The 254,665-nt window shown below is 36.1% G+C and overlaps 3 protein-coding genes and 1 pseudogene across 4 annotated transcripts; 2 read left to right on the forward strand and 2 right to left on the reverse strand.

Annotated features, from left to right (window-relative positions):
- Positions 1–38,005: 38,005 nt before the first annotated feature.
- LOC118613993 lies at positions 38,006–38,124 on the reverse strand (annotated as a pseudogene).
- Positions 38,125–49,132: 11,008 nt separating this feature from the next.
- NEUROD1 (neuronal differentiation 1) lies at positions 49,133–52,486 on the forward strand. Its single transcript, XM_016164607.2, has 2 exons — positions 49,133–49,369; positions 50,930–52,486. The coding sequence occupies exon 2, from the start codon at positions 50,941–50,943 to the stop codon at positions 52,006–52,008; it is 1,068 nt and encodes a 355-aa protein (XP_016020093.1). The 5' UTR covers positions 49,133–49,369; positions 50,930–50,940; the 3' UTR covers positions 52,009–52,486.
- A 15,597-nt stretch (positions 52,487–68,083) lies between these two features.
- Positions 68,084–164,187, forward strand: CERKL (ceramide kinase like). The gene is made up of 13 exons (XM_016164611.2): positions 68,084–68,431; positions 107,334–107,576; positions 132,227–132,358; positions 139,797–139,860; positions 144,849–144,991; positions 149,993–150,067; positions 150,857–151,034; positions 151,122–151,181; positions 151,733–151,758; positions 151,858–151,966; positions 153,901–153,997; positions 159,144–159,316; positions 160,186–164,187. Exons 1-13 carry the CDS (start codon positions 68,200–68,202, stop codon positions 160,265–160,267), a joined length of 1,614 nt encoding a protein of 537 aa, XP_016020097.1. The 5' UTR covers positions 68,084–68,199; the 3' UTR covers positions 160,268–164,187.
- On the reverse strand, positions 159,453–234,432 carry ITGA4 (integrin subunit alpha 4). 2 transcript variants are annotated; one of them, XM_016164610.2, is made up of 28 exons: positions 233,976–234,432; positions 233,493–233,614; positions 217,615–217,721; positions 217,389–217,518; positions 215,391–215,458; positions 213,932–214,061; positions 212,603–212,688; positions 211,870–211,932; positions 211,642–211,779; positions 208,593–208,704; positions 199,099–199,193; positions 197,542–197,632; positions 196,907–196,952; positions 196,384–196,538; positions 193,707–193,861; positions 184,538–184,687; positions 182,558–182,634; positions 172,767–172,917; positions 171,628–171,723; positions 170,924–171,003; positions 170,446–170,535; positions 168,571–168,661; positions 166,386–166,493; positions 165,539–165,664; positions 164,798–164,917; positions 163,571–163,669; positions 163,080–163,199; positions 159,453–162,538 (listed from the first exon to the last, which is right to left on the reverse strand). In XM_016164610.2, exons 1-28 carry the CDS (start codon positions 234,170–234,172, stop codon positions 162,434–162,436), a joined length of 3,108 nt encoding a protein of 1,035 aa, XP_016020096.2. In that variant the 5' UTR covers positions 234,173–234,432; the 3' UTR covers positions 159,453–162,433. The 2 variants fall into 2 exon arrangements, 1 of the variants encoding a protein (XP_016020096.2); XR_001599371.2 differs by lacking the exons at positions 159,453–162,538; positions 163,080–163,199; positions 163,571–163,669; ... (15 more) ...; positions 208,593–208,704; positions 213,932–214,061 and having other exon boundaries at positions 211,729–211,779; positions 233,976–234,401.
- Between the last annotated feature and the right edge of the window lie 20,233 nt (positions 234,433–254,665).

A 254,665-nucleotide genomic window follows, 5' to 3' on the forward strand; every position in this document is an offset into this window, starting at 1 on the left:
TTTGGGGGGGTTGGGGAGAAGGACAGGGATTAAATTTTTTTTTTTTAATTTTCTTTCCTTGGCAAAATTTCTCTCTATAAAATACCAAAACAAAATAAAAAACATGGTTTAATTTCTGAGATTTCTGAGGTTTTTCATGAGGTACCTTCCACAGTGTTGCATGCCTTCATAAATAAACTTTCCAAACAAGTCTTCACAATTAAACTTTCCAAATATGATAGGCATTTTTTCTTCCCCTTAGAGGGTCTCAATTAACTCACGGCCCTGGTGTATTCAGAGTCTAAAATGACTTTGCTCCCCTTGCGAATTCAATTGTGTAATAGTTGCTTGTAAAGGAAATTGATGTGATCATGTCTGGCTAGCAGGAAATTAAGCAGATAAGTGGTCAGACCATTGCACGCAAGCTTTAATGGTCCAGTAGCTGGATACCTTTCTCTATGTATCATGATCCTCCATTTTGCTCCACAGGCTTTGGATCTTGTCTTAGCCCCATTTTCATATCATCCTCATATATTATTTTAATTATTTTTAAATATCTAAATTACTTTAAAATACTAAAATAATTATTAAACACAAGGAAAGAAAAGTGTTATAAAAGTTCAAATGTGGAGCTTTGACTTTTAATGGCCAAAGGTAAGAAATAACTAGAGCAAGGTATTTCCAAACAATAGCAGCAACAACCAAAGCACTTAAAATGTTTTTATCATGAATAATCAATCTGTAAATATGGGACAAATTTATAGCCATTAATTTTTGTAGAAAAAAGTGTTATGTCCCCTTCGTATATTTGAAAAAGAAAATTTTTCAGTGCATAAAAGCATTGAGTCATCAGTGAAGCTTCCTAAAACCCTGGAAGCACAATTTTCACATCTTTAAATCATACAAAACTTGACTGGATGATTTGTATTGAGAAGAACATTAATACAAAATAAATCACTATTGCATTCTATTATGTTGTCCCTCAGACCCCCCCAAAAAAATCTATCTCGACATATATTAATTATTCCTAGCTTTGGGGAATTAAAATTCTCATTTTGGATGTACAAATATGTTTAAAAGAGGTGTTATATAAAGGGATGAACTCCAAAAAAAACTCATATGCAACATCTCTTTGCCACTGTCTAACTGTGAGACCTTGAATGAATAATTTTACTTTTCTGGCACGCAGTTTTCTTATCAAGCATGTAACCCAAGTAGTTGGTGGAGGGAGGGTTGCAGTGCTATGAATCATTAGGAATTCACCTTGGCAATACTTAGGCCCAGCAGCATCTTATATAGAGTACATTCTCCACAACTATTTTAAATAAATAAGTGAATTAATGAGTGAATGACTAGCTTAAGTTCAGTGAAGCTAACCAAGGCTTGTAATTTGACTAAAAATTTGTGATTTTTTTTACTTCATTACAATATTATAGCAAATTCTGTGTGTGAGTTTTAAATTATCTGATTTTCTGAGGGGAATTTTTTTTAACTACTTACCTATTCAAACTTGGCACACTCACGGACTAGCATTCTAAAAAATTGAAGTTTTGAAACAACTAAAAGAAACTGAGTAGAGAGCAAGTATTTACTTTTCACATTAGCATTTTACTGGCCAATTGACATGCCTTCTACCCACTCACTAAACAATCTTGAGCATGTTAAGTTTCCATTTTGGGTCTCTGGCTCTTTGAAAAAATGAGAATAACACTGTTGACCTGTTTTGAGGAAGAAACAAATAATATAGCCATAAAGATAAAAATTCCTCAGTAAGTCTGTGGAAGGTTAATCATTTCTAATATCAATCAGTGAGAGATATTTACTTGGTTGGTTCCTTTGGGGAAAATTTCTGGAAACAAAACAGTATCCATTAATAAATGGGAGTTTTTTCCTTCCATGGTTGTCAAAGTTTGTTTTGGGGCTGTTGTTTTTTGTGGGGTTGTTTTTCCCCTTCTAACTTCCCTAAGGAGTTTTGGAAGTAAGACCATGATCTTTGTGGGCTATCTGCTGGGTATCATACTCTTCAAGGTCGAGGGTTTTTTTTTTTTTTCATGATTCATCAAGGGAAGTAATAAAGAGATGAACAAATTTAAATTCCAGAGGCAGGTTCTTCATGGAAAAAAAAAAAAATTAGCGTTGGATCTTTTTTCTAGTCAATTGAGACAATATTTCTGGACATTATTGCTAAATTTCAGACTAGACAATTTTTAAAGGCATTTTTGCAAAGTTATGAAAATATATCAAAAATATCTGATCATCATAAATATCATATCTAGTTCTAATAAACATGAGTCATAAAACAAGAACGTACTCCTTTCCTTATAGGTTTTACTGACCATGATAATTAATCTTAACATCTGTTAAGTCACTTGCCTTATGAAATAATAAATTATCAAATAGCAGGGCCATAAAACAGTGACGACTGCCTGTACGTGGTTCACCATATGGCCCAATTCAGTACTAACATACTGAAAGCCACGTGTTTAATAAACAATAAGCATAATAATAGCTCGTGTTATCAAGAGTGGGTTTCTATGAAGCAGCGGAAGTACAAAGGCACATAATGATAAATTTTGGCCTCACAAAGATGAAACTAATATCAGTTATTTATTGCAGTGGAACTTAAATCTTCTCAAATTAAACTCATGATGGATTTTAATCACTCCATTAATGTTGGTAAATGATTATGCCTCAAGCCATTATGATAATGATCATTATTAGCAAGAGTCTGTTTTTACAATGTTTTTAATGTTTAAAATTAATCTAGAAGTCAAAAGCCATTAAATCATTTCTCCTGCAGCAGAATTTAAAAGATGCTCATCTTTCACTTAACTTCATTTTTAAAACAAAAGCTAAATAGGCAATAGAAAAAAATACACGAGAAAATTAAGCTATTAACTACAGCGCCACCCAGTGACCAACCTCAAAATTCCATATAGAACCAAAGGGCAAAATATACCAAGGAAAATGCCTGTATTCAGAAAAGAGACCACAGTGTGCATGCTGTTTATTGACCTACAATGGGTCTCAAAACTCTAAGAAGTCACTTTCTAACTCAGAATTACAAGGTTTAGCTGGAAAGTCTCAGAAATCTGTAGTGAGTTGCCAAAGAACCTGCAATTTGCAGAATTTGAATCACAGATGAGATTAGCCCTTTAAACAGCAGCTATACTTTCAAATGTAAGAAAAAACCGTATGCTTGAGTAATGTGAAAGAGTTAATCGTTAAACACGACATGGTATCATCTTTCAGCACAAATAATAAAATGTGAATAAAAGAGAAAAATATGCTACAAAACTTTTATATTGTATCTTCTATAATCTGAGAACTCTGTTATCTTCTTTGTCAGGTTTCACATCTCTAAAATATTAAAATCGGATTAGATGATTTCTAAGTTACTATTTAGGCCAAAAATCTTATGGCAAGAATCACGTTAAGGCATTTGGTTCAACAAATTTTATGCAAAAAACATACATGTAAATCCTTGTATGGGATGAGATTAATAGTCAGAATGATAACACATCTAAATCAAAGTGAACACTAGGAGGTATTAAAGAAAAAATAGGAGAAAAAGAGAAACGTAAGTCTAGAAAAAATAATTCAGAGATAATTCTTACTGGCAATGTTTAAAACATTTACTTATTCATTCATTTATCAAGAGTATCTTGATTTCCAACCCTATGTTAGGCATTTTTTAAGGAAAATAACATATCATAGAAACTATTCTTCAAGACAGGAAGATATCATTGCTAGAAGGAACTGAAAACTAATTACAGGAGGCTAAAGAAGATATAGATTTAAAAAGAATGAACATTAGATCAGTACCAAGAAATATGAAAAACCAGTCTATAGATGAAAGTATCTGGCCCCGCCCTATGAGCTGTTCCTGGAACTGCTGTTTTTATTCTGAAGCCAAGTATCATAAACTGAAAACCAACCAACCAACTAACCAACAAACAAAGTGACTAAGGGAATGACGGTTTTGAATGACTAATGGGAGAAACTTAAGAGGAGTTAAATATAAACCATCTGACTCTATAGACTGACAAAACCAGGTCTAAAATAGAAAACTGATGAGGGTGTTGTTATTGTTTTCCAGTGCACAAAGAGATATCCATGGGAGTGAGCAGTTAGAAGCAATTAGGAAAAGGAAAATTTAGACAGTATCAGAAAAAAAGCTTCCTGTAAGAGAAAATCATTGGCTTAATACTGTCACTTAGGGGAAATGTTAGACTTGCTGATCTGTTGGGAGCCCACAACTGTGCTCTGGGGCATGTACTGTTAGTGTCCCAGGAGGACAAGGGCTGGTGATACCGCCTCTTGGTCTCTCATTTACACTCCACAAATGCTGAGAGTAGGAATGGAAAATCACGAAGTGGGACGACCCAAGGAAAAGCAAGTGCTTTCTCAGTGTAATATGGAAATGACCTATGGAGTTTTCAAAATTACAAACTACCCAGTTAAATCACTTTTTCTCTTTACTTGTTTCTCTCCCATTGGTTTGAATCGAAGGGATAAAAAGGCCCAATACTCTCTTTCCCTGAGGAGACAAACTGGATTCAATCCTTAATGCCACTAACTAGACTTAGTATAGGAAATGTTACTTAAAGGAACAGTAAGTCAACACTTGCCATAACATAACAGTTCAAATTTCTGGTTCTCTTTCTCCTGCCCTGAAATAAGGAAATCATTCAGAAAAGTTACCTGGCCAAAGTAAATTAGTTCAAGAGTGTTCAGTCTGTCTGATTCTCTGACTTTTCCATATTCTTACGTTCCATTACAACAACCTCTAGGGAATCAGAATGTCTTCTGACCATATTGGACAGGTGCAAAACTCTCAATCAGCGCATCCTTGCCTCTAATCTGACCATGCCAGAGAGGCACAGATATTTTCTTCTGTTGCCTTCCTAAAAGGGCTGGAAACAAAAAAGCTCTGTTGTTTTAGCAATTTCCCTTTGGGCTCTGCGACTAGACACCTCTGCTTGGCTTCCATTCTCAGCTTGGGTGTTAGAGCCCATTTGTGTTATTCTCATAGATTCTTCCTTGCAGTCTGGACTTTGGCTTTTTTTAGTTATTTATGTGACTTTTGACTTTAACCATTTGCCATGTTTGTAGAATGACAACTGGCTGCACTATTTTTGGTTTCCTGGTATATTTTTCTCCCTGTCCTGGACCTATGCTATGCCCCTGATGTTTATTCATGAAACTTTGTCCTATTCTTTGCTTTGATCTATAGGTAAATTCTAAAAAAAATTGCTTTAGACCTAACCTGCTTGACTCTCCTGGGAAGAAACTCCTTTGTTTTCAGAACTGTGCCTAAGTATTTGTCATGTAAAAACAAACCATTTTTCTTTTGTCAAAAAAAGTATAAAGGAATCAACAGTGTTATCTCTGTGAAATAATAAGTTATAATTCAAATTATAATTTAAGCCATAAACTATTAGTTATTATTAGTCACTTTTACAGGAAAGGGGATTTTTTTTTTTTTGCAAAGGTTGAGGTAGTGAGATTTTTTTGGTTTGTATATTTAAATATAAGTGGTTAGAAATGTAGGTTCTAGAATAATCATATAACTGATATATCCCATTGGTTTCCTAGAGCATTATCCACCATAGCTTATTACGAGTACACTATAATTTTCTTGCATAAGTAAATTATTGTTATTTCTTCTAAGTACAGATGGCATTCACATTTTTCCTCCCTCCGTAATTTAGAAATTTTGATCAACAGACAGGTAAATAGATGGTCTTTCTTGATGAGTTATAATTAAAGTACCAAACATTTACTTATGTCAGGAAATAGATTGCCTTAAAATACACCTATGCATATGCCTCAAGTGGATTCATGTGATTTCAGTAGCAGAAAGTACTTACAATAGAAAATTGCAGTTCGAAACTCTGGTGGAGTAAAATACTAAAGCTCCGACACCTGCTAAAACTATGCCACAATTTACAGAGCTCTGATTTACAGAAATATCAATTCATACCCCCCTTACTCTCAGCTACTTCCAAAGAGCAAGTTGACAAGGAGAGTGTCCGTTAACGTAATTGTCTAATTTCTCCTTGATAATCTGCTTTAATGGTCAGAGCATATGACTGGGGTACAGAAGACATAATGACTTTTCTACTCATATATGCTCCCTCTTCTTAAATTTGTGATGTGGGCTTTCAGGCCACGTGAGTTTTAGAATTCTATCTAATCCAGAAATTTTGTACTTCTGTAGTATAGCATGAGCAGTATGATTTTGAAAAGGCTTTTCGAGATCAGAGATCAACCTAATTATTTGGAGCCGCATAAAACCAAAAAGAAAATTTCTTATCTCTAAATCATTATGCTATGATTCTTTTTGATATAGCAATCAAAGAATTTATAAATATCAGATCCTAAATCTGAATATTAGAATCTTAAATATTTTAGGAATTGGGATTTAATTATGTCTAGTTTTGTTAATAATATCAGATTAAAACACATGTAATTTCCATTTTTATAGATTAAAAAGGTCACAGCTACAGAAGGTTTAACTACATAAAATCAGAGCATAATAAGAAATTTCATTGAACCATGTACTAGATAGTCTATTAGACACAATTTTCATTATATTAGAGCTTCACAAATACCCGCAAGGTAGCTAGTATTGTTTTTCCCATTTAAAGAGGAGAAAATAATGTAATTTGACAAAGTTGGTGTTGCTATTAAGTTTTGGCTTAAACCTGTTCTTTTCATTGTGCTGTGCTGCTTTCTTAGATTTTTTCACAAGTGTTCTGTCCACTTCTTTCTATATAGTCCATGAACTCTCTCTAAAACATCCCTAAGATCTAGTCAAGTAGCCTCTAGACACACCAATGTTTAACCCTCCATTGAACACTTATGTCCTTTAGCTACAACCTGTTTCAATTTTGTGTAGCTTTGTCATAGAAATTTTATTTCTATTGTCTCAAAATCCACCTTTGCATAGTTTCTATTTCTTCCTGTTCCTGCACTCTGGGACAGTGCATAACAAGTCTAATTGCTCGTGTAAAAAGCAGTCTTTGGAATATACAAAAGTAGCTGTGTATTGCCCAACTTCGACATCTCTAATTCTTAAAAGCGTTCCCATATTACAAAAATTGTTGATTGTCCAATTATGGTTTATTGTATAATTAAAAACATGACAACAATGTCCCTTTATTAACTTGAGAATGTGACTTCAGTTACCTGCTTTTCTGGATGAAAGTAGTTTATAGAAAACTACTATGAATACAAATATGAGAAGGATATTCATGTAAGCAAGGACTGGGTTTGTATTTTTTACGTTTTTAAAAATCTAGAATAAATGCAAATGTGCATGTAAATAAGATATTTCTGAATGGTACTAAGTTTGGCACCTTGGAATAAGATATGTATTAGTCCTGTTTATTGATTAAAACATATAATGTTAGTAGTTAAGACATCAAATAAATGTAAAAGATGAGGATATGAACAGAAAATGCATAACTTCTATGGTATAGCATAAGCAATATTATTCTGAAAATTCTTTTCAAGACTTGTTTAAAAATTGGGACATATATGTAGATAGGCCTGGGACTGAGGAAACCATATAACTTGGGGCCAAAGTATGGCGTAGTTCGACATGGGGGATAAGCTGAAAAGGGACAATGACAGGAGTGGTCTTAAAAGACAATGGAGAATAAAAATATTCCCTGTGGGCAGATGTGAGAGCAGTACACCTGACCATCCTTTTAGTGTGTAAGAGGAAGTGGCCCAACATGAGAATAGATACAGATTCCTGGGCAGTGGCCAATTGTCGGGCTCTTGGAAGGAAAAGTACTAGAAAATTAGAGGCAAGGTGTGAGGAGGAACATGTGAAAGGACATAGTAGAGTGAGCAAAAGTGTGAATTTTTGTATTACATCTTAATGGTCACCAGAAAACATCCACCCCTGAAGAGTCATTTAACAACCAAGTCAATAAAATGACTTGTCTGACTGATGTTAACCATTATTTGTCCCTGGCCACCCCAGAACCAGCATCTGGGTACATGAATGGAGTGGCCACAGTGGTAGTGACAGAGGCTGTATATGAGCCCACCAGCATGGACTCCCTTTTAAAAGCCAATGTAACTACTGTTGCCTCTGAATTTCAACACCGAGCCCCTGAAATAATGCTATTCTTCAATGAATCCAACTGGTCGCTTCATGGCAAGTAGGCTACATTTCTATCCTAGAAAGGCCAGTGGTTCATCACCACAGGGAAAGATACCTATTCCAAGTATATGTTTGCTATTTCTTCCTACAGAGTCTCAGCCAGCACTGCTATTTGAGAATTTATAAAATGCCTTGATTCACAGGCATAGATCCTAGACAATATAGCATCCAACCAGGGAAACAACTTCAAAGCAAAAGAGATATGGGAGGTGACCATGGGATCCCCTGATATTGACATATATCACACCATACAGAAGCAGCTAGGCTCAGAGAGTGCTGGAACAACCTTCTTGAGACAGAGTTGGAGCTTCAGCTCAGAGGCAGTACTCTGTAAAGATTGTGTTCCATCTTTCAGGTTGTGGTGTGTGCATTAGATCAGAAACTCTACACGATGCTATTTTCCCCATAGGAAGTGAATGGGAACCAAGGACCGGAAGCAGGATTGGTTTAACATCCCTCCTAATGACATGCTAGGAGATTTTGTGCTTCTCACAACTATAAACTCTAGAGTTACTGGTCCTCAAAGAGAGAACACTCTTTTCAGGGGACAAACAAAGGGTTCCATTGAACCATAGCTATGGCTGCTACCAGGACAAATATAGCAACAGACCAGAAGAAGAGTAATCATGGCAGGTCACTGGCATAGTAATTTACCTTGACCAACAGGAAGAGGTAAGGACTGCTTTTACACAACAGGGTCAGAGAGGAATACATGTGGAATCCAGGTGATCCATTTGGGCACCAACTGATTGATACCTACTTCTCCACTGTTAATAGATATGTACAGCAATCTAGTTTGAAATACATATGGTTGCCAAAGGCTGAAACATTAAGGATAAAGATTCAGGTAACACCACTAGGTCAGACACATAGATAGTCCAAGGTGGTAGCTAAGAGTGAGGGGAATTCAAAATGCATAATGGAGTGGCAGGAGGCTGAGTACCAGTTATAGTCCCGAGAACTCTCATTCATCCTATCGACTTCCCTATAAATTTCCCTTCGTGAAGAGAGGCCCAGGGGAACCGTGGAAGAACTTTCCCCTAAACCTAAATGGAGAAGTAGAACTGTGTGTGTGGTACAAGGGGATGGCTGTGGTTTCTCAGATCTGCTGTGGGGAGGATGGTTGACTGCAGGCCTTGGTTCCTGCTTCTCTGGATCCATTACCATGTTCACACTGGGGCCACACCTCCACGGAGTGCTCTCAGCCACTGGCTGAGGAGAATGAGGGCACTACTTCCAACCCACTCTTGCTAGACACAGAATTCCTGTGACTGTCCATTTTGGTCTGAACATTCCCCAAGCATGGCTAAAATTTTCCTGGAACTACATTGCAATCTGAGAATGTTTCTACTCAACCCTCTTTCCTTCCTCTTCTCCTTCTCAGGTGTAATATCTACATCATAGTCTGATGTTCTCCCCACCTTCTCCTGCTTCCTCCACTTTAACTTTCATAGGTTTTTCACTGAATAAATCTTTTCCATATCTAGTCTCATACTGGTGACTGCTTCTCTGAAGACCTGAAAGAACAGAAACCAAATCCATTGCAGCATCCCTCACTGTAATCTCTGACCAGAAGTGGGCAGCATCACACTGTTTTTCAACAATTCCAGTACTCTGCATCTTTTCCAGTGATAGGAGCCATAAGGTCCTTTGAAGAGAGCCAAAAACCCACTTTGCACTTAATATCCTCCTAGCCTCAGGGAATTGAATGTGGGAATTGGAAATAAGACTCAAGAGTTAAGATGGTTTTACATCTAATTTTTAGGCCCAAGTAAGTTTTCATATCCACCATCTGTATCACCAATGTCTCTCCTGTCATCTAGCTTTCAGGTCACCAAACAAATATTTCTTTTTCCTATGTCACTGGGTCAGGATTTCAAAATACTAGAGGCAGTATACGGCAAATGATTTTACTTCCTTCATTTTCTCTCATAGGAGATCCCTGCCCACCCCCACAAGTGGACTTCTATATCGTGCTCAGGCTACTTGCTTCCAGTCTATTCCCTCATTTTGGAGCCTCTTCAGTGGTCCTTTTTAGTATGTAAAGCAGACAATGAATAGAATTGCTTAAATCCTGATTCTGACACTTATTCTAAAAACATAGGCCAACCATTTAACCTGAGCCTCAGTGTCTTCATTGCTAAATGGAAGTGATGATATCTTCCTTTGAATGCTAAAAGTATAAAATAAAATAACAGTTACAAATTATTAAAGGACACATAAATATTAGTTATCATTATTTATTACCCCCTGCCCCATTCAAATAGATCCTAAACCACAAACTTTTCCTTCACACACTTTTCCCAGTTTGACTAAATGGAGATCAATTTTCTCAATTATTTGTTCTCTTCTCTGAGCATGAATTTATTTTCATTCTCTATATGACTTATAAACACAATTTTGCATACCAATCTGGAAACATGCAAAACTACTTCACTATTCTCATTCTGTCTGCTGTCTGATTAGTGTTTCCACTCATATTTTATAATCTCCCAAAGGAAAAATACCCAAAACAAATAACTATTTTGACAATCTAACTCAGTAATCTGCACCATTAAGCACATATGCATCCTTAAAATGACAATCGTGGTTAAATTGTACTGAGGTAAAAATATTCGCACCCCTCCCTGCTGGGTCTCTCTCTCTCTGGAGCCAGTCTTGGTTACAGGATTACGTTTCTTACCCCCAGATATCAGGCTTGACCATATGAATCGTTTTGTCCAACAATATATTAGAAGAAGTGACATAGGCCACTTTCAAACAGAAGCTTTAGGAGCCATCGTGTGGCCCACCATTACCCTTTTCTCCTTGGCCATAGAAAGCCAGCATTCCAGATAAGGGCTTCTCTTCAGCTTGGATATCCAGTAAAGAGGACCCATGGCAGATGTGTAACATAACAGAGAAAGAGCCCTTTGTTGTTGCAAGGAGATTTTGCACTTGATTGTTCCTAAAGAATACCTAAACCCACCTGAGCTGGCTGATACAATCACGATAGCATGATCTCTAAGTGCACTGTTCAATTTCAGTGTGTGTATCAGACCACAAACTTGGCTGTGCAAGAAAGAGCACATGTCTTTATTTTCTGTATATTAACTGGACTCCTTTCTTTGAAGCTTAAGCTTTTGGAAACCAAATCTAGGATGCCTAACGCTATTAGTGCTTTTCACTCTGATATGCACACCCTGTCTGCTAACTCCCCACAGGGCCTGCTGTAGGAGTGAAAGTCAGTGGAGTAAGACTGGAAAATGTAAGGGAAAAACAAACAAATTTCAAATTACTATTTATACATACTGTTAAAATATAGAGTAATATAAAGTGAAAATGAATTCAGAAGGTACTAAAATGAGATCAGTGTGATATTTTATTAGGAAAAATTCTCTTTCAAATAACTTCCTAGGAATTTTCAGTTTATTCTTGCAGGTATACAGAAAAGAAATATAAAAACAATATTCTTACATTTTGTTTTAACTTTATTTTTAAAAACTAAAATATACCTATAATTTCCACTATTCTACAATTTTATGCAAAATGAAACTAGAATGAACCATATGGATGAAAAAAGAAAATTTTATTTGTTGCCAAATATCTTCATCTGGGTATTTGCAACATCTGTATCACTGACAATCTTTCAACTTTTCACTTGCGTGTTTGGCAAATACTGAGAAAATATTTCCTTTCAAAATCTAATTCTTATTTTTATGCAGTGCTTTCTAATAGTATATTTGTTAATATTCCTATCATTCTACCATTTATCAAATAAAATGTGGGTACAATATTGGAGTAAAACAATAAATTGTTTAATATTGTGGTGCATGCCCACATACAAGCTATGACAATTAAAAAGGAAAATTTTTAGTGAATTCTTTCTCCATAGCAATCAATCTATTTCAAGAGAGTAACAATAAAATATATCAAAACACTCAGTCCACATTCAATGGCCTCTATTGTGTATGCCCTTTATGTGAGATGAGAGAATTCTATTCTTTGGCCAGATGCTGATATAGTCCTATAACATCTGCATGGATGTCTGCTTGGCACTTAGGGTAAGGGGGGAAATTTGATTATACTCTTGAGGTTATGGAACATGGAGACAAGAATCATAATCATCCTTTGCAAAAACTCTGAGGGACTTAGTTACATGTTTTTCCCTTGTCAACATCTGTCAAGAACCACATGTCAATTACTTTTCTCAGGTAATAAAGGAACTGAGAACAGAGGACTCCCAAGTGAACAGTCTTTATCTTTCTAACAATATGGCCGGGGCCTTTGCTTTTGGATGTAACCCTCATAAATTTTTGTCATTTTCTACTTAAAGGATCTTGGCAAAGAAAGAGACCTTAATGGAAGAAAAAGCTATTCCTTTTAGTACAGCAAACCTTACGACTCTGTTTCAGGATATCCAATGCAAAGGAAGGCAGAGTAAATTTAACTGAGCTATTTTACTTTCCCTAGAGCCAAGCCTGTGTTTTACTGGTAAGGTTAACCTAACAGCTGATTTCTGTTCAGTCTCATTCTGTTATACTTATACAATTTTACCTTCTTTTATTTTTCATCTTCTTTGTTGGCCTTTACAGGTGTGTGTGGTGTGTGTCTGTGTGTATGTGTGTGTGTGTGTGTGTGTGCATGCACACACAGTGCTTTACCTAGCAAATATCTCTTATAGTGAACAAATACATACACTGTATGCCTAAGGTGAGACCTATAGCCACCTATGCTTCAAAATAGGTACAGTAAGAACCAAGATACTTTTTACGTATGCCTTAGGCAATTTTATTTTTTCTAAGAGACAGCCAACAAAAATAGGCAGATATCTTATTTTAGCAGAATCTTTTCATATGATTGTTGATTTGTTGGATGTTTGTTAAATCATCATTTTCCCTGAATTCCAAATGTATCATTCGTCATGACTTTCAGAATTGAATCGGCAGAAAGGCTCTATATTTAGCTCAGACAGGTGGGTAAGCATTTAAAATTGGGTGGGTACAGAAGCAGAGACCTTGTAAAGAGAGATTAGTGCATTGCCATGGTTTCTCTGGTAAGAAAATAGTTTCAAAGAGTTACTCATCAAATTTCACAGGCGAGGAGCCTAAGATGCCCTGAAGGTCTGTGCTTTGTTGTGAGCATTCCAGGTTGCTTTTTCTCCCATCTAAATAGTATAGGTTATGGTTTTTCTGTGGTCACTCAATTGACTTTTTTGAAACCCATTGCATGCAGAGTATCGTTCTAAGACCTAAAAATCAATTCTAAAACCAAGAAGATTTAGACCTTGTCTTCAGGAGTTTAGTTGGGATGACAGTGCCAGATACTCGCACAAAGAATGCTATGTGGTTGATTAAAGATGGCCACAAATTCTTTGTTGCTCCTCCCACCAAGGGGTTAGATCTTTTTCCTTACTCCTTTGTTGTGGGCTGGCTTCATGGCTACTTGGACCAATAGAATGTGGCAGAAGTGATGCTGAGCTGGGTCCAAGCTAGCCTTTAAAAGGACTAGGAGCCTCTGCTTCCTTCCTTTTTGAAGACATCTCCCGTGCTGTTAAGGAGGTTCAGGCTCTCCCTCTAGAAAGAGTCCATGTGGACAGGTCCTGGAGGAGGAAAGACTGTGGAGAGTGAGGCCATATGAAGGACGATTGAAGTACCACAGGTGACAGCAGTAGGGGCCCAGGCATGTGAGGGAGGCTTTCTTGGACCTTCTGGCTAGCTCAGTCAACAGTTGAGTACATCTTCATGAGTGATTCCATCTAATGCCCCGTAAAACAGAAGAGCCATGGGAGTGGAGGGGGATGTAGATAGAGGTTAAGGAGGTTGAACATACGATGATGGAAGGAGTTTAACTTTGGGTGGAGAACACACAATGCAATACGCATATGACGTATTATTGAATCGTACACTTGAAACCTATATGATTTTATTAACCAATGTCACCCCAATAATTTTAATTAAAAAAATAAAATAAAACAGAAGAGCCATCCAGTCAACCAACAGAATAGTGAAGAATAACAAGTTATCCTAGTGTTCTTGTTATAAGCCCTTGTGTTGGGGGATTGTTAGTTTCCCAGCAATGGCTAACTGAGAGAGCTTATAAACAACATACACACCAAAATTTGCAGAGAGCCATATTGGAGTACCAAATGAGTTTATGCAGGACTTCTGAACTGAGAAGTGATCAGAAGTCATAGGAGGCAGTAGAGTCTGACAGCTTTGGTAATAACACCTATGTTTGAATCTGAAACCTACCACTTGCCATCTTTACAATCTTTGGCAAGTCAGGACCTTCCTTGGGATTCAGTTTCTTAATCTATAAAATAGAAATAATAATTTCTACTTCACGGCACTATAGTAAAGGTAAATAAATTGGATAATATGTATAAAGCTCTTAGCACAGTGCCTCAAACAATTAAGAACTCGGCACTAGCTATTGTTTTTTCTAAAGTTATCATGGAAAAGCTGTTTGGAGATGATTTTGATTTGCATAAAAATTAACACATAGATTATTATTTTGTAGTAATTTGATGGATTCAGTTCATTTGTCCCTGAATATTCAAGTACAGTTCAGTTTTCTCTTATTCCCAGTTAGATCACAAATTTGTATTGGTTTGTATTAAGAAGGGTGACATAGTCATTCTGCATAAAAGTACCTGAGGCAGAGGCTCTGATGAGTTTCCAAACTTGTGTTCTTTCTCTTGAGCATATAGTTAAATGTAGGCATGGCATGAGACTGAATTCTGGCTAGTGGAATGTGAGCCAAAATAAGCACCACTTCAAGGCTTGGCCCATAAAACCCTTCTACCTCTAATATTCCACAAGATTTCCTCTTCTAGCTGTTTAGAACAGAAGTCCTCACAAGATGACCCATGAGATCTATGTGTTAAAAATAGCAGATCACAAATATGAGGGGCTTGGATCCCAAAACATCATTAGAAGAGAGCTACCCAACCAGGAACCGCTTCACTGGACTGTGACATGAGCAGGAAATATTTCTTTTGTGTTAAGACACTGATAGTTCAGCATTTTTGTACTATAGTAGCTAGTATTACCATAATCAATAGTTTTAATGGTATTTTTCTGATAGTCCACAATCATCTATCTTATTGTTTTTCTTCCCCCATTACCCATTCTTCTTTTCCACAAAAGTAAACCTATTCATCTCTTATTTTATTCATTAGTCCTCCTCATCTGTTCATACTTCTCTCTCTTTCTCTCTTTTTCTCTCTACTTTGTCTCCACCAGAGCCACCAAGTTATACACATTCTGTCCTTAAGAAGTACAGAGATTCTTCCCTAATGAGCTTCCTCCAGCTAAGTGAAAGTAGTTGTTTTTCTTCTTCTTTATTACCATTTCCATTCATTTTCACATACTTGTAGCAAGGTCTGTAGATATAGGTAATTTTACTTCCTTGTAAAGTGATGGATTATTTTTAAATGATTAAAAATAAATGAAAATTTAAAATAATTAATATCTATCATTTGCTGAATACTTATTACATGCAAGATATCATGTATTTTATATTTACTAGATTCTATAGTCCTCATAACAAACCTATGCAGTAAGTATCATGTTATCTCCATTGTACAGATGGGAAAACCGAGGTCCAGAGTGTTAGGGAACCTGCCAGAGTGTCACCACTGGGTCATGGAAGAGCCAGACATTCTAAAGCCAGAGCCTGCATTTTTGGCTATACCTGCCATGGCTTCTCAACACATGGTCATAGACATCTTATTCTTTGATGGTATACTGCATGAATGAGTACAGAAGACAGATTAGGGGGGAAAAAATAAAAATGATTGTTTATGAGAAAGATCCAAAAGTCACTGGCAATCTTCAGTTGAATATTAGACATTAGCCAACAGCCATTTATTGCATCATTTCCCATTTTCTCTTTGACAGGAATTCTCATTCAGTATAATACCCTCTTGTCCATAGGATCAGACACTGTATAAGAGAAGGAGAAGCCACCAACTGATTCCGGTGATCAATATGACTGATTAACTCAATTCTGATTCCAGTCATCATGACAGCATACTATGTATGCTTTTTCACATGAGGGCCTCCTTATAATGTTAACTTTTTTATAGTCATGATTTTACTTATAATTTGGAAAAAGACTCACAAGCATCATTAGAAGGCTAACAGGCATCAAGCACTTATTATGTGCCAGGCAATATGCTGATTGCTTTATATATGTTACACTTAAACCTCCCAGGAACCCCATGTAAATGGAATTATTTTATCCCTAGTTTTAAAAATGATAAAATTGAGACAAAGATACTAAGTAATTTACCAAGGTCACACAGCAGGGAAGTAACATAACCTAGCTTTGCACCCTGATATTGTAGCATCAGACCCTACCTTCCCAACAATACAGTGACAAAGAGCACTGTCTCCAAACACCTGATCGGCAGGAGGCACCTCGGGCAATAGGTGCCAACCTGGAAAACATTTTGCATCAATCAATCCGTGAATGTCTCGGCCTCTCTTGTTTGTCATTGGACAGTGCTGAGTTATACTGATATTAAGAAACTCCAAATTTGATGGCAGGCAGTTAAAAGTGTATAACTCAAACTAATGCACATATATTTTAAGAGCTATTATTTATTATAGCTTTCCTTAAGAAACAGATACTTTAAGGGCACTAAATTGAGGTCAGTATATATAAATTGATTTCATATGCCCTTCCTACAAACACACACAAAAAGAACAACTTCTCCATAAGTACCACTTGGTAGCAGATTTCTTTTACCTGGGAGAGAAGAACTCTAACTCTAGAATATGGGCATGCCATTCATGAAGCCCTTTCCTAAGGGACATTTATATTGGGTCATATATCCTCTGAAGGGGCATTACAGTGGGTCAAAAAAAGAGGCTAGGAAAAAGTGTACCATATTCTTCAGGCTTTTAGGACCTAAAGAACATACATACCAAAATCTCAGACATTACATAGATGATTTTCATAGGTCAATGTACTTTTCTTCTTTCTAATAGAGACATGGAACTTCATCTTGGTCTCAGTGTTCAGCCAAAATCTACATTCTCCTTTGGTTTTGATCTAGATCTTTGTAAGATAAAATAACCACTTTTGGTGTCTGCTTCTGGAATCCCAGGACTTGTGAGTGAGCACTGATTATCAGGAAGTTATCACCACATATAATTGGTTTAGTGCAACTGGTGATACAAACAAAGCAACAAAGCACGTTGCTTGGAATATCGTTCATATGTAAATACCCACTCTCGGACATAGGTAAACATTTCAGATGCGGTTTGGAATCCAGATCTCCTTGTGGGTTTTTGCTATTCTTGCTGCTGTTCTCTCAATTGAAGAACGATGTACAGATGTTTTTGCCTTAATGCAACATGTGTATTCCTGGAAAAAAGAAAAAACTCAAATATAGAAAATCATCCACTAGAAAGAATAGTTTCGGGGTTAAGCTGCTCAAAACTTATGCTATTTTCATTCAAAACATACAAAACTTTATAATGCTGTGCTAAACAAAAACAATAATGTTCCTAATAAAAATACAGCACTGTTTTAAAAACTATTACATGACTAATAAAGAAATACTATTATATAAATAGGACCTTGCATTAAAAAAAAAAAACAAAAAAAAAACTAAAGCTAGTTTGTGGAAGGGCCGGGCTGCCGGGTTGTGGAGACAAGGGCAACATGCCCAAAGACCAGACAGTGCCCGTCATAAGCTCCTACTGGAGAGCCCAGTGGAGCCAGGAGGGGGGCTGTGAATGATATGGCACAGTGCAGCCCAGCCCAAGACTTTGCAGTCAGCTGCTGTTACACAGTGATACAAAACATTAACATGCTGGGAAAAATCACATGTGAACCAATGCAACCACCAAGATAACATCATCTTCTGATTCCAGTTACCCATGAGCTGATTCACATTGCAAAAACACATATTAAAGCAGAACAAACTGTCAGAGTAAAATACACCAACAAAAATGATAATTCCGGAAGCTATTAATTATGTACGGAAATCATCTTTTAATAATTATTAAAACTTCCTAATAGTTAAGTAAACAGGAAAATTGATTATAATTAATCTGACTTTTAAGAGAGAATACGCTAGCTAGTTAACTTGAAAAGTATGCTATATTGAGATTGAGTGCATAAATGTTTATAGAAAATTTAAATAATAACATGAGACATGGAGAAAAATTATAAAGAAAAATCATGTATTCTAAAATATCTTGCTTCTCCACCAACTTCGTTCAGTCATCATTCATTTAGAATTATCAATATGCATTAGAGCTACTGAGATATTGTTTCTGTACTATTCTATTAAACTTTAGAAATTTGATCACTAAATTTTTTATAATACATTTTCATAACAAATGTTGATGAGACTTCACATTTATTCCCATGTCTCGAAAGCTTCTATTAGGATGCTGATGTTTACTTGTGACTCAGCTCCAACTTAATATTAATTTTAACATTTAGCCATATAACATATTTGATTTACCACTATTCCTGATGAAGAAAGTTATTAAGATGATTTCTGAACAATTTCTTTGAACAATAAAACCATAATTTAACTACCTTAAAGCTATGTTGTCTAATATAGTAGCTACTGGATACATGTGATTATTTAAATTAATTAAAACTAAATAAAAATAAAAATGCCGTTTTTCAGTCATACCCGCCACACTTCAGGCACTCAACAGCCACATATGACTAGTGGCTACTGTATTGGATGGTGTAAATATGGAATATTTCCATCATCACAGAAAGTTCAAGTGAAGCAATGGTTCTATTGACCTACACAGCTCGGGCAATTTTCTTAAAAAGCACAATAGTTCATGGGTCAATGATGCCATTAGATGATGTTAGCATACCTTTAGCCACCTCATCCCTTTCCCCTACAGTGGTGGGTGTTATAAGATCCTTCTCCCTTGGTTTTGCCTTGGGTGGCAGGGAGAGAGTGAGCCCACCCTGGTACCTTCGGAGACAATGGACCAACTTTTGCAGATGATGTTAGGGCCCCACCCATATCTTTGGCTCCTATGGCTTCATTGTGCTTCAGCCATCTTCGTATTGCCAGTATCTCCATTTCTTTGCCCATCGTCTTCTTCTGAAGTTGCTGCAAGACACTCTGCCTGTACCCCTGGCAGGCCAGAAGTGCCAAGAAATTAACACCCAGTAAAGGAAATCTTCAACTATAACAGGCTAAAGTAGGCATAAAAATACTTAAGCTTCCCCATTCCTTAGGTGGGAAACCTCTGAGCCCTGTGTTTTGCAGCATTTTCCAGAGTGGCCTGAGGTAGTATGTGGCCCAATAGCGCACCCTACATTAGCAATCTGTCTTCTCCTATATCACTTTCCACACCTTCCCTGTGTTTCCTTGCACCTCCAAAAAAATCCCTTTTCACTCAAATTGTTGTCTCAAGGTCTGCTTTCAAGGAAACACAAACTAAGACAATATCCAAATGGAGGAGCGAGGGGGATAATTAGAAAGAAGGAGGCACTCACGATACTGAAGACAATCAGCATTTATATATCATGAAATTGTGAACTCCTTGAGAGCAAGGACTGTATCTTAATTTTCTATTCCCAATGTCTAGCACATGCAAGGTGCTCATTAATATTATAGCTTACAATGTTTTTTATGCTGTTTTTTTGCTATCCCAACAATCCTATTCTATAGCTATTACTGCCATTTTTTAGTAGAATATATTAAAGATCAAATAATTTAAATGAATTGCCCAAAGTCACACAGTGATAGTGCTCAGCTTGGAACCGAGGCTTCAGATTCCAAGTCTTGTGTTTATCCTTGTTGCTAGTGCTGCTCATGAACTGGTCATCGCATTGACTTGCCTGCTGGCCTCTTAGTGGGCTTTAGCAATGCCCACGCCATGCTCTGTTCACCAACCTCTGCCTGACTGAATAGGGTGAAGTATGTTAATTATTTCAGCTCCTGTTCAGTGTGGTGTGTGCTGTTAACCTCATACAGTGGTTTCTGTTTTCAGGGACTGCGGCTCTTTATCTCTCGATTTAACTCTAGAACATAAAGACAACAGTGAGTTCCTTAGTTTCCCACCTTCTTGTCTCTGCAAGTCACAATCTTTCCCAGACTCACCCTTGGAAATGTCAAGGACATACATTATTGTATCCTGCCCAGGAATTTCCCACCCAGGCAATGCCAAGGCTCTGGAACTATTGCGAGTTGAGACAAAGCGCTGTACCTCAGGGACCCGCTCCAGGTTCTTCCCCTGCCATCATTTCTGAACTGTTTTCTGTATCTTTTGCTCAGACTATTAGCTTGGTTCTTGATTAGGGTTATTTTTCCTTTAGGGAAATGTTTTCCTTTTAACGGGTAGGATGAGGTTTTTGCCAAACTGATTGTCTCTAGAGAGAGAATGCCTGGATTCGAATTGATTTCAATAGCTTTACTAGACAGTGAGTAGGAGTCTTAAGGAAATTATTTGAAATTTTCGAAGCTTTAGTTTTCTGATCAGTAGAACACAGATAATGATGAAAGTACACACCCATTTCAAAAAGTACCCATAGGTTATGGGAATTAAATGAGATAATCCTTATGAAGCAATTGACATATTGTGAACAAGTTATTACTATTAGATACTATTATTGGCCACTGGTCTGCATGTCCAGCTCTTCCCCTCATCCCTCATGAGACCAAGAAACCCAAACCCATCACCAAGCGGGTGGTTTGAGCCCTCACTTATTTAGAATGAAATTTAGATCAATGTGTTACCTCTTTCGGGATTAACAGGAACTCTGCCACAAGATGGTAGAAACTATTTGCCTCCACATTTAAGCTAAGCAGTTTATCTCCAAGTTATTCATGAGCCCATGCTAAATGATCAGTGTAGGTTAAACACTACAACCTGTACAGGAAGGTGGCAGATACATTCTGATAAACATATATGTTCATGTTTTTATATCTAAACCCTACAAAAAGAAAGGATGCATCTTCTTCAAACAGAATAATTTAATGTCTGAGAGGATTTTTAAAATACAAGTCCTCTTGTGAGCGATATTGTTCCTCTTTATGTGCTTAGCTATGTGTATAAGACTGATTTCTTATTTACAACCTTTTATTTTTAAAGTGGAGATCATATAAATCTATATTATTTCCTGAGCCAAAAATTTGGGTACAAGGTCTGACAAATGTTGTTGGGTTTTTTTTCTAATTTTTTAATTCATGTAAACTATAATAGTTGCGAATGCATAAGAATTAAATTCCACTTGGCTATACATTTAATGAAGCACCTAGAGAAAATTAATAAATATATGAAATTGAAAAAGGCCTAGAGAATCTGGGCACCATGGTAGAAAACCACAAGTAATGCCGCCTTCATTTCATTTTCCAGGCTTTTCCACAGCAAAGCTCATGGTCCAGCTCACACACACTTTCAAACAGAAATGATTTCAAAGGAAAATGGCCCACCATCTTTCCTATATCCTGTGATAAACTATAGTTCTAGAGAAAGCAGGATTTGCTCACACAATTGGAGTTGTCAGAAACATTTTCTTCAGCTTTTTATTACCAAACAAGATGGAGTCACACTCAGAAATGTGTTCTGCCGGCGGAAGCTAGTTTTTCCTTCTGGTTGGTTTATAAGCTGTCCTGAAGATGGCGCCACATACTTAGCTATCTTAAGACCCGTATCATTTTGTGATTCCTTCTGAAACTACTAAAATCCTAAACAGCTACACAGATTTACAGAAAGATCTGTAGGATATGCTACATTGAAATGCTATTCCCATATTAAAGTGTAAAGATTAATCTAAGTCACTCAAGAAGTAATCTGATTATATCATACTTAATTTTTCAGTTAGAAAAAGGAATTACAGAAAAAAATACAGCAAATACAATTTGAGTCACATCAGTGGTATGTTCTGAAAGCCAAAGTCCATCCCTGACCTTGTTCTTTCTCCTTTGTCCCTATTCGCAGTGCATGGAACCACCATCCATCAAGTTACCAGAGCCAGAAACCTGAAGGCACCTTTGATCCTTCTCTCTACTTTAAACTTCCCCAGCAGCATCCCTACATCCAATCAATCACCCAGTCCTAGCTATTCTAGTCCATAAATGTCTCTCGAAAGTGCACATGTCCCTCCATTTTCTCTGCTACCAGTGACATTCAAAAGCACTGTCACCTCGTCACCGCACCATCGCAGCAGTGTTACCCATTTCCCCTTTATCACAGCTTCCTCCTCCCAGTCTGCTCCTCACTCGGCGTCATCTAGTGTGATCTCTCAGAAGACAGACCTAATCATGAAACCTCCTGTCTACAGTCTTCCATGGCTCCCTAATGCTCTCAGGTAAAGTCTGAACTCTTACATAGCCTACGATGTTTTTATAATCCAGCCGCTCCCCTCTCATTTTTCCAGCTTCATCTTGCAATAATGTCCCACTTGTTCTTTTGCCTTAATCATAATCAAGTCCTTTTCAATTCCAGTGTGCTCACCTCAGAGCTGTTTATTCTTACTGCTTTTGCTTGTGCCCCTAACCAACAGCTGCAACTCACCCCTCCCCACAAACCGAGCCATCTACACCTCTATCTATATAACTTGTACTCATCCTACAAGTCTCAGCATAAATATCACCTCTTCATGGAATGGACTTCTGGAGTACATTATGACCCAGCATACTATAATTCCATAACATCCTGTACTTTCCTAGTCATCTCATTTTCCTAGTTTTATCATAATTATTCATGTATTTTTATCTCTGCTGGATTATAAACTCTGTGAAAACAGGGACAGTGTCTGTGCTTACATAACATTCTTGCAATGACCTTATAGGGTCTTCCATCATCTGCCTCCCACACCTTTGGTGAGAGGCCAGAGTTACCAGTCTTGTTAAAAATGACTCCACCTGGGCAGATCCTGGGGTAATGGTTCCTTAATGTTCTATTAATTGACAAGACACTCAGAGAAAAACTTATTCCTGCAAGTCACTAGGGCACTTTTTATGTTGATTTATGGATTTGCCTGGCTGTATAGCCAGCTTGATCATCTGGGTAGAAATGTGAGGTTTCTAAAGCCAAACCAGCTGTTCAGTTAGATGGAGCCCAATTTCCTAAGCAGGAAATGGCAAAGAAGAATCAGGTTAAATGACTGAAATATGGGTATACAGTCATTCTGTAAAATTCCAACACCTTGCAATGATCAGCAACTCCAGGGAAAAACAACATTCAGTCTCACAATATGTGAGGCTGATTCATGGCTAATGATTTATCATGGATGTTTGATTCAACTTCCATCTTCAGTTATGAGATGAGCAAACAGATGCTCACTACCCTCGAATTTCAAGGGAATATCATATTGCAACTGCAATTGAGCATGGTTTCCATATGAACACATGAAATATTGTTATAGAGAAACTGAAAATGATCATTTATAATACAAAATAGAACTAAAAGTAAATATCTTATACCAAAATTTGAATTTTTGACAGAAGATAAATATCCTGGTTAATGAAAGCAAAAGAAAAGGAGAAACTCCAATGCTACATTTGATTGGGAGTGTAAGTATAAGATTTGAAAAAGCAGCTTGTGCCATTTCATCATTACAAAATAACACAAGACTTGTCAACAAAAAGGGAATTGTGTGTGCAACCATGAGAAAAGGAGGCTGAAGAGGCTATTACTTAGTTATGCATTCTAACGATGGTGAGGATTTGGGTTACAATTAGGCTATAAATGGACTAGTCAAGAAAGGAACAGTAGCAGTCATAAATTACGTATTCCTGGAATGAAGTTCAACAGAAAAGATAAAGAAAGTCTACATGGTAATGTAATTAAAATAGGCATCTAGATCATCAGAAACAAAAGGAAAAGAGAAGAGATGTAGAACTAGAAAAGATGACTTCCAGAAGAACTTCCCATAATTAGAAAAGTTCAGGGTGAAAAAGTAGATTATGGTCAGGATTCAAAAGAAAGAGTGAAAAAGTGGCCAAGGAATGGATGAAATTATATAAACTCAGCTCTGTAATTATTATCTTCATTGAACAAGGCTGATCTTTGGAATTTGTTAAAGAGATTATATTTTCAAAGTTTCTTCAAATTAACAGAAATATGAAGACCCCACAGAATGAATAGACCTTCTGGAAAAGCAGTGTTCCTTAAAAATCCCAGAGGAAATTCCACTTAACAGAAGTTTAAATGATAAAAGTAGGACCAAAATTAATGACAGGGAAATTTACAGTTATTCCTATTTGGTCTTGGAAGTGATTTGCCTATACCTCGATCAGAATAAAATAGCATATATAAGTCCCAAGCTTTGTTCAAAGACAAACTGATTGGAAAGAAGTAGTAAATCTAGGAAAAAATTGCCTACCTGGTCCTGTGTCGAAAAAACTTACCCTTATATTGATCCAATTTTCCAAAAAAAAAAATCTACAGAGGATTTTGAACTGGAATGTAAATTTGTCAATTTTACCAAATGAATAGGCAACAATTGAACATTAGGTTTTTGAAAGGAAGCTTGAGTCAGCATCATTTGGGGAAGCTAGGGAAGAATTGATAGGTTATCTGGCAAATATTTTCAAAACAAACTTCATTCCCTTGAGGACATTTTTGAAGGGGTCCAAACAGGACAAGCAGGGGCCTGGGCTTCGTAATTTCAGCCTTACACTTCCTTGCTCTGCTGAATGCCAGCCTTGCTGGTCTGGTGTTTTTATTTATGTTTTTGTTTGGGTTGGCTGGCTTTTCCTAAACAGGAAACTGGGAAGTAGGCTCAATAAGTCTTTCAATTGTGACATTATTTTTTTGAAAACAATGCATATTCTAATGCTTTTACTTGAGTCACAACTTTTTAGAAGCTGTTTATTACAGCTACTTAACTTATGCATGACTTTGCTATGTTTTCATCACCATTTGGGGAAAGTTATTCAGAGAGAATGAACTAAGAGTTTTCGTACTTGCACTCTTAAAAAGAAAAGTTGTGTGTAGTTGGCACTTATGGCATTGTGCTGCAAAGAACTGAGATTTTTTCATGAAAAAGAAATCTCTTCCTGCAGTGTTTATGATGTGTTCCATGTGCATGAGATTTTATGCCAGAGCAAAGACCAGCTCCATGCTATCCTACAACAGCATTTCATGCATCACCACGCCAGATGAGCTATTACAAGAAATACATAAAATGTTCCAGAACAGCAAATTAAATTTCTTTGTGTTTCATAATCGGATCTAGCACACTATATTCTTTCTGGAAGAAAATGTTTCTCGGTCAATCAACTCTCAATTCTTGTGTCATATTTGGGGTCATTTTCATCCATAGAAAGCCCCTGAAAAGTCAGCAGGAAGGCCTGACCCTGGTGATAAACATTGTATAAAGTGCTGTGCTATTTGGGCCTGATGAGTTCTAAATCACCCTTTAACATGAGCCACTCTTTAACATAATCTTCTTCTGGAATCCTGCAAGGTGAAAAGTTCAAACACAACAAGAAATAAATATGACTGCATATAGACTCTCTGGTTCTCAAAAACAAAATTCACAAGCAAACTGTAAAAATAAGACTACCTGCAAGAAATTTTTATTTCTAATTACAGATGTGCTACTCCTTTAGCTCCTTATAATTTACATCGCAAAATTTATTAGTCCTTCCAGGAATTTAACGGCATTTTCTGGCATAGAGGAAGGCTGTTTAAACTTTCAAGAACACTAGTGTAGTAACATTGAACCTAAGATAAGTCAAGTTACCCACTGACAAATCATCACCAAAAAATATGAATATTTTCATTTTACTTTCCAAAGTCTCATGAGAATTTTTGTTGAAAATCTTCTTTTTACTGAAACAGATGGAGCTAAATATTTTAGCAATGAACAATTTTGTGTTTCTTTGTTTCTTTTTCTCTCAAGGATTTTTTCTTTAAGAAGGAAAATACATTTTTAGTCTACTCAGAATTAAGAGTTAGTAGAAAAAGCAGAGGATGCTCTTCAAATGTCACTGAAGTTGCACTTCTATAGCATAGTGTTCCTTATGTTTAGGGCAGGTAAACCGTTTTAGTCATTCCTTCTTGCTGGTACCCAAGAGTGCTAAAATGTTCAAAGTCACTGAAGTCACCTTGCTTAGCTCAAAAAATTCTCTTAGGTTCTATATCTTCTCCTGTTTCAACTTTTCCTGGTCCTTCCTGGCTGCCCCCATGCGTATCTCATGGCCGCCCTGGCATTGTTACACTCCATCTGAGATGCTGTCGATGGCCTGGCCATCACCTCCAGGACCTTGCCACTCACTGTAGGATGTGCTGGCCAGATTTGAGCTGCCAGCATCTGTATCTCATTGCAAAGCTTACTCTGCCTATGTGCGTGGGAGTAGCCCTCACTAATGACTGACAGAAAATTGTTGTATAAAATTTAAAATATCTTACACTTTTATTTGTCAGTTACAACTCAGTAAAACTGGAAGAGAAAAACGAAATTGGTATATACATATTCCAACTCCTCACACCTGACACTCAGGCATGAGGCATGTCTTCTACAATTGTTCCATCAATTCTCCATCGATATTAAGCTCCAGTTACCCACAGTAGTAATTACCTGACAACACATCCTTTATTAACTTCCTTTATTTTCCTGTATCACTTCTCTGCTCCCCGACCTATGTTTCCTGGATAATCTCCCAAATAACCACCTTGTCTTTTTTCAGAGCCTGCTTTTAGGAAAACTTAATCAAGATATTATCACTGGATCTCTTTCTTTCTTACTTGCTTTCAGCCTATATTCAAGTGATATCATACACCATGTCCAAACCAGGCAGCTGGATAACATCCCAGCTCCAGCACCCTGAGTCCCTGCATATCTTGAGGCAAGGTTGAGAATGAGGTGTTATGTTTGTGCTTGGAAGCTATGGTTTGCATGCAATATACTTCTATTACATCTTTATTTCCCTAGATGAATTGATCTGCTATACTTATATGCCGATGATTTATAAATCTGTGTCTGCAGGCCAGAGCTCTTTCTCTTAATTTTGAACATGTATATTGAATGGCTTACTTGTCACTTGGATATACCCACACCCATCACACTTAGCATAAACAATCTTTAGCCCAACAAACTTCTTTTTAACCCTGCTCCATCTCCAAGCTTTCCTGTACCATTTATCCAATTGCTTAACTCAGAAACCAGAGAAAAGCCTTGACAACTCTAATTTAATCCAATATCAAAAAAGCTCACATTCAGCTACAAGTACAGTAAGTCCTCACTTATGTCATCCATAGGTTCTGTGACATTAAGCAAAAAAGAAACAATTTTACTATAGGCTAATTGATAGAAGCAAGAGTTAAGTTTCTACAACATCTCATTAACGTTACAATAAAACAACATTGAATGAAACAGCATTATTCAAGGACCTGCTATAGTAGAAAACTCAATTGACGCATCCTTTATTAACAGCAGCTTAATGATGTTGCTTTATTTTTCTCACAAAACAAGTAGGTTCAAGATAGGGGGTTATGGTGTTGATTCAGTAACTTAAAAATGTCCAGCAACATTCTTGCTATTCAGTTGGTGTTTCCTAATGAGCTGCATCATTTTCTCTTACAAGGAAAACAGAAGTAGATAGCAATAGCAGTAGCCTTGAGTCCCTTCCACTAGGAAACAAAGCTTTCCCCAAAGAACCTTCCAGCAGACTTCTCTTTATGGCTCATTTGTCAAAACAGACCAGATGACTGACTGCCCCCAGCTACAAGGGAGAATTGAAAAAGCAGAGAAAAGAATTGCTATGATTGGATTCCCCCAGTCAAGATCCATTGACTCGAGATGGGCAACATTGGCACTTCAAAAAAACAAAACAAAACAAAACAAAACAAAAACAAGGAATAAAATGAAAATAATTATTGAGTAATCTGCAACATCTGCAACAAATTCCATCCTCTTTCCAATCAAATATCAAGTTGGGTCTACAGGCATATCTTATTTTATGTCTTATTTTATTGCATTTCATTTTATTGTGCTTCACAGATGTTGCAATTTTTTACAAATTGAAGGCAAGACCCTCTGCCAGCAAAAAGATTACAACCTGCCTTATTTTGATGCTAACTTCATTGCAGTGGTCTGGAACCAAGCCTACAATATCTCCAAGGTATGCCTATACTCTACCCTTTAAATATCTCTAAAAATGAGTCTACTTTACTGCTGACCCCACATTAGTGTAAACTGCTATTATCTATGCTAAGGACAACAGCAAGACTCCTGCTAATCGTTTCTCTGCTTTAAGTCATAGTTACTTCTTTCCAATCTCTTCTCCAATTTTATCCAGAGTAATCTTTCATAAAGGTAAGTCTGAACTTGTTAATCATTTGTCTTGAAACACTTTAGTGGCAAATACCAGGCTATTTCTTTCCTCTGGCTCATCTTTATCCCTTCTGCTTAGTACTTGCTTCACCAGCCACTCCACCGTACTCATATTTATCTAATTCCTAATCATTTTCTAAGATTTTCTCTCATTCTTCTCATCATGTCCCTTATCTCCTGGCTAAATAGGTATACTTTTTCTGTGTTCTCAAATTATATATTTGTATCATATAATTATTCTGTATAATAAAATATAGTGTTATCATTGTCTCATATCATTGTCATCACCATTAAACAATTCCTTTAAAAGTAAAATGTTCATTTCATTCACTTCCAGATCTGCATCACCCAGCACAATATCTGGCACATAAGAGTTCAAATAATGCTTGTTGATAAACAGATGAATATTTGTATATTGTTGTTAATTGGAAAAGTTATGTAGTAATTATTTCTGTAGACACTAGTAATAAAAGAACAAATAAGAAAGAGATAGCATAACAAAATTATCAAGAGTATGGATTCTGGATCTCTACAGACTAGCTCCATAAGGTGAGTTCTGTGAAGTCAATCCTTCTGTGCAAATTTCCTAATATGTAAAATGTGAATAATGGTAAAACTTAACTTGAAAGCTTGTTTTAAATTTCTTAAGTTAATGTTTGCAATTATATGTAATGTATAGACTAATACCTGACACATGGTGAATGTTACAAAAGTTTTTAAAATAAGTGAATAAGACAGTCACAATTTCCTGTCCCCACAGAACTTATAGTATAGGTCAGCACTGTCCAGTAGAAATATAAGATGAGCCACATAGCATATAATTTGAATTTTTTTTGTAGCCACATTAAAAGTAATTGGATTACAAGTAAAATTAATGTGAAGAATCTATTTAAACCAATATACCAGAATATTGTCATTTTAATATGTAATCAATATAAAAAGTTAATGAGATATTTTGCATTCTTTATTTTGTACTAAGTCTTTGAAATCAGAGAATATTTTGTACTTATACCACATCTCAACTCAGATGCTTAATTTTCATATGTATTGAACCTGTATTTAGATCTATATTTAGATTTCATAAAATTATAGTTGAAAAAGTAAGCTTACATATCCATATTTGTTGCAAATATACTTAATAATTTTAAAAATGATTTAAATATCATTTTAAATTTAAATTTATTTTAAAATGTGTAAGTAGTTATAATTATATATTATTTATTTATTTAAATATATTTAAATATTTATTATTTATAATTATTAAAATATAAATTAGGAGCTTATTTTCTCATACTAGTTGCATTTTAGTGTTCAAGAGCCACATACTAGACAACGCAGAACTAAAGAAAAATACGGCATGTTACAGACTGTGATTAAGTGCTACGCTAAAGCAAGAATATAGTGCTCTGGGAGCACATGTTAAGGGTGCCGACATAGCTTGGGCAGACAGTATTTATCAATGAAATTTTCCTGGAGAAAATGCTATCTATCCTGAGACCTCAAGGATGAGCAGAAGTTAGCTAGGCGATGAGAAAGAGCATCTGACAAAAGGATTGGTGTTGGGAATGAAGGAAAATGTAGCATTTTCACAAACCTGAACATATTTCAGAGTGACAAATACAGAGTGTGTATGTATGTGTATGTATGTGTAAGTGAGGAATGGGTTAGAAGGGAAGAGATGGAAAAGGAAGCAGTTGAGAGGGAATGCCAGAAAAGTACACAAGGGAGGAAATCATGACAGATTTCTTGAGATATATGAAGGAGGCCAGATTATCCTGGAGGATTTAAACAGGATAGTGGCATGATTATCATATATTTATTAAAGATCATTCTGACTACAATATGAAAAAAGTTTAGAAGACAAAAAGTGATGACTTGCATATTATGTCCATTAGGATGGCTACGATCTAAAAAACAAGCAAACAAACAGAAAATAACAAATATTGGTGAGGATGTGCAAAATTAAAACCCATGGACTCTGTTGGCTAGAATGTAAAATAATCCAACCACTATTTAAAAAAAAACAGTATGAATGTTCCTCAAAAAATTAAATTAGAAGTATCATATGATCCAGCAATTCCACTACTGGGTATATACCCAAAAGAATTGAAAGCAAGGTCCCAAAGAGATATTTGTATGGTCATGTTCATAGCTGCATTATTCACAAGAGTTAAAACAGGGAAGAAACCCAAATGTCCATTGATGGATATATGGATATATATATCTATATATATATAGATATATAGATATATAGATATAGATATAGATATAGATAATATTATTTAGACTTAAAAAGGGAGGAAATTCAGACACATGTTGCAACATAGATGAGGACATAATGCAGAATGAAATAAGCCAGTCACAAAAAGACGAATACTTAGTGATTCCACTCATATGCGATATCTAGATTAGTCACAATAATAAAGACCGAAAGTAGAATGGTAGCTGCAAGGAGATGGAAAAAGAGAAAATGGAGAGTTATTGTTTAATGGGTAAGGAATTTCAGTTTTGAAAGATAAAAAGAGTTCTAAAAATAAATTGTAGTGATGGTTGCAAAACAATTTGAATGTACTTAATGTTACTTAAAAATGGTTAAGATGGACTGTACACTTAAAAATGGTTAAGATGGTAAATTTTATGTTATAGGTTACCACAATAAAAAAAAAAATGATCGAGCATCAAGTTAAAAGAGGTTATCCCTGTGATGCAGTCAAGAAATAAAGATGGGAGCTGAAATGGGGTAAGAGAAATATGGACCTAAAGAAGTGGGTTGATTTCAATGATATCCGGAGTATGATTAACAATTCATTGGTGATTGATTTTAGTCAAATTGTAAGGAAGAGTCAGGAGTCAAGCCATGTCCTAAGTTTCTAGCGTGAAAAACTGGGGTAGACAGTGATGATGTTCACTGAGACAGGGAAAAAGAGGAGGCATAGATTTGCCTGGGACTGGGGGTGAAGGGAAGTAAGGGATTCTCCTTCACACACTGATTTTCTGGTGCTTGCAGCGATCCAAGGGATATTGTCCACCAAAGAGTTGGGACATCGGGTCATAATTTCTGGAGATGGATCTCGAAGCCATTCTCATCTGGAGATAATTAAAATTACAGGAGTGGGGCATTACCAAGAGTTCGTACCATAGACTTTCACAGTTTGTCTGCCAGCACATTTCCCTTGGTTTTGAGTATGTTGCACTTCCTCACCAACAGTCCATATGATTTTAAATGGGGGGTGTCCCTCTCTGACCCCAAGGATAGAACATGAAACCCAGGGAGAAGACCTGGCCACAGTGACCTGGGATGTAGGAGTGGCAGCCCAAGCTAGTAAAACAAGTGGGCATCTAAGGACTTGAACAGGGGCTACTGAAAATAAAAAGGCCTCCTCCTCTTGATTCTGTTGAACTAGAACCTGGAAAAATATGATATCAAAGCTATTGCAGCCATCTTGCTACCACCAGAGTGACGGTCACTGGAGGCCATCACACAGAGTGTGAGAAGGTAACCATCACATAGAATTGAGATTTAAAATAATAAAAAACAACTGGGGTTTTTTTTATGTCACTTTAGCCCTGAACCCAGGAAAGCCTGAAGCAAGACCTAACCATTACATGAGCTTGAAAAATGCTTTTGTTTTTCTTAAGCCTGTTTGAGTTGCATTTTCTGTATCTGCATCATAATGTGTAAAGATAGTCCTCACTTTGCATGTTAGTGCAGGATGGTAAAAATGGCCTGCAAGCTGAAAAGTGCGGTGATCTTAATCAATAGGAAGAATTGCAAGTGGGTGGGACCTTTAGGGCTTCCAGCATTTTGTCTTTTGTTCTTTCAGTGTTGTGAAGTATCTCTGTGATTTACAACCGCTTTCCTTCTTTATGTTGTTGCATTGCCCTTCATGAAGATCCTGTGCCTGCATGTCTGGAGTCTCTTGAACAACGACTCTATCAGCATCCCCACAGTCAGCTATTTCTTCTTAACTCTATTTATATTCTATTGGAATTCTGCAAAATCTTGCCAATTTCTGAAGCAACGAAATCAACATTTACTGTCAGTAAAGGTTCTTCCACAGTCTTCTTGTAATTACTGTTTTCTTTCAACACAGCACCTAATTTAAATGTTTAGTCTAAATGCTCTTTAAACTGATTGGATTGTTTTTTTTATTGTAGTCTTCACTTCAAAGTAGAAGTAAACGCTCCATTTTTACCATTAGCAGCTTTCTGTTCTGAGTGCAATTCAAACTAAATAATGTTAAAGCCACTTTATCTTGTTTTTAATTCATTGGACTTTTTCAGTATCGTTCGTTCAGTGGTCTCAGCTTTGTTCTGCTCTATCATTTTAAAATCTCCAGATCACATCCAATTTCACTTCCAGCATTGCCACTTTTTTTTTTTTGCTGTAGTTTCATTTATTCCTATTATTAATTTTTATAAAATATCACATGGGTTTATCACTGAGAAGCAAGGAGGCATCACATATACACATTTGTGGTCTGCGAATGAACTGAGTGATGTACAATGGCCAATAACACAAACTTTGAAAGAAATGATCTGTTATTTATGTAGGAATTTGTGGAGCTAGCTATAAACTTTATACTTTATGCAATTACTCAGTTATTATAATGTGTGACTGAACTAGGATTATGTTTTGGGGGGACTGGTATTAATTAACTAAACCGTAGTAAGTTGAATTTGTATATTTTAGAACTATTCAAAGCAATGACTGCCTTACTCCCTCAGGTAGAAATTATGTAAGGAGAAAATGGAAGAAAGCTTGGGGATAACCCTGAGGAAAATCAAGATTTAAGGATGGCCAAAGAAAAGAAATCAGCACAATAACTCATCAAGAGTGGCCAGAGAGGGAGGAGGAAAACCAGAAGCATGTGGTATCACACAAGCCAAGAAAGGAGATATTATAATTGTATCTTCCATTTCTTTAAATCGTGATATAATTCTCATCCCATAAAATTCACCAGTTTAAGGTATACAATCCAGTGGGTTTTAGTATATTCACAAGGTTGTACAACCATTACCGTTATCTAATTTCAGAATAGTTTCACCACTACCCCAAAAAAACCCTGTGCCCATTAGCAGCCACTTCCCATTCTCCCCTCTTGCCAACTTCTGAAAACTACTAATCTGCATTCTGTTTCTATGGATATAAAATAATCTGGACATTTCATATAAATGGAAATATACAACATATCCCTTCTGCATCTGACTCTTTTCATTTAGTATAGGTTTTCAAGGTTTATTCATGTTGTAACATTTATTAGTACTTATTACTTTTTATGGCGGAATAATATTTTGTGTGTGGATACACCACACTTATTTATCTATTCATTAAATGATGGACACTTGAGCTGTTTCTACTTTTTGGCTATTATGAATAATGTTGCTATAATCATTTGTGTAAAATGATCATTTATGTGTGAACACATATTTTCAGTTTTCTTGGGGATATACCTAGGAGTAGAATTACTGGGCCATATGGTAACTCTTTTTGAGAAACTGCCAGATTGTTTCTATAGTGGTTATACCACTTTATAGTCACAAGCAAAGCAGTAGGGTTCTTTCATTTCTTTTTAAAAAATCTTACTTACGAAAATTTCGTCTCATTTTATTCTTCTTGTCTAGTTTCTCATTTTATTTCACCAAGCACATTTCCTTTTTGCATCTTTGACTTCTGTATCCCACATTTGTTAAAGTTGCCTTTTAAATATGCAAATAACAAATTTTCTTACTACTACAAATCATCCATAGCTTCTTTATCCCATACTGCATAGGATTGATTTAAACTATGCAGAGCATAAGGTCTGTCACGTATCTCAAATCATTTGCCCAAGCTATTTGTAACCACCAAAAGCATTTCCAAAGTCTGTTAAATATGGACAAGAACCCTGACTTTATTTACCTTCCTGTCCTTTTCAATTGATTTAATCCAATTTAATAATTTTTGGATGAAAAATTTGCATAATCATCTTAGTGGTAAGTGATACAAAATGAAACAAAGTGCCTTTTACTTTGAAAGAAATATCTCGATGTACCCCCCACTCCAGTGGACCTTCAGACTTTTCACTGTGTCAGGATCCTAAATTTTCCTCACATTTATTTCCCATCTTCTGGCATGCATGAATCTCTTTAATGCATGTAGGGTGTCTGTCCCTTCCCACATTCTGCATCTATCAACATAGTGCTATTGATGTAGTGGACCAGCATGATGTTCTGCAGAATGGTGCAATGATCAAAGTCCTCAAAGTCTAAATTATCACATATACCTGAAATGGAATGCGTTAAAGCAAGCTGCTTCTGGTGCTCTCTGCTTATTGGAATAAAGAAAAGAACATTGTCAGAACAACAACAGAATATCAGGTATCAGCACTGTGTTAAATTACTCAACTGAAGAGAACATGTGTAATAGCACCTGCGTTCAAAACCATCACTTGTTTAAATTTACAGTAATTCACAGAGATTCTCCAAGACCCATCTGTCCATCTGCACAAACCAAAGGAAAAAAAAATTTTTTTAATGGGGATATGACAGAAATCACTACATGTATTTGTTAGCATATGGGTTCATTTACTGGAAGAGATCTAGAATAATACCGACATAAACAAGACAAATATTTATTTCTCACTAAATTAAGGTTCTTGTATAAGCAGACGAGAGCTGGTATGTGGTTCTATCAGTGACCCATTTCTTTCTATCTTGTTCTCACGTTGTTGCTGAGGTGGTGTATTCCAGCTGGCACAGAGGAGACAAAGAGAGGAGTAGGCATATCACTTCATTATAATGGCAAGGTTTAGAAATTGCTCTCATCGCTCTCACTCACATCCCTTTGGCCAAAATTCAGTCACATTGCCATACATAAATAGCTACAATATGGTAGGAAAATACAGACCTTTTCCGAGTGGCTATTTTCCTAGATAAAATTTGGAGATATTTCTTCTATGATAGAAAAGAGGAACACAGCTAGTAGCTGCTGCCATATTACTTTACACTTTTCAAACCTCTGATGCTGGACTAATCTCTGCAATTCCCGCGGTATACAGCTTTACTTTGGGTAAGGACAGGAAGCTCAAGGTGTTTTATTTGGTCCTTTGTGGCACAAAAAAAATCCTCATTTTGGGTGTCAGGAAGCCAGACTATATATTTAGTCATTTGTATATGCAGGAAATGTGGTAACAACTGCAGTATGGGTTTGTAGACCTACAGGTACCACTATAGCAGAATTAGGCCCAGAAATCCAATTGTCATCTCACCTTCATATGCCCCCATTTTGTCAGGTAGATCATAGTAACCTCCTGGACTGCGTTACTTCAGAGACAGGGTACAATAATTCCCCAAAGATCCAGCTATTTCTTTTTCCAATTACGCAGTAACTTTTAGAGAAGACTGAGAAAAAGATTTATGGGATGTGCTTGTGATGGTAACACAAGGACTTTCTTCAAGGTTGGCTGGCTTCCTGTATATTCAAAGAGCTGTGAGTTTGAAGATGGATTCAATTTTTGCAATTGGGTGAGCAGCCATTATAATATTATGAAGACTTGTGACAGACCTCTATTGGGTTTTATTGTTTAATTATTATTGTTGTTGTTGTTGTTATTGTTAATTTTATTATTATTACCTAATTCATTGCTAGGGATTCCATGAAAGGTTAAGATACTACCACAAATTTCTCTTTTTAATCACCCCAATCACCACCTCAGCTCTGCTGCACATTATGATAAAAATCCCACTTGATCTCTGATTCTTATATGATGCTCCCTGGCCTGTCACCCTAGAAACCCATTATCACAATTGCCATCAGGGATCCAAGTTCAATAATAGCATCACTCTCCTTCCTTCCCAGCCTGGAAAGGAAATTTTTTTTAAAGATGCCGTTGGTCCCAAAGCAATGCACACATGTTAGTCATAGCTAGGCTCTGTCAGGAGGTGAGAAAGAAAGTGGTACTAATTCACTCTAACCTTCTCTGTTTAAAGCTTTAGGTTGCTTTTTCTCTATCATATCAGGAAATCTTTTGTATTTCAGCTTTATGCCACAGAGATCATTTCCGAATGTACATTTCAGTCAGTCCCTGAGCAAACAATGAGAATTATTTCCAGGGGCTTCGGCAGCACATTGAACCCAGAATTACTAATAATTTCAACAGTATCCATAAATTCAGCCTGAACTAAAGTAATGTTTTATCCTGCCTAGACTAATATGTACAGAATCTATCCCCACTTCTTTCCCCCTCGTTTAGGGACATAATGAACAAAATTTTGCCATTATTTACTAGCCTTCTCCCAAATGTGTCATTGCTCTTGTATCATCTGAGCCCTACTGGGGTCTCACACCAGACATAGGCTGGTGGCAGTGAGGAGTGTGAGAAGTGTGGCATGAAGAGAAATTCCATTCTTTTGCAAGTTGAAGTAAGACTTCAACTTGGTCAGCTTCACTGGATACAGCAGGAAGAGGAGCCATACATTGGACATATGTTGGACAAGGAAGCTCTCAGTGTAATTTGAGTGTTCAGAGTAGCTGGAATCATCTAAATGTCCCAGATGTTGCCATTACGATTCTCAGTCTTTGCTCTTTTACAAGAGATCTGAGGATAGTCGTGGTGGAGTACTGGGGATATTTAGTGGTTCTCAAATGTGAGCATGTATCAGTATCATGTGGAGAGCTTCTGAGATCATAATTTCTGGGTACCCGGCCCCAGAGTTTCTGTTTTAGTAGTTCTAGAATGAGGCCCAACATTTTTCTTTTCAACAAGTGCCCACTTGTTGCTCATGCAGCTGATCCATGGACCACATTTTGAGCACTACTGCATTACCTCGTAATTCGGCAACCTGCATTTGGTATCTGGCTATTTCATTTCTGTAGTTATAAGTGATTGGAGTTTCTTTTAGAGAAATCAGAAATTTCTTAGCTTTTTGACTGTGTCTTGAGGAAGTTATGTTCTGTTTTTAAAGTTAGTCACTGTACTTAATGGCAGACAGCCCACCTCTAAACACCTTATATACCTGTGCTCCTATAACGGTCCACTGCAGCAGTGACTCAATCCAGCACTTTATGCCAGGTGACCACAGGTGATAAGTTAACCAAGTAATCTATTGCTGAGTGCCATGGATTGCTGTCATCTTCTCTTTTAATAGCTTTAACCCAATTATATATTTTTTAAATCAACTGATCACATATTCCCCACCTTCTTGATGTTCTGTTGCCCATAAACCATTCTGCTACCAAATGCTAAACAGAAAAGAGTTCTTAATTATAGACAGTGTAATCAACTCTCTCTAGAATCTGTACAAATGGATTTCTTGATAGGTATAAATAATTCATGGAAATGTTTGGAGGCCTGAAATAACAGAATCTAGCCTGACATTCCGGGTGTGATATCCAAAATTATATCACATTAGTAGGCTATCAAGAAAACTACTGCTGGTCTAGAGTCAGGAAGCTGACTAATTAAAAAGCCACCACTGCATCTGCTGGCTTCCAGACCTTGCACCAGAATTTGTGCCAGCCAAATAAATCCCCTGTCCTCTTAATCCTCTATGTCACTTGGTTTTATTTCATTATTATCATTATTATTATTTTAACATCTATAGCATCCGGTCTTTCTAGGTGGTTTCCTACCCAAGTACTAACCAGGCCCAACCCTGCTTAGCTTCCCAGATCAGATGAGATTGGGCACATTCAGGGTGGCATGGCTGTAGTCTATAACTTAGTTTTATTTATTTATTTTCCCCTCTTTAATTCCTACCCCCCTCCCCCACCACCACCTACGTTCACCCCTGACCTATGGATGTTGCCACTTCCCCTTAAGAACTGGATCTCCGAAGGTGGGGAGTCTCCTCCCACACACTTGAGGTATGTACCTGGGGCCTGTGCACACATGGGGTATGGTCTGTGGCTCCACCTGGGCCATGAACCCCAGGACCTTCTGCGTGTAAAGCAGACATGAAAACCACTACACTATGGAGCCACCCCCATAACTTGGTTTTAAAGCAAAGTCTAATACATTTGATTAGCAAAACATATACCACATCTAGGGAATACAAGAAATATTTTAAATTTATTAATTTGTGATAGCTTTCCAGCCTTTCTAGAAAAGCATGCACAAAAGAAATTAGATTGGGTACTAAGAGAACCAATGCACAGTATCTGCTCCCGTTAGAAAGCACAGTATGTATTTCGTATGATTGTGCATGGGGGGCCAAAATGATATAGAAATGGAGAGGATCATAATGCTGAAAGGGAAGTGAACCCAGAAGATCATAAGCCACAAAGTTTCCCAAGATACTTGCTATTTTTCATTCTTAATAAATCAGTTAATCTGAATAAAAAGCAAAAGAGTTCCATCCCTTTTTAGATATATAACTTTGAACAAGTTATTTAACTTTTGTTTCCTCATCTATACAATATCAGTCATAATGAAAGTAATAATACTTATTCATGGCCCCCTTTTGAGGATTAAATGGCATAACTCTTCTAAAGCAATTTAGTACAATCCCGTAATACATAAATACTGTTTTCCTATTTACTATGAGGTGTAGTTATAGTTTTTAAATTCTTTAAACACTTATAATTATAGAATATTGATGGAAAGTTTCACTCGAACAGATATTTTTGATTAATGAGAACATCCAAAATCCCTAAGCAATCTGGAGAAAAATGAATTTTTTCATAATAGTATACCATTTAGCTATTGCTGCATGGCAAAATACCCCAAAACACAGTGGATTAAAGCAACAAATGTTTATTATTATTGTATCCATGGGCCAGCTGAACGTTCCCTCTGATCTAGGCTGAGTCTGTCAGGGTTCCCATGTAGCCCTCCTCTCTGTTTTCATGGTCCCTGGTACAGCAAGACCACATTGCTCCAAAATTAATAGTTTATAAGACTCTCTTCCCTGTGTACTAATATTGATGCTTGATTATACGCAGTGATTTGTAGATACTTATAATAAAAAAATAAGAAAGTAAAGCTGCCATATTGTTAATCCTATTGTTAAAACTCATTTAAAATATTTATAAATGTAGGTTTATAATCTTCAAATAGAAAAATGTTTATGTAACATATCTAGTTATTACCAGTGAAAGGATTCTATTTCACTGAAAACAGAAATAAGATAATTTGTCAGTTCAATTATAAATGTTAAAAAAAAACATTAAGTTCTCATAAGCTATGTACTGTAATTAGGCAAAACTTTCCCTAAACTAACAGTTTATTCAAACAGTCAAAAATAACTAAAGAAGTTATATATGAATTGAGGGAAGGCAAGGCCTTACTGACCAGATCAGGGACTACATAGGGAAAATATTCCAAGATGACACGCACACATATATGTGTGTAGAAAGGGGAGTGGATGGAGAATATTAGTGGGTATATATGTATGTGTAGAACTAAGAGATAGGAGCAGTTAATGAACAATATAAATGAGGACTACATCCAGTGTGCTTTCTGAAATAGACAACTTTTACAATATGGTTTCACAAAACTGACAATGTCTTTCCCCAGAGAAGGAAAAATGAACTTTATTTTTCTGCTTTTAAATTATGCATTTGATACATCTGTTTGTTAACTACCCAAATTGAAACCCATGTATATTATCTTTTGGAATCCTCCCATGTTTAGAAGCTAAAGAGATCGGCAATAAATTATGTATATTATTAAAAGATGTCAGTTACAGCTTTTTCCTTTGCCCTCTTCCCACCTCCATGTGAAATCTACTCCTTTATAAGTGTTTAGGCAATGACTATACCAATGAACAAGGGCTGAGTTGTAATTAAATAAAACAACTTTTCCAAATAAAAACAAAAAACTTCAATTCTTTGTTAAAGGCTAAAGTAGGGGCATGCTAAATAAGGATTACTTATTTTGAACTAGATATTGTCCAGAGCCCTTCACAAAGGACAAATTTTGGTGTAATTCTTGAATAATGAGCTTTTTATGAGAAAGGTTATATTATGATGTAGAATAATTTATCTGCATAATTTTCTCCAACCTGATTGATTCTCATCAATTAGTTTACTACAGAATTTGGATGGATGTAACTGACTTAATTATTGACTACCCATTTTTATTTCCAGAAAGACTCAGCAATTTATATTATATTTGTATTTATTGTTAAGGGTTTTTTTTTTTTTGTATCAGTTGAACCACTAAATATTAAGCTTAAAACTATTTTATTGAAACATAATTAGACCATGTTTTCACAAAACATAATTTATAAATATCCTTTGATATCCTTTCTCTGGTATGACATAGGAGCTAAAAGGTACAAACTTGGAAGTCTGGTAGATCTGAGCTAAAGTCCCAGTTCTGCCACTAGCTAGTGACATTGGACGTATTACCTGACCTGCATAAGCCTAATTCTCCTGAACTGTCAAATGAGAACTATCATAGTTGTTAATTCAGTGCACCTTTAATGTCTTAAGTGCTCAATAAATGTGTTCAGTTGTTCTATTTGCTTCGTAAAGTAGGCGATATTTTCAGACGGTAGTTATGGGTTAAAAAGTCCTTGTTGATTTAAATTAAATTCAGCATGCCATTTCTGAGAAGACCAATGGCATACACCCAAGGTTGTAAAGAATCATGATTTTTGATGGCCATTGAGTAATTTTTGTGAAACTAGGCTGTGTTTTCAGGGAAATCTGTCTAAATACCATGAAATATATTCTCTAACTTTGTTCATCTCCACAACTAGCATAGGCCAAGTACCATCATTTCTTGCTAGGTAAACTGCAAGAGACTCCCTTTACCTGGCACACCCATTCTGCAACTGGATTTCTATACAGTGGTTAAAACAATCTTCTCAAAAAATAAATCTCAACTTCAGTCTCATTCACACTCCTCCCAACAGCTCAAAGCTCTTCCATAGGAAGCAGGCTCTGGATCCTGTCTTTCTTTTTGCTACCTCACCCCTTACCATTAGTGCTACACTGAATGTTTTTCAGGTTCTTAAACTTCCTATGCACCTCTTGCCTCAGGGCCTTTATGTATATTCTTCCCACTGCCTGAAGGACTCTCCCCTAGATCAGTAATACCCTTCTCATTACCTTAGAGCTCTACTTACTTTGGGAAACAGCCCAGATCTGTCTCTTCCAGGTACCTTTGTCCTCAACTTTTATGGACTGGTGGGTTTTGTTTTTCTTTCCTGAAATTATCTCCAGTCAGATGGGTGCACATTCACTTGCAAGTGAATCTTATTAAAGTTTATCGCTTTCACCAGATAGGAAGCTTTGAGAAGGCAGAGACTAAAGTCTATTTCTACTTATTTCTGTATGCCTAGAATCTAGCAGCAGCACAATGCCTGGCACATAGTGGCACTCAATATAGATTCGCTGAATACATTTATTATTCAGTGAAGCAAGCAGTTTCTGAAAGGAGGGGAATGAAGAGACAAGCTCTACAAAAATCAACTAAAGCAAATTTAGAGCCTTTGCTTTTGCCTGGTCCAGACCCTACATAGCGTCCATATCCCAGTATTGTGAATAAACGTGAAAATTGAAGATTTTTTTCCCCAACAGAGATGATCCATTCTGTCCCCTAAAAGAGATGATCAATTCTGTCCATGGCAAGCCATATGAAGTAGAATCTAGGAGTGAATTCAAAGAGAAAAAAAACATACATATTTGACTTAATAGAGGGCTGCTTTTACAGTATATCTCCTCTTCTGAGTTAGTTGTTGTTCCTTGAAAAAAGTTCTCCACATCTAAGATTTAATAGATAAAAGAGCCAAAATATGCATGACCTTTTCCTTTCACCAAGCATCTGAAAAGCTTAGTAAATGATGACTAGAAAGAGCCTTCCTAGAGACTGTACCCTCTTTACCCTCTAGCCACATATACTGCCACCTTAGTACCAGTCTTGAAAGGAGGCAGAAAGACTGCATAGTATGCCTGCAGCAGAGCATGATGCCTTAGCATCCAAAATATACTTCCATTAGCCTTTATTCATCTTTGAATGTCAATATTAACTATTCATTTCTCTTTCTTTGTGTTCTGTGACTCTGCAAACACTCTAGGTATGAGCATCAGATAAAACATCTCTCTCTCTCTCTCTCTCTCTCTCTCTCTCTCTCAAAATGCATGAACGTATTTCTTTTAATGGTAGGCATAGACAAGAGAGAGTATAAAGATGCTAAGACCACCTGAGGAAACTTGAAAATATGTTACCAAGGGCAAGAAAATAAGGGCATATAAGGGTTTGGTAGGGGGCACAGAAGACACCTAGGTCTAATTTATAATCTTGGCAATATTGGTTATAATCTGCCTCATCAAATTAAACAGTTTTCAAAGAAAAGGAAAAGAGTTATGTAGAAGCTCTTATAGTTACCAATAGGGAGGGGAGAATTCACCTCACAGCTTCTTACCATATGCTAGGATGGATCGGGTGGTCAATTCCCTTGGAGATGGCTCTTAGCATTTAAACTTCTCCCCTTGATGTTTTTCTGGTCCCTTTTTTCCTTCCAGATCTAGCTTGCTTACCTAGAGAAAAGATAAGTCAATGAGTAGATGGGGTGACAGAATCTCCAGCTCACAAAGGAGGAAAGATTTTATAACCTAGGAAGTTGTTTTTAAACATCTAGTCCCTTTACAAGTAGATCCTTTGTTATAACATCATCATGTGCAAAATACCTAGAGCTTAGCATGTTTGTGTCATGTAGCTATGTGTGTATGGGCTTATTTATTTGTTTGTTTATTATTAAAGTCTAACCTAATCAGATTGTCTTAGTTGGGCCCCAAAAGTGGCTTGTCACTGAGTGAGAGTAATTCCCCATGGCAGGTGCTCTCAGCAGGTGGCTGCTCATGGTACCTACATTGGAAAGGTAGATTTAGTCAGAGATTTTATTTTAATATGAAATTTGTATTGCAGCCTGAGCCACTACTGGGTGATGTGCCAAAATTCATGTCTGCAGCATGATTTATTATGTGAAAATACCACAGAACTAATCAGTGGAGTTACTAATTAATACAAATCTGCATTTTTTGCATAAGCAATTAGTACAAGGAGAAAGCAGTGAAAGAGGAAGTTTGACTCCTTTAATCTCAGTGCCTATTCAAGTGGAAAGACCCATCAGGGCCAAACTCCAAGATCTATATTTGAAATTTCCCCCTTTGATTAGTTAAAGACATAAAAGGTCAAATTATCAATATTTAATTCATGTGAAAATGTATTTGTTAAAGAGGAAAGAAAACATTTTATTTAAAGAAGGTGAGACTGTAGGGGTGAATGCTTGAATAAAAATTATTACAGCAAAGTCTGAATAAAATTAGTAGGGATTCTAATTGCTTATAATAACAATGTTTGAAAATTAGATCAATAAATGGGGGAGGGGGGGTTCTAAGATGTTTAAATTACCAAAGGTTCTAGTTCTTCTCAGAGTCGCATCTCAAGTGAACTTTTTTCAATATATTTTAGATGTCATGTGTATTAAGATGTAATATTTTAAATCCAGTATGATTTAGAAAATTGTGTGGCTCCCTGTATTTGAGCAAATATTCCATTTAACTTTAGTTGGTTTGTTCCCCAATTAATTTAATAGAAATTATTTGTAATATGAAATAATTAGAGAGTTGATAAAATGATGATGATAGAAAAATATTTATATTATCAATAAAATGTACACTCCATGAAACAAAAACAAAATAAAAAAACATGTCTGAATATTTTATTCTTTTTGTGCACTGCAGTTCATTTTTGTCTTGAAGCTGTGTGGCAAATAAGTGCAAATATTAAAAGAATGACTATTTTTCTGAAAGTTATTCAATATATCACTTTGTTTCAAATTTACTAGCTCAAATTATCGTTTAAGCCCTTCTCCCACCCCTAAACCTGGATATCTAGGTTTCCAGGAAACTTATTCTGAAAAGAAGCTGGCTAACCAAATACAGATTTACAGGGCTGTCTGATTAAAAGTTCACATGTGGTGGTCAGTCATTTTGCGAAAGAAGGCCAACAGGAAAAATTGAAAGCTACTGGAAAGGGGGTGGTGTTGCTGAATCTTAATACTTAGAATTCCAAGGCCAGGGAATTGTCCAAGGTGCTGATACCTTGAAGAAGCCATTTCTCCTACAAACTATCTGGGGCTCTAAACCTGGCTTTCAGGGCTTCTCGCCTTCAGGAACTTGCCAGATCTTCTCCTCCAACTCCTACAGCCCCCGTTGTTCAGGAGATGTCCTGGTGCTGTCGGCGTGCCTCTTCTCTCCACACCCGCAGCTACACCTAGCTACAGAGGACTTTTGTTTGTTGCCTTCTAAGGCAAAGGTCGGCAAACACTGGGGCCCTGCGGTCCCCTTTAGACTGCAAACTGTTCCTCATTCCCAGAGAGATAGGTGTGCGTCCTCCGTTTAGGCTCCTCACTTGAGAGCAGGAGCTCCTAGAAACACACTCACACCTACACACACTTGCACTCACATAACTCACACTAACCCACACTCGCTGTCACAAATTTTTATACACATTAACAAACACGCTCAAATATTCATATACACACACCTGTTCACACAAAATCTCGCATATACTTACACACACACACTCAGATTCACACACATTTGTACACTTATGCACACAGTCACACACAGCCCATCTGACGCACGAAGCTTTGGGCAATCATATAAGTGACCTGCACCTGCCAATGCTCTGAACTGATTGATTTTACATTGCTAATATGCGTGTTGAATGGTTTAAGGAAAGCTCCCCCACTCCTGACCCGGATCAGAGACGAAGTCCCTTCCCAGTCCTGTAGGCGCCAGGAGGGGCGCCACCCAGGTCCCAGCGGGACCAAGGGACATAAATAATAAATAAAAGAGCCCAGGCAGGCGGAGCTGGGGAAGCCCGGTACTAAATCACTCCCCAAATCACAGCCGCTTCGTGCTCCATCCAATAGCTCTGAGCGATTTGTGGGGTTGGGGGTTGGAATCAATTTTTTTTCTGTTCTCGCAGGTGCAATATGAATCAATTATCTTAATTAAGATTATGCCTCAAGCCCAGGAGATTTGGAGAGGACGGATTTTTCGCTCGGGGCGACGGCAAAGCATTTTAATAGCTTCTCTCTTGCTCTCGGCTCTCCTCCTGCCGCCTGCCTGTCGAGGACCGGCAGCTCCAGCCTTTGGCTAGGACGCGGGCTCCCAGTGACCTGGCTGTAGGCGGAGGCTCAAACCCCGCGAGGCACCCCATCTGGGAGGAACCAGCAACATTCCCCCTACCCCCACCCCTCAGGCCTCCCAGGGGCCTCTGAGCTGCAGGGCCTATGAGGGACCTATAGCTCTCGGTCCTTGGCTCTTGTGGCCCCGACTCCCTACATTTTATCCTGCTCTAAAGCCCACCCCCCAACCACCACCTCCCACCACTGAAATAAACCCAATCCAGGGCCCCTCCCCCCTCCTGGTAGAGGAGGAGAGAAGACCCGCGAGCCGCTCGAGGCCTGTGGGGCAGCCCTGGCTACATTTGATTCTTTCATTAAACGCAAACCTCCCTTTGCAAGAGTGAGCATCTGTTTCTCCGAGAAACAGGTCACTGCCGGGGACGCAGGCCCGGCCCCCGCTCTTTATCTTGGCCCTGTGAATGCGTCGCACCCCCGCTCCCCCGCCAGCTACACGCTTCCCACCTCATACGTCTTGGCCACACGCCTCCATCCCCCCTTCACTACCTCCCTCCACACACACACACACACTGCTACACACCTCTTTACCCCCATTTTCCCTGTCCAGACCACACTCCCCACTCCTCACCCCCGGCCACACGCTTCCTGCCGCCCCCCTTCCCGCCCGCACTCCGGCTGCCGCTCTAACCGCCGCGACCGCCCAGCCCGCGCCGCGTGCTAGGAGCGGGGACCCGGGGGGCGACAGATTTGGGGCATTGCTCGAGGGCAGTGAGTCATGAAAGCGGCTTTTGTTGCCCGCGCGTGCGGTTCGCGTGCCGCTCAGCAGCCTGCAGCGCCCAGTGGGGACCCGAGCTGAAGAACTGGGACCAATAACGGGCAGCGGGGGCAGAGGAAGAGGGAGAGAATTTAGGGGATCGGGAGGGGGGAGAGTGTGCAACCGTCGAAACAAAGTTCAAAAAATGGAGAAGAATATAAGGAGGCGGGGCGAGGCCGCGCGACCCGCCTGGATACCGAGACCCGCCGCTCGGGAGCCGTCCTCTCCCAGCATTCCGGCCGCCGCTGTCCACTAGCCCCATTGTTTCGCCCTCTCGCCTCCCAACAAAAGGCACCTCAATTTAAATCTTATCTGGCCTCCTCCCTTTCGGGCCTGACTACCTGGCTGCAGCCTCCCACAGGTCCGGCGGGTCTCGAGGCCAGTGTTGGGTGGTAGACGTTCCCCACATGGAGGCGGGTTGGCACCTGAGTGCCGCGGGTTGGGAGACCGAACCTCGCCAGGTCTCTGGAACATCCGGGAGTTGCCTTTTCTCTGCACAATCCCGCAGGCCTTGGTGAACAGCGGAAAGTGGAATTAGGGTAAAGTTATCAGGAGAGGAAAGGAACGGCGTAATTTCCGCACTTTCCACATTCAGAGTCTCGGCTGGTGAAACAACAGGTTTCCTTCCCAGCCTGGGAACATCTGGCTCCACCAAGACTTTCCTGTATTTCAGGATATTGCAAACGGGAAGTTTCCTCTGGTAGCGGAGTGTGTCCACTAGGCCACCCTTGGGCCTCGGAGGCAGGTGGAGCCCGCTTCCACTCCACTCCCAATATCCCCTAAAATTGAGAAATGAGAGCCAGGGCACGAGTTCCACATCTCCCCCTCCGCCCCCCTACCTTGGGGCAGCTGCTGGGAGAGCGGCTGCACTTTGTCCTACCCTGACGCAAATGTCCTAGGACACTCGAGTTGTGGACCTGCCTCTGCAGGCTGTTACCCCAATGCCCCTCGAGTTTTTAACCCATCACTAAAGATACAGACGGTACAGGGGTAAATACGGGACTAGGCTCTTGTGTGACTTCTTTTATCTTCGTGTGCTCTTTATATACCCACGAACAAATGAACAAACGCAGAAAGGCAAACTCCATACAGTTTGCTCTGGCAACTCAGCACAATTCAGCCCACGCTTTGGGCAACCTCTCAAGTCGAATACCCCTTTATTCCCCTTTCAGTTTTGCTCTGGATGGGGGAGGCTCCATCAACCACCTTCCAGACACCAGCGATCTCGTTAGTACTCTCTCCTTCTCTCTTCTGCATCCTGCCTCGGGTTCCCAGATGCACCCAGCTCCAGCCGCTGAACCCTGACACTGTTTGCAGACTAAAGGGGCTTTTAGAGCAATTGCCTTTAAAATAAGCATCCAAGTTCGATGCATTCATTGCAAGGGGTTACAGGTCTGGGAGGGGATAAAGGGTTAGTTAACGAAGGATTAGATGTGAAGCTGGAGAAGTGGACAGGGAAGGGATCAGGCCAACTTCTTTTATTAATGCATCATTCTGTAACATGCCTTGGTGGGAATGAGTGAGTAAAGAATCACCATTTAAACACAAATATGGCTCCTTTCAAATTAGTCGGGAAGTTCTGTGGTCATTGCCTGACCGCAAGGTGGAGGTCGTGTCAATTCAGTCCTTGAGATCTGGAGGGTCATAGCCATCAGCCCTCCCCAGAGTTGTAGTAATGGTCTTTCTGTAGAGAGCAATGAAACAGACCCATTTAGCTCAGGCCCTTTACATCCTTGTTTTGAGAAGTCTTGTCTGAACCAAGTACTTGTTTACAGGATCGAGAATGAGGACTAAGGGGGTAAGGAAGTCTGTGGCAGGGAACCTGGAAGTCTAGGTGAGAGCACCCTTTGCAACAGTACAATGAATGGCCTTAGTTAATCGTCAGAATCCAAGCGACAGAGAAATCCCCCAGCTCTCACGCAAGAGGGCTCAGAGGCCAACTGAACGAAAGCCTGAGCAAAAGGACTAGCTCTCTCTGAGGACAAGGACCTCTGGGAGGTGGGTGACCCGGCATAGTAAGGGGTCTCCGTGGACAGAGGTAGCTGAGGGTCAGGGCACACCCACTGGCTGGGGTAAAATGACAGGTACAAATTTCTATACCAGAGGGGCTGGGAGTTAAGTGGGTTAGAGGACTAGTCTCGAACCTGCGTTTACCGATAAAAACCGTTTTATATGTCGCGTACGTTTGCTTAAGGGGCTGATGGAGATTAGGCGAACCACCCTTTGGCACCAATAAGCCAAGCGTCTGCCAAGGGGTGGAAACCAAGAAATGGGCACCTCAGAGAGGGCAGGGAGTCTTGGCGCCCAAAAGGGCAGTGCCTGGGCGAGGAATCGAAAGGAGTCAGTACGCTTCACTGTTCGCCCCAGACTCCACATTTCTGCTTCTTTCACCTCTGCCCTACTTACCGCGCCGACGCTGGCTTCTCGCTCTGATCTAAACCCAATCAATGTTAGCTTTCCCGCTTCTTTTCCTCAAATCCCTTTCCTCTACTCACTTCCCCCAACGCCCCCTTTCCATTCTGCTGCCTGAAAGGGTTAATCTCTCCTGCGGGTAAAAACAGGTCCGCGGAGTCTCTAACTGGCGACAGATGGGCCACTTTCTTCTGGCCACAAAGGGGCCGGAATGGAGCGCTCCGCAGCATACAAATGGGCAGGTCACGTGGTACCCGGCTCTTGGCCGGACTGGGAGGACCATATGGCGCATGCCGGGGAGGATGGAGAAGGGGTGGGGGGTTGGGGTGGGGGAGAGGGTAGCTTGAGTTGGAAGAGGGTGGGAGAGGAGCAAGGCTGTAGGGCAGAAAAGAGGGGGGAGGCGGAAGGGAGCGCACAGCCTAGACGCGTGCGCAGGCGCCGGGTGCAGGGACCTGCTAGTCGCTCCGCTCTCGGCCCCGCCCGCGCTCAGCATCACCAACTCGGCTATATAACCTGAGCGCCCGCGCTGCGGGTACACGAGGAATTCGTCTCACTCAGAAGGCAAGGCGTCTGGAGGCCCCAGGGTTATGAGACTATCACTGCTCAGGACCTACTAACAACTACAGGTAATTACAATCTTTTCATTTTTCCTCGGGAATAAAAGCAGTAATCGAAGACCCGATGTCCCTACATATTCTGTAGGTGTGCGTTTGTGAGTGAGTGTGTGTGTGTGTGTGTGTGTGTGTGTGTGTGTGTGTGTGTGTGTTGAGTCGGGCATTCCCTATAATTGCAGGCAAGAATGCACATATTTTGACTCGCATCACTCAAATACCTACTATAGGCTTTCTAAGCTTTTAAATTGTTTTAATTTTTTGTGTGTTTGTTTTGGAGGAGTATAGAAGCATCTTTGGATTTTTAAATAAGGCACAATAACCCTGTGATATTTGTTAGTGGTGATCTCAAAGGCTTGAAAACAACTACTTCACTTTCTCGATTTTTCCAGAAAATAAAAAATAAAGCCCTTGTTACCATGATTTATTTTGTGTGCATGCATGTTATGCACATTGGAAGTGCCAAGTTAATTTTTTAGTGAATTAAAGGGACATTGATACCTTGAGTATAAACACACTGTAAAATAAATCGGATTGAGAGATAGTTTAGTAGGGGTGGGGGTGGAGAAAGGGAAGAAAGGGAGAGGGACCCACTCCTGCTACCTGTTACAGCTCCAGAGAAGCCAAGTCCCCAGCAACCACCTCAGGAGCCAGAAATCCAGTTGTCTCACTAAAGGTTTTTTATTTCCCTTATTAGAAGCGTCAACTTCGCCGTTGCCAGTTGCTGACCATTATAATTAGTCTTTTAAAGGGAGGTTTGAGGCGAACTTTGAAAAGCCCCAATAAAGAGCGGGTGGCCTTTTCAATGGGCTGTTTATTAGAGAGGAGCCTTCCGCACCTGATCCCCGGCGCGTGGAAGAGCGCGCTGCGCAGTGCCCCCAGTCCTGGCCAGCGCTTTTATACAAGGTGGAGATTCAGCAAAGGGCCAGGGGTGGAAGGCGATAAAAGGAAGGCGAGGGTGGGATTGAAGACCCCTGCACATTTTTGTTGTCAAACGTTTCGTTGATGATGAAATAATTTGGTGGAAAGTACTTTTCTTCCATCATGCATTTGCTCTTCAATCTCCAGTTAGTATAATCTTCTTAAAAATCACCGCCAGCGTTGGTAAATTACGTAATGGCTCTTCAACTTTAATCGCTAAGCACTGAGAAGCCAGGACAGAGATGGGAACAGGATTGCAATTTTGAAACTCATTATTTTTGTGGAGTTGTGAGTGACTTTGAACTCATGCAGATAAGCATGAAGTCAGAAAAATATACACTCATTTTCATATATATTATCCTACCGGGTGGCCACCATACACACACTTAAGTTAGTCACTGGGAAGTATACTGTAGGTAGACACACAGTTACTCCCAGCTCAGTTCTGTTTCCTACGTACCAGCGGGGCACACACACGTCATCATAAAACACTGCATTTAACTTTTCTTTAGAGGCATCCATTTTGTAATGAGCTGGTACTTCTCTTCAGGTACACGTTTACAGGGTTAGGAAGTGGGAACTGAGGGCACGTGCAGTCTTTGAATGCAGCGTTTTTTCTCCTGTCTGTTTCCCCCTCTCCCCCGATGCTTGTAGGAAACTGAAACATGACCAAATCATACAGCGAGAGCGGGCTGATGGGCGAGCCTCAACCCCAGGGGCCTCCAAGCTGGACAGACGAGTGTCTCAGTTCTCAGGATGAGGAACACGAGGCAGAAAAGAAGGAAGACGACCTGGAAACTATGAACGCTGAAGAAGACTCACTGAGGAACGGAGAAGAGGGGGACGAAGACGAGGATCTGGAGGAGGAAGAAGAGGAGGAAGAGGAGGACGATGATCAGAAGCCCAAGAGACGCGGCCCCAAAAAGAAGAAGATGACCAAGGCGCGCCTGGAGCGTTTTAAGCTGAGGCGCATGAAGGCCAACGCCCGGGAGCGGAACCGCATGCACGGGCTGAACGCGGCGCTAGACAACCTGCGCAAGGTGGTGCCCTGCTACTCCAAGACTCAGAAGCTGTCCAAAATTGAGACGCTGCGTTTGGCCAAGAACTATATCTGGGCTCTGTCGGAGATCCTGCGTTCGGGCAAAAGCCCTGATCTGGTTTCCTTCGTACAGACGCTCTGCAAGGGCTTATCCCAGCCCACCACCAACTTGGTTGCGGGCTGTCTGCAGCTCAATCCTCGAACTTTCCTGCCGGAGCAGAACCAGGACATGCCCCCTCACCTGCCGGCGGCCAGCGCTTCCTTCCCTGTGCACTCCTACTCCTACCAGTCGCCGGGTTTGCCCAGCCCGCCGTACGGTACCATGGACAGCTCTCACGTCTTCCACGTAAAGCCACCGCCTCACGCCTACAGCGCGGCGCTAGAGCCCTTCTTTGAAAGCCCCCTGACCGATTGCACCAGCCCTTCCTTTGACGGACCCCTCAGCCCGCCGCTCAGCATCAACGGCAACTTCTCTTTCAAACACGAACCATCCACCGAGTTTGAGAAAAATTATGCCTTTACCATGCACTATCCCGCAGCGACTCTGGCTGGGGCCCAAAGCCACGGATCAATCTTCTCGGGAGCCGCTGCCCCTCGCTGCGAGATCCCTATAGACAATATTATGTCCTTCGATAGCCATTCACACCATGAGCGAGTCATGAGTGCCCAACTCAATGCCATCTTTCACGATTAGAGGCCCGTCAGTTTCACCATCCCCGGGAAACAAACCCACTGTGCTTACAGTGACTGTCGTGTTTACAAAAGGCAGCCCTTTGAGTACTACTGCTGCAAAGTGCAAATACTCCAAGCTTCGAGTGATATATGTATTTATTGTCGTTACTGCCTTTGGAAGAAACAGGGGATCAAAGTTCCTGTTCACCTTATGTATTATTTTCTATAGCTCTTCTATTTTAAGAAAAAGAAGTAATACAATAAAGTTAAAAAAAATGCACCACAAATTTGGTGTAGCTGTATTCAGATCATATTAATTATCTGATGGGGATAACAAAATTACAAGCAATAATTAGGATCTATGCAATTTTTAAACTAGTAATGGGCCAATTGAAATATATATAAATATATATTTTTCAACCAGCATTTTACTACTTGTTACCTTTCCCATGCTGAATTATTTTGTTGTGATTTTGTACAGAATTTTTAATGACTTTTTATAATGTGGATTTCCTATTTTAAAACCATGCAGCTTCATCAATTTTTATACATATCAGAAAAGTAGAATTATATCTAATTTATACAAAATAATTTAACTAATTTAAACCAGCAGAAAAGTGCTTAGAAAGTTATTGTGTTGCCTTAGCACTTCTTTCCTCTCTAATTATTAAAAAAAATTGCACAATTTGAGCAATTCATTTCACTTTAAAGTCTTTCTCTTTCCTTAAAATGAAAACTAGTTCCGTAACTCTCAAGAGGATGAAAGAAAAAAAAAAAAAACAAGAGATGTATTCCCTATCAAAACATATCAATCCATTACTTGCACAAGCTTGTATATACATATTATAAACAAATGCCAACATACCCTTCTTTAAATCAAAAGCTGCTTGACTATCACATACAATTTGCACTGTTTCTTTTTATTCTTTTACTCCTTTGCATTCCATGATTTTACAGAGAATTTGAAGATATTGATGTTTCCAGAAAATGTAAACGCATGATTTTATACATAGTCACACAAATGGTGGTTTGTCATATATTCATGTAATGAATCTGAGCCTAAATCTAATCAGGTTGTTAATGTTGGGATTTATACCTATTGTAGTCAATTAGTACAGTAGCTTAAATAAATTCAAACCATTTAATTCATAATTAGAACAATAGCTATTGCATGTAAAATGCAGTTCAGAATAAGTGCTGTTTGAGATGTGATACTGGTACCACTGGAATCGATCTGTACTGTAATTTTGTTTGTAATCCTGTATATTATGGTGTAATGCACAATTTAGAAAACACTCATTCAGTTGCAATAAAATAGTATTAAAAATCTTAAGCAATTTTGCATTTCTTCTTAAAGAGATTTTTTTTTTTAGTATAAATAATTCCTAAGTGTAATAGTTGTTTTATTAGCTGAGTTAAAAAAAATACTAAACACTATTTGTAGAAGAAAATTAAAGAGAAAAGTTTACTTTAACATACTCTTTAATCTGTTTAGATAATGAATGGACTTAACTGATATTTCATTACTTGGAATATGAATGAGGCTGTGTGTGTGTGTGTGTGTGTGTGTGTGTGTGTGTGTGTGTGTGTGTGTTGGGGTTAAGGACTATGGAGAGACAGTTGTGTTTTTGTTTTTCTTTGCTTTAAATATCTTCACCTTTAGCTTTTTAATAATTCTAAATTATTATATTATTTGTTTTCCTCTACTTTTTTAAAAAAGGATGATTTAGTTAATTAACAACCAAGACACAAACAAGTACCCTAGTTTAGTTTGCCTACATGTTCAAATATATGTATCAAAAATTTATTGTTTTCTTGGTGCTTTGTTATCTGTACATTTTCCTGAGCTCAGTGTTCTCTACTACAAACCAATATTATCTTCAAAAGAAACATACCTCTAGAAAATGCCAGGAGAAAATGATTTAATTATTTAAAGAATCCGAGGCATGGCATTTTATAATTGTTCTATAAACATCTTGTGATGATTTCAATAACTTTTTCAAGAAAAAAAAAGGAGTAAATTGCCTGTGCTCAAGAACATACTATTTGTACTACAATATATTTGGGGAAGGTGTAATTATTTTCCTCCTCCCCTTTGGAGCACTATTGTGTTGTTTCATAAAAAAAGTTACTGGAAAAACTTACAGATGATTCTGTCTATTGTTAAGTCCACTAAAAAAAAGTTTGGCATTTCTCTTCCTCTGGATGTGTTTGTTGACTGACAGAAAAGATTCCTAGGGAATAACATTTTGGCACTTGTGCCCTGGCTCTACTGTGAAGCTCTGATTATTGTCATTAGTAACTCCATTGTTCTTCTTCTGATTTGGATGCCACATTGGATGACTACCTCTCTCCCCAAGCTTGTTCCTTTAATCTCCTTCTCATTGGTGATTTAAGGGTTCCAGAAAGCTGACCTCATTTAGCAATCTGCTCCAAAAAAATGTGAGTAATATAATGGATGGGAACAATTAGCCATACTAATAACATTGCCAATGGGGCTATGTCAAGCTGTGACAGTAGCAGTAAGGAATATTTCAACATTAAGAAAATGTTTGAATGCAATTTAAAATATATTATTTTAGCATGTTTTCCATCAGCCTTCATCACATGACAGAAATGCTTTTAAGTTAGTTCCAATTTTATCCAAAATGTAATAATCTCATTCCAAGTGAATCAAAGTTGTTTTGGAATCAAGCTGTTGCTTCCTACATCCAAGATTGCTCTCGCTGTTCTTACTTTAAGAGATATATATTGATATGGTATCAGAACACTGCCATCTTCCCAGCCTAGCAGACCACGAAGTGAACATTCAGATCTGATATGATCTGTTCAGCAGCTCAATTTCACCAGTAGTTAAAATTAGGCATCTTCATGTAAACTAAACGCTGTTGCTGTAGTGAACAGAAGAAATAATAAGAGAATGACATTTTAAGAATTAGAAGAATACAGCTTTTAAGACATCAAGCAACCAAATCTATACTGTGGGGCTTATTTTGTTTTGTTTTTTTTTGTTTTTTTTTTTTTTTGTTTTTTGTTTTTTGTAAGGTAGAAATGAAGACTGCTAGTTTTTTTTCCCATTTGCCTGTATAACTTCATTCTAAATCATAAAGATTCTTTCAGTGAGTTAAGGAGTAACTCACATGCCACCATCTTTTATTCAAAGGGAAGCACAGATGTTCCTTCTGCAGGGGAGGTTTTAATTTATGAAAATGATATTGTTTATGCATGAATGAACTGAATGCACTCTGCATAACACACAGCACTTCCATCTGATCAGAGAAATACCACAGAACCAGTGCCAATGTCAGAAACATATTCTACAAATTTACTCACTTAAATGTTTAATGAATATTTGGAAGGAATTTTTAAACCACAAGAAACCTTTTCAGTTGTCTTTTTTGGTGGGGGGGGGGATTTGCTGGCCATATTTGAAACAACAATTTTTATAAGAGGCTAATACTTATATCTAGCTAATAAGAAAAGAAAATGTTTTACTAAGTGAAATACAACCAAAAAGAAGAAATACTGGCAACTTAGCTTCATTGGGAAAAATATTTCCTTTAATGTTTTTACATATTGCTTGTTATGAGTAATATTTAGGGTACTGTGTGTTCCTTCTGCTTGAACAATTACTATTTCTATCAAAAAAGATGCTTAGATCTACTTGTTTAATGTGAAAATTCTCTGAAGAGTTATTTCCAGAAAAAGCTGGAATTTAAAATTAGCAGACAGTTGCAAAGTTAGAGATGCAATTTGGCTAAATATTTTAACTGGTGCGTATTTCCTTTTGAATAAAACACTGCATAACTTAGATTTCATTTACATCACCAATTGCGTTTATACAGTATGATCTATTTACTTTTAACCCTAAATAAAATTAAAGGCAAATTAAAATGAAAGTTTATAATATCTTAATAATGTTCTACTGTTTTAAGTTTTAAATATGTTACAGTAAAATAACATTTGAAAAAATGTGTGTTCTAATTTATTAATCTTAAAAAACTTCCTGTTTTCACACTTGAAAGTCTATAATTCTTACAAAACAAATGCATTTCCGAAAGAAGCCAGCAATTACTAAAATGATATATGGATCATTAGCTAACAGTTTGAACCAAGCTGTTTTAGTTCTATAATTAAACAGGAGATTTAAAGTGAAAATATCTATTAAACAATTAATAAAAATGAGTTTCAAAACATAGGCTGATTTTGTCCTGATGGGAATCGTAAAATAGTGAAGTTATTTCTTAAACTACACTAAAAATCTCCTCTCTTCTCTTTTCCTCTCCCTCCACCAACATTTATTTCCTGACAATGATCTAAATAAAATCTTGAATTTCAGGGTCTGATAAAGAATAAAAGAGCCAATGCAACATCTTGTGGAACACCAGGACTGAAAAGTCTTGTTATTACCATTGCACAGAGGCGTTCTGGCGTCAGATGCACAGTGATTTGTATGGTGGCATAATCACTGGCTCCTGGCCAGGCATTATGTTTCAGAGGACACTACTGTCAGGAACCATTCAACTAGAAATTTGCACTGTTTGCACTCAAAAGTTGAGATCATCTGCCTTGCTATGTCAGGAAGAATTCTGTGCTGGCAATTGACTCATAGACTCTTTTCTCACACACTAACACTTGGTTCAGTGGCTCTGATGGAATTAGCTGTGTAACTTAACTAGTGGCACCAACAAGACGAGGCCACAGCCTTTGAGGACTCTGTTTAAATTACTAATTTTAAAATATGTTAAAATACAGAGTATTATGTTAATGATGGACTAAATGTCAGACGCATTAAATGTGGATTTGACCATCTAAACATTATCATGTTATTTTCCCAGCTAACCCAGAGGTAGATGGATAGAGGGACAAGAACCATCTTTACAGATCATTAGGTAGAGGGTCGGATCCATTTGTGAAATGACATCTAGAAATTAGAGAACAAGTATATATATTTTTATTTTTTTAGGTTTATTTTTTAAATTAATTTATTTTTTACGGTGACATCAGTTAACAAAATCCAGTAAGTTTCAGTTGCATAGAGAATAAGTTTAATCTCAAATATATGAGGTAATTTGATAACTTAATTTGCTGTTCACATGATTAAAATCTAACTCCGCTTTAGGTTTTGGTATCTTAAGGATAGCCAGCCAGAAAGATGACTTCACATGCTTAACATGTCAGTGTTAAGTGCTTTCGATTCATTCACACATTTCAACATCAAAGCAGCCCTGTGCCTTATTTTACAGATGCAGAAACTGAAGGAATCTGGGATATCTAGATACTTGCATTACTGGTTTTCTTTCTTCATTCGGGTTTAGTTCAAATGCCACTTCCTCAAATAAACTTTTCCTGATCCCCATCTGAAATGGCAACCACCTTCAACCCCACCAAATTTGTTATTATATTGCCCCTCCCCCATTTCAGAGCATCTATCTGATGTTATCTTGCTTATTTATTTGTCTAATATATTTTTAAATTACCTATCTCTCCAGTAGAATGTGAGCTTCACAAGAACAAGAATCTTGTCTCTTGTTTGTCGCTACTTAGCTATTAACATTCTAGGGGAGTCAGACCACACTAATCAATGCCAAAACCTCCTGTTGCCTTAACCACTATGCTGCAAATCAAGTCAGTTGAGAATGGAGAGGGCCATAAATGATTCTCAACCCAGTGAAAATTTCAAGATTAATTCTATAAAAAGAGAACAACTGAGAGTGGCACCAAACTCTTCTCCCCCTAACTCCTTTTAAGCATTAGTAATCATGAGTTATCAGTCATCTTTTCTGTATATTGATATCAATTGGTTAAATATAATTTTCAACTGGAATAAAAGAAGAACTGAAATATTATTGGCTCTTTCCAGACCATGCCATTTTTGGTCACATTTATTAAAAACTCGAATATGCGTTACTTTTTTCCTTTCTGTTCATCATTCTTCTAGCAATTGTGTTTGTTCTATCGTAATGTTATGTAAAACGGTCCCAAACTTCCTTCTCATCATTGAAGATTTTAGATTATAGCAGATCAGAACCAAACCCATAAGGACTATGTACTCCAGCAATGAGTTTGAAAAAAAGTAGCATTCAACAAATCAATAAGTAAAAATATGCTACCTATACACAGATGATAGCACAGAAATAGAAATCCACAATGTAAAAGAGAGTACTTTATAGTCACAATAATTAGTTAAATCCGTTTTCCTTCGAAGTATCAATTAGACCAGAAGAGTGGTAAGTTTATGGGGAATAATCTTCTTTGTTAATACTACATAATTAAAGAACATAGAGTTATTATTTTTAGTAACATCAGGTATTCACTTTAGTATTACACATGAATTAGTTTGAGAGCTGCTTAGGGAACAGAACATAGAAGGATCAGTATTCTTGAAAGACGATTTAGCATAAAATCACTAAAAACTTAAGGGCAACTAATGTTGTTAATAATAGTCGTATTTACATACAGTATGTATTATTGGCTGAGATAAACATAATTGATTTACTTAACCTATAATTTTTATTTAAAAATGTTCACTGTATAAATTTAACACGTCAATAATATATCTTTAGTGTTCTCTCTCAGTGATGTCAGTAAGGAAATTATCTCCACTTTCAGTGACATCAATGCAGGGGCATTACAGTGCATAAGAGAACTGTTAATTCCCACTGATGTTACCAGCGATAGTAGTGCTTGTCTCTTCGTAGCAAGAAATTATAAATTTATAATCTGTGGTTAGTTGCAGGTACATGACCAAGTAATGTTCACAGCCAAGAATAGAGAGGATAATATAGTATTCTAAAAAGGAGGTGGGATAGTATCACTTGTCATTGTTTATAAATAACTGAATAATCTTTATTTCAGTCAATCATTAAATTTACAACAAACAATAAATAGCAACAAATGCATACAGATTATAACTAGAATCTAAATAGTGATATTTACTCAAATATTTCTTTACTAAAAGAATTTCTTATTTAATAGAGGCAAGGCTACTGATTTAGATAATTTTTAATCCCAACTTGAGACTTTTGGATACAGACACTCTATTTTAATGTTTCCTCAACTCTGACTAGCAAATTAAAATGTTAAGTGAAGAGATATTTTGCTTGCCAAAGTTTCATTTTGCCTAATTAAGTGATAATGCATTTATTTCACTTTAAATATCAAGGAAAAAAATATGCCATATTGGGTTGGATAGTGCCTTCCCTCTGCTCCTGAAAATTCATGTCCAGCCAGAACCTCAAAATGAGATCTTATTTGGAAATAGTGTCCAAATAATATATCTTAAGATGTAAGATATAAATTAAGATAAGGTCATACTGGATTAAAGCGGTCTTTAGGAGAGGACAGGACATATACACAGACACACAGTACACAGGGAGAATGAAGATGTAGGAGAGATTGGAGAGATATGTATATATGCCAAGAGACTGCAAGGATTGCCAGCAACTGCCAGAAACTAGGAAACAGACATGGAACAGATTTCTCCTCCGAGTGCCTAGGAAGGAACTAACCCTATGGACACCGTAATTTCAGACTTCTGGTCTCCAGGACTGTGAAAATATATTGCTGTTATTTTAAGCCATTCAGTTTGTGGTAATTTTTTATGGTGGTCCTAGGTCACAAATGCATATGCTAAAGTCTATTATTAATTGATATATTAAATGTAAATAAACATAAATAAGTTCATTTAAATTCTTCTGAAAATATTACCATAAAGTTTTAGGGACATAATATGTAACTACCAGCATATTTTAATTAGTACTGAGTTTGATATTTGAACAAGCTTATAAATAATAACTATTTAATAATCATCTGAATTATGTAAAAGTTTTATTGGTTTTTATTAATATAAACTAACCTATATTGACATCTAGATTTAGTGGTGTGTGAATAAGTTCATCCAATAAACTAAGGGTGATTTTGTTTAAAAGTATTACCCTAAAATTTATAAATAATATACTATATAAACTATTATTTATTTTTATGTGAAAAATAACATTTATTCTATTTGTGGGACAACATATGTACTAATAAATAGAACTCTGAAAAAACAAGTTTAGCATTTTCCCTGGTTTCATAAACACTAATTTAACATACACTTTTATAATGTGTTTTTACACATTATACATAATTTTTAAAAATGATTGTGGTCCAAATGAATTTAAGCTCTGTGAGTTCTAAAAGCTCTATCTATTTTAGGTTATGTAGCACCTCGAGCCAGTACTCTCCTTTGTGAACTTAAAACAAGGGGCTAAGATTCCAACCTTAGTTAAATAGGGCTGTACACTTGATTATTTGACTGATTTAGTGACTCATAATAACAGTTAGCAATTATTTCTTTTGAAGATATTCAGTTAATCAGAAGTTGTAGTCTATGTAGTTCTAGGCGCTATCTTATTTTTAATCGTTTTCATTTTATCTTGTTTTTAGACAGTAGGTACATTTGTTTCTTATGACTGCTCTCTTTTTTCATTTCATTACTCATGTGAATATGAGTAAGAATAAACCTTTATTGTTTTAAGTCACTGAGATTTTTTTAAACCATTTTTTTAAATCATAACTCTGCCTCTGTTGATTGATAAGATGTTAACTCATTGAGATGAAATGGTATGCAAGAGAATTTACTGTGACTTCTGGAAAAGATAAACTTCCCTTGCTTATGTCAAAAATATGAATAGAAACATGCACTCCTTGTCTAAAAATGTATGTGAGTTAGAGGTCTAAGTTGTGGCAGCCATTTGGTGACTTAGAACAGAGCAGAAGGACATACATGGAGCTGCGGATGATGCTATAGAAGGAAGAGTGAAGAAAGAAGAAGAACTGGTTCTTACATTATATTATTTGAGCTGCTGGATCAATTTTCTCCCTAAGCTAGCCTTACTTCTCCAATTGGGTATTACTATTTTTAAGCCCAGTTTCAGATGAGTTTCCTGCCACACAAGGTGAATTGCCTAATACAAACAAGAAAAGCTGTGATTTTGTTGTTGCTTCGTCATTTTTATACATTAAGATGGAGAAAACCCAGAATACACTGAAGATGAACTTGAGTAAGATATTTGACAGAGGAAAGTGTTGGGCAGAGTAGGGGCTAGAAGATCTAGAGCCTAGGAAAAGAATTCCTTTGGACAGGAAGAATACTTCTTCTGAGATAAGAGTCAGGCTAGAAAAGGAAAATTTTAGGAGTAAGGGTAAGGGAATAGTGGGGGTTTACTCTTATCAAGTTCTTTTATATGAAGATCGAGGCATGATGACCCTCTAAGTGAAAGAAAACTGAAGGTTTAGGATAGTTCTGAGGATAAGGAAAGAGGTAGCTCCATCACTAAAAGCAGAGCTTAGGGACAAAGTTTGGAGACCATGATATTGGAGTAGTTTGTAGTACCCTTAACTCATATGCTTCAGCAGAAATCTCTCACACTTTAGTTTGGGAACAGAAGATAATTGCGTGTTTTCATAACATTTAGATAAAAGAAGTAAAGATGCTGATAAAAGAGAAGTTGAATTGATGTACCATGGACCCAGGTAAACAGAGAATGATTTCATTTGGTAGATGGACAAAGATGGCCTTTGACAACTCTGTAGTAACTTGGAGGATAGAGAAAGTACCTAATGAACTTGTAGATCTAGATATGGAGATTTTGGCAGAATATTGTAAGTGTTGATTGGCTTCTTTTAGCCACACAAGATAGGATTTTACAAGAGAGAGATGAGCAAGCATAATTTAGAGGAACTATCAAAGGATTAAAGGTCAAGGACGGATACTCTGGCTAAAAAAAAAAAAAAAAAAAAAAAAAATTGAAAGCAAAAATGGCTTCAAAGCAGTGAAGAAATGGAGGCTGCTTCTAGTTAAACATGCTCACAGGTCAAGCCCCAATCAAGGGTGTGGCTGGAAGACACAGTTCACCCACATAAAGTATTTCTAAGAACATTAGGATCATTATATCCCCCAAATCTGACTTGGAGTTCAAAGCAGAGAGGGGCCAATTTTGAAGAGATTGGTGGGAATTTTTTTGTATAATATGATATAATATGATTATATGTATGTACATATATTTGGCATATGCATATATGGCATATACCATATATAGTTTATATAATATATATATAAGTGAACTACATAAAGAAAGCTTACAAAGTTTCCAAAGGAGTCGTATCCATTTGGACTGAAAGAGACAGAAACAATTTGAAATTTAAAAAAAACCCAAAACCCAAAACCTCTGCACACCCAACTTTTATGGATAGAAAAAGGCTGAAAAGGCTACTCGGCTGCCATCTTAGGCCATTTCTTATTGAAAAGAAGAAAGGTATGGAGGGCAAAACCAGAAGCCCAGAGGCTGGAGCTAAGAGCTTTGGAGAACAATAAATTAGGGATCCATTTCCAGGGAGCAAAACTGGATGTGAGATAAGGAACATTCTCTTTCTTGGTATCTGGAGAACTAGCAACACATGCCTATCTGAATATCAGAATTCTTATGGACGAGTGACTGTAATGTACTTTTTGCATTTTTCCCTGTCTATCTCATCATTGCATGTTGATGTGTGTGGACATTTTTGGGAGAGGATATGATGCTTAGAGCCCTTGAAACTGCCTGGAAGCCACCAGTGGTACACTTGATGATATCTGAGGATAGTAAAGTAGAAAGCTGGAAAGTCTCTGATTTCTTAATGACCAACCCAGAAACAGCTGGACTCTGGACCACTATTTATGTAAGAAGAAAATCTTATATTAAAACTACTTTGAGCTGAGTGTTCTGTTATTTACAAATGATAGACAAACAAGCTTTGTGGTAAACGCCTGGGGCAGGGGGTGGGGTGGCGTTAAAGGGCAGGATGAAGAGGAAAGAACTAGTCACTGATTTCAAGTGTTGTCTTTGTTTAAAATACGTGGAATCACTTGATGTACTTGTTTAAAACACATATTTCTAGGAATAGTTCAGTTACGGATTCAGAATCTCAAAGAGAAATTTTTAATTAAAACAAACTGAACATTCTTAAACACATTCAAGTTTGAAAAGAACAGTAGTTCATGTTTAGAAAGAGTGCTTTTTGAGTTTAAGCACTGAGGAAGTCTACAAGGTCCAGAGGATATTATGAAAATGGGAGCCTGAAATGGAGGGCGCCATAGGTTGCTGGGATGAGGCAATCATGGGAATTTGAAACTACGGTATCACACTCAAATTTTCAAAATGGTGACAGAAAATGATTTAAAAGTTAGTCAGTGAACCCAATACTAAACTCTTTGATGTCTATGGTCAAGAGACCTGAAAGCAGTGGGATGTTTTCAATAGTGAGAAGGGACATTGCCTTCTCCATATAATGCTTTTTTTCACAGTTGTAATAGTGTGAGTTATAGAAAATGAGGATGTATTTTTTTTGCTTAAATGGTCTCTGTGTATATTTGGTTATACCTAATTTAAGACCTTACACAACAGAACTCAATTTAAAAAGTTATTAATTCAATCATACATTTGACAAATTTATTGAGCATGTATTTTGCTAAAAGACCTATTTTAGGCACAGTAGAGAGAGCCATAAACAAACAGACTTGGTCACTGCTCTTGTTGGGATACCCATCTGATAGGAGAAGGGAGACAGATAAGAAATAAGTACATAAACAAATCAAATGCAGACTTTTAGATAATGGGAAGTTAATGAAGAAAATATCATTGAGTAGGGGCAACTTTTGATTGACTGTCCAGGAAAGACTCTCTGGGAAAGTGACATGAAGTTGATCTGGGCACCATGTAAAACCACACCATGGTAAAAAATTGTTCCAGGAAAAGTAAACGACAACAGTAGAGGCCCTGAATACAAATTAACTTTGTTTATTTGAGGAATAAAAAGGCCAGTGTGGTTGGACATAGGTATAGTAAGAATGGAAAAAAAAAAATGATAGAAGATGGGTTTGAGCAGGTGGCAGGAGTCACATAACATGGGGTCACATAAAAGTCATGGTGGGAGTTGGGATTTTATCCTACCTGTAGCAGATCTCAATAAAAAATATTTTGTAAAGTAAACTAGAGTTTTAAAAAGCATTGTGTTGGTGGTAACTTGATAATATATGTACATTTATTATACAAATTCCAAACTTTGAAAACAGCAGAGACTTTGGGACATCAAAGGGAATAACATAGGATTATCCACTGGCCAAACCTGAGGCATTAGACTTTTTTGTTCCCTATCCTTGATGCAGTAGGTCTGAATGTATCTCTTGGCTGTGATTTCACCAGCTTCCATTTATGGTACTGATAATGAGAAGGTGGCCCCAAATTAAGGAGGCTATACCATCAGACATACATTCCTGGGATTTGCCTAGATATTTAATGGTCTCCAAAAAAGAATGTAACAATAGCCCAGAGTCTTTCAAGGTCTTCTGTTCAGATATAGGTTTCTAAAAAAACCCCAAGGATGTGTTTCTAGACCTACTCAAATGCCTTCTAAATGGGAGGCAACAATGTAACTATTAAGAGAGAACAGATATTATTTAAGGTATTATTTAATGCTCTTAAAACATACTAAAACTTTAGACAAGAAAAGCAATGTTCGGGAAGTTTCCTGAAAAATTTTGGAAAGCAATTTTTATGCATCAGGGTATTATATTTATGAATCTCTTATGAAACAACAAATCCTCAGCAACTAGGGGGAAAAAACTATTAAGCTGCTCTGGCATCATTGTTACAGATAAATGTTGAAGGAGTTTATTTATTCTTTCATACATTTTTTGGGCACTTACTATGTACTATGCAAGGTGCTAGATACTGAGAGTCAATTGAGAACAAGATAAATTCCTTGCCATCAAAGAGCTTTTATTTCAACAACAATAATAACACTTAATATTTATTGAGTGTTCCTTATATTCTAGCACTATTACTAAGTGCATTAATTTATTCAATGGGGAACCTAGACAATAAACAAAAAGGTAAATATATAATAAGAGGTAATAATAAGGGATGTAGAGAAAAATAAAGCAGGATATAGTAGAATGATTAATATCTATATCCTAATTCCCAGAACCTGTGAATATGTTACCTTACATAGCAAAAAGGAGTTTGCAGATGTAATTAGAGATTATCTAAGTAGGCCCAATGTAATCTAGGGATCTTATAAGAGAGAGAAAAGAATGTTAGAGACAGAAGATGTAAAAACGGAAGCAGAGAGAAGATGCTATGCTGCTGGCTTTGAAGATGGAAGAAGGGGCCTTGAGCCAAGAAATACAGGTGACCTCTAGAAGCTTGAAATGCAAGGAACTGAATTCTCTCCTAGAGCCTCCAGATGGAATGTAGGCCTGATGACACCTTGATTTTAGTTGAGTGAAACTGAGTTTGGATTTCTGATCTCCAGCAGTGTAAGATGATACATTTGTGTTGTTTTAAGTCACTAAGTTTGTAGCAGCAATGGGAAACGAAACCCCAGGATTATAGGCTGGTGAAGATGGAGGATTCTCAGTAATGGACTCTTAGAGGAGGTGACCTTTAATCGGAAAAGTGAATGAAGTGAAGGAAGAAGCCATCTGGTTGGCTGGCTGGAAAACATTCCATCGGGAAGAAACAATAAGGAAAATACTCCGAGAAGGGACTAGTATCCCTGTGTTTGAGGACTAGTAAGAAGGCTTGTGTGAGTAAGCAAGGGGAATTTGAAGAGGTAGCTAGGGGCCAGATTATGTAGAATTTTGTACCTTTCTAATTATTTTCATTTTATTTCAAGAGTGATGGAAAGTTATAGGAAAGGTGTGAACAGGGAGTGATTTGATTTTGTTGCTTTTAAAAGGAACGATGTGACAAATAGGTGGAAAATAGACTCTGGGCTAGAGGAGGCAGTGCAGGGGAAGGGGAAAGCAAAGAGATAGGCTGGGACACTATAGAAGTTGTCTAGGTGAGGGGTTTGGGGGCGCAGACCAAGGTGAGAACAAGCTGAAAGGAGTCTGTGTTGCAGATAGTACTGATTTGCCCATGGATTGGACATGAGATATAAGGCAAAGAGAAGAGACTAGGATGATATCAAGGATTTTGATGACACTATTTGATGAGATTTGTAACATTCTTGGAGGAATAGGTTTGAGATGGAAAATCATGAGTTTGTTTTTCGCTATGTTGCATTTCAGATGGTTATTAGACAGCCAAGTAGAGATGTCAGGTAGGCAGTTGGACATAGTGTCTGAAGTTCAGAGGAGTGGTTGGGACTGGCAACATTACACGAGGTGCCTGGTTAGTATATAAAGCCATGGCACTGATGCCTATGTAGATAGATCCTGAGGACAGAGCCTTGAAGTCCTGTAACCTTTAGGACCCTAGAAGAGGAGAACTCATCAAAGGAAAAGAATGGCGCACAGCCATTACTTTCATTCTCAAGAAATGCCAAGCCAATGTTTTTGACTGGCCTGACTAAAGCTTGAAAAATGGCAACTCGCTCCTTGCAAAGGTCCTAAAAAGTAGCCACTGCCTTGGCCTATTTGTCAGGACTCTCAGTGAACTTTCAAAATGCCAGTGAGCTCTAATTGTGTTGATTGCCTGGCAGCTGTGAATACAAGAAGCTAACTCCAGACCTGCAACTCATTCTACAGAGGGCACCAGCCTTCCCCATGAATGGCTGCTGAGCCGAGCCACCTGAAATCTGCATGGGGTATAGCCACAGCTGCACTTCTGCTCCAAGAAACAGCTCGCTGCAATCAGATCAAACTAAGGCTCTTCTGCACTTTGCCTGAGAGCTCGGGATTTGTTTTCAGAGCATTAAACAGTAAGAGTCCTAGCTTAACTGGCACACAGGTGCTTTATGTCTGAAAGGGATTTGGCTAGGCCAACAGTTCCTCTCCCTGGTTTTTTGAAATCTGAGTTTGAGCAGAGAAACTTGGGACATCCCTGCTACTGTTAGCTCTCCTGACTTTGCATTGTGACCAGGGATGACGAGAGAATGAGAAGTGGCTGCCTAATTGATGTCACTGGTTAGGCATCAGCACACTGGAACTAGATTCACAATTCTATTAATTTAATTTCCTCTTTAACTCCCTCACAACTTTTTCTCATGACAATTATTCTGACTTTATGCAAAGCCTGCTGCACCCCCACTCTGCTGCTCTTCCCTGGCTGTTTCACCACCGTAAGTTGTCAGCTCCCTGTCATCACACGGCTTTCCTCAGCCTTGGCTGAACCTCGGAATCACCTGGGGATCTTTAGAAGTCCTAAAGTCTGGGTCCCATCGCCAGAGATTCTAATTTAATTGTCTTGAGTGTAACGTGGGGAATCTGGATTTTGAAAATCTGCCCAGGTAACTGATGTGCAGCCAGGTTTGAGAACCAGTGGCCTACAGGCTCTCCGCGTTTTCCAAATTAACAACCAGCTGATATCATGAAACTCAGCTTTCAGGAGAAAGTGAAGGATGATTGCCCTCACCGGGCTCTCTCCATTTCTAGGTATAACTACAGCTTTAGTCTTCTGAAGACCAAGGCCTGCTGCTTGAAATCTCTCTCTAGAGAGTGCCAGATCCAGGCAAAGAAAAGACTGCAGAGGTGTTACCTTGGGGGCATGGAGACACCTTCTTTTAATACCAAATTCGTCAGGTGAGAATTTGTCTATGCAAACCCGGGATTTATCTTTGAGTTCCTCTCAGGGCTTTGGGAAGAGCGCGCTTTCATTTTATACCAGCTGCATAAAGATTAGCTAATAATTGAGGGCACGAAAGCGTGGTTTTAAAGCACGACTTTTCTGGAGAGCCCACTTCAAGGACGTGCGAAAACAGAGGCTTGCCACTTAAAGTGTGTCCCGCGGACCAACAGCGTCGGTATCGCCTGAGAGCTTCTTGGAAATACAGTACTTTGGGCCTCATTCCAGACCTATTCAATAGGAATCTGCATTTTAAACGATGCGTTTTAACAGATATCCTGGAAGCGAATATGCAAGTCGAAGTTTGAGAAGCGTTGGTGGATTCAACTGCGGGTAATGCAATGCACTAAATTCCACTGAGCAGTGGAGACTAGGCGGAGGGGACAACTTCTCTCCTAGCACTGGGGTCGTTTGCCGTGAGGCTGGCGGGCTAAGGTGCTGGGCTGGGTCTGGCGGCCCCGCCTGCCCGCCCCGCCTCCCTCCTGGGTCTCCGCCGTGCGTGCGGTTGCTGTGGCAGCGCCGGTCGCAACTAAAGCCGTGGCTGCCGCGGCCTCTACCTCTTACTCCTCCTCCAAAGGTCTCCGTAGACCCCCGGCTCCGGCCCAGGCTGTGGCTCCGCCATGCCTCGGGGGAGGCGCGGCGGCCGGGTGAGCGCCCTGGAGGGCGGCGGGGAGGAAGAGGCGCCCCCGGCGGCGGCCGCCTCGGCGTTGTGGGCGGCCGGGCAGCAGCCGGAGGCCGCGGCAGAGCAGGTTCTGCTCCGGGGCATCTTTGAGATCGGGAGGAACAGCTGCGACGTGGCGCTGAGCGAGCGGGCCCTGCGCTGGCGGCCCATCCAGCCCGAGCGCCCCGCCGGTGAGTGCCCAGGTTCCGGCGCCTTCGCCTTCCCCGGCTTCCTACCTCTCCCCCGCCCCACACTCCCCACCGCCGCGCTGCCTCTCCTCCTTCCTAAGCTCCTCCTCCTCCCCCGCCGGCTACCGCTTCCCGAAGCCTCCGCCACCCCCACCCTCCTAGTTGGGGAGATCCCGAGCCGTCCGCAGGGGCCTCTGCGTCCCCGCCACCTCCCGCCCCGCTTGCGCCTGAGGGTGCATTCCCTGGGCCATCTTCACACAACTTCTGCTCTGCAGACGAAAGAATTGATCCCCAAAGGGATGTTTTTTGTTTTTTTCTGAACGCGGGAAAGCCACCTGATGCTCCCTTCCGACTTGGTGAAGTTTCACTTTACAAATTTCTGACGCTACATTGAAACTATAAACCTTTTACAGAATATACCGCCACGTGGGTTCCGAATCCAACTCTCATTTTGCTGACTTCTGAAAGTTTAATTGCAGTGCTGTGGAGTCTCTGGATTTTCTCATCCTTCACAACCCCCTTGCGGTTGTCTAGAACCAATCCTTATTCAGGCTCTGTTTAGAAACTTTTGATTTTTAATGTTGACTGTACAGTCGTCACCATGCTGTTCACTTGCATCTGACTTTTATTGGCTTAAAACTTTACTTAGAACGTGATACAAGCTGTACTTTACAATAGAAATATTTCAAGTCAGTCTAGACATGATTTAGGAGAAAACCTTGGATACAGTCTCTTGTAGCTAAATACAAACATAAAAAATTTAATAAAAAGCCTCCCTTTGTTGGAAAACAAGATACAATGTGTTATTTATATTGCAGAATTGAAAAATGACACTTTTCAAGTTTCTTGTACAACAGGCTAACCATGAAAGGTACTAGTCAGGGACCCGCCACTGGTTGTGAGTTTGAATTTCACAACTGTATCTGCTTTGATCACTCACTTAACTAAAACTACCTTTGACAGTAATGTAAATGTTTTCAGGTGTTTTGAAAACCAAGGTGGAATTTCAAACCTTTGAGTTAAAAGCTGGGGATATGGACAATTATTCTGTTTATTTTTTACGTCAGTTTAAATTTTGGAAATAAAGGTTTACAGTTAGTTTAGATTATAGCCTGCAAGAGCAGATTTAACCTACAACGAAGCTGAAATACAATAGAATTAAAATGAAACATTGTGTGATGAGATGCCATACACATTGATGTTGCAGTGCTGGTATGTAAAAAGGCAAAGAATGTCGTGAAAAAAGGTGTTTTATATTGAGCGGTGATTGAGGAAAGTAGGCTTAATTAGCATTACTGTCCTTAGCTTTTAAAAAGGCGTCTTGACAGTTATAACTCTAAACTTTGCAAATGTTGACACTTTAATTTGGCCCCCAAACCCTTTGATTTTCTTTTCCTTCATCTAGTTGTACCACTTTTTCTTTGTAACTAACACCTGATATGCAAACTGTGTTAGGCCTCTAAATTTGAAGTACAGAATCCTAGCACCTTAGTAAGTGCTTCTATTTATAGAAGAAATCAGGAGATGCTTTACTTAGTAAATTGAGTGGGAAAAGAAAAGGAGGTATTGGGAGATGTTTAAATGTGAGAAATATTGCATGGTTTTGAATTAATTTAGATGTGAGTGGTGAAAGACAAATAAAATTGATCTATCAAATGGAGGTAAAACTACATCAGGGTTTCTGAACTTGGGAGGACATGGTACAGGAAGGCGTAAATGAGAGTCCATGTCCACTGCAAGTTAGCCAGGAACTGGCTGTTTCAGGAAAGGGTGGGGGGCCACTGGCATTATTAGATCATACATATGAGATGTTCATAAGATCACTTAGTTTTAAACCTCATAGTGCCTTAGTAGTAGTTTTTTCTTTTTTCTTTTATAAACTATTTTTTAAGGGAGTTTTAGGTTCATAGCAAAATTGAGCAGAAGGTAGAGATTTCTCACGTACCCCTGTCCCTACACATGCACAGCCTCCCTTATTATCAACATTTCTCACCAGCACGGTGTAGTTCCAAGTGATGAATTTACGCTGACATATCATTATCACCTAAAGTCCATAGTTTACATTAGAGTTCACTCTTGGTGTATATTCTGTGGGTTTTGGCAAATTTATAATGGCATGTATATTAGGGTTCTTCAGAGAAACAGAACTGATAGAAGATAGATTTGAGATTTATTATGGGAATCAGAGACTTACGGGATTATGAAGGCTAAGATTTGCTACTGTGTGCCGTCTGTGAACTGGAGAACCATGAAAGCTGGTGGTATAATTCAGATTAAGTCTGAAGGCTGAGAACTGAGGGGAGCTGATTAACTCCCAGTCTGAGGCCAAAGGCCTGAGAACTAGGATGGGTGGGAGAGGGCACTAAAGTAAGGCCCAGCTTGAAAACGAGGAGCTCTGATGACTCAGGGCAGGAGAGGTGGGTGTTCCAGTGAAAAAAATGAGAATTTGCTCTTCTGCTTTTTTGTTCCATTTTGTTCAACAGATTGGATGATCCTGGTCCACAATGGTGAGGGCAGATCTTTACTCGGTCTACTGGTATAAATGCTAACACACTCAGAGATAATGTTTTACCAGGTATCTGGGCATCTCTTAGCCTAGCCAAGTTTACACATAAAATTAACCATCATAATGTATCCGCTATTATGATATCAGAGTAGTTTCATTGCTACTAAAAATCTCTGCGCTCTGCCTGTTCATTCTTCTCTCCTGGAAACCCCTGGCAACCACTGATCTTTTTTACTATCTCCACAGTTTTGCCTTTTCCAGAATGTTATACAGTTGGAATCATTCAGTATGTAGACCTTTCAGATTAGCTTGTTTTACTTAGTATGTATTTAAGGTTCCTTCATGTCCTTTCATGGCTTTTTAACTCATTTCTTTTTAGTGTTGCATAGTGTTCTGTTGTCTGTATGGACCACAGTTTTACCGATCTGTTCACCTACTGGAGGATATCTTGTTTGTTTTCACCTTTTGACAATTATTAAAAAAAAAAAGCTGCCGTGAACATCCATGTGCAGGTTTTTATGTGGACATACGTTTTCAGCTCCTTTGGGTAAATACCAAGGAGCATGATTGCTGGATTGAATGGTAAGAGTCTGTTTGGTTTTGTAAAAAATGGCCAACTGTCTTCCAAAGTGATTGTACCATTTTACATTCCCATCAGCAATGAAGGGGTTCGTGTTGCTCCACATTCTCTCCAGCATTCAGTGGTGTAAGCATTCTGGATTCTGGCCATGTTAATAGGTGTGTATGGTATTTTAATTTGCATTCCAACCTGCCGATATGTGGCGTGGAGCATATTTCCACATGCTTATTTGCCTTCTGTATATCTTCTTTGTGAGGCATCTGTTAATAATCTTTGGCCCATTTTGAATCAGGTTGTTTTCTTATTGTTGAGTTTTAAGAGTTCTTTGTATATTTTGGACAACAATCTATCAGATGAGTCTTTTGCAGATCTTTTCTCCCAGCCTTGATTGTTCTCACTAATGAAATAAAACATGATGTAATCTTACCCTATTTTTCCATCTTGAGTAATGAGCAAAGGCACTAATGTATTTTATGAGGGCTATCACTGCCAAAATAGTGACTAATTAATGTCTTGTTGGCAGAACAAATGAGTTTGATCATAGTGATTGTGGTTCTCTTTATTGGGTTCAGGGGTGACGTGGAATAATGGTGGTGTTTTCCTTCCCTATGGAAGTGAGGACTGTTAACAGCCTCTAAGTCAACATGGAAGGCACAAAAGTACCAGCACTTTTTTTGAAGGGGTGGGAGGAGGTCTTTTTATTTTTTTTGATGATAGAAATGTTTTCAGTTTAGTATATTAGATCTAGTCAATTGAGATATAAATTTGATTTCCAGTTATTACCTCAATTTAAATGTTTTGGTGCTAACCTAGTGCTAAAACATTACTAAGCACTATGAAAATGCAAAATGACGGCCTGTTCTTTGCCTTCAAGGAGATTTTATCTTTTGGGGAAGACATATAACTCTAAACTATGAGTCATGTAAGAATATGTCACCAGTCATTCATCAAACATTAAGCAACAAATATGTGCTTTGCGCAGTGATATAAAGATCAGTAATATGGGCCCTGCCTTTAAAATTTTCTGCATTCAGAGGAGGGAGACATCTATTCTTGACAGGAGTTTCTTCAGGGAAAATTAATCTTCTTGTATATTTAAGTCTTTACTTTCAAACAGAACTTGAATTGAATAGTAAAAAGCATTTCATGGGGGGTTAAGATGTTATGTTAGTTTACTAGGGCTATGCTGACAAATTATCACTAATTTGTCAGCTTAAAACAACAAATTCATTCTTTCACAGTTTTGGAGGCCAGAATTTGGAAATCAGAGTGTCAGCCAGGCCGTGTTTCTTCTGAAGGCTGTAGTGTAGGATAGAAATTTTCCTCAAGCCTTTCAGCTTCTGGTAGCTCCTGGAGTTCCTTGACTTGTAGCATTTTTCCAATCTTTAACTCTTACTTTACACGGCCTGCCTTTCTGTGTGTCCTCTCTTTAAATATAAGGACAAAGTCATTATTTAAGATCCACCCTAAATCCAGGATAATCTCATTTTGAGATCCTTAACATAATTACATCTTACATTTATGAATAAGGTCACATTCTTAGGTTCTAGGTGGACCTTAAATTTTTTGGAGGGGATACAGAGGGGCACTATTTAACTAAGTGTGTTGAGAATGGGAGAAAAATTCTAGATTGAGGAGTTAAATGAAGGCAGAAAATAGAATAGCGACTAGTAATCTGTTAAAGTGTAGTAGGAGGAGACTATTTAACAGGAAAGTAGAAGCCAGAATGGGGTGAAGCCTGAAGACAGGTAAAGAATTCAGGTTTTATTTAGTAGAAAGTATTAGGGATCCCTTCAGCCCCCACCTCCCTCCCCGCCTGGCTGGTTTTCTTCTTACATTTATTTAAAGCTGTGTCATCTGTCTCACAGTGTCTTTCTTTATCCAAGTCCTGCCATTGGTGATTGTCATTATCATAATTACTATCGAAGCTTCAGACTTCCTAGACCTCTTCCGTGTTAGTGACTTTCACCTTCATTCCACGTCATTTGCCTCCACTCATGGCCACAGCATCGATGTTTGTTGTCTCCCCTCATAACCAACCCCTTCCATTTTTTTCAGTCTCAGCTATAAGGTTTTCATTCACTTCTATAATTAGCCCACAACCATCCAAGACCTGGCTTTGTTCTTCTCTCTGCTAACATGGCTTGGGAGAAGGTTAGCAGTCACCTAATTGCCCAATCAAACGGACAAATTTCAGCTCTTATTTTTTGTATTTCTCCATTTGACTTTGCTCTCTTGGTTTCTGTGACACCACCAGAACCTAGTTGGTCTCCTGTGGGCATTTCTTTCTGTTTGCCTAATTTCAGTGTTCCCGAAGAATCTGGTCTGGGCTAACTGTGGCCACTCCTCCTCACATGCTCTGTGGGTCATATGGTCCACTGCTGTTCTCATTTACCCTTAGACTTACCATTCAAACTCTGTCTTTAGTAATGACCTCAAAGGCTTCCTGCAAACATGAACTTGGGAGTCCCATAAATTTAGTATGTTTACATAAAAAGCAACTTTTTCGCTCCTGGTCTTGTAGTCCCTATCACAGTTTGGAACTCACTAATCAGTCACAATCAGTTGTCAGAAAAATACTTAACTTTGCTTTTTAGGTGCGTGTAAGTGACGGTACAATGAATAGAACTTGAAGTTTGTTTATGGCTCATAGGATTGCATATATAAGTAGTAAACTTGCTGGCTTAATGCGTGAAAAGGCATTTAGGAGGTTATCTGGAATGTTATCTAAGCCAGGATTCAGATGGTAAGCCCAGACTCACTGTCTCTCCCTCACTACTAATTAACCACCAATCCTATCTGCTATATTTGCTACCTTCCTTCACTGTCCAGCTAATCGCTACCTAGCTCAGGCCATTATAATACTTTACCTGGCCTACTTCAGTACCTCCCTTGAGCCTGTGCTTAAATGTCACTTCAGTAAGGCTTTCCCCCATCACCTATGTAAAATTTCTTTCTCCTGCATACTTTGTTTCCCTTTACTGCCTTATATTCTTCTACGGCATGTATCTTCTAAGATACTACATAATGTTCACTGCATGTCTCCCCCATCTCACCTAAGAGTAAATAAATGGCACACTCATATTAAGATAACTTGATGAGAATTTTTTTAAGGTAGTATTTATAAAGGTGTAAGCAGGATGTAGAGATAGTGAAGTACTCTTGGGACTAGAAATAGAGGGGCAGGCGATTCCACCCTTAGGCTCACAAGGGAAAGGGATGCCTGAGCCTGCATTCAGACTATGTGGAGAGCAGGTCACTAGACAGGAGCTGTGACCTTTACCTCACCTGCCTGTTGGCATTGTTCTAAATCTCAGCCAAAGATAGACTTCTAGAAACTGTGCTTACCAAGTGGTAAGCTTTTATTTGAAATGTTAGATTGTAACAAAAGACATGTATTTTTATGGATCCCCAAAACAGAATCTGCTTACTGTACTGTGGGACAGAGTTACGTTTTTATCTGTTTCCCATAAAGGAAAACTAATGGGAAGAATTAGTAATGGGTAGGGTTAGACTATATTAAGCTTATATTTTTGTACATTTAAAAATGATCAATTTAGGGATCTCTTTGACAGGAATGCCAAATGCCCACAAGTCTGTCCCTTTCTGTCATTCTGTCTCTCTGATATCTCATACTGGGAACTTTATCATTTACGAGTGGAAAGCATCTCGAAGTACAAAAAGCACTATAGTAGGATCTTTTATAGGTTTCTTACAGACAGCTGTAATATATTCCTGTCTGTGGTGTAGGAAAGGTTTCAGGAGTGGGCACCAAAGGACCTGAGGTTTTGTCTCTGCAACCACAGGGGTGCGACTTTAAGCAAGTCATTTAACTCCTCTGAGTTAGTTTCCTCACCTGCAAAATAAAGCATTTGTATTACGTGATCTCTAAGAAACATCAACTCTGTGACGTTGCATTTGAAAGAAAATACCTGTTTTAATAGACTTTAAGTGTTAGGATAACTTAAGTCTGAGTAAGGTTTAATCAATGGGGTCAATCTTCTGGTGTGTGTGGATCAGTGTTGTATTTTACAGCAGGAACTTCACAGCACTAATGAATTTCTAATTAGAAGAACCCTATGAGAAATATGGGCCAAGCCCTTTGCTCTGGTTTCCTAACTGCAGGGCACAATGGTGAGAGAGGCGAGCCATCACTTCAGTACAGGTCTTTCTGTGGAGAGGAAGAAACTATTACCTGATAGAAAATTGTTGGTCAAGGCTAACTGTAAGCAGCTTTTTCATGGACAAAAGGACTAACTTATCCTTTCTTTATGCTATTTCATTTCCTATACCCTCTAATTAAATTTCAGAGCAAGGGTTTTATAATGTGTTGGCTTAGCATTAGAACATTGTTTTAAATACTTTTAAAAATCAAATCATGGTTTATCAGTCTCTATTTTTCATAGACTTAGTACCTCAGGTTACACAATTTTATGTTATGTTTTCTCAAAGTGTTATTCCTACCACAGCTCTGTGCTTAGCTGAATTAGAGCAGTAACTAGAAAATCTGAGAAAGCTGGGCTTAAAAAATAAGGTCTTGAAAGTGTTGCTTTTATAAAACAGTTAAAATGATTTCCTTGTTCTTTAAGTTTATATAAACATTTACTTGTTGGGAACTTAGCACTGTGAAAGGTAATGTGGAAAAATGTGAAAATGAGAAAAAAAAACCAACTTTAAAACAAGAGTTAGTGATTATGTGGGACTTAGCAGAGCTGAGTGCATTCTAAGTATTAATCTCCCTGAGCTGTTTGGGAACAGATGTATGTGAAACAGATCCCGTCTTCTGTTGTGTACATCCAAAGTGAGACATCTGTTGGTGGACCGTGTGGTCAGAATAATAGAAGCAGGGGTTAAACCCCAAAATGACCTATTACGTGAATTATTGAAGGACTAATTACTCAGTAAAATGTGATGCTTTGATTCATTATTCTATATATTAAAAAGAAAATCCTTAAAAAAATTGGTATGCTTCTCAGCTGTTAAATTTGAAGGAATTCTAAAAAGATGGTTGTGCAAAATCAAGCTTACCAAGTAACTGCATGTACCGTTTATGAAGTTTTTAAGTACTTTGACAGGTCTATTAACCCACTACATAAAGATTGTGTAAAGCTCATATTGTATATATGTTAGCTTTTTATTAAAGCAAATTGATCCATGCAGAAAAACAAATGTGGAGTGAATCTCTAAAGCATGACTGGTCAGTTAAACTTTCTATGATGATGGAATGATCTACGTCTGAATATCAGATACCATTGTCACCAGGCAGATGTGGCTTTCGAGCACCTGAAATGTAGCTAGTGTGACTGAGGAACTTCATTTTTAATTTAATTTAATTTAAATTTAAATTCAGTGGCCACATACAGCTGGTAGCGATTACAGCTAGTAGTGATTACAACTCTAACACATGGAGAGTCAAAAATGTTTATTCCCTTTAATATCTTTCTGTAGGAAGGTACAGTTTTCAAATAGTTAATCTCAATGTAGAACTGATTTGGTCCTACAGTCTGAGCTGCCAGTTTAAAGGTAAAGCAACAGAGTCCAGAGATGCCGAAGTGGCAAAACTCTAACATATTTTAAGTAAAAAAAAAAAAAAAAAAAAAAAAAATGCTTTTAATTGTTATTGCAGATTACTTGGCTTATAGTAAAGCTGAGTCTTATCTATAAAAATCCTGTATTGTTCTTCAAAGTCATTGTGATTTGTTATTTAAACTGAAATTTGGCAAATTTAATATCTCTTACTATAGGATTAGTAATTCAAAATAACTGTACTAACCTGTATACCCTGACCTTATGAAAGTCTGCATACTAATGTTCCTAAATATGCCACAACCATGTGGTACCATCTGAAGGCAAACACTTTTTAAAACTTATCTATTTTCGTTTTCCTTTTTATCTCACCCCTCTCCCATATGAGGTTCTTTGGGCTGGAACTGGCACAGAAATATCCTCATTGGAGTGGAGAATGGTACTTGTATTGAAGTCAAGGGATGTAGGGATGTACAAACTTAGAGTCAGATGGCCCAGATCAACCACCAAAGTTGGTCCAGTTAAGATTGTCCAAAGCAGGAGAACTGGAAGTAAATGGCCAGAGTCTAAACATGATTAAGTTAAAGAATCAAAGAGCCAGGGCAGTAGATACAGAGCTCAACAGTTAGGGTGGCTATGCAGGAGGATGCTATTGCTATTGTGCCCTATGTAATTTGGGAAAGTGGACTATTTTTGTTTAAAAAGCTAGGGATGTAGTTGATATAGTTTATTGTGATCTTATAGCTTATCCTGCCTAGCCTATTACTTGACCAGGTTATTAGATTACATTTCAAATATTGACAAACCTACAATTGTCATCAAAGGCCTCAACACGAGCCTCTCTAAGTACCTCCATATGCCTGTATTCCTGCCCAAGTTTTACAAATACTGTGCCAATGATGGGGGTAGTATATGCTGAGCAAGTAAGTTTTGGTAGTATGTATGTGGAAGCGTGTATGCCCACGAAAAGGAAAGGAACTCAGTAGCAATGGTTCTTAATCTCTTATATTTTCCAAAATTAGTATATGATGAGGGGAGATGGAAAAGAAAAGAGGGTGGGAGGGAAATGGAGTTGGAAGGAAATTCAATCTTGCATTAACTTTTGGCATGCAAACTAGAAGTTGAGGACCCTTAGTGTAGTGGATGACTGAGTTCAGAGGCAGAGGTATGCATACAAAAACAAAATTGGTATAATACTATGGACTTATGGTAAGCCTAAGGATAAGTCTAGCTAGCATCAGAACATTCCTATGTACATTCTAAGATTTTCATCAGAAACTGTGGTCTGGAAACTACCTTGGCTGCTACACAACAGTGTCCAGTGTTTGACTGAAAATAATGAACATATTTTGCTGTTTACTCTACCAGATCCTGTGCTAAGTATCTTGTTTAATCTTCCCAACAAGACTATGTAGTCTAGATAGGATTTTTATCCCTAGGGCCCAGAGATGTTAAATAACTTGCCCAAGGTCATGTTAATAATGGAGTTGCTGGGATTCAAAGCCAAGCAGTCTGACCCCAGGGCCCACACTGTACCCATTAAGTTATGCTGCTTCCTCAATCAAGCAAGAAAGAATTACCCCTAATGCCTTCAGGAGTCTGTCTGATGTCTAAGTTAGTGATAGTGTAGCATCATGGTCCAAACCAAAATTTTAAAAAAACAGACAAAAAAACCCTTTTAATATAATAATGTCATCTGGCTTTTTTCAGGCCTTTAAGACAGTTCCACCATAGAGAGCATATTCCATTTCTCTTGACATTTTCATTTTATGAGTAAATGACCAAAATGGGATAGAGAAATGAATTTTTAAAGTTTTTTTTAACCCAATATTTATTATGAGAACATAATATTCCATGTTCTATGTAACAGTTTTTGAGTTTAAATAGTTTTCAGGCCAGTCTTGTTTCATCTCTACCCTGCCCATTTCCCTTCGTTCCCTGGAATGTTTGGAAGCAATTCCTAGATGACATATAATTGTATCTGTAAACATCTCAGCATGTATCTCTAGGAGATAAGGATTTAAAAAAATATACTATACAATATAATAACAATACCACTATTCCAATTTAAAATAACCTCTCCTTAAATATCCAGTCCATGTTCATACGCCTCTGATTATTTCTCTTTTCCTCTCTCTCTCTTTTTTTTTTTTTAAATATAAATCAACATTTTAATAAGGTCTATATTGCAGTTGGTTACTGTGTCTTTTATATCTTCTAATGCAGTTTCCTATTTTTTTCCCTTTGCGATTTATTTTCTGAACAAACTGGGTTGTCTGGCCTGCAGTTTCCCATAGAAATATGAAAGGTTTGTGGGGGGGGGTGCAGATGTCTGGGAAAGATAAAAAGGGGAGGAAGCACAATCAGAGGGAATAACCTTCAGATTGTGTCGCCAATATGACACCTGTAAAGGGGAGGTGAGGCAGGTGGGAAAGGAGAGCCTCAAACAATGATGCATGCCTAATAAAGTCTTTGCTGATCTGTGCTGAGAGTTTGGGAGAAAAAAATGCCCGTTAGAAGTCTTGCCTTGGGTGGAAATGGCTAAATCTCAGCTGTGTTCAGTCATGGACCAGGGTGTGCCTGGGAAGAGTATAACCTCAGCTCTGATCAGAGTTGAGGTGAATTCTGAAGGCACTAACAGCTGGAGGCTGTCTGCTAACTTCCTTGCAGTGGAAAGGCAAGTTCCTCCTCAAAGGAGATCATAGCAGCCACAGTGGCCAGGGGGTTTTATTATATCATTGTTGTGAACTGAGGTATTTACACATGTTAAATGTACTATGTGATGACAGCAATGACTATTTTTACTAATTCTCAGATTGTCCCAATTCGAGATTTTTTGAGAAACGGGAATTGCTTCAAATTGACTTCTGAGTCCTTTTGACATTCCCTCAGCCATCTCTGATACCTTTCTTGTTTTCTGGAATGGCAAGATATTCCAGGCTCATCTAGGACATTTCATGCCTCAGACATTAACACTATCATGTCATTAAGGAAGCCTGCTTCCTTTTATTGGATGGTAGTATTTAGAAACTACAATTTGAGCACTATGCTAATACTATCTTGATATGGTCCTATATTCTAGGCTTTTTAGAAAACAGCTAGGAAGTATGTATTTTTTTTTTTTCCTAAAGAGAAAATGCATCATGAAATTATGCCGATACTTCTAGTTCAGGTCCAAGACTAAAAGGTTTTTACTCATCCTTCTCCTAACCTTAAGATACCTAACTGCCACAATATCATTCATTTGCTTTATTCTGCAATATGTGTATATCAAAGAAGAACAATACCAGAGCTACCATCAATAATATAGTTACTTAAGGCCATTCTGTAATTTTTTGTTGTTGTTACTCTTAGAGTACATATAAATTGGAATATATGCTATGTGTAGTCAAATACTGTGTTTTAAAGATACTTGGAATTATTCCTATTTGTGATATCGTACCCCCATTCTATGTACAGAATTGTTTATTTCATTTTAGTTTTGATTTTGGGACATAGCTTTTTTAAAATATAATTTTGTTTAGTGATAATGAAAAATACATGGTTCCAGAGTCAAATTTACTAAACAAGCTACATTCTGAGAAATATAACTCTTATCTGCGTCCCTTCTACTAAATTCTTTTTTTTTTCCCCAGAGTATTTTTGAAATAGATGCCTAGAGGGGTTGTTGACTCAATAAATGCCTGCATAATTTTTTCATAGACTGTTTTTTAGAGCAATTTCGGTTCACAGAAAAATTGAGCAGACGGTATAGAGATTTCCCATCCCCTCCCCCTGTCTGTTTACATAATTTTGTTTAATATTTCCAAATCCCCTCAAAAGAATTGTGCTGTTTTGCTTTTCTATCATCATAGTATGAAGGCACCTGTTTTGGTGAAGTTTCTCCAAGAGTGTATTGTCAAACTTTTTTTTTTTTTAACCAATCTGATAGAAGAGAAATGGTATCTCAGCATAGTTTTAATTTGTGTTTTTCTAATGTTTTTAGCTTGTCACTCCTCATATTAGGGAGCACCTGTTATGTGCTGGGGTCTCTGAAATGTTCCAAGGATGTATAATCAATTTGACACAATTTCTGTGTCAAAGTATTCATAATCAGCAGGAGACTTGGCAAAATAACTAGGTGATCTATTTTATGTGCAATTGAGGTATTACCGGGCATTATAAATGACCCTGGAAATGTAGCTAAAGGAGAAAAACATTTTGTTGAGTGGGCAGAGGGGGAGGTCAGGGAAAGCTACTGAGGGGTGTGAAGGTAAACTTGATTGTGGGCCTTGAGGCATGATTAGGAGTTGGAGCACAAAAGGAGTAAGGAAATAATCCTAGGAAAATAATATTTTAGAAAAATAATCTCAGAGGATGCTTTGACCTATTTGGAAAATAAGACCATAGTTTGTGGACAGACTGTACATTAATCGGGGGAGATGCCAGTGCTTTGTGATAGTTGGTAAACAGTCTTAAATATCATACTAGGAAGTTGGTGTCTTAAATATCATACTAGGAAGTTGAGAGTCAAGTAAGGGGTGGCACAGGCCGAGTGTCAGGGGATAGCAAGTTTTTGTTTCTCAAGATAAGTTAGTTTGGGCTTTAGAAAGGTAACCATGGGGGCATGATGGATTATAAATGGGCTTCTCAATGTGGTGGCCAGTATATCAGAAGTTCCAGGAGGCAGGAGCAGAGAGAATGGAGAGATGAGGCTGGATGAAGGAATATGGTCAAAGATAGAATTTGGAGGATGTGGCGCTTGAGAGAAAGGGAAGAAACAATGATGATACTGAGATTTTTAGGTTGGGCAATTGAATGGATAGTGGACAGTTCTAAAATTCACATCAGCAAAATGAGAAGCATATTACTTGAAATGTACTCTACCAAGCACCATTTTTGCCATTGACTAGCAAATGTCCAAACAGAAGGGAAATTGAGAGGTTGAAAAATGCATAAGCTAGAGAAATAGCTCCTGAAGGACTGTAAGCTGAACCCTATCAAGCTGAAGATGTGTTTTTTCCACGAGCCTCAGGCTCTCTCCTTCTGTGGCCTGTCTCTTATTAGATTGAAGCCACTTAAAAAAAATGTTAAAACTATTTTCAGAAAACATTCATTAAATATTGGTAAGTAAACTTATCTTTGTACAGCCATAATATTTAGGTATTGAAATATAGAAAGTCAGTGAAATAATTTAAGTATGTCAATTATAATTTTATATGTAGAAAAAATTGTTTATATATGATTTTGAACTCCAAAAAAGTTCAATTACTGTATAAAACCTAATTTTGTCTAATCCAAATAAGTTTTCCAATTAAACTTTTAAGTTTACTAAAGGTTACAAACAAATAATTCAAAATACTTTCTAGTATCCATCTGTGCAGAAAGAATAAGATCAATAATATTGAGCAGCTGTTAGCATGTATTGGTTTCCTTATAGTTTTGGTCTGTTTTCATGTATTGAAAGTGTAAAGAGAAGGTAGTGTATGTTTTGTTGTGGTTTTCGTTATACAGATGAGAACTTATTATAATTAAAGCCTGAGTGGATGTAATGCATTCATAGCCCACTTATTTTAGTTATTTCATTTAAATACTTAAGCAAATATTGTGGATACATTTCTTTTGTTATGGAATTTGATTTTTAATAAGCTCCTATTTTCAAAATAGAAATAATTTTTTTTCTGAAACTCATATTTCCATTTCTTAGAATTAGACTTTTAATATTTGAGGAAAATATGTGTTGGTATCCTAACTTCTGAATGAAAGACAGATCTGTCACTTTCCCAGTTGTTTGAATGTTTTACACTGGGACCAAACCTTTTTTTTTATTGGACTTCATGCCATGGAAACATCATGTGGGTGAACCTAATTTTACTCACATCTTCTCGGTACTTGACTACTTTGTTAGGTGAATGCCAGACTCATCTTGGATCTAGTTCTTTTGCATGAAAAAAATATGTGCCTTGAAATTCTAATTGGTCTCTGAAATTAAACTTTTCTAGAGTATAAAATTAAGTACCAGCAATTACTTTGGAAAGCTATGAAATGCCTTTTGGCTTTGATTTTTCAAAGACCTTTAGTCAGTATATTTAACATTCGTTGTGTATATCATATGGTTTGGTGGGGGTGATATGATTAGTTCCAAAGAAATATTCTAGGAGATCTCAGACTTCCGAGGTCAAAGCCGATAGTACACTTATTAAATTATGTACTGCTTTATTTTAAAATAATGATTCAGTAGTCGCCTATTGCTTAACTACTGAGTATAGGACACCAGGTTGAAGCCATCAATTTTGAAGTGAAGAATTCTTATTCACATACTAAACTAACCAAGTATTAATTTTGAAAACAGCTATCTTCACCCTTATTTTGGGGGAGATTGAAGAAATAGGAAATCAGAAAACCTACCCTTGAGGTCCCTATAAAAACTTTAGTATTCTTATTGGTTAATATTCTGCCTTCTAAGAGTCTCAGTAAAATCAGTTAAATACAAACTCTGAAAATCGAACATACTATCATGTTTGATTTACAGTTAGACAGTATGCCCTGTATACACTCTCCTAATATTATTTTTTCACCTTAATGGAAGCACTGGTCATAATTGCTGCCACTGATGCTCTTTTGTCTGCACATACTGTTGCAACATAATCTATTGTGCATTTGATATGGATATTACCATATTGCCATAAGGAGCTGCTATTATTTTAGGCACCAACTGATTTCATGATAGTGTCACATTTCTTAAACATATGCTTATGTTTTTGTACAAATGACCCCAAGAAACATCTGCTAGTTTTGTGGTGGTATCTACTGTTTCTTTTTTAGAATTTGACCTGCTGTCACTTTTTAATGTGAATCTATGGTATTTCATTAGAGGAGGCTCACGTTCTGATATTTACACTTTGATATTAACATTTTGTGTCAGCTTTATGGAATAATTCAGACAAATTAAAGCTGCCTATGCACATTTTTAAAAAAATATCTTATAATTGTGGTTTATATTTTTTAGTCATTGACACTTTAAAATAAAAAATTGCCCTTTTAATGGATCCTTTAGGATCCAAAATGTTATGTCTAAGTTTGTTTCTGAATGGTTCAGAAATTACTCTTTGAATTTTACTAAAGTATATTTGGTCAGTTCATATCCTGTGCTAATTGCTAATCTTCTTAGTATCTTCAATGGGTATGTAAGGGCAAACAAAGGAAAACGAGTGAAATTCCTATAAAGTTGTGAAATCTTTGCTCAAGGAGACTGAAAAAACTTCTAGAGAACATAAGCCAAATGATACAGGCGGGATTCCCTTCTTTTACTTGCTTTGGTATGACCTTGACTAAGAAGCAATGATCACAGATTTCCATTGTCTAGCATTTTCTTTTTTGCTTTCCTCTATTTTAAAGACATAGCTATTCAAAATGAAGCAATATGATGGTACATTTATCACACTTAAACCTGAAACATCAATAAAATGAAAACAAAACTTTCTTTGAATAGCAATATTTGTCTACGTTTTCCAATGGAAAATGTATAGATTCTTTCCAACTCCTTTAATTTTAGAGGACATTACCTATATTACCTGTGTAATTTTAGAGGACATTACACAGTTAGTACCAAATCTAAACCCAATAAAATAAATATACATAAGAGCTATAGTCCTTAATCACAGAATATATCTGTGTTAATATAACTGGGACATCTTTTATTTTCACCTCATCTCCTTTCTAGGCATCAGCTGTTGGACTCCTTCAGTCTCTGAGCATGTCGTCATTTACATCTCTGTGCTCAGTCTCCCTTGCTGCTCTTAGTCTCTTTCTGTCCCTTGGGTGACTGATGTCATTAAGACAACCTTCTGCCTACTGCTTGTCATCCCTTGCCAGTTACCTTAGGGTGCTGGATATGCTGTGGTTCAGCATTGGCCTCGGTGAGGTATGTGCGCCTCAATTCTGTGAGGGGTGACAGGATTACTGAAAATTTTATTTTCAGTGATAAAACCCAAGCAAAGCTGTGTTGAGTACTAAGTAGCTTTCCTTTAGGCCTGAAATAGGAGAGCCAGGGGGCTCAGTGTCCCTTGAGAAAGAAGGATTTCCCTCAGCCTTCTGGGCCCAATATTCAATCATTTAAGTGGGCTAGTTGCTGGACCCAAAGGGAAATGTAATTCCCTCCTATTGTGATTTAGTTTCTCCCTCTGTGTGTGATGGGAGTGAGACCAGCTAAGGGAAGTCCCTGATGATTTTTCTGGCCTCTCTTAGAGCAGGCCATGTACTTTCAGTCGTAGCTTCCTGCCTTATTCAAGGCACTAGGCAAACCGGAGGGATGGGAGGAAGATGTTCATAAAAAAGGGTTGTCAGGTACTGGGAGTCTTATTTGAAGTTTAAAGACTATTTAGCAATTTTCACTTTAATACTACTACTTGCACTTTTTGTTGTTCTTAGTACAGGGAATATAGTACTATCATGGTGAGGTGGAGGTGGGGAACAGAATGAAATGTAGTCCATTAACATTACATGGTGCCCAGTATGATGTCATGAACAGGTGGGCCCATAATTGTTTACTTGATGCTCTTTTAAAGAAGTCAATTATATCATGAAGAATAGCGAAATTAATTTGTTGAAGCATTCTTTAGGAAATCCTTGTATGCATGTTCACTAGGGAAACATGGGGTTTCTCTCTTAAAGGACAAGGCTTTGTTTTGTTTTTAATAAGACACACTCTTTGTAATTAAAACAAAATCCCAGTGTTAAAGGATTACCGTTTTAAATAACTGGATTTCTTTCCTTTGTTTTCCTGATCCCTATATATGAGAATAAATCTAATGGTGTCTTAGGATAATATATATCTCCAGATTAAATAGTTCTCTTAAACACTGAATTTTAATAAGGCCCCTCAAAGTTTATTGATGATGACATAGAAAATCATGTAAGGTCAGGAACTTATTTTAGATATGGGAAAAGCAAAAATACAGAAATAGGTTAAGAATAACAGAAGCTGTAGAAACATTCTTTTTAAATGGTGTATTCATCTTTGCAATAAATTATTCAAAATATAAATTCATTATTTGCATTATTTTATTTGACCTTGCCCTCAAATACTAAATTTAGTACTACATATTATTTCAGGTAAATGCTTTCCTGAAATGATATTTTAATGACCAAAGATAATTTACCTTAAAAATTGTTAGGGTTAAAATGATATAGGGAAAAAGCAAATGTAATTATCTAGTACTATTGTTATTTGGGGGGAAAATCTCCAGAATAAGCTCTTTTTTGTTCGCTTCTCCATTTGGTCTTTATACCCCATGGCTCTCTTCTGAGGCTCTTAAATCATGTGTGAGCCTGGCAGAGGACAAGCATTAGGGTGAGTGGTAAGGAGTGTTTAGCTTGTAGCGAAGTTTTTCTTATGGGACCACTTTAAAACTATTCCTTCAGAGCTTCCAGGGAAGAGACTGTGTTAGGAGCAACATTAACAGTGGCAGGAGGAGTAAGGTGTAGAGGTGGATATCAGGGCTGTTTTTCTAGTTGGTCACTTCTGGGCTTTGACGAACCTTTTCAGACTGATTTGTCTACTTAATCCTGGGTCAGTCTTGACCCTTAACTTTCCAAGTGTAGCTGTGCTGGGTCCTCCTGTGTTTGGAAGCTCAAGGAAGCACTGGTTCTGATTCCAGTAGGGACTTTTAAAGAACCAGTGGAACAAAAATAACAAGGACTTTTGAGAGATTCTCTGTTTAACCCTGCAGAAAAGCAACATGAGAAATATTGTAAGTAATATTTTCAGTTCTTACTCAAGTTTCTCAGTTAACCTTCATCTGTTCTCTCTGGTCCTGATTGCATCCCTGTTTTGATTAATTCCCACCTGAAATAATTGTGTCCTCCCAATATAACTCTAGCATTCTAATTAATAGTAAACTACGCAGTTATTTAAAGTTTTTCCTTTTTTGGTGTTAATTATTCTTTAGTGTTCACATTTGAAAATGCTGGCATAGAAGGGGCAAACAAGGTAGATGGTCAGTTTCTCTGTTTGCCTTATTTGCTTGATATGGTGATAAGACAAAATATCACCCAGTGTGGAAAATTCAGAGATTCTAAAGAAGAAATTAGAACCCAGGACAAGTTAAGGAAGAATGGTGTACTAGTCTGCCAGGGCCATCATAACAAAACACCACAGACTGAGTGGCTTAAAAAGCAGAAATATACTTTTTTTCCCATGGTTTTGGATTCTGGAAGACCAAGATCAAGGTGCTCTCAGTTAGTTTCTGGTGAGGTCACTTTTCCTTAGCTTGTGGAAGGCCAGTTTCTCCCTGTGCCCTCACATGGCTTTTCCTCTGGGCATACAAGGAGAGAGAGACATCTCTGGTGTTTCTTTTATTATAAGAACACCAGTCCTGTTGGATTAAGGCACCATCCTTATGACCTAATTTAACCTTAATTACTCCTTGCAGGCCCTATCTCCAAAACAGTCACATTGGGGGTTAGGGTTTCAATATTTAGATTTTAGGGAGACACAATTCAGTCCATAATAGATGGATTTACTTTAGTACTCCTTGGCTAAATCTTTTCCAAGCCCAAAGAAGGGTAACAATGAGGTAAGGAGTTCTGTTTGATTCTTTTTTATATTAATATAATGATTAATATATGGTTGTTTACTTTCAAATTATATATAACTAAGAAATAAGAATTGTTAGGAGAATCAAGTGAACTAAAACATATTAATATTGTTTGGAAAGATGGGCTATTTTTTACATTTTTAAGTAGGTTTCCTTAAATCTAAATCTTTGTGAACTTGAGTAATCTACTCAGTCTAAATGAAATCCAAACAGCAATCTTTTAGTTATATAACAGCAGCAATAGCAGCTCTGAAATATTGTGAAGTACATTCGAATATCCCTAACACTGTCATGAGTTGGCTTGTCCCTCTAAAGTATTCCGAAAGTGTGATGAACTCAGCTTCAGTTTTTTTGTCTATGATTACTAATCTTTGGTAAGCGATGGCCATGTCTGATGTTTTCCCCATTTATTAAGGGATTATTTCAGGTTTTGGTACTGAAATCAGTGTTCAGTTATCTCTGTATCTTTCTGGTATATCTTGCCAATAAATAATTATCTTGAATATTGGGAAGGACTATCAGATTGTTGGACAACCTTAAAAGGCCATGCAGATAAGTGATTTGAGTCAATATTGCTATTGCTGTGCTTTTTTTCAAGTCGGAACAATGCGCTTTTGCAATGCAATCAAAATACTGACCTACATTTAAGAGTACAATACTGTCCTATCTGTTATATAAATCCACTATGCTATTAAAGGGTGAAATACAGAAAAGAAGTCACCGATATTTTCTCTGATTATAGGTTGCTTTTGTTAGATTTTCTGCTTCTGAAAGATAACTGAAGTAGAAAATTTACAAGAGTCCTATATGAAATCATAGTAAGATAATTCTCAGGAATATCAAATAATGATACTGAAAAATGATATAATAACTGTTAAAATTTACCTAAATAAGGTGTGAAATAAGTTAATTCTGTCTGGAAATATTTAAATTAGAATTAGCTTTTTCTTTTGATGAATACTACTTAAAAGAAATTCTTCCAAGTATTTAAGCTTTTACTACTGAAGTAGACGTAGACTTGTGTTCTTAACCTTGTTTTGGTAAGGCTCTGAACATGCAAGGCAACAGATGTTATACCCAGCATAATTATATGTATCCTGGAAACACATCTTTATAGAGTGGGATTGGTTCTTGGGAAAACAAAAATTTGGCAAACAAAGGGCATTAAATTGCTGATCTCAGCAATAATTACCTGGAGTAGATTATTATAATCTTGTGTAGGTGGTAACTGCATGCATGTATAGGAAAAATAATGTAATTATTTTTAAAAATATTGTAATTGAAAGGAAAATGAATTTATGTATACTTTAGGTCATCTATCCTCTTGAAAAGCAGAAAAGGCCTTTAATTTTGCTTTTTTGGGAAGTTCTTTCAACAGCTTTTTGGAAAATGTGTCCAGAATTCCAGACCCTAATATATTGAGACTGAGGCTTTTAATCATGTCTTTGTAGGTTACTGCTTTTTTTTTTTTTCTTATGCCCACTGAAAATAGTGTTTTAAACAAATGAACTGATCCTTGATCTTCAAGCATCCAAGTGACTCTTTGAAACAAATTAGGCACTGTGAGATCCGTGGTTACTTGTATTAACTGGACTAAAGCTATGTTTTCTGTAATTTTGATCTCTTCATGTTAAAGCCCTCTTTCTCCCCTCGCCCAATAGATAAAGCAAAGCAAAGCTACTTAGGTTCATGTCATGGAAGGCCTGGAATTATCTGTAATTTTGACAACCGCAGTATAAACCATTTCTTAAATAGGTAGCTAAAAAGTTGTGGAGGTCCTTACAAAAATATTTGAAGGTGATGGTGTTTTGGAGTCTGAAGTTTTTTGAATAAGTCTGTCAATAGTCATGGTCTAAATATCCAGTTAGCACTAAGATAATCTAAATATAGAGTTGTTTACCTTTTTTTCACATAAAGATTCTGAACGCAAATTGAACTTTCAGGATAAGAAATTATACTTTGAGACTATTCTGAATTCATTGTGCTATGGATATTATTTTGTATATCTTACATGATTAGCATGTATTTTTGTTGTTGACGATCACTTAGACGTGCCATTGCCTAGTCTCAAATTCTTAGCACCTCCTTCACTTGTAAACTGTTGCTATGGTCGTTTTCACATTCGTTGGAAAGCTGAAATGACGAATAAGGAAAATGGCATATTTTAGGCCTGGTATAGTCTCACAGCATCTAGTGTTTCAGTGCTCAGGGCAGTGATGTTATGCAGTGTTTTCTTCCCATCATAAAGTGCACAAGAGTTTTCATTCTCATCACAGTCTATATTTCTATAGCAAAATCTGGGATCCAAAGAAAAACCAGGTGATTGTGATTAAATTTCTGTTCCACTCTACATGATCATTGTTGTTTGTCAAAAACAATTCCATCCTGTGGTGGAATTGATGACCTGTGCGTTGTGAGTAGGGCACATAAACACTTTTAGGATGAATACAAACTGAACTCGATACATTTCCCAAAATATTTGGGAACATATTTGTGCCTAACTAGGATCATTGAGAGTGGCAGTAGTACATGAGTCAACATCTGGTAATTTTTTTCCTCTTACTATTATTTCTAATTTATTTTCCCATTATTTTCTGTACTCTCTCAATTTGTACTTTGCTCCTCCTAACCTATTCCATAAATTTCTTAGTAGACTTTTTGTACCAAGGGAGGCTTCCTAGTCTGCTTTGGGGACTTAGAATTCCTTCTACTAATAGGAGCTACCTTTGTAAATTTAAAAAAAGGCTTGAACATTTTGTATTCTAAGTGGACGGTAGAGAAACACTCAAATTATTCCTGCCTATTACTATTACTGTTCTGTCACACATGCTTCCTTTCCTGTTTTTTTTTTCTGATTCGGGTACCAGTGTCATGACTGTAGATAGTTGAATTAGTTCAGATAATCATCATCATCATCATCATCATCATCAATAACAAGAGCAAACACTTATATAGCACCTTTCATGTGCTAGAAACTGTTATAAGCATGTTACATATTAACTCGCTGAATCTTCACAATAATCTGTTAAAGTCGGGCTCATTATCCTTCCCATTTTCTAGATGAGAACACTACAGAGGAAGACTTTAAGTAACTTCTCCAAGATCACACAGGTGGTAAGAGGCTGAGCCTGGATTCCAACCCCTTTTATAATAGGCCATGCTTTTAGTCACCAATCTCTGTTGCTTCTCTTTGGTACCTTTTTCTTAATAGAAACTGAAGTGCTGGTTTTAACTTGAGGTTTCAGAAAGATAGTCAAAGGTAACATGATCATGAGCCCTTTCTCTTGGCTGGCCCCATCTTCCCATAGCTGTCTCCTGAGCTTGCTCTTACTGTCTGCTTCCATTCTCTCTCTGGTTCACCTCCTCTAGTTTCTGGCTTCACATACTGTCTAAAGTGCTAAAAACACTCAAATTTATATCTCTAGTTCAGACCTTTCCTCAGAATTCCAGATTTATAAATCTAATTAACTTAAATATCAACTTAGAGGGCTAATAGAGTTCCCAAACTTATGTTCTGAAACAAACATCACATTCTCTCCTGCAACCTCCAGATATGCACTTCCTATTGATTTTCTCATGTCAGTACCTGGGAACTTCATTCTGCCAATTGCCCAAGCCAAAAACACTTCTGCTAGATTCCACTTTCTTTCTGACTTTACATCCAATCCATCAACAAGTCCTGTTGCCTTTTCCTTTGAAATAGACCCAAAATTAAGAAGCATCACTGCCACCATCTTGGTGTAAGAAACATCATTTCTCACCTGTATTATATAAGCCGCCTCCTTTGTTTCTATATTTCTAAGTCCCTTATTCTAATCTCCGCGTAGCAGATAGAATGTTACTTTTAAACTGTTTGTGAGCTCACACCTTTCTGCTCAAAAACCTCTAATAACTTCACATCTTATTCAGGCTAAAATTCAAAGCCCTAGTACACTCTTACAAATTTCTGCCTAGTTTACCTGCTTCCAACCTTTCCTTTTCATGTCTTACCCTCTCCTTTCTCACCAGCTCCAGCCACATCTTGCTGTCCCTTGAATGCAAGTATGCCCTTGCTATGGGACTTTTATGCTTACAACAGTTCCCTCTGCCCAGAAACCCTTGGAACTGGCTGTGTGCTAAAATTCAGATATTTACTGATTTTAGAAAGTGAATGTGAAGCATATATTTTATAACACCCCACTGGCTTCGAGTAGCATCCCATAATCAATCTAATTAAATTTCTGAATGAACATTAAGGATATCCTTGCTAAGTAGGAAAAATACAGGTTTAAATTCACATTATCAGTCCAGGTCCAGTTTTGCTACAACATGAGGTTAGCTTAGGTTTTGCTGCCAAACGATTTAAGAAAACATAGTTTTCAGAACTTCAGTAATTTTGGATTGCAGATGGGTTATTCTGGATGTGTACCTGCATGGCTGATTCCTTTTTTATTTTTATTTTTATTTTTTACTTCAATGATTATTCATTGGGTAGTCAGGGAAGATCTCTATCTAAAAGGCTTCTCTATGTAAAACAAGTCTGACATGAGGAAAGTTCAGCTTCCTAATATCGAAAGCAGGAAAGAAGCTTAAATCATTTTTTACTCAAGTATGTATTATGTAGAAGTCATTGTAACCAGTTTAAGAATAGTAAACAGTTATCGAGAAAAAAAAAAGTACTGTTTGATTAGCTAGTGATGGTTAATTCAAACGACTATTAGGATTTGAAATATTAGAAAAACTTAAATACATCTGCTGACACAAAACTCATCATCTGATTTAGTGCCTGGGAGCCTAACTGGTTGGACTGTTATTTTATTGATCTGTTACTTATTGGGCATGTAATTTTAAGTCAGATTTTAGTATAATTTGATCTTTTTCTGATTGCCCTGTGCATTCAAACGTTTTCAAGCAGTCGATCAGAGATATTGCCCCAATATTTTAATCTAATTAAAATGAAAAATTTTTATTTTCCCCTATCCATTTTAAGTATCACTCTAAAATTAATTGAAAATAAAAGTGAAAACTTTTAAAAATCAGTTGAAATTTTAACAGCCATTTGTACCCTTACGTTCTCTCAAAAAAATTGTGAGTAATAAAGTGCCATGATATTTGTCTTAGTTTTGTTGAGTATCCACAGGAGAAAATAAGGTATGAGTAGGAATTATTGTAGTACCATTTTTTCCAGTGGTTCCCCAGCAAGAAAGATTTTATGTACTTTCACAAATTAATCTTTTTTTCTCTTCTTTTGAGCTTCGAGACTATAAATATATTCAAATTGCTAATCCATTTTGAAGGCTTCATAAATTGTTTAACATTTAAGTTCAATCAAATTTGTAATTTGTATATTTTCTTTTCAGAATATTTGAAAAATTAAATTTAAGAAAATGAAAAAATGTGTTATTTTAGTTTAACAATATTTTAAAAATTTGGCTTTTTGGTCTACAGACTGAAATCTTTCTTCAACCATGAATTTGTATCACTTTTCTCTCATAGACTACATAAAGCAGATGTGATTTTGTTTGGGGAATGGTTTGGGTTTTATAGAAGTTATTTTATTACAGTAGTGAGTGGTACATCAATTGCATAAGAAAATGCTAGTTTAAATACCAGCAGTAATTTACTTGCAGCCGTAAAATTAGCAAACATGCCTTTAAGTAGTCAGTATTTTCGAAGGTCTTTATATAGCTGATCACAATGGCTTATATTCAACAGTGCCATTAAATGAAATAAACATGGATGCCTCTTCTGCCACAGAGGCACAGGTGGACATCTTGGTAGCAAGCCTCATGCGGTGTGACACATGGCACAACCCAACATGGGGGCAGAGAGCATGCAGCTTGAGCTAGAAGTCATTTTATGGATCCTTTGCCGTAGATTTGTGCTTTTCTGTGAAACAGCCAATATTTCAGACATTACATAGTATGATATTTGTTTTTTTTATTAAATATCTATTATAATTTCTTAAAAATAGTCAAGACCTGACTAGCACAACAAATTTAGAAGGCAAAGTTTCTCTACCCCACCCCTTGCTATCTATATAAATGATATTTTTGACTCTGCCCTTTATAATGTTGGCACCCTGTGCATATTAGATGTAATCAGGGCTGAAAGGAAACTTGAATCCATCTGGAAGCAATAAACTTTTCTAAAAGACTGCACAGTGTTATTTAATCCTGTGACTTCTTACTGTGAGTGAAATTAAGGTTTGATGCAGTTGTGTCACATCATATTGATATCAAATTTATCTTTCTAAAAAAAATCCTGACAGTAATATTGCAGCCCAGAGGAGAAGATGGCTTGCTGTAATCCTATAAGCTATTTTGCTTTGATTACATGTTACATAGTGTAGTGAAATATATAAAATACTTGATCTAAAATTTTTAAGTTTTGTCTAAAATTTTTGGGTAATTTTTTTTAATTTTGTACCTTTAATTTTGGCCTTTTATTGTAGTACTACTATATAATAACCATTGTATAGAATTTATACAATGGTTATTATATAATGAGGAATGGAGAAGAAATTTAAAACTTTTCTATTTTCAAATATGTAGGTAGGGGATCATATTTTTGTAAATAGGAGCCTAAATGGTATCAACTGACCAGCATAATTTAATGTTTGTGTTTGTTCATTGACTTAATTTTTCCCTTACATTTTTCCTAAGTTCAAATGAAAATAATTTAGAAAGTTAGGAAATTTTACTACATTTCATAGGTAATTTTTTTTTTTTTTTTTAGTGAATCTATTCTCATTGGATTTACTTAGCTAGAGTTTTTGAATAGCAAAAACCAAACCAAACATATTTATCAAGTATATGCTTTTAATGGTGGAAATGAAATAAAGGCCCATATCCTCCAGTGTGCCTAGCATATTAAAAATAAACATGAACTTTGTCTCGAATGTTGTTGGATTTTTTAATAAAACTATGATAAGCAATATTAAAATTGTTTATCACTCTCTTTTTGTCGCCAGTAAGTCTAGGACTGCAAATCCTCATCAAATACATAAAGATTTACAAATACTTGTTAGAACATCTTGACTTATGTGTATTTGTTTTAAGATTACTTTCTATGTTCAAAATAGCTAGCTTCTGGCAATTTCTCTTCATCCTCTCTCTCCTCCCACGTCCCCCACCTCGCCTGCCCCAGTGTGCCTTCTCTGGCATCAGAAAGGTGGACTGATGATAAGTTCAGATGTCCTGGAGGCTGATTAGGTGAATCTCTTTCATTCTGTTTCTGGATAGTCAGGATTGTGGCATTCTGTTTCTGGCTATCTAGGCTCCTGAAACGAACTTCTTTTTTGGTACTAGGACCTGTCTTCTTCACGTGAAAATTACGGTTCTGCTCTCTTTCAATAACACAGACATGCCTCTGCTGAGTTCAAATATTCTGGACTTTGAGTAATTTTCTTGTCTTCTCAGTAGCAAATAATGATAATCTTGAGGGGTAAACTGAATGAGAGTGGTATAAAAGTGAGCCTTTTAGTGTTCTTCAGTACCAAAACCCTTCAGATTATCTGGAGGGCTGTGTGACACTGTGACTGCTATATGTGATGGGGGCTCCAACCTGCACCTGTAGGGTGTTGGTTGATAGTAATGGTGGAGGTGAAAGCAGTCGATGTGACTGTCTTCGAGGTCTTTAGAAGAAAAGAGTGCCAGTGAGTTAGCTTGGACTATAAAATGTAATGGCCTTTACTCAGGCATTGTCCTTAGACACTGGCAGTAGAAGCATTATTTATGCCTTAAATCTAGTCCTATTTCAGTACAGAAAATTCCAGGCCATGAAAGGTAAAGAATTCCTTAACCTTTGTTTCATAAAAACATTTGTTTTTATAGAAATTGTTACATTAATATTAGCATTTTAATATATACACAGAAGTGCCTGGAATGTAGTCAGTGTTCAAATATATTAAATGCCAGTCGTAAACCTTTAGGCTTACCCTAAACTATTATTGTCTCATCTTTCTCTAACCCCTTCCTCCATCACCATTTTTTAAACCACCGTTTAATTACTGTGGAAAAAATGCACATAACTTTAAAAGGCTTTCAAAGACTTTTGTGCCTTCATCCCCTGGTAGCTTAAGAACTTCTGATACATCACTAAATCTCAACTGAGGGGTACTGTGGCATGGATGTTCAGAGGGACTGGGAAAGGAAGGATGTCTCTTTGGAGGATGGGCTTTCAACAGTACTCTGACAGATGGTTAATGTTTGAAAAGATGAGTCAAGAAGGCCTTTCATTTGCTGGGAAAAAGCAAAAGTTCAGAAGTGGAAACGCATACAGTATGATGAAGATATTATCTGATTGATCATAAATACAGTCAACAGCAAACTTTTATGGGATGCCTCGCCTGTGTTGGAAGCACTGAGCTAAGTGCTGGGATACAGAGATTGGAGATGAAGATGATGAAGATATAGTTGAAATGGATTGCTAAGAAACTAGAAAAAGACCAGTTACCATACTTCTGAGGTTCATAGGGAATCTGAACAAAGATCATCTATGATATATATGAATGATATATCATATATGAACTGATATATATATAAGAACTGATAATGCTAAAAATTACTAGATTATAAGACTAAGAATCAAGGTTGTATTTTCTGTAGGTGCCATTCTCAGAGAATCCTTGTTTATGTTTTCCCTAAGTGATTGAGATGGTAGTGAGTATAGAAAACAACAGAGGCAAATATATAAAGAGTAAACTCAAGAAATAAGTAGTTTCAATAGAAGTAGCATGTAAGTACTCTTGCTGAAGTGAAAATGGCAAAACCCTATCACATTGCATGGTTAAGTCATAGGAGAGAATGTGAAATATGAATATTAAATATAAAATATGAATTTTGAAATGTTCTTTTCACTGTTTTAGATGTAATAGGGACTTGTTGCATAGCTAGTCTAAAATATTAATTTAATGCTAAAATCTTAGTTATTTGATGAAATAAAATGCATGCATCATGCCATCTTTTGGCTGCATTTTCTTAAGGTTATGCCTATCTCGGTGATGCTATATACACCATGGGTTCTCAAGATTTTGGTCTTGGGACCCCTTTACACTATTAAATTATTAAAAACCATAATGAGCTTTTGTTTATATGTTATACCCATTAATATTTATTGTAATAGAAATTAAATAAACATTGAAAATATTAACATTAAAAACAACAGTAACAAGTCCATTGCATTTTAACATAAATGTTTATTAAAAACTATTTTCTAAGACAATAAAAACAATGCCACGTCCTTTACTAATTTTACATTTTTGTAAATCTTTTTAATAGAAGGCATAGCTTTCTTTACTAGAAGCCTTAATATAAAAAGCTGAATTCTTAAGGTTGTTTCTACATTCAGTCTGTTGTTAATATGTTGTCTGGTTAAAGTATATAAGGGAACTCCAGTTTCATACAGATGTGTACTTGGAAAAGGAAAAGTATTTTAGTAATGTTTTCAGGTAATTGTGGATATGCTTCTTTGATACTACAGCAAAACTTAAGTGCTAATTTCTTAAAGGTTAGTTACAATGCAGAATCTAAAAGCTTATCAATGAACATTTTGTAGTCTATTTGAAAATGTATAGGTCTGTCTTGAGCTTTGACTCTTTCACTCATGCATGATTTCATAACATCCTGCATTGGCTATTTGGAAAATTTGGTGTACTGAGTTACATAGAACTTCCAAAGGTTGACACATTTTATTATATAATATTAAAAGAATATAAAACACATTAATAACGCTTCCAGTCTCATCAGAAAGTTTTGTTAAGTATTGGGAATCTGTCAAGTTCATTGTGGCACATACAAGTTTTACAAAATTCTGACTTTTGCTTGAAAGATTGAATTTTATTGTTGGCAACAAACATTCTCAGTTGTTTTTCTTGAGTGACTGACTCACTTGCTCATCTCCCAGAAAAATGTTTGCCAAATACTCATGTCTGAATACTGTAGTCTGTCACTCGATCTCTCAAATAAAAATGGCCTTCCACAAAAACCAGCTAGTTCAGCTGCAACTAAAATGGTATAAGTGCTTTTCCTGGCCAGAACCATCACTTTCATTTGTAGTATTCATGCTATAATGCATGTTTCCCATCTTATCACACATAATATTAAAAAGAAATATACTCAAGATCGAGATTTAAAAAACGTTTTTAAAATTAAGGTGTTACTGCTTCATTAAGAACAGTTAATTGTGAAGCGGCATTTTTTTAAACCAAATTTGAAGTGGTAAAGAATGTGCCAATTAGTAAAACCTGGTATCACTGCCGTGATTCGTGTTGATATCAGGAATTTTAACTACTTATTGCCTTTGCACCATCAGAGCAAATGTCAAGATAATGAAAAAGGCAAATAATGTCTTTAGCATTATTATAAAAATCATTTTGACCCTGTGAGACCACACATTGAGAATGGCTAAGGAAGGTGTTTTGGTTTAAGTACTTAAATAATCGACTTAATTTGCCAATTTCTTTCAATTGTTGGTCAGTATAAAATAACAGTATAAGTATGGACATACTTTTTATTAATAGTAAAGATTGAGGGGGAAAAAGTGGATTTCTAAGAGTTTACCGAGCTATTTGGAACATGAATAAATTATGTGTCAAAAAAAAAATGCTTTAGAACAGAAAATTTTCTGTGATTGAAAGTCAGCCTAAATTTTCAATCATACTATTTTTTTTTTAAATCAACTTTCTGTGGTATGATTAAACATAGATGATGTAATTTAAAATTAGTGACATCACTTTGTATGATAGGCATTAAATGTAGGTTGAATACAGAATTATATGTTTATTGTCTGTATTTCAAATTCTCAAAGCAAAGAGTAATATTTAAAATTTTTTCACTGATTAGTTTATTTTGGGCTCCCTGCCAAAAAAATTTCTATATAACTTCAAATACTTAAATAGTTTAAAGAAATATCTAAGCTGTTTATACGTGATAGAAATAACTAAGTGGAAAAAATTACAGATAGAAATTAAGCATTAATTTTTTATTTAGTATGATAAAAATGTGATTTGGGGGTATTAGATTGGCAATTTATCTCTGTCTCTATTTCTCTCTGTAAATGACAAGTTTAAAATTTCCTCTATAATTCTTTTACTAGATAAGATGCTATTTCTTGTCCCTTTTGATAGTGTGTTGATTTAGGAATTTAAACATTTCTGCTGACAAATGTTAAATCATAATTCTCCAGGGTAGTAATGCATCGTTATGGTTTTTCAGTAAGCTACAGGAGCAGCCCTGTTTGTTTAAACCCTGGTTTAACCTGATTATTAACAATTAAATTGTGTTTTCTTCTTACAATTAAAGTGTATTCAAATTTATTGGTCCCTTGCTTCACAGATTTATCTCAGTATGTGGTGTATTCAAACAGAATTTTGTATTTTTAATTAGGGGATTAGATAAGTAATTCTGAAGAGCCAAAAAAAATTGTTAGACATCACATTGCTTAACCATCTAATATACCATAAGTGTGTGTATACACTATGTTGTGGGAGTCATCTATCAGGCAGGCTTGTTTTTCAGGCAGTATTTTTAAGAGTGGACATGTGCAGAAACTGTGAGCACAATTAGCGCCAAGCAGATAAATCCAGCTCTAATCCTGTTTACGGTCTGCATCAGACAGATGTGCCAAGATTGATTTAGACAAGCCCTAGGCTTACAGTAATATTTTTAAAAGTGCCGTTCTCTGTTCTATTTTTGTTAAACCTTTGCTAAATATTCTTAAGCGTTGTTGGTTTTACTCTTCTTGTTAACCTGTAACCTACTTTAAGCAGGTCCTGCTTTGCTCTCATGGTGACAGGGTAACCTGCCAGGAGAGATTATTTTTATTCCCTGTAATTAAATTGACTCTCCCCCCACCCAAGAAAATACAACAATAGGAAGTGGGTGCTGAATTAAATAAATAGCATGATAACCGACAGACGTATACTTAAATCCCCTGCAAGAACAGATGGTCCCCAGTATCTCTGTAAGTAATGTGAGAGGACAGTTAATGTTCTGAAACAACTAGCTATAACCAATACGATACTAATGAACCAATAGATTTTAAATAATAAACCACATGTCACAAACCAGATTATATATATATATATATCTGTAAGGTTTTACTTGTCATAATCTTCAAAAAAATCTATAGATTATTTTCATATTTTTATCTACTGTTATCAAATATCAAGTTATAGATAAAGTTTTACTTCATATTTTTCCCCAATAAAGATATTTTATGTTAAGATAAAGTTATATTTAAAATACATGCTGCTAAGTATGTTCTTTATTTTTTAAATTCCTCTTTCAAAATACTATCTGCATGTGTTAGGTTGTGTATGGAAATGTGACTTTTCCATACAATTATGAAAACATTTATTTTTATTTGTGGCAGAAACTGGTTGTACTATAACAGGTGGGCAACCTGGGGATTGAAGCAGCTATCTCATAGATGAAAAATTAAGCAGAGCTATAAGACCTAAAATTTTGTCAGAATTTATAAATTAAAATAATTTTCAAAATAAAAATTAGTGTTTTTCTGGTTTACATGGAGAATAGAATGAATCTGAGTCATTCTTAAGTTACTACTGCAAAGAAGTGTCAGTAAGTGCTCATTTTATAGGCCCCGAACATCTTCTCTCTGAATATGATTTCTTTTCTGTTTTCCTTTTTAATCTTGTTTCTCATAAATATTTGTGTATTCTAAGTGTGCTCTAAAGGATAAGTATTTTGGCATGGGACTTTAGGAGAAACAGTGACCTCAGATTTTCAATTTATCCTATCAGATCATCTACAGAACCTTCAACTTCACTGGGGGTTAGTTAGCCAGAGGGCTTTCCATCTAGAAACCTGAGGAACCTTTGGCCTTAGCTCTCTTACAAGTCTAGGAAACCAAGGCCCTTGTGCGCCACAGAGCCAGCTGGCCTGCTGCTCATATCTTAAGAACGTCAAAAACGAAACAAAGACTAGAAAATGAGCACGTAATTTGATGACTGTTTAAACAAGTTAGTTCCAAGTCTTTTAAACATTTTAAATTTAAGTTCACAGAATTCTAACAACTTTTATTGCCGAAGACCATATTCAGAATGAGAAAACAATCTTCTGTAAAACGAATATACATATCTTCACATATATTATGAAACAGTTATTTTCAAAATCATGAATCCTATGATTAGAGAGAACTGGACAGATATGTAATGTAATGATTAACATTGCAGAAATGAATAATAGAGCAGAATTTCTATGTAGGAAATTGGCACCTGAGAGATTTATATAGCTATTGAGGGAAATAGTGCTGAAGAACATCCTCCCAGTGTTAGAAATTTGTAAAACAAACCGACCAACCTATTTTATTCATAGATGTATTATCCTTATTTTCCTTTCAGATAAAAACAAAATGTTTGCTCTAAATCTGTAATTCTTTTTATTCTCTTCTTGTCACACTGGGAAAGAGACCATTCATATGAAAACCCCAAATCTGAATCTCTGGGAAAATTGGAACCCTGAACCAGGCAAGGCAAGAGGGACCTCTCAGGGAGTCACAAGGATTTTCAGAATTTTCACTTCTGTGAGCTCCTGGTTGTTATAGTCCAACCTTCCATCTCGAGGTCTCCTCAGTTTTGGAGGAACTACTACTCAGCTGACACATTTGTTGTCTTGCACTTTTCCTAAGGACTAGAGACAGAACAATGGTTGACCAACTGTTTAAATCAGAGCTGTAGGGTCAGATGAGAGCATGTTTACTTGAACAAGGTCCTTATGTGAAGGTCCAACGTTGGTAAAGAGTTGTGGTAAAGACCAGCTGAAGTGTTTGGGTATAAATTTGGATCTCCCTTTTACCAAATATATAACTGTGGACAAGTAACTTAAACTCTTTATCCTGAATTTCTTCTCTTTTAGGAAAATGCAGCTACTACATAGGGTTGTTGTAAGGATTAATGAGATAGTACATGTAAAGTACTTAGGTGCACGTCTGGCATATAGCACATGCTCATTAAATATTAGCTACCCTTTTTAGGAAATGGAATTATAAAAATTAAAACAGGTAATATGATCAGGAGCAATTTTAGGATAAACAAAGGACACCATCTTTTTCAATTGGTACAGAAAATTTTCATTGTAGAAAAATTAGAAATTCATATACACTAAATCACAATCTCACTGTCCATCCATGTTTTTATATGTGCATATGAAAATATATTACATTATGTATTCAGTAAACACGAAAGAATAATGGACATATGCTATACTATTTTAGACACTTCTAGTCAGATGTCTATATTTTAATGGCTGAATAGCATTCTATTATATGAATATATTTTACAGGATCAATACCCTCGCACATTTAGGTTGTTTCCAAGTTTCACTCAAATATTGCTTGGTTAAACATTCTTTAACTAAATTGTGCATACTATTTATTCCTTCAGGGTAAATGCCTGGAAGTAAATTGCTGTATCTAAAATATGCATATTTTAAAACATTTTCCTTTTTCTACATTCTTAAAACATATAAAACATAATACTGATTACAGAAAGGAAAAATTATGGAGGTTTATAAGAAAAAAGTAATCTTATACTCCCTACCTCATCTCTTTAATTGGCGACCAATGTTAAGTTTCTTGAGTGTTTTCCACCTGGGTTTATTTTTTCTCTTTTTAGTGAAAGTGCAATCAAATCCCTCAGATTACTTTGTAACTTGCTTTTATTTCACTTATTTATGCCTCTTAACACAAGTGCCTTTCCAAACCAGATCAGAGATCTAACTTGCTCATTTATGAGCTGTGGAAGACTGTGATTCAACCATCCTCCTATTGAAGAACATGAATATTGCTTCAAATAGTTTTGCTATTATAAATACTGCTGCAATTAACATTTTGAAATCGTTTGATACATATTCCCAACTTGTTCTCCAGCAGTTACCATTTTTACATTTCCATCAGCACTGGGACTGGTTCCCTTTACCCACACCATCGTTGAGCGTTATTTTTGATCTTGTGCCAATCTAAAAGGCAAAAAATGGTATCTTGTTGTTTTAATTTGCATTTCTTTGATTACTAATTAGATTGAACTTTCTCATATGTTCATTGGTCAATTTGCATTTCTTCTTTTGTGAAATGCCTGTCTAGGGTCTTATGTATTTTTCTACTACAGTGTTTCTTTTCTTGATTAGATAGATTATTTAACTGTCATATGTTGCAGTATTTCTGCCCAGTTGGCCTTTGCCTGTAACTTCTAATGGGTCTTTAGATATTTAACATTAAATAACTTTTATGTTAAGTATCTCAGTTTCTGTATTTCTGCCTATACTGTTGTACTTAAGGCTTTACTAATTTTTGGTTATATATAAAGTTCTTTTAAATCTAGAAATATTGGTGTATATTATGAGATAGAGCTCTTTTTTTTTTTTTTAAAGATTAACCAGTTCTAAATCACCTTTTCATGAATATTTCCCACCGAATTTATATGCCATCATTATCACATTAGTGACTTTTTAAATATATACAAGTGTTTCTTAGGGTCATTCATTTATATAATCCTAGAAATTTTAATTATTATAGATTTACAAAATATCTGATCAGGCATGTTATCTCCCTCATTACTGTACTTTTAAAACATTTTCTTTGTTAATGTAATATGTTTACTCCAAGAAAATTTACAATCATGTGGTTTAGGTTTCTTTTCCCCTTACATCAAAGAAAATACCAATGAGATTTTGATTGGGACTGCATTACAAGTAGTCATTAATAACTAGAATACTGGCCTGGAAAATATGTAATCTTAGACCTTGGTATGTCTCCATTTAGTCAATTCTTTGTCTCTCAGTTTATTTTGAATGATTCTCCCCAATGTTAGTCCAGGATTATTTTGCTAAGTTTATTCCTAGGTATAATATGCTAATTTTCATGGAATATTTTTATCTCCATTCTGCCTTCTTCCTGGGTATTAATATATTTGTAACCAGCTTCCTTACTGGGTATTCTTTTTAGTTCTAATGATTTTAAGTTGATTCTTTTTGGATTATACAAATATATTGTGATACCATTTATAAATAGTTATAGTTCAGCTCCCCTTTGGCCCCTTCCACTGCCAGTGGTTTCCTTTTATTTCATTTTCTTTATGGATTGGTCAGAATGTCCAGAATAATTGAGAATGGTAACAATAATAATAGGTGTTCTTACCCTGTTTCCAGAAATTCTTCTAGTTTTTGCCACAAAGTTTGATCTTGGCTGATGGTTTAGTATCTTTAAATTTGTGACTTATAGGAAGTTTTAAATTAGAATAGTTATTGAATTATTTACTGTTAAAATAAAACACGTAAAAATTTCAGAGTATTATACAGGACTTCAAGTGAAAAGAGTTTTCTTCTTCCATTTTTCTTCTTTCTCTCAGTGGTTCTTTGTTCCCTCCCTCTCTCCCTCTCTTGCTTCCTTTCTTTTTTCCATGCTTCTTTCCTTGGAGCTTGTGTTTGTTGCATATTTGATACATAAACCAATTAAATTTGTGCGAGACACAAGGTTATGACCCATATTATAAGATTAGCCTAGAAGAAATTATCTGCAACATATACATAGGACTAATTTCAAGAATATTTGAAGGATTCCTATAAATTAGTAAGAAACACAACCAAACAAGTAGGGAAATGCCTGTATGGAGAGAAAACTTTTAAGAAATATTAATGAAAAATAAAGAAAAAGATATTCAACTTTATTGTTTTACTAACTGATTTTTGGAAAAGTATCCACAGATTTAATCACAGACACAAATTGTTTTAAGGTAGGTAAGTGATACAGCTCACCTGTATGCATTGAGCTGTATGAACCAGACACCCAGCAGCACCTGAATGTGGAAGGCAAGCTTCTTTCCACTTCACAGGGCAGCATTTACTGTATAATTCATTATATGCTATAGGATGAGGATTTGTGAGGACTTTTGACAGGCCTGCTGCGTTTCATTCTTGCAGGTAGAGGAAGGATGTAAGATTTCCCTGGTCCCTCTCTCTTCTAGAGATTCTGGCCATATGCCTTTCTGCTCAACAAGTACAAATAACTTATAATAAGCTCACCGGTTACGAATACATTACTGATAATTTACTGTGAAAGGGCTTGATTTCTCTTGTATACAAATACATACTGTCCAGTTTTTAGTTTCTAATGTATTCTTCCCTAAAAGGAACTAGAATCGCTTGAGGAATCCAGATGAGCTTGAAACACTTTGCCGTTATAAGAAAGAAAGGTTATTTTCAAAGCTACCTGAAGGTTGTAGTGAAGTAGGCAGTTTGGAGGAACTGTCACTGGTCAGTGTGTGACAATTCAGAATATCAAAATGGAAACAGGAATTTTAGTTGATTGAAAAGTTGAGTCTGTTAAGTCATAACGTTATTATTATGATCAAAGGGAGCAAACAATTTAAAATATGCTAAAGAAGCATTCTCAAAGTGTTGTCTAGGGTCCTTTCAGGGAGTCAGTGTGATCAAAGCTGTTTTCATAATACTACTAAGAACTTATTTGTTATTTTCACTCTCATTCTCTCCCAAGGACACAGTGGAGCTTTCCAAGGCAAGAGATCTGTGGTGACATCATAGCCTTCATGGCTAATGGAGTGTGTGCTTTGCATTCTTGTGTTTTAAAAAATATTGATTTTTAACATCTAATACAGTAAATATTGATAGATATAACCTACATAAATAAAAGTTATTTTATTTTGGACCCTCAGTCTTTAAGAATGTAAGCAGTTTCTGAGGCCAAAGAGTTTGAGAACCATTATACTAGAGAAAGTAAATCTGACCAATATAGGTTAATCTGTTAGTATTTACAGAAAAGGGATGAGATGAATCACTCAGTTCATTAAGGCATGTGGAACAGTTTGGCTTACACTGATATGGTACTTCCACTCTATTGATTAGTTTAAATGATGATTGTAGTAATGGTGTTGATTTGTTTTCTAAAACATAAATGTCTCCTGTTGAATTGATATTTGGAGATCATTGATTTTTAGATAGATTACTGGGTGGCAGTAAGTGTGGACTATAGGCAGACCTGAAGCCTGAGCCTTCTGAGGAAATGACAGGCCTGAAAAATTGACGTTGGGTTCACCTTATTCCACCACTATAAGCAGTGAGAAAAGATCTTGCTTCTTTTTAAGTGGGGCGTGTGCTCGTGAGCAAATGGGCTGTAGTTTGTGGAATGATTGGGAGAGACCAAAAAATCTTCCTGAGAATGCCGAGAAGGAACTTCTTAAAGTCCCTGAAAGCCCTTGCTCCAGTCTGAGAAGACCTTTGAGCCCGGTGAAGGGCTACGGAAGCTGAGATAGAGCCTTTGCTTTCTGGGGCTGTTTTAGCAGTGGTGTCGATTCTGTATTGGTTTCTATTGATTTCTTCTCCTATTATGTGTCATATTTTTCTGCTTCTTTATTTGGATAGTGATTTTTGATTGAGATATTTACCATATAGACTTACTGAATATTTTGGTATTTCTATAAATATTCTTTAGCTTTGTTCTATATTATAGTTACTTGGAAGCAGTTCAATCTTTTTGAGGCTCTTGTTTAAGCTTTGTTAGGTAGATTCAGAACAGCCTTTGGTCAGCTCACTAATGAGATAATACTTTTCTAAGTGCTCTCTCCAATGTCCCATGAATTTCAGTATTTTTGAACTTTGGCTGGTGTCATCTCTGAGCGTCGTTTTCTTTAATCCCTTCCCTGGCCTCACGCATCTGCTGATTCATACTCAGATGAAGATTCAAGGGACGCCTTTGCAGATCTACAGAGTTCTCTCTCTGCAGCGCTCTGCTCTCTAGTAATTTGCCTAGTAAACTCTATTCATCTTGGATTTCCTGGAGTCCTAACTCCTCCTCAACTCAGGGATACAACCAAGCCCCACAGGGTTCCCCTACCTGCACTGTGGCCTGGAATCCTCTCCAGGCAGTTGGCTGAGGCAGTCATATGGCTCCTTCATTGCCCCTTTTTCAGCAATCACTGTCCTGTGCTACCTCATGACTAACGTCTGAAAACTGAAGTTTCATATATTTTATGTGCTTTTTGAGTTGTTTTGGATGGAGGTAAAACCAGTCCCTGTGATTCCATGTTGGCCAAACTAGAAGTTTTAGAAGTACTTTTGAAAAAGTATAAGATACTCCTACTTTGTAGTCAATTAAAATGGTCTTTTACTATAATTATTTTCTGGTCTGTAGTTAAACAGTAAAATTTCATGCCACTGTAAAATAAAATCAGATTGTGGATGCATTCAAGTGGATCTTTGTAGATTAGCAGGAATTCATAATGTTTTCTACTCACAGTAATCTTATTCTGCTTCCTTTTTGCACATGTGTATTTTACCTGGAATGTATATTTTCTTTAAATGTTACCTTCAACAACCTGTCATAAACTCAGTTCTGTTAGTGAATTCTGTTCTTTCCATTACTTTATTCTGTCCCTGTTAGTACCCAGGAACCTCTTATATGATACTAAATGGTTATTACTGAAATGTTGCTTTGTGTTCTTAAAATTGTTCATACATTGAATATCCTCAGGTTCTAAATGCCTTAGGACTTGTGTGACAGGACTTCTTCCATTTTTCTATTTTTCCTTTTCGAGAAAATAGGCCCATTTTTTTTCTTCCCTCCCCATTTTATATAGGGATTGACATAAATGACAATCAGTAAAATTACAAATGAGAAATATCGTTTGGATTTTTACTCTTTATTATTTATACAGATAAGATGGACCACTGGTTTTGATTGGAAAACTTAATTTCTTTTCAGGTGATTCCAAGTATGACTTGCTATGTAAAGAAGAATTTATTGAACTCAAGGACATATTCTCTGTCAAGCTGAAACGGCGTTATTTTGCTAACCAGCAAAGAAATGGCACTTTTTTGGGTATCACACTCTTCATTTGTTTAAAAAAAGAACAGAATAAATTAAAGGATTCTACACTTGATCTTATTAACTTTAGTGAAGACCACTGCAATGTATGGTTTAGACAGTTCAAGAAAACTTTAGAAGGTAAGAACACCTTATGACATTTTTTAATGGATTTAATTTCCTTGATAAAGGTTATTTATCTAAACATGATGTATATATGAGCACAACAATTCTTCCTTATGTTGAGGTAATTTCCTTCTAATCTTAGTTTAAGTGTTTTATTCCGAAAAGGGTATGGAGTTTTTATCACATGCCTTTGCTTTGTCAATATGATCATAGTTTTTTCCTTCATTTCGTTAATGTGGTATATTACATTGAAGTTCATATGTCGAGCCATCCTTGCGTTCGTTACAGGAGTAAATCTCATTTAATTATGGTGTGTAATTCTTTTAGTATGTTGTTGAAGTTCATTTGTAGGTATTTTGTTGAGGATTTTTACATCAATATTTATAAGAAACATGGGTCTGTAGTTTTTTGTTTTTTCATAATATTTTTCATAATTTTGTCATAATTTTCATAATATTTTTTATAATATCAGGATAGTGTTGGCCACATGGAATAAATTAGGAAGTAACTTCAAATGACCACTCCTGTGAAGAAACTTTGATAATCCGAAATAACACAATTCTTAATTTAGTTCATTTGAGAGTTGTTTTTAAGAACTTATATGTCTCTTGGGCTTATATTAAAATTTATTTTCCTTATACCTACACATTGAAGGCAAGTGCATGTGAATACTGGCTGACTTGAGAATAACAGTTTTTGAATACAACATTTAAGTTGTTTATTTCAGTATAGATTTTTCTAAAGGTAAGTATCCAGAGAAAAGAACATATTTATTAGAATATTATCTCCTAATGACTTCAGTATATCTGAAATTTTGTGTCATTTATATATTACATACTAAATAAAGTGCATGAATACAAATGCAGTGCAATTTGGATTTTTAGACAGTATCATGTGAAATTATAACCAAACCAAGTTTTAGGATTGATTTTTTTAATAGATTTTAAATCTTGCTTGCCTTCTTTTTAGTTCATTTCTTTATGTTTGCCAGGTTGATCAGGGTAGAAGCAGCTAGTGTGGTGTATGGTGCAGTTTGGAGTAAGATGACATAGGACAGAGATGAGCACCAGACAAAGAGTAGGCACATGATGCTGTTAGAAAGTTTTAACTCAGGCATCATTAATTAAGAAATCTGAGGACCCTAGTTGGGCAAGGGCAGTCAACTGATAAGGTGACGCTCATAGAAGATAAACTGACATAACAGTAAAATTAGGTGGCCCTGTTATTAAGTGGCCCCTATGCTTTCTTTTTAGTCCTTTTGGGACCTTCAAGGAGACCTGATTCTTTTAGGAAGACAAGAAACCACAGAGGCCATAGTTTAGTTAATCTCTCTGAAAACATAGAACGTACACACACACACACACACACGTGTGTGTGTGTATATATATATATACATATATATATTTAACTAAAAGCATTCTACTTTAACAGTGCGTCTTTTATAGTATTATTTTAAATTCATGTCAGGAGAGATTTTTTTTAGAGCTAAAATAAAAATAAAATATTAGTTTAATTGATTTAAATTTCTTTATATGGGCAGGTACTCATGAGACTTGCATGGCCTATAAATAAGAATGTGTCATTTGATAGGAGAGGCAAAGCTCTTCCTTAAAGGTCTGAGGAACTTTTCCCATGGGGCTTATGAGGGGCTGGCTGAGTGATGTGAGAGGCAACTTCCTCAATATACCTTACCCATAAATCCAGTAGTGAGTAAGCAGAGGACATCATGACAAAGCTCAATTTAGTAAAAGCAATTTTATAGGAGTAGAGGGACTTGTCCAAAAAAAAAAAATACAAACCAAAACACTGTTTAAATATTTTTTCAGCTTGATGATGTTTTGGCCTAGTGCAGGGGTAAAATCTAGGCAAATTATAGAGATGAATAAACTACATATCTTTTAGGCTGTCATCTTTTGGAAATGTTGCTTTTGTACCTTCGATTTTGATAAGAGTTGGAGACAAGTAGAATATATGAGGTCAAATTCTCTGGCATGATTCTAGAGTACAGAATTTGCTGATTAAAAGCAATAGATTGACTTTTGAAATCAATCAATACAAACAAAACAGGGCTGAAATCATCTAATAAAAATAATGAATGACTGCCCCATCTCTGCCCCCAAGTGGACTCAGCAGATCCTTCTGGAGGAGCCAACTCCTCCACCTCCCACGCCCCAAAATGACAGATCAGGGTCAGTTTCATCATAGGAAAACAAATGGTCAAGGCTCCAAAGCTCTTTACCAAACGTTATACCGATACTTCCTTTTTAAGGTTACAATCTTAGATTTTTCTTGATGTTTCACTTTCAAATCTGTGTAATCCAGGTATTCATGAAAGTGTCTATCATCTGAGAGTCAATTGACTAAAGCCTCATTCCATGTGTCTTTCTTAATCTTTCTGGGATGAGGGTGATTGCTTCCTACTTCCTGGTTCTCCCTGGCTCTGATTTCCATGAAATTGTTTATTTATGAAGTAACTTCCTGCATCACATCCATTGTCCCTGCTCTGTGCCACACTGCAGCAGGTTTGGCGAATGGCGATGATTTGTTGGTTTCCAATTTTTTTTTTTTTTTTTAAGTACTCAAGGAATTTGTGTTTGAAGCAGACTTAAGTTTGAGGCAGGGTTGGGAATTTAGAAGTTTACATCACAAAAATAAAAATGACTTACAGTTGATTATTATACATCAATATTTTAAGTCCAAGGACCTTGATTTTAACTAGTGCTTTGGCAAGACCAGAAAACTAAAAAAATTTTTTTGCGTTGATTTATTCAAATGTTTTCTTTAATTAGCAAATGGAGTTTTTTTTCCTGCCAGGCTTTTACATATTTTCTCCCTTTTTTATGTCTCTTAAACATGAAGAAGACAATAAAAGCTTCAACTAGTTGGTCTTTTAGTCTAATTAGTCTAACAATTATAATTTTAGTATATTTGGATATTAAGTTTTTTTCAAATATGCACATTTATATTTCAAACTAGAATAATGAATAAGTTGTGATGAATTTTTGAGGTAAGAACAAACTAGCAGGAGGGAAAGAAGGCAACTCAAATACTTTAAATTCTAAGACTGATTGACAGAGTGACCAGATTTTGGTGGGTATATAAATATTAAAATGGAGTCTTAGAACTGTTTCTATTTTTTTGAAAACAAGTCCTTTCACATTTTAATTTCTTTAGCACATTTGAGCACAGCATTTTTAAAAGTCTTACTAATAGAAAAGTTACCATAATTTTATTCACTAACAGGCAATATAGATTAATTCATCCAACACACATTTTGTATTATGCACTATATTAAGTGCTGGGACTACAAAAATTAATGAGATTTAATCCTTATAAAACACTTTTGCCCTGGGAGACAGACAAAAAACTTGTAAAGGTGTTAAGGGCTGCAATGAAAATATGAAACAATAAGAATCATAATCATTGATCATTAATTCAGAAATTCAGATCTTTAAAAATCATATTCGATTAAGGCTGATATGTAGTCATTAATAAGTCTAATACATAGTCTTTGTGGTGAAAGCCATTTAAGTCTTTTTTTGCTTGCGATATAAAGATAAACATGCTCAATCTTTAAATAAAGCATCTGTGTACACAAGATATATTAATCTTTATTCAATTAGGGTATGATTTAGTCTCTGCATATTTGGGTTTTCTGGAAATGATGAATTGCAAACTCCTCTGAATTCTGAACCAAGCTTTATTCTAGACACTATAATCTATACTTTAAAGCATATTCATATTTGAGATAGATTGCAGTGTTCTGTTGGAGATGTTTGGCAGGCTGGCATTTTGAGAGGAATATGTGAAAAGGTGAAGAAGAAGATGTGATGGGAATAGATTAAAGCTTGCAAAGAGTATAGAGCTAAAAAAAAAAAGCAAAGAACTAAATACAGAATCTTGGGGGGATACTGATATATTAAAATAGGCAGAGAAAGTAATAGAACTAAAAATAACAGGAATGGTCAAAGAGAAGAAACCTTATAGGACCATTGAATTTTGTTACATTTAGGTTTTGTTAATTTATTTTTAATATTTAATGCTTAACCAGAGACAATTTAAAGTATTTTTTGAACATCTTTGGTTATTTCTAATAATTTTGTTTCATTTTTTAAAATTAAATTTATTGGGGTGACATTGGTTAAAATTCTATAGATTTTAAGTGTACAATTCAATAGTACATCATCTGTATATTGCATTGTGTTTTCACCTCCTGAAGTCAAATCTCTTTCCGTCACCATATATTTGACCCCCATTACAGTATCTACCCCCCCCATTCCCTCTGGTAACCACTTAACTGTTGTCTGTGTCAATGAGTTTTTGTTTATTTGTTGCTTTCAGTTTTATATCCCACATATGAGTGAAATGATATGTTTCTCAACTTTTTCTGACTTATTTTGCTTAGCGTGATTATTTCAAGATTCATTTATGCTAATTTCTTAAATAGGCCAATATAAATGAGCCACATTGATTTAAATGCATTTTGTCTTTGTACTGCAGCATGCCCTTCTCACTCAATCGCGTTACTCAGTTTTAAGCTATGAAAAATAGGAAAACGGAAAAATTACTTAAATACTTGTTTTTATTCCTGAGAAGAGTAATTTTTCCTAGTTTCCTACTAGATATCAAATCTAGTTCCCATGTGATAATAAAGTTGGTCTTCATTGTATGTTTTCCTTAATAGCAAAAAACCAAGGCTTTTTAGAATATCGATTTTGTTTTAATAATTATAGTCTTGTATAAGAAAATCATGGTGAAATATATTTTTGGTTTATGTTATCCAAGCTATATCATTAATTATCATAAACCAGGCAGATTTTTTCTAAGCAGAGGAACAGAATGATGTGAAGTTTTACTTGGATATGCTGCCAAATGATTTACTTATAAGCAAAAATAAACTGGAAATCAACATTACAATGATTATTTTAAAGTGAGCAGTTGTTATATGTCAAAAAAGTATGATAGCTTTAGACATTTGGTTGTGCAGTATTTGAATTGGCAACACTTGTCTCTTCAGGGAGAAGTTATTTTCTGCAAGAACATTATGTCTGAAATATGGGTAGTTTCTCTTTCGAAGCACTGAAAAAGTTATATGAGTCTTTGTTTTATAACCAGTTAAGTTGCATGTCGCTTCTGAATATGTTTTATATATTATAGTAATGTGAACACTGATTAACTATATATTACCTCATTTACATGTTAATATCAAAGTCCAGTCCCATTTGAAGTACTTGGTCCAATGAAGATGTGATGTCTCCCTCCTGTCGTGGGGAGTGTCGCATTACCACATTCCCCAGGATACGCCTCTCTGAGTAGAATCCACACCTGCTGCTCACTCTTGGGCACGTAGCTCTTAATTGATATGTTTTATATTTAGTAGTTCTGGGTAAGGCTTTGTTTAAACAAAGCTTCCAAAACAAAAAGTTAAAAATCTTTGATTTAGTGATTCCCAGTGATTATAACCTGTTAGTATATTTTAACCTATCATTTTTTTTTTGTTCACTTCCAGGCTTACAGAGACCTCATGATGTTTTTTAGCTACTCAAATACACATTTACTATGATAATGACAGATTTGGAACTATAAGAGATTGTTCATGTAATTTTTAAAAATAAGTTACTTATTAAATGTATATTTAAATGAATTTTCCTTTCTATAACGTTATAAGATATTGCTTACCAATCAGTTTGCAGGTAAGAAAAATATGTTTTATCAAATCAAAGATTGAAATTGAGTTAAAAAATAAGTTTACTTAGAAATTTTTTTCCTCTTAAACTTTCTAAACAGGACATTCAGAGGAAAACAGTGAAATTAAACTAATTCCTTTTAATTTCATAATGACTCAGCACTATTTTGCTTTTCAGAAGACATTAACATGCTAAAAAAATCTTTTAAAAACCAAATTTCCAATTTTATCACATTTGTAACTGAAAATATAAACATATGGAGATATTATTATGGAAAATTTGTGTAATAAAGAATATAAAAATTTATCTTGAACCTAGAGAATTCCACTTTTACACTTGAACCATTTCCATTCTAGCAATTAGCAGTGTGAAAAATCGCCATAAGAGTCTGCATACATAATAAACTGTAGCAGTAGAGCCCCAAGAATGTCACGTGATAGAACAAGCACAAAATATGAAAAAAGTACACTTAAAATGATCAAACAAAAAGTGAAATCGAAAACATAAAAGAATAGGTACAATCAAAAAAGATAGAATTTTTGCTATGATGTATGTATGTGTAAATTTCATTTTTTTCAAAAATCCGTCCTTCACAGGATTTGCTGTTTGAGAGTCTGAATTCAGAGGCCTTTTTATTACATAGGTTCAGATGGAGCTAGGCAGGAGTTTCCTTAAGTTTCTTCAGTGATTCTGAACTGGGAACCACAGATGTTGAAGACTGAACAACACGAGTTTGGTTTAATGAACATATGTAAAACTCTGTGCTCCCTATTTACTGAAGCTCCCTTTGCAGGGGTTAATTATAGGTGTAGAACATTCTATATTCTTATTACGTTAAATACGTTTACAGATTAGCCAGCACCTATGCCTAAATCATGTACTGTTATCACTTATTTCTTGGGACTGCTTTGCAAAAGACTGTTAAAGACTAACAGACGCATGCCAAAGGTTTCTCTTGTCACCTTGTTTCTTTTCTTACTAGTATCAGCTTTATCTCACAGTCATTACTCTTTTAGCTGAAGACAAACTAGAATTATCCCTTCACAAACAATTAATGCTGTTTATACTTGAATGACTGATACAAGGCCATCTTTCCAAGTACTTCTCATGGCCTCTACAGCATTATTATCCTAGGGGAGGTATATATTTTTATATGTAGTTCATTATAATTATATTTACAAGCAATTGGTGTCTTATAGAAGAAAATTATATTCCTGCTTTAGTCATTGACAGAGTATGTTGAGAATAGGAGTTGAGGTGGGTTCATTCTCAAGTTATTTCTGATATATTCAGATTCTTTAGATGAAAATCTTTTTGACTGTGTCTTTTCTGTAACTAAATTTTTCTCTGGAGAAAAAAATTAGGTGTACTTTGTCATATGTGATTATATTCAAAAGACTAAGGTTTTCTCGAAATATATCCAGTAAAATATTGAATTATGTTTTTATGCTGTTAAACAAGTTAACATTTTTTCTTTACTGAATTAGAGAAGTTATTACTTTGAAATTTTAAGTCAATGATAATAGCTGGCTGACATTTTTTAGCCATTTACTATGTGCCACATTTGTAAGAAATTTTTTGTTAGTTCATTAAATCTCATAATAGCATTAAGAACTACACATATGGTCTCATATAAAAAGGGGAATAATACTTAAGTGTTTTGATAGGTTCGAGAAATTAAAATAATGTATGACTTAGCAAATAGTAGAATTAAGTAATTTATTATTCTCATTATCATCTCTTAGCTTATATATGAGAAAACTAAGGCTTGAAATACTTTAAAAATTGGCTAAACTGGGGTTAAATGGCTAGTATGTGGTACAGGAGCTGGGAACAAATCTTTGTCTGAATCTGGAGCATGAGCCTTAAACCCACTCTATTGCCTTCCAGGTCAGTGTGATATCCTTAACTACATGATATTTACAGTGCAGTTTAGACTCTTATTTCAAAAAAAGGACTTTCAACACTTTTCTTGTTCTGAATGAGGTGCGTCATCTTGTTTGAAGATTATCCCTTTCTTATGTTCTTTTTCCAAAATCATGATTAAGAACTCTAGAGTCTGGGAGTTCTAAAGCTCACTCCTAACATTTCTCATCATGACTATCACCTTTGTTAAGATTTTTCAAATGCCTTGGCATGAATTGTGTATACACTATGAAAAAAATGGCAGACATTTCTTTTTATTAGCCTAAAGGAATTTAGAGACATATATAAACACACTGGTTTGTTAGCAATTTCCAGGTTTTATCTTTAGCAGAGTTTCTGAAGCAAAAGACAAATGCTTACAGCCCACAAGAGGGATTAAAAATTAGATGAATCCTTAGATGAGAGTATAATGGATTGTCATTTAACAACTTTTTCACTGGGAAGAAATGAAGTACAAAGTCATAAACAGCCTTCTCACAGTATGCATAAGTAGGAAATACATAATATTTCATATTAAGTGACAAATTATTATTAAGCCCCTGGCATTCATTAGACTACCATTAATGGTAATGAAATTGTGTGGTATTTAGATATTATATGTAACTCCAGGAATTTGATCATTATCTGGTATGAATGTATTTGCTGCTGTTTGAGGCAGGTAGGTGGATATTTGCAAAAACCATATGCCGAAGCATTGTGATATCTTCAAATCAATCATACTTTCTCTTTATCATTAAAGAGAAAACATCTGTTTTTAAAAATTATCTTTTGAAAAATTACCATAAGTAGAAAATTATGTATTTTGAAAAGGTACATTTTCTGTTTCTACTAGTCACATGCTTTAGTTGTCTTTCAATTAAAAGAGAAGAGATGCAAAGGTGAAGCCTACTTCTGTGGTTAGTTTCCTGGGCTCTGTGCGGCATCTGTGCCAGGCTGTGTTCCCTCGTACCTCAGTGCCTTCCCACTTGCTAAATAAGTGGCAAAGCTAGCAACTTTAGTCTGTTTAGGCTGCTCCTCACCTCTTTGACCAGTGAAATCCAGTTTGCAATTCAAGGCCTGGTGTAACCAGCAAATACTCTGCAAAGCTGAACCACACAACAAAATCAGGCACTTTCTTTTTTTAGGTTTGGTAGCATTTTTTTTTTTTTTTTGGTAGCATGTGATCGCTTACACTTTAATTGTTTGCATATGTAGATACCTTATTAGACTGCAAACTCTTTGGAGCACAGTTTTTAAGCATTTGGAATAGAGTTTTACATACAGTAAGTACTCCTTAAATGTTGTTATTCTATTTCAGTAAGTGTTGGTGAGGTGAACTGAATATATTGCTTGCCTGCTGTTAGGCATTGTCCTAGATGCTTTTGACATAAACCAAATTATTTAATCTTTATCATAACAACCTTGGTTGTGCTCAAGATTTTTTTCTTTTTAATCCCCAAAGATAGCTAAAAATTACAGAGCTCTGAGACACTGATTGACTTGCCCTGGGTCATGCAGTTACAAAGCAGTGGAATAAGTTTCAAATCCAGACTCTTCTAACTAAAAAGTCTACCTGTTTTCCACTGTGCTACACTGCCTCTCACCAAAAAGATTTAAAACCTTAATATATTTTTTAAAAGGCTATTGGTTTTTTGAAATGCACAGTATAACTAACTGTGCTATGTTTTTAGAACTTGAAATTAAATACATTATTGTCAAGTATATATTTTTTTTAAAAGTGTGGCAGCGCTGGAAAGGATGTCACCTATCAGTGCGGCACGCAGGTTGAATTGATGGAATATGAGAAGCTGATAAAATCGGTTAGCTGAAAAAGCCATCTAGTGTTGAAACCTTGCTATTGGCAAAGGAGAAGTTCCCTCTGAAATCTGTAAGGACAGGGCTTTCCTATTCTCCGAGTTTGGAGCAGCAATACTGGAAGGCTCAAACGGTCTGACAGGATATGTGCTCCATTTTTACCCATGATTTTCTTTCCAAAGGAAACCATTATTCTTTAGATACTTCTGAATGTCCTATCAAAAATAAAGATTTCCATTCCATTTTGTAATACGTAAAGATTTTCAAGTTCAAGCTCCACAAATTGTTTTGAAACTTCTTCAAGTGAACACCACAGATACTAATAAATATCAGAGATAGGGTGACTTATCCCTGACCAACCAGATGGGTAGAAAGGATGAACATTATAGGATAACATGGCTGGGTCCTTATTTTTTCTTTTAAATAAATTTGATGTGTTACATTTGGTACATTTAAGATGTACAGCATGTTACTTTGATGTATTTATATATTATAATACATTGCCATTTAAGGAATCTATCACATGATTATAACAGTATTATCTATTTTATTATACTGTATGTTGAGTCTCTGTGACTTACGTACTACTCTTACAAGTTTATGCCCTTAAACTTCATCAGTCTTATAGCTGCATACCCTATCTTTTGGTAGCCACCATTTTACTACCTTTTTTTCTTTTTTTACAGGTTTGATTTTTTTAGATTTCACATATAAGTGATATCATACAGTACTTCTTTTTGTCTGACTTATCTCACTTAGCATAATGTGCTCAAAGTCCATACCTGTTGTTACAAATGGCAAGATATTCTCCTTTTTCTCATGGCTGAATAGTATTCCAGTGTGTGTATATACCACAGCTTTTTCTTTATTTGAACATGTATCATTGCTGGGTTTATGAATGAGTCATTGTGACCAATAGGATTTTTATTTGGGTGATCTGGTTTTGGTTCCTAGCTTTACAACTTACTTAGCTGTGTACCTTATCTTCACATCTCTGGACCTTTGGCCTCTTATTTGTAAATTGAAGTCGATAGTGCCAATCTTGCTATGATGCTGGGATACTTAAATGTGTAATGTGTGTTAAACAGTGGGCACTTAGTAAAGGGTAACTCTTCTTATTCTCACATAGCTCTCCAAATTTTTTTGAGTCTAAGAATTAATAGTCTCCAAACTTTTAGCCCTTCAATACCAAATTTAAGCACCTTTAGAGAAAAAAGGTGAGACTGTCATTTATACTGTAGAGTTCATCATTATCACCATTATCATTATGATTTCTTGGTGTGCCAGGGAGTGTACTGTTTCACATATGCCAACTGATATTTTCACATCAGTGAGACAGGTACTATTTATTATCATTTTTTTTTTTTATTAGGTGGAGAAAAGGAGTAGAGAATTTGCAAAAGGTCACATAACTGTGACGTTGTAGAACTGGGATTCAAATGACAATTTGGCTACACAGACCTTGTTCTTAGCTCCCCCCCCCACCATACTGTACCAACACACTATTATAGACACCACAGTCTGTAATGTTGCTTTAAAGAGAATCTAATTTTAACATAGTGAAGTTTATTAGCTGCTATCTGGTATATTGGTCAGATATTGCTATCCTTATAATTCCTTTCCTGGTTGCATATGTAATTGAGCATCAAATATATAAAAACTCAAAGATAGGTGCCGAAACTATATTATTTATGGTTAATACATATATAATTTGTTCTTTATGTTTGAGGGCTGGTTGGTTCAAAAATATAATATTTGGCTTTTCATTTAAGCAGTAAGCTCTACTCATGTTAATGTTCTATAATTGCTAACATTTTCTTATAATTGACTAATATACATAAGTAATAATTGATTTCGATCTGGCAATTTTGGATCTGTCAGACTCAGGAGATAAGAGAAAAAAATTAAAATGCTTTTGTTATGAAATCAGATGAATAGAGAAAGGGGGAGAGGGGGAGAGGGAGAGAGATGGAGAACCTAGATTTCATGCATTGGGGGATGAGAGTGCCTGGGACTGAAATAAAGGTCTAGGAAGAAAGATAAGCAGATTCCTTTAATACAAATTGAGTTTCCTTTAAGGTTTAGAGGTGAAGACATTTTGAAGAGCCCTTTAAAACTGGCTTCTATGTTCTTTTAACTTGCTTCTATCAATTTTAGAGCATTTCTTTACTTTTTGGCACAACAGAATATTCAAGGCTTATATTGTACCTTCCTTGCCCCAGCCCTGGAGTGAGCCATTTCTCTAAGGAATTGTGGTTCCTCTTGGTTGGGGATGGTATTGGGAAACCAGAATCAGAGAGCTGGGTGTGCATTTTGCTCTTAGGTTGTTAAAACTTCTAGGCTCTTAGAGCAGGCAGAGCTAGAAATCAGGGCTTTATATTTGATAACTTTAATTCCAATCCAATTCTCTAGAATTCTTCCTGGTTTCTCTCCTTTCCGTATTTGTATCTCCCTTCTTTCATAGTAAACTCTGACTCCCAACATTTGCCTATTTGCTCAATCATATAATATACACAAAATAGTTTCAGAATAGCTGTGACCATACCGCTATGAAAAAAAAAACTTAGAAAATTAGTTGGCTGTTCTGTTTTTAGTGCTCTAAACTGAAGATATATGTTTTAAGTACTGTGTTCAAAATTATATGGATTTGCCTTTTCTCCTTTGTAATAGTTATGTTATTCATAAAATATGGTTGGCTTTGTTTCTGTTTGTATTCAGTTTTAGTTTTTTCCCCACTCCACTATCTTCATTACTTTAATGATATTTTTTTGTTTGTATTACATAAACATGTTTCTCATCCCTCTTATAGGTAACCAATTCTATTGGTTTCTGGTTTATCTTACCTATATTTCTTTTTGCAAACTTACCAGATATATAAATTAAAATTTCCCCCTTTTTTACATCAAATGTAGCATACAATATTAACTCTTCTGTACTTTGCTTTTTTTCACCTATCTATATGTACTGACAATCATTCCATATCACTTAATAGAGATCTTCATTGTTTTAGTCATAGCTTTATAAGACTCCAGTGCGGGGTTTGTACCCTATTTTATTCAATAATTTCTCATGGTTGGGCATTTTGAGTGTTTTTTATATCTATAATTGTAAATAATGCTGTAATTTTTTTTTTTTTTTGCATATTGTATGTTGCAGGTAACTATAGAAGTAGAATTCTGAATTAAAGCGTAAGTACATGTGTAACTTAGATATTGGCAAATTCCCTTTCATACTATTTGTACCATTTTTCATGTTTACCAGCAATATATGAAAGTGTCTGTTTTCTCACAGCCTCATCAACAGATTGTACTTTCATTTAGAATTTTTCCAGTGTGATAGGTGAAAAATCAATATAGTTTAATTTGCAAAAATTATAAGTTGAACATCATTTCGTATAAGGACTATTTGCCTATTTTTCTAAAAGTCTTTGGTCTCCTCCCCTCCTCCAATTTTTAAAAGTTCTTTATATATTAAATATATTAGCCCTTTTCTGTGATATGTATTGCAAATATTTTCCTCCTGATATACAGTTGGTCTCGACTTTGCTTTTAGTGATTTTGCCATTTAAAGTTTATATTTTAAAATTTTTGTGTAGTTAAATTTGTCAGTCTTGTTCTTTATTGTATTTGATATTTGAGTCATAGTAGAAAGCCTTTCTTTACACTCAGGTTATAGAGAAAATCATCCACATTTTCTTCTACTTATATAGTTTAAATTTAGATCTCTAATCCGCTTGATGTTTATTTCGTGTGTTTATTTTGTGTGTGGTTATAAGGTATGGATCCTATCTTTTTTCCATATAGTTATCCAGTTGTCTGTCCCAACACCATTTACTAAATAAAAAGTTTATCTTTGCCCCAGAGTTTTGAGATATCACCTTTATCATATACTAAATTTTCATATGTACTTGGGTCTATTTCTAGCTTTCTATTTTATTCCATAGGTCTGTCTATTCACATACCAGTGTTTTGTTGAAAAAGCTTTTGTAGTATGTTTCAGTATCTGTAGGAATTGTTCCTCTCAGATTTGTTTTTCAATGTTTCCTATTTTTGGCAGATTAATTTTAAGATACATACTTGAGTATCACCTTGTCAAGATTTAGAAAAATCTGATATTTTTATTTGAGAGCACATTACGTTTAGGCAGAACTGACGTCTTGGACCAGAAATCATACGACAAAACTTTTCAGGCAGCTGCTGTAATTTTCCAAAATGGAAATTCCAAAGCATTTTCCTTTTGATGGCGAGACCCCTCAGAAGTATGTCTCAGCTCTCATGTCGAATTTGTAGGCTTTGAGAAACGTATTATCATTATCATGTATAATGCAGGGCTCGTTTTACATAAGTATCAGACTCCTGAACTTTTTCTTAGGCCCATCTGTATACTTCCTTGTAAAATCCATTTTTAATAAGAATCCTGCTAAATCAGTTAAACTAGAATCCCCTCCACATTCCATATTTGATCACCCTCAGTATCTGATCAGGTTCCTCATTCCCCACTATCCCCCTGGTGGTATCTGGTCACCCTTGCCTGTCTTCAGTGAAGAGTCCTGTTAGGTGCGGTTAGCTAGAATACTCCTTACTTCTGTTTCCTGTTAGTAACTTTCCAGTCACTGCCCTCCACCTGGCTATTGATTACCAGTTACACACACTTTATTCTGACATGAACCCGGCTCTATGCTGAGGTCTATTTCCTCCGATTGCAATAGTTGTGAATAAAGTCTGTTTCTACCATTACTGTTCAGCTCAGGTTTTCTGTGACAATATTGATTACGAAAAATTTTTTCCACAATCTTCACTTTTACATTGGAGTATATGTTCTTGGAATGCTAAAAACTCTCTCTCTCTCTCTCTCTCTCTCTCTCTCTCTCAGGCCTTGTAGATAAACTAAAAACTTCCTTAAAAGTCAGATGCATATATGATCTGGTGAGGATACATTGCAAAACTGATAAAATCTAACTGATAAAATCATTGAATTAAAAAGTGTTCATGAAATTATTCTCAAACATTTTCATAATTCCATAGTTTGTGAGGGATTAAATGTACAATTGTTTTATCAAATTGGATTTTTATAAAGTTAATCATTTTTAAGTGCTAATTATTGTAACTAATTCTGTGGTCTACTTCTAAGCAAAACAGAGAAAAAGAGAAGAAAAATTTTCCTAAAGAAAATAACTTGTATTTTTTTTAGTCTGAATTTTTAATTGGGGAAAGTGATATACTGAAATCTGTCTACTCTGTAGCATCTTCCAAAAATAATTATTTTATCAGGATTATTATAAAAATCTGGTAAAAATAAATGGATAATTTATTTGGATTATTTTTCTTTTCCTCTGCTTTCCTTTCTGTTTGTTCATTCTTCGTCTGTCTGCATACTTTTGACTCCTTTATTATTTTAAATACCATAGTATTGCGGTGATTATTTCCAGCAGCAGGTGATTCTTTCTGCTAATTGCTGTTCAGTTTGGTTCAGCTGTTAGAAAGATACGGCTCATCGCTGGGCTGCATGTGAATTTAGAAGTCATGGGGCTTGTTTTTTACTTTAAGTAGACTATATAGCACTGAGTTATTTTCATCTGAGTGTGTAAAGATGTGCATCAATAAGCTTTTGCTGATAGTAAAGTGAAATTAATACATTTTACTGTAAATCACCTAATAGAAAATATCTCTAACTTTGAGCTCTGCTGGGAAGTTGTCAAATCTTACGTGTGAAAGGCTTTTACCATCACAGTTACATATTAACTAGGCATAGTTTAATATTAATAGCTCCTGAGAATTGTTGCGAAACTGAGGTCTTTATTTCTTGTGTTTGGGTTCTTTCTTTGCAACAATTTGGTTGCTTTTCTGTATAAAATGGTTGTGAGTACACACAAGACTATGACGAGGTTCTGGGCTCTTAACTTTGATGAACACCATGCCATTTCCATCATGCTGCACTCAAAAACAGCACAGATGTGAGTCTGGGAGTGGCGTCCCTGCCACTCTCAAGAGCCTTTGTTTGGAGAACACCCTGATTAACCCCCACCCTTCATGGTTCATTGACTCACTGATAGATCAAGTTTAAACTAGTACATATTAGCACATTTGTTACTAACAGAGGGACAGTTGGCCATTCTGTTTTACATTGCTGGTTCATTGCAAACTGGTGTGCTAAAAACGTCTATACTCTAGAGTATGAATTGAGAGGTTACCAAAGGACTGAGAACCAAATCAGTTGCATATTAATGTTGAATCATACTTATATTTTAATCTTGGATTGTCTATTTGGGGGATAGTTATACAGTTGTAAAATTATGAATAAATATCACTTTGAGATTCATTTTTTCAAGGAGTTCAGGGGATTTATGTATGTCAGTTCAACTCATATTAAACAGTTTGTCATAATTGAAAGAAGAGCAATGTCATGATTGCCTGATGCTTTGTGTTGTCGCATTCTAAAAATGTTTTTCATAGAGTTCTTTGCAGCCAGTGATTTTACATAAATCTTTCCAGTGTGCTATATTTCTGTATTCCATGGAAATGTTATTTGGGCAAGAAGGCTTAGGCACACATGGCTGTTATCTCACAAAACTAAACTGTCTCTTTTTTATTTATCAGTAAATTAATTAAATTTTTAAAAACTTAATTTTCTCCTCTTATTTACTTTCCTAACCTGGTTTTCAAAGTCTCCGAATGCTTATTGTTACAGTTCTTTTCATGAAACATAAGTTACCCAATCATTTGGCAGTCTCAGCTGGTGAATTTTGTCTTAGTTTCATGTTCATTCACTAGTGCCATTTTCTTGGCTGCCTACTTCTTTGCATTTTCCTTTCTCTCCGGAGATAATGAAATGTGAGGGCCCTGAAGGGGCTGAAGGATAGTACTGATCCAAGTCTAGGTAATATGACAATTGAGGTTACTTTTCAAGACTAACCAGTGCCCATGGAGAATAAAAAACGGTTTCTTTCAGGTCCACTTTTTGATTTTTATTATAACTGATGATTGGTTTCTGGAAGGCAAACTGATTTTTTTTTTTTTTTTAATTCTGAGCAGAAGGAGCAGTATTTACTTTTATTGCTGATGTAAATTTTAATTTAGAAAATATTTCACCAGCTCTTCAATACAATTCTACTGGTTTTAAGTTTGTGAATATAGGGAGTAAGGATAAGATAGGGGTTGAATTACTTAATTTTTAAAAACTTGGCAGCGTTGAGGTTGTTAGCTTTTCCAAGCTTAATGTTTCTTTCAAAGGATTTAGCTGTCTATTACACAATCTACTTTTTGATAAATCTGGTTCTTTGTGAAGTATTGGCCTTAGCTCTTTTGTTTTATTTTAGGAATATAAATGGTTACATTTCTGGACTTCTTTTACATCATGGCAGTTTAAAAAACAGTTTTTTGCTTAAATGAGTTTTACAGTGTTCATATTTATTTTCTTTAATACAGGTGGAATTATAGTTTTATATTTTTCTTTAATTTTTTATTTTTAAAAAGAATATTCAGTATACATATTTATTGGATATCTACTGTGTGCCAGATACTATTCTAGGAACTAGTAAGATAGAAGAGAGCAGAACCACAAAGTTTTTGACCTCAAGTAGCTTAGATTCTCGTGATAGTGGAGTGTTTGGTCCGTTCAGGCTGCTACCACAAAGTACCATAGACTGGGTGGCTTATAAATAACAAATTTATTTCTCGCAGTCCTGGGGGCTGAAAGTCTGAGCTCAGGGTGCCCACATGGTCCAGTTCTGGTGAGAGCACTCTTCATGTTGTGTCTTAACGTGGCAGAAAGAGAGCTAGAATGCTCTCTGGGGTCCCTTTTAAAAGATTACTAATCCCATTCGTAATGTCTCTACCCTAATCACCTCCGAAAGGCCCCACCTTGTGTAATACCTCACATTGGGATTAGAGTGTCAACATATAAATTTTGAGGGGACACAAACATTTAGTCTATAAGAAGGAGAAATTGAAAAAAATCAAATTCATTTTTATGATATCAAATGACGATACGTACTACCAGGCAATGGTAGTACATATCACATAGAGGCAGTCAAGGAAACTTCATTGGCTGTGAGGTTTTAGAAGAAAGTGCAAGTAATGGGGAAAGGGAGCCATATGGATATCTAAGGGGAACATGTTCCCAGCAGAGGGAACAGTAAGTGCAAAAGGTTGAAGAAGAGAGTCATATGCAGAGTGGACTCAGTGCGGAGCAAAGTAATGGGAAATGAGGTCGCAGAAGCAGCTGGGGGTTAGAGCATGAAGGGTCTTGCAAGCTTTGTATGGTTTTTGATTTTTATTTTGAAGAAAGTGAGAGGGAGCATTTGGGAGTTTTAAGCAGAGGAGGGACATGATAAAACTTACTTTTAAAGTGGATATTTTGGCTGCCAAGCGGAGGTAGACTATGTGACTGGGTGAACGGATGGAAGCAGGAGAACAGTTAGGTGGAAATTGGCATAATCTGGACAAGAGTTGGTGACTTAAATCAGGGTAGGGGGAAGAGGAGTGGTGCGAAGAGGTCAGGCTTTGGATTTGTTTTGGGAGATAGAGCTGGCTGGATTTATTGACTTAGTGGGTATGAGAGATGAGTATTGAAAGAAAAAGTTAAGGAGGATACCAAGGTATTTTTATTCTATTATGAAAAAATGTCAAACATAAAATATATAAAAAAAAAAAACATGATAATGGGCACCTATACATCCATCACCTAGATTCTACAGTTCTTAACATTTTTCCATATTTGCTTCAAATATTTTATTCAGGCAATGCATTTTAAAGTAAATTATAGACATCATGACATTTCTCCCAGAAATAGTTCAGTATGCATCTCTAAAAACAAGACATTTTACAAATAACAAAATATCATTATCCTACCAAGTGAGTGAATGGTAGTTACTTATTATCATCTAATACTTGGTTCATAGTGAAATTTCCCCTATGTTTTCCAAAATGTCTTTTATAGCTGATTTGTACCTACCAGTGCCCAATCAAGGATCATTTTTTTAATTAAATGTATTTAAACTATAGCCCTACAACATTCCCCTCCTCATCTTTTTTCTCTCTGACTTATGGAAAAGACTGGATTATTTGTGCTATAGACATTTTAGGGTGCATAAGGAACATTTAGCCCACTTAAACAAGGATTATTGGTCCCCACTCCCAGAAATTCTGATTCAGTGGGTCTGGCGTGGGTCCCTCCCCCCCTTTTTTTTCTTTATTTTTGGTGTGAGCCTTTAATGAACTGTTCATTGATATTGGGCTGTCATTCTGGAGACCATACTTTGAGTAATACTGTTGTATGACTATTTCCTTCTTAGTGGCATCATTTAACTTGTTCTTCTATTTCCTATTTTTCCTAAAAACTGGATTTTCAATCTAAAGGCTTAATTAGATTCATGTTGGAAATGTGGGGCAAGAATACTCTATAAGTGGTATTGTATATTGCATATTTTATCATCTCAAGTGGTACATAATGCCTGACTATCCCATTATTAATGATGCTAAGGTAGGTTCCCCAAAGCTAAGATTAATTCTTGAGTCAAGGAGATGACACTTAGATCCCTCCATTATAATTTTTTTATGTGAAACTAGTAGATACTTTGTTGGTTGGCACCTGGGGACCACAAGAAATATCCAGTTCCCAATAAATATTTCATCTAATGGTTTTAACATGCATTGATTATGCTTGCCTGAACTAATTATTTAATTAGGGATAGATTTTGGAGATTTTCTAATTCATTCTTGTTAAATTAGTGATATATTTATAGAAAATATAAAACATTTTATAGAAAAGTTGCTTCTGCACCTGACACTATTTGGTTATGCAGAAATAAAGTACTTATTAGAAAAGTAGGACAAACGCCTTATTTGTTATTTTTAATTACCAATTTTCAGAGTAAAGTGAACTTTCTGACTGGAGCTAGTAAGAGGACAAAGTTGTCATTTAGTGAGATGCAGAAAACCGTGGATAGCTACATCAAATTTAGTGGGGAAAATCAGAATTTCAGTTTTGAGTATGTTAACTTTGAGTTGTCTCTTAGACATCTGTATCGATCAGAGTTCAGTTGATAAAAACAAAATACTCTATTTTAAATGGAAAGTTCTATACAGATAATATTAACAGGATAGAGGAGAAGAGTCTAGTGTATCTAATATGCTGTTGGCCTACAACTGTTGCTGCATTGCCCTTTTTCTCTTCACCCTGCATTAATAGCCTCATGGGACATTTTCTATGACCTGCAGACTACAGGGAAATAAATGAGGCCTAGTTTAGAGACAGTTCTGCATGGTATAATAGAAGTGAGCTGCGTAAGTATTACCGTCCAAGAAGAGATAGAATACTGCTGAAGTATTACCTGACCAGGAATATTCCTAAAAGATAGCAGGGAAGGGAAATCATTCTGGTGCATAGAACTTTAAACAGTTGATACTAGTTAAGGAATGATGGATGGAGGTGTTGATGTACATCACTGCATGGACAATGGTTAAGAACTTGGCCAAATAGTCAAACTTGGAAGAAAAAGATTGGAAGGTTGGTGACATGATGTATAAAGCAGAAGTATTTGGATGACTTTCACAGAATCAAAACAGAATGTGAGATTTGTGTTTTATGTGAATGCTCACCAAAGAGAATTTATTCCGGGAGAGGAAATAATCAGGTAAGCAGGATGCCCCATTCTATAAATGTTACCATCTTTTCAGAGCGACCCCAGGGTTTACACAATGAACACATAAACACAGTGGCCTTTAGACAGGGATGGCTTTAACAACAAGCACTTCTGTTCACCAGGCTGATTGGACTATCACCATTGCTTAGTAATTTGTCTGTAAACAGTTCAGCTCTCTGCCCTGGATATGGCCCTGTGTCCCAGAGCAACCAGTCAACCACTTGGTGGCAGGTCGCTTATATTGGATCCTCTCTGTTGTGGAAGGTCAGTGGTTTAGCCTCATTGCTATGAATGCTTGCTTTCGCTATGGATTTGCATTTCCTGCCCATGATGTTTCTGCCAACACTACCATCTGCGGTCCTACTAAATGTCTTTTCAGTGAATTTACCTCCTATATAGCACTGCCTTTGATCAAGGGACTCATTTACATAAAAAAAGTGAGGCAGTTGGCTAACAACTATGGATTCGCTGGTCTTACTATGTTTCCTATTTTATTACATTGCAGTCCACCTGGGAAACTAAATCTTGTGATACTAGTTTTTAGTTCTGTAACCATAATACGTGGGTCTGTGAACTGAGAAGTGAAAGTAGAAGTGTCATATATTCATCTCTTGTGACCTACTTATAATGTTTTTGCTTCCTGCCTCTACAACTTTGAATTCTGCTGATTTAGAGGCTTTCGTGTGGGAGAGGAATGGTTTCACATAGATGGATGTCATTATTTTTTATTTGGCTGAAGGTTAACACTACCCTTTTATTTACTCATCAAATATTTGGTCATCTATTCTGTGCCCTTCACTGTGAAGATAGAATATAGAATAAAACCCTGGAGAGTTTTTGGTCCAATATGGGAGTACAACTAATAAATAGTATAATTATAACAGCCTAAGTAACAAGATTGGGATCCGTATGGACCTGTAAGAACAAATAAGGGGGAAATAACCCAGCTAAAGTCACAAAGCCAAAAAGGCCATGGTTGGCTTCCCCAGGGAAGTGATGACTAAGGAGAGCAACACAAAGAGTAGAGGTTAATTGGGCAAATGGCTATGGTCATGAAAAATGTAGGTGGGAAGATAGATGGAAGGGCAGGTGCAAGAACACTGTGGTAGAGAGAGCATGGTGAGGTCCAAGAATTGAATGGAGTAGGAGGATGAGGAAGGAGCATGAAGATTGGAGACTTTTTAAATATATTTCTCTATTTCACCTCATTAAGAACATGTTTAAAAATCCTGCTTTATTCAATAGGATACTCCCTTCTGATCTCTAATGATATATCACTACCTAGTTTATATATACTTAGACTCTAGCTTCATAAATATATTGAGTGTACCCAAAAGGAAAAGCAAAATGAGAATGAATATATTCACTGGTGAAAAATTGGTTTTGTTGATTTGTGTTTAAAATACTTCAATTTCCAGGACATGTAAGGAATGGAGTATTCTGATGAATTTATTTAGCTGGCATTGCTATTGTTGACTAACTGAAGCTTAGGAATAAAATCCTTTTGTTTAAATCTTTTTGGAAAAATCTTAAAAATAATTTTAGCCCTGTTTCCTTCCTTATTTAGGGGATTATTTCACAGAGGTTAGATGGGACACAGAGCATGCACTTTTAGATATATGTATTTAAAGGTTACAGGTCTTCAACACAATGTATTTATCCTCACAAGCCCCAGATGACTATTTCTCATTTCCACACACTTCTATTTTTCCATGGTCATAATGTAAGAAAAGGGAGAAATACAAGTTGGTTTTTATGATGACATTTGGAGATTGCCACGTGGTGCCTAGATGTATTCTTTACTGGGACTGACCCCGGTTGAAAAATGAAGCAGTGTCTTTTGATAACTTTACCAGGTATGATAAACTTAATTTTGATATTTAATCTGACTGTTGGACTCCAGAGCTTAGAACAAGGTTTTTGTCCTTGTCATGTTTTCAATAAACGTGAACCCCAGATTTATGTGCTTATTCCTCCTCAGTAAAGGACATCTGTGATGTCCTTTATGGCATTTTTTTTTTTTTTTAATATCTCATTTAGAATCACACATTGTATTTAGTTTCCTCTCTTTAATCTCCTTCATCTGGATTAGGTCCTGTGCCTTTCTCTGTCTTTCATGGCCTTGACATTTTTTAAATTAAGTTTAAGGCAGTTTTTTTTGAAAATGCCCTTCAATTTGTGTTTGAGTGTTTCATTATTATGTTAGATCCACATTACGAACTCTGGGCAGGAATACCGCAAAAGCAGTGGTGTGTCCTCCTCGGTGCTGTGTGTTGTGTATCACGAGGCATGTGCGTGCATCCGTTTGTACCACTGAGCATGTCGTTGACTTTGATCACTTGACTAATGTGGTGTCTGCCATATTTCCCCACTGTAAATGGGGAATCTTTTACCCTTTGTAATGAGAGCAATAAAGAGGGACAGAGTTTAAGAATAAGTAAATATTTTGTTCCCCAAATGACTGTAACTGGAGGTTTTAGCCTCTATTGCTGATTGTTGCCTGAATCCATTATTATGATGATGGCTGGAAATAGTGATTTCTCTAACTCTGTTGTAATTTCTTCCATATTTATTAATTATCATTCTAGTATCAGACTATTCCCTTCTTCCACTTAGTATGATATATCACTTCCTTTATTCCATTTGGTATTGTCCATGGTTTGGCCAGTGGAAGTCCCAAGATATTGGGTATTCTATCAGGTTTTTTTTTTTTTTTTGTATAATTGATATAAGAAATAGTTAATAGAGGCATATAAAAAGTGGGAGTGAGAAGCCAGAGAATGAATTCTATTGGTAATTGGGAAAGGCTTCAGTGAAGAAGTGGTATTTGAAATGAGCTTTGAAAAAGTGGTCGAATTTAAGAGAAATGATAAGGTGGAGCAGAAAGGAAAAACCTTCTGAACAATAACAACAAAAAGCCTGGTATTTGGCAAGTACATAATACAATGCATCCAAAACGTGATGGGAAGGCTGAAATGGAAGAGGAAATCTCTGCACTTACTTAGCGTTGTGCATTTGTAATGCTGGTCTCACTGCTTAGAATTTCACCCCACCCTTGCTCTTTTGCTAAGGGGTAAGATAAGGTGTGAGGAAGGGGGGAATTCTATGTGGTGAAAACAACATGAGCCAAAACCCCTACTCAGATACTCTCTTTTCCAGGAAGCCTTTTCCATATTCCTAATAAGAATTAACTACCCTCCTCTCTTACACTTCCGTGGCGTTTTGTGCTCCTCTGTTAACAGATTTATTCTATCTTGTGCTGTTTCTTTTTCTGGATATATCTTCCTCCTCTAAAGCAAGTGCCATATCTTAATTGCTTTGCCCCTCTTCCCAGCACCCAGCACAAATGCTCAATAAATGTTTCTTAGCATGCGTGAAAGAGAAAAGAGGGAGGCAGTAGGTTGGAATTTGTTGGAGGAGGGCTCTAAATGTCATTTAAAGGGGTTCGGGCTTGCTTTACAGGAAGCAATGAGCCATGGCAGCTTTTGAGCAATGCAGGATGGTCAGAGCTGGGATGGAAGGAGGAGAATATTGAAGTGCCCATGCAGTGGGACCCCAGGGGCAATTGCAGAGAATGTAGGGATGATCCTATCACTTTCTCATCCAAAATTCTGAGTTCAAAACAGCTAGTGCTATCAAAAGAAGATTTAATTACATCAAATATGATGAGAAATGGAATATTGTCTCTACTTGAGGCACAAAAAACTGACTTTGGTGGAGACATTTTTAAAATTAAAAATGGATGTTAGCGACTTGCTTTTTTAACCTTGAATCGTGGCCATGTGAGAGCAGCTTACCATGAAATGGTCGTCGGCTTTCTTTTGGCTCCTCCGTCCCTCCTGCTCCTTCCTAACAACAGAAAATTCGCTTTGCACCTGCTCCAACTGGGTTCTAAGTGATAAACATCTTGCAAGCCCAGAAAATTGTAGTATCAAATCACAGCCCCAACTGTGAGGCAGCACTATCCTTGAATCCCCGCTGAGAGGCGTTGCTTTCCCAGTTCCCAAGGGAGGAGTCCTTTCTCCCCTGGCCCCCTTTCAGTCCTGAACTTCGACCTAAACTCTCTTTTTAGCCCCTAACATGCATTGCTCTGGCTGCTGGCCCTGACCCAGCCCTGCCTGTGCTCTCCTCCACCCTGGGCTCATCCATAGGTCAGGCCTGGGTGGCCCTGAGGTCACCGGAGTACCCAATTCCAATAATGAGCATATTTATCCAAAAGAGGAAATGGAATTTTCTGTTGTTACAGTCCATTGCTTTTCTTCTTAGAAACAAAATGCTAAAGGAACATTTGGTATATTATTTATGATTTGGTAAATATATATATATAAACATTGCCTAATATTTACAAAGTTTTATTCATTAACATCTTCCTTCTTAAGTGCTTTGTTATAAAACTAATGATATATTAAGAGGGACACTCCTAGTCCAAGCTAGGAAATGTAAATGTTTTAATATAATGCCATGTTCAGGAAAACTCTTGTAAGAATTTCAAATAAAAATAGCAAATATTTAAATAGGTATATAACATTCTAACTGGATTTAGTATATGGTTTTAAAGGGAAAGAAAAAAATGCTGACAGAGACTTTATAACTTTGTCTTTATGATTGCCTCTTAGGTTTTCCAAACAGACCAAAGTCATTAAAAATATTCCTTAACCCCCAAAGCCACAAAAAAGAAGCTACCCAGATCTATTATGAGAAGGTTGAACCACTGTTGAAGATTGCAGGAATAAAGACTGATGTAACAAGTAAGTCATTTTTAGAATATAATTTTGCCATTTAAGAAATACACTTAAGGAAGCAAATAACCGGAATTTGTTCTTAATCCAAATTTAGGAAGCTACTTTTCATATTTAAAGTTTTTTTATGTACTTCTATAACCTCTGCTGCAGCCAGCTAGCTCCATGATTATAATTTAATTATTTTGTTTTCTTTTTTATTATGTTATTTTTATTAGAATATCAGTATTTTCTCTTTAGACCTTTTTTCAGACTTTAAAAATAATTTGATATCATTTTTAAGGAAGCTGCACACTTTTCGATATCTTTATTGACATGTTTGCAATTTACACATTATTTCTGCAGTTTGGCAACGATTGATTTTTGCTCACTTAAATGTTTGATGTCTTTCCATGGAATCCTTCATTAGGTGGTTTTTGTTCTGACTCTGACCCCTGCTGGTTAGGTCAAAACTAAGCAGTTAACTTGGTCTTAGGTGAATTTAGAGAAGCCATAAGCTTAAATTCATTGTCTAAAATAACAAAGGTGCTTAGATTTGTGCCCAGGAAAATAGAAATTTGCTAATGCTGAAATTAATAGAAAGAAGATTAGTAAAATCCTTTTCAACTTTTTGAATTTGGTAACCAAATGCCTTTGTCTCCTTGAGACTCTTCTTTTTCCCATCGGGAGATGGACTAAGAAGGGTTAGTGCTATTAAGTTTCACACCCTCAATTTTCCTGGTTTTATATCTATGTAGCTTCACTAACATGCAGTGTAAATTTATAGTACATTTTAATTGATGGAAAGTACTGAATAATAAGCCTACTCAGACAAGGCCAGAGTATACTTAGAATCTCCTAGTCCCAATTATAAGTTCCTGGGCAAGGGATTCAGAGTGGCCTGGCTTTGCTCAGCTGTAACCACAGGAGAGGGTTCTCGCAATGTTACTGAGTTTAGTGAAGTCCATACCTCATGGTTTCATAATTGGGGTAGAAGGAAGTTCCTACAAAAAAAAATAATAAATTTTAAGAAGGTAGTTTTTCTGGGAAGGCCAAAAGGCATCTACTATAATGGAGGTTCAGGAGAACCACCATGAAAAACTCAAGAATAATTTCCAAATTAAAATAAAATTGTAGCAGAGAAGTTAACCTTTCATCTTCGTGGTTTTTGCCTTAAAAGTGATTTATAAGAAAAAGAAACAATTCAGATCTGTCATTCCTTACCACTGAAAATATTTTCCATGATTGGCAGAAGGAAATGTTTGAAATTCATATTAGGGTGATACAATTTAAAGGGAGAAATAAACTTATTGGTAAACTCAATAACATTACTTTGTTTCATTGATTTAATGTCCACATAAAACTACAGTTCAAGAAGCCCTTGCCGAATGCTTTGTATTAAACATTATGCAGAATGCAAGATGAATGAGGTGTACTACCTGCTCTTGGGTGACCATTAGTTTATTAGGGATTCAAATAGATGTTTACAATAAGTATAATTTGAATATACAGAAAAGAACTAGGTGTCTCAGAGGATGATATTAACTTTGACTAGAGGCTCATGGAAAGTATTTGAATTGGACATTTGAATTGGACAGTTTTGGAGAGTCAGAGAAGGCAAAATGGTTTTCCGTGCATACGCGGCAGAAGAAAAGCAAGGGAAGGAAAGCAAGCTAGCAGGCACAGGTGCGGTGTGTGTGTGTTGCATCCATAATATCTTGGGAGTTCTTTCATAACTTTGCCTTCCTCAGTTTTGACTTCATCTTAAATCTGGCCCTTTCCGTCGTCATAAGATGGTTGCAGTGGATTGGATCCTTTTTTATTCAAATCTGGTGAAATGGGGAGGGTTGTGTGTATGTGAGAGATCCAACATGTTTAATCTGGTACAAGGATTAAAGTGTCTTCCTTTGAGTTTGACTCTCCTTATGTAGTATGTGCACCCAACCTGGAGCAATTACTCTCTTAACCATCAAAATGCTTCCCATGGACTGAGGGTGGGACCTCCTTTACCTAAAGGCCAGGAAGTCCTGAACTGAATCTGGGTTCTATTAGGGAGAAAGAAAGGCTAATTGACTTCTGGGAAAGATCTCAGCAATATACAGTAGAGAAAGTTTGAGTCCAGATTATGGATGGATCTCTGTGCTTCTCTCAGGAGTTTACCCATCATGCATTGATCTGGAATTGGCATATATTTTTTATCATAGTGTTGTAATCTGTTTAGCAAAGATGATTCTGCCAGCAGAATAGACATTAGAAAGGAAGAGAGAGAGATTGGAGGATAGGAAACTTGTAGAGGTCTGACCTAAGGCAAAGGTAATAAGAATGTGTTTTCCTTCTAAAAACAATTGTATTGGAGAAAAAAAGTACGTTCTAGGGCTTTCCTGTCTAAATTTGTAAGTGCTATTGAATATTATATTTAGTTTAACATAAAATAAAATTAGAATATTACATAAAGCAAATTTAGAATTTACTTATGTATTTGTGCAGAATGGCTAATTATTAACTGCCTAACACTCCTCCTACAGGCAAAATTATAAAATTGCATCTTTTGTTTATGAAACCATTTTACTATATCTATTAGCTAAATATTTATATAAAATGTTTCCTATTTTGTATGAAGGACTGAATAAATATGTGGGTACTTGAAAAGTCTTGGAATCTTCCTGTCTGTTCTCACAGTGTAGTTTTGTAGTTTGAATAAAGTAATACATTTGAAACTACCTTCTGTATTATAAAGTGCTATAGAAGTATAGTCATAACTGTACATTTCATCTTTATAAAATTTTGTAATAGTAAGATTAACATTTCCTTCGAAAGAGAAAATATCTTATATGAAAGAATAAGGTAGGAAGAGTACTTATTTGGGATGTCCAGTATGACTTTTATTTCAATGTATCTTGTGTACATTGCTGAGTTCAAATGAAATTTGAATTACATAATAAATTCTGTACAATGATTAATTCATTAGAAAATAGTGCTATGTAAACGAGGCATAAAAAGTTATAGCTATATTTATTATAAAGTATTTTTTTCTATAAATTCTGTTTACAAATGAATCTCCCCACATTAATTAAAATACACTCCTTTTATTTTGGAGTAACTAGTTTTGAATCTACATCAACATCTTTAGACATTGATGAGCTGAAGTTATATTCTACCCTCCCCCCTCCACTGCCAGTGCCGTATCTTATTTCATAATGGTTCAGAAAAATTTCTAGAAGAAACTAGAAAGAACAGAATCATTTTTCTCTTTAACTCGTTGGTATATAAATTAAAGGCATGAGTGGTAAGCCCTTGCTTGCATTATAGCTGGATATTATTTCTTTCTCTTCCTGCTCAAACAGAGCAAACTTTAGGAATTAGACCATTAAAAGTATAAAGAATTTAGAGACATCATAGATTCAAAAAATTATTCAAAGAACAATAAAGTGAAAAAGTCAAGGCAGCAGAGAAACCAAACTGAAAAGAACTTGAGAGTCCATCTAGTCCAATTTCCCCCATGCGGTAGAGTATAAATAAGTGGCATTCCTTGTAGATGACCCACCCAGCTTTGGCTTGGGCATCCTCTGGTGCCGTCAGTGTATTCCATTACTGGACAGTACTGGTAGACGTTCTTATCTTGAGTTTGCAGATTAGAAAAGGACACCTCCTGTGTCCTGAATTACAAAAAGATGCATTTCTGGGCTGATTCAGCCCAAGGTCACCTAGCAAGTTGGATAGGTATACTGGATGGATTGCAAACTTACCTGCTTCCTTGGTCAAATGCCTTTGTGCAAGGCATAAACTGTACAATGTGGAGAATTTGTGAGCCGACATTTGCCTCCTTGTCATTTTAGTCTGCTAGAGTTAATGTTATCTTTTACAGTGATGCAAAATAAATGGAATAAATCTGTCTCGTCTTTTGTATAAGAGTCATTGAGATACTTGAGATAAAATGACTATTCTTGATCTCTTGTTTGTGATAGGCAATTCTATTTCCTTCAGTCAATCTTTGTATTAAAGCTGCTAAACCTTATCATGCTTGTCATTATCATGGTCAAAGATACTTCTCTGAATGCAGCTTTGGTCATTGCCAGCTCAGGGAGTTCCTAGTCACCAGGAAATTTTTACTTTTTGGCTGGCCCTGAGCAGACTTGTTGAGAAAGTGAGGTTTGTTGTGACTTTCTTCTTTTTTCTTTCTCTAGCATCATGGTTTAGCTTTTGGCACTTTTACCAAGTCTCATATTTGAATTACTGCTCTTTGGCTCTTTGTGTATCTCCTTGAAGTCTTCCCTTCCTTGGAGATGCCTCTTATAATCCCTGATCTCGACCAGCACAGAGTTAGACAGTTTGATGAAATTTGGTCAGAAAAGGTACTAGTAGGCTGAGGTATTACTTCCTTTTAATATTACCTGCATTTTATTAAAAATTCTGATAGTAAATATTCTTGCAGCATAGCCAGCTAGAGAGAGAGAATTCTGAGCAAAATGTTCTTTTTATTACCCTTAAATAGTGTGGATGTATATGGCCAATCCTGTTTCCAATAGTCAGATGTTGGGGAGCTGAAACTTTATCCCTGGGGACAGTGAAGAGTCATGAATGAAGTTTATATAGGGAAGAAATAAAATGTGTTCGAGAAAGATCATTCTGGCTAGCATGAGATAAAGGTGAAGAGAGACTGGAAAAGAGACTGTTGTAACACATTAAAGATGGTGATGACTATATCTAGGACACTAGATTGAGAAATGTTGGGATGCTGCAGCATAATCAAAGACAAACAACTGGCCATGGCCATAGAGTGATAGTGAAGAGCGAAGGAGAGTGATAATCTAGGAAGAAGTCTTTTTTTTTTTTTTTGTCTTGGGCAGTGGGGAGTGGATTATGGAACTCAAACAGAATAATGTATTTGAGGGAAAATATATTTAATAGTGGAAATTATCAGTAGATTTCTTTTTGAGCTTACTCTGTTTGAAGCACCTGTAGGACAGGGAGGTAAATGACATCTCACTGTCTTATCCAATTATAGAACTTTATCACTGGACCAAAAAATGTTTCCTTAAGTCCAAATAAAATCATCTGATTTTACTTCAGCCTATTTCTTCATCAGCATTCAATATCAACCTCAAGACATTATTCTCTTCTGGTTTTGTTTTCCTGTATGTACACACACACACACACACACACACACACACACACACACTTATCTTTTTTAACATTTTATTTATTTAAACATTTTATTCCCCCTCTCTTTCGCTTCCCCTCCCATAACCACTAGTCCATTGTCCATGTCCATGAATCTCAGGAAGTAATATTTAAACTGAAGGTTAGAGTGAGGGATCTCAGTAGCAAGAACTGTGTGTTTGAAGAGTTGTAAATAATGGAAGATCCAAATTTCCTATATAGAAAAGGCATAGGGTATCGGAAAGTAGAGGAATGAAAGAGGAGGCTGGTAACATTATTTTGAAACTGTCTGTGCCCAGTGGTCCACTCTTCATGTTCATTTGGAGTTTCATGATTTGAAGCCGGCTCTTTCTGATTCCAGGGCCCATAATATCCTATCTAAGTACATATTTTGATTTCCTCTAATGTATCTGATTAATAATCCAGATACTCTCTATCCCTTTTCTCTACATTATTTCTCTTTATAGTCACTTGTTACTGCTATGTATTGTACATTCATTTTTTAAAAATAGTGTGTATTGTTGGCCTCCAGAATGTAAACTCCTTGAGGCTAAGGACTTTATTCATTTTGTTCATTGTCCTACTATATTGTGGTCAGGTTTCTTTTATCTTTTCTGTCTCTTTGTTCCAAATCAGTGATTTCATTTAACTTATATGCAATTTCACTTTTAAGATTACTCTCCTGGGACAGTTTGCATCAGTGTATAATCAAATTCCACCTGCTAGATCAAAGGAAAAAATAAACTATTTCAAATTTTACCCAAATAAAAATAGCATTTAGCCATAACATAATTTTAAAGCTAATTCTGTATTGGATTTTAAAAGCTTTACTAAGGTATAAAAGCAAGACTTGATAAATTCATTCTCAGCCTAAATATTTCTTCATAATATCCTTAATAATTACTTTTTTATTTTATTAAATTTATTGGGACGACATTGGTTAATAAAATTATATAGTTTTCAAGTGTATAGTTCTATAACTTGTCATCTGTATATTGCATTGTGTGTTTACCACCCAAAAGACACATCTTCTGTATATTCAACCTCTTTACCCTTATCTAACTCCCTTCCTCCCCCTTCTGATAACCATCATACTGTTGTCTATATTTATGAGTTTTTGTTTATCTTGCTCATTTTTTTCCAGTTTTTAATGTGTACATGTAATATATTATTTTACATTTAAGGTTGTAACTACTTACTGAGGTTATAAATAATCAACAATCATTTATAACTTAAACTTCCAAGCTGGTAGCTTTCTTCAGATTAGAATTTAGTATAGAGAAGTTTTATTCATGCGAATATAACAGCATTTGAATAAACTGTGGGAGAATTACAATGTAATGCTGCTGGATACAGAATGATTTCTTTAGACACCAAGACTAATAATTTTTAACAATATCTAAAAACATTGTAGGCAAAGCTTGAACCATGCTGGCACCAGGGACAGACAAGCATGAAAGATTAATGTAATCTTGCATATAATGATGCACATTCTTACACAGAAAATCCATCTGCAATGTCATGTCAGTCAGCAGAAATCTTTGATGGGTGGGTACAGCTGGGCTGTCTCTTCTGGCAGAGATGCCCTAGAAAATGCTAACTGTGGTTGGGTTGCTTGGTGCCATCTGCAGTGTGCCAGTTTATCCTGTCTTAGCTGGCATTTACAATACTGCATAGGGCATCATGACTGTAGAGACAGCGATAGGGAGTGACAGATTCATTTCCTCGGAGGATCCAGCTCTGGTGAGTCTGTGCCACCCTCCTCCTTGGCTTTGGGTCTGTTATCATTGGTGTTGGCTATGCTTTCTATTTTCACATCCAACTCCTCCTCTTAGTCTAGCAGTTCCAGAAACACATTCTTCTAGTATGTAAATCTTACACTAACCTTTCAACTAATTTATTCGTGTAAGGTTGCCAAAGTGAATTAACATCGTTTGATGCCAGCTAATATGCCTTATTTTCAAAATACTACTGCTCTTAGGCTTCTGATTTAAAGGAAGTGTGTCTTATTTAGGGAACACTAAACAGACAGGCACCAAGATAAATTATCCAACTGCTCTGTGTGGGATATCCCCAAATGACTTATGTAGTTGGAACAAATATATGACCCTCTTTTACATAAAGCTATAAAACACATCAGGCAAGTAACACTGAATCCTCTTTCCCATGATTAAAATATAAATATTCAAGAATAAATGTCGTTTTATGACTTGACCATATGTTTATCATATTTTTCTGCCAAACCAAGTTAAAGTGTAGATCATTGTTTAAGACTTTCACTTTGTGTGTGTGTGTTTTTTTTAAATAGTAACAGAATATGAAGGACATGCTCTATCACTGCTGAAGGAATGCGAACTACAGGAATTTGATGGGTAGGTTATATTATTAATCTATCATATAGCTTATGTTATTAAATGTTTTCATTAGTTTGTAGCCATATATTTGGAACTTTTAAATTTTAAATATTTGTGATGTATGTAATTAGGCTTTCTTTCATATCTGTGTAATAACAATAAAAATAATGATACAGCATGCCCATCCACCTCTGAGGATCAAGCATAGGAAAGCAAAAGGAGGAATCTAATTACAGTTATTGGGAAATCCAATGTACCATATTATACTTACCTAATGTGTGTACATTTGCATCTGTAGTCCTTAATTCTTGAACTATGTGAATATCTAGAAAAGCACTGATGGAAGATATTATATTGGTCATATGGTATAACTGTACTATGTCCTCTTTTGTGAATTTATTGAGAGTGTTAATGGTTACGCATTGGTTATTTGGCTGTGATTGATTGAAGGTAAATATCAAAACAAACATTATTTTCAGATTGAACAAAAGATGTTAATTTTAACTATTTTCTATAACTTAGTGGCTACCCAATATATGTGTCATTCACAGTAGGCATTGGTAACTGTTGTGTGCAATACATCCTCGTATGTAGAAATCTCTCACTGAAATGCAAATATTAGAAACATGGCAAGCGACATATACTTTACATAGCCATTTTTATTAAATTAGGTGAATCAGTTTGCTAAAGTGCTGGATTGATGTTTAACACAAAAATATATTCTTTCAGAGAAGATTTTTTTTTTTTTTTTGCAAGAGTAGATATTATAGAGTTTTAAAAGTGGCAAGTATGTGACCTATTTGTGTCATATGGTGCTGGGCAGGGGGCAACAAAAGACTCAGAATATCAGGAAGGGCAGTTGAGTTTTTCCACCAAAATGAAAGACTTCACTCTTTCCAAAGAACTAGAACGTTTTAGGGAGGAAAGTGATGCAATTAAAATGGAGCGTTAATGCAATTGTTTTTCAGAAACAATATTTTTTGGTGAGAAAAAAATATTAGTAGGTGAAGAAGAAAGTTTGATAAATAAAATGAATTTGTTCAAAAAGCAATTTAATAGAAAGTAAATCTAGGTAGCAGTATTATATAAATATTGAGTATGAGTATGAGTTAGGGGATTCCTTCAGATGTTTATACTTAGGGCTAGACAGATTGATTAATAGGCTACATTTAGGAAATTATCTTGCAAGTATATAATTTAAGAAAAGCAATTGGAGGAATCATGCCCACTGCCTTAATATGATGCATACTACTGAAACACAGCTTGTGAGTATGTATAAGTGTGGCTGCATTTCAAATACTTTCTTGCTTCAAAACATGAAACATGATTATATAAATAATGAAAATAACAAATATCATAGATATTAGACCTGGTCTTGCCCATCAGTATTATTAAGTGTTCTGCTAAATGTGGTATCTATATTATTCAAGGACCAAGAAGAACTTTGCAGAATGATGAAAAACTATTGCTTAAGTGCAGTACAGTAATATTTTTCTTTATCTGAACATATTTAATTCTTGTTTATTTCACATGTCAGATGTTATTTTGCATTGCAGCACTAAAAAGAGATATAGATCCTTTAGTTATTACCTACATTTTTTTAAGTACATAGTTTGGCCTAAACATTATTATGAATTGAGGTCTATTAATTAACTGTTTATAACTTTACAGCATGCTGATTTATTTAGGACTTATAATAATTTTAAATTTCTATCAAGTCATCTATTTCCTACAATCCTTTAAATATCTCATTTATTTCCAAGGGCCCAATTTTTTCCAGTATGCAATGGTACGGTGGTTGGGATAACTATATTTATAAAATGGTTTAGGTTTTTAGACACAAAGAGGTTAAGATCCAAGGAAGATTCTATATACATTATTCAGTAAAGCAAAAATGATTTGGTAAATATGTTTAATAAATTTTATTTGCTAAGATTAATGAGTTACATATGTTTCTATGAAGACACATTGTGACATATTTCTAAAGCCAACAGGAGCAGTGGATCAGTACTCATGACAGCTGGTGTGCAACTCCACTATGTTCTAGCAAACACTCAGATCCATTGCTAAAATTGTAGAAGTGTCAGTTTCCATATTGCCCCCTATTTATACTGGGCATGAATAGGAAGTTTTTCAAAGGCAAAGAGAAGAGTAGTACCAGATGCATAGACTTGAAGCAGTAACAGTTGAATTTATAAGTGTTAATATGGTTAAACTAATCTATAGCTCTCATGCAATTATAAATATACCAATATTTTCCTATTTGTTTGTGTTTTTTTATTTGAATTTGTCGAAGTACAACATTTTTTTTCTTTTTCTGTTTATTTTACCATTAACTAGACTCACAATAATTTAGACATTATTTGGCTAACGTTGATACTTTATCACATTGACCATGATGTCTGTATAACTAGGTAAAGTTTTTTTTTTTTTTTTTTAAAAGGCATCTCTTTTCCAAATGAATATTTAAATAAAAAATCCGGTAATATATAAAATATTTCAAAGATGATATTGGTTGAGAGACAAATACAGCAGCACCCATTTAAATTTTTTCTTTTTACTTTTTATAAAGGGAAATAAGATATTAGCCCCTAGCTGCACTTTTCTAGACAGAATCATTCTACTTGGGGTCATGGCAAGAAGGAGTCTACTTATTCTGAAAACATAAGATGTACTACATGCAAAAGATTAGTTACTCTAAGGTTTATGTTTCAAAGTAACTTTTAAGTGTGATTAAATTAACTCATTATAACAGGTTGCTTTTTCCCCCCTCATTTTCTTGTAGTATCTAGACTCTTGGTGATATATTTGTATTAAGTATATTCCCTAGGTCGAGTCATACCTGGAGATACTCTTAATGTTCTAGCAGTTGTCAACAAAAGTAAATATATTCCATCTTAACTCATTTAATTCCATATTAGTTATAATGATAAACTGATTTTCAAAATAATAAAAGTCTCATGACTGTTCATTAAATTTTATATACAGGAAAGGAATATAATATTTTGAATAGTAGTGCAGTGTCTAAGGCCAAATTGTCTTGTTTCAAGTCCTCATTCAATCACTTACTATGGTATGATTTTGGAAAAGTTACTTAATCTTTATATGCCTTAGTTTCCTAATCTGTAAATTGAGGGTAAAAGTATCTATTGCATACAGTTATTGTTTATATTAAATGAGTTAATACATGGAGAGTGCTGAGAACAGTGCCCAGTACATAGTAATTACTCATTGTGTGTTACTTTAATGTTGTAATTAGCATAATTTATCACAGTTTCAAAATATTTGACACTGCATGTGTTAACAATAAAATTTCAGAGGTTTTCTAGCAGAGCGTGTTCATAGAAAGGCCATCTCTATTAACTCTAGCAGTGAGTTAACGTATATACGATGCTATAACTGGATGCAGGATTCTAGGGGTCAGGTGTTGCCATACTGTGTGGAAGAGTTCAGTTTTTTGGTGCCAGGTTAGATGCTTTGTTGGATGACTTCAGTGCTCCTTTTAGGCCACACACCTCAGCAGGTAGACAGACATGGATCTGAAAGTTATAATTTAAGTTCACAGAATGTTTGGGACTCTCATAGAGATCTTTAAAATCATACAGATAAGGTTCAGATCAAACCTCGACTTCCCATTTATAGAGATGAAGTTAATGCCTACTTTATAGAAGTCTGAGGGTTTAATAGAAGAGAGCCGATGTATCATCTGACATAAAATTGCCCCTCAGTAGATATAATCACTTTTCTCTGAATTAGAGGCCACCATGTGAATCCTTGGAATCAGTTCAGAAATAAAATAATACGCCTAACACCCAAATGACCTGGGTCATATTGCATGTCCTGGAGTCTCTTCTAACTAGGGTGGACCTGGATAGCCCAGGATTTGTATAGCCATAGGGCTAAACCTCAGCTAGATGCAGGGTGGAGTGTGGGGGGCTGGCTGAGAGCAAGGTGGAAGGAATTGTTGGAAAAAGTTCTCAGCCTCTGAATTTACCAACCTGCAGAGCTTCCTGAACTTAGGGCACCAGTAACTCCTGTTGATTATGGCCCATAGGGCTGTTTTGTTTGGCGCGCGCACACACACACACACACACACACACACACACACACACACACACACACACACACACACAGATAGAATGCTAGTTGCTAGTATTTACAAATTAAAAGACTTACTCCCAAATCAGGATCTGTGTCTTCTCTAAGAAAAATGAGGTGATGTGGTCCTCTAGGCCTCCACCCACTCCACGTGATGGGTGGATGGGGGCTGAGGAGTGCCTCTCCTTTAAACTGAGCAAACTTTCATTCCTGCTGGGCCCCGGCAGGCCTTGAGTTGTGACACCTACTTTCAATAACACAAAATCTTCCTCCTCTTGGGAAAATTGTGGTGATTTTGCTACTTAAGATTATTTTATATCTTTTCAATTCAAGTGATTATGAAATAAATGTCTAATATCTTATATTTTACTTTCATGGAATCCCACCTCCACCTTTCTGTAGTCTGCTTATCATGAGGCATTAAAAAGGTTAGCAGTATTGACTAGGGTCAAAGGATAGTAACACTAATTTTAAAAGTACCATATAGCAATAATGTACAGGAGATGAAAACCAGTTTAGGTCTGCAGTTACTGCATTCATATACTAATGATAATTAGCAGTTCCTTAAAGCTTCATATTTTACATGATTTTTATTGCTGTCTTCTGAGTTATATTGAAAATTAGCAGGATTTTATTTGTTTTCTGTTAGTGAAATGAATTGCTCATAACTATTAACATAAACAAAATGAGAATAATATGTTTTTAGGTATTAACAGAGCAAAATGCAGGTCAGACGTGAATTCACATCTTCTAATATGTTAATGCCTTCTAACACATGCAAAAATGTTTGAAGGCATGTGTGAGTAATCGTGCACAAAGAAGATATATAATTAATATTTCGAAGTTAAATTTCATGAAGTATCACCAATTATTTTGAAGTTTTGCATTCTTAATTTCTTGTTTTCTAGTGTTGTCTGTGTCGGTGGAGATGGATCTGCCAGTGAAGTAGCCCACGCTTTGCTTCTTAGGGCCCAGAAGAATGCTGGGCTGAAAACGGACAGCATCCTGACTCCTGCCCACGCACAGCTTCCCCTCGGTGTAATACCAGCAGGCAAGGAAGTGGTCATGAATTTGCTAAAAAGAACCTCTCCTGCCTTTCTGTCTTTTCCTGTTCTACCTAACCTAGACAGTGTAACACAGAGTTAAATGTACAGATTTTGAATCTGAAAGACCCAAGCTTGGCATCTCCATCATCAAAAAAATTAATTTCTTTAAGCCTCATTTTTCTAATCCATACAAGAGAGATAACACACATTAGTATTCACTTCCTTACAAGGTTATTGTAATATTAAATTAGATGGTATATATGGAAGGTTTAATACATAGCGAACCAATCAATAAATAGGGTTATTATTCTACCTTCTCATATAAAGGTCTGATGATCACACAATCCTAGATCTGAAATTTCAAAACAGGGCACTCCAGTCACACTGCTTATAATTTCTTATGAGGTAAAAGATAAAAATCCCCATAATCACAGTATAAATAGATAACCTTGAAAACACCAAAAGGATTTATTATGACTGCTGTAAGTGTAGCAACTAGGATAGAATAGAATATGACATAATGAACACTCAATAATTAAGTTTATTAAGTCAACGAATATAAAGAAGATGTCAGAGTAAATGACACTTGAATTAGGCCTAAAAATGGGTTGGGTAGGATCTGGCCTGAAGAAGAAATGAGAATAAATTGTTCTCTTGGCTGCAAAAATCATAAATGTCAAGGCAAAACCCAGGAGTGTGGAGGAATAGAAAATGAACCATTTGTTGGGTAATAATAATGTCAGAATAGGCCCAAACTTTGGTGGCTCCTGGATGCCACAGGAAGATGTCCGAATAGTATTCGGTAAACAGTAGGGAACAATGGGAAGTTTCGAGCAAGGGGGCAACTTGCTAGGAGCTTGTTCTAGGCAGATTCATGATTAAGGGAAGGGAGCAGGAGGACTTGGAGGTCAGAGGCAGGGAGCACAGCTAGAGCAACACTGGAGTCCAGAAAGGAGGAAAACGTCTTTTGCAAGTTTACGATGTAATTATGAGTCACTCCTCCCGAATAACTATTTAAACAGATAGTAGTGAAGGAAAGCGATTATTTCTTTTCATTTTAAAAACACATTATCTCTACAAGAGAAGCAGAAACAATTATTCTTTACTATGAAAATAGAAAATGCACTGCTTGAAAAAAATTCAACAGCCTATCCATTTAATAACCACATTCATTTAGTATGGATTTGCGTGTATGTAATATTGTTAATTAACAACAACTAAAAAAAGATATACAAATGTCCTTTTGAATATAAAATCTTTCATACAAACAATTTAAAAGGAGAGGGACATTCAAACATATTCTGATAATTGTAAAGCATATAGAGAAAAACTTGTGCTGTTCTTTAAGTAGAACAAAATAACCTCAATTCAGAAAGAAAAAAGATGCATGTGGGGCAAGCCACTTTGACCTTTTTGTGTCATTTTAGTATCCTTTATAATGGTGGAACTTTTTCAGCATTTCCCTTCATGCAAAGTGGATGTGCTTGGGTCACCATTTCTCCTCATTAGTACTTAACACTCCTGAGGTCACTCATTAACTGCGGTGCATCAGAAGGGGAAAGATAGGTGTCCCCATAGGTATACATTTGACATAAAGTGAATAGTTAGCTAGAAAAACTGGTGGCTATACTTATCTTTTTAGTATGTAACCCAGATTTTCTAAAGGAATAGCATTGTTTTAACATTATTATACTTTTTAAACATCTCCTATTTTGAAAGCATTTTCTATATACAGTAGATATGTAGAAATGCCATTTGAATACTTTTTGTTTAGAAGATACAGCCTATTGCCAGAACTCTGGTCGTTGCATAGGAGTTTCAACTTATAGATTCCAGCTAATAAAAGGAAGTCATGTGCAGGATGTATTTAATGTAAAGACTCTATGCCTACTCAGAGTTTTGACAGAATGAGAAGAAGAGCTAGGCAGGAAGTTTCCAAGCTGAACGCAGAAGACAATCTGCCTTTGAAGCCATTTGCCTCCTGGAGAGAGACACCCAGAGGGAGGGTGTTTAGTAAATTACTACACTGAGCCAACAGACTAAGCTGCTGAATTATGGTCAGACTCAAATGGATCAGATGTGCAAAAGCCTATATTTGAACTGCTGGCCATTAGCAATGGTGTTTGTTGCTATGGGAACTGGTGCTAAGGAACTATACAGAGAGATTCTGATTAAAGTGTGTATGTGGGTGGGGGGCGTGGGGAGGATAGAGAAAAAGGCTGAGAGGACATAAAAATAAAAAGCAATCCAGTTGTTGTAAAACAAGGCTCAATCCACATACTGATGGCTGCAAACCATATATTTCTATAGAGTTCACATAAATAAATTCATACTTTCCAATTAATTTGAGGAAAATAAAGTATTGCAGAGGGACTGTTAATTTCTATGATATTTCAGGCAAAGAACCAAAGCGTAGGTGCAGTTTTCATGAGAATTTTAGATATGCTTGACTAGGAAGTCATTACATCACATTTATCTGTTTAGATGTGGGAGACATTAACGGCCTTATGAATATTCATGGTGTCTGGTTAATTAAGTTAATTGTTCTGCAGAAGTGCACTTCCAAGGGCAATTTTTTTTCTTTTTTCTTTTTGCCTCCGTAGTTTGCCTTGTACTTCCATCAGTCATGCTTTACATGAACTGCTACTTCCTTACTCTGTATTTCTGTATTTGGCACATTTTAACAGCTCTGGGGAGGTGGTGGTGAGCAAAGTTGCTGATAGCATTAAGAAAAATAAGTCTTCAGGCTAATTAAATTGTTTACCTTGAGGTGGAACATTTATGGCTTTTGTGAGAATACTAAAATTATGTAGTTATTTATGTGAGCAGCATGTTCTTTTGGCATATAGACATTTTTTTTTTTCAAATGGATCATATTGTTTCAGGAAATTGTACTCTCTTTCAGATTATCCAATTAAAAATATAGAGCATGCTATAGTTTTACAATTTTACATCCACTTTCTCATGAAGTTTTCTTTTTAATTCAGAGTATAAAAAAAATGTTCTTAAAGACTAAGGTACAGGTTAAGCAGATGACTAATTTTCTGACTTCTGGTCATGCCTGTTATCACTGCCACGTTCTACAGAATTAAGGAAAAGTTGCAAAGCCTGAGAAGACATAAAATTAAAAAGTAATCTCTAGCGTTCTAAAAGCATTTGTGCTTGGGCATGCTTAGCATACTTCAAACTCACAGGGAATAAACAGTCTTTATTTTCTTGAGTCATGATATGTGTCATTCTCTATCGCACATGACATTACATTATGCTTTTTAATAGCTTTTCTAGAGGAATGCTTTTACGGCCACTCCTAATTAACCATGATAATCGAGGAAATATGTTTCACGGAGTACTGTAATCCATTGATAATCCTAAATATCTCACTCTAATTATGTGACCCCCTCCAAAACCTTTACCATAAATCTGGGAAGCAAAATTGATTTGTTTCCTCTCTCTCCTACCCTCCATTTCAGATTAATTAGCAATTAGATGGCCAAAGGGCAGGCTGTAGAGGGTCAAAGTATTATTTAAAAGGCCTAGGTATTTGACTCTTGGGTAAAGATCCACTGAGTAACAGGTTTCTGGACCATTTGTTTTCAAATCTTAAGGTACTTATGAATCACCTTGAGAATTTGCTAAAACATGGACACCTGGGCCTTACTCCAAGACATTCTGATATCATGGGTTGTAGGTGGGACACAGAAATTTGCCTTTTTAACAAGCTCCCAGGTAATGTTGATGCTGCTGATCACTGGACTGTGTGTTCTAGAAGAGTACTTCTCCAAGTTACTGTGCTTACTGTAACTCTGACTCGGTCTGGAGTGGGACTTCAGAGTCAAACTCTTAAATAGAACCCAGGTATTGTCATTGCTACTGGAGTGAGCCATATCCTAAGTAACAAGGGTCAGAGCATACTGGCCGTTCAATAAATCAGTTGGAACCATTTTACCAATTGATTAAGGTGGCCTTTTCTTTGCATTAGAATTACTAGAGGCCTGGAAATCATTAATGCTTAGATAGGTTCCTAATGACAATTATTTTAATGACAGCCTTGGTTGATAGTGTCCGAGTTGCCTCAGCTTCTCCAGTTGAGCAACCCAAGCACACTTCTCTTTAAAGTGATGCCGATTGAAGAGATTAACATGTCACATAGGAATGTTCCTGATTAACAAATTCAGGGAACTAGCCTTTGCCTTGATAGCTGTGGTATATAACACATCCATGTTTTCATAGCCCTCGGCTGAGATTTCTTTCTCATGTTCTTCAAGAAAAATTGTAGCTTCTTAATTTCAAACTCTGCATACCTCCTATGAATGGCAGGGGCCAGCTGATATTCTCCCCTGTACCACAAGATTTCAGAGACATAAATGTTATAGAAGCCTGACTTGAGGGAGAGCCTGTTTCTTCTGTAGGTGGGAAAATTTCATATAGATCTTAAATTATCCTGATGATTATGTAAATCCAAAATCTACAGTGTCTCAATACAGATTTTCATACCATGGCAGATAGATAATAGAGGAGACTCCCCATTTGGGTGAGAGCTTATCTCTTAGATTCATTAAGTGTATTTTAAGTATGTCTTTTGTACTTTGTAGTGATTTTCGTATTTCTTTTTAGGTACTATTTGAATTTTTATTATTTATGTATTTATGCATTTGTCTCTACTCATCAGAGACACCCTTTTGCTGTTTCTGCTCACTGTGGTATAGAAGTTGGAAGCCTACTTGTTAAAATTGGATGGAGTAGACTTTGATATAGCTAGTATTTTTTGGTAAAAATTCATGATTTAAAAGCTGTGAACAAGGAGATACTATAAACTATTTTTCAGTTTTTAAGTTTAAAGATGAAACAATAATTCAGTAACCATTTGATGTGTATGCCGTGAATGAAAACATCAATTTCCATTAATTTTTCATTTAAACATTACATAGCGACATCTCTATAAAGTAGATCAAATGGTTTTATTTAAAACATATGCTACATTGATTGTTTTAAAATTGATTTGGCAGGCTCTACCAACGTATTGGCACATTCTCTTCATGGAATCTCTCACGTGGTAACTGCAACTTTGCACATTATAATGGGTAAGAATTCTTTCAAAGAAGTTCACGTTGTATAAGGAATTTTTTATATTTATATAAAAAATTTTTCTATATAAATTTCTGTCAGACTTACTTGCTTGAAGAAAGACAGATTCTTTGTTTCTTAAAGCAGATAAATGTTAGACCAAAACCCAAAACTCAGGCAAAACTTAACTATTTGAGCTGCCTATCTTTTCAGAATGCAGGTACTTTAAAGAGCAATAAAGGAAATTTTACTATAATCATGATAGAAAAAAAAATTATTGTAATGATGTTTAAGATCACAGTTTTATAACCAGGTTAAGACAATCCATGCATGCTATTTAAGTATATTGGATGCTGATGTTTGACTGTACCAAGACTGTAGGGGTAGAACTATGTTATTAAAAGAAAAAAATGCATGATAACATTTTCAGCCAGTGCTCATCCACTGGACCCTTTATTATCCATACTGATGGAAAGCATATAAACGCAGATAAATGCAGTGCCAGACTGTTAAATCTAAATTTACTTTGCTCATGGACTTCACTTCCTTAACCAGGCTTTCTATGAAATAGCAGTAAGCTGCAAAATTTACCACTTTGTGTTTCTTCCCCTAGGACCTGAAAAAGTTGCAAATGGCAAATGCAGTAGTTGTAGGTAAAAAGAGATGAAAACAAAGCAAGGATATTTATTATGATATAAAGTAGCTTGAGATCTCTAAGTAAATAAACATTCTCTTCTGTGTTTGCCATTTTGACAGCTGGCCCTACTGCACTCACTGATTGGCTAATATTCAATATAATATTCCAGGGCACCTACAACCAGTTGATGTCTGCACCTTCAGCACCACTGGCAAGCTTCTTCGCTTTGGGTTTTCAGCCATGTTCGGTTTTGGTGGAAGAACTTTGGCTCTGGCGGAAAGACATCGGTGGATGTCTCCTAACCAACGGAGGGATTTTGCTGTAATTAAGGCACTGGCACATCTTAAGTAAACCATTTTATTTATTTTTTTTAAACCAAGAATTTCATATCTCAGAGTCAGTGACTGTTAATGACAAATTTCATTATATTTTAGGCCAGAAGACTGTGAAATATCATTTTTACCATTTAACGGTTCTCCAGATTTACAACAAAGGTAGGTAAAAAGCTCAAAGTAATATCTACATCTAGCTCTTTCTTTAAAGCATAAAATAGTTTGATATAAACAATTTATTAGACTTGCACCCTTTGGTTGTTTTTCTAACATACTAGTGAAGAATACAGAATCCTACAGATTCTAGTAAATCATGTAGTGTGGTTTCAGTCTTCAGAGATAACCATTTATTCCATTCATTCAACAGCTGTTTATGGAGTGCCTGCTCTATGCCGCACACTTTGGAAACAGTGAGACAAAAAACAAAACCTTTTGTTTCTACCATGAGAGTTTCAGACTAGTGTGGAAAACAGATATTAATCAAAGTCACACAAAGGAAGTGCTCCAGTCAAAAAAAAAAAGTGAAGACCATTTTTTTTTTTTTAACTGATGATACTAACTTTAGATAGATCAGTACAATATCATGTAGTAATGGAATTGGTCACATATTTTTACTGTCTAAGAAAATATGTAATGTTGGATTTTGTAATTTCCTTATACTTAGTAGATGCTATTTTTGTGTGATGTTTTTTGTTTGCTTTGTTTTCTTTTAGGAAGGCACAGAGATCTCCTAAATCTGGTGAGTCTAAAAGTACCTGCTTGATTGAGGACCGAGCCAGGTTCTAATGACATTTTGCTCTGGTGAGGAAAAATAACCTATCATTTCCATTACCTTTAGACTGTAATGATCAGTGGCAGATGATCCAGGGTCAATTTTTGAATGTCAGCATTATGGCAATTCCTTGCCTCTGTTCAGTGGCACCTAGAGGCTTGGCACCTAATACCAGGTTAGTGTTTTTATTGAATCATCGATACTTTTCTATAAACCAAAATTTTCTTTCAGAGTACTTCCCCTAACTCTTGGCCAGCTAGAATATTGAGAAGAGGTACTCTCTCCTTGACTGTATGATATTAGAGATTTTCAGGGATATGTTATCCGAGTAGGTTCAGAATAACTGTTAACTGGAAAAATTGTCAGTCACTCTGATTTTTTAATATCACTGAGGCTAAAATAATATTCCTTGGGTTTTATTCACATGATTTTATTATTTTATGTGTCCTTTGCTTGCTTTATTTATGTTTACTTACCAGTTGTTGAGAACATTGTATTTAATTCTGGTACTTCTTATGAATGTCTTTGCATTCCAATTTTAGTGCATATACAAATATCCTTAGCATGAAAAGCACATATGTATGTCTGTTTGAAACCTTTAATCAAAAAAAAAATTCAGTTTTACTTAGTGAGTAGTGGTATATTACTGTCAACATTTTTTATAAACTATCTTAAGGTATTTTATATATTGTTTTATCCATAAGATATATTCTATCTCTTGCATGTTCTTTTCAAGTACATGTCCAATATTGATCTGAAAATATTTCTCTCCCTTCCTGTGGAACATAAAAGAATTGTGAATATTGTGTAATACAGTCAAATATAGATTTTCCCTGGAGGTGGAATAAAAGAATGACTTATGTACTTTGGCCATTTATAACATTATTTTAATGACTAGTTTTAACTTCCCTACTGAATATTTAACCAGAATGATTAGCATCTAGCAAAAGGGATTGATCTTAATTTTTTCCTTGGCAATTGATCTGAAGGTAATAAACAGGTAAATATATGAAGTTAGAGAAGAAAAGATACTTTTATTATTATTATATTTATGCCAGGCACATAGGGTGTATTCTAATTATATTAATAAATATTGAAGAGTCAAATACAAATGCTATTGATGTTTATGAGTACAAATCAAGCAATTTAGAAAAATGATGCACAAAACACTATGAACATTTTGGTGCTGTTTGTTTCAGTTGTGAAAACATGGCATGATAGGTCAAAGGAGCAGTGAACTGAGAACTAGGAGCTCTGGTTCCAGTGATCATTTTTGCTCTGCATTTCTTCTTTTCCTACTACATAAACTGAGTGAATGATGGATAATCTTCAAGGTCCCTTACAGCTCTAACTTGCACTTCCATTAGATTTAAAGAGCTCCTTTTTATTTCGTTGATGTTATTATTGGAATAACTTTATATCTGCACCAAAATAGAGCTAGAAGTCATTTGCACATATTTCTGCAAAGTGCCTTCTAAAGCTAGATACATTTGTGAGTGGCTTTTTTGGCACTAAATCACACACTCTAAATTTGCAGTCTCTTATATCGAACTGAACAGTTATGCAAGATTAAAATGCTCGGTCATTTAACTGAACATGTGTGGCAGCAGTTGTCCATTTCATGTCATCCATCCAAAGGCCACTTTGATTTAGTTTCTTGTGTCACTTAGACCTGCCCATAAATATTTAAATCAACTTTAGATTTAAGAAAGTGTTGCACTCTCTTATACTGTTCGTACATATTAACTATTTTACAATGTATCTTTTAAAAAACATACATGGCTTCACATTTAGAGTCCTTAAGTTAGTACATTGGATTTTAAATTATGTCTTGATATAGGAATAGGATGCATGATGGTTCATTTTATAAAAAGCCCTTAGCATAAGAGCTTGCTGAGAAGGAAGCCAATTGTTTAGTAAAGCCAGTTTGAAAGGCTTCATCATTTAAAAATAACTCAGCAAGATATGATTTAAGAAATTTAAATAAATTTAATATGATTTATCTATCTTGCCAAAACTTCTAGTAAGCATTATATTTGTTAGAAGGATTGATAGTCATTTGTGATGTAATCTCTTAACTTAATGGCAAATACAAATGTTTAATTTCAGATTAAATAATGGAAGTATGGCTCTTATAATCGCACGAAACACTTCTCGACCAGAATTTATAAAACATCTGAAAAGATACGCCAGTGTTAAAAATCAGGTATGGTAAATCCTTTTTGTTACTTGTGTGTAAAGATGGACAGAGATGTGCTGCAGGAGTTGACATCAAGTCCTGCCTTGTAGGGTTTTATTTTCTTCTGAATATATTAATCTTTTTTCTTTCAATTTGTACTTCCTTTAAATTTTGAAAAGCACCCACAAATACTAATATAGATTGGCCTTTTTTGAGCTATGGGTTAGTAGTTATATGTGTTTTTTGCACAAAGAGAAGATAGAAAATTTAGTGTTATATTGAAATAAGAAATACAGATAAAATTACATAATTGAGCTGTTAATCAGAATGAAAAGTAGTGAAATCTTACATTTTTAGCCTGCTTAATGTTATGGCAGCAGACTTTCTCTAAAGTTATGACCTTAGAACTTCCTATTTGTTTAGAGATCTACTTACCTTCATTGATTGATAGATTTACAGATAAATATTTTAAAATATACCACTTTTATACGGACATTATTTTATTCAAAACTAAAATGTGTGATGTTTGTGGATATAGACAAATGTAGATAGGTAGATAAAATGATATTTCCACTAAAGGGATTTGTTTTAAAGAGAAGCAGTAACTATCACAAGCCAAGTTCTTTTGGCAGACACATTTTAACCCCATTATTAAACTGATCCTGGAAATATGTGAATTTCTGAATTGTGAGTCTTGAAGTACAGCGGGTATGGTTGTAAAACCCTAACATCTCACACCTTCTTAAAGGTATAAAATTGTGCCTGGATGTAGTTGGGAGAGAACACATGGGAGGAGGAGGAGAGAAAATATGGCCAATGACTAGCAGCTAAACCTTGCTTACATAGATAGCCATCGCAAGGGTCCCATTTTTTCTTCTTTATAATTTTAAACTTTTTTAGGTAGTCCTCATGAAATTTCAGTTCTCATCTGCCTACTTCATTATTTGATCAATATGTATTGAACAACCAACTGCAATGTTTAGGAAATTGTCATAAAAATTAGATATAGTCCCCCTTTCCTTAAATATAAATCTCTTAAGGAGACAAAGTAGACAAAAGCAAATATAAAGTAGGTTGTGAGCCTAAGTAATAACTTTATGTATGTATGTTTTGGGAAACACCGTGATTTATTGATTTTATAGGAATGAATGCCTTTTGGGTTTTACAAAACTTATAAACATTAAAACCAACTTATTATTTTTCTTAATCCAAAAGTAGTACATGTTCAATGGTTGTTTTTGTGTGTCAGAAAATAGAAACAGGAAAACAATATAAAAAGCATTAAAAATTCCTTATTTCAAGAGAGTCATTATTAGGTATAAATGTTTTCTAATCATTTTCTATTGAAGGGAGAACTTAAGTATTGACCTTAATGTACCTACCCCTAGAACCTCTATATTTATTTCAGGGGGGCATCTATTGCACAAGTTACTTATGGAAGGTCTTTTTTAGAATTGCCTAAGGGGAAAATTTCTAAGACAATTTTTGAAGAGATCTTTTTTTCAATACGATTTTAAAAGTAAAAGATGCTTACTGTAAAAGGAGGATAAGAACATAGTGAATGTAATTCTATATAGGAAAATAATTGTTTTTAAAATGATATCATGTTATGCAAGATGTATTTTTCTTATGTACTCTACCAGTTATATCTTGCTTTTGATGCAAGAAAGCATTGCCTGTGTGTGTATGTGTGATTTATTAAGCTTAATTTTGACTTAGCTCTTTCCAAAAATTAAAGTCCATGTTACTGCTTTGTAATTTTTTGTGAATTCTCAAATGTTTTGCATTATGTTGCATAGTAAGAATAATTAGATTGATTCCCAAGGTGACTACTTTCAAGCAAAGTTAATTTGATACATTTGTTTAAAAAAATTATAGACACACATACACACATGTGTGTGTAGTCTTTTTCCTTCATGATGACATTTTAAAAAATGTAAATTTATATAAATTATGTAATATTATAAAGACCAGATAAAAGTAAGATTATGTTACCTAATTAGTAGCAGTTCTGGTATCCAGGAAGGAAAATGCGGCACTTCAGCCTAAGGAGAGCAAAAGTCTAGGTCCCTGAACCATCTTTACCATGTTGAACTGTCCATATGTATTAACAATTGTAGGATGTATTGAAAACCATCATTGGTGGCATGACTCATCTTGCCTTGCCCCTCTGTGTGAAATATATAGAAAGTCAACATTAGCCTGTAAGTCCTTTCAACTCCATCTTATATCTGGCCACCGTTGTCACTGTCCATACATTTCTTCATTCGTTTCGACCATCATTTTTGGTAGGGAGCTTGAAACTTTTAAGTGTGTTTCCCCAGGGATTGGTTTGCAGCCCTCTTGTTGTCTCATGACACCTTCTCCTGGTAATCTCATGGACCCTGGTGTTCGAACTGAGTGCCGCATACTTACAAAAGTCCCACTTTCTCTTCTGACTATGGGACTATTGTGTCTTCTTGTGTGCTGAGGTTATAAAACTCACACACATCTTGAGTCTAGCATGTCTGTAGCTGACCTTATTGTCTTTTTCCCTAGAGGGGCCCCTTTCATGTTTCCTTCCTACATTGGTCAGTGGCACCACTCGACCCATCCTGGATTTACTCTGGGTTCCTCTCCCTCCCTCATTCCTCACAGCCTGTCCACGAAGCAGTTCTACTGGTTCTCCTCTTAAATGTTTCTTGAATTTCTCCCTTACTTTGATTCAGATCTTAATTTCTTCTTAATTTCTCCAGTAGTTTTCTTCTGGTCTTCCTTTTCTCTGGTCTTGTCCTCCACACTTCCTTTTAAAGGGATTTTTCTAAAATACACATCTGATTTCTCCTTAATTGTTCAATCTCTTTCTCATTGTCTTCAGGACAATGACTGATTTCCTCCACATGTATTGCATGGCCCTTTATATTCTGGCCCTTGCCTATTGCAGCTTCACCTCTCGCCATCCTCTACCAGATTTCCTGTGTGTTGTTTTTGTATTGGTTTTCTAGAGCTGCCATAACAAACATTACAGACTGGGTGGCGTAAACGCAGAAATTAATCCTTTCACAATTCCGAATGCTACAAGTCCAAGGAAGTTTTAAGGACGTGGTTTCTCCTGAGGCCTCTTTTCTTGGCTTGCAGATAGCTGTCTTCTGGCTCTGTCCTCATATAATCTTTCATCTGTGCATGCACATCCCTGGTATCTGTGTCCCAGTTTCCTCCTCTTATAATGACACCAGTCATATTGAATTGGGGCCTGTTCTAAAGACTTCATTCTAACCTAACTGCATCTTTAAAGACTATCTGCAAACACAGTTACATTCCAGAGGTTAAGACTTCAAAATATGAATTTGGGGGTGGGGGTGCAGGGGAAGACACAAGTCAGCCTATAACATTGTTTTAAAAAATTAAGTACAAGCATTTATATATTTGGAAAATAAATGTCAGAATACCAGTATTACGATCAGTATCACAGTATGCTAAGTTTTTTTGCTTGCTTGTCCATGACATAGTTCCGTACTTTTGCAACTTCATTTCTTTCCAGAACTTTTTCCCTTCTCCTCCAGGCTAATTCTTCTGTATTCTTTGAGACTCCGCTCAAATGGGAAGCTCACCCAGCATCCTGAGCCTCTTTACCTCCTCTCTCTTATCTCATTTAACTCTGTATACACCATCATGGCACTTAAATGTATCACGGTTGCAACTGTTTACTTCTCTTCCTCATGCCTCAGACACACCCTCACACATTATATTAAGCTATTGGTTCACTAAAATAGTATCTAACAATGTCTGTGGCTTCATAGGTCATAACTTTGCAGAGGTGGATGGAGTTTCATTTTGTGATGATTTAAGATAACAGGCTTACTGGTGATGGCCTCCAGTTGTTAACATTCATTGGCTTGCAGCTGCACCATTCCAGTATCCGACTTTTATTGCACGGCATTCTTTCTGCACGTTTCTGCCTTCACATGGCATTCTTTTCTAAGGACACCAGTCATATTGGATTCGGGTCCACCCTCATGACCTCACCTTAACTTAATTGCATTTGCAAAGACCCTATTTCTAAAGATGACATTCACAGGTACTAAAAGTTATGACTTCTAGATGTCTTTAAACCATTATGGCCAGTTATTAATGACTCATTTGAAACTCATTATTTTTGCAATGAATGATTATGTATACAATGACTGATTACATAGAAATGTTTATAAGTACACAATATGAAGGATGTCTCCATGGCTTTAAACCTGAGATGAGTAGTCTAATCCAGAGATTAAACATTTTCACAGATACCTGCTTGAGGCTCTCTAATCAGAACAGCTGATGCCACCATTGGGTAACCCAGTGGATTATATAGTATAAACTGTAGAATCTGCTGGATCTTGTTCTCTACATAGGCAAAATAAGGGTGTTAGGGAAAATATTAATTTTCTGTCACCTTTTAAAATTCTGTTCTTCATTGAGGTTTATATGTGGAAAGAGGGCGGGGGACATGTAGATAATAGGAGTAAACCTCATACAATTTATCTGAAAACTGAAATAAGTAGTTCCTGTGCATTTGTACTGAAAAAGTAACTTGGCTATCTTTTCTTCGTTATTTCAGAAAATGTATTATATTGTTCACTATAGTTTCCTTAGGCAAACAAGCAAAATTGAAATTGAAAGTTACTTTGCATCATTCTAGAGGGGTCAGTAAGCAAACACATTTATCTTGCAACTTGTGTCCATCTTTAGAGTGGGGTTGAGGCAGGCAAACACCTACGGAGATTATATTTGACTTTTATTTTCACCTACATAAGTTTAGATCTATGTTCTTCCTATTAAATTTCAAATGTGAAACTTACATTAGAGTTTGCCTTACATCAGTTAAACTAGTTGACAAGTAATAATCAATCCAGTGGATTATATAAATCTCTGGATCTAGTGACCAGTATTAAAGATTGTCTTTAATTGGAAATCCTACAATAATGTCATTATCGTAAACAGTTTTATAGACATTTACTGTTTGTTAAAAAACAAGTTTGCTAGCTGCTAGATCTAAATGGAACAGGACAGCTTTAGAAAAGGAGTTCCTTTTTCCAGAGCCAGTGGGGGATCCCTGGTCATAATTCAAGATTCAAAGCTATAAAAATCTCAGCATGCAAGAGAACACAGGGATAAAGGAAGTACTATGATTATTTGCACTTGTTTTATTTAGTTCAGTTTTCCATTCGTTGAGACTTATACTGTTGAAGAAGTAAAAGTTTACCCAAGGAATAAAACCAGTGGACACAGTCCAGAAGATCAGCGACATGAAACTGCTTCAGAAAAGAGTTTTCCTTGGAATGTAGATGGTGATTTAATGGAAGTTGCATCAGAGGTCCACGTTAAGTAAGTCTGATTATTTCATGGCCTTGTATGTTCACCAGTAGACACAAAACTAATAATATCATGGAAGATTTCTTATTGTAAGTATCAACACAAGCAGTTGAATGAATATATATACATACACACACACACACACATATATATATATAATTTTAATCAGTAAATTCGGGAAGGATAAAAAGATGTACAATTTTAATAAAGTATGACTTTACATTATCAATTGTTGTGGAGTCAAAGCATTGTCTTCGGGTATGAGTCTATAGTGGCATTCTGAATCATTCTTCAGAAACAATACAGATGATGCATGTCTACAGTTTCCATTTTGACTTTTTAAAAATGGATCAAAATTTTAAACCTGCAAAGCCATCTGAGTAGCAGATTGTTACAGTGTAATCCTTCAGTCTTTTAAATTTTTTTCACCCATAGTTAATACTATAACACTGTATTCAGCAGTTCACTTTTATCAAGTCTTTTCAAAGCACTCAACTTACTTTATATAGGAACAGTTTTACATATTTTTAAATAACAAGAGCAACTGGTATATATAACTTTGGACCATGGAAACTCATTCTTGGTAAGCTTTATGACTACAATGGACAGAAGTAGGCAGGGGCACCCTGGGTAGCCCACTAGTTATGAGCTTTCTGTGGGCACAATTGACTGAGTTTTACAGAGGAAATGGAGAGCATTGGTCAGTAAAGGAAGTTAAGAAGGCTTTATCAGTCCCCCAGCTCAGTTTTTCTGGATTGTAGCGATTGTAGCTGTATGTTTGTTGGCTATCATGTACTGTACTCAACTGGTAGATGCATGTATATGTGAAAAGGAACAATGACAGGTTGATGAAATAATTATACATATTTTATTATTTACAGATTGCACCCTAAACTTATCAATCTTTATGGAGGAAGCATTGAAGAAATGAATGATTCCAAAGTAACATGTGATTGTTTGTAACAGAAATATGAAGGTATATGGTCATGCTTTGAGCAGATATCTGAACATGAAAATTAAGGAAATTGCTATTTTTGGTATTGCTAAACATTAGCTTCTAGGGCTTTAAAAAAACCAATATGAAATGTACCAAAATCTATTTATTTGAATTCTAGTTTTGGGAAAGTATTGGAACAGAAAGTGAGCATTTCATATACTTAAAATTTAAACATCATGCTATATCTATTTTAACCTAGATAATTCCAAAGTGAAATAATTTGGATTCTTTCATGTTTCAGGATTTGAGTCCAATTTTGATGTTGAATCTCCTATAGCCTGGTACAAACAGACCACAGAGCTCACATAAGAATGCTGTGATTTTTCCTAATGAGGTACCTAATCCGGTGAGGTTAAATTTCAAAATCTTCCTAAGATTTGCCAAAACAAACCCTCTTTTTTTTTTTTTTAATTTGAAAACTCAGATTTTCTTAAAATGGTAGGGTTTTAAAATTTATAATACAGGTAATATTGAAGAATTTTATAAAAAATTTTGAGCTGTGCTATTCCTCTTGCTCCTGGAAGCCATGTCATCCTGCGGTCATAGCACATTGTTTTCAGTGTATTCAGTAATACCTGAAATGCTGTTATTCCTGAATAGGAAAGAACCTAAATTTCCTCAGGGATCATCCTGAGAAAACAGTTCTAAATTCGAGCTTGATTTTTTGCACCGGCGATTCAAAACATTCTCCTGAACTTAGCTTTTTATAAAAAAAAAAAAAAAAACGCAAAAATAAGCTTCTTAAAAATGTATACTTTAAATTATGATTTTTATTGCCACATAGAGTTCAGGAGGTTTCATGCTCATCATGCTTTGGTTTCACTACTCAGACTCTTCAGCCACAAATCAGACTACAAGGTTGTGAATGAGTAATTCATAGGGATTAGGCAGTTTGAGGAAGACAGCTTTTGGCAGGGACTTCATATAAAGCAATATTTCCATAACAGTAGAGACTGCCCTCTAATTCATCTTTTGATCACTTCCTATAACAGATTTAGCATAGTTTAGATGAAAGTATATTCTGCAATCTATCTAGTTCATATGGATGAATAAATATTACAAAAAAAGTTGCATTTGTAAATGTGAAGGCATTTAAACATAAATTATTTAAAATCCAGAAACTATAAAAAGGAATCTAAGTTACACCTTTATCACTAAAACATATGTTCATTGGATGTAAACAATCTGTATTTTGAATTTACAGTTAAATATTTGAATAGAAGAGTAACATCCAAACAACTATTTGTATATTGTTTAGTTTAACGATGTTTTACAGAGTATCTAAATTTGTATGAATTATTGCCCCCGTCTTGATAGAGCTTTGGTTTTTAAAAATTAGGTATAGTTTTGATATTTTACATCTGTCAGCTAAAGTGCAACATTCATAATGTGTCCCAGAATAAAGTACTGTTTTCATAAAAAAAAATTTTTTGACTAAAATTTACTCCTGGGTACTCTAGATAAAATTGTGTTATGGATTTATACCTATATAAATGTATTTTTCAAAAAAGTTATATATGTATATATACAGAATGAAGAAAAAAATGCATAGCTGTATAAACAGTTATCCAGAAGTCATCCCCTTAAGCTCAAACCAGTGTATAAGTTCAGGCTGAAGGTCGTTCTTCAGGCCTATAAAATTCATAGACTGCTAAATAAATGCATTACTAGTAAAGATCTTAATAGTCACTTTAATGGACCAGTTCTTTAGCAGAAAGTATTTCAAACAAGTCTCAAAGATCTATTGGAAATGAATTATTACCTATTCAGTGAAATTTGTTTTACTGAAGCAAGTGCATGTGGTTAATGTTTCCTTTAAAGGAATGCTACTTCAAGTCCAAGACTTCCAATTGAGTTGTTTCAAGGTAGCTTCGAGGGATTACTCATTGAATAAACTGAATGCTTTAGTGTTTATCCATTTAAGAACCAAAAGAATATCTCAATGTTAAATATTACCTTTGCAATTATTTTCGCTCAAAGAGCAATCATCAAAAGAGCAATCATCATTTGAATTGTTCATGTGCATTATGAGTAAAAGTACATGAAAAAACTCTAAGCAGGATTTGTGGCTTTTTGTAAACACTGTCTTATATTTATTATACCTGAGTCTGTTATTAGTTCTCTGAAAGTCTTTACTCATCGTCATCATCATTGCTTTTACTGTTAATGTAACTCCAACTCTCTCTTCTGTTTTCTTCTTGTAGGATGGATTTGTACTGTCTTTTAAAGAAGCCAGCCTGTAAATAGCATTGCATAATCAGTAGTGTGTAGATATTTTATGAGTATAATAAGTCCTCAATGTGGATAAGTTCTATGACTTTATGTGCAATGTATAACAAAACTGATTTTACCATGCCTAATTAAGTTCCTGATGTTGAGGACCTGAGATATTTCTTAAGCCTGTGTCCTATGTAGTAAGTAAAATTAGTTTTGGAAATATTGAGTTAGCATTTGAGTACTGAAGGACTGCTCAGTGATACTTGTACATACTCTTCAAAACTGACATTTGATAACGTACAGTTTTTCAAATGCTTTATCTTTCAAAACTAGTGTTATGTGTTGCAAATAACATCTTTAAGAAAATACATTTTTCTAGAAGGACTTAGGTACTGCAGTTAGAAATATGAGATCAATAGTGTATATTCACTTATGAATTTTAAAAATGAACATTAAAAATACTGAAAATCTAATGACTTGGGAGTCACAAATTATCTTTGAGAAAATCAGGAATGGCGTTTTAAATGGTTTAACATTGATAATTATTAAAGAAAGGCTTACCTTCCACATAACATATGAAATCAGTAAAAGTAGAAGAAGTCCAAAGAACAAGCTGCTTACAATAATCACTACATTGAAAATACGTTTGGGTCTTTGATGATGTAGTCCTTCAAGCAGAACCTACATAAATCAGCCAAAATAAAGACCCAGCAGTTTAAAAACTTGCTATGATTTCCCTTGAAGTCCCTCCATGATCTTCAGTAACATTTAGAACCACCCATCCCATTCCCTTGCTGGTTCTAACACAACTCTAGGAAACAATGGGAACTGTTTAGCAAAACAGTAAGTATTGTAGACTTTATTGGTTCTTCCTCTCATCCTACCACTTCCTAAAAGCTGTGTCGTTGTCTCCTTACAGTTGTAGAAAATGCCAACTCTACATATTTAAAGGCCTCCAATGATCTAGTCAAAATCTATTTTCCTGACTAAACACTTTAGCAATGTTTTTTTCCTACAGTCTTCATGTTTCAGTTAAAAAAAGGTAATCTTACATGTGCAATGTTCTCATCCTTGTTTAGTTCAATAACTTTTGGATTTGGTTCTGGAAAAGCTGTTGCTCTTATTTCAAACGTGAGTGCTGCAGTCTCATCCTGTATAACAAAAGAAACATCACTGTAGCCTAATTCATAGCTTTAGTTCATGAAAACATTAATAGAGGTAATGTCTCATGATCATTACAGTCTAGAGGCTTCCACAATTTATTTCACTATTTGTAGTTAATTGCAGTGCTTCCTCTGGTTCTCAAGGTACAGTCTTTGTATAAATTTATATGGCATAATTTTTGTCGAAATTCTTGTATTAAACATGGTAGTTTGCATATATTTAAATCAAATTACTTGCTAGTTACCAATGAACTTTTCCCTGGCTATTTAATTTTTATCCCCAAATACTTTTTTTTCACCTGATAAACCTTTCCTAAAACTCATTTTATTTGGCCACACAAATTTTTTTGGTTTTCCAGTGCATATAAGTTTGGACTATGCAATAATCAAGTGTGCAATAGCATAATGTTAAAAAAAAATACTAACCATAACCTGAGCCTGTTGGAAAAAAGGCACCATTAGACTTGGTCAAGTGTTGTTTAACCTTCGATTTATACAAAAAAAAAGAGTAATATCTGCAAAGTTCAGTAAGACAGCTATGCTTGTACCAAGTGCTTTATAAAATTCATCTCATTTGATCTGTAACATCCCTGCAAAAGAGATGTTACCCATATTTATCCGATCAGGAAACTGAAAAACAGAACTCTAGATAAAAACTGATTTTATCTCTAAGTACTTCTCATAAATATAGGAAGAAGCCCAAGGAGTATTTAAGTGTTGTTATTGTACATTTCCGTTTTATTGTTCATAAATTTTGATGTTTTGGCTTGATTTTAAGAAACCTCATTTTACTTAGATTGATTATATTTTTAAGCATAATTTGAAATAGTTTGAAAAGCACTTTATATGAAATGTTAAGTTAGTGAATTTCTTTGATTTAAACAGTTGGACATGCTTTCTAAAATAAACCACTTCATTATCTGCTTAGTTACTAAAGCCATGCCATTTAGACAATGTATTCAGGTAAAGTAATAAATTGAAATAGTTTGAGTTTTACTCCAATACCTTCTTAATTTGTTGAATGGCTCTACATGCCATGCTATTTGTATAAGATCGTTGAGTTTGCAGATTCTGTATGAACTTATCCACAAACTTGTCACTGTATATTAGACTTACCATTTCTAAAATGGATGGCCGACCCTCTAAGTGAATGTGAACACTGACTTCTTTTCCACTTTCCATTTTCCCAAAATTGCATAAGAAGTTTAAACAATGTGGATCAGCTTTTAGGCAGTACTTGAAAAGAATGTAAAAGAGCTACATTAAAATTTCAACATTTTCTAAAATGATAGCTAAAATATTTTACATCTGCTTTCTCCAGTGGCATTTAAAAAATGTCTTAAAACATAGTTTTACAATTTATAGATTGTAAAAAAAAAATCAAAGTTTTTGAACTGGACCATGTGTTTTCATTATTCTTATGAACTTAACCTTCTGGGATAGACTTAAAGCTCTGAATCAGAATCTTGTTAGACTAAATGCTCTATGTCCATTGTAAAACTTGAATCATTTGAAGAGTAAGATTGCTTTCTCACCAACTCCCCCCGCCGCCAACCCCAATAAATTGACTAAAAAAAGAGTGGAAAATTTCATGCCACAGAGTCTGCTGAAGGGTCTGAAACAATAGCTGGCTGGCACGAAATGGGCATTTGTTAGATAAAGAAACTATATAGTATATATTTAACCCTGGATCTATCTCAACTTTCCAATCATGCCTGTTCCTCATATGCAAGAATATTACCTGAACTTATTTCTTTCCCATACTCAGCTGACAGCTCAAACCCATTGATTCTTGGTTTTAAGTGTGTCAGTTGTATATGACGAAGAACACTGAAATCTGAAAAAACTGAAACTTACCAGAAGCCTCTTATCGGTCTTCGACAAGACTCTGAAGAAGTCTTTCAAGATGTCCTTTGCACCGTTCTGCTGCTCTGATGAACACTTTCTTTCATAATTTTTAAAATGGCATTCGCCAGTAGTAGTCTGTAAAAACAAAGTGAGAAAAATCTTATCAATAGCAGAACACAAACTACATGCTTTAAAAAGTTCTATTGTTAACATATTTTTTGACATTTATTTGGGAGAGATTAAATCTCTGCAGCAAAAACCTAGCAAAAATTTAGAGGGCTGGATATAGATCCTAAACTATTCCAATAACCTTAATCTTCAGAAATTAGTACAATGTGAAAAATAGATGTTAGCATGAAATTAAACATTTACAAAGTAATAATGTGCTAATAGCAGCCTGTCCTACCATCTAAATCTGGAAATCAGGATTCTAAAAAAATTAGATCTCAAACCTACTTAGGTTTATTGTTTATCTTGAAACTGGGAGAATAAAAGCAATTCTGATGAAATCAACATAAGAACATTGATTCTTGAGTAATGATCTGAATATTCTTTTAAAACAAGTCTAAATTACTGGTTTTTCAACAGTGTTCTTAAGTTTTATGGAGAATTCTACCAATTAAATGAATTCCACAGGTCTATATCACACACATACACACACAAAATGTACTAAGATGGTAGAACATAAGTCAAAGGCAGAGATTCCACTATAATCCTAGAGTTCTAATGCAATGTATATCAGAGTATACTCAGATGCATGGTGAATGCACAGCTTAGAGTAAGTGTGACTGAAATACGTTAACGAATCTTCATTTTAGCAATATCACTAACGATAAAGGAAGGAACACATTGTTACCTGGACATCCAAAATGTTGAACAACTTATCGGTTTGGGGGATAAAAGAATTTGGTACCATTATCTCCACACTAACATTTGGAGCCACGCTATGGCCGGTATTGATAACCTAATAAGAAAAAATTTTTAAATGATTTAAAAATATTTTTCATAAATGTAAGTATAGATATTAAAGAGCTTTTAAAAGTGAACCCATGTTTCATGCAACATTTATATTGGAGGTTTGTAGTTAGCAACTGCACAGCAAAGGGAGACAAACTATCCATAGTGAGAATTTTAAAGTTTGTTAATAAGTGCAACCTCTAGTCGTTATCCCCAGCCCTCTCCTTGGTATTAATTAGGCCAAAATGTCCAAGCTGATGTTCTATTGTAGAAATAGTCTAAAGAAAGAGACATTAACAACATGTGTTTGTATGGCACACGGTGCATCTAAAAAACTATGATCAGTTAGTTGGTTCTCATAACTCACCTGTGAGGTAGGCTGACATTTATTCGCCAGTTCAGGAAAATGCTAAGAGGTGTTAGTTAATGTTGTGTCCAAGATGAAAGTTAAAAAGTGACAAGAACTGGGACCAAAACTCAGATGTTCTGATTCTAAATCCTAAGATGTTTTCATAAAATCACTCTGCTGAGGGGACAATCATCAGCAGTAAGTGAATAAAAATCCGTTATTTTAGGGTAATTATAATGGTAATACACTCAGAAAATAAAGACGGCGTAGGTTATTGGTTTTAGAATACTTCAACAGGTTTTTAAAGAATGTATACAGGAATGATATTTCATTATTCTTGATAAATTTGGGGATTGCAGATCCTTGTAAAGGAAATTTGCCTCCTGAGAGCTTAACTAAAAAACCAATACAGTAAGTCAGAAAAGAGAGTACCACACTATCTGAACAGAGTAGCCTGCTGCACAGATTTGCAATATATTGAATGTATATGACATAAAGAAAACATGTTTTTGGATGTGGGACAGGTGGTGATTGCTAGGCCATGCAAGGACAGGGCAGTTCCAAAGGCAGTGTCAGCAGTGCCCAGATCTTTAGACAGGATCTTCCTGATGCCAGCAAATCATCATTCTGACCTACGATGTTTTTCATCCTTGTTTGCCTAATAACATTTAGACCTCCAAAAACATCTTCATACTTGGACAGACTCACCAAACCTACAGACTGAAAAGTATGTACAATTTCAGTCACTCTATTATAATTTAACTAGAAAATACTGGTTAACTGTCATTCTAAATAAATAGGTCTTGTAGAGTCCAACTCAGTTTTTGTTTCTTGTTATCAAAGCAAAAACCTCACTGGGCTCTGACAGGACCATTTATTTAGATAGCTAAATATTTTCACCACTACTATGTAACAAACACTTGAGTATACATAGATTTGACAGGATTTCAAGATCATTCCAAGATCTGGGGGAGAGCCCAGGAATTTGCATTTTGCTTAAGTACCCCAAGTGACTGATACATATTTTGAAAAGCATTGCCTTACATAATATAGCTAATCTAGACTTAGATTCTATATATGGTCATAGAGCTTTAAGAATTTTTGGACAATACTTTTGGTTCAAAAAATATTTCTGTGGACTATCTCCATCAAAAACATCCATGGTGAACCAAAAATATCTTTTTATTAGTATATTAATACTTCTGGATAATGATAGTACTCTTTACTTTTTAAAAAGTTTATTGAATAAATGATACATCACTTGTCACAGGTCATATACCTATGGCCTAAAAGTAGGTATGACCAAGTAGACCTTAAATGGATATGGGAGGTAAAAGCTTCCTTTCCTTCATAATTTTTGGGCTTTTATAAAGCCTGAACCAAGAAGAGATTTGACCGATTTCCACCCAAAGATGCCTTCCCTTGGCATCTAGTGGATTCACTTCTTTATCTAACTTTGCCAGTTTCAAGCATTACCTCCATTTCTACTTGCTCATTTTCACATGTACTGTAAGGAGATGCGGGCTTGAGGAACAGGGAAAGACAAATAAGAAAAAAGCAGGAGCCTGAGAGGAAAGGGCTTGAGTTCCCATGCAGCACCTTGTTCCTCACCCTTAGTCAGCTGTGGTGGCCCGTGGGCTGAGGGACATCACGAATAGATGATGTCCTCTAGAGCAATGTATCGGTAACATTCTTTTGGTTTATTACAAATATCAACACAATCATCTTTTCTTACGTGGAAAGTGAAGTTCATTTTCTCTGCCATGCATGTTTCAGTCTCACTGTCCTCCTCTGGTCCATACACAAACGAATTTGGGTTTACAGACCTGATAGAAACAAAATTTTTTTTTTTTTTTAAGTGTGACGGTCTTACAATGTATTGGGTGTGTGTTAGACGTCAGGCGGTGCTGGGTGCAAGGATGCCAATATTCATGAGACGCATTGCCCCATTCAAGATTTGTACAGTCTAGTTGAACTTGGTTAACTGTCTTTTTTTATGAGATAAAAGTCTTTGTAGTCTGGATTAAAGCATATCCCTTAAATATGCTATAATCCAGACTATACGTGACTCCTAAGCACCATGGAATACTTTTGATTTCTTGTTAAGAATTTTATTAAAAATGTAACGAAATTAGAAAGCCATGTGTTCTGACTTGGGTGAAAAATCTCTCTTTCCACCAATACCCTTTGCTTGCTTTCCCAGTACTGCTTGGCCCATTCTACTGAAGTGATTCATGCAAATTTGACAAATGAGATAAATTCTTAGCTTTTCCCTAGGGCGCCAATATCATTCTCTACCTCAGTATAGCTTACCTATTTTTGAGTTATTTCTTCTCACTCCCTAATTCCTGCTGGCTATTTGTAACGAACCCCAAGTCTGAGAAACAATTCAAACACCAATAAGTATGGTAAATTTTTTGTTAGCATGCAAGGTTGTCACTCTTTGACCTATGATTAGACATGTATGGTCAATAATGTACCCGAAGAAATATTTCTCTAGGGAAATATTGATTCTTCAAGTTGTTCATCTAATATGAAGTAATATAAATTAGGGACCCAATACACAGGAAAGAAATTAGAAATATTTAGAGGTAGATTTAAGCAGTTAAATAGTTGCAGAACTTTCCTTGCTCAATATAACCTGATATAGATAATGAAGAAAATAGGACACTCATTATAGGAAAATCAAGGAGGGCAAGCAAGACAACATTCAAAACCAAGAAACATGCAATCAGCTTTTCTTTGCTTCCCACTGACATTTTAGGTCATCTGCCTTTATCGCCCTGCGTGTTTAATCTCACAAATTTGCAACTCGATTCTATCAGTTTTAGAGACTGATATTCTAGATAATAAGATGTCATCTTTATTGGTGGTTAAAATGATTGGGGATGGTTTACATTTAGAGCAATGAGGAAACCTCATCGATTCTGTATTCAATTGTTTTAAAAATGTGTTTTTAAACAAAGATTAATAGCCTAAATAATTTCTCAAAAAATCATTAAAGGTTTTCTTAATACTCCTCTCGTTCTTTCTCCATACATTTCCTCCTTGAATCACAGTCAGAACTACTTAAACAATTACTAAAATTATGAGGAATCAGTGAATACTGGCCCTGGGGCCATGGTATTCGTAGGTATAAAGAGTGGAAAAGGGATACCCTGTAGCCAGCACTCTCATCTCTCAGTCCATCTGCCACTTAGGTAGACATGGGTTCTAGAGAGTAGTGATTTGGCCAAGCATATACTTCTTTAAATTTCACACTGGCCACGGCCGCCGAATATAATGCAAATAGCACTACTCAACTCCCGGGGCAACTGGCCTGTGCTACATACAACTAACAGGCTGCACATGGCCCACTAGAGGCTTATCAGGTTCTCCAGCTGGGCACTAGTTTGATGTGGTCTCCGTGATGATTAGAGTGCATCAAAATAATGAACAGCTAGTCAGGGGACTGCAATGCCAAGGTAATCGTTAAGAGACAGAAATAAGAAACAGCACAGGATCTTTAAAAAAAAAAAAAAAAACAAAACAAAAACTTTATAGTTTTGAGCAATAATAGACCAGTAATAAAATTTAAAATCAGCTCTCAACCTTAAGAGTGTCTACTTACCCGTGAACAGCTAGCATGACTTCATACTTCAGGGGCACCACTACAGTCGCTTTGTTACGCTTCAGATTGTCTGTGACCCCTTCGTTTTCACTACAGAAACAAATAGAAGATGCCCTGTCAGAATCCATCCAGCACGAAAAATCATCTTCAGAGAGAACTAATTACATACTATGTGTAACTAATATACTCGGAGGTTGGTTTAAATAATGCTTTCAGGGGAGTGGTCATGAAAGTGGAAGTGATAGGAAGAAATTTTTATGACAGGGTTTGCAAAAATTTGCTCTCATTATTTATACTGTTATTTGCTTCTATGCTGGTTAGAGGGTCTTTTGTTTGTTTCTTCGATCACAGAGGAGGAGTCTTCTCCAGGTAATAGAACACGACTCCATGGTTCCACTAAGGTCTTTCGACCCCCATCCCCCCAAAAATCAGGGGTCCATTTCCTTTAGTACAATTAATTTTTCACGATGAAATATACCAGGTGGCGTGCACTGTGATGTTGAGATCCTCTTCTGCTCTGCTGAGTGAGCTCGCATCCAGGAGAAAGCTAACATCTATCTGTAAAAGAGAAGGAAAGCTCATTTTAAACATAATCTAAAATACATTTTATCATCTGAATTTAAATTTTTCTTAGTTTTTCTGTGGAATGCAGATTTGTAACTATATTCTAGAGTATAAACTACCCCTCATTTGGGCACTGAGCTACAAGGAAGCTGTTGGGTTTGTGGCAATTTTAAAGCATCAGCATTTCCTCAAGTGACATTCAGAGACAAAGCCTCTGAATGTAAAGACAGGCAGGTCTAGACTGACAAAATTAGAGATGCTTCAACAACTTGAGTGAGGACTCTTGCCAGAAACACCTTTTTGTATAGCAGAGGTAACATGCCTGGCAGATAGGACCACCTGGGGTGGGGGGAGTGTTGGGGAAGAGTGAGACAGGAGCATAATTCTGATTGACACATTCACATTCCCATCTTGACATAAATATGTGCTCCTTCCCCCTCCCTTTTTTTTTTTAACAGTGAACATTGCCAAGAATATAAACACAGTCTTAAATAAAGATCTCAAGCCCAGTTGGATTTGATAATAATAAATTATATATTTGTATGTAGCATAAACACAGGAAAAATAGAAAAAAAATTCTATGTTGGTAAACAAAATTCATAAATGCTAAATGCTTACCCTTGAGAGATGATCTACAAATATATAACCAACACTGCAGTCAAGTTTTACTATGCCAGAGCTGTCTGTTACTTCGCAGTTTATTTGCTTCTCTTCCTAAAAAAAAAAAATAATAATAATTGGTTTAGGTAGGAAGGGTTTGTAACGTGTTTAAGGATGATTTTGGGGGAAAAAAATCCTCCTCGAAGAATGTGTTTAAGATATTTAATTGCAATAACTGTAATCACAATAGTGTGTATATATATAAATGTATATTTAAATATTTAAGGGAAATATACAATTGGCAATGTTCACTATGTATATGTATAGATATATATTTCCCCGAATATTTGAGCTTTCCCTCTTACTATTGCAAATAGGCTCTTAACACTCCAGAGAAAGGGAGTAATAGATATTTGTGAGAGATCAGAGGCATCTATCAAAGGCCTCTCTAAATGTCCTTGGTGTGAAGAATTGGTCTCTGGATGAGAGATGGGTACGTTTGCTAAGAGATAGAGAAGAGTCCAAGGAGAAAGCAGTTGAGGTTTTGTCTTTGAAATTCAACCTTATTAATACCTCACTCGTGGATTTAAATGCTCACGACTGAGGAACGGTGTCAAAAAAAAAAAAAAAAAAAGTCCCTGGGTGCTTTGCACTCCTTCAGGAAAAGAAACTTGCTTACACAGTCTAGTTGACACCAGGATTTTGGAATTTTGGAGAATTGCTATTCTAGCATGTTGAAGTCCTTTGGGAACAAGACTGAGTGTGAACTTCAAATGCAGAGTAGTAACCCTGGAAGCCCAGCATGAGGATCAATATTGCTGTGCAGGGACCCAGCTGAGCAGCAGCAGATGAGGATGTACCAGTGAGAAAAGCAATGGCACCCAAACAGCTTGCTTGGATAACTGGACAACTGTTTCTCCTAGTAGCATTTGGAAGCAGAAAACTTACTTTCTTGTTCTTGGCCAGATCCGAAGGTATTTGTCATTTTGATCAGGGGCATGGAGGAAGACTCAAAATCACTGGAAGCTGGAGTCATAAGTCTGAGTAAACCCCAGATATTTAGACCTCGAATTGATGAAGTCAGTTGTACCATTTGTTTTTTTAAAAAATTAAGTAAAATGTCATGTAGTAGATCATGCTAGTTGTTTGATACTTACCAGATCTAAAATCTTAATGAAGTAAAGACCAGTGGGTAGTTTGATATGCAGAGTTGTTTCATATGCATCATCTCCAGCATTAAACAAGGACACGTTCAACATTAATGTCTTCACGCTTCCAACAACAAGATAGGTTTTATTTTCATGTGGCCTAAAATTAAGTAATATTATTTAGTTCTCATTTGGGAAATAAAAATCCCATCTTCTCATTTATTTATGCCTGACATAAAATATTAATTTGGAAAACCAGCCAGGGGAAAATGACCCTGTGTAAGTAGATGCAAGTCTATGTTAAAAAACACAATTTCCCATGTTTCAGATAAATTCAGTCGGCTATTACCCAAGTTTGTTTTTTAATTGGTTATAATTAAACTAGTCTGCTTTCTGTTTTACTTTTCTGTTTAACCTCTTGCTTCTACAATTTTAACATATTTTCTTCATTGTCTTGCAATATTTTTCTAAAAGCAAAGCATTTTTTCCTTTTTCCTTGAATGGACATTTAACTAGCTGCTGACCAAACCAAAGGGGGGACATGGGAAAAACTGAGGAAATAGGGACTAGAGAGAGTATTTTCACAAATATAGAAGATGTTTTGGTGGAAGTGAATAGGCAATGAGAAAAGACTGCTTTGCCTAGCAAGTGAGTCCAACTACAACCTGGTAGACTAGAATTTCTTAAGACAGGTCGGTCACCTCTACCGATAACGAGACCAAAATCAAAACAGAACTGCAGAAATGCTTCACCATCCTGTGAAGTAAGCCTCAGTTGCCTCATCTGTAATAACTACTATTCAGTGAAGATTTGAGCCATGCACAGTCCGTGAAGCCCTCAGGACAACACATTTATTATACATGAGGAATCTGAGGCTTAAGAAACTCATTTAAAGTCTCAGGGCTAGAACGTTTTAAAGTCTCAAATAAATGCAAATCTTCTCACCTATACAGCCCATTCTCTTTACCAAATGAGAGTTAAAAGAGTTGAATGCTAAAGAAAACATCAGTTACAGCATGATTCTATAAGCTTTCCTCAGAGACAGACATTCATAGATATCCAATAATTTAGAATTTAGATAAAGTAGTTCAACCAGAGAAGGATGTGACCCAAAGCAAAATATCAGGTGAGGATAATCATAGGAAAGGTAAACATTCATCTAGCACTTTCAAGTTTAGAAAGTCTCTTCAATAATGTTTACATTGTACCATTTGAATCGGCCTCCATATAGATTAGTGTTTGAATAAACTATTTCTGGAAATGCTAAATGCATTTAATAGTTATTTGTGAATTAATATAGAGTCCTAATTCATTAGCATGGCATATGAGGCTTTTATGAACTGCCCCTGCCTCACTTTGCATTGCACAATTCATTCCTTTGTTTTAGCCATACTTATTTACAAAGAGGTGTCCAAACACACCACGGTGTTCTATGTATTCAAGCTATCCCTCTACTATTGACATTCCTCTTCATGCACCTGGCTAACTTCAAGTCTTAGACGTTCTCCTAGCCAGTACTTATTGCTAACACCCCTCACCCAGCATTGCACCCCTACTAACAAAGTGAGGTGTGGCTTCTCCCTCTCGCAAAGCACACTGGGAACCCTTATCATGCAATATTTTAACACTGTCTGGTTATTCTTACCACAAGATCAACTTCTGGAGAGAAGATGTTGGGTCATGATTATCACTATTTTCTCAGACCCTAACATTATAAATTCTATCAAATTATAGCCATGTTTATCTGTTCTCAGTGTTACACAATCCTACATGTTTCATTAAGTAAGCATTCATGCGATCTGTACCCCACGCATACAGCATAACATGGCAATACAATTTGAATTGACCAATGAATTAATGGCTGCATCCACATTAAAAAGAGAATAGAGTTTCTGAGAAGTAAATTATTCTTATGAACCTCGGAATGTGAGAACAATTATAATTTTGTCCCCCCTTTTATACCTTTGTAATATAACTAAGAAATTGGATAGTTTGGTTAACACCTAAAAGTTCTTCCCCTCTTATCCTGATTTTCTTCTTTTATAAATTTATTTATCAAGGTAGAACACACATAGAAAAGTGCACATATCCTAAGTGTAAAGCTCAGTGAATTTTTACAAACTGAAAAACACACATGAAACCAGCACCCAGCCCAAGAAAAATATACCGGCACCGCAGAAATATCCTTATATCCATTCCTTCCATTTACTCCTCCAAGTATAGACTGGCTTTGCCCAGTTTTATATTTCATATCAGTGGAATCAGAGTCTGTAATCTTTCTTTACTCAAAATGAATGTAATCAGGCTTCCTTTACTCAAAATTTTGTTTGTAAGATTAACCTACATTGGTGCATGTACTTGTAAATTGTTTATCTTCATTAGTGTACATGTTCTACTTTGTAAATATACCACATTTACTTACCCATTTACATTTTATCCATTCGACTATCATTGGCGATTTCTAGTTTGGAGCTATTACAGCCTTTTGGTGAACACAGATATATTATTCTGTTAGGACTGTCTATGATATCTTTATGGCTTTTTGACTCAGGATTAATTCCTTTAAATCTCTAAATCTTGCCTTATTTTAGCAAACATCTTAAATTATACTAAAGAACTACATATACTATAAGGAACTATATTTAAATAACCAAAAATAAAGACATACTACAGAACTGTCATATGAAAAGCAAGCGTACCATAGAGTAGAAGTTCAAAAACTGCTGCTTGAAGGCTAAATTCAGACCTCTGCCTGACTTTGTAAATATCGGCTTATTGGAACACAGCCACGTTCATTCATCTGTGGCCGCTTTTGGATGACACTGGAAGAGCTGAGTAGTCGAGATGGAAATCTCTGCCCCACAAAACCTAAAACAAACATTATCTGTCCCTTCTTGGAAAAAGTTTGCCAGCTTTCACCACAAAACAATCTGATTGAAAAGTAGAACTAGTTTCGAAATAAGCATACACCATAACATTACTTTATTTAAAATCTACTCTATTCTGACAGGAGTGGCTCATTCCAAACAGCTTGGGATGCAGAATTAGAGAAAATAATTCCCCATTCCTCATAAATCCTTGGTTGGTACTTGAGACACCAAGGAAAAAAGAATGAAGAACACGTCCACAGGTAGCTGCTCTAGCTTCTGATCCCTGGGTTTGAGAAGTTGGACGTTTCAGGAAGGATGTACAATAACTAACAAAGCAGTAATTTTAAACCACAGCTACTATTTCAGGGTGGAAAAAAATAGACTCAGTGAAAGTGTATTATTTCTCTGAACATTTCAGGGAATGGCTGCAATTTGCTCATTCCTGTGTTGTAAACCTCTGCGTTACATAAGTATGCATCTGCTTGGTGGCACTGTATTAAACGGCAGGGAAGAAATGTGCGGGAACATGGCTGTCCTACATTCCCCCTACTGTTCTATTATCATGTTACAACTAAAGGAACCTAGGAGCTTCTAAAAGTAAACTTCAGCTTGACATTAAAGTTTAATTAAGACTTGTAGAAGGGCTGCCTAGAAATAGACATTTATAAAATATTCTGGCTTGTAACCAAAGCATTAGTCACTGAACACCTTTGGGAAAGAAGCTGGCACTTAGACAAGCAACAGAAGGTGAAAGCACTGCATAAACAGCCAGGTTCCAAGACAACAGCAAATTAAAGAGAAACGCAATATTCACATTTCAGCAGCTAGACTCGTGGTTTATTTTTCATTTTAAAGCTATTTTGCCACATTACCATAATTACGATACAACTCGTTTATATCTACATCTTACTGTATCTTGGTTCATTAACAAGGTGCCGTTGGAAAGACACCCACCAGCTCTTTATGGGAGACATAATAAAGGACCAGGTGCACATCTGGAAGTGCGACGAGGCTAAACCAGCTTTTCCCAGGAATCATAGTTCATTCTTCATTAAAACATGCATAATGCAGACTTGAAATTTACAAAGCAGCCTAGAATCCATGTAATTTAAACAAATCAAGGTACTTTGTACATACAGAATCATAACGAGAAGAAAAATAGGGAAAAGATGTAGTATTCCAGCAACAAGGCTCTATGTTTGTCCTGAATGACTGATATTTTATTTTGCGAGAAATGCTCTCTAGGTCTTAGTATAATGAATGCACTTTGCTCCAATAAAATGAATTAGTGCTTCATAGCTAATTTGTTTTTAATCAACATACTAGAACAAAATGTATACACTGGTATGTACCTGTCTCAAGATACATGAGTCAGTTATTTGACAAAACATAGCTTGCAGCAAGTGGCTTATAGGCCCAGGTGAAATTTTGTTTTATGTATGTATGTATGTGTATGTATTTTTACCATTGGAAAAAATACTGGAAAATTCTCATCTACTGAAATAATTAGTTACCTGATATTTAAGATTTTGTTGAACAAAGGCGAACTCTTTGAAGTCTAGAGGAATACAGTGGAAGACTGAAAGACTAAATTAGGAATTAGCATGTTTTAGTGTATAAGGTGTATAATCCACCTTCCCCAAACTCAGAGATCAGTGAGGCATACATTCCTACTACTTCCACTTTAAAAATGGACAATTTTGTTAGACTAGCTCTTTGAGGACTAACAGCATAGTGTTAGATGTTGCATAGTGCTGTCTACTCAACAGTAACTTCCCTTCTTAGCTACTAACAGAATCCTGGATTACTCAGGCAGTAGGCAGCATTCCCTTGATAATGCAGAAGATAAGCCCTTAGTTCAGCTTCAGGGAATGAATTATGATCGCTCAAATATGATACTAATATGATACTGATGACTCCATTCTCTTTCAACTATGATGGGTTCAGGGCTGAGCAGGTCTGGTTAATCAGAATAAGAAATCTACTAAGGCACTGCCCTTCCTGGAAAGGTGGCTTCAAGAAGAATTTTGCTCTCCTCCCTTCTTTTCTTGCTGGGAAACTTGGTGCTACTGCAGCCTTCTGGTGGCCATAAGAGAAAAGCCAAGAAAACTGAAAAAATAACTATGAATGCCCTGATTTGGTAGCTGCTCATTAAACCCACAACCATCTCCTCTAGAAAACACAGTAAGAAAATAATTTAATGCCTTTATTATTTAAGTTGCTATTAGCCAGGTATTCTGTTACTTGCAGTTAAAGGCATTCCTGATATGAAAATAACTGTTCAGGAAAATCCTACATCACTTACCCTGGAAGCATAACAAGAATAGAAGTAGCATCACTTACATCAGAATCTATATGAAAGACTAGATTTCAAACTGTCTATGTGATGACTATTTGTAATCTTAATAAAATATTTGTTGTCATTTTGTTGTGTAAGTCCATTTGAATGTGATTTATTCTCCTGAGAGTAGACATTCAGGATGGAGCTTCAACTTAATGAAAACATGAGACAGAGTGCATAAGCAATGTTTAGTCTGCTGTTAGCAGTCTATTATTGCAGTCTTCAGAAACTCATTCTTTACTGAGTAAATACATTTACCTAAAGCAGGTGTAGCTCTGGAGCCTACCATGAGTGTTAGTAGAGTTATGGGTGGGAGAATGCAGAGAACGTATGGACACAATTTGTCTACTATTACTGAGAAGGGAGAGAGGACACCTATATGAGAGAGGCATATATTTGTCTGATAAAGTATAATTTATTAAAAATGCAAAGCAATTTGTGAGAATCTTTCACTGTGGGCCTAAAAACCTGATTAGTTTTCATTTGTAATCCTGAAAATAAGTAGAAATCACCTGTAACTTGCCTAACTTGCAAAAGATGTAGGGCTTACACTTTATGCTGGCACTTATGCCACTGCAAATCTTTTAAAACTGAAAACTACTGACCCATACATAGCCGGCGGCATTTTTTTGAGACAGAGAGACAAACTCTGGACAAATAACCAGTACATATGCAGAAAAATGTTTACAATTCACTGGCAATATTTCAAACTAATACTTTGTTTTATCATGATCTATAAATACCCCAAACATAATGTATCAAAAATAACAACTTTTATCAACTTTTACTATGTTTTATGCTACGCAGATGGCCTGCATTATTGCATTTTATCTTTAAAACAATCTTTCACAGAGTAGGTACTATTTTACCTCCTTATCAATGAGGATAGAGGTTTACAGAGGTTAAAGCCTTCTCTAAAGAGGTCATTCAGCTTGTAAATGGTAGATACAAAACTTGAACCAAGTTAGTTTGACTTCAAATCTGGAACTCTTAATCACCAACACACTAGTTTTCAGATTTTAATGTGATAAGAATGATTTGGAACCCTATTAATAATGAAAATTTCTGGCCTGGTCCCCAGAGATTCTGATTTGGAGAGTCTGGGGCCTAGGAATCTGCATTTCTTTTAAGCATTCCAGGTGATTCCCATGACGGTAACTCAAAGGCCACACCTTGAGAAACACTGCCTTACCCTCTGTTGCTTGCCATTTAAAATCACAATGGACTAGAGATGACCAGAAATGTCACTTCAAATTAAAAAATGCAAAGTAGACAATATCTTGTAAGAACAATGTAATTAAGAAAAACTGATAATTGGCTAAATTAATAATTCCTTATTTCCTTCAATAAGATGTATTTTTCTTCAGGAAAGAAAAATTCTTAGCAATATTTTTATATAAATGTCAATGTCCCAAATTCTCATAGGCCAGAGGGTTTGCAATGAAAGATGACAAAGATGACAGTAGGACTTAAGATTTAAGATAATGAAAATATTACTTATTTGTAGCTTAGATAAGCTTTCCCACATACAACTCTTCTTATCACAGGCCTGTGACAGCAAAAATACCAAGAAAACTAAATGATTTATGAAGAAAATAAATACATGCACGGGAAGGTTATAAATTTTTCAACTAATAAATCAGCAAAGGCACCACATTACATGCTAGGATACAAAGTAGTTAGTAGTCACCATCTTTGGACTACCTGAGCAGCCAATCTGGATAAGTATAAAGTCCAATTATCAATCAAATAGGTTAGAGCTTCTTGGCCCTCAACTGTGGATGCTCAAGGCTATACTGGCATTGCCTAAGTGGAAAGAATTAATTTATTCTCTGCCATATGTGATCCCACCCCAGCTGGGTACTCAACACTGTTAGTCAACCTTTTTTACTCATTCCTAATTGACTTTCTATTCCATTTATCATAACAGCTATTTTGAATCTTTTCCCATGCCTTTCAAGTTCCCAGACCCATCATAAAGGCCCTCACTTTTCATATATGAACCCACTTTTTTAAAATCCTGTCCATCTGTGAATTCCATACATTTTATTTTTTACACTGAGATTTCTTAATCAATGTCAAGCATCTTTTCATAGTTGGTTAGCTCAAGGTATGGAAAAATCTTAATTTCTTTTTAAGGCTAACTCCTCCATCTGAGTCTGATCCCATTATATGCTATTTCCTTTAGAACTTTGTTCCATTCACAGCAAACATTTATTAGTCACCCACAGTGTTCCAGAGATTGTTTTAGGCATTGTGCATGCAAAGGTGAGGCAGCTTACAGGATGGTGTGGAGACAGGGTAATGGTGATGAGTGCAAGTACAATGGGACCAGAAGCACACAAGGACTTAGTTTTATGTAGCTGGAGGAAACGGGAACTTCACTTAGGAAACAGCTGTGATTTACAAGGTAAATGTGAATCAGGTAGACAAGTGGGAAAAGTGAAAAGATACAGAGGCTCAAGAGAGCATGGTGTGGCCAAGCAACTATAAAGAGTCTTCCATCAATGGACAAAGAGTCTCAGGAAATTGGTGAGAAAGAATTCTAAGGAATTTAGAGTTTAAGATTATAATGAGCCACTGAAGCACCATTATCAGATGTGTATGTTAGAAAGTTCATTTTGTAAATATTATGGTAGAGGGATTAGAATAATGCAAAGGAGGAAGCTAATAACCCAGAAAGAGGTAAACCTTGGTGATCGAGGTAGGATAGCGAGTGCCTGGTTGGGTGCAATAGTGGTAGAGATAGAGAATGATGATGGATAAAAAATATATTTAAGTGGGAGTATCATAGGACTTAATAATTTATTGGATGTCAGAAAAAAAAACACAGATTGAACTTTAGGTTGTTTAGTAACTAGTCGTGTGTCATTGGCGGACAGTGACTGGGTGCCCAAGAGGACATGTCCAATGGAAAACTGGATGTGTGGGTATGGAACTCAAAGATACTGATTTGGGCACTGGCAGTGTGACAGTGCAGACAAAGTCATGGTTGTGGGTGAGGTTATCCAGAGAAAATATGAGAGTGAGAGAAACAGGTGAGAGAGAACCATTTTAAAGATCCTCCAAAGACAATTGAAAAAAAGGGGTGGCAGCTAGAGAAGTGGAAGAAGGGAGTAGGATGAAAATTAAAGCAAAAGATGTTCAAAAGGGGAAGTCAACAGCTGTCATGTGCTTCAGAGGAGAGTTCAAATAGGGATAAAAAGTGCTCCATGGATTTAAGTAGAAAATTTTTCTTTCCACTTTATTCCTTTCCCTGCCTTTACATTATTAAACAAATAACAGCATGTGATAAACATAAAAATTCTTCAGTGGAATCTACTTGTTCCCAGTATATTCTCTCCCCTTAATCACTGACCCTGTCATTCGGCTGCTACTGAACTAAAATTTGCCAGTAACTTTTTTTTTTTTCTTACCCACAAGTCACATTTTAAATGCCAGCTCCCATGACCTTTCTCGGTCATTATGCTATCTGATCTCTCTACAAAATTTTACAATATTAAGCCCTCTTTTTATATTCCCCATTGTCTATTTATTTCACTTGGTTCTCCTCTAAGTTCTTTTTAGTCTCCAAAGGGACTCCTCTATTCTTCTTAGGCTCTTTAAATAAAATTGTCCCCATGGCATTGTTCTTTAGTTCTTTTTCTCTATGACATGCAACATTTCACCTCCCAAGCATTCTCACAAGTCACAATGTGTAGAGGATTTCCATATATAATCCTGAACTAGATTTTCAAGTAGAGAGCTACATATAGAAGTCCCACAGAATTCAACGGGCCCCAATTGAAACGCGCTTTCTTTATAGTCTTACCTCTTCTAAACAGTTCCCCTTTTCCTGCCCTGTCACTGATGCCTCCTTCACCGCTTTCACTTCCCAAGCACAGTCGGCCCTCAACCTGAAGTGTGGATTCTCTCTCTCTGATCCTCATTTTTATATCTTCCCTCAGATGCGTAAAACAATTTTAATATAGGGGGTCTAGACATGGCAAAATTACACTGGTTTGTTTCCCATCATAAAATAGTAACAATGATCAATATTTATCTAGTTTTCACTATGTGCTAGGTGCTATTCTAAGCACATTACATGTGTTTTCTTTTTAGCGTTTCCACATCTATGAACTTAGAAGATGGTTTACCCATTTCAAATGTGTCTTATATATTTAGAAATTTGTTTTCTACTTCGGTCTGAATTATGGATAAAAACTAAGCATTATGTAGTGAAGGTTAGCTCCTTTTGCCGTCAAAACTCTATTAAGAGGCACTGACGAATGTTTAAAACATAACTGCAATTATAATGATGATGACCTAGGGCATGATTAAATCCTGAAATATCTTCTGAGTTATCAATAAAAGATTACAGCATACTTCATAAAGTCTTGGTGCCCACCTATTCTCATTCTTTCAAAAAGCATAATCTTTGGGTGTGTACTCATGTGAATGATGTGTAGATCACTTACTCTTAGCAAAGTATTGTTCTTTCCCAGTTCTTTAAATGCCGCTACCCCTAAGGATGGGTTCTTAGCCCTTTTCTCTTTGGAACACACATGCACACACCCATTACTCAATCTTGATAAGTAACTTGTACTTACCTCGAAAGTTCAAATTTTGCAGAAATCTGTAAGTCAGCAGAACAATTTTCATGAGCACAAAACCTTGCAAAGTTTATCTGAAAATAAAACAGTATTTTTATTTTAATTCAATTGGTAGGTATATTTCTGTTTATTTAAAGAATATGACATCTATGATACATAAGAATAAAATTAATAAATCAGATAACTCCTTATTTTATCTCTTCTTAAGAGTTCGATGTGAGAGTTAGTAGACTCAAATGACAAATAATTGCAAGGCTAAAAGAACTAAGTTCTTCCAATAAGTAAATTTGTTAGGTGAAAAAAAATAATTTTTTCTTTCATAATAGTTGTGGAAAAAAAGTTTAATCGAATTGCAGTAGTAACCTATGTTAAGTACTTAAAACCTGTGCTGCCAACATGTTCTTTGTCGAGTTCCTCAATTTTTCTGCTGTTAGTTTGATTTTATCTATTAGACATAAGCATGGCTCTTAATTATACAAATGGTGAGACAGTGATTTTAAATTTTTTGAAAATAACCAAGTGTAGAAATTTGGAAATTTCACTTTGAGAACACCCTGAACAAAATTAAATGATAGCCTATCATAGAGGTTCTGGATTTAACTGAGCATTTTAATAGGACCCAGAGATACAAGATACACGGGAAGACCCAAGTTATAAGGCGGACAAACTAAAAATGGAGAGAGGAAAAAGTAAAACAAGAGTCATAGGTGAACGAAAGAGAGATGCAGACAAGAAACATAACAGAAGGAGCCAGGTACATGAAACAGGAAACGATGAGAGCGCTGCCGAAGAGCGTGTCAGACCACAGACGGCCCGTATCTGGGAGCAGAAGGAAAGCACAAATCTTTCTCTAAATCATTAGGTAAATAGGGATTTTTTCCTACCACTCTTGTAACGCAGGTCATTCTGAGAATCAAAATGTGAATTATTCTAGTATAGCTACAAATTGCTAAGATTCTGGTTTGTATATTTATGATATATTTAAAATTGGTTGATGTTGAAAGGTGAAGTTCAATGGAAGAGTGAAAAAAACTGACTTCCAGAAATACTTTCAGATATGAGTATACAGAAAATTAGCTTTTTAGTTATTATCTTCATTAGATCTAATATTGTAGACTAGACCATGGTGATATAAGCTCAAGTATCTTAAAGTGACGTGGCAATTTTTTTGGGACAGGATATGAACTAGATCTTTAAATATCCCTTTCATCTTTCACATTTTGTGTGCCATTAGTGCACATTTTAATAATGAATGCTTTTACCATCACCAAAAACACCCTGCTGACTACGTCTTTGTGTTGTTGGACAGAAAAGGTCTGAACAACTGGATTCCCGATAAGAAGCGCTGTCAGTGAAGTGGATATATTTTGGGATAAATTAGAAAAAGCAGTTTACTGGTTAGATGCAGGGCCATCTCAAAATGCAATCGGTCCGGGGATATGGCTGGAAAGCACGCAGTTAAATTTAAGAAAAATTGTTGTGCAACATAAATATATAAATGAGTAAAACCCAGCAACGCAATTTGACTAATGAGACATGGGTGAATCTGTGGGTGGGGCGAGTGAGAGGGAGACAAAATGAGAGAGAAGAGACAGAAGATGAGAAAGAGAAAGATAAACTGAACACATATGATGACACTGAATAACTAACTCTTGAATGCAACTCACTTCCATTATGAACGCTCTCTAGTAATTTATTTTCTTCACTGGCAAGGCATCAAGAAAATTAACATTTTATGTATATGGGAAACCACTGCTATGACTAAATGCATGTTTTAAAATATTCAGTTCAATATCCTAAAAGGAATATAAAAAATAAAGAAAATGAAAAATAAGACATACCGTAAATCTTTCATAAAATTTAAATTCATAAAATTTAAAAAAATCAGAGTTTATTTCTCTAGAACCATGCAATATTTCAAAAACAGTTCTTTGGTTACATGTTGCATAATTTTTGAATAAAGGAAAATATTCCTACTGTTTTTTCAATTATGTCTTTTTTGTTCTTCTGCTGAAGAATTGGCTGAAGTGGTGGGAATTCCTCTGTACTTCGCTTACTGATGACATGGTGCCCAAGGTGGTAAGCAGCTGCAATCTGAATCGGTGTGAGGATGTCTCGCACATCTTTCTAAGGAAATTTAAAACCATATGAATTACTAATAAAAATAAGCATGTAAATTAAGAAAGAGCTCCTCTTTTTCTGCATAAGGCCAAACACAACTCATGGAAGTGAAAGAAAAGCCTTACCTTTTCATCCAAATTGCTAAAAAATAGTTGTATATATTTTTTCATATTACAAAAGTATTCATGTTCATTAGGAAAAACAAAAATAGTATAAAATATGAAAAACTATAACCATCCAATAGTAGTTATAAAGGTCTACATTTGGGTATATTTTCATCCATGGTATTTTCTACACATACTTTTAATAACTTGACATTATGACATAAGCATTTGCTATTATAAAATTCTGTATATCATTTCCAAGTACCAATGAATATTTTATTCTGTTTAACATTTCCCTGTAATACGCATATAGAAATATTATCTTCTCTCCTCTCAATTTATTCAAGTTTTCTTTTTAGATGTCTCAGCAACATTTTGATATAATTTGATTCATTTGACTTTGTATTTACTATGAAATTTTTTTTTTTTTTTTTTTGCTATTCTTTATGGACCTTTTCCAATTATATTTTCTAACAGGTTTTGAATGGTATTTGGGAAAGTTACTCATTTCATATATTTAATCTTTATCCTATTCACTTTACTGAATCTTTTACTAGTTATATAACATTTTTCTAGGGTTATTGTGCTTTTACTCTTCACAAAGAAAGAGTTTTTGGATTTATCTATCAATTACGCAGAAATTGTAGCCCATTTGGAATACATTATGTTCTGTGTGACATTCTTTTCATCTTACTAATTTTTAGTTATAATTGACAGACCTCCTAGTGAGTAATGTCAGTGGCCCAGGTTTCTATCTATAGATACCTCAGGATTGGGATATGGCTTAAACAGTACTGTGCAAAGGTAAAAAAGAACAGATTATTTCCAAAGTTCATCAATTAGTAATCCCTAATGGATAAAAAAAAAAAAAAAAGCTATCATATAGCATATTGCTGTACTACTTACATCTATAACTTTTGATATCAATAAAGTAAAATACGCATCACACAAAAGACTACATCTATTCTCTTAATGTAATTTTTTTTTGAATGTAGTTTTTTTCTTCTTTTCTCATCCTTTATGACATTGTCAATATGTGTATGCAGTGGTGAAAGGCAAGTGGTCTGGAGGCAGAATACTGGGGTCCATCACTTATTATCTATGTAACCTTAGGCAAATTACTTAAATCTATGTCTGTGGCTCAGGTACCTCATCTGAAAATGGGAATAATGATAATGATGATGGTGATGATATCTACGACTTATTTTTGTGAGGATTCAATGGTTTAATATACATAAAACACTTAGCACTATGCCTGGCACTTATTAGAGTCTCAATAGATATTAGACATTATAACTATTATGCGTATTTTGCTTCAAAATGTAGCTAGATAAGCTAATCAAGGAATTATTGAACTTCAGCTTCTTCTAAGAAATTCTGGTGAACATTTGGAAGGAATAAAAATGAAAATTAGACTAGTGCCAACCAATGAACATTAAGTAGAAAATGATTTATATAACAAGTATTTGAGTTGCATTCATTAAGTGGTACCTGGAAGATATGGAGTATGAATCGAAGTACTCAAGAGCTCTCATTAGTTTTGCAATCTTATATATCAAGATGATTTTATTAAATTACTTAATAAGTGATCATTTCAATTCAAAACCTTGACCATCTACAAATGCTGCAAATCAAGGCCCAAATCCCAAGTTATCAACTTGTGAAAACAGAACAGCTTGAAGCTGAGTATTACAATAGCAAACTTGATTAAACTATTCCCTAGGTGTAGGGGGTAGACAGCCACTGATCGTCCCTCCACATGTCCACTGTTTTAATTCTTCTCAACAAGCTTGCTTTGACCAAATCCCATGTTATCTAATTCATACTAATTTTCCACAAGGTCTTCTCTACAGCTGGTGTATATTACTTTCATTATCCTAATTAGCTATTAATTATGCTTTTCTCACAATATATAAAATATACATGCACTCTTACAAGAACTGTGTTTGACAGATATTCACACTTATTTAACTTTAACAGCTCCACCTAAGGACAAAAGCTATATTAAAAATGTCTAAAGTGACTAATTAAGCAGTTTAGAAGAAAAAAGTAGATTTGCTTAAAATTTTTAAGTTGAATGGGCATTTGCTATCTATATTAAAAATAATGAAGATTCCATGCTACATTTTTATGGACTGTTACATAAAATAGGGCACCCACAGCATGTAAATTAGCACATGCTTGAAATTATACAAAGTCTACCTTCTTGTTTGACTTTCATGGAAATTTGTATTTACGGCCAACTTGAGAACTGAGACATAGGGCCATATCCTACTACTGTGGTCATGTAGTGAAAGAATTTATTTAAAGGGTGGGGCCAGAAATATTTATAATATTGAATAAAAGTGATGTTGAAGTATAAACATTTAAAGATATCTGTTCATGGATCTACTGTGTACAAGGCGGGCTCTGGGGACATAAAACTGAAAGCCATTATCAACTCACAGTCTATAACCTGTAAATCCACACATATGGTGTAGAGGATGAACATGCTGATATATGCTTACCACAAATACAGAAGAAGGACCACTAATCTATACTTGAAAGGGGATGGGAAGGTTCTTAAACAGAAGAATTTTAAACAAGGAATATGATCTGATTTGAGTTTTTGAAATGTTCCTCTAATATGAAATGCCCCAATGAGGGAAATGGCTTGGGGAGGAAGAAGGTAAGACTGAAACATAGATTAAAACCTAAGCCAGCAAAACCATGTGTAATTACAGTCACTTTTTCTAATACGCTTGGTTTAGAAGGTAAAGAACGATCAAATATCTGGTACTACAATTTTCTGAGAAAGACAACACTCCAAGACAGGTATCCTACCCATTATACTAATTGAACATTCCTGGATTTTCCCTCATAGAATTCTGTAAGTGGCACTGAGAACACATCATCCATGAATTTATTAAATATTGATTGGCTCACTATCTTCTGTAATGAGTTGTGTTCGTTCTAAGAAATACAAACATGCGAAAGATAGTATCCTGTCTCCAAAGACTTTGCAATCTAACACAAATTAACGTATGTTAAAAGAACCAACTCACTCTAGAATACCATATCAGTATAGCTATATAGTTTGCTTGCACTTAGATTTTCAGCAGAAATGTATGCATATATGGATCCATCATGTCTATAGTTAAAATATAACTGCTTTGAAGCAAATGACACTTCATTAAACTATGTACTTATGTAAGCAAATAACATAATACATTTAACGATCAAATTACCAATCAAATACACATTTTCTTGAAGTTATTATTGAAAAAGATGGATTTTAGAAGTCACCTAAAGACCTATATAACAAAATAAATACCCTTTTTACAAAATTCAAAACCCAGAAATTAGAGAAACCAAGGGAAAAAAGAATGAACTAATTTATTAAATGGGTAGGCAGATTGATTTCATGATTTTATAACATGCTAAAGCTACTGAACTCATCAGATCTCAGGATACCGACAGACATCCTGGTTTGATGACTAAGCTAGATCTCTTTAGCTATTATTGGATATAGTGTAGCCAGGCAGGAAATCCTGTTACTTCATTTGTTATCCCAGCATAACACCCTTTTTCTCTTCTCAAATATCAGTGAATATTTTGATGCAGAGACTCCAAGTTCAATGACCAAATATCATCTATGAGAACCTTAAGGCATGTCACTACCATAGCTGCTTCAATATTTCCCCAAAATTGCTGCCAGTTGTTGTTGGGTTTCTCTAAATCAAATAGCCTCAAAATTATCTGTCTTAAAATTTTGTCCTAAGAAGTCTATAAGATAATGAAGTGGTGTATTTGAATAAACCAAAGACAAAGGTCCATTTTTATGTGCTTACACAGATGGATGGGGAAACATTTTCAGAAGGAAAAGTAACATCTAATAGAAGAGAATTTCACTAGATAAAACATTAGAAGAGAATTTCAGTAGATAAGATGGTATAAAAAGTAAACCATTTCCCTTATATCATAGAAACCTTTAATGAACTTTCAACTCTAAATTCTAGGTTCTGCTTTTGTAAAATCTGATAATTTTATGGCTCCAACGGCAAAAAATGAAAACTTGGTTTGATAATGAGCAACTAAAATACAATGGAGTTTTTAAAGAAAAAAAGCAATTTTTGCCTTTTCTATTTTTCAGGAAAAATTTTGATCATTTACATAAAACAATTGTGATAACTGTTTTAATTATAAGCAGATTAAGTAAACGTGAGAAAATGGATGTGCTTACCAACTAGAAAATGACCATATAGTCTGAAGAAAAATAACATATCAGAAAATGTACATGCTAGTGATGTAGATGGTTATTAGATTAAAAATGTCTCCTATAATTCAAGAAGATCCAATGTATAAAACTAGAAAATGTGCGATGAAAAGAATTTAATAAAAGCCCAACTTTTATGATGGGATTTGGATCTAAGAGCCAAATTCTCTACCATCAGAGAAATGACAGGTTTTGTAAATAAAAGCAGGTTTCAAGACTTTCATTTATATGAGATAACCAAGGAATTGTGAGCAAGGATAATAAAATCAAAATTCAATCTTTTTTTCAACTTTAGGTCTTTAATGGCTTTTACATGTATTTATGAAATCTTTCCAGCTCATTCTCTTTAATACTCAATTCCAACAATTTGCTGATCCCACTGGAACCTTCAATTCGACTTTTTCCCCTGTCCCTCACCCTCCTGATGTCCTCTTTTGCCTCATCCTGCTTAAACTTTATGGTGAACACTCCCTTGCATACTTAGACTCTCTAGCACCTTGGTTGCTTCACTCATTTGGCAAACGACAGCCTTGGTCAATCGTTATTCTTCATCTACTTTCACCAGTAAGGTTAAGTGATGCTGGAAAAAGCCATAATCACATAACCATCTGACTAATTTCACTTTATGACCACAAAGTTAGACCCTAATGCCATCTTACAATCATATTGTACTTCCTTACTCTCTGGTTCTCCCAGAAGACTATGCCACATCTTAAACTCCAAATACCACTTATCCCATCCCTACTCAAGCTAATGACTTTGCTTCTTACTTCACTGAGAATGTTAAAGCAACCAAAAGAGAACTTCCAGTCCTCACTATATCTATCCAGCACCTGCAAGCATACACACAGATAAACTACACCTGTGCCTATCTGGAACCAATCCCTTTCATTTGTACACTTGTACTCAAGAACTTTGTTCCAGCTATTCTCTCATTTATATCATAAATGTTTTATTATATTGGAATAATAAAACATTATTCCAATATAATAAAAATTATTAAAACATACTATTTCTCTTATCTTAAAAGAAGAACCCTTCATTCCACTTCTCACGTCAGCTGCTGACTCCCAACCCCATTTCTTTGGTCCAGTTAAATCAAAACTTTAAACCTAGACTCTGTTTCTAATTCCTCTCCTTTTTCCCTCTTACTGCTGTGAAATGCTGTTGCCACTATCACTGACAGCCTTTGCATGCTAAACCTAATGGTTAGTTCTTAGCCTTCATCTTATTTGACCAAGCAGCAGCACTGAAAACATTATTATGCCCTCCTCTGTGCTCTACTTTATTCATTTCACTTCTAGGATGCCACAGGCTCTTGCTTTTCTTCCTTACTTTACTGACAGATCTTTCTTATCTCCTTTGCAAGCCTTCTCTTCTCTCCAATCTCTTTAAGTCGTAGTACCCCAGAATGTCGACCTTCACCCTCTTTTCCTCCTGTGGTGCTCAGCCATCTCATAGGCCTTGAAAAACCATCCATATGTCAAAGATGCATTAAGCTATATTTCCAATCCTATGCCTCTCCTTAACTCCAGATGGTATATACAAGTATTTAATGTTTATTTACACTTAAAAGCAAAACAGGTTTCCCAAGTCAGCAGATCCACAATTGCAGAATTTTTCACTCAAAAGTTATTTCCCTTGCATATTATCTCAGTTGACGAAAACTACATTCTCCTAGTTGCTTGGGCTAAAGACCTTGGAGTCCCCTCAGAATCTCTTTCTCAAATGTCAGACATCCCATCTGTCAGCAAATTGTGTAGGATCTTTCTTCAACTACTTCTCACCATCTCCACTGCCAACACCTTCAATGGAGTCATTATCTCTCACCTGTGCTATTGCTGTATGTCCTCTTCTCCCTGTGTCAGTCTTTGGTCCCCTACTGTCTAGTCTCAACATAGCAGAGTATTCCTTTGCATTACTAAGTCAGATCATGTCGCTCTCTCCTCAAAACTGTGATAGCTCCTCCTTTCGTCCAGAGAAAGTCCTAGGTCCGAGATGATCTTTCTCCACTACTCTACCCCAATCTCACTTCTCTATCCATCCTTGCCTCTCCCATTGTTCCTTAAAACAAAAAGGCATATTCTTGTCCTGAGACATTTTTACCTAGCTCTTCTTTCTGCAATGTTCTTCTAGATCAAGGTTTCTCAAAGTGTGGTTCCCAAGCCAAAAGCATTAGCATCACCTGGGAACTTTGTATAAATGCAAATTCTAAGGCCTTACCTCAGACCTACTGAATTGAGAACTCTAGCTTGGGCTCAGCAATTTGTTTTACCAAGTCTTTCAGCTGATGCTGTTACATGCTAAAGGTGAGAACCACTGTCTTAGGTATCTACACAGTAACTTCTTCATTTCAAGTCCTTACTCAAATGTCATTTTCTGAATGAGGCCTACTCTGACCACCCAATTTAAAACTGTACTCTTCACTCCTTCCATGGAATTCCATAATTTTTTGAACTCTGCCTTTTTTCCTTTTTCTATCACTCATGTCTTCTAAAATACTATAAAATTTATCTTTTTATGTTATTGTTCATCTCACCCCACTAGACTATAAGCTCTATGAATGCAGTATTCTTTTTGTGTTTTATTCGCTGATCTACACAAGTGTCTCAAACAGAACCTGACACATGTAGGTAACTCAAAAAATACCTATTGAATTAACTGAGCAGATGGGCAGGCAGAGCTTACCTGATAGAACCAATGGGAACAACTACACCAGGAAAGTGTGCCTAACTAGAAAGAAAGGAGCCCTGAGAGGCAGGGTGTGCAGGCCTGAGTACATAATTAACAAGGATCACCTCATTTCATTATTAGTGATACAAAGGTAGAATGCATATGTATTTTAAACACTCCTGATACGGGATACGTTCTATAGAACAAACGAAAAATCTAGGCATTCTGATCACTGCTCATCTTCTTTTCCTGTTATTGGGAAGACAGCAGAATTCAGGTTGCTGCTCTATTCTTTCATACCGTGTAAGCACAGCAGTATTGTAATGTTTATGAATGACTTGGGTACCAGGCTGGTGGGGCAGAGAACACACTCATTAAACTCCCGCACTTTCCTAAGTAACAGCTAGAGCTCTTTGATAGAACTCAAGGTCGGTGCAGTGGTTTCTGTGGTTCTTACATCCTCCTTGGGCGTGCGGTGAGAGGGTTGCTGTAGCCTTCTGTCTATGTATGAATTTTAAAAGGTCCCAATCAAAAGCAAGGTAATTTGGGAAGGAGAAAGAAAACATTGGGTGCAAGTCACTTTTTCTCTATCCCTACTATGTACCAATCTCAGAGCTAAGTGTTTTGATTGACGTTGACCATATGGCCCAAAGTCAGTGGCTGCAACCTGCTGCTGTCAATATCATGGTAACATCTGCAAGGACATAAGCAACAAACATAAAAACCTCTGCTAAATTGTCATTTTTACTACAAATTTGTTACAAAGTACACGATTTTGAAGAACACTTACTCATAGGAACAATACCAAGAAACATAAGCCTGAATAAATCAGATCAATTTACTATCAATTATTCAAATTCAACACAATATGTTTCTTTGAGAATGTCTAATGTTGGCCCTTTTATTGCCTTTAAAATGGTCTCAATGTTAGTCTCCAAAACTAACTAACCTAAGTGAAAGGTTAGGATTTAAAAAAAATAACAAATCCTCTTTAATCTTTACCATTTAAACAATGGCTCCATTAATACCGTTTGATGCTTTTGGCTCTCAACCGGCTAATAGCTTTATTCCAGTACAACAATAAAAACTGTTAAGGGAAATGAGGAAAAAGCATAGGGATTAGTGCATTTGCTTGGAATAAATATCTAAGGGAAAATTAAGTTCTAAGCTGAGGCTACTATTTGAAATCCCCGGAAGGGGCTCCTGGAAATTGTTGTGTGTGTGTGTGTGTGTGTGTGTGTGTGACAATAGATTTTCCTGATGAAGTACACCATCCCCTAATGAAAAAGACTTGGCACTACTTCATATGATAAAATTAGACCAAAGCAAGGTACGTGATGATCAATTTGGGAATAAGTGTTTTAATAAAAGAAACATGAAATTGGCTGTGCTTTGGCAGGAGAGACCCCCAACCATTGTGAGAGCCATCGCCCTGGCCCACAGTTGATCCCTACCACACTACAATTATGCAAGTTCTCGCTGATATCACAGACAATGCTGGCATGGAGGCAAAGGCAAAATCCAAAGCAGTCATGTTGGATTCGGCTTCCTTAGAGGCACATGAAAAACAAACCAACTTCCCTACCGCTTACTTTCTCTGGTACTTCCCCACCCTCTGCACCTTGCCCCCCTCAAAAAGGAAAACCCTACCTAGGAATAGATCAGAGTCTCAGCAAAGCTGTTCAATATGTCCATTTCTAGGCAAGTGTATAAACAGGAATAAGAAAATTGCAATTAAAGGAAAAGGTAAATCCTTAAAAATAGTGATATAATAAATACAATAAATGTGAAATAAAGAAGATGCAAAAAGTAGACCTTATTTAGCTCACAGTTGTCTAATGTTTTGACTCTGGAACAATAGGTCAGCTAATTCAGGGGGGATAACACTTGCTTTTAACCATATTTTAAAGAAAGATACCAATTCACTAAAATTTTTACTCTGCCTATAATATTGAAGTTTACATATTCATTAATAAAAACTGGTTTACATTACCCGCATAAACGCTTGATGTGTTCTACAGTTAGCCACTGTGCTCGATACTTTCATGCTTCCTGTAATCACATCAGAAGTTCCATTAGAAGAAAAGTAAAATCTCGATGGAGTTTCTGCCTTCCTGTTCACATCTAGACTCATGTTATAAACCAAAACTGCAAAGAAAGCAGAGAGAACTGTAATTAGTATACATTATGTAAAAGCATTTTATTATTTTTAAAGTGATGATAGTTTTAGAGAATACTGGAAATATCTTAAATTCTCTTCATTAGCTTTTTAAAACTAATCTGAAACATGAAAGAAGGAATTGAAAAATACAAATTTTAAGTTTTTGTAAATATAAATGTAAAAAATTTTCTCTAGTTTTCTATTTTTAACATTAACATCTTCAGTTATTTACTTAATCCTCCTACATATGTTTCAAAACTACAATACCATAATTGTGTTACTAATAATAAAAGTCCTGAATAAAGTTTCAGATTTCACTGGAGTCTTGTCTTTGGAACATCCAACTATGGAAGTACAGGCAGAGTACTCAAAAGTCACCTGGAATATTTCCATCTTGTGTGGATAAATGTCATACTGGTTAGGTTCATTTACTTCCACTTGTTTCCAATTTGAGGGGTTATTTTTCTTTCAATTAATTTCTTTAAATGTAAAGTGAATGCATAATTCAAAATTCAAACATAGTTTACTGAAAGACATCTTCTTTCCCAGCCCTAGGCCCTAATTAGGCTTCTCCATGTTTTTACTGATTTCTAGTTTGAACTTTGTTGATTCATGCAAAAATGAACAAGTATAGACATTCAATAAATATTTTGGCAGATTGGTAAAAACTTATTTCAAATCTGATGTAGCAAATAGCCATCTGCTAAAGATTTTCAAAAAGCAAAGATAAGGAGAATTTACAAGCCAGCAAACCAGATCTTACCAAGAAAAAGACATTTCTGGAATCTAAAAGGGATCTTTGCAAAACAAGCTACATCCAATAGTGCTGCTATGTCACTAATATAGGGGCAATAATTCATTAAGTGATATTTTTAAGAATTTATATCATTCCCGAAGTGTTCATTTATACTTTAGGAGTAACTTACTCTTTTGGAAGGATTTTTATCTGCTTATTTCAAGGAAACCTAAGTATAAAATGCATACTACTACTACTATTATAAATTTCAAATAAATCTTTCAATCTTCCTTTTACTTAGATAATAGTAAAGCCTATATCAACTGTATTCAAGATTACAATAACTGAGATTTGATGTCTCAGATATGAAGATGTAATTGAAATAGCCATCTGCGAATTCATCACTCTGAGTTCAGCCAAAAAGTAAAGGAAAAAAGGGTGAATGAAAACCCATTCACAGTAAGAGGCAAAATGTCCTGGTTTTAGTAAACATGCTCACCATGTAAATTATTTCTCCCAAGGAGTCATTTTACAACAGCGATACAGCATGTTTTTGTAACAATGCTGTGATTGTTTATGAATTTCATATATTAGTTTTCAGCCAATTTTTAAAAATCTGGCCACCGTGGAATTGGTAGTACAACAAACACTGATATTTGACATAAAGACAAATAATCCTATCTATTTACCATGTATCTTTCAGATAATCCATTGGCTTGTCTGTTACGTTGTTACTACAGTCACGCTCTCAAACTGCCACTTCCCCAATCAAGAACCGGATGAAGGTTTTGCTCAGTTTTCTATCACTGCATCTCTAGCCAGGACTTTTTCAGAGCACTATAAAAAATGAGTCTGATTGAAAGTAGATTTGCCAGACTCATTCTGTACTTCTGATGACAGGCTAATTCAGACTGGGACTTCTGTTACAGACCAATAGTTTGGTTCAGTATTTGCTGCTCTTCATGACATTTAGATAACAACAGCCTACAAGGTCATGAGTACAATCAATTCTGGATAGGTCTTCTGGGGCTCACTAATATCGTGAACTATTAATGTCCAAAAGATAAGGCCAGGTATGTTTCCCCCCTTACTATGGTTAGTTTCATTAATTATTTTAATATTTGCTTAACAATTAGGAACATTAACTTGTTAGCAAAATTATACTTATGAAGTCACGTATTTGTGATTTGGGATTAACCACAATTTTAGATGAGCCATATGAATGCTATTTCTCCAGAGCAAATAACTGAGAGTTGCCTATCTATAGGGAAATGGGTATAAGCTCTTAGGAGCTGATAGTCATAATAAATCATTAATAGATATGTATTTGTGAAAATTGGAATCAGGGTCTAGACTCCAGATAAGCTTCTTCAATTACTCAAACAGGACAGAGTATGAAGAAAACAATCTTCTCCTTCCCAGGTTTTCCAGGTTAAGCTGACTCCAGAAGCCCACTAAAACAGAGGAGGAGCTGGGGCTGTGCTGTTCTTTCTATTCGAAGAGACCTTACAGATTAAGCTCAGTTAGTTCACTTTAAATATATCAAGTGATACCCTTAATTTGCTTCTTGCCATAACCTCTAAGCAACTATAGCCTCTTAATGTGCTCCAGTTAGAATAACGATGAAGAAAGGTGTGTTATCAGGTGACTGCTCTCTCCTGCCCTAAAGCATGCCTCCAAGGTGAAACAGAGTAAAGGCTCAAAAGAGAATCATGAGATTAATGGGTGAAGCACACATTCTGTCAGGCACTAATTCTGTAAGGGCACCCTTACCAATGTAGCCTGGAACCTTTTTGCCCTTGTATGAGAAACAGAGTGTTAAATCCATGCACACAGAAGGCAATCCGTTTTCTATACAGTCAAAATTCGTTCTGTTTACTGACTCGGGATGGTTTAAAGAAGCTTCGACAACCACTACAGGTCTTGTCCTGAGGAGGAAATAAAATCAGCAAATTACGGAATTATTTTTCCTTGAGAATTGCATTTGTCAGTTTCTATTGATCAAGTAGTTTCATAAAACTGCTTTATTAATAGTACGTGCACACAAACTCAATTATGTTTCCATGCATGAATCGAGAGAGGAATTCTCATTTAAATCTCTAAAAATATTGACTTTGTCTAATGATTTAATTATATCTATGTAAGGTGGGAAAAGTATCCTAAAGTTCAATATTAAATTTCAGAATACCAAAAAGTGTTATGAGGTCACCACCACTGGTGATTTAAAAAAAAACTGACTCCCATTATTTACAATTAAGCCTGATTGTCATTAAGCAGTGAAATGTATCAACCTTACCTTAGCAACACAACAGAATCAGACCGAAAAGCACCAACTGCTATATCTGGGGGATAAAAAACAATACAGATTAATGATCATCATTAGTCAAAGAGAATTACTTTTCAGTCATAAATATTTAACTGCATGTCACCTTTTGACTATATCAAAACACTATTTACAGAAAATTAATTAGAAAAGATATGCTTACATCTTAGGATTCATTCCACATTATCTGAATCTATTCATTTACTATGCCATTAATCCCTTTATAATATAAACCTAAACTTAATGATATGAAGATAGGCTTACTAAAACAAATTCAATTTTTGGACTAGAAATATCCACCCAGAAATCTTTCAAATTACAAAAAAACCCAAAAGTTTTCTTTCTTTTCATATGTTTGATTTACTTTCATGGGTGCTTTTTATTTTTTAAGAACAAGGAATAAGACATTAAATAAGAAACAGTGTAAAGTTCAGAAATTATGTGATCATTTCTGACCTACCCTTGAATTCAAAAGAGCTTGAAAATGAAGGGAAAAAAATTATCAGTAAAGTCAAACTCTTCATACCAGTTTTATGTACTTCTCAATAAAGCAGCATCCACAATAGAGTTTATTCCCGTTTATAAACTTGAGTAAATTCTATACTCACCTACATATCCATTATTATCTGCATCAATTTGCCCAGATATAGACTGTCCAAACATACTTAATGATTTGCTGATTTGAAGTCCTTCAATTCTCTGAAAAATAAGTAAGTCAAGTGAGAAGTGTTTTTGAATATCCCAGAGATGTAATGATTTAGTTAAATGAGCCCTTCCATGTCCTGGTGCATTTATGGACAAAATATGTTTTAGTTAAGCCAAATACTTGTGTCTAAGAGAAATAAAAGTTTCCAGCTTTCAGTGGGCAGTTGACATTCTATTTTGTGACATAAAGAAAATTACTCTATTTACTGTGTAAAGAAAGAAATTATGTAGTATAGATAATCTAAAATGGCTCTGACTCCCTCTCCCCAGTCTTCTTTCAGGCTCTATATTCATTTTCCTGACCCTGAATTACCAAACAAGTAATCTGAAATAAGACATCTCTAATCACTTACTGGATCCTACAACTGAAGCTTATGATGAAAGCTACCCCATTAGGCCAACTTGCTTCCTACTATTTGCCAAGGACAACTCAAGTTATGTGCTTCCTATTCCATGTGTCTAATGCCACGTACAGATAGGATTTATAAATATCAGCCTGCTATTCATACTAAGAATATCAGTATCTTTTACTAGACAAATACATATGTTCATGTTAAATATAGAAAGACTTGCCTGCTTTTGCCCAATCAGAAATAACAGTATTAGCTAATTTTCCATAGAAGTATCTTTGGAAAAGCTTTTCTTTGCGTGTGTATGTAGCTTTTTCTATGCACTGAAATAGCCTGATTTTTCAAATTATAAAAGTGAAGTCAGAGTTAGATCAGGGAACTTCGTTAAAGTGCTATCATCTTACTATTTTGCACTGAAAGGAACACGGTATGTGAGTGTTTGCTCTCCGTGTGTGATCTCCATGAAATATGGGACTTAGCCACAAAACACGATAGAGTTAATCAAATCCAAATGGGTTATTTGGAATAGTATGGATATTACCTCAGAACATAAAGTTAATGAAATGCAGAGAGAAGTCTTTAACCTATTAAAGACAAACTAGAATGGAAGCAAACCAGAACTCTTATTTATGGGGAAAAAAGTGGTTCCAAAGACTTACTAATGACCTCAAAAATGAGACCATCTACTCTTATAAGAAAATGGTGAAATAGAATATTAAGTATTTGAAAAAGCAAATTAAGGAAAATAAGTCCACTTAACACTAGAAGTTTTAAGGAAGCTTTTGGGAACAATGCTTCCAAAGCTACCCCCCTCCCTTTTATTTTAACACATCTTTTTCTGATTTGGCAAATAAATGTTAAAGAATGTAAACTCAAGGGCTTTTGAAACATGTTTGATATGTGTGCCTTCCTGGATTCCTTCTCGATCTAGGGCAGTGCCAGCATGTTCTCATAGTGATAAATGTTGGTGATAAATGCTGAATATTCCTTCATCATTTCCTTTACAAAGAATGTATCTAGTATTTTTTGAGCAGTATAAGAAGTTCCTCAAAAGATTTGATTTTTTTTCTTTTTGCCAATGCTTCTTTTGAAAATAGAATTGTCTCCTACCTGTGAAAAGACTGATGAGATCCCATCTGCTCGGCCATTGTAAATATAAATAGCACCTCGCAAGTCATCTTCTTGTGGAGCTCCAATAGCGACATCTATTCGAGAATTTAAATGGTGGAAAAATAAATTCTTGATATGAAGAATGTAACTGAAACTTTCATGCGCTTTAATTCATATAAGAAAGCTTATAAAAAAAAAACTAACACTTCTCATTAGATAGAAAAAAATTATAAAATACCACATCACAACAATATACAGGGCTGTACAGAATAGTGCACATGAGAGAAGCAGAATGAAATGGTCTGAGAGGCAGTCTAACAGAATGGTTAAGGACATGGGCTCTACAGCCTGATCTTTGAGGCCTGGCCCCAGCCCTGCCACTGTGCCCAGCTGTATTACACTGGGCCCAACTCTTAACCTCTCTGTATGTCATCTGTTCCCACAGGATCATAGGAGAACTCACTTCCTCAGCATAGGACATCATTCACATAATAAAGTGCTTAGAGCAGCACCTAGCACATAATTATTACCACATATGAAGAGCCTAATCGAAGAATCTTTATTTTGAGCTCTAGGTTTTACTTTATTTGCCAAATGACTTCTAAATTAATTCCTATTCCAGTGAAGATGATTAAGATGTTTGTTAAGAGTATCTGTATACACACAAAAACCAGATTTCAGAAAATGGATCTGTCCTGTAAAATAATAACTGTATCACCATTATGACTGAGATTCACATTGGATTATGACACTAGGAGGAAAAAAATTTGACCAACTCACATAAAAGAAAATGGAAACCATGAATGACACGGTTGCTTACATGCTATAAATATACAGCACGTAGAAGAAAAAAATCATATTTTACAGTTGCAAGAGCATTTCATTTTGCTAAGTACTATGTCTATTTGGGTATATTCATATTTTTTGTTTTCTTATTAATAAAAACCTAAAATAGTTTCTCTTTATAGTAATTCATTTCTTATCACTGTTTATCAGATTTAAAATCCTTTTAACTATAGTGGCAGTCTTTTACTTACTTCAATACAAATAAAAATGTCTTCAATCTATAACTCTATGCCAAATATTGTGCAATTTTAAAACCGCGAAAGCTTTTCTATTTTCATCTAAAAATAACTGATGGACACATACTTATTTTGTTTAGCCATATTAAGGCTACCCTCCTTTGATTTGTGCAAATTATTTTAAATTTTCATATGCAAATATACCCGCTGATTTATTCAGTCAGTGGATAACTACTGGGCACCTACCATAGTCCAAGAATTTGCCGGGAGCTGATAATACAGAGTGGTAACACAAAAAAGAACTGATAATCTTGTTGGGAAGAAGAACAAATTAAAAACAATCATAATGCAGCACGCAAGGTGGTGGAAATTAGGGAAGACTTCATACATGATGTGCAAGCTCAGATTCAAGTACTGATAAATCATAGCCAGGTGAAGAAAAGGGAGAAGATGATTTAGACAGAGGACACAGCCCGTGCAACAGCAAGAGAGCAAGAGGCGGCATGGAGCTCATGAAGACCGGAAATTGGTTTGAAACAGCTGCAGACTAAATGTATACAGTAACGTAAGAGCAGGAAGAAAGAAAAAGAGAAGGGGAGGGGAAGAGGAAGGAAAAGGGAAGGAATGAGAGGAGACCCCCCTCCAGCCACTGAAGACAAGACCAGTTAGCAATTTCACTAATTAGGGCTGGGTACATATTTCAACCACTATAGCTTTTCCTAAGTAACTAGAATTCTAAATCTTGATTCTTAATGATAATGTGTGAAAAGTCTAGGTTATGAAGTTGTTGATACACTGAAATTCTTGCAGTATAAATTATTTGCACTAGTGATCCATATTGAAGCAAATATCGTGATAATTCAGATGAGCCTTTTCAGCTAAAAAAGGTCCAGATCAATTTGATTGCAAGTGGAAGACATTTGGGTATATTTAATCTTTGGCTATCTTATAGAAAGATCCAAAATCTTACTTCCTAGGATTACACTTAATCTATTATAACATACTAAAGTCCTACCTATCATTACATAAATGAGGCAAATACACTTGAAATATACACTTATTTGTATAAAATAATGTTTTTTTTCTGCGTGTATGCCACTCAGTTTGGGACCTAATGCACAGAACAAACACTGAGATCTTTGGCAGCTGATTTTACTTTTCATTGGAACATTTCATTTCATTCTGTTATATAAATCACAATTATCATTAACATAATCATAATAATCTTGAAATCAGCTAACACTTATACAGTGTTTACAATGCAGGGACTGTGCTGGGGGCTTTATACATGTTAACGATGTAACTTTCACAACTGTATCAAATACTTTTTGATCCCCACTTTTAATAGGCGAGGAAAGTGCAGCAGAGAGTATAATCTGTTGAAGGTCATAGAGCCAGGATGTGCATTTACACCCTGGAGTCAGGCTCCAGAGCCTGTCCATCACCATACTAATACAACTATTAATGACAGAGGTTACAGGAGAAAGGGTAGTCCAAGACGGTGGTGTGGGAAGATCCTGAACTTACCTCCTCCCACAAACACACTAAATCTACAGTTGCATATGGAATAATTCCCTCTGAAAAAGATCTGAACACTAGTGGAACAGCTTCACAGCAAATAAAAGGGTCACATCGAGAGGTACGAGAGGCAGAGACATATTCTTGACAAAAATGCCACCCTTGGTGCAGCAACCCACCATTGGGAGGAATTTCACAAAGTGGCTTCTCCCTGAGAAGCGAGGAGGTTGTGTCCCACAGCAGGAAACCCAAACCTTGGGCATTGCACTAAGAGACAAACACCTAAAATGTCTAGCTTTGAAAAATAATAAAGCCTATGTCCAGGAGACCCAAAGGGCTGTCTGTAGTGTACTGAAATACTACTTTTAAAGGTCTTGCACATGAACTCACCTACAACAGTGCAAAAGCAGCAGTTTGAGAAGTGCCTATCCTACTCTGGAAGAAGATTCATTTGTTAATCTTAAAGAGTTCACCAGAGAAGCAGGGGTCTATTGGGACTCTCCCTGGGACAAAGGTGCTGACAGGCATTACTTTTGCACACTCCCTCTAGCTTGTTAGGGGAGGTCGATGCTCAAAGTTCTTGCACTCTCCAGTTGCCCTGCTAAGGCCGGCAGGTGTATGCGGCTCCTGTATTCTCCCACTGCACTGCTAAGGTTGGCAGAAGCACACGGTTACTGTGCCTTGAGAAAGCTGGCAGGTGTGTGCAGTTCCTGTGCTTTTCAATGCCTGCTAAAGCCAATGGGCTCACGCAATTCCTACACTCTGCTGATGCCTTGCTAAAGCTGCCAGGTGCATAAAACTCCTGCAGCCTATCAGTGTCCCGCTAAAACCAGAGGGCAAGCCCCAGCCCTGTATTCTCGAGCTACACCACTAAAGCCAGTGGTTACATGCAGACCACACGGGACACTCTCCTTGACCACCTGGTTCTGGTGGCCTAAGGGCTTGTATTCCCGAGTCCCACAGGACTAACAATCAGAGAGAGAGTTCTAGAACGCTACCACACCCAGGACAATGCACAAACAGCAGACTGAAACACAACCCCAGCCTCCGAACAGGCCTATTTACTTGTTCTGGAACTTCAGCCTGGGGGGCAGACCTTGGATTTCCCACACATCTAGAGGCTATGGTAGTGCTCTCAGGGAACTCGGGCCAGGGGACATCATCTTTGTACTGTTTCTATGCCTCACTACAGCTTGCTGGTACTTTCCAGAGAAAAGTATATGCACTTGTTTGGAGCTTCAAGTTTTGCAACAGTAACCCAGGAAACACGTCCAAATTACCTGCTCTGGAGGCCAGCAGGGTTTATGATTTGGGCCCTTGGGATTGCATTTATGAGCATACTTTAAAAACTATAACCTGAGCATCTGACTTCCATTCAGCCCAAAACTAGGTGCTGACTGAGATCCCTCCCTTTAGAACCTAACAGATCTTGGCATACCCTTAACAACTGGGACCTAGCAAGAATAAATCAGGAGCTTAAACAATCACAAGGGTTCAAAAACAAAAAGAAACAAAACTCCAAGAGCTAGGGCAAGATTGACAGATAATCTTGATATACACAAGGCCACTCCTTCAAAACAGGGAGAGGTAGGTGTTTTATCTAATGCATAGAAACAAACAGAGTGCCAAGCAAAATAAGAGAACATATGTTTCAAACAAAGGAACAAGATAAAATCTCAGGAAAAAAACCTTAACAAAATGGATATAAGTAATTTCCCTTAAAGATAAAGAGCAAAATAATGGTCAAAAAGATGCTCACTGAACTTGGGAGATGAATAGATGAACACAGTAAGAACTTTTACAGAGACAGAAAATATAAAAAATATACCAAACGTAAGTTATAATAATTGAACTGAAAATAAGCTAGAGGGATTTAACAGTGCACTAGATGAAACAGAAGAAAGGACCAGTGAGTTTGAATACAGGGCAGTTGAACTCACCCAAACGGAGCAGCAAAAAGAAAAAAGACTTTAAAAAAGTGAAAATAGCTTAAGGGACCTTTGGAACAACATCAAGCAGAATAACATTTGCATGATAGGGGTCCCTGGGGGAGAAAAAAGGGCAGAAAACTTGTTTGAACAAATGTGGCCGAAAGTCCCTAATTTGGAAAAGGAAAAAAAAACCAGATCCAGAAAGTTCAGAGACTTCCAAATAAGATGAAACCAAAAAGATGCATACAAAGATATGTTACACAGTAAGTAAATCTTCACTTAATGTCACTGATAGGTTCACTTAAAGTTGCAGTTTCCAGGAAACTATGTATAACAAAACTAGATTTACCATTGGCTAATTAATGTAAATAAGAATCAAGTTTTTACAGCATAGTTCCGGTCACAAGTTCTTCTAAGTAAAGACCCAAAACATTGCTAATATTAAACGTTGAAATAAACATGAGCTACACATACATTTAATAAAGATTAATAAAAAGAAATAAGATAATTATTTTCCAACCCACTTATTCCAGTCCAGGGTCACAGGATGCTGGAGCTCACAAACACACCTACACTCATACTGGTACAATTTAGACATATCAATTAACCTAATGTGTACAACTTTGGGATGTGGGAGGAAACTGGATTAGCCAGAGAAAATCTATACAAACATGGGGAGAACATGCTAACTCCACACAGACAGCAGCCTTAGCTGGGAATTGATTTTTTTTCTCATTAATGTTATAATAAAATGACATTGCATAAAATGATGTTATTCATGGACCTGTTGTAATTAAAACTTCAAAAAGATAAAAAGAAATTCCCAAAGCAACAAAAGAAAAACCAATCATTATGTACACAAAAACAAATGAAAAAAGCAAACCATAAGGCTATCGTTTTTCAGCAGAAACTTGCAGGGCAGATGTGAGTGGTATGACATTTAAAATACTTAAAAGGAAAAAAAAAACCTTCCAACCAAGAATACTCTGGCAAGCTAGGTTTTCATTCAGAATTGAAGTTTTCCAGACAAGCAATAGCTAAAGGAGTGCATCATCAACTAAATCAGCCTCCTAAGAAATTATAAGGGACTTCTTTAAGCCAAAAAGAAAAGGAACTAATTAGTAACAAGAAAACATATGAAGATATAAATCTCACCAGCAAATCTATAGTAAAGGTAATAGATTGATCACTTATAAAGCTAGTACGAAGGTTAAAAGATGAAAGTAGTCAAAATAACTATAACTACAATAATTATTTAAGGAATGCACAAAATAAAAAGATAGAAATTGTCAACAAAAACAAAACATGGGAGAGGGGAGTAAAAATGTAGAAGCAAAAACCTATGGTAGATACACAAAAGGTAATGAGAAAAATCTAAACCTAACACTAAAGTCATCAAACCACAAAGGAAGAGAGCAAAAACAGAGGAACTACAAAACAACCAGAAAACAATTAACAAATGGCAATAACATTGACATACTTATCAATAACTGCTTGTAAATGTATTAAATTCTTTAATCAAAAGACATGGGGTGGCTCAATGAATAAAAAAATAAGACCCATCCAAATGCTACCTACAAGAGACATTTCAGATGTAAAGGCACACACAGACTGAAAGTGAAGGGGTGAAAGAGATGTTTCATGAAAATGGAAACCAAAAGAAAGCTGGAGTAGTTATACTTAATATTAGAGAAAACAGACTTTAAAATAAAGACTGCAATAAAACACAAGGAAGAGAACTGCATAATAAAGAGGTAAATCCAACAAAAGGATATAACATTTGTCAGTATGCATCCAATATAGGCGCACCAAAATATATTCAGCAGGTATTAACAGATCTAAAGGGAGAAACTGAGAGCATACAATAATAATTGGAAACTATAATACTCCACGTCAATGGATAGATTATCCAGATAGCAAATCAATAAGAAACGCCAGCTTTAAATAACACATTAGATCAGATAAACATAATATATATGTATGTATGTGTGTGTGTGTGTGTGTGTGTGTGTGTATAATAAATAAAACATCCTATCCGTCAATAGCAGAATATATGTTCTCAAGGGCAAATGGAACATTGTCCAGCATAGACCATAGATTAGGCCACAAAACATTAATTTAAGACAAATCATTTCAAACATCTTTTCCAACCACAATGGTATGAAACTAGAATTACAAGAAAAAAAACTAGAAAAATCACAAACATCTGGAGACTAAACAACATGCTACTGAACAACCAATGGCAGCAACAAAGAAATAAAAGGAAATAAAATAACTTGAGACCAATGAAAATGCAAGTACAACATACCAAAATCTATGAACTGCAACAGAAAGCAGTTCTAAAAGGGAAGTTCATAGAGATACAGGCCTAGCAAAAGAAAAAAGAAAAATCTTAAACAATCTAACTTTCTTTCTAAAGCAACTAAATAAAGAACAAATGCAGCCCCTAATTCGTACAAGACAGATAATAAAGGTCAGAGCAGAAATAAATGAAATACAAACTAAAGAGACAATGGACAAGATTGACAAATCTAAGAGTTGGTTCCTTGAAAGAAACTTTAGATGGACTCATCAAGAAAAAAAAGTATTCAAATAAAGTCAGAAATGAAAGAACTGATTCCACAGAAATAAGAGACATAAGAGATTACTATGAACAATTACATGCCAACAAGTTGGACAACTCAGGATAAATTCCTAGAAACATACAATCTGAATAGAGCAATTACTAGTAAGGAGATTGAATCGATAATCAAAAACCTTCCAACAAACACAAGTCCCAAATCAGATCACTTTGCTGGTGAATTCTATCAAACATTAAACGATTTAATATCTTTATTTCTCAAGTATTTCAAAAAATTGAGGAGGAGAAATTGCTTTCAAATTTATAAGACCAGCAGTACCCTGATACCAAAACCAGATAAAAAAATCAATCTCAATCTCAATCACGATCTCAATCACACACACACACACACACACACACAGAGAAAAGAAAAAAGAAAAGAAATTACAGGCCAATATCCTTGATAAACTTGATAAACACAGATGCAAACCCCTCCACAAAATATTAGCAAACGAAATTCAACAATACATTAAAAGGATCATATATTCTGACCAAGTGGGATGTATTCCAGGGATGCGAGGATGGTTCAACATCTGCAAAATCAATATGATTCATCACCAACAAAATCAAGGACAAAAATGATATGATCATCTCAATAGAAAAAACAAGAATTTGACAAAATTTAATATATATTTGTGATAAAAATACTCAACAAAGTGGGTATAGAGGAAATATAATAAAAGCCATATATGACAAGCCCATAGATAGCAACATACTCAATGGTGAAAAGCTGAAATTTTATCTAATATGAACAATTATAGAATGACCAATTTTGCTGCTTTTATTCAACATAGTACTGAAGACCTAGCCAGAGCAATTTGGCAAGTAAAAGAAGTAAAAGGGATCTAAATTGGACAGGAAGAAATAAAACTCACTATTTATGGATGACATTACTTCATATATAGAAAACACTAAAGACTCCATCAAAAAACTGTTAGAATAAACAAACTCAGTAAAGTTCCAGGTTATGAAAACCAATATATAAAAATCTGTTGCATTTCTAACCATAAACAACAAACTATCAGAGAAATTAAGAAAATAATCCCATTTATAAGTGCATTGAAAAGAATATATTACAAAGCTATAGTAATAAAAACAGTATGGTACAAAAATTGGCATAAAAACAGACACGAAGAACAATGGGACAGAATAAAGATCCCAGAAATAAATCCACACATATATAGTCAATTTATGGCAAAGGAGGCAAGAATATAAAATGGGGAAAAATAATAAATGGTGATGGGAAAACTGGACAGCTACATGCAAAAGAATGAAGCTACGCCACTGTCTTATGCCATACATTAAGATTTACTCGAAACAAATTAACGACTTGAATGTAAGACCAGAAACCATTAAACTCCCAGAAGAAAACACAGGTGATGAGATTCTTGACACTGGTCTTGGCAATGATTTTTTTGGATCTGAATCTAAAAGTAAAGTCAATGAAAGCAGAGGTAAACAAACGGAACTAAAACTAAAGAGCTTCTGCACAGCAAAAGAAATCATCAACAAAATGAAATGCAACCCATTGAATGAAAGAAAATATTTGCAAATCATACATCTGTTAAGGGGTTAATATCCAAAATATATGAAGGATTCATATACCTCAATAACAAAATGTCGAATGATCCAATTAAAAATGGGCAAAGGATCTAAATAGATATTTTTCTAAAGAAGGCATCTAGATGGCAAACGGGCACATAAAAAGATGTTCAACATCACTAATCATTAAGGAAATGTGAATCAAAACCATAATGAGATACCATCTCACACCTGTTATCATGGCTATTATCAAAAAGACAAGAAATAAGTGTTGCCGAGGACATGGAGAAAGGAGAACCCTCAAGCACTGTTGGTGGGAATGTAAATTGATACAGTCCCACTATGAACAAAGTATGAAGGTTCCTCAAAAATTATATAAATATATATATAACCATTATCTATTGTAGATATCCCACTATTATTCATTTGAAGAAAATGAAAAAACTAATTCAAAAAATATATGCACCCCTACATTAGCTGAAGAGTATCGGCCAGTGAGTCTGATACATTTTTTTCATATTTTATCATTTCTGAAATCAGAATCCTTAAAACAGGAAAAATGGTGGATCACAGTTTAATAGACAGCATTTTCAGGGGCACATAAAATATGCAAGTTATAACCAATGGTGTCTTAGAAATCAATGAAATATGATATGCGGACTATCATCCTTCATTAACAATGGTAAGAAACAATATCTGACAATTAAGGAGAAGTTGAATGTAACACTGAAAACAAAACAAAACAAACAAAACTTAGCATAACATTCTGGTTCCTTTTTCTACAGAAAGGCAAACAATATTCTCTTCCATGTACCATTTTAAAAGTGGAAATCAAGTACTAAATTAGATACTTTTAATTACCTTCAAAGCCATCATTATCAATGTCACCAAGATTAACTATAGATTCTCCAAATCTTGCAGCATATTTGTCACTTCCAATGAGTTCTGTTTCCATCTCATTCATTACTGTTCCCTAGATTGAAAGGGAGAAAGGTATCATTATAACACTCCCTGACAACTTTACACATGATTTACTGTTGTAATTGGGTATAGATTTTTTTTTCTAATGCTTCAAACAAGTTGGACAAACTACAGACAGCTTTAGTACACACATCTCAGCTCAATTTAATAAATATTTATAAAGTATATGTCAACACATATAACAGTATGATTAGAGCTCAGAGGATGTAAAAATTGTTAAACTCATGATTCCTGGCTTTGAAAATTCAATAAATCATTTTGATAATTCAATTTAGCAAATATTTATTGAGTTCCTACTAAAGGTACTGTACTGTGCAAAGACTGAATGGGTGAAAAAGGACAAGGCAGTGTGTTTATAAGACATGCTCCTTTTCCTTAAGAAGCCCAGAGTAACAGACAAGGCTTAGCACAGGGATGTAAATAATTTAGAAGTACAGACTGCTTGTCAATATCAAGAAGCAAGGAGAGCATATCTAATTGTGAGAGCCAAGAGAGATTACATAAAGGATATTGAAGGTGTCTATCGAAGGACGGGCAAAATTTTCATACAGAGAAAATGATCAGCAAAACCAATTCCAAAAAATTTGGCTACAATAAACAGTATGCATAATGAAGAAGACCCAGAAATTTAGACTGGAGTCTTATGGTGTGGGACTTTGAATGCCAGGGAGAAATTTACTCTCAATTTTGAGAATAAGAAGCAACTAGAGGTTTCTGAGTTGAGGAGAGACATGACTGAAGCTGGCCATTATAATCTTGTACCAGCAGCAATAGAATATGGATTGGTCAATTGCTATCTACGAAGTTGGAAGATGAGTTATTAAAATAAGACATTCAATAATGTTGCAATAACAGATATCAGACCCTTTCCAAACTTGGATCATGTCACTCTCTTGTAGGGGGAAAACCCACGCACTACTCATCCTAGATCTTTTTCCTCTGCTCGAATATGTCTACTCATCATTCCCTAAACACACCACATGTTCTTACTCTTGGCAAATGACCTTCACCTTTTACTTTCCAACTAAAAAATTCCTATACTTGTCTTACTCCTAGAGAAATGCCTAAAGAGAAGGCAGGAGAGAGTCCAGCGAGGTTGAGATAGTGCAGACCTAAGAAAATGCAATGGCACTGAAGTTCCAGGGGGAGAGTTTCAAAAAGTGGTAATCATCCTTCAAGTATTTTTCAGTAACAGAGAACTATGTCTGAGAGAGTTCCCTGGGGATCCCTGAGAGCTATCTTAGTAGAAGTAGGTGGAAGCCATATTCATTCAAGTATTCTTTGAGTTCATTTGAAAACAATTACTGAGTACCTACTTGTCCAGACTCTTTTGCACCCTGAGAAAACAGCAGTAAACAAGACAGATGATTCCTCTCTGCATAGTGTCTACATTCCAGCAGAGGAACAGATATTAGCAAACCAAACCAATAAATATGTAATATAATGCCTTTGTAGTAGTGGTTAGTGCCTTTTCAGAGAGGTAAGAAACAAGAAGTTAGAAGGGAACAAAGGAAAAATTGATGCTAGAGGTTTTAAAAGCAGGAATCAATTATGAAGTTAACCCCAGTGTTCAACAGTGGTGTCTCAGGGTGGGAGGGAAGAATAAAAGGGCAGCCTTGTGGGTGGAGCTCTTCTTTAAGCAAAGGGGCTCCGATCTTGTTTTTCATATTGAGATTGCTTAAGATTTCAATGAGAAATAAGGTTCTATATTCCCTTATTTTAGATATACACACTACTGTTTAAACTGTTCTCAAAAAGTTTAGTTGTAAAGAGAAGGAAAAGAAGTATGCAGAATAAGGATGTAGCTAGTATAAGGAAGATCATTTAAGGATAGGAAAATGTTAAGTATCTATGCAAGAAAGAGTAATGCCTGATATCACTACCAATGAGGTATGAATGATCACTTTTGCCTTCACTATTAAAATTTAAACAATAGTCTAGAAAATTCCAATGCATAAATAACTTTACTGCTCTGTATTTGGAACTCTGAGAATCTCTCAGCTTAATAAGATTGAGTATTTTCTCTTAAATTTTAAAGTTTAGTCTGATGCTTAATATAAGAATTTATTGAATGCTCTAAAACCATTGATTAAATAAGATTACAAGTTCCTTCTTGAAACAGGTTTTACTTTGTTAAATCCTGATGGAAAATTCTGTGCCTTAAGAAATGAACTAATTTTCTCATAAACTCATTCTTGTTCTTAAATCAAAGGCAGGCCAAGAAGGCCCTGTTAATGTCCTATCAATTCTTTGTTTGGGTTAATGCCAAGAAGATAAACTGGCATCAGAACTCTTTAAATCAGAACTCTTTGAACTGAATTGTCAAGTGTTCAGTTTCTACTCCAAAATATCCTCCATAATTTAAAACTCGACTATAAGCAGTGATTACATATTTCAACAACCACTATATCCACTTTGGAATAAACTACATCAACTTTATATTCTTATCAAGAATGTAATCTGTACTAATTGTGCAAATTAACATTTTATCAAAACATGTCTCTTTTCCAATTGTCAAACCAAGAAATTAAAAATACTTCATAAAAATCTTCTACCTCTAGTAATATTTTATAATTTTCAAACTATATAAGGACATTCATTATAGAATAACAAATGCATATTTTGAGGGCTATAAAAATCATTTTTCAAATTAGATTTGTGTCATAAAACTGGAAGACATTTTAATTTCTGGAGTGAACACATACAAGCTGTGAATAGTGAAACTCTAGAACTAAGTTCATTCTTCTGAAATATCAAAATGAGACAGCTGCACATTCATTATCACGTTCCATTTCTTTTTTAGAGAATCAGTACAAGAATTTTCACTTTCATCAGTAAAGTAAGCCTAAGAATCTATGCCTCAGAACTCTGGAATAAGAGGAGCTTCAGTTTCCATCATAATCCCGTAAGTGGGAACTGTTGGACTTACCGAGCCAGAATTGATGTACACGAACACTCTTCCTTCCTCCCTGATGATGCTCTGCATGGGAGCTCCCACGAGCAGGTCTGAGAAGCCATCTGCATTGAGGTCCACAGCACAGACAGAAGCTCCAAAATAAGAGCCAAGCTGCCCCAAAGAAAACCAGATCCCGTCATTAAGAAAACAGCAGGGTTATTCACAAAAGCACCCAGTGATACCAAAGTAGAGACTTATTACCTTTTTACCTTTCATTTCATGTAAGATACTTAGTTCTGTTGCACCAATGCTGAATATGTATGCCTGCAATTGGGAAAAGAATTAGAAAATGTTAGACTTCTGTCATATTGTAAAAAATTTCATTTGATTGAAACATCAATTTTCATTACCTGTAATTGCTTAGATATATTTTAAAAAATCCTTTTCAGAGTGATACTGAAGGTTCAGGAAACCACATTCACATTAACGTGCCTTCCTTGCAAAACTACCTTCTGAGAAACTACCTTATTGATCCCTGAGAGAGGACACAGAAAGCAGTTTGGCTCACTTCTCAAAGTAGGGCTCAGAAAAATTTAGTAACATCTATACGACAGTATGACAATAACTAGAGCCAGAAATAATGTCTTATTCTTTCTATAAAACATGTCCTAGTGGCCTCAATTTCCCTTTAGTTGCGAACTTGTTAAAGCAATAAATATATTTCCTGGACATCTTGAGATAATTCTCTCAAAAACAATTTACTCATAAGGAAGAAGAGCTTCATTTGAATTATATAATTTTTCTTAAAACTCTTCTCCTAAATTTTATCTAAAAGCCGTCTAACTTTTACCAAGTCCACTAAATGTAGCAAATTGCTCATCGTTGCTAGCTTTCATTCCTAAGAATTTCTGCAGTTCCTCCTTTAATATCTAATTCTCTCATGCAATCTATTTGAATCTTTGTAAAGAAATAAATATAAAAATGTATATCTTACTTTACCAATCTGCTCATGTTGAGGGGCTCCTCCAACTACTTCGGTAGTATGCCTACTGCGAAAATGACCGGCTCCAACCGAGTATCCTTCAAAGAAACAGAGACCAAGTATGAAAATCACCATTTTCAATGAGTAAAATATATTATCATAAATCAACTAAGAATTAAATGAGACTGAATTCAACAGGACTAAACAGTTTAAATATTTAGCAAAGCAATATACAAAATTGTTCATTCATTATAAACTTTAAGCAATTATTAATGTGTGTGTTATGAAATTAGTCACATGGATTATATTTCTAAATCCTAAAAATTTGGTTTATTAGTCTCTGTAGTATCAGGATTCTAGGATTACAACAGAAATATTTCAGTGTATATAAAATGTGACATACTTTTAAAAAAACTTTCTAAATTTAAACTATTTTTTGTCATGAAATCTTCCTATTGTGATAAAATTTTATGATGACAAGAAAAGGGAAAGTATTTTTTTTTATTATGCAATAAAAGGCATAATACCAAGTTACGGTTCTATAATACTTCAAGATATCCTTAACCATAAACAAGTAAATGTTGAATTGTAAATGAATTCCCTGTTTGAAAATGCTTTCCTTCTGTTTGAATGGAAAAAAGTACTGATTTTTCTTATCATAATTATTTGAGTATAGGATGCTCACATTTGAAGCACATATGGTTTAAGCAAATCTGTACTTTCTAAGAGACTACAGGAAAAGCATTCTTTTAGTATAATGAGAATACTAGAAAAATCTTGTTTCTGGAGAAATAAAGTGTCCTACTGATGACTTATTAAAGAATAAAATAAGAATATGGAGATAAGAATAGTTAAGCTCTGGAAAATATGCTAAGAACTTATGAGGCCAAGGTCGATGAGCTGTTTTTAGACCCATATGTTCCCTAATGTTCCCCATTGTCTAAAATGCTGTCAACAGTCCCATTGACTTTCAGTCAGTCCTTTAAGAAACTGTACTCAGTCATACATAATTGAGTTAATTCACGTAGTGTGCTTGCGAAAGTTCTAGGATATGTCAATAGATGCTACCTTTATAATAAGTTGACCGCATAAAGATGTAAGTTTATAAGTGTTTTACTGCAAAGTGTAAACTAAACTGGGAGCTATAGTCTACCAATTATTCTTGATGATTGTAATTCCGTATGTAAAATATTAACTAAAGTTTCATAAATAATATTTTTAAAGAGAAAACTGGCTCTTTGTCACTGGCCATTTAGATCTTTTGAAAATACAATTTCCCTTATTTATAATTGCTAGTATCTGTAAGAAAGATTATAATTTGAGTGTCAAGTTTAACAGTACCTAAGTAACTTCCAAATTTTACTTGATTGTCTTTGTCTAAAAAAGCCTTGTATTTATTTGTAGTTATATCGTAGATAAAAAGAGAGCCAGTCCAAAAAAACGATCCTGGGGCACCCATCACAATTAAATCCTGTAAGAAAAAAACTATCGTCATTTAAAAGTTTAATCTCACCACCCCAAACCTCTCCCAGATATATGTTTTAATAGTGACAAAACATTTTTACAATAAATTTCTGAAATATGAGTATACAAATTAATATATATATATATATATATATATATATATATATATATATATATATATATATATATATCAGGAAAAAAAGCCAGAAAAGATAATGGATTTTCACCTAAAAGTAGAATTTCAGAGAAGAAAAACTAAAACTCTCACTTCACACTTATCAGTAGACTTAGAAATCAAAGGTAGAATCATTGAAAACTAGAGTAAGCTTTCAGGAGAAAGGCAATGTGGTTTCTATTAAAGTAAATCATATCTGGGTAATTCATTAGTGCTCATTACAGGGATAATCATGTATTGTCAAAGAGTAAAAAGTGGACTTAATTTATTTCAGTTTGCAAAAAGCCATTAGTTTCCTTAATGTTACTTTAGGAAAAAAGTAAGTCCAATGGAATTTGGGGTATATTTGACAATTAATACAAATTTAGGGAAAAAACAGAGGGAAGGTTGAAATGAGCAGACACTTAACTGGTAAAATATGAAAACTTTCAGCAATCAAACGTCTTTAACATATTTCTAAATTCCTAAACAACCCTGAACTTTAAAAAAGAGTCATTTTAAATATAAACTATGAAAGCATTATTATTATTTTTTACATAGTAGGTAATAGTTATGGAAATTGTTAACCCAAGGCATGATACAGACTGTCTACATAGATTCAGAAAACATTCATAAATTCATAGAGTTTTCAAGAGAAACTGGGAGATTTTACGGTTGAGTATAACTGTGACCTTTCACTGAGAGTCACAGAATTACCAGTAGGGTCGAAAGGGAATAATAGTTGGGGAATATGTGTAATTTAAGAGGATATCAAGTTCCAAAATCCTAATTCTTTTAATGAAGAGTTTAGATTTATATGCTTCCTTCACCCCTCAACTAAGAAAAAGTAACATACTTGTATAGATATTTTCAATGCCCAAGTTAATGAAACAAATAACTCTAGCTAGTTTTAATTTATATTCAATTCTTAATGAAACTAATACTCTTTAATACAGGCTTTTAGTTAGACTTGTGTGGCACACTCATCTAAATATTATTTTCTCAAAATATGTGAAATACTGAGTAGTATAAATTAAGTTTAATTATGTACTCTCAAATATGAGATGTTATTCCAATCTTATACAGTTTTTGCTGTAAAGTATAACATCAGTTTTCAAAATCTTTAGAAGAATTAAAATTCTGTATGTAAACATTTGTAGCAGCTATTTTTTGAACTATTACCTCTGTGTAAAAACTAGATATTCCAGCTTGACATGATGCAAAATTTTCTCCAAATGTTTTCACAAAATCTAAAGTAAAAAAAAAAAAAAATTATTTAAAAATAAAGATCTGTATAATTTTAGTCTTATAAATCCTTACAAATATATGACTTCTATGGTTGATATTTTATTCTACCTTATTCTTAAAATAGTAACTTTGATAAAATTTAAAACCTCAAACCTCTTCCTTAGCAACCTTCAAAATATCCTTATGAAATACCAATAAAGGTATCTACCCTTGACTCTTTTTCCTGGGGAGAACCCGTAGAGCACACTCGAGAACAAAACAAAAACTGTCGAGTATCCAGGAAGTAGGATTTGTGGCTTCTAGTTCAGGTTTCTATTTAAAATAGATTTCCCAGATTTTGCGCAGCTGACAATAACAGGTTGAGTCAAGATCTGCATGGAGATGTAGGGTCCCTAATTACAAAGCCCACATGGCCAGATGCTTTGAAATTTATTACGACAAAGTTTTGCTTCTCCTTAAGAACTGACATAAGTAAACCTTTATGAAAGTCATAATCAGGACCATATCTTAGTTTTGGCTTTGCTAACTAGAAAAGTTAAATAAATTGCTAAGTCATTTATAATTACTATTGCCTGTCATGACTTTTCACATCTTTTTATATTTTCCTTGCCCTTATCTTTTTTCCCCCCATTTTTATAAATTTTGCCATATTAGGTGTCTTAGGTTTATGTCATCTGGAATATTTTGTAGAATGTGGCTAGGTATATCTGAGCAAAAATAAGAACTCTGTTGCGAAAATATTTAAAGTGTAAACCATAAGCCATTAAGAAAAAGAGGATAATAAACACATGGAAAACTGAATTTTACTGCAATTAAATTTTAAATGCACTTTTTAACTTCTAGGCATCCAAAGGCAAATCAAGAATTTATATGATAAAAATTATCCATGATTCAGTTATTAAAGTAACTGAATTTGTATACTTGGTTAAAATTTTGTCAGGTAACAGACAATTTCTTTGGACACTAGGATAATTATTTTGGTTAGAAAAATTGAAAAATGCAATGCATATATATTTAATTCTGAGTTTTTCAAAGACATTTTTAGAATTTTGTTTCTGTTGCTGATGCCATTTTAACGCTCTGTTGACATTCACCTTTAACTTTGCTCACTTCAGTTGTCTATCTATGTCTTAGCTCTATACGCTTTAATGCCTATGGCCCAGAATCTTTTTTTTTTTTTTTTTAATTCTCCCTATCCTCACTTCCACCCCTGATCTAAGGATGTTGCCATCTCCCCTTAAGAACTGGATCTCTGAAGGCAGAGCATCTCCTCCAACACGCTGGGGGGTGGAGGGGCGGGGAGTGGGGACTGGTGCACCCAGGGAGCCTGGGCCTAGGCTCTGCTGGGGCTCAAACCCAGGACCTTCTGCCTGTAAAGTGGACGTGCTAACCACTACTCTATGAAACCACCCCAGGGTAGCATTTTTATAAGGAAACCTTTCAAACTTCAGATACCAACCCCTTGCTGTTTCAATGAAAACATGAATTTGAAAAAAAAGACAGTGAATAGAAAGTATTTGCTTACTCTGAATATTTTTTGAAACTAAAGGTAAAACAAGGAACCTAAACAGCTTCTTTCTGATTTGACTTCGATCTAATTTCATAATTTTAAGTGTACTATATTTTTTGAGCATTACACTCACTTATACTGAATTAAAAATATATTTAATGCAAAAGTGGGTAACTCAACTAGATTTTAGAATTATTTAAATTCAACTGTAGGATTTCTATTCCTAAAAACATGATGTACATTTATAAAAACGAATATTACTGCAGTTGAATAAAAAAAGGAAAGAATACTTTGAGTAGTTAAAAAGAACACTGCTATTTCAAATATTTCCCCATACAACCAAAATTGGAAGTAATTTTAAAAAATTTAAAAGGTATTCATTTGTTTCTCTTGATCTCGTTAATATCAAAAACATGTCTTACCTCGATAACATGGAGCTATTCTTCTACTCAGTTTTGTTCTTAAATCAGAGGGTACTCCATAGCAAACACCAGAAGGAAGTTTATTTTCATTCTTTATATAAAATATATTTTTCCATCTATGCCCACAAGTCTGAATAAAACATAAAAGTAGACCAAATGATGTGAAAGTCACACCCAGAATTTCTGATTTCATGATGTGATTAGTAGACCAATTCCAATAACCTACCACGATGGATCCATTTATTCCTGGCTGTCTGGAAAGTGTGACTCCCAACCATTGATTGTCTCTTTCTTCCAAACAAGTCTTTCCACAAGGTTCTCCACCAGGGCTACCTACAGCATTTGAAATAATGTCATCAGTTATCATGAAAATCATACTATTCTACAAGAGCAGAGAAAATAAACAATCATGCTTATCCCCAATGCTTTTTCCTTCAATCACATATGGAATGCCCTTATCCCCTGCTTCTCTATCATCTTATTATTCAGTGCACAATGTGGGGGTAATTGTGAGTTACTCTGTGCCAATATAACTGTTCTCTCATAAGCTGATTTTTATTGTAGAAATGACTGGTAACATTGTGAAGAGATGGCCTCGATATAGGAGATAGCTAACCAACATGATTAGGATGGAAGAAAATCAGTCTAAGCCAACACAGGCTGTGAAAATACAATGGCAGTATGTAATGCTTGGCCAAGAATTTGCACCTTTGTTTTGACCAATTATCTAGCATTACAGGCAACATTACCAGAGCACTTTTAAGACATTTCTTGTATTGAGACATTAAATGCTGGTCCTTAGCATTTACGACAGTTTATTGAAGCTGGAAGGTGATGCCTGAGCATGTGGAAAGTGTTCCTGTATAATTAGCATTCCAATAATGCCTAGAAGTTAAAACAAATTGCCCTATGATTTACATTTAGTAGGTTGTGACTGTTCTCAACAAATAAAAGACTCAAAAAACTGGAAGTTATAAACTTCAATGAACACTTCAACAAATGCATGAATAGACAGAAAAACAAACATAATGATTCACGGGCAATACAGTACTTCTAAACTACAAGAAAAAGTGATCTTCCCAGTGATAGATAGATATATATATATATATATATATATATATATATATATTCCTTTATTAGAGTGACTTCTTTGCCTTGTAGCTGGGATACAGTATTAATTTCAATTAAGTGATTTTGGAAGAGAATAAGATGCAGTATCTTAATCCTTTTGTCTTTATTTTCACCCTCTTCAATTGCCATGTGATAGTTCTATTCCACCTGAGCTTAATTCCAAAGGCAGGTAAACACATTGCATCAATCTGATTGGATAAAGATGAGGAACTTGGGTTTCTTAATTTTGGTCACTGGTATCAAGTTTTCATACATTTATAGGGACCATTTTTTAAATCATTAGGCACGTTGTCTCCTCCTATAAACTTGACCTCTAGATAAAGTTTCCTAAACAACCTCAGAATACCTACATAGATAAGGCTAACATTTTGAAAATGAAATTATCTGCAGAAAATCTCCTGGGTAGCAGAGACCCTGTTTTAAGGAGTATAGAAAGATGCAGGTACACACATTTGTTCTCCAAAGTGTTCAGGACAAACAAAACCCTTCAACACAGCTGAACACAAGAAAGTCTCTTCACCTCTTCTCTGAAGATTGATTCATTAGATCCAGGTGAGGCTCTGATGACCCCAGGTGATTTGAATGGTCTGGATCATTGTTACAATAGGATGTGAATAATGTTTTTCTGTCCAGGTTCCTCAAAGAATAGTAACAACTCCCACTCACTGGTAGTGGCTGCTTGGAGCACTAGACTGAAAGGAAGGCAGGACTAGGATTGGTCTAGAAGAATAATGCTAGAGTTGATTAGCAATGTCTGCTTGGAATTGATAGGGAATCTTCCTGCAGCCCAAACTCTGATAAAGATGGTCTGGGTAGAAACAGCAGATCTCTATGTTAAAACTAATAAAAAGGAAGGGAAGCGGGACAGAAAGAGAGAAAAACAATTGTGTTGTGTTGGATGGGTAAGGTCCAACATAGAGAATTGTTACTGTGGCTACAGGATGCCAGCATAATTGAAGGAAAGTGAAAGAATGACAAGGAATTTTAACGTACATTGTAATGCAATTTTCAATTTGACTTTTTCACTAAAACTACGTTTTTTTTTAACTAATGTCAAAATAGATGCTAAATGGTAGATTCTGTTTACCTGAAGTTTGAAGTTCCTGTTATTTACAATAGACACTTAAATGAAATATCCTCTATCAAAATACCAGAGTCTTCTAAATTTACAGACACCCAGGAAACTGAGCAGGAGGAAAATTAAGGGCAGGACATGAAGGTAACAAATAACGGACCTCTATTAAAATGTGGAATATTTAATGGACACTTTCATCAAAATTATAACCCAATATTTGGAAACAAATTTACTGTTCTAGAGACGCCACCCAAAAGTTTAAAAATAGTAAGTATATGATAGTTTAGAACCACACAATACCATGTAAATTGCTGGATAAAAATGGCTAAGTTTTTATGTGTAAAAATAGTGAATTGTTATTGTCTGTTTCTCGGCTGAGTTCTTGTCTTTTTAAGTTTTTAAATGAAGACTAGAGAAACACGTGTGATTAAATTGTTTTCTGGAGCCAGAGATAATTCCACATTGTATCCTTTGTTTCAGTTTTAGCTCCACCATGTGACATCACAATGTCACCACAGCTCAGTCTCACTCTCACACTCGGTCTCACACACATCATTAGCAACTTACTCACTTTCCCACTTTATCGATGTCGCTTCCCTCAAACATCTTCCATTCCGTGTCTGAGTATCTACAAGACCTCTGAGACACCAATGCCCCCTTACACCTCACATACCCTTCTTCTCAGGCCTTTGGTCTGAGTTACACCACCAGCTTTCCTGCTTCTTCAGCTTACAGATGGCAGATCATGAGACTTTCTCAGCCTCTGTAACTAAGGGAGTCAATTACTATAATAAATCTCCTCTTAGACAGACAGAAAGATCTATCTACCCAATTGGTTCTGTTCTCTGGTGAACCCTGACAAATACAAGTACTACCATGTTTATTCACAACTATCCTGTCTACTTCCGAGGCTTAGTAAATAAAGACCTAATTCATTTTGACCAGAACTGCATCTGTTCAGCATGAGCCTATCCTTAACACATATCCCAGAAATGTGTGCTGAAAACAGGTCAATAAATGAAAAACGATTTAAAGCTTCAACTGTGGTTCGACTGTCTTCTGTTTTTTTTTGTATCTTAATTAGAAATATGAGTCCAAAGAAAGAACACATAGGCAAAAAGGAAATTCACATAACAAAATCATGAAACGATTATCCTTCCACATAAGAAATAAAAATTAATTCTAATAAGTAAACAGATACACAGACACATTTATACAGGTTTCTCCTTTTTCACTTCCTAATATAGCTTCTGCTAGCAACAATAATACTGAGGTACTTTTAGCACTGGTCAAAAGACAAGATCAATTCAAAGAACAGCCTGTAAGTCCCCACTACTGTTCTGAGTCTTTTCTTAATTTCTAGAAACTTTTTTTTTTTTTTTTTACCGTTTTCTTCTGTAGTGTGTGCAGAATCTTGGCAGAGAAGTACAGCCTTCCCAGCGTCAGCTTATGCTTAGTGCCTTTCTCCAGAGCTTTCCCTTAACCTCGCTTGATCCTAAATCAACTCTTTTATCATGTGGTTCTCGGCCTTGACTGGATATCAGGATCATCTGGAGGGAACTTTGAACAAATGCCAACACCTGGATCTCACTCTGAGGTGCAGATCTGATGTGTCCGGGTTGAGACCCAGACATCAGAATTTTTTGAAAAACTCCCCAGGTAGCTGTAGTGTGCAGTTGGGCTGGCGAGCAACTGCCCTACAATGTAAATGGTTATGCCTTTTCCTATATTATATCATATTTAAGAAGAAACTACTTCCTTTTAAAAAGAATAATAATAGCTTTTTTGTCCTTGGTTTTAGCTAGATATTGAAACAGGATATAAAATGTTAAGCAAATTTTCTTCATGTGGAAGTACACTATTTCTAATTTGGTCAGAAATGACGATTATTAAAACTGTCATGAGGAAGATAATTCTCATGAATTTCCCTGACAGAGCATCATAAATAAACTCAGATTATCTTTATATTTTACCCAAATGTCATACTGAAATGATTTATAATTTGGTTTTCAACTCAGCTCATACATTACTAATCTAAACTCAGTAAATCAAATCAGCTTCATAATTGAAAAAGTACTTTACATGGTCTAACATAAAAGAGGACAGTAGAAATTAACATGTGATAATTTTCCATGCTTTTGTTCAACTAGAATGACTAATTCTTAGTGCGGTTGAATGCATTTTCCCCAGTAGAAATTACAAATACAAAGCCATATTAAAATCATACCCCTCATTCTAAAATGTAAGCCTATCTTTCTCTTTTCATTTTTTCTCTTCTTATTCTAAAACGTAAGCCTATCTTTCTCTTTTCTCATTTCAATAAAATATAAAGATGTGTGCTTATCTCTTCAGTTTGTATGTCCATCTACTGATTTTGCATTAGTACACATATGTGTATATAAATGTGAATAAGCAATAATTCCAATAGTAGACTGTAAAGGATGTTAGCACAAAGCTAATTAGGTACACTTTATACTTCCTCCCTCCTTCATATCAACCAGGGCATTTTGTTGACTGTGGCATTCCCACAGTATAAAACAGGGCCTTAGAAGCAGAAGGCAGGAACAAAGTATGTATTTGCTGAGGGAGGGAATTCTGAAATACATTACACCAGCACAAAAATCCTCCACTAGACTAATAATCCTTTACTGCAAAACTTTCACCAAACTCTCAGGGATCTAAGCTTTGGAGAGATCTTCCTTCTCTACTATTCTTCCCTACTTCTCTTTCAAAATATTATTTTTTTAAGTTTTAAGACAGTAACAGATGGTCTGAAGGGAAACTGTTAGCAGGTCTGAGGGTCTTTACAAAGTGTAGTAAGTGAGTAGGATTCTTTAAGATTGAGATCAGCTGGGGCCACAGGAGGTGCCTATCTCAGAGCCTTTCCGCAAGGATTATGGGGAGTAAGTGAGATCTGTGTGAAGGGCTTCAGCCAGAGCCTAGCATTGAAAGCACACAAATGTTAGTTGATGTTGACATTATTATTATTATTTTGAGGATTAAGCTAAATATGATTAAGCTGTATGTATGTCATGGCATATATCCTCCTCCATGAAGTATTTGCAGCACCTTGCTGTTCTCGGTGAGGCGTTAACATACACATTAACTCATTTAATTCTCAGAGGAGCAACAGCAGACTATTTTACCAATCCCATTTTACAGATGAGAAAATTGAGTCTTAAAGAAGTAACTTGTCTGAAGTCATGAGGCTGGTAAATAGAAAAGATTAAAATAAAATATTTGTCAGAAACAGGGCATGTATTACTCCCATGACCCTACATATATATATAACAGAAGTCTATAAATATTTCAGATGTGTGAATTAACTGAAATCGATTTCACTTCCTAAATCTTCGAACATGTGCAAAATATCACAAATCTGCCCACAGACTGTATAGCCAACTATTTAGTGTTCAAGAAAAATGTCACTTACTTGGTCCCTATCTTGCCCTGCCCTTTCCCTCAATTTACATCAGCTCTCAGTACTCCGGCATTTCCACTAAGGAAAGACCAAGGGGAAAGGTCAGACCCAAAGTTCTTCTTTCTATAACTTGTTGACAGCTTGAGTGAAATGCTCTGTGGGTATGTGCATTTGGGACTTTTGAATGTAAAGGCATGCTTGGTTTATCTGCCTGTGTACTGTGCTATGGCTTCCCCACGGCTTCAGACATTTGATTGGGGCACTGAGTCTGGATTTCTAGCTACTCAGACAACATATATAGTTATCTGATTATTCAAAACATGTGATGTGATTTCAAGTTTAAGAAAAATAAAGTCTTTACTTCTACCAATTGCTTTTTTAGAGTTGAATTTCTATTCCACTGAAAGGAAAGTCCTATGTTTTGATCTATTCCACTCTAACTTTTCCTCAAATTATCCTGAAAAATGAATGACTCTTTCTACTCTATGTTTTATAAAGAGCCATTCATTCCAGATAGCTTTATTTGTAGAAGCAATAATTACTGAGTGAAAATAATTATACAATTTATTCCTCTATCTAAATTTTGAATATTAGAAAAACATTTGGGATTAAAAGTAAACAAATCAATTCAAATATGACAAGATTATAAGACCTACCATTGCATGGTTATGAATATTACAGAAAATTTATGCCTGTGCATACAAGACTGCCTGGCACCTAGTAGGTGTTCATTAAATGGTAAATGCTTCTCCTTCCCAGCATACCTACACTATGTTGATTTGGACTTCACCAGCAGAGGGAGCTCACAGTGCTGAGAGATTTGGTCAGCAGCCTTCAGCTCTTTAAGCCAAGGAGCCTCTTCTTTTAGTCTTTCTTATCTAACCCTAATTACTATTAAATCCATATGTTTACTATATTAAGCTATTTACTTTCCTCATGCATCTAATAAAATGTGATGATGATGTTTATAAAAGATAACAGTGATGTTTATGATGTTTATGAAGTCAATAGTAATAGCAAAAATAAAAAGTAAAATAACCCAAAATTTTGAGGTGATATGGGACATGAGAGTATTAAGCTTCTAAGACCATTGCCTCTACCTTCTCTAGTGGCAAACAAGAGTCAAACTATCAAAATAAACATCAAAATTAGAAACCATTCTCAAAGTATTTTCTTTCTGGAAAAATTGATATCTAAATGTTGTATTCTCAGAGTTTCTAGTCAAAATCTGAGAAATGGCTAATAACCATGCTCAATTAATGTGAGAAATAGCTCATAAAATCATAGGCCTGGAAAAGCCAGCTATTCCAGTCCTCTATTCCATTTTATTTTATATACCTTTTTACTAAATGATTTAACTCTATTTATTTTACTTTATTGTATTCAGAAAGAGAGTTCAACACTGAAGTTAACGTCGGCAGGAAGTAGTGTCAAGTTTTATGTTGTAATTTTATAAATCTGGGTTGATCCTGAGTCATCACTAGGCCTCAGAATTCTAGAAAGCAAGGTCTCTTAAGAACTTGATTCTAGGTTCAGGGTTTCCTTCAGGGACCGTAGGCCCAAACTTTTTCAAGTTCCTGTGGAAAACCTACACAAACACTTTACTAACTACAGTAGATAAATGTGCTGCAACTTATATATTTGGTGAGCATAATTTAAAGAGGGAATGTTGTTTTACAATAGTTACCAATATTTATTATATGCTTCCTATGTATCAAGCATACTTTTATTACATGTAAACAAATATATTAACTCATTTAGCTTTTATTACATCCCTATGAGTGGTATTATTATCCCAATTTCATAGATGGAGAAGCTCTGGAAGATTAAGCATCTTGTCCAAAGTCACCCCTAATAATTGGGGGAGGGGGCAAAAGGATTTAAATCCACTGTCAACCACCACTCTATATTACCTTGCAATGATTTGCTATTAACACTTTTCCTTGTTAAGCAAGAAAAGAACCCAAATAGTGACATTATTAATAATCCTATACTAATTTTATTTCTATAATAGACCTACTAAGATAGTAATATTAATTTCCAAGTTTAGAAAATAAGAAAATTCTCTTCTTCCATGGTTTTTAGTTAACCTCCTGGATTTAAGGATTTATAGGAAACACTATCACTAATATATGGATATCATTTGAAATAAGAACAATACAAAAATAACAAAAAACTCCATGGAAACCTACACTCATTGCTAAGGGGTCAATATTGAAGTTCTGTGCTTGTCTTTGGAATTCATATGGTAGGACAGAGGAAGTCAGGAAGACAGAAATGTTTAAAAATATGTGAGAGAAATAAAAATCAGTCAGGGAGTCCGTGGCATTGTCCCGCACTGGTGGAGGGTCAGACAGAGGTGAGTTACAGATAGCAGAGGACAGCTCTCTGTACGAAGTTTAAAGAATGGAATAAGACATTGCAAAGACAATAATTTGCAAACAAATTATTGTCTAACGAATACCGGAAAACTTTCACAAGAAAACAAAGTACGGTATCAGGCTGAGGTAGGCTTAGATTATCTGTCCACCTGAATTTCTTGCCTTCTCAACTGAGTTGTTTGAGAGCTGCAGCCGTGTCTTATTCAACTTTCTATTCCCAGTACTTAGCAAATAATTGACAGAAATTATTTAATTAATGAATGAAGAACCCAGTTAAAAGAGTTGTTGACACTTGCTATCAATATTTTCTCACTATTATTTCTCAACCCTCTGCAGTCTAATTTCACCACCAAAACTGGTCTTACCAAGGTTACTGATGAATTGATTCTCTCTAAATCCAATGAAATCTCCTAAGTTCTTACCTGGCTTAACTTCTTGTCAACTTTTGATACCATCAACTACTCGCTCTTTTCAAAATCTCTCCTCTTCAAACTTTCATAATGCCACATTGACCTGATTTCATTGTTACCCCTTTGGCTTCTCCTCAGTCATTCCTTTTAGGTTCCTTTTTTCTTCTCCAGTGGTTTTCAACGACGGTTGAATACTGGTATCGTTTGAGGACTTTTGGAGAATTCTGATGCCCTACTAAGGATTTTGAACTCAATTCTAATGTGTGTTTCAGAGAGATTTTCCATACCACCACAATTCTCTAACACTGTCTCAGTGCCCTACAATTCAACTAAACTCTGACACTATCTAATAGGAAGTAGCATCAGATCCCACAGGTTAAGGGCTCAGTCCTACAGGACAGCCCCCACGCCAAACAGACACATGCTTTAGGTGCCAATTGCAAGTTTAGATTGTCACCTGTGCTTGTGACCAATTGGCTATAGGAGGTTTCAACTATCTTCTCCTTGGTTTCAGTTAATTTACTAGAGCAGCTCACAGAACTCAGAGAAACATTTTACTTACTGGATCACCAGGTTATCAGAAAGCACATAACTCAGGAACAGCCAGATAGAAGAGATATATAGGACAAAGTATGAGAAAAGAGTGCAGAGCTTCTATGCCCTAAGGCACTCTCCTTGACTCTCCTTATGTTCACCAACCTGGAAGCTCTCCAAACCCTGTCCTTCTGGATTTTTATGGAGGCGATATTACATAGGCTTGATTGATTAAATCATTGGCCATTGGCAACTGATTCAACCTCCAGCCCCTCTCCCCATCCTGGAGGTCAGGGGAATGGGACTAAAAGTTCCCACCCTTTAAACACATGGCTGGCTCCATAGGCAACCAGTCTCCATCCTTAGTGGGGTCCGAAAGTCACCTCATTAACATAATAAAAGGCATCTTTGTCTCTCATCACTCAGGAAATTCCAAGGGTTTTAGAAGCTCTGTGCTAGAAACAGGGACAAAGACCAAATATATATTTCTTATTATAAATCACAATATCACAGTACCAGGAATTTTATTAATTTGGGATGAACGCTGGTATTCTTGAAGCTTTTAAAAGACTCTAACTTGCAGCCAGAGTTGAGTAGCACTGTTCTATCTATTTCTCAAGTTGTAAGCATCCTCTGGGATCTATTCTGTGCCCTCCACAGCAGTGGCTCCCTACCCCAGGGCTGCAGCAGGAGGTGAGTGGCAGGCAAGCAAGCGAAGCTTCATCTGTATTTGCAGCCACTCTCCAGCACCGGTATCACCACCTCAGCTCCACCTCAGATCATCAGGCATTAGATTCTCATAGGAGCACCTGTCCCTGGTGTCTAAAAGGTTGGGGACTGTTGCTCTAATCCATTCACCTAGAGAGTTCCCAAGTTAAATTCATTCACATCAGGGCTTTGATCATCAATAATCTTCAACTCTGAAGTGACAAACTTCTTCTGCCCACAAGACCCATACATCCAGCTGATTACCAGATATTTATTTCTGTGTCTCGTGGGACATAGCACCATCATTCGTCTAACAGCCCAAGTCAAAATCTTCAATACCATCTTCAAAACTTCTTCCCTTTCATCTCTATTATTTAATAATTACCAAGTCCTATTGAATCTGTCTTTTAAATAATGGTAGTGTGGTTGAAAAGCGGGCCACATACTAAACTTGACAAGCTCAGAGGAGGCCAGCAGGACAAACCCTAAAACTCAGACTGAAAGTAACCACACGGGGTGGTCTGAACACAAAAATTCCTAACTAAAATCGAGTCATGGTGTGTATTCACATCCTAACCCTGTAGCTTCCTTGACAAATGTCAATTTTTACCTTAAATGAGCTTGTCTAGTGTCTTCTTGCATCCAAGATAACATACCTTTGAAATGTCAGAATAATCTTTTCCAGACCCCTGAGGGGCCAACCTCTGGCACCAAAGCAGGAGACCACAGAATCTTTCATCAGCTTGTTTCCCATATACCATTTCTATTTGCTCTAACTGTTAATTATTAACTATCTTATACTCGCCATTGTAAAGGAAGTATGTGTCTCTCCATTTTACTTTTTATTCAATCCCAGAGATTTCCCAACCCCCACTTTGCTTTCTCCCATCCCATTAATCTATCATCGCCAATGGATTTCATGTAATCCTCTTTATGCCTCCTCCTTTAATACTAATGTATAAAACCAGCTGCAAAACTGCCATACTCTACTCTGGAGCATTTTCTCTATCTGTTGAGATTTTGCTTCCCGGCAATTGTCATTAGTATGGGCCAAATAAACTCATAAAAATCCTCTACAGGTTTGGAATTTCTTATATCAACAGCAGAATTTCTATTTTTCTTCATTCCTACTGCCACTGACAGTATAAGCACGAATCGTATGTAGCCTAAATTATAACAAAATCTTTTACAACTGTCTCAATACTTTCATTCTTGATCCATTTACTACAAATCATTCACAACTCTGCAAGGAGAAGTATCTAAAACACAAATCTAATCATGTGACTCCCCAGCTTTAATGACCTTAACACAAATTCATAATCCTAGAGAGCTTAGGAAATTATACCCCAAATAATCCCTTTTTTACCTCTCCAACCAACCACCCACTTCACACTCCACAGTCCACCTGTATACATTTTTCCTTCAGTTCAAAATGTCATGCTGTAAAAAGACTTCAGAGCCTTCATGCACGCTGTTTCCTCTGTATGGAAATATCTCCCATAACCTCTTCCTCTAACTCCTGATTTTCATTTAGTTCCCCACTTGAACATCAATTCCTCCAGAAGACATCACTTTATTCTCTTAACTAGATTAAGTTTTCTCACCATGCTTTCCTATAATAACCTAACCTATGGACTGTAAACTCCTTGGGGCCAAGAACAGTGTTTCTTTTGTATGGCCAGGTTCTGGCCCTTTGGCATCTCTAAATAAATGACTGAATGAATAAATGACCCTCATGTACAACGGATTACCATATCTGACCCCCAAAACTGTTGCCAAGAGGAGATTTTTTTTAGTCAGTAATATTACTTGGTGATCAAGTAAACTCAAAGTAAAAAATACAACGCATTTAGAAAATCTCGTCTCTCAAATTATGTGGAAATCATTCTTTCAGAGATCGAATTTGGGAAATTGCTGGAAATCAGGGAATTTAACTCTCTTAACATGACAGTTTATTAATGAAGCTCTCTGTCTTGATTTTCTGCATAATTACCATAACAACCTATGTTCAGGGATGATTTTTCAAAATGACCAGTGTGTATCAACTCAGCTTCACAAACCACAATTTAAAGAGTATTGAAAATGAAAAAGAAAAGGAAAGTTATCAAGAACATATTTAAAGTTTCAACAGTGAGAGCTTTGCCTTTTAATGTTAAGCTAATAATTCCTGCAAATCAGGCAGAAATGAGAATGAGATAATCGTTAGATTAATGATGCAATGCTAATTGACTTAACCTTTTCCAAATAGGTTATGTAATATAAACCAGGAGGCTGGCCAAAGTAATATAATTTCCAGAAAGATATCTGAAGTGGAATAATGATGACAAACTTATGATGGACCATTGTTCTTTTCAGTAAGGAGAGGCAGAAGCAGCGAGCTTAAAGGTCTGTTAACTGTACAATGTTTGGTCTGGAAAAACAAAGTGAAAGCCCCATGCATAGACACTGGTAAAACACCTGCTAAAAAGTTAGTGTTATTTTATGCAGGGAAGTTACGTTTCTCTAGAGCAGTGCTGTCCAACAGAAATATAATTCAAGCCACATATAAGATGTTTTATATGATAGCAGTCACATTAAAAAAGTAAAAAGAAATAAGTGAAATTAATTTTAACAATATATTTTATTTAACTAAATAAATCTAAAATATTATCATTTAAATATGTAATCGGTATTAATTTTTAAATACTTATTTCAACATGCAATCAATATCTAAAAAATTAATGAGGTATTATATTTTCTTTTTTTTTTGTACTGCCTTCGAAATCCTGTATGTAATTCATATTACAGCACCTATCACTGTGAACTAGCCACAGTGCATGTGCTCAATAGCCATATGTGGCTACTGGGTGCTGCATAACTTATGGAACTTTAGAGTCCATTATCCAGAAAAATGTGTGTGTGTGTGTGTGTGTGTGTGTGTGTGTGTGTGTGTGAGATATTATTAGTGGCAACTCCGAAATAATGAAAGACCTGGAATGTCTTTTGAATAACCAGCTAGAGACAATTTTTAAAGTATAATTTTATAATCATTTATATATTTTATGTTCTAATTCTTTTGAATATTGGTAATCTATGAATGGACTATGATTAACTATTGTACTATGGAGTCATTATTTAAGTTGCCTTAATTTCACGACCATCTGTGATCAAAATTTCCTTTTAAAAAGCTTTAGTGAGGATGCAGTGTCTGAGTAGAAAAGCAAGCGGACATGTGGCAATCATTGTGGCTTCCTCAGACACAGAGTTTTCATGAACAAGTCTAGGCTCAAACTCTCCTCATGGGACACTATTTTCCTTTGGTTCACAGAGGAAGGTACCAAGGGGCTGAGAGGGGAGACACTTCTCAGGCAGGCAGAGGTCAGGGAAGCCTGTTTGCATGCAAAAAGAAAAGCACTTCTGTAGTCAATTCACTTTAATGAAAGAGGTGTCTTACTCTCAACATCTCACACCCAGAACATTCTAGATAAATGGGCATTTGTTGTTCACTTCTGATTATGACTACAGGGAATATACCATGGTATGCGACAACATTATCCACAAAGGTGGGGGTCAGATAGGGACTGAGATAGTGATCTCTTCTTTTGGGGGGAATTGTCTGTCTGAATCAAACTTTGATATGAAATTCTGAGACCTAAAGACTAGTCCATGCAGATAGTATTTTGAATTGCATATGAGATGGGCACCATTTTTACATATCTTTCAATTTCATCTCCTTGAGAGCAAGTAATGCCATTCCAAATGAAAGAAAACACCTTACTGACTCAGCAGTCACAGTGCAATCTTTAGTTTTCAGATTTTTTGGTTGGGTCAACAAGAAATTATTTTTCACTGTGTGTGCCATTTCAACAGTTATCTTTTAATTTATACATTTAACTTTTTGTTTAGTTTATTAATTGTCTCTATTTATTAACCTCGATCTGCCTAAAATGGATAACATACAGATAGAGATTTAAGTAGGAAATAGCGATAATAAGAAATGAACTAATATTTTTAAATGTCTTTTATATATCAGGTGCTGAGCTAAGTGTTTTCCATATATTATAGTGAGACAGGACAACTGAAGCCATCTTCACAATCTATAGAATTAGAAGACTGTGTATGTGTATGTGTGTGAGTGTATGTATGTGTGTATATCTATATCTATATACATATATATGTAATATTTTTTTCCTGAAACATCCTCATAAAGAATACTGCAGAGCCCACAAACCTGAGAATCCTTAAATGTCTTTGGTTATCAATTTATTGTTCTTAGTGTTTCTTATCTAGACTTTATCCTCAATCCCTTATTTTATAGCTTCAAGTTACCTCTGCATTTCTTTATAAAAGGAAGAAAAGATACATTATTTAAAATGTTATATCGAAAGTAACTTTAGTCAGCTCTTTTGCAAATATTCAAAGCTATTACTACAGCTACTAGTATTTTAACCAGTAATTGAATAAAAATCTTGTCTTCCTTTTTGCCTTCCATGTCAGTCAATACTTTTTTTATTGACCAAAATTTTAAGTTAAAGTATCACTTTGGCTTGTCATTTCTAATTACTTCTCTTATTTACCAATCATGTTGATGGCAATCAAACTTTCACTCTGCTTTTATGTATTCATCTATCCATCCATCCATCCATCCATCCAATAAATCTTCACTTAAGTCATGTTTGTTGCTTATCTACTATGTGCTTATTTCTCTAAGGATATTTCTGTATGCTACACATGCCCAGAGAATTTAGGTTTTCCTTCAATTTTGAGAGAAATTATTATCTTAAATTTTATGTAATACTATGACATGATCTTTCCAGTTAAAACACTGACATCTGGAAATAGATTCAGTGCCCTTACAGACAGGAATTATGTGCTAAATACCAGTTTTTATAATGTCATGGGTCAGGAAACTATGACAGGACAATAGAAATGAAATTTTTCCCTCCTGAGACCTTATCAAGATCCTCTGGTGATCAAGGTTGCCTGCTCCATTCCCCAATTCTTTATCCCACAACTCTCTCATGCAATGAAAATTATGTTTTGCAGAATTATTCCAAATGGATAGGTTCGTGAATGTTTTATGCTTTCCTAGTCTGCCTTTTGGGATGTACAGTGCTTAATGAGAGTCTGGGGCTTATTCTACATGCTACAGACAACTCCTAGACTTTTATGGATGTTCTCTGAGTTAAAAATAAAAATCCCATTATGTATATACTCTATTTGAATTCCTTTAGATGAGGGAATCAGCTTCCTATTTGAGAAAAACCAAAGACTACTATAAAAAGAAAAGGGGTTAAAGACACAGTAACTAGCTTAGCTTAAAACTATTGATACCAAAATTAAATATGAAAAATGTATCAATTATATGACCTTTTATTCACCATTTACAGATGACTCATCAGTTCATCAGACAACATATTCGACTCTACATTGAATTTTGTTTGCATTGAAAATGCATACAAAAAAGAGAAGGGCTTGGACTTTGGACCCAAGCAGACCTGACTTTTTGACTTGGGAGTCCTGTCTCCCACTCACTAGCTGAGTAACCTTTAGAAAAAGTGCTTGCAGCCCTCAATGTTGAGTAGCAACATGCCAACCATGACTCAGTGGTGCTATGAGAGAGAGAGAGAGAAAAAAAAAAAGCAACGTATAGAGCAATGCTTAACAGTGTTTGTGACAAGACAGATTTGAATTAATATTAGTTCCCCTTTTTTCCCCCATGTGTCTGTGCAAAGCAAATTTGCTTTGGCTTTGAAATATGTACTTTCTCCTTTCTCCCATCAGAACACATTTTTCAAGTTGTCACAAATCTAAGAGGACACATTAAGGAATGACTTCAAATAGAAGTTTCCATTTAACATGAGAGTTTTTGATAAGATAAATTAATAATTATATGTTAAGCTTCATTTTAATTATACTAACAATGGAGAGTCCAAATTTTCCTGTGCTCTTCTTTTACACTTCATATTCTAAATAAAACTGTATCATTTTCTTTTTAAGAAAGCCCTTAGGCTAAATGACAGGATAAGGGATCAATGCCAACTGCTATTCCTGACCTGCCCCTTAGCCTGTTCTCTTTAATAAAGCTGGTAGGTCAAAGATGGAAATAAAATTCTAAAGTCGGCTTAGCTGTATCCTGCCCTTAATGTGTTGAGACTTTAAAAGGTATTTTACACACTGGAGTTGGCAGAGAGATGAAGAGAGGGCATTATAAGAAATTTTCTTATACGTAGTTTTGTCAGAGTACTGAAATTGTCATAGGCAAAGGGGAGTAAAATATTAACAGAAAAGGGGGACCATTTTATGTTAAGAAATGAAGATTGTGTGTAGTTAAGAGTGAAAATCATTCGCTTTAACCAAGTTACAGCCAACACGAGTTTTTCCAGGACTTGTTTTACCGTGGAGTCCACGAACGGCACAGGGGGAGGGGGGGTTCACTCGCTCCTAATCCCAGGTCCAACTCACCCAGCTGGAGCTGTTCGCATGTCCGATTTGGATTCTTTCCGATTACGCATCTGTAAATCGCCCCGGGATTGACCACAGAAGAATTGGCGAGCCAGTTGGCCGTGGGCGCCCCCACTATGAGCCTAAAGCAAGAAATGTGCGCGCAGACTTGAGCTGTGCTGCTCACTCAACCCCTGGTCTCAACAGACGTAACGTACAGCTGGCAGCGGGCCCACCCCCCTCCTCCTCCGCCCACCACCCCGCGTACCCAACCCGCCACCCCTAACTCTCAACTCCAGGGCCCTGCGTCGGAACGCACCCCGGGAGCTGGCACCTCAAGATAAGTTTCCCCGAATAGATATAGCTCCAGCGAGCAGGTCGTCGCAGTGTTTCCCTTCTGCCTCCTTCTGAGAGAGGAAAGTTTGAATTGGGTAGGGAATCCCTGAGGCACCCTTCCCTCCCTGCTCTGGGATGCCGAGAGCGCCCCAGTCTGACTCCACTCACCATCGGTTCTCCCCGTGGCTGTGCAGCACTACCGAGTAGCCAAACAGGGTGTTGGGGGCGCCCTGGTAGAGCAGCGCGCTCTCGGTGTCCACGTTGTAAGGGCGCCCGCTCCGGACCCCCAGGCACAGCAGCAGCATCACCGCCTCCGGGACGGCGGCCCTTCGGGGGCCCGGCCCGCTCCTCGCTTCCTCGGCCATGCGTTCTCGGAGGGGAACATTCAACACCAAACGGCACTGTCCCGAAGTTCTGCGGGATGAGACAAGGGACGGCTGGCCAAGGGGAAAAGCGTCCCAAGAGAGGACGCGCAGCGTGTTCGGCACAAGTGGGCAGAAGGGAAGCGGGGAGGAAGGGAGGAAGGGAGGGAGGGACTGAGAGAAGGAGGGAGGGGAAGTCAGCCACCGCGGGCGGAGCAATAGGGGCGGCCCGGGATGCAGACGCGCCCTAGGGGGACCCCACGCCCGGTGGCTGCAGCAGTGAGGAGCGGGTGCTCTCGCGGTCCCGGGCGGGAGCTGCTGGGTGGGGTCCAGGGCGTGGTGCAGGGCAGTTTCCCCCACGACTGCGCGCGGCTGCAGGGGGCGCTGGGGGACCTCCGCTGCTCAGGATGCTTGCCTCGGCCTGAGGCTTCACAGACCCCAAGGATAGCTGTGTGACTCGGATCCTTCGGGGCTTTGCCAAGAGTGGAGCTAGAAGGAGCACGGACTTCGCCTTCTAACCGTGGATGGGGCCTGAATGCGTACGGCGTGGCCCCAACTGTGAGCGAAGAGGCTCCACACTCTGCCTGGTGTGCCCCCAAAGGTCAGCCACAAACCCGGGCATGGGGACTGCGGCAGGGAGCCATCCAGATCTTTCATTGATAGTTAAGCGCTATATCGCGCTATATCTGATTTTGGGGGCATTAGCAACCGCTAGTGAATAACCAGAGGACCACAAATTTAAACAAACACAAGGAACTGAAGGCGACTGAGGTACAGCGACATTACGGCTGGCTATTCACTTCAAGACACTGAGCCCTGCGCCTTATGCCTACTTCCTTCCTCCACACACTTCCTCTAAAGTCCTTGGCTGCCTGTGCGAGGAGGCAGAATGGCACGTGGGTTTAGGCTGTTATGAGTCTAACAGCGAGACTGGATTAATATAGCACTGTGACTTGTCTCACTTTAACGAAGAAACCAGTTCTTATTGCTCCATCCTTTCTAGGCATCCGTCCAATTACCACCGGATACCCAGTATGAGGTCCAGAGACAGACACCATAATAAGCCTCGGAAGATACTCAACCCACAGCACAACACACCCGAACTGGGTTTGATTCTCATTCTTGTATAATCCATACATGACTTAGGTGTCTTTCCTGAACAACCAGAGACAATTACACTGATATTTGTAGGAGATGCAGGCCGAGTTTATTCATTATTGCTATGTGAAAAAAAAAAAAGAAGAAAGAAGAAAAAGGGTTCAACAAAGGGTGCGTGTATTAAAATCAGATGGAAATAGCACATCTTAAGTTGTAATGGCAGACACCTCACTGAAATACTCGTTCATTTATTCAGCATATTCACTGAGCTGGCACTTTGCAAGCCCAACAAGATACCACAGTGAGGGAGGCAGGACAAATCTTCAGGGAAAGTTTCAGTCCAGTGGCAGACAAACTTCTGCTAACTAGAGGAAGTTCTGAATGCTTTAACAAACACTTACTGAGAGATTTGAAGGACAAGGAGTGTCGAGATAGCAGTTTGAGAGGAGGAATGAGGACCAGCTCCAGCAGGGCCAGGTAGAGGAGCAGAAAGGGGTGGTCTTGGTGGAATTTTTAGTTGTCCACACAGGAATTATGCCAGGCTGACTAGGGAAGCAGGGACACATCATGAACCTAAGTCAGGTTAGAAAATTTTAACTCTATACTGGGGCTGACAGGAAGCTATTGGAAGCTTAGCTTGGACAGCTGTGGGTTTCAGAAGTGTGAAGAAAAGACTGAATAGAGAAAACTTAATTTTGGAGGCTTCTACAGTAATGAGTAGTGAGATGATGGTGCCTGAACTAGGTAGTAGCAGAGGAGGAATAGAGGAAATAATAGATTCAAGAGATATGAGAGACAGAACTCAATAAAATTTGGTGATAGTATTGGCAAATACAAATATGGAGCTGAGATGGAGTCAGGGCGACGCCCAAGTTTTGAGTTTGGGATCTTGGTATATGGTGCTAATTTATAGAGAAAAAACACACAGGGTAATGAGGTTATACATATGTGTATGTGCACTAATGGGCACACACATGGGGCACTAATGAATTAAGTTTCAGACGTGGGGTTTGAGATATTTATGGAGTGGCAGCCAAACCCAACCCAATTATTTTTACTTTTTTGTCAACAGACAAAATAAAGGGAATATTAATATTCGCAACAGTGAAAGACAAACAATGGCGTGTGATAAATCTATTGTAAAAATCAAAGGAAATTTATTCTAGAAAAGTAGCTATCAGGGCCCGTGCTGAAAGACTTGGCTGTTTTCTCCTACTCAGAATATTTCTTTCTGAGTAGATCTGCATGGTGATTTCAACCCAGTTCTACAACTAGCCCGTATTGTCATCATTCTGAAACAAGCAATCTCTCTGTAGTCACAACATTTCCAGCTGATGCCCAGTAAGCAGGTATATCAAAGGCACTTCCATACTCTCCAGACTGGCCATATCAGAGCCGCTGATCTGAATCCATATTTCTTTTCTTTTTTTTTCTTTTCTTTTCTTTTCTTTTCTTTTCCTTGGGGGGGGGGTGGAGGTTAGGGGCTTCGGGCGTCCGTCTTTTCGGGTATGTTCTTTTCTTTTCTTTTCTTTCTTTTTTCTCTTCTCTTTTCTTCTCTTCTCTTCTCTTCTCTTCTCTTCTCTTCTCTTCTCTTCCCTTCTCTTTTCTTTTCTCTCTCTCTTTCTCATCATCAAAATCTTATACGATGAAATCCACTCAACATAATTCTTTTCATAGCATAATTAATATGAGTAGCAGCCAATAGAGTCCTTGATGGGATAGGACCTTATTTCTATGATTGTGGTCATTGTTATGATTTCATCACCTTTCCAGAAACAGCCACCCTTTCTGATCTCACACACTCTGTTAGCCCCCAAGTTTCCTTCCTCCAAGATTTAAAGAACAGTTCTCTTGTCCTAAGTAAGCAAAAATGCAGGGTGTTTAATGTTGATTTAACAAAGGCTGAAGATATTGCCATCTCTCAAATCAATGCTTTTGTAGACAAGTTTGAGAATCAGGTAGGGAGGCGGTACATGCAGTGGGTAAAAGACTTCTAAGAACTAGTTATGCCTATTCCTCATACTCAACTGAACTTAAATATTCAGTCATTCAATTAATATGTGTCATATGATTAATATGCATCAAGTGCCACTCTGTGCCAGGAGCTGCCTTAAAGACTCAAATAAGAATAAAAATAAAATAAAAATAAAATAATAAAATAAAATAAAAGATATAAAATAAAATAAAATAAAATGAAATAAAATAAAATAAAATACAAGTAATCTCTATCCTTGCTAAGAGGCCCTCCCCAGTAGAAAGCATTCTAATATGGGCTCACCCAACTTCTCATTTGTTATCAAGAGTGAGCATTTCTCCTTCCTGAAAGCCTCTCTTTTTGTAATAGGATTTTTTCCCCCTTTCCCCCCAATTCTATCTGGCCATTCTGAGTCTTTTTGCTGGCTTCTTTCCCTCTACCCTAGTGTTGGAAAGCCTGGGGCTCTGTTCTGAGCCCCTGTTCTCGGCCCCCTTTCCTTCTTTTCCACTTCTCTCTTTGGAGATCTAACCCATTTCCTATGTTTTTAAATACCAGCTTAATAATACCCTTAAATACCACCATGAGTCCCCAGTTTATGTCTCCAGCCTGGGCCTCTCTTCTGAACTCCAGGTTAATATGTTTACTTCCTACCTGACGTCTCTACCTGGACATCTAGCAGGCATTGTGCAAATGACATATTTAAAACTGAGTTCCTGTTTTCTTACCCACATCTAAACTATTCCTCCACCTAATCTTCTCTTAAAAAAAATAACACTCCATCTGCCCAGTTGTTCAGTCCAGAACTTTGAAAAATAATCCTCGATTCCTCCCACTCTCTATTCCCCACACCTAATCCGTTAATAACTAAGTTCATTCAATTTGCCCTTTGTAATATATCTCAAGTGCATCCGTATTATCTTCTTCTGCCTTACTACAATCCTCTTCCAAACTGCAGTAATTTCATCTGGACTATTCAATAATCCACCTCCTGGTCTCCCTATTTGCTCCTCTCTCACATCATCAGTTTTCTACATAGAAGCTAAAGTGAACTTTAAAAATCCTAAGTCAAATCATGTATGCCACCCCTTTGCTTAAATCCTTTAGTTTCCCATTTCTCTTCCAGTATAAACCACACTTAACAATGTCTACAGGGACCCTATGATCTGGCCTATGACTTCTTTTCTAGCTGTCCATTGGCCACGTCCCCCAGAATCACTTTGCTTTAGCTGCAGTGACCTTCCTTAATTTACTTAAGTGCACTGAGGTTTTTTCATTCTCGAAAACTTTGCCTATCTTGTTCCCTCTGCTGGACACACAACCTCTGGCTTTTCACATGATTCTTCTCTTTTATCAGTCTCAGCTTGAAGGTCTCCTCACAGATTTTCCTGCTCATCCACTTAAATTAGGCGACCATGTTGTTCTCTTACAGACAGTGCTGTTCCGTTTCTTCAGAGCTCTTTAATTTATAATCGAGTATGGGTTTACCTTTTCCTTTTGTCTTCCTCTCTAGAATATGAGAGAACAACGAGTTGTGGCATTATTGTTGTTCACCACTATATCTCCAGCACCCTATATGCTGCCTGACGAACAGCAGGCAATCAATAAGTATTTTTTTGAATGTTCCTTATATGATTTGGACTGTTAAATCATTAATGTCATAAACAGAGAAATCTGGGTAGTTCTACAAGTTTATGTTCATGCATTTTTGCACGCAAAACAATGTATAAAATGTGGGTCCTAATCTCAAACAGTTTATAATTTACAAGGGGAGATATGTTATGCTTTAGCGGCTCAGAAAATATAGCCAAATGTGAATGCCATATACATTGAGGAGAAAAGAGACAGTTGTTTGCTAACCAATGATGTAGGCATAAAGGGCAGTTTGGAGACCTGAATTTGGGTAAGGTGTAGGGCAGAGAAAATGAAAGAACTGATATAATATATCGGGAAAAATTGCTGTGTATTGTCAGGTGCAGGTACTATGGAGAAGTAAAATATGACTGGCATTTTTATGCTGGACCCCTTTACATAAATATATATATAAAGGCAACCAGAAGGAAGAGTTGGACTAGGGAAGAAGGGGAGAGAGTCTTTGGATAATGCCGACTGGGTTCCAGAGATGAGTCTGAGATGTTGGTGGAACATTCATAGATATATCAGGTAAGTATTATTTAATTAATTTATTTATTTGACTTATATGTTATTTGATATCTTTAAATTATTAAATTAAAGTATGTAACATGTAAACACAGTGATGCATAAAAAGAGAATGTTTACAATCTCTCCCTGCCTTTCTCTAACCCAACCTTTTGAGGCATTCCTTTTCCTCAGTAAATTGAAAGCACCCAAGTGCTTGCCTCAAGGTCTAATATTGAGAGATCCAAACTAAGATACCTCAAAGATATATATTAGCCCAGATTTCCTGTTGCTTGAATATGAAACAATGCTTCTCATTTATAAGAGTTCTGAAACCTGGCAAGAAACTGTGTGAAAACACACTTCAGAATCCCCCACTCCTGGAAGACCCGGAGGCTGGGCATTTATCAAACTCATCCTCTACTGTTAGAGGGTTAACCTCTCCACACTAACAGGTGTCACCTGTTTACAGGCGAGCACGCTCCCAGGCGCCAGAGTCCTCCGGTGAAGAACAGAATGCAGGCGCCAGAGCTGGGAAGCTGCCAATGTGCTGCAATTGTCTCCCCAAGTAGCTGGGAGCTCAGGTAGTTCAAGGGGCGGGGCATTGATAGTACTATGTATAACATGTGATAAACAGATTTGGGACCCTTATTTTCTTTAAATGTGCATTCCAATAGGGCAACCAGGCAATAAATAATACTCAATAAACATTTTCTGTTTTTAGTCTTGTAACTTTTCAGGACGTTGATGATTTTTTCTACAGCACAAATATGAATATGCCATTTCCTCACTCAGAGACTCTTAATACCTCCACCCCTAACTCAACCCAATTAAATTAGAATGTCTTGCCTTGCCTGGGGCCTAATGGGCTCCATACTTGGCCTCAAACTAACTTCTTTCTTCCCACCTCAAACATAGCCTATTTTTTCCTTCCCTCTGGAAATGTTCCATTTACTTTGGGAAATTAACAGATCAAAAAATAACTATTTAAGCCAGTAGGTATCAAATGCCATACAAAATGGTGCACAACAGAGAAATTTAACAGACCAGTTTCTTCCGGCCAAGGTGTTCAGAACAATTTTTCTGGAGTAGAAAGGCAATTTTGGGAAATTTCACTTTTTACCAGTCTTTTCACATCTCCTGAAACTATTGATAGTTTATAACTTCTTAAACCAAATCTATATCACGTTTCGGTTCAGAAGAAGAAACAATTGTTTCTCTCGTTACATGTATAAAGGACCTAGTATAAAACCATTCTCTTTTCAGAGCACATGGTTATCATGTGACAGCATTTTAATCTCATAAGTAATCTGATCTGGAAGATTGGATTTGTGCATTAGAATGATTTAACAATTGATCCATGTATGATCTCAAAGTTTACAAGACATACATAGTTTATAGCCTCAATCTCTTCTCTTAGCAGAGGGCAGAGGCCATGTAAAATAAAAGTGCTACACGACAGCATTATATCTGAAGCGTCTCATATGCATGACCTCATCTTGAAAAAGAGAGTTCCTAGGCATTTTGCAAAGGTTCATGGTGAATACACAGTGTGAAATTGGTTAATCGTGGGTAAAGTTATATCACACAACAAACATTTATGTACATGTGTTCCAAGAACTTTGCAGACACAAAAGAAGTTAAAAATATGTTCTTATTCTTTAATTGCTGGCAATCTAAGTAGGCAGATACACAAACAAACTTGAAACCAGAAAACAATTTCAAAGCAACTTACAAAATACGTTATGAATATAGCACAAATTATTAATGTAATAGTGATGTCTTCAGAATAGCAAAGTGTTTTGTGGGGGGATTAAAAGAAATAAATTTAATCTTAGATTATCTTTCCTTTTTATCCCAAACCAGACCAAACTACAGGAACACGGAGATGAATGTCTTTGTAGACTAGATAAGAGAGATAAGAGAACATCAGAGACTAAAATATCATTGGTAAATAGGAGGAATGTAAACAGTAAAAAGAGGCCACACCACTTTGTAAGCACAATAATGAGCAATAAAATAATTTTATGTAGCAAAGTTTCCCAGTTTCCCAAATTGTTTAAACTCCAGTAGAAACTTGTGAAAAATGATTCTAATTTGAATTAATAAAATATAATAAACAATAACACAAACATAAAAATAATTTCGCCTTTGTTTCTCATCTATGCATTGGAAGACAAGCAGAAAGCTAGCAAATTCTATTTTTTGGTGCATATTGAACATTAACTTTGTTTATAACAGTTGTGCAGTATATTGACCTAGTAAATTTACTCCGTTTACAGAAACTAGAAAACCTATTTTAGTTTTAAAACCACATGTTGTTCATAAGGAATTTATTAGAATTGTGGATAAAAGTGAAAAAATCAATTTCAGGCCCATTTTCTAATTGCTGTCTGAATGATGGTACTACTAATTTGATATAATAATAATAATATAAATATTTTTTGTGTGTGGAATATAGAAATATATCTTACTATTTTCACATTTCACATAAATATCAGTGGGTTTCTTAAAAACCAGTTTTAGAACCATATAAGGATTTGGGAGACAATAAATCTGATAATGGAACTGCCCTTCTATTTTTACAGCTTCTTTGTTAATAAAATGAAAAGGTTCAATTAGATCATCACTAAAGTGATTTCCATTTCAACAATGCTATTGTTTTAAGTTGCCACACCCAGCTAGAGAACCCTGTTCTTTCAGAGCCTACAACAGGAATGAGGAATTCACACATAGACAGGCTGGTCAAGAGCATTCATTTCAGTTGATAACTCTAATCAAGAAGGCAAGATGATGTAAATGCAAAGAGAAAAATATAAATCTTGAATAAATGCCAACAACTATATGTCTGTATATCAATATACATAATCTGTCTATCTATCTATCATTTATCTATCTATCTATCATCTATCATCTATGGCTTAGTTAAGAATATGCAAAATAGAAAAATTTAACTTTTCTTTCCAGAAATGTTGGCTAACAGTCTTTTCTAGTTGTAATAAATATATATATATATATTTTGGCCTTTATCCCCAGTCCTTGGCTAGAGTTTCTAAAATCCTATAAATTCCTAAGTGATAAAGATGAAAGGAGCATGATATACATATATATGTATATATATGTATATTGAGCTCCTTTCCTTTCCTTTCCTTTCCTTTCCTTTCCTTTCCTTTCCTTTCCTTTCCTTTCCTTTCCTTTCCTTTTCTTTTTTCTTTTCTTTCTCCAATTCCTCAAATAGGTAAGTTTTAAAAAGCCCCTTGATTACATATATATGTATATATATGTATATTGAGCTCCTTTCCTTTCCTTTCCTTTCCTTTCCTTTCCTTTCCTTTCCTTTCCTTTCCTTTTTTCTTTTCTTTCTCCAATTCCTCAAATAGGTAAGTTTTAGAAAGCCCCTGAAAATGGAGTGCTTGTTGCCAGAGGAACCAACCAGGTAACTAGAGGATTAGAACACTTGACCCCATCCCTAACCTTAAAGGAGACAGAAGAAGGGCTAGAGATAATTTAATCAATTGTGCCTATGTAATGGAACCTCTTTAAAAATTTTACATGATGGGGTGTGGAGAGCTTTCAGGTTCATAAACACTTTGAGGTTCTGGGGGTGATGTGCCTAGAGAGGGTATGGAAGCTCTGCACATCTCCCCACCCCCATACCTTTCCCTATGCATCTTTTCCATCTGGCTATTCCTGATGGAATTTTATCCTTTATAATAATCTGGTAAACATAAGTAGTGCTTTCCTGAGTTCTGTGAGCTGTTCTAGCAAAAAAAACCTGAAGCTGAGGAGGGGAACATGGGAATCCCAAATTTTTAGTTGGTTGATCACAAGTACAAGAGACTCAGACTTGTGACTGGCATCCTTTTGTGGGACTGAGCCCTTAACCTGTGGGGTCTGTGCTAATTCTAGGTAGTTAGTGTCAGAACTGAATTAAGTCATAGGATACTCATTTAGTGTACGCAGGAAAATGGGGAACTACTTGGTGTGAAAACCCCACACATTTGGTGTCAGAAGTGATTAATGTAGAGAAAATACATAGTTTTTCTTTTCATTGACTAGTGTTTTATAATTGCCTTCTCCAGGACTCATTTCCCTTTGACCTCTTATATTTGTGGTCTTCTGATAAGTGAGACAATTAATTGCATTGGTATGGATCTTTACACTTTTCAAGTACATTTTCCAAGCTGCACTAAAATAAAGTAATTATTAGTAAAGCTTGAGATCTCAGGGACATCATAGTATGGTTTAAAAGCAAATGACACAAAATGCACCATGGTATATATGTAGCCAAGACTACATTTTTAAACTAAAAAGAAACAATCATGTGCACACGATTTTCATCATAGGCTTAATCTAGAAGTTATTTTCCTCATCACTAAGTGAGCAAATAAGATCAGTACTGCAGTACTCAGAGACAAAATGTCAAAAGACACTTAGACAAATCACAGATCTCGGGAATGGGAAGAACTGCAAAGGCAGAACACTCTTGGAGTGATACATACTTGATTAAAGATGATTTTGTAATATAATTATAGAACACTAGAATCTTTATTAATGGAGAATGAACTTTCAGTAATTGTATGTGAAAAACTGAAAAAGTTCTGTATTTAGAATTAACTACCCTAAATAAAAGGAAGTGCCACTCCAGGTCCCACTAACGTGACAAAAGTATAAACTGGGGCATGAAGGGAGAGGATGTACAGAAATCAGGTCAAAAGAATAGATGAGAAACAACATTGAGCCTGTTAGCAACAATTTCTTTGGCCCCAACTGAGAAAAGATCGTTACTGATTCTTCAGGGAGGAGAGATTGAAAATTACTATCAGAAGTCTACAACTTAGCTGTTTTTTTTTTTATGTTATAAATTATATGTAGTTTACATTCCTCTATGAGTTTAGTCAATCCAGCTGATGCTTTTATTACTAGTTCAAAGGACTAAGATACCAGTGTAAATTATGTATAAATTTATGGTCTAGAAATATCTCATCTAAAAATTGTAGTTAAAATACTGCTACCTGGAATATTTACCAGTTAGCTAAGAGGTAATGCTGTCTTACTAAGGTTTATCTTGGCTACTTAAGTAAACTATATAGGTTTACTGTACTTTATGTTTATAGATATTTATTTTATTGATGCTTAGAAGAAAATACTGAGTTAGGTAGAATGGTTTCTTTTACTTTAGAGGATTAACATTGGCTTCCAAAGTGTTAAGTAACTGGCTCAGGATGAGTGAACACATTCCTGAACCTCTAACACTCCCTTACAAGGAGACTGGATTGGCCTACCTAGAAGGACAATCATCGGTGATGGTGCTAGGGCTTGGGTCTCTGGGAACAGAATTAGACAAAAATAGACCTTCCTCAAGTTTGAGTTAGAGAAGCCAAGGTTAATTCATTCAACCAAAGAACGGAAGTTAGGGGGAAAGAAAACATACTAAGGTTCAGGAAACAGGTGGAAACTCACAAAACAGGAGCGAGTCTGACTGTTCTTGGGCAATTACTATGAATGCAGCTAGAGCATCTATGGCTTGTCTAGAATGGCTTTGACATCTTAAAGATATGGAGATTGCCTGGGGCAGATGCGATAGTGCTAATAATTGATGGGGCTAGGGTTCAGGGAGTGATATTCAAATTCACTATTTTTTATCATTTCTTCCCAATACGTCTTAGGGCCTATGCTGACTATGTATAGAGCAGCTCAGTATTTGACGATATCAGAAAAACAGTCTTCTCTGAGTATTCATCCATGAGTCCTCCAAGAAATAGTGCCTTTAAATGTTAACAGTGACCACTTGTTTAATTTTTGCTTAGTTGATTTCAGATTCACAAATTTTTCTTCATTTTTCTTGTAAATTAAAGAAGCCTCGGGAATGCAAACTCTGAACCACTGTCCCTATCAAGGCAATATTGAGGAGTGCTCTGCCTAGCCACGTGCTTTTCGCATGCGTAAGCGTTCAGTAATAGAAATGAGGCGGAAGGAATGAAATTAATCACAATGACTCTCAGATCTTAATAATGAGACTTTATTAAAAGTAATTGCTAGGCCATCTGACCTACCTATATTCAGGCAGAAATGTAAAATTAAATCTATTTCAACCCTTATTCAAAATAATTTTCAAGTTATTCGCACTTGAGACATAATGACCCTTCTACATTTCTGCCAATAATTAGAGGTGGGTTACACTAACATGTAATTGAACTCCAATAAATTAATATTATAAAGATTACTCTCCAAGGCTTTAGCAAGCTTGCAGCAGACATGTGTCCTAAGTAGAGAGAGCAAGGACTGGGTGGAAACGACCCAAATCTAATCTCACTGCTCTGTTCGACTATCATTTCTATAAGCTTCACGTTTTATTCGGACATGGAAAAAGTTACTATATGGCCTTCAGCTATTAAGGGATTTTGGAAGTGTTCATAAATCTTTATGAAATCCAATTCTGTTTCCAACTAGTAGTAGTTTAGGGAATGGGCAAAAACTGCTTTTATAGCTTTATTGAAAAAAATTTCATTGAGTCCAATGAAATTTTAGTGGCTTGACTGAGATGAATCTTTGTTTTGGGATCAATGTTTGTATTGACAGTATTTACTGTCAAAGGACATTTTATCAACTTTGGCTGTTTATAAAATAAAAAAAAACCATAGAGCAGAATGGGGAGGGGGCAGGATTAAATCTTTTCCACTGCCCTCATGACAGACTCACATTGTAAACCGTACTATCAGTAGCACCAGACTTTTTTTTTTTTAAAAGCCAGAACTGTCTTTAAAAAATCCCAGATGTCATAACTTCATCTGATAACTTTTCACAGGTAGGACTTCCAAATAGCTTTTGCCTCCAATTTAGGGGAATTCCTGTTTTTCATAGGAGAGAACTCGGCTAAAAATAAAACAGGAGGAGTATACAGGCTACAAAGGTAGTTTGAAGCGATATGATGGTCTGACCTGTAAACATCAAAAGGTCTCCTGTATAGGAAGGAATTAAAGTGAAGAAACATTTTCCTGAGTGTAAGCCTTCTTGCTCTTTTATGCTCCTCTTTATGTGTAACTCAGATGTCTGTTAACAGATAAAACCTGCCCTTATTCTGGAACTTCCCCAACCACTTCTCAGTGCCCATATCCTTAGGAGATCTGCTTCCTCTTAGGTTCTCCAGTCTCAAGAATGACTCTGATGTCATTCTTTTAGGCCATGCTGTGAATGTTATCTCATCTACCACAGGCATTTCATTTTAAATCTGGCTTTGTCATGATGAACTTAGGCATCAGCTAGTAAATTACAGATAAGTTCCCTGTTTTGATTTCACTCCATGCCTATATATTCATTCTTTCTCTCAGTTAATATTTACCGACACCCAGCCTGTGTCAGACATGGTGCTTGGTGCTACAACTACAAATGCAAATAAGACAGGATCCCACCCTTGGGGAAATAACCATATATATGATTAACATAAAATAAAGTACTACACTTTTTAAAAGTGCAATATTCCATGTGGAAACAAAGAAGGGAGTGGCCAATTCTGAGAGTCAGGAAAGGCTTTATGGGGGGGGGGGCGGCATCTAAGTTGGCTCTTTCAATATGTTTAGGTACTTACTAAATAGGTTGGTAGAGAACACCAGGATGGCACAAAATCACATGGTTTATTTAGGAAATTTCAGGCATTAGGCATAGATCAAGGAGTGTGAAGAAGAGAAACAGAAGAGGCAGGCAGGGAATCTCATATGCCATGCTAAGGAGTATGAATTTTAATTACATTAAGAAAAAATATTTTATTCAGTAGAATAGCATGCCTAGAGAGTGATAGGAAATTAGAAGCAGAGAGTCTAGTTAAATGACCAATATGTTAAAATGTAGGAAGGGAGATGCCAAGAGTCTAAATTAAATGAGTTGTAAAGGGCTGAAGAAAAGAAATGGGATGAGAGCTTGATAGGAATTGAGCACGGTATCCACAGTGCTTGGGTGATTGGGTATTGCCATTCACTGTGATAAAGTGTGAAGGAGGGAAACAGATTGCAGTGGGAAGATAATTACAGCAGGGTTCGTTGTGTTGAGTTTGAATTTTCTGAGACATCCAAGTGAATGTGTTTCAGAGACAATTAGATAAACATTTTTAGGACTCAGAAGAGATATCTGTGCTAACAATATTATTTTGGTAGCATCATTAACATATAGGTAGATGATGGAGAGCATGTGGAAAGAGAATCGAATAGAGCTCTGGAGAGCCTCTTGGAGGATACCAAAGTTTTGGGTCAGGCAGAGAAAAAGCAATCCATAATTAGATCTATGCAGAAATCACCAGAGAGCAAAGAGACCAGGGTAATGACATGTCTCAAATGACCAAGTGGAGACTATTAAGAAGAAAGTGACCTACATGTACAATGGGACTGATAGACCTAGTACTATGAAAATTAGCAATTAGGGGCTCATTGAAGACATGGTTTATAAGACTCCTTTTGTACACTTAGGCTGTCTGGGGAAAGCTGAATGAGCAAGACCCTGGGGCTGTGTGTCTATTCCATCTAACAGAGAAGCCTAGTGAGGACTCTCTGAGATCATCACATACTTATACTCAGGACTAGAATTAAGGCCAAAAATCAGTCCTGAGAAAGGAAGACTGCTCTCTTTCTGAATGCTGGTTTTTCCACATAGCTGGCTTTCTCATTTCCCTACCTACCTTTTCTGCCAGCAAATAGCCCACTTTCTTTCTCCCCTGTCACTATTAGATACCAAGCCCTCTCTCAAATCTCCGCCCTACCATCCTTGGTCCTAACACTTAGTTCCCTCTCTCCTCCCCTATGTTGCAACTAAGAATGACTACTGCCTATGAACAACTTCGCTCTCTTCAAATTTAGGAGAAGCTGGTTTATTGAAGGAGGTAATTGGCATATGATTCTTTGTGCTCACAAACCTTACATGTAGAACTTAGCTATACCACAGAGTATTGGAAAAGGAGGGGAAGCAAGAAGCTCTACACGGGAAGGTGAAGTTGGGCTCAGCAGGGGAAGAATGAAGGCAGCCAAGGACATGGTTATACCCCAACTTAACACACACCAGACCCTATTGTCAGATGCCACATCTTCCCAACATCACTGCCCCTATGGTATGGTGTTGAGCTGAGTGATCATCATGTAACTGTGTTGCTGCATTGTAGACTGGTGCATAGAGAAGGTCAGGCTCTGAAAAGATCAGAGGTTCTTGAAATTTTAAGTGAACTCATGCAACCCAGGTAGTCTGGTGATGTGTTTGAGAGTGGGCATCTTTTTTTAAAATAAACTTGGGGATTTTAGAGAAACTTGGTTAAGAAATAATTCCATTTAGAATCCAGAGTGGAAGCATTTTAAAGAGGCTAAATACTTCTAATAAAGCAGGGGTGCCGTTCTGGGAAAGTCAGTGGCAAAGACTTGGCTGTTTGCATTTTTTCCAGCTGATGAATTTGGAGCCCAGTCAGGCAGCACACTTGCTTCTGCTTCCAAGTGCATTTCTCTCTCTCTCTCTCTCTCTCTCTCTCTCTCTCTCAACCTGGGCCTTGCTAAAGTGAGAATAGATAGGTAAAATGTGAAATTAATTATCTATTCAAAATTTGTATGTCAGATCTGCACAAAGTGTGGTATGTATATTGTACTCTAAATAGTATTTTCAGTCTATTGCAGATCATAGATTTTAAGTGAGTGCACAGTGAAGGTGTTGAACGGTAATCCCAATGTTAGGTTCTTAATAAAAACCTACCGATCACCTGAGGTTGAGGCAGAACTATCCTCATGGATAGTTAAACACTTGGAGAGTGTCTTCTAAGGCAATGCTTCTCAAACTTTAATGTGCCTATGAATCATTTGGAAATTTTGCTAAAATGTAAATTCTGATTTAGTAGATCTGAGGTGGGGCCTAAGATTTTGCATTTCTAACAGACTCCCAGGTGATGTCAAAACTGCTAGGCTGTGGATCACACTTTGAGGAGTAAGGTTTTAAGAGAATATTCTTGGTTGAGTTTCATTACACAGTTATAACAGTAATGCATAAAATCTACTGTCAGAATTGCCAGCAGAGAAAATCTGAACTGAGCAGCTAAGAGTAAATCACTCTTTTCTACCAACACCTTGTGGTTGAGAAATTAAATTAGATTATGTAATGAAAATCTAGTTTGAATTTTAGTTATAAGCCATATTAATCCTTTTTTTATGATGAGATAAAATTGTGCACCATGCTATCTTTTACTACCAGAGTCAATGAATTATAGTTCAAAATCCTCTCTCTATATATAACTGCCTGTAAATTGTTGTGGTAAAATTTCTCGTGTAGTTCAGATTCTTTATTTAAATTAATGCTTTTTGAAATACTAATAGAATGAACTAGTCATTCAAAGAACACTGTTAGCTGTTTCCTTCCTTCCTTCCTTCCTTCCTTCCTTCCTTCCTTCCTTCCTTCCTTCCTTCCTTCCTCCCTCCCTCCCTCCCTCCCTCCCTTCCTTTGTGTTACTTCCCTGCTCAAATCCTTCTAATGGGTTCAATTTCATTTAGCCTAAACTCCAGCCCCTTGGTAAGGGCTAAAAGGCCTTGTGAATTTCTGCAAACTCACCTCATGCTTTGTTCAATTAATTCTAGTCCCAGCCTTTTTTGCTACTCCTCAAAAATGCCAGACTGTTTTTATTATTGTTGTTGTTGTTGTTGTTGTTGTTATTATTATTATTTGTCCCCTTGACATCTTCTATCTTCTACCCAGAAATTTCTCTTTTCAGATTTTTTACATGAATTGCTCCCTCATTCCCTGCTCACGTGTCACCTTCCCAGGGAGAACCTCCCTCACCAGGGTTTCTAAGACACTTGCTTTATTTTTCCATTATATAATTTTTTTCCCTCTTTAATTGCACTCCTCCCCAACCCCTGACCTATGGGTAGTGCCATCTCCACCCACCCCCCCATTCCCCTGCCTTTTTTTTTTTTAAGAATTGGATCTCTGAAAGTGAGGCAATTCCTCCCATGCACTCACGGCTCACGGTGTGGACCCCAGGCCTGGCATCCCCTCTGTTATATAATTTTTGTTATATATTTTTTATATCATCTATGTTCTGCTGTCTTCCATGAGTTGATCTTGTCCATCTCTGTATGCTCAGCAGTTAGAACAGTGCACCACATAGTAGGCTTGCAAATATTTGTACAATCAATAAATGAAATCCACAAAGTTAAAGGAGAAAAATAAAAAAAACATCACAACCAGTTAAAGGAAAAGGTACTGGGTTGTTTGTAAAGAACATTGCAGAGTAGCAGAAATCATTTGGAGACCTTCGTAATGAAAAACTGAATAGCAAAGACCTGTTGACATCTTTGATCTCATTTAAACCCAGAGATGAGGATAATTCATTGAGTATTAGCAAGGCTGAAAATTGCATTTGCAAAGCTTGATTTTGAAGTTCCATGCCTTTAATTCCATTTGAAACTCCACTTGAGCTGTCAGCTGACCTCTCTCACATCTACCACACTATTACATTGATGTTGGAACCGGATACTTTTTCTCAGTATAAGGAAGAGTTACCTAGAAAAATTTAGGACTGGGACACTGATTCTTGGAGAATTGCACAGATTGAAATGGACAAAGAAACACCTCTGAATTAGAATCTAAGCCGTCTTCTACATTTTGGATTTCGAATTCCAGTTTTCCACTTAGTCAGAAACTAATCCTTCCCTTACATGCAAATTCTATTTGAAGGAACCCTCTTTAAAAGTCATCTAAGACGTTAAAATTCAAGACTAAATTATTCATAAACTTACCAGACAACTTCATCTGGGCCGTGCACTGTTTTACATACAAAGAGCCCAAATTAATTTTCCTTATATGCAAGAGCATTTTGAGTATAGATGATATTATCAGACCTTAACACTTGGTCTGACTTCTGCTCAAGCCAATATTTTTAAAGCTTATGGCTTGTCTATCATATCTTGTCTCTTACAGTATATATTAAATTCAAAGAGCAAGATTTATATTAGAAGTTAAATTGGAAATCTGGAATTGATTAAAGACATTCACTTTTAACTTGTGGTCTTAGTCCCAGAAGTTTTATATTAGCAATGTAAAGCATTCCAAACTAACAGAAAAATTGGATTAAAATTAATATGAGGTTATTTTACAAAAGGCTTTGTAGTTATGTCAATGACCTAATAATAAATGTTCAAGTAAAATTTGCACCATTAAGAATGCTTTATAGTCACACCACAGTCTGCCAATGGATGGTAGACACAGAAATATCCTACGAGCCAGAGCTAACTAAAAAGTAACTATGGCAGGGAATGCTAGCTATTCCCCAAAGTTCATTGTCCCTTTATTCCCTAGTAATAGTTAGGCCAAGGATCTGACCACCAGGCCAGGGGCTATATTTTGTAGCTCTGTCACTCCTAAACATAGCTACACTACTTCATTTCCACCAGAGGAAAATTAGGCATATACTAATCATGTATTTTCCCCCTCAACCACGCAGTAACAAATTCTACTTAAAGAAACCTTCTTTAGAAAACATTCTTTATGAAGATAATGGAAACACCCCAGATGATAATAGAGAAAGAAGACGGAAAGAGCTTGGATTGCTGACTGTGTGGAGCCTAGCAGCCTGCCTACTTGCCCCAGATTGGTACATGAGAAAGAAATAGAAGTTATTTTTAAAGCCTCTCTATTGTTAAGACTCAGTGGGATAGCATTATAGCAGCTTAACCTTTTATACTAAATAATATAGAGGTTAAAGCCATCTTTGGTGTCCCCCACTCTCCTTTAATGTTCCACACTGTCTTCATGGTGTCTTCTCATTCGCCAGGAGCCGCAGGAGCTACCTGTGTGTGCACTCTGCTCTGGGTTCTTTCCTTCGTGCTCTTGGCTTGTTTGACTTCTAAGTCCTGAGCCCTATTGCATTTATTTTTAGCTATCTGACATTTTCAAAGGACTCAGATAAACTCAGTCAAATTTTTAGAAGCTTATAAGACCATTACTTTTCCTAAAAGTACTTATTTTTCCTGAGAGCTGTGACTTAATCCAAATAATGGATTTTTTTTTTTTTTTTTTTTTTTTTTTTTTTTATTGGCAGAAGTTCAGGCAGAAGCCCACAGACCGTTTCAGTGTCTGTTCGGTTATATTCTATAATGCTTGACTTTCCTTTGTATATAAAAAGGTCCTTTCCTCTCAGATTCTCAAGCTAGAGAAGGGTTCAGACTCCTCTTCCAAGACAGAAAGAGAGCACAAAGGAAGGCTAGCCTCTTCATTTCATCCCTTTGCCACTGTTTCTTAGGTAATGAGAAGAGATTATCCCAGTTTTAACCTGAGAAACATAGGCTTAAGTTATAATATCAAATGACCATATATTAAATAAATATCAATTATTATATACAATCTGTAAGTAAATTTAACTGAGATTGTTTGACACAACTTAGATTTCAGAAGTTCCTATTTGCTTGTCTCAGTGAACTACGTGTTCAAAGTTTCAGAGTATTGCCTTAGGTATTTCAACTTAATCAGTCTCTGTGAGGATAAAGTGAAATAATTTGTAGACAAAACTGATCAAAGAAAATTCATCTTCTCTTGACCACCTCTACTTGGAAATCAAAGAATAATAGGTGTTCATTGTTTATGTCATTCTTTATGATGTACTTTAGAGTGCTTTTCAAAGTTCTGGGTGCTACTCTTTAGTGGGACATGACATAACTTATAGGGTAATGGTTGACAGAAAGAAATAAGATGAATAGAATAGAATACAATAGAGTAGAGTGGAGTGGAGTGGAGTGGAGTGGAATGGAATGGAATAGAGGAGAACAGAATAGAATAGATAAACATTGCATATGAATAGAATTGCATATGAAGAATAGAATGCTTTCGATAAGCATTGTTTTGTGAAATTCAGTTTCAATTATATATAAATTGTGTGTGTGTGTGTGTGTGTGTGTGTGTGCGTGCGCGCGCGCATACGCTAGTATGTCCTAAATTACGATGCAAAACTATTTCTTACTATTAATAAGAAAGTTTTGAAAAGACTTACTTCAGCCCATCAGCTCATTTAGGAAACAGAATTGCTATTCTTTGTAGGTGCCCTGACTATTGCTTTAGTGTCATTGCATGGAGTCTCTTTTCACAGTCTTGAATGTGCTTCAGTGCTATGGAGTCATAAACTACACATTTATGTACTGGGGAATTGGCTCCAAGGCCATCCTACTGCAAAATTTATTTATTTCTTGTTCTGTAAAAATCCCCAAATCCCAACACTGCTCCAGCTTACTAAGAATAATGCCTAGAAAAGAAAAAAAATGCCCCGCAATATAAGTTTATTTATGGTCACTAACTGAATTAAACTATGGAATATACATATAACCTCCAATTTTAAGTTTCCTTATCAAAGACAACCTCATACTGTACTTTCTCAAAGTACTAGGCAATCCCTTTCCAAGAAAGCACCAATTTACAAATGAACAATGATATTTATTGCAATAAAAGGAATTTGGTCAGCTTTATGTTCAAATTCATTTGTAGAGCTTACTATAGATTATCTTTTAGGAATAGAAGGTTAGGGAAACACTTATATTCTAAATTAAAAAAAAATTACTTGGTAGAAAAATATCTTAGTGTAAATTGCATATGGTATTTAGATATTAGATTTTTATGTGTAGCATTGTTTATATTGCAGATGAAATTACTTATAGCTATATGCACTTGTCTAATTATTATACATATTAAAATATATAAAACATTTGCCAACTCACTCAAAAACATCAATCTGTATAAATTTATTAATTTGCCCAAAATGAAAAAAGAGAAAATATCAAAACCTGTGTCTTAAGAAGAATATTATAATTTTAGTTATTCGAAGATCATGCTAGTAATACCTTGATTGAGTTCATTATTGTATATTTGAAAGGTTTATGAAACTGCTTTATCCTTTTCCTATATACTATTATTGAAAAATGGTCTTTGAATAATCCACAGGCTTAATGTAATTTCTAAAACATTACCATAAAATAAATCATTTTGTGGTAAGATACTCAATTTCTGAGTTGAGAAGTATTTGAAAATATGCAAAACATAAAAAGGGCAAAGGAAGTGTATTTTTCAGCCTTCTCTAATATAAAATTTGTGATTATTCAGATTTGGCCTAGAGAGCAGTTTATCTTCTCTTATTATATTTGAAGAGCGGGAAAGGAGGGGAGGAAGGAAAACAACTCATTAAGCAAATGAGTAGTGTCCTGCTTACTACTGGAGGACTGTTTTGAAACACTTGAGAACTATGCAAACACTGTAATTGCCACACAAAGAAAGGTCACCCAACTTAG

The sequence above is a fragment of the Rousettus aegyptiacus genome, unplaced genomic scaffold (assembly GCF_014176215.1).
Source record: "Rousettus aegyptiacus isolate mRouAeg1 unplaced genomic scaffold, mRouAeg1.p scaffold_m13_p_2, whole genome shotgun sequence".
In the NCBI taxonomy this organism is placed as follows: domain Eukaryota; kingdom Metazoa; phylum Chordata; class Mammalia; order Chiroptera; family Pteropodidae; genus Rousettus; species Rousettus aegyptiacus.

What these genes read in the sequence shown, in the direction of transcription:
- NEUROD1 (XM_016164607.2), top strand. Translation starts at nt 50,941, where the DNA reads ATGACCAAATCATACAGCGAGAGCGGGCTGATGGGCGAGCCTCAACCC.
- CERKL (XM_016164611.2), top strand. Translation starts at nt 68,200, where the DNA reads ATGCCTCGGGGGAGGCGCGGCGGCCGGGTGAGCGCCCTGGAGGGCGGC. An exon ending in AATAAAGACTGATGTAACAA is followed by an intron (nt 132,359 to 139,796) that starts GTAAGTCATTTT and finishes TTTTTTAAATAG; the next exon opens with TAACAGAATATGAAGGACAT. An exon ending in TCTCCAGATTTACAACAAAG is followed by an intron (nt 151,182 to 151,732) that starts GTAGGTAAAAAG and finishes GTTTTCTTTTAG; the next exon opens with GAAGGCACAGAGATCTCCTA.
- ITGA4 (XM_016164610.2), bottom strand. Translation starts at nt 234,172, where the DNA reads ATGGCCGAGGAAGCGAGGAGCGGGCCGGGCCCCCGAAGGGCCGCCGTC. An exon ending in GTCATGCTAGCTGTTCACGG is followed by an intron (nt 168,662 to 170,445) that starts GTAAGTAGACAC and finishes TGTTTCTATCAG; the next exon opens with GTCTGTAAACCCAAATTCGT. An exon ending in AAATGAACTTCACTTTCCAC is followed by an intron (nt 166,494 to 168,570) that starts GTAAGAAAAGAT and finishes TTTTCTTATTAG; the next exon opens with GTTATCAATACCGGCCATAG.